Source organism: Erinaceus europaeus, chromosome 10 (genome assembly GCF_950295315.1).
Source record: "Erinaceus europaeus chromosome 10, mEriEur2.1, whole genome shotgun sequence".
In the NCBI taxonomy this organism is placed as follows: domain Eukaryota; kingdom Metazoa; phylum Chordata; class Mammalia; order Eulipotyphla; family Erinaceidae; genus Erinaceus; species Erinaceus europaeus.
Window position 1 is genome coordinate 118,870,072 of NC_080171.1, and position 208,873 is coordinate 119,078,944.

The window sequence follows — 208,873 nt, forward strand, 5'->3', positions numbered from 1 at the left end:
TTATCAGATGTTCTATGCAGATATGGCCATATGTCTGTAACTACAGGTTTCTTCCTTTCCTCCCTTTTTGGGCTGAAAGAAGCTTCTAAACTCTGTGTTGAAGTTCTAACCTTCAAATACCACAGGATGTGACTAGATTAGAGAGAGGGTCTTTACATGGAGGATTCAGCTAAAATAGGATCATTATGGGTTGTTCTCCCCCATACACAGAAATAAAACCTTGTGGTCCTGAGAGAAGTTGTGAAGAAATCAGCTCTATCAACACATGGATGTCAGAGAGAGTTAATTTCAGTTGTTCAAACTTCTTTATGGAATATGTCATGAGTATGTCATGGCAGCCCTAGGAAGCCAACACACTTCCCTTCTACAAACCCTGATCACATAGAATCCACTTTAGCACTATATATATATATCTCCTTACTTCATTTTAAGGTAGCACACAAAAAAATCTCCCTACTTCATTTTTAGTATGACCATACAGACCCTTTTTACTGTGTCAAGTTCATATAATTCACTTGACCTCTTTAAACATCATTTGTCAATACTTTGCTATTAAAACAGCACTTGTGGGGCAGGGTGGTGGTGCACCTGGTTAAGCACACACATCACAGTGCTCAAGGATCCACATTCCAGCACCTGGTCCCCACCTACAGGGGGGGACGCTTCACAAGCAGTGAAGCAGGTCTGCAGGTGTGTCTCTCTCTCCCTACCCCCCTTTCCTGTCAATTTCTCTGACCTATCAAATTAAATAAATAAAAGTAATAAATAAATAGATAGATAGATAAATAAATAAATAAAACAGCCTTTGTGTGGGGCAAGAGGACTCGCCAGGCAGAGTACACACTTGACAAGGTGAGAGAACCTTGAGGGCGTAAGTCCCCACTCACTACAACCTCAGGTAACTGCTGAACAAAGGGGAAGTTTCATTAATGGCAAAGCCCAGTTATAGACTCTCTCTTCCTTCTCTCTTTATCTCTCCCTTTCTGTTTTCCCATCCTTTATCTGAATTTCTTTTCTCCAAAGATCTGCTCATCTTTAGTTTATGGTGGTAATGGGGATTGAACCTGGGATCTTTGGTGCTTCAGGCATGAAAGTCTTTCGCAAAACTATTATATTATTTCCATGATTCCTCTTATTTAAGCAATGTTTTAAAAGGAGTCTGAGGGAAAAAAAAAAAGGATTCTGCAGAGAGCAGTGGACATGTGCAGGTATAGAGCTCCATTGAAATTTTAGTGGTTAAAAAAAAGAATTTTAAAATTCCACTGTTGTGAATAAACAGTTTGCATAAAATTTTTACAGTCAATTTCTCAGAGTAGTACCATTGGGCATGAGGTCATGGGGTTGCTTAATATCCAAAAGATATAAAGAATTCATTTAAATCAATCGCAAAATAAATAAATAAATAAATAAAGCAATCCAATTTCCAATGAGCAAAATGGGTCTGGGTGGTGGCACACCTGGTAAAGTGGGCACATTCTTAAGCATGAGGACCCAGGTTCAAGTCCCTGGTCCCCACAGGCGGGGGAAGATTCAGAAGTGGTGGAGCGGTACTGCAGGTGTCCTTCTTTATCTCTCTGTCTCTCTGCCCCTCTCTCTCCCCCTCTCTCCTTCCCTCTCCCTCTCTCTCTCCCTCTCCCTCTCTCCATCTCCCTCTCCCCCTCTCTCTCTGGAAGAAAAAGAATGACAACCAGAAGCCTTGGAGTCATCATGCAGTACGGACCTCTAGAAACAACCCTGATGGAGAGAAAAGTGAGCAAAATCTCTGAGAAGACATTTTTCCTAAGAAGACATAGCGATGGCTGGCAGACAGATGAAAAGATGCCAAGAGTCAGTAAGTATCATAGAACTGCAGACAAGCAAAACAGCCAACATACCTTTTAAGGGTCTTTTTTTTTAATTTTTAAAATTTATTTATTTATTCCCTTTTGTTGCCCTTATTGTTTTATTGTTGTAGTTGTTACAGTTGTTGTTGTTGATGTCATCGTTGTTGGATAGGACAGACAGAAATGGAGAGAGGAGGGGAAAACAGAGAGGGGAAGAGAAAGACAGACACCTGCAGACATGCTTCACTGCCTGTGAAGCGACTCCCCTGCAGGTGGGGAGCCGGGGGCTCGAACCAGGATCCTTACTCTGGTCCTTGTGCTTTGCACCACTTTGTGCCACCAGCACTTAACCCGCTGTGCTACTGCATGACTCCCCTTTTAAGGGTCTTTTATCCAAAATAATAGAAATAACAAATCTCAGTGAGAATATAGAGAAAGTTGAATCCTTGTGAACTGTTTGTTCAATAGGTTACCTGTGCAGCACAGTTCTTTATACCATCTGGGTCTGTGCCTTTATACTCTGTGATTTTCACATAAAGATAAAATTGCCTGATGATGCAGCTGTTAGTGGGAATAATCATTAAGTGGCATTTAACTGCATATAATAGAATATTACTATATATATTACTATATTATTTTCTATATTATAGTATATTACTATATTATAGTATTTTCTATATTATAGTATATTATTCTATATTCTATTCTATTCTATATATAGCATAGTATATTACTATATTATACTATTTTCTATATTATAGTATATTACTATATACTATAATATAGAAAAAAAAAGAAGGAAATCTTATCATTTGCAACAGCATGTATGGACTTTGGGACCATTATGTTTAGTAGAATAAGTTAGATAGAGAAATACAAGTGCTGTATAATATCACTTGTAAATGTAGCCTTTAAAAGATGAAAGCAAACTGGCTAGGAAGTGAAGGCTGGTCAAAATAGATGGGAGTCAAAAATGCCAACTTCCAGTTAGATAATGATTAAGTCATGGGCATACAGTGTAAAGCATGATGACTTCAGTTAGCAACTTACTCGTAAAACCTAAAAATTTTCATGTAAATACTAGGTTAAAATTACTAATTGAGTTCAATAAATGAATCTTAAAGTAATTCTAGCAATCAAGAATTTTTAAAAAAAACTCATGAGTTGCTAGACTAGTAGAAAACTTTCTTCATTAATATTTTTGTTGGGAAAAATAATGTGTAAGGTTCAGCTATTGAGTTACAGATGACTCTTTTCTGACTTCCCTGGGCAAAAAGACCTCACCAACCTGTCCTGGACCCTCACCTCTCCAGAACCCTACCTCACTAGGGAAATAGAGAAACAGGTTGGGGCTATGGATCCACCTGCCAGTGCCCATGTCCAGCAGAGAAGCAATTACAGAAGCTAGAACTCCCCCTTCTGCACCCAATAAAGGACTGTGGTCCAGACTCCCAGAGGGGGATAAATGTGAGGGGAAGATGACCAGAGGACTCTGAACTCCAATTCCATCAGGACCCGGAGAAGAGAAGAGGGAAAAAGGAGGGGGTATTCGGAAGGAGTAATAGGTGTAGATGTGACTTAGAAGGGAAGAGAAGGCAGGACCATAGGGGGGAAAAGTATATAAACATAGACTATAAACATATAAATATAGATAGTTAGAGAAATAATAGGCAACCCATATATGAGACCTTGGGAGAACCACTGCAGTTTCCAGCGGAGAGAATGGGGATTCAGAACTCTGGTGGGGGGAACGGAGTGGAGTTGTGCCCGTTAGTCTCCTAATTTTGTAAATCAATATTAAGTTGCTGATAAAAAGAAAAAATAATAATTTGCAAGGTCACTGCTGTCAAGATGTGCAGTTTATCTCCCTATAATGGGTGTCAGCACACCGCACACACCAACATCTTATTATCACAGGCACCTAACTTCTTTCATTAAGTAAAATGTAAAAAAAAATAATGATATCACAAATAAAAGAATGTATAACTGTTATGGTGATAGATGTTATAAATACTTATTGTGGCGATCATTTTGCAAAATATATGTGTATCGAATTATACTGCAATTTAAAACATGTATCTGAATTGAGGTTGAGGCTGTTGGCCTGTGTACGTGCAGGGCACAAGTCCAGGTCTCTTGTGTCTGAGCACTAGAATCACATGCTACACTTCTGCGTCTATGACATCAAATATGTTCTCATTGTTCTTTTCATGTGAATGTGGGAAGTATTGAAGAATTTCATTATATGCAGCTCCCCCAGGGCAATGACACATTGATTTTGTTTTGTTGCAGATGGGAGAGCATTCTCAGCGAGTATACTTCACTAAGACGAGGGTGTCTGTCTGTTTGTTTTTGTTTTGTCCTTTAAGGGAAATGTCTACCAAATGCAACACATGGACATGGTGCGGATCTAGATTCAAAATTTAGACACACACACACACACACACACACACACACACACACACGGTGGAGGATTTAAAACTAGGTTGAAAATTGCTTAACGTTTAAGACTACTGATCATTCTCAAAATCATAATTATGGCTATGCAGACATGCCTGTGGGTCTTTTTTTTTTTGTTTATTTATAAAATGGAAATATTGACATGACCATAGGATAAGAAGGGTACGATTCCACACAATTCCCACCACCAGAACTCCGTATCCCATTCTCTCCCTTGAAAGCTTCCCTATTTTTTATCCCTCTGGGATCATGAACCCCGGGGTCATTGTGGGCCTTTACATATAGTAAAGAGGCTTATGGATGAAACTCCATAATGTCTTAGACTTGCTTCCAGATTACCTAGGCTGAGGGATTCATAGGTTTACAGAGGAAACAAACTCGAACGTGACTTAGTGGTTGTTGAATCTGAGGTGATGGCTTCATAGAGTTTCTCTATTTTCATTCATTATAACAGCTATTTATTCTTTGCACTTCCAATTTTTCATTAAAAATAAAACAATATCCCATTGGCTCCTAGTTTTTGTTTTGACGGGAGCGCCCCTGCCCGTCAGCAGCCATCCACACCAAGCAGGTGCTCTCCCAGGTGAAAGACACTCCCTTCAACCCTCCCCACTCCCCTCAAGGCTCCTGGCAGAACTCCTACTGCTCTTATTTTATATAATCTCTCTTTTCTATTTCAGAACTCCATTTCATACTTTTTTGTAAATTGTTCTCGAGAAAGAAGAAATTTGAAATTCACATATGCTGTGACTGAAAAAATCTGGTTGCTGAAAGGGCGTACAGAAATAGTCTGGAGCATAAAATTCTTCCCCAGAACTTGTGCTGGAATAGGACTTCTTCTTCTTCTCCTTCTCCTCCTCCTTCTTTCTTCTTTCTTCTCCTTCTCCTTCTTTTCATCCTCTTCCTCTTCTTCTCTTTTTGTTATAATAAAATTATCTAGCATAGGTCTGAGGAAAGCATGTGAGTACATCATTTTCTTGTTTAGTTGCAGTAGAGTTGAGAAAAGAAGTATTTTTTTAGTAACATAAAATTTTTATTTTAATAGCTAGATGTTTGTCTTGAAGGAAAACCTATCTAGAATTCATTTATTTTATAATAATTTATCCTTTCTTAAAAACAGATTGTTACAAGTAAGAGCTATGAACAGAAGTATTATAAAATTGCCCATGGTGGGAGTCGGGCGGTAGCGCAGTGGGTTAAGAGCACATGGCGCAAAGCACAAGGACCGGCATAAGGATCCCGGTTTGAGTCCCCGGCTCCCCACCTGCAGGGGAGTCGCTTCACAGGCGGTGAAGCAGGTCTGCAGGTGTCTGTCTTTCTCTCTCCCTCTTTGTCTTCCCCTCCTCTCTCCACTTCTCTCTGTCCTATCCAACAACAACGACATCAGTAACTATAACAACAAAGCAACAAGGGCAAGAAAAAGTAATAAATAAATAAAACATTTAAAAAATTTCTCATGGTTTTATAAAAATAAATGAAAATATAAAGATTCTCCAGTCGAACAAAATATGCAAGGATTTTAATATGTCACCACTGGAGAAAAGGAATATATATATATTTACAGAATTAGTATACTCCCCATTTGATTTCCGGTTGATGTTAATCCAAGCATACTGTGGACAATTTATGAGGAAAAACAATTATGTTTGTACAATCTATCAGTTCCTTTATGTGCAGATTTTTTTAAATGGAGAAGGGGAAAAATAATGAATAGAGAAAACCAGGTGGAGCCAGGTGGTGGCACACCTGGTTGAGCACACATGATATAATTTGCAAGGACTTGGGTTCGAGCCCCCAGTCCCCACCTGCAGGGGGGAAGCTTTGCAAGTGGTGAAGCAGGGCTGCAGGTGTCTCTCTCCCTCTCTAGCACCCCCTTCTCTCTTGATTTCTGGCTGTCTCTATCCAGTAAATAAATAAAGATAATAAAAATTAATAAAAAAGAGAGAGAGAGAGAGAGAAAACCAAGCTATAATATTTAGGGTGTAGTGGAGCAAAATTTCAGGCTTTTAACTGAAAAATCTTAGAATGGAGGAACATAGTTAGGAAGTAATTAGTTTTTTTTTTTTGAGTAGCACTTCCTGTCTGCTGTTGGAGCACAGTAACTATAACTTGAATACTACTCTGTGATAAAAAAAAAATGGTATTATGTCCTTTGGGACAAAAATGGATGGAACTAGAGGTGATGATGCCTAGCAAAATAAGAGATGAAAGACAACTGGATGGTTTCACTCATATGTGGAATCCAGAGAACTTGCAAAAAGAAAAAGAAGCCACACACGTACACACTGAAGCAAGCAAACTGTCTCTAAGGTTTGTGAAACCTGTGTTGCTTGGTTATCTTCCTGAAGTGAGAGAAGGGGGACACACCGGCGGTGAAGCAGGTCTGCAGGTGTCTGTCTTTCTCTCCCCCTCTGACTTCCCCTCCTCTCTCCATTCTCTCTGTCCTATCCAACAATGACGGCATCAATAACAACAACAATAATAACTACAACAAAACAACAAGGGCAACAAAAGGGAAAATAATAATAAAAATTAAAATAAACCCTATTGTTATACCTGACAGAGCCAGCATGCTCAAGCTAGGGAGCATGTCAAAATGCAAAGACAGGGCTTGTTTGTTTGTTTGTTATTGTTGCCACCAGGGTTATTGTCGGGGCTCAGTGCCAGTACTATAAATCCAGCTCTTCTGGCAACCTTTCTTCTTCCTTCTCCTCCTCCTCCTCCTTCCTTCTTGTCCTCCTCCTCCTCTCCCTCCTCCTCCTCTCCCTCCTCCTCCTCCTTTTTTTCTCCTCCTTTTTCAAAAAAATTTTTTATTTATGTATTTCCTTTTTGTTGCCTTTGTTGTTTTTATTGTGGTTATTAATATCGTTGTTGTTGGATAGGACAGGAAGAAATGGAGAGAGGAGGGGAAGACAGAGAGGGGGAGAGAAAGAGAGACACCTGCAGACCTGCTTCACCGCCTGTGAAGCGACCCCCCTGCAGGTGGGGAGCCTGGGGCTGTAACTGGGATCCTTATGCCGGTCCTTGCGCTTTGCGTCATGTGCGCTTAACCCGCTGAGCTACTGCCCGACTTCCCCTCCTTTTTATTTGACAAGACAGAGAGAAATTGAAAGGGCAGGGAGAGATAGAGAGGGACAAAGACAAACACCTGCAGACCTGCTTCACTGCTCATGAAGCATCCCCGCCACAGGTGGGGTGCAGGGGCTCATACCCAGGTCCTCCCGCATGGTGATGTGTGTGCTTAACCGGGTGCTTTCTTTAACTGCAGACTTTAGGATGTAAATAGAATCTACCCGCTTTCCTATTCTGTTGTCAGTCTTCTCAAAAGTTGCTGCTGAGTGATTGGGGCAATTTTAATCACTGCCCACATTTACTATGGTGATCTGAGATTTTAATCCCACTAGAGATGACAATGAACGCAACTCAAAACTGCAAAACACATGTTTAGGTGAACACAGTGTGATAACCAGGACCTTGCTGCCTGGACACCAGGTGCTGTGGAGTCAGTGGTGGACTTGTACCGCAGCACAGGAGCAGCAAGACTACAGCTGTGCAGAGTAGGTTCAGGGTACAGTCTTCATTTCATTTCTTTTTTTAAAAAATTATTTATTCCCTTTTTGTTGCTCTTGTTTTATTGTTGTAGTTATTATCATTGTTGTTGGATAGAACAGAGAGAAATGGACAGAGGAGGGGAAGACAGAGAAGGGGAGAGTAAGATAGACACAGATCTGCTTCACCGATTATGAAGCGACGTCCCTGCAGGTGGGGAGCCAGAGCTTGAACCGGAATCCTTGCGCCGGTCCTTGCGCTTTGTGCCATGGGTGCCTAACCCGCAGCACTACTGCCTGACTCCCCAGTCTTTATTTCTATAGTGCTCACTAACAAGGAGAAAACAGTCCTGGGAATTGGTTTTCTGGAAATCACATTCTTGCAGGAATGCTCAAACATGAGATACTCGGGCTCCCTGGGTTAACCTGCATGGGCAGCACAGCACAGATGTGTTCTCAGGAGCCTCCCTCCCCGTTCCTCAGAGGAGCCCCTCACAGGGCTCTGGGAGATAATTCATAGAAGCAGCCTGCTGTTTTTGGTAGAGAGATAACTCGAAATAGGGAGTTTTGACTAATGAAGTCAAAAGGGCTGCTTTGAGGAGTTACTTCTCTGCAAGGTGTTGTCTCCTTAGGGCTGAAAAGGATGGGGGTTTGGTATAGGAGACAGCAGGCATAGGGCCCCCACCTCTTATATTTTTTCTTTCTAAAGTGTCCAGTTCTGAGTGCTCAGGGAACTACTAAGAACACTCCTGGCAACCACCAAGAACACTCTGCCTGGCAGGGATGGGAAACAATTTGTTGCTGCCTCACATAATACTGGAACTCTTCCGCCTCTAATGATCCAGACACCATTAGCACTATCGACCCATCACTGCGCAGGATGCAGACCCATCTCTCCCTTAGGCGATTTACGAGATGGGGTTGAGACTGGCGCTCTTGCCAGACTGTCTTCCCACGACGTGACCCAGGGTGCACTAAAATCATTTTTAATGTGAACCAGTAATCAGGAGCAGAGACCTCAGAAGTTGAAGGAAAAAAAAAAAGAAAGAAAAGAAAAGTCAGGCAGAAGTTGATGCTGACAATTTAATATCACTGAGCGTCAGAGCCAGGCAGCTTGGAAAAGCAACTAAGGAGGTTAGGGGAAGAGAGGAAGAACTGGTAGCAGGGAGGCTATTGAGCAGTTCATCCCTGGGGAAATCAGCCCAGGAGGAAAGGCTGAAAGACACATAGTCTCCATTTCCCTGTTTTGTCTGGACTCTTTGCCCATCACCTTCAGAGATCTCTCGGGAAGGCAGCCTCTATGATCAGAGAGCATTTCAACAGTAGCCTTAGATCAGGGCCCAGGATATTCAGAGATTAGAGACTTGGGGTTAGGGGACAGCTGGGAATTAGGAGCAGAGTTTTATTGGTCATATTTTACCAAAACTTACTAGCTATGAAAATATACATATAAGATTTACAGTCTCAGCTGTTTTTAAAGTGTATGGTAGAAATGCACCAAGCCTATTCACATTGTTGTACAACTATTGCCACCATTAACAATGGGCTCATCATCCCAAACAAGACTCTACCCACTAAACAGTATCTCCTCCATCCTTCTATCTAGAGCCTCTGGTGATCACCATTCCACTTTCTGTCTGAGAACTTGACTGTTCCAGGTCTCTCGTGTAAGTGGATCAACAATAAAACATTTGTCCTCTTGTGACTGGCTTATTTTGTTTGGCCTAATGTTTCCAGAATTCGCCTGTGCCATGGTGTGCATCAGAATTTCCTTCTGTAGCGAGGCTGAGTAATGTCTCGTAAGTATATACCACAATTTGCATAACTCACCATTGATGGACGTGTAGGTTATTTCTACCTTGAGGCTATTTCAAGCAATACTGCTGTCATTGCTCTGGGCTCTTGGATAGAATCCTAAGTACAGTTCATCCCTTAGTTTTTTCTCCAACCATTTGTCCTGGGGCCATCCCAATAGACTCAGTGCTGGAGTATTTTGTAAGGCAAAGTGACTGCATTGTTAATAGAAGATAATGGTTCCATATGCTGTCACTTTATCAAAATGTTAGTACTGTTAATAGACTCTAGCTCAGGGTACTGCTGGAAGAATTCGAGGTATCTAGCTAACCTGGAATGGACAATATATGTTTTCTTACTGCTAAGGACTTCACTGGGGCTAGTGAGGATGCACAATTTCACTTCATCTGGCATATGTTTTTCTCAGGTACAGCATGAAAGAGATTGAGAGACTGAAAAAGAGAGAGAGAGAAGGTCGAGCAAAATCACAACTGCTTCACCACTCCTGAAGCTTCTCCTTAGTGTAGTGGTACCATAAGGTGGCCAGGATTTCAAACATGGGTCCTTGTGCATCTTTGGTCACCTGAACAATATTCTTTAATTTCATTTATTACTTATGAGAAAGAGAGAGAGGGTTTCACGTAAGATAGATAGATAGATAGACAGACAGACAGAAAGATAGAAGCCAGAATACCTCTGGTACACATGGCACATAGAATTACACTGGGACTCTCAGACATGCAAGTCTAGTGCTCTGGCAGTTGAATTATCCCCCAAACACTAAAATGAATTTTTTTTTTTGACAGGCCTTGTGAACAGCCTGTGAATCTCAGGTCAGACCAGTGCTGATGGGTCAGATCTTAGCGAGGAGGGGATATGGCCACATTTCCTTCCTCCCTCCCTTTCTGAAAGTCCTTTGGTGAGCAGGAAGGACTCCGTGGTCAGCACTCTAAGGACGGATATATGAGCTCAGAGAGATTGAAAGCATCTTCAAGGAGACAGACAGAAAGGTGGGGAGACAGAGCAGCAGGGGAATAGCTGGTAGCAGACAGACAAGTATATAAATCCAAGATCTGTCCTGTGCCCCCAGCAGCTATCATCTTCACTGGGTTTTAATTTCTTGAGACAGGACTAACAACACTTATTGCACAGGTCCTCAAGGATACAGGCTGAGTTCCTCACGATTCATAATCTCTACTCTGGGAGAGCATTCAACAAATGGTATCTCCAAAACTGAAAATACCACTGACTTGTGCTCTTAAAAGTGATTAAGAAGGTTAATTTTATGTTCAGCATCTGGTATGGGCTAAATGTCTGAGACCCTCACCCACTGTTCATATATTAATGGTCCCTTAGTGTGACAGTATTTAGAGGTGGATCACAAAGTGAGATGGTGTGGGATTATATGAAAGCATGGTAGAGCTTAGAGGAACTCTTCCCATCCTTGAGATGGAGGTCTGGAAAGACACCCTACTTGTCAGTCTCTCCCTTTCAGGGATAGAGCGTAGAAGGAAACGATTTCCTGACTCAGTTTCCTTTTGTTGGTCTCTCAAGCTTCACAAAGACCTGCAACCTCTCACAGTTAACTCATTCCCATGCTGCAGACCAAATGGCTGCCTGCTTGAAAGTTCAATTAGAGTTCACTATGTTCATTATAAGTTCACCACCCTTTGATCACACACATAAGCATACTCCATTACAGCCTTGCCAGTACCCTAGTAGTGAGACCCCCACACCTTATTTCCTTGGTCTTTGATATCTACGATTTACATCAAGCTCTGCCCTTCTCTGCTTCATCTCACTCTGCTGGTTTAACCACTATGTTTTCTTAATACCTGTAGATAATTAACATGTCTTACATCATGGAAACTAATTGCTCTGACCTTTTGGTATCTCATCAATTCTCGTCATTCCTACCCCTCCCCACCAGATATAGGGGTATCTGACCTTTGGAAACCTGTGATTACTGACATATGTGAAAAAAACGTTTTGTTCTACTTGCTATATAACCTTGTCCTTCTCAGAATAAAGTTGGAAGTTCATACCTGAATTTCTCCTGGTGCTTCTTTCTGCATCACACGGTCACTAGAACAGGTGACAGGAAGGCCAGTGGCTTATCTCAGTTGTGAGGCCACCCAGGTCAGTACCAGCAAGATGGGATTAGTGCCCTTAGGAGGAGAGGCCAAGTTCTTGGCTCTCTCTCTGCTCCGTGAGAAGACAGCCATCGCCAAACAAGAAAGAGCCACATCAGATACAGAATCTTCCAGACCTTGACTTGGACTTCCTGTCCTCCAGAACTATAAGGAATAAATATCTGTTATTCAAGTTGCTCAGTCTGTGGGATATTTGTTATATAGCAGTCTAAGCTGACTAAAGCAATATTTTTTTACCTTTTTTTTTTTTTTTAAATCACAACATTTGGGCTTATAGAGGTGTTTGGGATTGAAACTTGGACCTTTAGTGCCTGAAGCATGAAAGTCTGTCTGTGAATCATTGTGCTATTTCTCCTGGCCCTCACATTTTTTAATGTGCAAAATTAAGACTGGGGGATGGGTAGTTCACTGTGTAGGGTATGTGCTTAGTCAAAGGAGGGTGTGAGAGAAAGCTCTGGTGTTGTGATCTCTCTCTCTGACTGAATATATGAATGAAAAGAACAGCTGGGGAACAATGAAATTGTACATGTGTGAGAAACTCATTATGAAAAAAAAAAAAAGCTGAGAAATGTGCTGGCCCTCTGTTCCATTTCCTTTTTCATTAGAGTGACACCTGGCTCTGCCTCTTTTCCTCAGAATTTAGTCAGTTGTCAGTGTTGGGAGAAGCAGCCCAGGTCTCTTTCTCTGAAGAGTGATTCTGGACTTGTCTAGTTTGAACATTTCTCTCACCCTACACACCCAAACCTACAGAGCTGGTTTTCACACAGACCACAGCTGAGTTGATGTAAGTTATGAAAAGATGCCCATTACAAGGGTACTGTGATGGCAGAGGAGCACCGAGTCTGTCAGCCAGGAACAGCTGCTGCCTACATTGCTGTCACCTGACTAGGGGGGCTACCAAGTAGGAATGGACCCATCCTCATCAGGTGAGCCCACCTGAAAAGCCCCATGATGCTGCAGGTGGAGAGTGCCTCAGGGCTCTCAGTCTTTGCCACACAGATGACCCTGGCCGAACCTCAATAGATGAGCCTTCCTTATCCATAAAGATGGAAAATGAATTTATAAAGATAGAGTAGAAGGGAGTCGGCGGTAGCGCAGTGGGTTAAGTGCACGTGGCGCAAAGCGTAAGGACCCGCGTAAGGATCCTGCTTTGAGCCCCCTGGCTCCCCACCTGCAGGTGTGGAAGCAGATCTGCAGGTGTCTTTCTCTCCCCCTCTCTGTCTTCCCCTCCTCTCTCCATTTCTCTCTGTCCTATCTAACAACGATGACATCATCAACAACAACAATAATAACTACAACAACAACAAAACAACAACAAGGGCAACAAAAGGGAAATAAATATGAAAAATTAAAAACAACAACAAAAAAAGAGTAGAAATGATAGAGGTCCTGGCAAGCATCATGGAAACTTGGAGCTGTGCAGTAGGGTCTGTGGGGGATGGTGGGAACATTGTTAGGAGCTACCGCCTTGCTGAAGCTAGCTGGAAAGCACAGAGGGAGGGTTTTGGAAGCAGAAATGGCTGCAAAGAAAGAGCTTCAAGGGGGTTCAGTGGTTTTTGATAGCAGCTTAACAGCAGATAAGAAGCAAGCACAGAAAATTCACAACATCATTGGACTTCAGGGAGTTCATGGGGGGGGTGGTGGTGGTGCAATTGTAGTAAGTAGTTTTCACCACCAATGAATTCTTTTTTCCTTCCTTCTTCCTTCCTTCCTCTCTCCTTCCCTTTCTTTTTTTCTTCCTCTCTTTCTTTTTCCAGAGAACTGCTCAGCTTTGGTTTATTGTGGTGCAGGGGACTGAACCTAGGCTCTCAGAGCTTCAGGCATGAGAGTCTTTTTACATAACCCTTATTCTATCTACCTCACCCCAGTGAATTCTTTACAAAGTTAATTCCAGCAACATGGATGAATCTCAAAAACAATATGCTGAATGGAAGAAGCTAGAGAAAAAAAAAAAACGCATACAATATGTTTTTATTTATATAGTGATCAAGAGAAAAACAAAACAACTTTGATGGTAGAAATCTGAGCAGCTGGGAGTCGGGCTGTAGCGCAGCGGGTTAAGCGCAGGTGGCGCAAAGCACAAGGACCAGCATAAGGATCCCGGTTCGAACCCCGGCTCCCCACCTGCAGGGGATTCGCTTTACAGGCGGTGAAGCAGGTCTGCAGGTGTCTGTCTTTCTCTCCCCCTCTCTGTCTTCCCCTCCTCTCTCCATTTCTCTCTGTCCTATCCAACAATGACAACAACAATAACTACAACAATAAAACAAGGGCAACAAAAGGGAATAAATAAATAAAATAAATATTTTAAACAAAAAAAGAAAGAAATCTGAGCAGCTATTTTCTGGCTAGGAGCAGACACTGATGGGACTGACTGAAAAGGGAACTGGGAAAGAGTCTGGGGTGAGGAGAATGTTTTCTATCTTGGATGGGCATTGGTTACATGGGTGTAAAATTCAATGAATGGCACACTTAAAACCAGTGCATTTTACTAACTTATTTATTTATTGGATAGAAACAAAGAGACATTGAAGGGAAAGGTTATAGATCAACCAGCCCATGTCCAGGTCCAGCAGAGAAGCAATTACAGAAGTCAAAACATCCTTCTACCCCCCCAGAAAGAATTTTGGTCTGTACTTCCAGAGAGGGCAAATTTAGGGGAAGATAACCAGAGAGCTCTGAACCCCAACTGGGACCTGAAATGTTTATGACCAAGAACCTTTGTTTTTATACCACTACTAAAAGGAAGTGAATCTGGAAAACAACCAAGGAAGTCAGACACTGTTTTGCTTATCTGAGAGGAAAAAGGAAAAGACTCAGAAATAGCAGTAGGTGTAGGTGTGACTTGGAAAGCAAGTGAATAAAATGGGCAAAAAAATAGAGAGAGAGACTGATTGATTCAGATATGTAGTCAAACCGTATCTGTGACTTTGGAAGAACTATTACAGTTTCTGCTGGAGGGGATGATAGGGATACAGAACTCTGATGGTGGGAATGGTGCTGGATTATACCCCTATCTTGTAATTTTGTAAATCACAGATACTTTGTTTTTTAAATCTGTACATCAGGATAAAGATTCAGGACTAGTTCTCTTAGAACAAAATCACAGTTTCTAGGTTTGAGTCCCTCTTGGTCTAAATTCCTTTCTTAATTCTTGAATAAACCCATCTGAATTCCAAGGAAGAAAGAAAGAAAAAGCACTGGCCTACCAGTTAGATCATGGAATAGTGGTGTTTTGTGCGTAAGGAGGAATCAGCCCTTTGTTAGCTGAAACCCCAAGCACAGCAAGGGAATGTGGGTAGACAGTGGGTGTTCATGTTGGGGCTTGGCATGACTTGAAGAAAAGCTCATTTCTGAAGGACTGCTGAGAAGTCAGTGAAATCTCAGGTAAGGGAAGGATAAAAGTCTGAAGCAGACACGCCATTGCCTCTCCATGTCACAAGAGCATCTGTCTCCCAGTGAAGACCTCTGTGGGAGAGGAATGAAAGAATCAATAGTCATGCCCTACAGTGAGTGGAAGCCAGGAGTATTTCATTTGAATAATTTATCACCATCTAGCATTAGAAATTGAAGAACTGCCAACTATTGAGCTCTTTAAAAGGTTATATGATCCCTCTCTCCCCTGCCTTGGCTGTCATTTTAGCTCCTTGTACATTTGCTAGACTTTGTTCAGATAATTCCAGTGTCTTTGTTTTTGTTTTTTTCCCCCCAGATCTGGGGCCTCACACATGCATGAATGTTGGAAATCAACTTAAAACGAAGGTTTGGGGGTCGGGCTGCTGCTTGCGGTGCGTAGAAGGATTCACAGCGGGAGCTGGGAACGGGTTTAAACAATACATGGTTTATTGGGGTGAAACAGGAAAAAGGCAAAATAAGCATTTATCATCAAGGGTCAAGCGTATGCTAGATCTATAAAGTCTGAGTATAGTTTCAAAAGTTTAGTCCCATAAGATAAACAGTTATGAGCTCTGGTCAAGGTTGCTCATGGCTGTAGAGTTTACTGGATAGCAGAGTCACACGTGTTCAGTTCCCAGGAGAAGTAGACATGGTAGATGGATACCTAGAGCACCTCCGCCGAGAGACATCTGACCAGGAGAAGAAGCCGCAGCCAAAAGAGACCCCAGGGTTCCAGCTGGCTGTCCTTTTAAGTCTAGTCAGCCTACCCACAATGCTTTGCACACCAGCACAGTCTGGATTCCCCTGTAGTCCACCGTGCGCCTGCACAGACCACTGCACAGCCTGTCAGCCTTCTGTCGCCAAGGCTGACGTCAGCACTGTGTCGGGGCATATGGCATCACCACACATGAATCCATTACTTCTGGGTCGACTTCTTAATTCAAACCTGGCTGGGGCAACAGGGGAGACACCACAGAACTGGAGCCAACCTCCATGCATGCCCATGTGCAGCCATTCCACAGCTGGGAGGCAGAATCTGAGGAGGCATCTCTTGGCCCTAAGAGAATTCCAGTTTCTTTAGATCAGTTTACTGGGGAAATGCTAAGTTACAAGACTGTTGTCACAAGCATACAGTTTCATATCTCCCCATGGGTAATTCTAGTTTTTTAAAAGCTATTTTTATTTTTCATTGATCCCCTTATTGTGGGTCTTTCCTTCACTCTAATTGTGACTTGTTAGTGATGAAAAAGAGGGAAGAAAGAGGTAGGGCTGTCTCGTTCAAGACTGACTTGAATTCCCTTCTCTCCCCTCACAGAGACTCAGCTTTATCATTAGGGTTCCTTGGACTTAGTTTCTCCATACCAACAAGTAATTCTTAGGCACCAGGAAGTTGTCTGAAAATTCAAGTTGATTCTCATACTATATCTCTCAGAGATCACAAGCTAAGGCTCAGGCTTAGAATAAGACCACCCCTCTATTTCAGACCCCAGTGGGAAGCCCAGGTTATTACCTATGCTTCTGACCAAACACCAATAGACTGAGGGCCTCGTATGCCACCCGCCCCTCCTCCCCCACATACCCAGGTTCAATTAATTTGCTAAAGCAGCTGCAGAGCGCAGAAGTCCATTTAGTCACTAGAGAGACACTTCACGACAAAGAATACTTAAGCCAGGGAGAACAGATACAGTGAGGTCTAATACAAAGGAACTTCTGTCTTTGTTGAGTTTTGGATTTGGTAAAATGATATATAGATGGGAGTCGGGCAGTAGCGCAGCTGGTTAATGCAGGTGGCACAAAGCACAAAGACCGGTGTAAGGATCCCGGTTTGAGCCCCGGCTCCCCACCTGTAGGGGAGTCGCTTCACAGGCGGTGAAGCAGGTCTTCAGGTGTCTGTCTTTCTCTCCCCCTCTGTTTTCCCCTCTTCTCTCCATTTCTCTCTGTCCTATCCAACAACAACAACAACAACAATAATAACTACAACAACAATAAAACAAGGGCAACAAAAGGGAATAAATAAATATTTTAAAAACATTAAAAAATGATATATAGATATGTTCTAGCCCCAACCTGGCAACTGCCCTTTTAATTTTCTTAAATATTTGTTTTATTTATTAATTCAAGAGAGCGGGGAACAAAGAGCAGAGCATCACTGTGGGACTTACAGTGCAGGGATGGGACACGGACTCTGCTTTAATCACCGTGCCACCCTGCCCCCTCCAAAACTTTGGGTTTCTGTACAGGCCTCACTACTTAGACATGATGAATCAAATCACTAGACATTGGCAGATGAATGCAGTCTCTAGCCCCCTCCCCTCTTCCCCAGGGGCCTGGGGGTGAGGCCTAAAGTTCCCTTTCACCAACTGCAAGACTTCTTTTTCAGGCCATCAGACCCCGTCCTCAAGTGTGTTCTCAATTATCACCTCACTCCTAACATAAGAGACAGTTTTATCCCTCTCAACGCTTAGGAAATTTCAAGGTTTGGGGGAGCCGTGAGCCAGAAATTGTAGGCAAAGATCAAAAGTATATGAAACATGTATATGTATTTTTTATTTCTTTATTGGGGGATTAATGTTTTACAGTCGGTGGTAAATGCAATAGTTAGTACATGCAAAACATTGCCCAGTTTTCCACATAACAATTCAACCCCCACCAGGTCCTCCTCTGCCATCCTGTTCCAGGACCTGAGCCCTCCCCCCGACCCCTGAGTCTTTTACTTTAGTGTAATACACCCATTCCAGTTCCAGTTCTGCTGAGTGTTTTCTCTTCTGATCTTATTTTTGAACTTCTGTCTGTGAGTGAGATCATCCCATATTCATCCTTCTGTGAAACATGTATTTTTTAATCATTAGGATAACCTTTTTTTTTTTTTTTTTTTTTTTTTGCTAGAGCACTGCTCAGTTCTGGCTTATGGTGGTGTGAAGGATTGAACTTGGGATGTGGGAGCCTTAGGCATGAGAGTTGGTTTGCATAACCATTATGCTATCTCCACCACTCACCCCCCCCCATTTATTTTCTTTTTAAAGATTCATTTGTTTATGAAAGAGAGAGGGAGAGAGAGAGCCAGGGATGGAATTCAGGACTTCATACTTTTGAGTCCAACATCCCAACTACTGTTCTATTTCCCAGCCAGCAGACATACATTTCTAGTCAACTGCAATATCACATTTACACCATCTGGTAATGAGTGATGGAAAAAGTGATGACAGAAGTAGGGCACCAAAGTGAAAACCCTGGGTGGAGGGTGAGGGTGGACATTTAGCTTCATGGGGTGGGGTGAGAGGTTGGGGGGAAGGGATGGGACACAGTGTTTTGGTGGTGGGAATGGTGTTTATGTACACTCCTATTAATTTGTAGTCATATAAATCACTATTTAAATAATATGAGAGGGGAAAAACTGATTGAATGTCTCAAACTTTTTAAGCACAGGCTGAGTCTTTGATATGTTGACTCTCTTAAAAACTTAGTCCAGGGAGAACAAAAGCAACCAGTGGCATAGCTATATGCAAATAATGTCAAAGGACATAAAATATGGTGATGGTGTGTATGATATAGCAAATCCTAACAAAGGGATTTTTCAAAGTTAACCCAATTGCCAAACAAGTGATTATTGAAATAACTATCTATTGTCTTCTTAAACCCTAAGACATCAGGAATCTCCTACTTCCTCTATAGAGCCTATGTTTCTCCCAATCCTGGAACCTCTGGGGTGGGGCTCACTTCCCTGCATGTTTCTCTCAAGTCATACCAGAAGATATTACATCCACTTCTTCTAGCGCTTGCCCTTCTTCCGTAGCCAGTCAACAGCGTCAGGTTGAGCCTGACGTAAAGTTTCGAGACCTCCTTTGAATCTGGAGAGGTGGCAGTCGTTGACTATGTGGGTCCTAGTCTGTCTGGAGCCGCAGGGGCAGTTCGGGTCGTCTCTGGCTCCCCAGCGGTGGAACATAGCGGCGCACCGGCCATGGCCTGTTCCATAGCGATTGAGGAGGGCCCAATCATAACGTGCTAGGTCAAAGCCGGGTTGACGCTCGCAGGGGTCTGTGATGAGGTGTTTGTTCTTGACCTCAGCTGACTGCCAACTCTGTTTCCAAGAGTCTGGAACAGAGAAGTTCAGTGTAGGCGTAGGGGACCAGATTGGATGACGAGATGTCAAGCGTCGGGGCGAAGATATCCGCGTATATTGGCAGGTCCGGTCGAGCGTAGACGTGGGAAATGAACTTAGATGATGCCGCATCCCGACAAATATCTGGCGGGGCGATGTTGCTAAGAACTGGCAGCCATGGAACCGGGGTGGAACAGATGGTTCCAGAAATGATCCTCATGGAGGAATATAATTTGGAATCGACCAAGTGGACATGGGGGCTACGGAACCATCCTGGGGCACAGTATTCTGCAGTGGAATAGCATAATGCCAGAGATGATGATCGTAGTGTGGAAGCGCTCGCACCCCATGAGGAGCTGGCCAGTCTTGCAATGATGTCATTCCTCGCGCCCACCTTTGCTACAGTTTTTATGAGACGTTCGTGAAATGACAGAGTGCGATCGAGAGTAACGCCAAGATAGACTGGCTGGACTTCATGCCGGATTCTCGTATCGTCAAGCTGAACATTAAGCTCACGCGAGGCCGAGGCATGGTGTAGATGGAAAATAGATGATACCGTTTCAAAGCAGCTTCCCAAGCTATTCCTCGTGGGAGACGTGCTAACTATACGCCTGGTCTTGATGCTGAATGCGAGCAACTACTAAAGCAGTATGATGAGTTGGGCGACCCAGATGTGGCCAACCATCTCATTGCCTCCCTGGATGCAGCACGCCAAGCCCGCTGGCAACAACTCACGGAAAGTCTGAACTTCACCCACTCAAGTAGGAAGGCCTGGAAGCTTCTTCATTGTCTGGGTGCCGGTAGCCAACCCTCTCCCGTTTCCCATCCTCCTGTATCTCCAAACTCAGTGGCCAGTCACCTAACTCAAGTTGGACGTGCTAAGATCGACCCAGTCTGGAAAAGAGAAATTTCCCATGAGTGGTCATCCCACTTCCGTTTATCTTGTCCATCTCCAAAACTCTCTCCCTTTACACTGTCTGAACTGGAAGACGCTTTGAAGAGGGTTAAATCGGGAATGGCTGCTGGCTATGATAACATCACCCCAGAACTCATTGTTAACTTGGGCCCTGCGGCAAAGAAGTGGCTCACTACATTCCTGTCCCACATCTTGGAATCCGAATCTATGCCCAAAATTTGGCGTCGTGCGAAGATAATAGCAGTTTTGAAACCAAAGAAAGACCCAACACTGGCCGCCAGCTATAGACCAATTTCTCTCCTCTCCGTGTGTTACAAACTCCTTGAGAGGCTGCTTCTGTCACGTATTTCTCCTCTTATAGAGAAATTCCTATCACCCGCCCAAGCTGGTTTCCGCCCAGGAAGATCTACCTGCGAACAAGTCCTGGCCCTCTCAACTTACATTAAAAATGGATTACATCTGCTGATTCCAATCTAATCAATGCAACAAGTACCATCTCAGCATGCTTCACCTCAGACTGTGTACAGAGACATCAGGCATGGAATGCCAACCCTTCACCCTCATCACTTGGGTGAGACCTTTCCTTTCATGGTATTCTTTAATTCCATTCCAGGAGGTTCACTTCCTAACAAAGTCCCAAAACCTAGATATAGGCCAGGTCCTGTTAGATAGAACATATCTTCACATGCATCCATAAATTAGGGCAAAATATATACCTGAAAGCAAAAATACACAATAGTCTGTAGTAAGTCAGTATCAAGTTCATAATGAAATAGCATCCACTTAGACTTCGATACCCTCCTCACCTACTTCCTATTATACTTTGCTCACTCACTCCAAAGCTAACCTTATCAAAGCAAGGACTACAAAAGCTGAGTAAGGGCAAGAGACTGGCATGCTTTAACGATGACTCTTTAGTCACTATCAGGCCATTCCACAAGCTGGGGCCCTAATCTGGGAGTCCTGAGCTTCCCAAACAGACTTGATGGGCCTAGACCTCAAATAAACACCTCTCTTCATTGTTACCAGTCATTTCTCTCAGGAACAACAAAATAGACCCCTTTGTGGGCCCCCACAGGACCTTGCCCTCAATTTGGATCAACAATGGTAGAGAATGTTCCATCCTCCAAAGGGAGAATGGACAACATACTCTATGCTACACCTGAGGAAGATGGGTAGATATTGGAGCAGCTTGGAATGTGCCTACACATGACCACAGAATGTGAGCTCAGATCTAGAGGGATGCAGAGGTCACACAGGCTCCTAAGCTGAATATGGGCCCCAGATAACATCAAATTGATGGGGTTTACAGTCAACAATATTTATACCCCTTCCCCATATTAGGGAGCTACTCTCTTCCCTGATCCAGCTTTCTGGTCCTTTTCCCAGCCATGACATCACCTCCCCAGACAATAACTTGGATCCACCTGCATATCAGATTTCAGGCTCAGGGGAAAAAAAAAAAAAAAAAAACTAGTATAGCCACAGGCCCTTTGGAATATAACTAAAATATGCCTACTAGCTATTGACAAAATGGAGGCCCCCCCCCCAACTCTTCATCTGCACTATTCCAGCCTTTAGGTCCATGATTGGTTAACAATTTGTTTGGCTTTGTATGCTAACTCTCTTTTCAGCCACCAGGTTCCAGATGCTAGCAGGATGCCAACCAGACTTCCTTGGCCAGACAACCTCACCAGAGCTCCTATTTCCCAGAACCCTGACCCACTAGGGAAAGAGAGAGGCAGACTGGGAGTATGGATTGATCTGTCAATGCCCATGTTCAGTGGGGAAGCAATTACAGAAGCCAGACCTTCCACCTTCTGCTCCCCACAATGACCCTGGGTCCATGCTCCCAGAGGGATAAAGAATAGGAAAGCTATCAGGGGAGGGGATGGGATACGGAGTTCTGATGGTGGGAACTGTGTGGAGTTGTAACCCTCTTATCCTATGGTTTTGTCAGTGTTTCCTTTTTATAAATAGAAAGAAAGAAAGAAAGAAAGAAAGAAAGAAAGAAAGAAAGAAAGAGAGAAAGACTGTGTGGTCTTAGGGACCAGTTCCTCTTTATTCCTCTTTATCTCGCTCTTTCTTGTGCGAGGTGAGTGACTTTTGGTGAATTGCTTAGTGGACTTGACTCTGAGCTCCTGACCTGTGAAGCACTACAGTGCAAGGATTCAAGAAGAACCACCAGGTTCCACAGCAACACAAACACCAGCAGACTCTACCCACAAAGAGCATCTACATAGCCCATGAGGCCCTCAACCAATGCCTCAGGAAACCCCACTCCCCTTGTACCAAGAAGCCAACAGGCTCCCATCTCACTCAGCGAGTAGTTTGGGGGCATAGGGCTGAAGAAAATAGAAATAGTCTTATTTATTTATTTAGCCTCTACGGTAATCACTGGTGTTCGGTGCCAGCACTGTGAATCCACTGCTCCTGGTGGCTATCTTTTTTCTCCTCTCACTGTTGTTGCTGTTATTATTGTTGCTGTTTCTGTTGTTGGATAGGACAGAGAGAAATCAAGAGAGGAGGGGATGACAGAGAGGGGGAGAGAAAGACAGACACCTGCAGACCTGCTTCACCATTTGTGAAGTGACTCCCCTGCAGGTGGGGAGCTAGGGACTTGAACCTGGATCCTTAGGCTAGTCCTCACGCTTCGTACTTTGTACACTTAACCCAGTATGCTACTGCCTGGCCTGCATACCAGGCTTTTTCTTGCTGTTTGGGTGAAAGCTGAATGGTCATTAAGAGAAGCAGAATCTGCGTCATCGTTTTAACCAATGTTTGCTGAATGTTCTGCTTGCCAGGCTCTGCACATACAGAGAAGATTAAACAGTCTTTGCTGTCTCCTATCTGGCCACTGGTTGCACCAGGAATGCAGCAGTCACAGCACAGAAATGCCATAGCTGGTGGGCATGACCCTTCCTGGAGTGGGAAGGTAGCTGGCACAGGCCTGTCCCTGGCAGAGCCCTGGGGCCTTTAAGGGGAGCAGAGACTTGCAGGTGAACAAAGAAGGTCCAGATTCTCTTGGCAGAAAAGCACAACTGTGGTCACAGTGGAATGTCCGAGACTGGCTGTTCTTGTGAGGTCCTGGCACAGAACTCTCAAGGCCATTGCCAACTGCTAGAGCCCTGAATAGTTGCTGCCTCCAAGCTCAGGCCTCGCTCACATGCTGTGCAGTTATCCTGGATCATTGAAAATACAATGGCTTGTACATGCATAGCACTCCCCAGTTTTCCACATAACAATTCATGTTTACCATCATAAATTATGTTTACCATCATGTAATTATATATGCCATCATCTTTACCCTGGATTATTATTAATATTTATTTATTCTCTTTTGTTGCCCTTGTTTCATTGTTGTAGTTATTATTGTTGTTGTTATTGATGTTGTTGTTGTTGGATAGGACAGAGAGAAATGGAGAGAGGAGGGGAAGACAGAGAGGGGGAGAGAAAGACAGACACCTGCAGACCTGCTTCACCGCCTGTGAAACGACTCCTCTGCAGGTGGGGAGCCCGGAGCTGGAACCGGGATCCTTCCGCCGGTCCTTGCGCTTTGCGCCACGTGCACTTAACCTGCTGCACTACCGCCGGACTCCCAATCTGGCCTTTTTAAATGTCCACTTTTAGTGAGCTGAATTATTCCTTCATTCTTCTGACCCACTGACATTTTGATTGCAGCAGTCACGGCGGCTTAAATTCCGAATGAGCTCAGATTCCATCGGACTCGGTGGAGACTGCTGCAGGATGGCGATGCTGGCTTGCTCTGCAACACTGCTCTCTGCTGTGATTTTACAAAGTGAGTAACTTAAACCCAGAAAACAACTAAGGCATCTGTTTTCAAATGGGACATTCTTTCCCATGGGAAGTGCTTTCAAATGAGTTTTGTTTTCGCCTTGTGCCCCTGCCTCCCTGCCTTTCACTAGTAGAAGAATGTCATAGTCTTCCGGCACACAGCTCCATCATAGGGTACATGGAATAAAGATGAATTGGAATACCCAACACTGACATTTTCTGACTGCTAGTTAATTGTGGACAAGTCATCAGATGAAAATATACAGAATCCTTTCCACATAAAAAGTTCAGTGACTACTCAATGTTTAAAGCAAGTAAAGTAAGACATGGTTATAGTGACATTTCTATTTACAGTGTCTGTTGTGTAGACAGAGAGAGAGATGAGACTAGCTCAGTAGGAAGAGAGAATCCAGGAACATCTCCAGAGGCAGTCATGACAAAGCTGGCTCTTGAAGGATAAATGAGGGCTGACCTTCTAGACCTCTAGAGGAAGACCTTCTAGAAGACAAAAGCAAGAGCTGGGGTGCTAGGTTATGTTAGGAAATTGTGAGCACATCGTTGAACTTGGCAGGGCTCACAGAGCACCCTACATTCCATGCTACTAATGGTCCCTTTATTATTTACATATTAATCTCCTGCCTTGTATTACAAATGACTAACGGTCTCCTTCCTAAGTCTCAGGCAGGGTATTGCTAATTCCCGCCAGTTGAATCCCTAGCAATGGTTGCTAGGGAGCTTCTACCTTTCCAGCCCCTCCCATTTTCTCTGCCCCTCGCCCCTCTCCTAACTGCTTATGGGATTGTAAAGAAAACCTCTGTTTCTGTCTTGTCTCTTGGGGGGGGGGGGTAGGGGAGGCATGCAGGGGGAAGCAGACTTGGCCATTGTAGTTTTTGGCTCCACGTGATTTTAACCAGATGCTACATGCCAGACTCTGGGACACCCGCATGAATAAAGATTTGTATTGCTACCACCAGGAGCTTGGTTCCTGGGTCATCTCTGTCCCGGGAAGCTAGCCTGACAGGTTAACTGGTGTCTCAAAATTAATCCATCCAGTGGTAGCCAAATGTCTTTTTTTCTTCTTCTTCTCTCTCTCTCTTTTTGGCTTCCTCTCTCTCTCATTTTATGTGCCTTATATTTCTTTTTTTTTTTAATTGTTTATATTTATTTATTCCCTTTTATTGCCCTTGTTGTTTTATTGTTGTAGTTACTATTGTTGTTATTAATGTCATTGTTGGAGAGGACAGAGAGAAATGGGGAGAGGAGGGGAAGACAGAGAGGGGGAGAGAAAGACAGACACCTGCAGACCTGCTTCACCACCTGTGAAGTGACTCCCCTGTAGGTGGGGAGCCGGGGGCTCAAACTGAGATCCTTATGCGCGTCCTCCTATATTTCTTTTTATTTTTAAAATATTTTATTTATTTTTAATTATTTCAGATAGAGAAAATGAGATGGAAAAGGCAAATAGAGATGGAGAGAGAAAGAGAGACAGCTGCAGCCCTGCTTCACAGCTCATGAAGCTTCCCACCCCCACCTCCTTGCAGGTGAGGACCAGGGTTTTGAACCTGGGTCCTTGCTTATGGTAATGTGAGCACAGAACCGGGTGCATCACTACCCTGCCTGGCCTCTGCTGTAGCATTCTTCATTTTGAAAAGAAATCGCCCTACTTCCTGAAACATGAACCCTGCAGCTATAGGTTCACGACTGTCTCCTTCCTTATTTAACTCTCAGTATCATTTCTTTCTTTCTTTTTAATTTTTTGCCTCCAGGATTATCCCTGGAGCTCAATGCCTGCACTATGAATCCACTGCTCCTGTGGCCATTTTTTTTTTTCTGATTTTTTTGATAGGACAGAGAAAAATTGAGAGGGGAGGAGGAGATAGAGAGGGAGAGAGAAAGAGACATCTGCAGACCTGCTTCACTGCTTGTGAAGTGACCTCCCTGTAGGTGGGGAGCCGGGGGCTCCAACTAGGATCCTTGCACTGCTCCTTGTGCTTCACACTATGTGTGCTTAAGCTGGTGAACCACCCCCACTATCACTTCTATTAAACTCTTTTTAAAAAAATATTTATTTATTTATTTATTCCCTTTTGTTACCCTTGTTTTATTGTTGTAATTATTGGTGCTGTTGTTGTTGGATAGGGCAGAGAGAAATGGAGAGAGGAGGGCAAGACGGGGGGGGGGAGAAAGACAGACACCTGCAGACCTGCTTCACCGCCTGTGAAGCGACTCCCCTACAGGTGGGGAGCCAGGGGCTCGAACCGGGATCCTTACACTGGTCCTTGAGCTTTACGCCACGTGCGCTTAACCCACTGTGCTACTGCCCAACTCCTCTCTCTATTTAACTCTCATGAGTTTTGTGAGGGACCTGAAATCATGTTCCTGACTTTTAAAAAATATTTATTTATGGGAGTCCAGCAGTAGAGCAGCAGGTTAAGAGCATGTGGTGTGGAGCGCAAAGACTGGCTTAAGGAACTTGGTTCGAGCCCCCGGTTCCCCACCTGCAGGGGAGTCGCTTCACAGGCAGTGAAGCAGGTCTGCAGGTGTCTATCTTTCTCTCCCCCTGTCTTCTCCTCCTCTCTCCATTTCTCTCTGTCCTGTCTAACAACGATGATATCAATAACAACAACAATAAAAAGGGCAACAAAAGGGAAAATAAGTAAATACATATAAAAATATTTATTTATGAGAGAGGGACAATGAGAGAATATATATGCATACACACACACACACACACACACACACACACACATCCCCCAAAACAAAAACAAAGCCAGATCTTGAAAGCATACAACTAAGTGGATAAAGAAAGAGGCAGAACAAACAGTATGAGTTTGTTTATGTAAAGATAGACACATCCTACTGCCGTACCACCTGCTCTTGATGGAGCCACACAGCATGAGGTCTCAGGAACCTAACAGTGTTTCCTCGAGGAGGAGAGACTAGGTATCCACTAATTAAGGCTCTGCAGCAACTTTATACATCAAAACTATAGTTTATAGCAAAAATCAACTGCAACTTATAACATGTACAGACTTGGTAGTAGATGTTTGCAGAAGGTGGGAGGTCTGGCTTCTGTAACTGATTCTCCACTGCACATGGGTGTTGGCAGGGGGACCCACACCCCAAGCCTGTTTCTACCTTTCCCTAGTGGGGCAGGGCTCTGGAGAGGTGGGGTTTAGGGGCACATTGGTGAGGTCACCTGCTGGGCTGACTCTTTCAAGCAGAAAGAGGAAGAAGAGCCAGCATAGCACCAAAGTTTCCTCCAGTTCAGAGGACTGAACCTCGACCTGGGTCAAGCAAATGGCAAAGTAGGCACCCTCAAACAGGATGATTTAATATTTTTTTCTTTTCTTTTACAGACAGTAAGTAGCTTGACACATATAATTAAAATGCTCACATGACATGAGTGGAGGAGATATGGAAACAGAGTCTGAGGCTCAGAGATGGTCCAGGTTCAGTTTCCCGTATCAGTATAAGCCAGAGCTGAGCAGTGCTCTCATAGAAAAACCAACCAACCAACAATCCAACAACAACAACAAATCTATCTTTCTGTGACCTTGGGAGAACTATTTCAGTAGCCACGGGAGGGGGATGGAGACACAATTCTGGTAGTGGAAATGGTGTAAGGTTATGCCCTTATTCTAATTTTGTAAATCTATTAAATTTACTATTTAAGAATTTTTTTATATTTATTTATTTATTTTCCCTTTTGTTGCCCTTGTTTTTTATTGTTGTTATAGTGACTATTGTCGTTATTGATGTTATCGTTGTTAGATAGGACAGAGAGAAATGAAGAGAGAAGGGGAAGACCGAGAGGGGGAGAGAAAGACAGACACCTGCAGACCTGCTTCACCACCTGTGAAGTGACTCCCCTGCAGGTGGGGAGCAGGGGCTCAAACCGGGATCCTCATGCTGGTCCTTGTGCTTTGCACCACGTGCGCTTAACCCACTGCGCTACCGCCCCACTCCCTAAATTTACTATTAAATCACTAATAAAAATATTTTGAAAGGGGGGGGGAAGGAGGGTAGGGTGGAGTGAGCAGGGGCTTCCTAACCAGGAGTTTTAAGCTGGAAGAATGCTGAAACACCTACTGTATAGCATAAATACTAAAAGGTTCCTTTTAAATATTTTCATGAGTTTCAGTTAGACCTGAAACCACTTACTTTGGAATCTATGCTTAGATCTGCTCAGGATCATTTCAGAATTCTGGCCCCATCTCATGTGACTAAACACCACTTGCTTATGCATCTTCTTAACTATGGAACAGGGAAGAGAAAAGGAGAGGAGAGGAGAGGACAAGGCAGCCAGCTGCAGGAGGAAAAGAATGCATTCAGGAGGAGGTCCCCGCTTGGGGATGCACAGGCAATGCAGCCTTGGGGTCAAGAGCCCCTTGGTGCCAGGGCTGCACAGCTGCTTGCCTTTTAAGTGCAAGGTTTGTAAGCCTCTATCAAAGCCAGTCGTTTCACATTAGATCTTTGGAGGAAAGAGAAAGACACTGCCCTGTCCTCTTTAAGAATTAGTAATATGGGGGGTCGGGCGGTAGCACAGCAGATTAAGCGCACGCGGTGCAAAGCGCAAGGACCGGCTTAAGGATCCTGGTTCGAGCCCCCGGCTCTCCACCTGCAGGGGAGTCACTTCACAGGCGGTGAAGCAGGTCTGCAGGTGTCTATCTTTCTCTCCCCCTCTGTCTTCCCCTCCTCTCTCCATTTCTCTCTGTCCTATTCAACAACGAACAACATCAACAATGACAATAATAATAACCACAACGAGGCTACAACAAAAAGGGCAACAAAAGGGCGAAAAATGGCCTCCAGGAGCGGTGGATTCATGGTGCAGGCACCGAGCCCAGTAATAATAATAAAAAAAAAGTATTAGTAATATGGGCGGGAGTAGATAGCATAATGGTTATGCAAAGAGACATTCATGCCTGAGGCTCTGAAGTCCCAGGTTCAATCCCCCGCACCACCATAAGCCAGAGTTGTGCAGTGCTCTGGTGTTTCTCTCTTTGTCTTTCTCTGCATCTCTCTCAAAAATAAAATAAAATACTTTAAAAAAAATCAGCAATATTTTCTATGACCTGGTAAAGGAAGTAGTAAGGGAGTTCATCTATTCCACTGGCTATTGGCAACAGATGTTGTATTCTAATTAACCTTGGGCCTACTCTCAGTCACTGTGAAATAGCACAAGTACTTACTGATTCTTAGTTGATAAATTTTTCTCCTAGACTATTTCCAGTCTTTAAAAAAAAAAAAATAGGTCACTGTTAAGCTGGGCAGTTTACCAAAATGTTGCACTGAAACAGAAAGAATGTTTGTCATTTTTGTTATTTTAAGTTGGTCAGAGTGTTGTGGGGAACAGGACATATTTGGTTAGCTTCTAGGATCCAGCAAGTGTTTGGGATTTATCCCCTCAGTTGTGTTTATTATGGCCGGCATCTCTAGTCATGCAGAAAACGAGAAAGGAGACAGCAGGGAAGGCTCCTGGTTACTTAAGGTGCACATGCACGTAGTGAGACAGTTGCATAAAATACTTTTATTTATTTACTTTTTTTTTTAATGGTTACATCATTCTTTAAAAAAATATTTTATTTATTTATTAATTAGACACATAAGAGGAGAGAGAAAGAGCCAGACATCACTCTGGTACATGTGCTGCTGAGGATTGAACTCAAGACCCCCATGCTTGTGAGTCCAATGCTTTATCCACTGTGCCATCCCCCGACCACTTATTTACTTTTTTTCCCCATTATTGCCATTGATGTTAGATAGGACAGAGAGAAATGGAGAGAGGAGGGGAGACAGAAAGGGGGAGAGAAAGATAGACACCTGCAGACCTGCTTCACCACCTGTGAAGCGACTCCCCTGCAGGTGGGGAGCCGGGGGCTCAAACCGGGATCCTTATGCCGGTTCTTGCACTTTGCACCACCTGTGCTTAACCCGCTGCACTACCGCCCGACCCCCTTCATGAAATACTTTTATAGAATAAACTGAAGCCAGTGGTCCCCATGCAGCAAGTTCTGCCAGGCAGCCAGGATCTTCCCCTGCACCCTCACCCCCAGTCAGCCTGTGTGGCCTCAGCTTCAACTTCTGCCAACAGTCCATTTGGCAGATGAGCCTCCCTGCCTACACTGTAACATGTCAGTGGCCTTTGCATTGAATGCCCTTCTGTCATCTGTGACCCTAGCTGTGAAGCCATATTCTTCCATCCTCCCTTTCCTTTCCTTTCCTTCCCCTTCCCCTTCCCCTTCCCCTTCCCCTTCCCCTTCCCCTTCCCCTTCCCCTTCCCCTTCCTCTTCCCCTCCCCCTCCCCTCCCCCTTCCCTTCTGTCTTCCTGTCTTCCTGTCTTCCTGTCCTGTCTTTCTGTCCTGTCTTCCTTCCTTCCTTCCTTCCTTCCTTCCTTCTTTTTTTGCCTCCAGGGTTATTGCTGGGGTTCAGTGCCAGCACTAGGAATCTACTGCTATTGGAGGCCATTTTTCCATTTTATAGGACAGAGAGAAATTGAGAAAGGAGGGAGAGATACAGAGGGGAGAGAAAGATAGACACCTACAGACCTGTTTCACCGTTTGTGAAGTGACCCCCCTGTGGGTGGGGAGCCGGGGGCTCGAACCGGGATCCTTGTGTGGGTCCTTGCGCTTAGTACTATGGGCCCTTAACCCGGTGTGTCATTGCCTGACCGACCCCTGAGTTGAATCATGCTTAATATATATTTTACTGTCTTCATGAAGCTTTAAATTAAAGAGCTAACTATGTTTTATTTATAGAAAAGAATGAATCGTAAGGGACCTATCTGAATCAAGAGCCTTACTCCCCAACTGAACTAAGCCAAAGGAATGAGGTCTGCACAGAGAAGGACCTAGGTGGGTGTTAAGAGTGTTAGGTGGAAAACAGAAATGTTATACATGTACCAACTGCTATGCTTTATTGTCTACTGTAAACCATTACCCCTCCTACAGAGAAAAAATCTACATGGGGTTCACGTGTGTGTGTGTGTCTGTGTGTGTGTGTGAGCATGTGTGAGCATGTGTGAGTGTATGTGAGCATGCGTGAGTGTGAGTGTGTGTGTGAGAGTACAAGTGTGTGTGTGTGTGTGTATGTGTGAGCATGTGTGTGCATGCATGTGTGTGTCTGAGTGTGTGTGTGTGTGAGAGAGAGTGTGTATGAGTGTGTGCACATGTGTGTGTAAGTATGTGTGTGTACGTGTGTGTGCACGTGTGTGAGTGTGTGTGTGAGTGTGTGTTTGTAATTGACAAGACTGAGTTAGACTCATCTTCCTCTGTCTTCTTTAGTATCTTATCCTACAGTGAAGTGGGTTATGCCTTTCTCTTCCACTGCTCTCTGGGGGGTTTCTTTAGAGAGTCATTAGTGATTCACCACCATGTCCCTAGAACTGAGACGAGGACAGAGTCCATGAATAAAAAATTTAAAAATGTTGCTTAGCAAGGTGGAAAATCTAAAGTATTGATTACTAATACCATTTATCAGCTGGTCGCTTATATGAACATATTATTACTAACATAATTACTTTAAAGAGAAAAAAAACAGAAATTGAGGCAGACAGGTTGCACATGATCATGTGACCGGGCTGGCAAACAGATGCATGACAAATGTCACATATTAATGCTCTTGGCCCCAGGCCACCATAGATACTGATGTGTCTCTGTCCTCAATCCCTCTTAGCCTTTGGTACGTTAACTCAGGTTAAGCCAGCTTTGTTTGCAGCTGTGTGAGCTAGCATTTACAATTGCACTGCAATAAACTGCAATATGCATTGATACCATAGAAAATGCCTGGCTGGGAACGTTTTTCCATGGGGCTAGTCTGATGGCAAAGCTGTCAGGTCTGTGAAAACAAGAGCCTCAGCTGTTCTACCTCCTGCCATGTACCCACTTCTTAGCAGAGTGTCAAGTGCATCATCAGGGTCAAGTAAACTTGCATGAAAGAGGCCACTGAGGGGCTGGGCACACCCAGGAGAGAGTACATGTGCCCAAGACCTAGGTTCAAGCCTCCCATCCCCATCTGCAGAGGGGAATCTTCAGAAATAGTTGATGCAATGCTGCAAGTCCCTCCCCCTCCCCCATCTTCTCAATTTCTGTCTTTATCCAAAATCAATAAATAATAAAAAAAATACTTTAAGAGAGAGACTATCATGGGCTTGTTGATAAGGATGGGCTTGTTCTTTTCAGGAGTCCTGCAGCTGTGGTTGATAAGGTCTCTGGTACAGACCATACACATCCGTGGAGCTTAGTCGGTCTTAATGGAAGATGACGCTGGAGGATTGAGCGTTTTACCTCTGTGATGTCATTGCTGAGCCACCAGCAGAGAAGTCATGCCCTCTCCTGAGCCACGTGGCTCTCAAGACCTGCTTCTGTCCTGTCAAGCATGTTTTTCTGAGTATTTCTTTTTTTTTAAAAAAAAATTATTTAATTTATTTATTCCCTTTTGTTGCCCTTGTTGTTGTTGTTTTATTGTTGTAGTTATTATTGTTGTTGTCATCGTTGTTGGATAGGACAGAGAGAAATGGAGAGAGATGGGGAAGACAGAGAGGAGGAGAGAAAGATAGACACCTGCAGACCTGCTTCACCACCTGTGAAGCGACTCCCCTGCAGATGGGGAGCCGGGGTTTGAACCAGGATCCTTATGCCGGTCCTTGTGCTTTGCACCACCTGCGCTTAACCCGCTGCGCTACAGCCCGACTCCCTTTCTGAGTATTTCTGCCTGTGTTTGTGTCTGATTCTCTTGAGGAATCCAGTTTGTTTGCCTCTTGTATAGAGTCTAGCAGGCTAGCCAGTAGGGCTGGATACTGTGTGTTTACTGAATGGACAGGTGAACCCCAAACCTCACTCAAACACTTCACTGATGGCTCCCAAATACTGCATGGGAAGGGGCCTCATTCCTAACGGTGGGATTCTCTGAATCTCTTTCACTTGTAATATGCCTAGAATTGTCATGCTAAGTTAGGTAATACCTGGCCCAGGTATTTTTTCTTTTTTAATTACCTTTATTGGATAGAGACAGCCAGAAATCAAGAGGGGGAGGGAATGACAAAGAAAGAGAGAGGCAGAGAGACACTTGCAACACTGCTTCACCACTTGCAAAGCTTTCCCTCTGCAGCTGGGGACCGGGGGCTTGAATCTGGTTCCCTGTGCATTGTAGCGTGTGAGCTCAGAACCAGGTGTGCCACCACTTGCCCCCAGCTGATATTCTGTTATTATCATTCATTACTGTATTAGACCTAGTCAGTCATGATGGGATCTCAGTAGAGGAGGAATCCAAATTGGCTGGCTTACTGGATACAGCGGGAGAAATGTGAGGGTTTTGACACTAAAACTTTCTGATCACTTCCTTCTTCCTCTGCAACAGCTCAGCATCTGTTTCCATGCCTCCTAGTCCCTCTAGGGGGCTCTTGGGATGGGCAGGGGTCTCCTAGAGGCTTCTGCGGAAGGCAGTTGAGGCTTGAGAAAGAGAGCTAAATAGCCAGAAAATGTAAGGGACAGCTTAAAAAAGGAGTGACTAGTGGGGAAGCAGCACCAAGTTCAAGCTCCCAAATTCTAAATAAAGGGATGATGAGTGTCAAATCACTTTATAAAACTATGATTTGCACACAGTGTGTTCAGTACTGTGCTGTGTGTGTTCACACCAGGCAGAGGGGCTTCTATTCTAGATTCCTAAGTTAATGCATTAGATGCGTTCCCTCAGAAAGGATTTGGAGACAAGAACATTTGATCCAAGCAATGGAGGATTGAGGGTCTGCCCATCTGGGCAGGGTGCTGTGAGGTTACAATAAAGATATACCCTCCTGTATTGATGGAACTCAACTCCCCGAGCCTTCAGAGTCTTACTGCATAGGTCCAATAAAGGCAGGCAGTAGCATGGCTAGTTTCCTTTCCACTGAAATTGACAAGAGAAGAATTAGACTGGAGGAAGTCAGAAATACACAACAGCCTGCCTTCCTTGGCTAGTGCACAGTAGTCTGTGGTATTCTGTCATCTGCCCTACTCCCGAGCTCCAGCCCAGGGGAAACAAGATCAGATCACTTTAAAAGCAGAGAGAGAGGTGAGCTTCCGTCTGGCCTTCAATACAACTGCTTCTTCTGCTGTGTCTTCCACTGGAAGCCGTGGCCTGAGGCCCATTTCTCGTTTTTGTTGAAATGCCAGTGATGTGGTGCTCATTAGCTCTGACCCCCAATGCTCTCAGGTGAAGTCTGCCGGGTGATGGCAGCACGGTGTTGCTAGGCAACACCAAAGCACCCAGCACCAGCGGGAGATGCTGCTCTGGGCTGGTGGGCCCTGGGCCCTGCTGGTGCTGCTCACTGCACACGGGGAGGGGGGCTGACTCATCCCTCTCCTCGACCGCTTGGAAGGTTTGCTCCGTTGTCACGTCTCCCAGATGCCGAGTTGATAATGGATTCAACCTTTAATGAGGCTCTAACTGCTTTATGTAGCAACTGTGCCTGGAATACAGTGTTCCAAATCTCATTTTTTTTTTTTTAAAAAAAAATCTGCTTGGTTCTGGCTCCTCCCCTAAGTGGGTCAGGGTAAATTTAGATAAGATCTTTAGTGGCTCTGAGAATTCAATTCAATTTGGACTTGACTTTTGAGGACACAGTGTTCTCAGGAGGGAGATGCTTCTGCCTTATTTTGAACTTCTTTAATTTGGGTGGTTTGAGAATGACTTCCTTCAAGGTCAAGGGCTAGTCAAAAAGATAAGAAGTGACATCTGGTAGCTTGAGATCTCTCCTGTTTTCTCAGTGGTGGCAAAATCAAGCACAGGAGCCCTACAAGCTATCGTGGGTGTGGGTGTGTGGGTGTGTGTGGGGGTTATTCTGCTGATCTGAGTTGTGGCTATTCCAGGCTTCTTCTCTAGGGGGAGTACAGGGGCTTCATTCTAGATGAACAGAGACTAGGGAAGTTCTTGAAACTGTCTTTTCATGGAGCAGCAACAGGTTAACCGCTCCTATCTAAATAAAGGAATGTGAGGATTGTGGAGATGAAAAGATACACTAAATACACTAGATAAATTTTGCCACCACTGAGAAAACAGAAGAGATTTCAAGTTACCAGATGTCACTTCCTGCCTTGTTGACTTGACCTTGACCTTGAAGGAAGTCATTCCCAAACACTTCCTGTCTTGTTGACTTGACCTTGACCTTGAAGGAGGCCATTCCCAAACCACCCAGATTAAAGCAGAAGTTCAAAACATCCCCATCCCCAGTCCATCCCACTCAAACCTGGTGCTGTCCCTACCAAAGTCACGGTGTCACCTTCCCTTGGGGCAGGGCACCCGGGACAGTGCAAAAGCAGCCTTTGCTAGGTGCTGGACATTTAACTAGAAAAGAAAATGGTAGCTATATCTGAGAGTGCTGGATGGCCCATCTAGTTTTGCAGGTTTGTACTTTTCTTTTTTTTTTTTAAATTTATTTATTGGGGAATTAACATTTTACATTCAACAGTAAATACAATAGTTTGTACATGCATAACACTTCCCAGTTTTCCATATAACAATACAGTCCCCACTAGGTCCTCTGTCATCTTTCTTGGACCTGCATTCTCCCCACCCACCCACCCAGGAGTCTTTTACTTTGGTGCAATATGCCAACTCCAGTTCAGGCTCTACTTGTGTTTTCTCATCTGATCTTGTTTTTTAACTTGCCTGAGAATGAGAATAGTCATCCTTTTGTTTCTGACTTATTTCACTTAACATGAATTTTTCTTTCTTTTTTTTTCCCCCTCCAGGGTTATTGCTGGGCTCGGTGCCTGCACCATGAATCCACCGCTCCTGGAGGCCATTTTCCCCCCTTTTTGTTGCCCTAGTTGTTGCAGCCTCGTTGCAGTTATTATTGCCATTGTTGACGTTGCTTTGTTGTTGGATAGGACAGAGAGAAATGGAGAGAGGAGGGGAAGACAGAGAGAGAGGGGGAGAGAAAGATAGACACCTGCATACCTGCTTCACCGCCTGTGAAGCGAGTCCCCTGCAGGTGGGGAGCCGGGGGCTCGAACCGGGATCCTTACACCGGTCCCTGCGCTTTGCGCCACGTGTGCTTAACCCACTGTGCCACCGCCTGACCCCCAACATGAATTTTTCAAAGTCCATCCAAGATCAGATGAAAACGGTGAAGTCACCATTTTTAATAGATGAGTAGTATTCCATTGTATATATATATATATATATATATATACCACAAGTTGCTCAGCCACTCATCTGTTGTTGGACATCTGAGTTGCTTCATTTTGGCTATTACAAATTGTGCTACTAAGAACATATGTGTACACAGATCTGTTTGGATGGATTCCTTAGGATATATCCCCAGGAGAGGAATTGTAAGATCATAGGGTAGGTCCATTTCTAGCCTTCTGAGAGTTCTCCAGACTGTCCTCCACAGGGGTTGGATCAATTTACATTCCAACCTACTGGGAATACTGTGAGAACCAGGTTGAGTGTGGTGAGGCTTTTCCCACTGAAAAATGGGGAACTGAGGAAACTAATTTCCTTATTAGACTCTCTCTTGCTGAGGTTGAGCTTGAGAGAGGTATGGACCTGTTTTTTCCCTCCCTGTCAGCATACTTCCTGTCTCCAGAGAACCTGCATTTTTCTGCCTCCAGGGGATCAGCATTCCTTAAAACATTAAGCTGGCTCTCCTGCTTCACCTGGCATTCCCTGATACAATGGCCCACTCTCTTATTATCTACATATCAATGTTCTGCTTTATCTAACAAGTGACTTAAGGTCTCTTGCCTATTTCCCCACCTATTCTGCTCATTTGATATATTCTTTATTTACCCTCAAGGCCCTCCCTGCCTGCAGGGTATTATTAATCCTACCAGTTAAACCCCTCAGCAGTTGCTAAGGAAGTTCCTACCTTTCCCAGCCCTTTTTACCTTTCTCTGCCCCTTTCCTAACCATGTATGGTATTGTCAAGCCACTTCTGTTTTCGACTTGCCACTTCTGTTTTCTGGCCTGGAAGAGCAGGGGGCACTTGGACCAGGATTCTTATGCCGGCCCTTGCACTTTGTGCCATGTGTATTTAACCCGCTGTGCTACCACCTGACTCTGGGGTGTTCGGATGAATAAAGGTTTCAAACGGACTCGCCACCACCAGTTAGGTTCCTGGGTCATTGTTGTTAAAATTCGGAGGCTCCAGCTGGCCAGGCTAGCTTCACGGGCGGGTAACAGAGACGACCAGAGACATACGGCTGGGCAGGGAAGCTGTATTTCTTTATTCAGGAACAACGATTCATAAACTAAGACAAACTAATCACCAAACAGAACTCTGTTGCCTCTTTCCCCCGCAACGGCGCCAAGCACTCTCGAACTCTGAAACTCTGGAACCTTCTCGGGGTTCCTTGGGGCGGGGCCAAGCGGCCCGCAAAACTAGCAGGATTGATCCAATTTTCTTGGCGGGGGAGAGCTAGAACAACCTAATGTAAAGCATACAACAGGTCATCTCTCTCACATTGCTAGCCTGGCATCTGGTGCCCAACATGGGGCAATCCTCCCTGCCCCCTCAGCCTCACACGCAGCAAAGTCTACGGGGGAAGGTGACAACACAGACGCGTGTCACGGGATTACTGGCTTCCTGCCCGCCATGTCCTGAATGCTGAGCCGTTGGAGGCAGAAAAATGCAGGGTCTCTGGAGACAGGGAGTAAGCTGACAGGGAGGAAAAACACTGAGGTCCGTACCTCTCCCAAGCTCAATCTCAGCAAGAGAGAGTCTGACAGGGAGATTAATTTCTTCAGTTCCCCATTTTTCAATGGGAAAAGCCTCACCATGCTCAACCTGGTTCTCACAGTATTCCTAGCACCCACCAGTAGTGCAGGAGGGTTCCTTTGACCCTACAACCTCTCCAGCATTTGCTGATGTTTCCTTTTCTGTTGTATGACATTCTCACAGGAGTGAAGTGATATCTCATTGTTGTCTTTATTTGCATTTCTCTGACAATCAAAGACTTGGAGCATTTTTTCATGTGTTTCTGGCCTTTTGGATCTCTTCTGTGGTGAATATTCTGTCCATGTCCTCTCCCCATTTTTGGATTGGATTATTTGCTTTCTTGTTGTTGAGTTTGGCAAGCTCTTTATATATTTTGGTTATTAAACTCTTGTCTGATGTATGGCATGTACAGATCTTCTCCCATTCTGTGAAGGATCTCTTGGTTTGGGTAGTGGTTTCTTTTGCTGTGCAGAAGCTTTTTAAAACATTAAGCATTTGATGTAGTTCCACAGGTTTATGCTTGCCTTAGTCTTTTTTTTTTTTTAATGTTCTTACCTCCTATATAGGATCAATTTTTGTGCTTATATTTATTTTATTTATTTATGTGTTTATTCCCTTTTGTCCCTTGTTTCATTGATGTAGTTTATTATTGTTGTTATTGATATCATCATTAGATAGGACACAGAGAAATGGAGAGAGAAGGGGAAGACAGAGAGAGGGGGAGAAAGACAGACACCTGCAAACCTGCTTCACTACCTGTGAAGTGACTCCCCTGCAAGTGGGGAGCCAGGAGCTCAAACTGGGATTCTTATGCTGGTCCTTGTGCTTTGCCCCACATGCGCTTAACCTGCTGCGCTACCACCCGACTCTCTTGCCTTAGTCTTCTTTGTAATTGGATTCGTTTCATTGAAAATGTCTTTAAAATTTATGCGGAAAAGAGTTCTGCCAATATTTTCTTCTAAGTATCTGATAGTTTCTGGGATAACATCGAAGTCCTTGATCCACTTGGAATTTACTTTTGTATTTGGTGAAATACAGTGGTTCAGTTTCATTCTTCTGCATGTTTCAACCCATTTTTTCCAACACCTTTTGTTGAAGAGACTCTGCTTTCCCCATTTAATAGTCTGGGCATCTTTGTCAAAGATTAGATGCCCATAGGTGTGGGGGATTACTTCTGGGCTCTCAATTCTATTCCAGTGGTTAGTATGTCTATTCATGTTCCAGTACCAAGCAATTTTGACTATGTGTGGCCCTATAGTACAATTTGAGATCTGGGAGTGTGGTGCCTCCAGTTCTGTTCTCAAGATTGTTTTGGCGATTCTAGGTCTTTTGTGATTCCAGATAAACATTTGTAGCATTTGTTCTATTCTCCTAAAAAATGTGGTTAGGATCTTGATGGGGATAGCATTAAATTTGTAAATGGCTCTAGGTAGAAATACATTTTGATGATGTTAATTCTTCCAACAATCTTGTATATTAACCTCTAAGGCACTAATGAACTAAGATACCACTCAATCTAACCATGTTCTGACCACTTTTTAATTTAGACAGAAAGAGATAGAGGGGAAGAGAGAGGAGAATAGCACAGTACCCTCATGTGGTGCTGGGGCTTGAACCTGGACAGTGCTCACAGGTGATGCAGAGCTGCTCCTCAGTCATCTGTCATTGGAGCCCTTATCACACTGTTTATTGCGACACTGATATAATCATTTGAACTAAGGAAACATGATGCTAAGCACTATTGTAAGTCCTTAGCATCATTTTACTTAATCTTTGAAACTTCCCTATTAGGTTACTAGAATTTTTCATTTTATATTTGTGACTTTTTAAAAATTTTATCACTGTGGTCCAGGAGGTGGCACAGTGATAAATCTTTGGACTCTCAAGCATGAGGTCCCGAGTTTGATCCCTAGCAGCACATGTGCCAAAGTGATGTCTAGTTCTTTCTCTCTCCTCCTAACTTTCTCATAAATAAATAAAATCTTAAAAATTTTTTTTATCAACAAGGGCAACAAAAGGGAATAAATTTTAAAAAAATAAATAAAATTTTTTTTATCACCACCAGGGTTATTGCTGGGGCTTTTGACTGCATGATGAATACACTGCTCCTGGGGCCCATTTATTCCTTTTTTTGTTTTATTTGGACAGAGAGAAATTGGGTGGGGGTGGATAATAGAGAGAAAGAGAGAAAGAGAGGCATCTACAGCCCTGCTGTGAAGCTTCCTCTTTGCAGACTTGAATCTGGTCCTTGAGCATGGCAATGTGTGCACTCACCAGGCCCCATGAATACACATGTAAAAATGGCTTATTTAGGGTGTAGGGCGGTAGCGCAGCAGGTTAAGTGCAGGTGGCGCAAAGCACAAGGACCAGCATAAGGATCCCAGTTTGAGCCCCTGGCTCCCCACCTGCAGGGGAGGCGCTTCACAGGCAGTGAAGCAGGTCTGCAGGTGTCTGTCTTTCTCTCCCCCTCTGTGTCTTCCCCTCCTCTCTATTTCTCTCTGTCCTATCCAACAACGACGACATCAACAACAACAATAACTACAACAATAAAACAACAAGGGCAACAAAAGGGAATAAATAAATAAATAAATAAATGGATAAAAATTCTTTTAAAAATGACTGATTTATAATTCTCTTAAAAATTATTTATTTATATATTCATGGGGGGGGGAGGAAGAGAACCAGCACATCATTTGGACATATGCAATGCTGAAGTTGAGCCCAAGACCTCATGCCTCTAAGTCTGTTGGGAAATTGTGCAGATGTGGTCGAGCTTGGCAGGGCCCACAAACCACCCTGTTTCCATGCTAGCATTCTTATCTACATACCAATCTTCTGCTTTATCTTACATATGGCTAAAGGTCTCCTTCCTGGGTCCCCGCAGGGTATTGCTAATTCCCAACAACTGAATCCCTGAAGCCCCTACCATTTCCAGCCCCTCCCACTTATGGTATTATAAAAGCCACTTCCGTTTCTGGTCTGTCTTTCTTCCGCATCCCAACCTAGAGTAGGTCAGGCGTGCAGACTGGGAGGCAGACACCGGCCATTGCGGCTGGCTCCACGTGGCTTAACCCGCTGCACTCACGCTGACTCTGGGGCTCCCGCATGAATAAAGATTTGTATTGCTACCGCCACGAGCTTGGTTCCTGAGTCATCTGTCTCCTGTGTCGCTGACTGAGTTCTCTCCAACCCAGAGAGCACGCACCTGGGGAAGAGGCATCCTACACTAGCCCGGCATAAGTCCAGAGCTCTAGTCACTGTGTTATGTCCCAGGCCACTAGGTGATTACAACACCAAAGAGAAATACTGTATTGGGTGAACGCTGTCAGGTTTATGCTTTAGGAATTAGTGGTGCTGGATTTGGGCCGAGGCGGTTGGAAGCCTCTAACTATATCATGATCCTCTCGGGAGCAGACATGTCACATTTGTATGAGCACCGCCATAGGTCTTGCCTAGTCCCTAGTCACTAGGAAAGCTGTTTGTCCTTGGTGAGGGAGCACAATTCCATCTGCTGATGAATCATAACTTGATCAGCTTGCTTCCAAACCTCACTGTATAATTGGTACTGCTTGAATCTTTTACAAATGGTATTGACTGCATTGGGGGTTATTTTGGGTTGATTCCCTTCCATGGAATTACTCGAGAAGTATAAAATTCTATAGGTAATTGTTTCAATCACTCTAGAAACCGGGGGTTTATAATTCTACCAGCTATTTTTCAGTGCACCTATGTCATCGCAATCACTTGAGTACTCCTTTTATTTTATTCACTTATAATCATATTTACAGGCTACCAGTACAGGCCAGGGCTGATAAACAATGATGAATTTGTTCACAATACCTGGGGGTTATGAAGTCTAGATTCCAGGAGCCCTGCTGAAGTTCATTAGCAATCTGAGAATTTATTGAAGCTTCTTTCTTTGAATGGAGTAGATTCCTTCCATCTGACAGAGGGACCTGGGTTTGGAAGGACAAAGTCAGCACTCTGTGTTCAGGCTTTATTCTTTTTAGATTGGCTTGTGCAATTACTAAAACACTGCCTCTAGTGATCACCAACATCTCCATTTTCAGGACCATCACCTGTCTCCCTGCAAAGACCATTTGAAAGAGCAGGAGCCCACACTACCCTCCCATCCCCACCCTCAGTTTGCACCAGCTACTCCCTCTGCCTTGCTGACAGCTGCTTCTTATTCAGGTCTCAGATAAACGATTATCTCTCTTGGGAAGCCTTGTCATTTTTCTCCACTACACTAACACCTATTTCTACAGATTCCCATCAGTAGTGTATAACATAATAGCTCCACGTGTTAACTTCTTTTTGGGCAAGGATCAGACCTTTAAACAAAATCAAACAGCGGCCATGAACCTTGTAAAGTGATTTTTGTGCCTCATAAGGCAGGAGCTAAGAACGGAGATTGGATGTTTTTGGCCCACGGCCACTGACAAGACAGCTGGCCCTAAGAAGAAGATGCGGAATGAAGAAGTGCTTCAGCCGCTTTCATCTCAACAACTGGTGTAGTTCTGGGGTTTGGCAGTGGGGCCTCAGCAGCAAATTCCAAAGCCCAGTTCCTGTTGAGCAGCCTGGGGAGAGACTGGTGGTGATGCCAGTAATTAACAAAAACAGAAAAAACTCAAGCTGCTATCATCAAGTCTTCTCTGGGTCAACATCAAAATCTTTCATTGGGAAACCTCTCTCTCTCTAACCAGATCGTTGCTCAACTCTGCTTAATGGTGGTATGGGGGTTTGAACCTAGGACTTTGAAGCCTTCGACTCATGAGAGTCTCTTTGCATAACCATTATGCTACCTAACCCCTCCCCCCATTGGGAACTCCTACATCATAGTAGCCTTTTTAAAATTTAAATATTTTATTTATTTATTTTAATGAGAGGGAGAGAAAGAGAGAGAGCGAAGTAGAAAGATATATACATAGACCAGAGCACTGCTCAGCTCTGGCTTATGGTAGTGCTGGGGACTGACCCAGTAATCTTCTAAAAAGTGAACCCCCTTGCTTAATATCTTTGAATCCCTCCCACCCTACCCCTCATAAAAGTAAAACTTAGGGAATCGGGTGGTAGCGCAGCAGGTTAAGCACAGGTGGCACAAAGCGCAAGGACCGGCATAAGGATCTCAGTTCCAGCCCCCGGCTCCCCACCTGCAGGGGAGTCGCTTCACAGGTGGTGAAGCAGGTCTGCAGGTGTCTGTCTTTCTCTCCCCCGTCTTCCCCTCCTCTCTCCATTTCTCTTTGTCCTATCCAACAACAACAATAATAACTACAACAATAAAACAACAAGGGCAACAAAAGGAAATTAAATTTTTTTAAAAAGTAAAACTTAAGGGCCAGGTGGTAGCGCAGTGGGTTAAGTGCACATGGCACTAAGCACAAGGACCAGCATAAGGGTCCCGGTTCAAGCCCCCGGCTCCTCACCTGTGTGTGGGGGGTCACTTCACAAGTAGTGAAGCAGGTCTGCAGATATCTGTCTTTCTCTCCTCTCTGTCTTCCCCTCCTCTCTCAGTTTCTCTCTGTCGTATCCAACAGCAATAACAATAACAACAATAACAAACAAGGGCAACAAAAAGAGAAAAATAGCTTCCGGGAGGAGCAGCGTATTCATAGTACAGGCACTGAGCCCCAGCAATAATCCTGGAAGCAAAAAAAAAAAAAAAAAAAAAAGGTAAAACTCTTCCCTATGGACCATGACGTCTCTCCCAAGTGTTCTAGTGTGCCCCTTCCTCCCCACCTTCTCCCCCATCTCTTGCCACAAGGACCTCCTTTGACGCTGGGAACAAGCCTACCTCCTGCCACCTTCCCAGTGTGCACCAGCCATTTGCTCTGCCTGGCTGACAGCTGCGTCTTACTAAGCTCCCAGATAAACCGCTACCTCCCCAGAAAGCCTCTGAAGTCTTTCTCCACTCCACTAACACCTGTTTTAGCGTTTTCCATGACGACACCAAAATTCAGGAAAGCTGGGAATTTGCCTTTCGATTCATCTCTGGTGTTCACAACTCTGAACAGTTTTTTTGTTGTTGTTATTGTTGTTCTTTTTTTTCCCCGCATTGTAGGAACACTGTAGACCTCAATCTTCGCAGACCGAGAAATAGGCATTAGGGGCATCATTTTCCACATGTGTCTTAAGGAGATTGAAAAAAAAACATTGCTGAGGACTGTCTCCCTACCCACAGGGAAAGAACTTACCTTTCACAGACAGACTGAGGGTGACGTACAAAGAATAGATTTTCTACCTTCACGGGGAAAAAACTTACCCTGCTCCTCCCTACATGGGACGTATCTGAGAGAGCTTCTTGAGGCCAGTCTTCACAGGCAACCAGAAATATCCCTGCGTGCACCGTAAATCCAACCAAGGACCACCAGTCTCCCCACGTGGTGAAGGCCGGCCTGAACCAACACCCTAGATAAGGCCCCGAGCCTGTCCTAGGGTGGCCCCTCAGTCCTGGCTGCAGCAGCTAGACTCTCATGCTCCCCTGGCCCTGCCTCTTACTTTCCCCCTGCTGCTCCTACTACAGCTTTCCTTGGTCTGCTCACCTGACTCTACTTGTCTTGTTTGTTTCTCACATCTCACACTAATGTTCCAACCCAGATGTTTGTCATGGAGAACCTCCCTTATCTGGGGATTCAGACTATCTTAAAAACCCAATGTCATCACGTTCATTCAAGCAGCACGCTTATGACTCAGTCTTATTTCCTGCTCTACAGAATTCAAAGAATGATGCTGAAAGGACAAGATATAAATTGAAAAAAAGACAGAAAAAACAGGGCAAGCATCCTAGGATTTGGTAGTTTCTTGAGCAACTGTTAAGAGTTAAAGCCATCAAAGTGTTTCAACTACGTAAACAGTATTTTAATTACGTAAACAGATCAATAAGTGGCCTGATTATTCACTGAGACTTGTCCCATGTGGGGTTATCCCTTTAAGACAAAGAATTTTTCTTTCTTTCTTCTTTTTTTTAATACATGCATACTGGTAAATAAAGAAAATGTATTATAGTCACACACAGGAATAGTGCTCAGCTCGAAATGACAGGAAGTATGAACACATATTAGAATATGGGTTAACTTTGAAAACATTGTTAGATGAAAGAAACCAGGTGAAAAGACTATATAGTGCAAGCTTACATTTATATGAACGTTCAGAATACCAACTATTTGAGACAGAAAGCACAGCTATGGCTGTCGGGGTTTACAGAGTGTCTACCATGGAATGGTGAACAAAGCTTTTTATCCTTTTAAAGTAATAAAAATGATCTGGGACTGGATAGGAGTGAAGACTGCACAGCATATGAATGTGTCCTTAAGTTGTATACTTTAATATGCTTTTATTTATCTGTTAATGAAGGAGAGAGAGAGAGAGAGAGAGAGGAACTAGAGCATCACTCTGGCACATGAGATGTCACGGTTGAACTCGGGACCTCATGCTTGAGAGTACAAGGTTTTATCCATTGTATCACTTCTGAGGACCCAAGGTGTATACTTTAAAAAGGCAAATTGTCCCCAGAGCCCTGCCCCACTAGGGAAAGAGAGAGACAGGCTGGGAGTATGGATCCACCTGCCAATGCCCATGTTCAGCGGGGAAGCAATTACAGAAGCCACACCTTCCACCTTCTGCATCCCACAATGCCCCTGGGTCCATGCTCCCAGAGGGATAAAGAACAGGAAAGCTTCCAATGGAGGGGATGGGAGATGGAACTCTGGTAGTGGGTGTTGTGTGGAGTTGCATCGGTCTTATCTTACAATCTTGTCAATAATTGAATCAATAAAAATACATTTAAAAAGGCAAATTGTATGTCATGTGCATTTCATTACAATTAACCATCAATGAAAGGGCTGAATGGTGGTGGGAACAGGCTGAAGTTGCTTCTTTCTTCCTCTTCTGCCCCCTGTTGCCCTATTTCTATCATAATAAAAACATTTAAAAAGCAATTCAAAAAAAGAAAACATTATATATCTTTTAGTTACTTTCTGAATAAAATTAATACACATAGCTCGGGCACTAAAGTCTAAATTATCCTATACAGAGATGAAATTAGACGTAATATTTAAAACCTGAATTTATCTTTTCTCAAGAGGCAAAAAAGAAAGAAAACAGGAGAGAAAGGAAAGGCTCACTGTGCGAATCCACCACAGTCTGATGAGCAATGTCTGAGCTGCTGGCTTTGGCCAGTACCCAGGGGCCAGGGCATGTCCAGCCTGGGAGCGAGGCTGGCGGTGTTGAAGGGGTCGGTCTCTGCATCTTTCTTTAGGGCATAAAAGCAGATGGCACGTTAAGGATGGCTCATGGAGAGACAGACAGACACTGCTGTGGGCCTCTTCACAGCTGGCCTCTTGACAAAAGTCCTCTGTTATCCACTTAGCTGCATCAGCTTTCATATGGACAGGAGTGTAGAAAATAGTTTCATTCATTCATTTGCCATAGCCAGCGCTGGAGTAACACCATATTAAATAACCCTGAGAATATGTGTGCCCAAAATTGGGTGGTTGGAGAAGTTCCAGACTGGCTTTCCTTTTTCCTTTTTGCCTCCAGGGTTATCGCTGGGGCTCGGTTGGCAACACTACGAATTCACTGCTCCTGGCAAACATTTTTTCTCCTTTTTAAAATTTTATTTATTTATTTAAAAAAATATTTATTTCCTTTTTGTTGCCCTCGTTTTTATTGTTGTTGTAGTTATTACTGTTGTTGTTACTGATGTCGTCGTTGTTGGATAGGACAGAGAGAAATGGAGAGAGGAGGGGGAGACAGAGAGGGGAAGAGAAAGACAGACACCTGCAGACCTGCTTCACCACCTGTGAAGCGACTCCCCTGCAGGTGGGGAGCCGGGGGCTCGAACCAGGATCCTTATGCCGGTCCTTGTGCTTTGCGCCACGTGTGCTTAACCCACTGCGCTACCACCCAACTCCCCTTTTTATTTATTTTTATTGTTGGATAGGACAGAGAGAAATTGAGGAGGCAGGGATAATATGAAGGGAGAAACACCTGCAGACCTACTTCTCACTTGTGATGCTCCCCCCTCCCTGCAGGTGGGGAACAGGGGGCTTGAACCTGAGTCCTCACACTTAATACCAAATACGTTTAGCCGGGGCGACACCTCCTGGCCCCCTCAAACTGGCCTTCCGGGCCTGGCTGCCTCCTTAAGTGGCTTTGCCTGAAATAGGTTCTGCCCCACAGCCTGTGTTAGATGCATTTGTGATCAGCCTCTCGTACCTTTGCCCTGATTGGTATTTATTTGAGACAGAAATTTAGAAGGGAGGGGAGATAGAGGAGAGAGACAAAGAAACAGTGAGACACCTGCAGCCCTACTTCCCCACTTGTGAAGTTTTCCCCCTGCAGGTCCTGAGGTGGGTCCCCAGCAGCACGTGTACCAGAATGATGTCTGGTTCTCTTTCTCTCTCTCCTCCTATCTTTCTCTTAATAATAATAATAATAATAATAATAATAAAATCTACGTTCATTCTTTAGGAAAGGCTAAAAGGAGCAGTACACAGAGACCAGAAGCAGGAAACCGTCAGGATGACACTGTTTGAGGCTCTGCATCATAACCATGTGTGACATTAGTGTTTTGCCAGTTCTGAGTGTCCATGGCTTCCTTTCTTAGTGCTAAAAAGAACGCCCCTGTACTTACCTGCCAGCTCTTAGTATGGGCACAGGGTAGACACAAAAGGCAGAGTTGTTGACTTATTGACTGTTTGCAGCTATGCATATCATGGTTAAGTGTAGGGTTTTTTTTTTTTTTTTTTTGCGCTGAAAAGTGCTATTTTGAGGTTAGGAGCTAGGCTACTTGGAACAGCACACGGCTTGTCATCCACTAGGTGTTGGGTTTGAGCCCTGTGATCAGTGCTGCTGCTGCTGCTAAGACAGCCTCTTTCTCAGCTAAGCTAACAAGGGTCGTGCGGGACCATCATCGCCCAACTCTTTTCCGCACAGAGACCAGAACAGTCAGGATGACGCTGGGACTACCAGGGGCAGCATGGTGGTATGGTGGGCAGAGGGAGAGGTGTAAACTCCATGGACAGTGGTGCTGTGGCCTCTCTTCTCTTGTCTCTCTCCCAATGAAAAATTAAAACACAGACCCTTGAGGCTACTCACCCAGGTTCATCGTATATGCAACCATCACCACCATCTCCACTAAGCAAGGACATGACATTCTTCCCTCTGCCCAACCCCGGTCACTGGACTCTACTTCCTCTCCCTGTTAATTTGATTTTTCTAGGTAACTCAAATAAATGGAGTCACAGCATCTTTGTGACTTTCGCGGCTGGCTTATTTCATTTGACATGATGTCTTCAAAGTTCTAATACATGTCATATGTGTCAGAATATGTAAGATTCCACTGTGTGCGTACGCCATATTTTGCTTATCCATTCACTGGGTGATGGTCATGTGGGCTGTTCCCACCTGTTGTCCTTTGTGAATAATGCTGCTGTGGTTGTGGGTGTGAACACAGCTTAGTCCCTTTGCCATTCCTTCTGGTGGTATTCTTCACAAATGGAATTCTGGATCACACTTAGCCTTTTATTTATTTATTTTTAAAGCTTTTTTTTTCAATTTTCTTTTTTTTAAATTATTTATTCATTCCCTTTTGTTGCCCTTGTTGTTTTACTGTTGTAATTATTATTGTTGTTGTTATTGATGTTGTTGTTGTTGGATAGGACAGAGAGAAATGGAGAGAGGAGGGGAAGACAGAGAGGGGGAGAGAAAGATAGATACCTGTAGACCTGCTTCATTGCCTGTGAAGCGACTCCCCTGCAGGTGGGGAGCTGGGGCTTGAATGGGGATCTTTACACTGGTTCTTGCGCTTTGCAACACCTGCGCTTAACCCGCTGCACTACCGCCCGACTCTCCCTTTAATTTTTTTTTAAGCAGCAGTATTTTAAAATTGTATTTATCATTGGAGACAGAGATAAATTGAGAGGGGAGGGGGAGATAGAGACAGAGATACCTGCAGCCCTACTTCACCACTCATGAAGCTTTTCCCCCTGCAGGGGGAGCCAAGGGCTTGAACCTGGGTCCTTGTGCACTGTAGTGTGTGCATTTAACCAGGTGGACCACCACCTGGCCCCATGCTTAACCTTTTCAAGAGCAGTAATAACACTTTCCACAGTGGATGCACCAGTTTATATCCGTCCCCCTACTCCATCATTTTATATTCCACCAATAGTGTACCAGAATTCCACTTGTTTTGTACCCCATTAATCTATTCACTTGAAAATCGAATTATATTACTGGGAGGAATAGAATTTATTCCACTAGCCCACCTAGATGTGAAGAACACTATTGACTTAATGAAACATTAAAGTCGAAAGCTTCAGCCTGAAAGAACTCTGTGGTCTTGGGTGGTGCACTTCTTTCTAAGCTCCTATCCAACCAGGGTTATATACATGTCAGTGTCAGGGATGGATGGAAATGCCTGTTCTGGAATTAATGTCCGCTCCTGGCTTCCTAAGGAGGTGAGAGGGAGAAAGGATAAGCACAGAACTTATCTGTAGGGAAGGAGGGCTGAAAAGAGGCTGGACGGGGGGGTGGCTTTCAGTTCCTGGTACAAGATGACGGACATAATTTGGGAATAAGAGTGTTTTTGAAGAGACCTTATCTTGGTGAGATGAGAAATTATCCCCATGCACCAACAACTGTGCTATAAACTATCAACCTCACAATGAAAGAAAATGGAGGAGGAGGAGGAGGAGGAGGAGGAGGAGGAGAAGGAAGTAGAGGGGGAGGAGGAATTGGAGGGAGGAGATAGAGGAGGGAGAAAAGAAAAGAAAAAAAATGTGTGGAAAAGCAGTTCCCTCTCATTCGCATCTCTACCCATTTTGACATTTTCAGCAAGACTGAGGTCGTGCTTTTCACATCCCCGGGCGGGACCCTGACAGAGGGCGCGGAGAAGCTGCAAGATGAGAACACACTCACAGTGCATTCCCGAGAGAGACGCCAGCAGCCGCTGCCTTCTGACACGCTCTCTCCTTTCCCTGGTTCCCCTGGCTACTGTAACTTTTTCTTGAGTCCTCAGGAACAGACAGAAGGACATGAAACACGAGGTTGGGGGACCAGATTGCCATCTTGTAAAGACTTTATTTCTACTTCATCATCGTCTAGTACAGACTCCGAGGCACCGCCCTTTGTTTCAATTTGGTGTCCTCCTGACTCTGTCAGGTGTTCTTCCTTAAAGGAGAGAAGTTGGCGTAAACACTGTCTGTGGCCGGTGGATCCTGCAGCGATCATTTCAAGACGCAATTGCGATGGCATCGTCGATGCAAGAGGACAAGAAGAAAAGTACAGTACAGGGCATCACAACGTCTTACAGTGGACAGACGACTCACACAGAGGCAATGGCGAGACCACAGCAGCAGTATGTACATGCACCCCGGTGCTTCAAACCCAAACACGTGCAGGTCTGGCAGGAGGTGGGGCTAGGCGGCGAGTTTTGTCAGCCAAGCTGTGGACTCTGTGCCTTTTCAAGAACGCTGACCTGCAGTCACCCGCTGATAGGATGACTGTCTTGTCTATTGGTTTCATGGCTTTTTCTCTACAAAAAGTTCACTGGATCAGACAATCTGAAGCATCTCTTAGGATCTTAAACAAACAAACAAACAAACAAACAACAACACTGGCCAAATAAAAATAACTTAAAATGCTCAGGTCCAACGTGGAAATAAACCAAACCAAAAAATGGAACAGTGCAAATTTAACAGAGAGGCAGTTAGTATTAGGATCAAAGGAGTTTGGAATCTCTTACAGTGTACATCTTTTAAAACTCTTATATTTTAAATGTGTTTATATCTTATTTACCTTTTTTTGTTTAATATACTGTGTATAAAAAAAGATGGAGACAAAAATAGTTTTCTGAGCTATGAAAAAAACTAAGTTATTACAGGCACATTTACTGTTTCATCCCAGAAACATCTCAGTTTCTCAGGTTGAACATTCAGCAGCTGTGTGTTTTTGTTTAAAAACATTCTTTGACCTTGGGAAAACTAGTTCTCTCCTTTGGGGCAGCATTTGGTGGATGACGATGATGGCGGTGGCGGCGGCGGCGGCGGCGGCGGCGGCGGCGGTGGTGTGGTTTTGCAAATTCCAGTGAATGATTCTGTGATAATCCATGCAAACCTGCATCACGTCACAGGTGTGGTTTCTCCCTGGACAGCTCCTCTTCACCCAGCTCCTCCAAGGAAGGCAGGTCTCCAGGGGATGGAGCCAGTGAGGCAGTGGGGGAATGCGGGGCCCAACGGGACGGAGGGCGGCGGTTTGCTGGTCTCTCGGGTCTGGAGAAGCAGGGCTGTAGGGTCGGAGCTAGTGCGGAACAAGGTAGTTCCTTCAGAGTGGAGGAAGGAAAGAGACAGAGTTATTCCGGCTCATAGCTACACAGACACAACATGGAACACAACAGATCAAGGGCGGCTTGTGAGTGTGTTCATTTCTACTTGGCTCATGAAGAATCACAAGATGGCAAGAAAAGGAATTCAACACGAATGACTGGTTGGTGATGAGAAGATATGAATTAGAATGAAAGAAATGAGAATGCTGTGAGATGAGTGTTTATAGAATTTCTTCAGAATCGCACTGAAGCAGACAGAAACTGGGAAAGCAATGTAGCTGTGGTCTGAGTAGATCTCTTTGGACCCAGGTGAAACCCTCACATTGACCCAATGACCACTAGATCCTGAATGACCTAATTAACTGAAATGAATCAGCTATGGTGACACCTAGTTGTCAGACCAAATGCCCTATTCCTAGTTCTCTTGAGGGCCCGTGAAGAGACCTGTGATTTCATCTCGCTATATTATTAACAGGACTCACCTTGAACATACTCTGCTGCTATTTATTCCAAACTGACTGACAGTGGGCTAAACAAACTCCCACAACATGGGGAGGGGGGGAAAGCTGCCAGCAGAAATTTCAATTTAGGGCTGCTTTGCTTTAATGACTCTTGCTTGCAGTAGCATCCCACACATCCTGAGGACAGATAATACAGGACACACTCACCCCCAGTCAAAAAACAAATAAACAAACAGACAAAAAAAAACCCCACTACCTATAATTATTCTCAAGGGTCACTTCTCTGGTTTTGAAAGTATCTAGTTACATTAGGAAACAAGGACATCCAAACTTGGAATTTTCCAGCACACAGAAATGTGCAAAGCTGTGATATGAGGAAACAGCGAGTTTTACAGGGCGGAACCCATCTGCACAGAGGATACTTGGGCATGGAAGAAGCTGAGATGGAAAATCACTGCAATGAGGAGCAACAGAACAAAGGCCCTGAGAGCCTGGCAGAGAGCAAGCTGGAAGACTGACAGAGCTGTGACAAGGAATCATGAGGACCAGCCTGACACACACGTTAGCAGAGCGGGGAAACACCAGCCGGTGGTGTGGGTGAGGCCAGAAGATGGAAGGTGAATGGTGCAGAACACCCAGACAGGATGTTTTCAGAAGTGATGGCATGAGGTGGTTGCCCTCCCTCCCCCGGGGGTCAGCAGGAAAGAGTTAACAGTAACCCCTGGAGAATATTCACTGTTCCCGGTCTCTTTGGTGGCTGCTACTTTTATGTGACATCAGCACATAAAGTCCCATCAGCAAAGCACTAACGGGAACCATGACAACCAGAAATCCCTCACTGACAACCCCCTCAGCACCGCACCGAGGACTCGCACAGCTCAGCGTCGTCCTCACCTCAGCCCGGCGCAGCAGGGACAGGCGGCCGGGGGCAGGTGCTGGTCTGTGTCTTTCGGTTTTCTGAGTGGTCCTGATGTTTTGCGAGTTGTATGGGTTGTGCTGTGCATTGTGCATGTGGTAAGGGGGAGGGGCAGGAGTGGAGTGTGCGGGCGCGCTGGGGATCGAACACAGAGCCTCCTCCTCGTTTGGCAGGAGCTCTCTCACTGAGCCACACTCCTTTCCTGTCTGTGTAGGTGAGTGTGCACGAGTATGAGGATGTTCTGTTGTGCAGTGTGTGTGTGCGCGCGTGTGTGTGCAGTGTGTGTGCGCGCGCACACACATCTGTGCTGTGTACTCGTAGTGGTGCTGTTACAGGTCCATTTTCGTCTGGCTGAGACGGAGTGAAAATGGCTCGTCTATCAGTTTGTACCCCCTCTCTTCACTGGATACTGGGATCTTCTTTCTTTTTTTTTTCCCTTTTGTTGCCCTTGTTGTTTATCATTGCTATTTGTTATTATTGTTGTTGCTATTGTTGTTGTTGTTGGATAGGACAGAGAGAAATGGAGAGAGGAGGGAAAGACAGAGAGGGGGAGAGAAGACAGACACCTGCAGACCTGCTTCACCGCCTGTGAAGCAACCCCCTCTGTAGGTGGGGAGCTGGGGGCTCGAACCGGGATCCTTACGCGGCCAGTCCTTGAGCTTTGAGGCACATGTGCTTAACCCGCTGCGCCACCACCCGGCTCCTGATACTGGAAACTTCTATTGGAGCAAATGCGTGACATGAGTGTAGATGAATGAGCTATTCTCTTTTTTTTTTTTATTTTTTTACCAGAGCTCCGTTCAACTCTGGCCTATGGTGGTGCAGGGATTGAACCTGGGACTTTGGAGAATCTCTTTGCATAAGCATTATGCTATCCACCCCTGCCCTGGGCTATTCTTTAGTAGCATGTCAGCACATGGACATGTCAGCAGGTGATCTGGCCTTTCCTGAGAAGCCACTGCAGTGAGCTGTGTGGGTGTTTATCCTTGGGACAGTTTCTTGAAAATGGCCTTTTAGATAGACTCCATCATTGTTCATGGCCAGACACCTTCAGTCTGTGTGAGACATCGGCACCGCTGTGGTCAGCGCTCTCAGGAAATTATACTGGTCAAAAATAAGGTCTGTGTTTTCTCAGAGCTTCAAGTCAGGCTCTGAAGGCAATTCTGTTAAGGATATATATATGGTGTATTATGCATGTGACAAGGGGAGGGCAGGGGTGGAATGTAAGGGTGTGCTGGGAATTGAACCCAGAGCCTCCTCATTTGGCAAGAGTTTTCTCACTGAGACATGTTCCTTCTCCATATGTGCACAAGTGTGAGAATGTTTCGTTGTGCAGTGTGTGTGTGCGTGTGTGTGCATGTGTGCGTGCGTGTGTGTGCATGTGCGTGTGTGCGTGTGCGCACATATCTGTGCTGGCAGTGGCTGCTGCTATAGGTCTCTCCAATACACCTATGTTTTGTGTTTATTTTTGTTTTTCTGAGCAGGGATGGCTTTGTATTTTCGTCATTCCACAAGGCATTGTTGACCACTTACTCTGCCACCCATGGTAATTACTTGGAAGGAAAAGATACGCTTAGGTTTATTCCTTCTAGGGGAGCCGTTGAGAAAAGAGGAGTGGTCTATGCTATGGCCATAGCCCAGCATGGTGTGTGTCATGTGGCATATGGGACATGTACACATGTCACCACAATACAGAGGAGCAGGGCCAGCCTGTGGGGAAATGACGGCTCCAAGACTCCCAGTGGCTCGTGCTCTGTGCCAGCACCAGCCTCTCTGGGGCTGCTCTTCCTTCAGTTCCCAGAAAGCACAGACGGCACACTGCACAGGAGAGGGAACCTACAGAAGGGTCTCTAGAGCTCAGAACAGAGTCATCAACACTCTGCACAGAATCATCAGCGCTCGGAGGGGGAGGTGGGAACGCAGCGGCCACCCATCTGTTCCTGCAGATGGGCCCTGAGTGAGCGGTGGTGTGGGTGGCAGCCTCTCTTGGAGCGCGGCTACCTGGGATGATCTGACCTCCTTTCTGGTAGTTAAGACGCCAACCCCAACTGACACAGATGACTTCTGCAGACAGGTCTGAGAGGAAGGAAGAGGACACTTACGGTGTGAGGCAGGCAGGGCTAGATCCCCAGGGGGCGGTTAGTAAGACAGTTTGGTTCTGGACAGAACAGACAGAGAAAGAAAAGAAAAGCAAGTAGGTTGGAAAGTACTTCATAAAAAAAAAATAGTCAAAGTTTACATTCAATAGGTAGATATGAGCTCTGGGGACGGCTGCCAGGAGACGGGTGAGGACACTCACCCCCTGGCCTGGCCCCAGTGTTTGAGGAGGGACCCTCACCGGGAATAATAACAGACCTCACCTTTGAGCTGCCCTTAACATTGGCAGCACCCTGAGGTGCAGGGCACAGTGAGGTGGAAGTTACACAACGTTGTATCTGAAGCAGAGACCTTTAAACAACCAGTTGGTTTTTGTCATAAAGATGGAGCAACTACGGCTCACACAAAAGATTTCCCCATCACACTTTCCATTTAGATGCGGGAGGGAAGAATAGCATTACTCTCCCAGATGGTTCTCCCCCTTTGTACCAGAATTCTGTCTGCCGGCACCGCTGCACTGGTGTCAGAGTCAAGAGAAAGGACAAGCAGCAGGCGGGGTGGGAGTGAGGGGAGGGAGGGAGGGAGCGGGAGAGGTGGCTGCGCTGTTACAGAAGCGCCATCAGGGAATGACTCCACCACAGGGTGCTCAGAGCAGGTCGGGAGCAGAGGGAAAGAGTTCTGACGACCAAGAAGGAAGAGCCAGAACTGCTCCAGAACTGCTCCCAGAGAAAGCCAATTCAGTCAGGAGTAATTCCACTGGAATCTGGAACAAGCATAATTCCTACAGAAAAAGGGAAAAGAGAGCTCATGATATTTAAACACTGATGACTAATGAATGTGTGATGACCACACATTCACTGAACCCTCGAAACTGTGCGGTAGCCACTTGGAGCCAGTAAATTATCTCTTTTGACAGCAAACGCACTAAATGAGAAGCAAATCTGAAGGTTAGAACACTTGACAGAGGGCCAAAGGGGTCAGGGCCCAGTTGTATCCTCACCACACCATTTCATGCTCTTGTCCTGTGATTTAGTCATTAAACTATTTTCTATAATAAACAGAAAGAATAATAGAAAGATAGGCTAAAAATAGATAATAAACTACACCATCATAGATTTACTTAGAGCATACAGTTAGAAACACAGATCATTTTTTGGTTTGTCAACATTAATTTCTACTTAGCTCCTAACAGAAATGGACACTAGAGGCAAGGCCAGTTAATACTTTGGGACAAAGCTCAGATTTCAACAGATTCTTCCAGAATCCCAAGAAGGTAGAACATTTAACCAATAAATCCCCCCTCCACAGCATCAACCACTTACCTGGAAACATCCATCCAGTCAGGGTCCTTGTCCTTCTTAGAGCATGAGAACAACTTTGTCACAAAGACTCATAGCATTGCCACAAGTAGGTGGGCCATAAGAACAGTATCACGGGGGAGTTGGGTGGTGGTGCAGCGGGTTAAGCGCACGTGGCGCCAAGCACAAGGACCGGCACAAGGATCCTGGTTCGAGCCCCCAGCTCCCCACCTGCAGGGGGGGGGTCGCTTCACAGGCAGTGAAGCAGGTCTGCAGGTGTCTATCTTTCTCTCTCCTTCTCTGTCTTCCCTTCCTCTCTCCATTCCTCTCTGTTCTAACAATGACGACATCAATAACAACAACAATAACTACAACAACAATAAAGAAAAAACAAGGGCAACAACAAAAAAAAGGGAAAATAAATAAATAAAATCTGTAAAAAAAAAAGAACAGTATCATGGAACCTCAGGACAGTGCCATTTCTCTAGGTCACTGACAACGGCACATAGCTCAGCCTGAGACTTCAGCTCTACGCTCTGAGTTAAACACTTTTCTGTGGGTCAGAATGGGAAATTGACCATCATTTTCCCTCACGATAGAAAATGTGGGAGTGGGGGTCAACCAGATGAAGCAGGAAGTGCACTGCCTCCTCAGCTTACCTGTGAAGCTGGGGCTGTTTGGGTTACAGAGAAGGTGGTGGAGACAGGCTGGGAGAAGACTCCTCCCGCCTCCCCATCTGCGGGAGCTGCATAGCCTGGACAATGTTCACGAGTAGCTCGATTCCACTGCGCACATGTTCAGCCAGGCAGAAACCGCTGGGTCAGCTCTCACGCTAGACTCTACATGTGTGATCACTCACGGAACAGTGTCACAGTGTCTGCTCGCGGACTGGGAAGTATTTCCTTCCGCTGAGTGGTGAGGTTGGCATCCTCACTGATTTCACCCCCAACAGTACCATCTGGCTTGGTTTTTGTTTACTTCTTCTTCTTTCTTTCTTTCTTTTTCTCTTTCTTTCTTTTTCTCTTTCTTTCTTTCCTTCCTTCCTTCCTTCCTTCTTTCTTTCTTTCTTTCTTTCTTTCTTTCTTTCTTTCTTTCTTTCTTTCTTTCTTTCTATCTTCCTTTCTTTCTTTTTAATGCATATGCTAAGACCTTGCACACGAGCTATACTACTGCCCTGGACCAGTTTTTTCTTTATTTGAGAAGAGTGGGAGAAGGGGCCAGGCGGTGGCATACCTAGTTAAATGCACACGTTGCAGTGTGCAAGGACCTGGGTTCAAGCCCCTGGTCCCCATGGGCAGGGGGAAAGCTTCACAAATGATGAAGCAGGGCTGCAGGTGTCTCTCTGTCTCTTTCCCTCTCTATCTCCCTCTCACCTCTCAATTTCTCTGTCTTTATCCAACAAATAAATAAGTAAATAAATAAGAGAAGGGTGGGAGGAGACACACACACACACACACACACACACACACACACACACACACACAGAGAGAGAGAGAGAGGAAATAGCACAGTGCCTTTCTGGAGTTGCCCTGGTGTCATCCAATGAGGCTCCTATGTGGTGTCAGGACTCAAAACCATGCTCGTGCATGACAAAGGTGCTCACTCTGTGAGGCTGGTGAGTGACCTACCTGGCCTCAGTGTGATGAAGTGGACATGGGAATTGCAAACCTTACTGTGGTATGGCACTCATGTGGATATGCATCAGGAGAGAATCCAGGGGTGCGTGGTAAAAGGGATCTGGTGATCCGTGGTAACAGGTGTGGGCCAGGGCAACGTGAGCACGTGTGATGTGGGGATGGGGTGGTGATTCACTGTGCAAGCAGGTGGGACTGTGAGCTTATCCATCTGTCTCCTGCTTCCATGGACGGGGCTTCAATGCCACAAGGACCACGTGATGAGGCTGCTATGCTGCATCGAAGCCAACACCGGAATCCAGGCAGTCTTGATGTTGGCCACAAGTAGGTCATCTCTAAGACCAGTATTATGGAGCCCCAGGGAAGTGCCTTTCGTCTAGGCCATTGACAACTTCGCATGGTTTACATGTGCTATCATAGATCTGTGCACACAGAAAGCCCTGACATCTCTCTCTTTCTGTTTCTTAGGACAGAAGTTGATGCAGAAGGCAGGTATATCCTAAAGCGAAAGGCCCAGATAAACACACGAACAGTAGTCATTCAAACGAGAGGAGATCTTAACCCCTGAAGTTCCAGAAAACCTAGGTTCAGTCTCTGGCACCGCCATACATCAGAGCTGAGCAGCACCCTGGGGTCTCTCTCTCCTTCTCCCTCTCCCTCTCCCTCCCCTTCTTTCTCATGGAAATAAATAAGCAAATTCTTTAAATAAGAGGACTTGAATCAAGCTGTGGGATGCTTCTGAAAGAAAATGTCATTTGGGGGCTGGGTGTTGGCGCACCTGGTTGATCGTACATGTTACCATGCGCAAGGATCTGGGTTCGAGCCCCCAGCCCCACCTGCAGGAGGGAAAGCTTTGTGAGTGGTGAAACAGGGCTGCAGGTGTCTCTCTGTCCCTCTCTCTATCATCCCCTTCCCCCTCAATTTCTAGCTGTCTCTATCCAGTAAATAAAGATAATTAAAAAATATATATTTTAGTCTTTTCAGAAGATTATTGAGAACAATAAAATGAAACTTTCTTTTCCTAATGTGGTGCCATAGAGTGAACCCATCACCCTGCACAGGCATGAAACTACAAGACAGCCTGAACCATTTTTTCCATACTTCAGAGGGAGAGAAGAAGGGACAGAGAAGACACACCACAGCACTACTCTGCCATCCCTGGTGTTCCCATAGGGTGTAGGGATTCAAACCCAGGGCCTCATGGATTATCAGGCATGTGCCTTTCTTTAAAAAGTAACTGTTTACTGCTTATTCCAGTCTCCATAAGCCTTGAATCTCTTAGGCTCACAAGAACCAGTATTGCAGACAAGGACTATTGAAATCCAAAGTCCTCAAACAACCCCAGGTTCACAGGTACCCAACATTTATGTTGGCAAGTTGGTTGGGTCAAAGTCTAGAGCCCCTGCACTCATTACCTCGATGGTCCCTGGTTCGGCTTTGACTGTTTCTCCCACGTGGCTCTCACAGTTCAGACTCGGGGGGCCATGGGGAGCTTGACTCCTCTCCTCCTTTAAGGCATGTTCTAATAGCTTCTTGTTGAGAATCCGGGCCACACTCTCTGCGAGCGTGTAGCCAGGGGGAGCAGACAAGTCCTGCCTCACAGGCGTGCCCTCTCCCCCTTCTTCTCTACACATCTCTGAGCCAACTCCAATGGGGCTGGGTGACCGTCCCCGGGAACTGGGGCAGGTTTCCAGGCCTGGGGTTAGCTCAGGCCGGGATTCTGCTGAGCGGGATCGGCTCCCAGCTCTCAGGCCCTTCTGGAAGGAGTCCTGTACCCCGGGGCTGTGATCGATGATGTTGAAGAGGCTGGAGAGGCCGTCGTTGATAGCTGTGTGCACGGGGCTCTCCCTTGTGGTGGTGGACCGGGCCCAGGCAGACTCACTACACCCCTTTTGGGCCAGTCCTGGGGAGGTCCTAATATTTGGCTGGTCAGCTTTGGGGAGGGGCTTCCTTTGCAGCTTGGGAGACCCATACTTGGGGGAGCAGCATGTGCGTTCAAACTTGGCCTGCACCTTCTCAATGGCGGGGGCCACCTGCCTGCTCCTAAGTCCACGGGAAGGAGACGACACGGGTGTGGCACCACCCCCTGCCTTTGGCGTGAGACACCTGTGGGGGCTGCTGGTGACGGTGCCGCCACGCAGGGCTTCTGTCTGCAGGCCGACGCTGATGGTCTGGGTGGTCTGTGTCCCCAGCGTGTGGGACCCATTGGTCTGGCAGGCCGTGTCCTTGACCTGAGGTTCGGGGGGACTGGAGCAGACGACATTTCTGACAGAGAAGGCCACCTCCTTCATGTCATCGCTCAAGTTCTTGGACATCCCTAGGCTACGAAGCGGGGAGGCAAAGGCCAGGGGGGTGCAGAGGGAGCTGTCAAGCGGGCGGAGCCCTCCGTCCATGTAGTCCCGGGGATGTCTGGAGGGGGTGCAGGGCCACCGGGCAAGTACGTGCTCTGAGGTGCCCCCGTTTGCATCTCCTGTGCTTCCCCTGGCTCTGCTTGTGGAGAAAGAGCACTCGGGGTCTGGCCGGCCCTTGACCTCGCTGCCCGCCGCCATGACGCTGTCCATTCTTCGCACGGCGGGTGGGCTGTGCAACACCCTCAGCCCTGCTGGCTCTGCCCAGATGTGGCTCCTCAAGGACTGTTTCTGGCAGTGCTCTGGGCTGGTCATGGTGTCTGTGGTCATGGTGACGCTCGTGGTTAGGTACCAGGAAGAGTCCGCAAAAGGCTCGCCGCTGGCCTCTTTCCCTGCCCTCTCCCCCTCCATCCTCTCTGCCCAGGGGTCTGGGGGCCTCTCATCCCAGCTCTTGCTGTTGAACTCCTCTATGTACTTCAAGTCATCAGGCGACAGGGGAGGCGTCACATCCTCTCTGCTGCCTGCAGCAGGCAGGCCTTTCTCCGGCAGGAATGGAGAGACGTCCATCAGGCGCTGGAACTCAGACATTGAGGATACAGACACGGCCCTGGGGAAAGAGAGAGACGACATCAGCCATCAGAAGGGAGGGGCCTGCCCACCTGCCACCTCTGTAAGCCCATGCAGCCTGGCCTCCCTTTATGAGAAGCACCTGCTGCCTGTCTCTCTCCACCACACTCATTCTAGCACTCTGCGCTGCCTGATGTGCCCTGAACTTAAGCTGGCTCTGTGCATGATGTTCCATGGATTTGGGAGGCTCTGGACATGTCTGAAGAGGCTTGCAGTGCTGAGAGTCTGATACAGGCCTCAAATACTGTAGGAGCAAATGGAACGTAGGACCACAGGTCATGCTAACTGTTGGTCTGCTTCTAATTCTGCTTCTCAGACCCCTTCTGTTTTGATCATCACATTAGGTTCATTTGCAATGCTTAATGCTGTGGTCTATTTACATAATCACTGCTTTACCTGAGACCAGCCCTGTCTATAGGACATTGGTTTAATCCCCACTGGTTAGATGCAAGCTTGATACTTCTGAGCGCTCCAGCTTTCTCCTTCTCCCCAACCCCTATTCTACATACTTCCTCTTCTGACCTGACACTTCCGCCTCAGGAGATATAAAGGACAGGATTTTCTAATGAATACAGATTAGATTGATTGTACTGCGTTCCTGCTCATCAATAAAGACTGAACTGTGTTCCCAGCTCAGCCATGAGTCCCTGGTCGTCTGTCTCCCGCTCGAGAAGCCAGCCTGGCAGCTAACAAAGCTTGCAGCCCACCTGGTTGAGCACACATGTTGCAATGACAAAGACCCAGGTTCATGCCCCGGGTCCCCACCTGCAGGGGGAAAGCTTTGCGAATGGTGAAGCAGGGCTGCAGGTGTCTCTCTGTCTCTCTTCTTCTCTCTCTCCCCATTCTCTCTTAATTTATGTCTCTATCAGATAAATTAAAAAAGGGAAACAGTGGGAATAGATATTATAACGGTTATGCAAAGAGATTCTCATGCCTGAGGCTCCAAAGTCCCAGGTTCACTCCCCCGTACCGCCATAAGCCAGAGCTGAGCTGGTGGGTGTTTGACTCCTCACCTACAGTGAGCCCCCTGAGTTGCAGGCAATACAGTAGGAGCCCAAGCTGCAGACAGAAATAGCACCATCCCGGTCCCAAACTAAGTCATGGTGGTGTGATAGCAAAACATCACAACTAAATAGCTATTACCTGCCTTTTCCTTTCTTACTTTTTTTTTCCTTAGATAAGTTTTTTTTTTTTTTATGAGAAAGGAAGAGAGAGCCAGATCATCCCTCTGGCACATGCTATGCCAGGTACTGAGCTTGGGATCTCATGCTCGAGATTCCAACACTTGTGCCGCCTTCAAGGTTGCAATCTGGTCTTTTTCAACCATTAGCATCAGCCTCTGTGGGTGCCACATACCCTCTACCTTCAGAGACCAAGTGGAAAATGTAGGGGGAAAAACAGGAAGGGGAAGTAATCAGGTTGGCAAATAGCCTAATGGTGCCGTTTTTTCCCATTTTATTGGGTAGGACAGAGAGAAACTGAGAGGGAAGGAGGAGACAGGGAGAGAGAGAGGAGAGAGAAAAATAAGACACCTGCAGTCCTGCTTCACCACTTGTGGAACATTCCCGCTACAGGTGGGGAGGAGGGGGAGGTTAAGGGCTCGAACCCAGATCCTTGCGCTTAGAACTATGGTGCGCTTAACTGGGTGCGCCTCTACCTGGCCTCCTAAATTCAATGGGCACAAAATCATTAATGTTACTTACCGCTGAAGATTTCCCTTGTGATTTTCTTCTTCCTATAAAAAGAAATATTTGTCTGAATCAGTTGACTTTGGTCGCTCAGGGGCTTCATTCAATGTACCACATGATCAGCTTTGCTCTTCTTTCCTTATAAACCAAGGAGAGACCAAGCTTTGGCCAGATGTGAACCTAAGCTCTTTCAAAGTCAATAATAAAACCAGAACCCACAGCATGATGAGGGGGTTGGAGCTTTTATAGTCCACACGCAGGAGCCTATGTGAGTAAGAAAAACCAGCCATAAACATTGTCACAGAGGAAATGGCTCTGTGCTTCCTCAAATGATCTGACTACATGAATTTCAGAGCCAGCTCGTTATCACCTGGACAAGATAAGTATGCGTCAAGTGTAATTTCCCCATATTTTGGCGTTATTGGGTAGGAAGCTTCTATGAAATGTTTGCAACAGGTTACATGACCGGCACAACCTTCACCCACTTCATCCAGCCCTCACACTCTTGAAGACCTTAAAGACCTTCAGGAATTCATCTCAAAAAGTAAAAAAACTATGAGGATGGGTCTTAACCAGAGTTACTGTGATGGTCTTTTCATAGTGTATGTATATACTCAATCATTACGCAAAATACTAGAAACATAGGTAGTAGGTCAGTAAAAATGCTTTTAAATAGCAGGTAATATGATTGTCAAGTTGATTCATAAGTTAATGATTCCTAACATTGGGTCTTAAAATCCAATTTCCTAACATTGTTTACTATGGAAATCTTAGCATGCAGCTTAGCTGACCAAATTTATGTAAGGTTGTTCCGACATTTGCACAGAATAAAACATCTGTAATGTATCACTGCTTAGTGGCATGTGCTATTCTAAATGTTAGTCATTTATTTAAAACTGAAACTTTTCTGGCTGTTAATACGTTTTCTAGAATAAGAATGCTATAATTTTTTTAAGCAAAGTTGAAAATCAACACTTCCCAGAATGAGCCATTTCCTTCTGTGTGTTCTGCTGGTCACTCCCATTTGAAGCCTTTCCTCTTCTACTGGATAGGAATGCTGTATTATTGCAAACTCAAGCCAAGGTTACAAAGTGAGAGTCTGGGGTCAGGACCACTAAGCAAAGCTCTTGGCATGAAGGTTTCAACTTGACTCAATTCAAATGCTGGGCTACACCAAACCCTGGAGCCCCTCAGTGCTTTGGCTAGTCTTCCCATAATCCCTCAGTTCCACGGCAGTTGGAAATTGGGCATGGAAAAATGGGCCAACCTCAGGGAGACAGTTCCTAAACTCCATCTGGGGTCCTGGGGTCGCAGACTCCTCTGGTTCGTCATCCAGAGACAGGGCGTCCAAATAGAGGTTCTCCCGGGCAGAGCACCTGTCTGATTCCTTCAACTTGGACAGTGGCCGCTCTTCGAATGGGACAGAGTCCCTGTCCGAGCTGGGCCACATCCCCAAAGGACGGGACACTCGAGGGTTTCCCGGGTGGGCAAAGGGGCGGATGTTGCCTTCTTTTTGATCACAGAGAAAACTGCCGTTTCTTCGGGGACTGTTTTCTTTCTGTAACTTGAGAGTTTTAAAAAGGAAAACAATTAAGCTTCATTTATTTATTTATTTGGTCAGTGACAAACCCCAAGACTACATTCCCCACGATTTAGAATTACATATACTCCATCTTAAGAGAGGTAAATGCTCTTGAAGTTCTGACCTTCATTTCAAAATGTAATAATACTAAAAATACTTTTTAAGTATTATTCATAGTCCTATCTGGACAGAAGACCATACACAAGTGAGCTCCTTCAGATGAGAATACAGACATTGTATTTGATTAAGAATTGCATTCATGGGAAATGATAACTTTATTTTTAAAAATTAACATTTTAAAAACATTTTTTCTTTTTAAAAAATATGTATTTATTTCCTTTTTGTTGCCCTTGTTGTTTTTATTGTTGATATTGTCATTGTTGGATAGGACAGAGAGAAATGGAGAGAGGAGGGGAAGTCAGAGATGGGGAGAGAAAGACAGACACCTGCAGACCTGCTTCACTGCTTATGAAGCGACTCCCCTGCAGGTGGGGAGCCGGGGGCTCGGACGGGGATTTTTACACCGGTCCTTGCACTTTGCGCCACCGGCGCTTAACCCGCTGTGCTACTGCCCGACTCCTGCTATATATATATGTATGTATTTTTTTTTTCTTTTTTAAAATCTGGGACAGAACTTTTCTTCCTGTTGAGGAGAGGACCGTAGCACCCAAGCAGGGGCCAAGTGAGCAGCTCTTGTAAATGAATGAAACCGTGGACTTCCCTCAAGCCTGTCTCAGTCCTTCGGGCCTGTGGCATGCAGACAAATAAATGTTGTCTATTCACAGCCATAAAATGAAGGGAGGGAACTGATGTGAAATCACGGAGTCAGGAAATAGTGTGCTGGGTGGGTGGAGGCTCTCTCCTCGAGCTGTCCCAGGGAAGTGTGTTCCCTTAACTTTCTCGAACTTTCCTTATTGCCTTCACTTCGAAACTGGCCCAGAAAACATAGTTGAGAGTGGGGAGCTCTCCACTTACATGTCTTTTATTGGATGACATGCTCATGCATGCTACCACATGAGTTGTTCCTTTTAAACAAGTTAATTATCTGAATGACTAAAGTGACATTTAGATTTGACCTGAATGTGTGGCAGAAGAAAAAGGTTTTTAGTCTTCAAGTACTGAGATAATGCCAAGAAACTCTCAAGTTCCCTTAGAAGCATACTCACTGGGGCCGGTGGTGGCGCACCTGGTTGAGCACACACGTTACAACGCGCAAGGACCCAGTTTGAGCCCCTAGTCCCCACCTGAAGGGGGAAACCTTTGTGAGTGGTGAAGCAGGGCTGCAGGTGTCCCTCTGTCTCTATCTCCCCTTTACTCTTGATTTCTGGCTGTGTCTATCCAACATATAAATCAAGAAAATGCCAAAAAAAAAATTTTTTTAAAAGAGAAGCATATTAATTCATTTTATTCAGAAAGAATCCTTTACAAACTATCCCTCTGTGTCTTAACATGTCTCCATCCACAAGTTGGATATAAATGTGGCCTGTATGTCTAAGAGAATAAAATCACGTGAAGCACTGGGGATAAAGGACTTAGACTCATTTTTAGGAATTTCTGAAAAGGCAAGATCAACATCTCACACTGTTATCTCATCACTGAGAGAGATGAAGAGCCAAAGCTGGTGTCGGAAGCAGGATCCCTGTTGAACTTGGGCTCCAATAAACTCCTGTAGGCTTCAACTCAGTGCTCACCCCTGCTCTCTCCTCCTCCTCCTCCTCCTCCAATGACACACTTCTTCACAGCTCTTTTCAATATGCAGCTTTCTTTTCTTTTTTGAAGGAAAGCTTTTCATTACGCTCATCTAATACATGTCAGTGCAATTCAGTTTCAACATATGATCCTCTACAAACTATTCAGGGCGAGAAATTAAAATGCAAGAATCACATTTGAAGCTGTGAATGTGCCCTAAGAACGTGAGAGAAGAATGACTGCAGCGGACAGCTATGGACAAGAGCTTCAACCGCAGTCAAGTGGGGTTTCAAAAATAAACCAGGAGCCATGTGTGCCTTCCAAAGCTGCTAAGGATTAAGTTGCCCTAAAAAAAAAAAAATGCACTGGGATGATTTTCCCGGGAGGAGTCTACTGCTGCCGATGTCTCTGGGGTGTGGTGATATGATAGAAAGACGGGCCTTTAAAAGGACAGAGTTTCCTAGGAGGCCGCTTCACGCTAGGCATCATCAGTTCATATTGTACTTTGGATCTTCTGCTAGGACAAACTGTAGTACAAACTAAAATGTTCAAGATTTACCCGTCAGGGGGCCGGGCAGCGGCACACCCAGTTAAGTGTACACAGTACCAAGCACAAGGACTCTGGGTTCGAGCCCCCGACTGCCCATCTGCTGGGAGGACACTTTATGAGTGATGAAGCAGGTCTGCAGGTGGCCATCTCTCTCCCTTTTTATCTCCCTCTCCCCTCTCAACTTCTCTCTGTCCTGTCCAATAAAATGGAAAAAATGGCCACCAGGAGCAGTAGATTCGTAGTGCCAGCACCAAACCCCAGTGATAACCCTGAGGCAAAAATAAATAAAATAAATAAATAAATAAATGAATAAATAAATAACCCTTCAAATAATACAAGAAACAATAAATCCTCACAAGTTGTCACCCGACTTGAACTGGCCAAAAGAAACATGGTTATTTCATGAAGATGTTTTGAAAGAAGGGTGTTTTGTGTTGCAAAGCTAAGTGATTTAAGGAAGTTTCTGAATCGAGTGAGAGTTTTCCTTACACTCTTCAGCCACCTGCATGGAAATAGTTCTAAGGAGAAATGGAGTATAAGTTCTAATAATTTTTTAATATTTATTTATTTAATGAATAGAGACAGCCAGAAATCAGATGAAAGGGGTGATAGAGAGGGAGAGAGACAGAGACGCTGGCAACACTGCTTCACCACTCGCAAAGCGTTCCCACTGAAGGTGGGGACCAGGGGCTCGAACCCAGGTCCTTGCACATTATAACATGTGTGTTCAACCAGGTGCGCCACCACCCAGCCCCCCTGAGTATAACTTCTAAAAGGCAACTACTAGCCATTTAAATCTGCATTGGCCTCAGAATTGCACATCAGATGTTACGTATTATATGATCTTAGCTATACTCCCACAGTTGTTCGCATATGAAATGCTTCATGTGACACAGAAACAGTGTAGGAATTTAACAACACTGGACAAGTATGGAACATGTGTTCTGCAAGTGGAAAATGGATTTACTGTGACTTCTGTCACCATCTGTATTTGGTTACCATCGTCAAGGCTATATGGCTTGCTGAGTCGTCAAATAGCTCGAGCATACATCAAGAGGAATGGTCACCTGTATTTCTTGCTGATCTATGGAACAGTCAATGCATGAGCAGTCTTGCCATTGATAAACTAAATTTGCATGCACACATCATCAGCCAATAGCCTTTTTATTTATGGCAGAGAATACCTATAATTGCTTTACCTTATTTCCAGGATCAGACATAAGAGATTTATAAGTTCTCCTTGTAAAATGTCAACTATTCTGTGGGAGAGGCCTGAATTATTTGTTGAAAGCCACAACAGGATATCTGAAGCAACATTCATGGCAACAAATCCTCTTCTCAAAACAGCAATGAAATCATCATGCCTAATCTGTGAGACACACCACACAAACTTCAGGAACAGACGGAAGCCTGAAGCCTGTGTGTCTTAAATCCATTCTATTCAAAGGCATCAAGCTCAGGACTGAAGGGTTCAGGCTGGCATGCTGGTTGCCGCATGGGCAACTTAGAAAGGGAGTTCACTTGCTACCCACTTTTCTTGTCCAAAATTATAGAGTCTTAAAACATACTTTCTTTTTTTTTTTCCTATCTATAAGTCATTAATTCTCTGAAAATTGAATATCACAGGATGCTTAACAATGCTACTTTCCTCAGAGTAAACTAAAAGCCTTAAAGACTTACTATACTTCTATCCAAGATGTGATTTTTCCAACTGCTGTTCTGACAAGAACCAGCTGACAGCTAAATGGCAAAGGGAGACTTGGAAGGCTGGGGTTGTGTTGGCCTGGCTGCACTGGTCGAACGCGTGAGCCGTACTGAAGGAGATGCTATGGGGAAGCCTCCCTGGTAACAAGGTTACTGGAGGGCCTGCGATGCTGTTTAATGGAAACTGGATATCATGGCTCTGAGACAATTCTCTAAGAGTGAATGCCTATGACTATGACCGCCAGATATCTGCCTAACAGCATACTCATTTCAAAGTACAGGCACAGAGGAAGTTCAATATAGATGACTCTTCTCAAACACTGCATTTCTAGACCAAACAGGAAGGGATCAACTTCCCTTTGATACAATTTGGAGAGATCTTTGAAATAGGCAGCATCAAATAGCAAAACAGTGACTCAGTTGTGTGAGCAATCACACATCAGAGGCATCTCGGCTCCTTTCTACTTGCAGTGTACTTCTCTCTTCTCAAAAGTTTCTGTGGGGGGGCCGGGTGGTAGCGCAGTGGATTAAGCGCAGGTGGCGCAAAGCGCAAGGACCAGCATGAGGACCCCGGTTCGAGCCCCCGCCTCCCTACCTGCAGGGGAGTCGCTTCACAGGCGGTGAAGCAGGTCTACAGGTGTTTATCTTTCTCTCCCCCTCTCTATCTCCCCCCCTCAATTTCTCTCTGTCCTATCCAAGAACTACAACAATAATATTAACAACAACGATAGAAAACAAGGGCAACAAAAGGGGAAAAACGGCCTCCAGGAGCAGTGGATTCATAGTGCAGGCATCGAGCCCCAGCGATAACCCTGGAGGCAAAATAAACAAACAAACAAACAAACAAATAAATAATTTTCTGTGGTCTGCGAGGTGGTGCAGTGGATAAAGCTTTGGACTCTCAAGCATGAGGTCCCCAGTTTAATCCCCAGTAGCATATGTACCAGAGTGATGTCTGGTTCTTTCTTTCTTTCTTTCTTTCTTCTTTTTTTTTTTTTTTTTCTCCAGGGTTATCACTGGGGCTGGGTGCCTGCACTATGAATCCACTGCTCCTGGAGGCTATTTTTTCCCTTTTGTTGCCCTTGTTGTTTATCACTGTTGTTGTTATTATTATTGCTGTCATTGCTGTCATTTTTGTTGGATAGGATAAAGAGAAATAGAGAGAGGAGGGGAATACAGAAGGGGAGACAAAGATAAGACAACTGCAGACCTGCTTCACCGCCTGTGAAGTGAACCCCGTGCAGATGGGGAGCTGGGGGCTCAAACTGAGATCCTCATGCCAGTCCTTGTGCGCTTAACCCACTGCGCTACAGCCTGGCCCCCAATGTCTGGTTATCTTTTTTTTTTTCTCTTCTTCTATCTTTCTCATTAATAAATAAATAAATAAAATCTTTTTAAAGAAAGTTTTGTGTCATAGGCTCCCTTTGTTGTTGTTGTCTATAACTCTGCTCATTCTCTTGCAGTCTCCAACAGGTTCCTGAAACTAGCCTTTGCTGTTACACTGGCTGTGACCTGACACAGGTGCCACATCAAGGGATAATCAAGCACATTTTCCAAAAGGTTCCCACACAAATGCAGGCATTATGGGTACTCGGAATACAGAAATGAGGTTGCTTTACCTGTGCTCAGTTAATTATTTAATACATTTCCTTGAGGCCTCATAAATTTATAAGGGAACAGACTGGAATAAAGAAAATATATAGCAGGTGTCGGGCAGTAAGTAGCACAGCGGGTAAAGCGCACGTGGCACAAAGAGCAAGGACCGGTGTAAGAATCCCCGTCCGAGCCCCTGGCTCCCCACCTGCAGGGGAGTCGCTTCATAAGCAGTGAAGCAGATCTGCAGGTGTCTGTCTTTCTCTCCCCATCTCTGACTTCCCCTCCTCTCTCCATTTCTCTCTGTCCTATCCAACAATGACAACAACAACAACAACAACAATAAAAAAAAACAAGGGCAACAAAAGGGAATATATATATATATATAGCGGGGCTGGGTGGTGGAGCACCTGGTTGAGCGCATATATTATAATGTGCAAGGACCCAGGTTCAAGCCCCCAGTCCCCACCTGTAGGGGGAAAGCTTTGCAAGTGGTGAGGCAGGGCTGCAGACGTCTCTTTCTCCCTCTCTATCTCCCCCTACCCTCTTGACTTCTGACTATCTCTATCCAATAAATAAAGATAATAAAAAGAATTTTAAAAAAGGGCCAGGTGGTGGTACACCTGGTTGAGCGCACGTTACAGTGCGTGAGGTCCCAGGTTCGAGCCCCTGGTCCCCACCTGCCGGGGGAAAGCCTCATAAGTGGTGAAGCAGGGCTGCTGGTGTCTCTCTCCTTCTCCCTTCCCTCTTGATTTCTGGCTGTCTCTATCAAATAAATAATAAAAATTGTTTAAAAATAAATATAAAAAAAGAATTAAAAATATCTATAGCTATGCATAAACCCACCCGGGGGGGGAGTTCATTTCTTTAACATGAAATTTAATTTGGGGTTGACTCAGACCTGGTCACAACTATAGAAACGACCTTAAATTTGATGCAATGAGAACTTGGACTGGAGTGGGTGTATTGCACCAAAATAAAAGACTCGGGTGGGTGGAAGGGAGCGTGCAGGTCCTGGAGCATGATGGCAGAGGAGGACCTGGCGGGGTTGTATTGTTATGAGGAAAACTGGGAAATGTTATGCATGTTCAAACTATTGCATTTTACTGTCGACTGTAAACCATTAATCCTTCAATAAAGAAATAAAAAAAATCTGATGCAGTGCAGAGAATAATTAGCTGGGCAGTAGAAAAACAACTCCTCATCTCCTCCTGAATTCATCCGAGTTGTTTGTTTAGCTGAAGATGATGAGCTAACAGCTATCTCCCATGACTGTGGTCCCATCTGATCACAGCTCAGCAATATCCCCAGCAGGTGCTAGCAATCTGACTTCCAATTTAATTCAGCAATTACTCTACTAATGGACAACAGTTCCATCTAGCTAGTGCAGTGACTGTGACCAATTCTTCAGCGTCAAACTTAAAAGTAAGCTTTTCTTTCTTTCTTTGCAGAAATCGCTTTATAAGACCTGAAATAACCTCATCTTTCAAAGGGAATTTTCAAGTTCCTTTAAAAAGAAGCCACAGACATCACCACCCATAGTGCATCAGATTATCATGCCTGAGACTCCAAAGGTCCCTGGTACCACCATCACCAGAGCTGAGCAGCACACTGGTCCCTCTCCAAACATACAAAAAGCCTTTAAAAGGTTACCACCCAAGAAGCCAGGCAGTGGCGCACCTGGTTAAGCACATACATTACAGTGCGCAAGGCCCCGGGTTCAAACCCCTGGTGCCCACCTGTGGGGGTGGGGGGGATGGGAGTGGGGGGGAAGCGTCACAAGTGGTGAAGCAGGGCTGCAGCTATCTGCCTCTTCCCCCCCCCCTCAATTTCTCTCTGTCTCTATCCAATAAGAATTAGAACATTTCTAGTAAGTTACCGCCCTACCCATGACCCTCCACAGGGCACACATAACTCTATAGAGGAAAGCTACCTCTAGACCGGCGTCAAAAGCACGAGCCTAGCTAGGTCTCCAGTACTAGGAACGCTAGTATCTCTTTTGCTTTTTTTTTTTCCTATTATTTATTTATATTTATTTTTCCCTTTTGTTGCCCTTGTTTCTTTTATTGTTGTTGTAGATGTCGTCGTTGTTGGATAGGACAGAGAGAAATGGAGAGAGGAGGGGAAGACAGAGAGGGGGAGAGAAAGACAGACACCTGCAGACCTGCTTCACCGCCTGTGAACCCTAACCCTCCCCTGCAGGTGGGGAGCCGGGGGCTCGAACCAGGATTCTTACGCTGGTCCTTGCGCTTTGTGCCACCTGCGCTTAACCCGCCGCGCTACCACCCGACTCCCCCACTTTTGCTTTTTTTTTAAATGGAACTCTGTGCGACAAGAACCTCTGAGCAACTCGAATGTTTCTCTTCACTTAAATGTTCTGACTTGTAGGTCAGTTCAGTTGTCTCCATCCTCTCTCCCCTGCCTTCCGGGCTCCTCGTTACCTGTTCTATTTTCCACAAGAGCTCCTTCTTTTGCTGCTCCCATTCCTGCCGATCTCTGTCTAGGCGGTCAAGAAGTTCTACCTTCTCCCGGTTCCAGTTCTTCTCGCTGTGGTGGATCTGCCAGCGGAGGTCCATGACCAGGCCGTGGCTGTCAGCAAGGAGCTTCTGGTGGGTTTCCTGCTCCTTCTTGAATGTCCCTTTGTTGTCCGCAGGGGAGCCTGGTTCTCCCAAGTTCTTCTCAGCCTTCTCTTCCAGCTGTCAAAGGAGAAAGCCTTAAAAACTCAGTCCCTGGCATGTCTTGCAATAGTAGGTAAAGAAAACACATTCTGTTTATATATTACCCTGGTAACACATCTAAACCTATATCTGACTAAGCCCATGAAAAAAAAAAATTCCTCTTTTAAAAATATTTATTTTGGGAGTTGGGCGGTAGCGCAGCGGCTTAAATGCATGTGGCGCAAAGCGCAAGAACCAGTGTAAGGATCCTGGTTCAAGCCCCCGACTCCCCACCTGCAGGGGAGTCGCTTCACAGGCGGTGAAGCAGGTCTGCAGGTGTCTGTCTTTCTCTCCCCCTCTGTCTTCCCCTCCTCTCTCCACTTCTTTCTGTTCTATCCAACAACAATGACACAGCAGTGACAACAATAATAACAACAATCATAAACAACAAGGGCAACAAAAGGGAAAATAAGTAAATAAAAAAAAATTATTTGGGGGTTGGGCAGTAGTGCAATGGGTTGAGTGCACATGGTGTGAAGTGCAAGGACCGGCATGAAAGGATCCCGGTTCAAGCCCCTGGCTCCCCAACTGCAGGGGAGTCGCTTCACAATTGGTGAAGCAGGTCTGCAGGTGCAGGTGTCTATCTTTCTCTCCCCTCCTCTCTCAATTTCTCTCTGTCCTATCCAACAACAACATCAATGGCAACAATAACAATAATAACAACAAGAGCAACAAAAATGGGAAAAAATGGCCTCTGGGAGCAGTAGATTCATGGTGCAGGCAATGAGCCGCAGTGATAACAACGACATCAACAACAACAATAATAACTACAACAATAAAACATCAAGGGCAACAAAAGGGAATAAGTATATAAATAAATATTAAAATTAAAAAAAAAAGAAAAAAGGAAGAAATGATGGAAGGAGTTCTCAAGCAGAAGGCATGAAACCAACATACCTCTACCTCCATTTTCTCTCAAAAGCCTAGACCAAGTAGATCAGAAGCATCCAATAGCATATCTATATACAAGATACTGGATACTGTACAGCAAACCATAACAAGAGGACTTTTCAAAGTTAACCCAATTACCAAATAATGTGATGATGACATTAACTATCGATTGTCTTTTTGAACCCTAAGACAGCAGGAACGTCACATCTCCACTAGAGAGCCTCTACTTCCCCCAGTCCTGTAACCCTCGGATAGGGCCCACTTTCCCGTATGCCTCTCCCAATCCATATCAAATAATATTGCACCCGCCGATCACAACCTAACCAACGCAATGATTGCCACCTCAACATGCTTCACTTCAGACTGTGTCCAGAGATTTCACGTGTGGAATGACAACCCTTCAGCTTCATTACTCGGGTGAGACCTTTCTTTTCATAGTATACTCTGGTTTCATCTCAGGTAGTTCACTTTCTAACAAAGTCCCATAACCTAGATATACACCAGTTTCTGTGAGAGAGAGCTTATGTTCACACGTATCCATAAACTACTGCAAAATATATACCCGAAAGCAGAAGTACACTAGAGTTTGCAGTGAGTACCTCCCTAACACTTCCTCTCCACTATTCCAAGCTTTGGGTCCATGACTGCTCAACAATTTGTTTGGCTTCGTATGTTAACTCTCTTTTTAGTCACCAGGTTCCAGATGCCACCAGGATGCTGGCCAGGCTTCCCTGGATTGAAGACCCCACCAATGTGTCCTGGAGCTCCGCTTCCCCAGAGACCCACCCTACTAGGGAAAGAGAGAGGCAGACTGGGAGTATGGACTGACCAGTCAACGGCCATGTTCAGTGGGGAAGCAATTACAGAAGCCAGACCTTCTACCTTCTGCAACCCACAATGACCCTGGGTCCATGCTCCCAGAGGGATGGAGAAGGGGAAAGCTATCAGGGGAGAGGGTGGGATATGGAGATTGGGTGGTGGGAATTGTGTGGAGTTGTACCCCTCCTACCCTATGGTTTTGTTAATTAATCCTTTCTTAAATAAAAAAAAAAAATCAGTTAAAAGTCTTATTTGTTGCTGGACTCTTGACATTTAGATCAAGGTCTCTTAGTAGCCAATTGGAGAAATCACAGATCTGGGAATCGTTCAACATGGCTTCCACTGAAATAAAACATCTCTTGGTACAGTTCAACTGCCTTGTACTCTTGCAGAAGTGGGTAAATATGGAACAAGAATCAGCTCACATTCATTGTTTCCTAAACTGCAAATGTCTGTGCTAAACTATTTGGGAAGAAGATGATTTTTTAAAAAAAAAATTTGAAACAATTTTTTTTTATTGTCACCAAGGTCACCGGGGCTCAGGGTTGGCACTATGAATCCACTACTGGAGGCCTTACTTTCTTTCTTTTTTCCGTCCGTCCGTCCTTTCTTTCTTTATATTTTACTTGATAAGACAGAGAACTTGAAAGGGGATGGACAGATAGAGAGGGAGAAAGACAGACACCTGCAAACCTGCATCACTGCTCGTAAAGCATCCCCCTCAAAGGTCAGGAGCAGGGGCTAGAACCTGGGTGCCTGAGCTTGGTAATGCATGCACTTAACTGGGGGTGTCAACACCCTTCCTGAGGTGAAGCTTTGCCCATGACCACAAGACGTCTTGGTTTGATGTCCTAGCTTTATTTGTTGGTGCTCAGACATTCCCTGAGGTTGTATTTGTAGCAATGTGTGGGATGGCTACCAGGCTCCTCTACAACAAAGTGAAATATTGTGAAACTGGCTTACATCCAAGATTAAGCCTTCATTCAGTAGCTATACTTACGTCTTTAAAAAAGATCTAGCTCTCCACACACACACACACACACACACACACACACACACACACACACACACACACACACAAGCAGGTTTTAAAGTAGAATTAGAGACAGCTCATCAGTGTCCTTCCTCATGCTTCCCACATGGCTGACTCTCCAGGTTATGAACGAAGACGAATAGAGGGATCTAGGTGTAGGAATCTCCTATGAGCCAGCATGCAGGATTTATAACGGGTTCACTCTCACTCTGCTTTCTGGTGGCCTTCTGTGGTTTTGCTATGCTTGGCTGTGTCTGTGCTGCTCTCAGGGTGATAAGCCTGATGTCACTGTGCGTCCCAGACAGACAGCAATGCAGCTGAACTTGTGGGTACCAGAGAGAACTGGGTTCTTTTTCTCTTTCTTTCTCCCACGCTCTTTCTCTGTCTCTTTTATTTATTTTTTTAGTATACTAGATCTTTTCAGCTTTTACCACAGCCATTTGGGAAATATCTCTTTTCTAGGAAGGATTTTTTTTTTCTTTCATTGGCCCAGCCAACTCATCTAAATTTTTAATTGTTGTAATGGTTTGCCTTAAACGCGGCCTAGGAAATCAATGAGAAAAGATGCACAGGGGAGTCGGGCGGTAGCGCAGCGGCTTAGGTGCATGTGGTGCAAAGCGCAAGGACCGGTGGAAGAATCCCGGTTCGAGCCCCCGGCTCCCCACCTGCAGGGGAGTCGCTTCACAGGCGGTGAAGCAGGTCTGCAGGTGTCTGTCTTTCTCTCCCCCATCTCTGTCTTCCCCTCCTCTCTCCATTTCTCTCTGTCCTATCCAACAACGATGACATCAGTAACAATAATAATTACAAGGTCACCAAAAGGGAAAATAAATAAATAAATAAATATATTTTTAAAAAAAAAAAAGATGCACAGACCTTTCTTCCCTCCTCACCATCAGGGGGCTGGAAGAAGCCTGGAGAATGGTTTGAGCTAGCAGGCATCATGGAGGAAGGGACATTACTTTTATGAATTTCCAAGGAGGGGAAAAACACACTTAGGGAAGAACATTTCCGGTGAGTCTGATCTTCAAAACCACAGATCTAGGCTAAGCTCTTCAAGGATGTTCTGCTCCATGGTGAGGGTGGAGGCAGAAACCCACCTTCCTCTCCCTCTCTAGCATTCAAGGCCCCGTGAGCTCTCTCCTGGCTGTCTTCCTCCCGTGGAAATACAGACACCCAATCTGATTAGGCGTTTCTGGTCTACAGTGGAAGCATTATAACCTTTTCCCTGGCAGTGTGAAACATCTAAAGGAAAGCACACACTGGGTCTTTTCAGAGAGAGCTAGCCCTCCGTCTGCTTTGGTCCTTGTTCCTCTCTGCATTATGTCAACGTGTTCTGACCAGCACTTCATACCAGCCAGCTGTGATGGGGGCTACTGGCAGCCTTGATACGTTTGAGAGGATAATGAGAGGAAAGGGCTCTGGGAAAGATGAGGACTGGAAGAAGAGGCAGAATTCAGGCGTTCCTCGTTCTCTCTGGAGCCCTCTCTTTCTTGGGTGAGGGTCCCTATGGCTCTGAACCACCGATCCCACCTACCACCTGTGCGGAAAGGGGTCTGCGGAGACAGGTACCTGTTCCAGGCGGCACTTGAGCTCGGCCCACTCCACGTCCCAGGCAGCTTTGTCGCTGGCGTACTGCTGCTGCAGCTGCAGGCGGGCACACTCGTCTGCCCGCAGCTCTGTGCGCAGGTCCTCCAGCAAGGCCCTGAGTGCACTGAACAGCTGCTGGTTTTCCGCCACCTGCGAGGACAGGAGAGTCAGTCCTGCTGCCTCCTTTCAGGGTATTGTTCAGATCCGAGGGAAGGAGGAGCTGGCCACTGCACAGCAGCAATGGCAGGGACTCCCCACTCTGAAGGGAGGCTGGATCAGCCTGCTCTGCCCCTCGAGGAAGACGGGTCCTGAAATGAGTGCAGCCTAGAATGTTCCCAGCTTATTGTATTTATTGTCGACTGTAAAACATTAATCCCCCAATAAAGAAATTTAAAAAAAAGAGGAGGAAGAGGAAGAGGAGGGAGGAGGAGGAGAAAGAGGAGGGGGAGGAGAAGAAGAAATCCAGGGGCCAGGTGGTGGTATATCTGGTTGAGTGCACATACTGCAATGCGCAAGGACCCGAGTTCGAGTCCCCAGTCCCCACCTGCAGGGGGAAAGCTTCACAAATGGTGAAGCAGAGCTGCAGGTCTCTCTCTCTCTCTCTCTCTCTCTCTCTCTCTCCATATATACCCTCTCAATTTCTGGATGTCTCTACCCAATATACAAATAGAAATAATTAAAATAATAATAATAATAAAAGAAATCCAAAAAGCAAACAGAGAAATAAATATAGACTCCATCCCCACCTCCAAGCACGTCCACATACACTATTAAAGATAAACTTGCATGCCTGAGGACACAGAGCTTGGAGGTTCCATCCTTGGCACCACATTATGGCAGAGATGAGCAGTGTTCTGCTAAGTACTATACTAAGTAAATAAACATTAACTTAAAAGAGGGGGGGAAAAGTGTTCCTAGCTATGACCATGGACTTCAAGCTCAGACTGACAGGGACGCAGAGGTCACACAGGCTCCTGTGCTGAATTTGAATTTATATGGGCCCTGCATCAGATCAGTGGGGTAAACAAGTAATGGTATTTATATACTTTCCTCAAGTTTGGGAGCTACTCTCTGCCCCAAGCCAGCTTTCTAACCCTATACTAAACTCTGACACCATCTTCCTAGACAGTATTTTAATCTACCTGTATGTTAACTGTAGGGCTCTGGCAAAAACTACAAAAGTCATGGGGACCTTGGAACATACCTAAGTAGACGTCCTAGCTTCTTCCAACACAAAGACCCCCAAGTTCATCTGCTCTAATTCTACATTTGGGGTCCTGTTTACTAAACAATTTGTCCTGCTTTATATCTTACTACCTTTCAGCCACTACGTTTTAGATGCTACTATGAGGCCATCCTGACTTCCCAGGGCAGATGACCTCACCAGTGTGTCCTGGAACCTCACTTCTCCAGAGTCCTGTTCCACTAGGGAAAGACAGAAACAAGCTGGGGGTGTGGATCCACCTGCCAATTGTCTATGTCCAGTGGAGAAGCAATTATAGAAGCCAGGCCTTCCACCTTCTGCACCCCCAAAAGAATTTTGGTCCATACTCCCAGATAGAGAACAGGGAAACTTCAGGGGGCCGGGTGGTGGCGCCCTGGGCTAAGTGCACATGGCGCGAAGCACAAGGATCGACACAAGGATCCCAGTTAGAGCCCGGCTCCCCAGCTGCGGGGGGGTTGCTTCACAGGCGGCGAAGCAGGTCTGCAGGTGTCTATCTTTCCCTCCTCTCTCTATTTCTTTCTGTCTTATCCAACAACGACAGCAGTAACAACAATAATAACAAAATAATAACGACAATAAACAAGGGCAACAAAAGAGAAAAAATGGCCTCCAGGAGCAGTGGATTATTTTCTTTTTTTTCTTGTGGAAGTTTTTTTTATTTATTTTATTTTTATTTATAAAAAGGAAACACTGACAGAACCATAGGATAAGAAGGGTACAACTCCACACAATTCCCACCACCAGACCTCCGTATACCATCTCCTCCCCTGACAGCTTTCCTATTCTTTAACCCTCTGGGAGTATGGACCCAGGGTCATTGTGGGATGCAGAAGGTGGGAGGTCTGGCTTCTGTAATTGCTTCAGTGGATTGAAGCAGTGGATTGAGCAGTGGATTCTTAGTATAGGCACAGAGCCCCAGCAATAACCCTGGAGGCAAAAAAAAAAAAAAAAGAATCGGGCAACTTCCAATGGAGGGGATGGGATACAGAACTCTGGTGGTGGGAACTATATGGAATTGTACAGTCGTGTTGATCATTATTAAATCCCTAATAAAAATAAATAAAGAAAAGAGAAGCTGGCAATCAAGGCAGTGCCAGGCTGTTCTCTAGTGTGGCACTGATGAGAGGTACAGACAGAGGAGCGAGAACATTCTGCTGTTAATGGGAGACAGTCAGACAGACACCCTCCCCCCTCCCCTAGGCTGGCAGCAGGGTGGGCACCCACCCGAGCCTATGAGATTCTGAGGGAGGCTAAAACGCAGGTTAGTGCTGTGGCAGTAAAGGGGCTCTCGGGGTGGAAGAACAGAAGGGAGGAGGCCACAAGAGACCACGGGGAGCTGCCACAGCCAGGGCTGCCAGGTTGTGTGTGCCTCTGGGGGCTCGAACCGGGATCCTCACGCCGGTCCTTGTGCTTTGTGCCAACTGCGCTTCACCCGCTGTGCCACCGCCTGACTCCTGGATACTCTCTTGATGTTGGTCAGTGGCAGTGAGGCACAGCTCTCAAGTAACCAGGAGTACTCTTGTACTCTACAGACTGATTTTTCTTTTTTTGATACAGTATTCAAAACATTGTGTGAAATATTCAGCTGTATTATAAAGCAGGCTTTGTGCTAAATGATTTTGCCCACCTGTGGATTACTGCAAATATTTTGGCATGTTTAAGATACGTCAGGGTAAGCTGTAAAAAAGAGTGCTTAAGGGGGCTGGGCAGTGGTACACCCAGTTAAGCACACACAGTACTATGTACAAGGACCCGCACAAGGACCTGGGTTTGAATCCCGGTTCCCTGCCTGCAGCAAGGATGCTTCACGGGGGGAGTGAAGCAGGTCTGCGGGTGTCTTTCTCTCTCCCTCTCTGTCTCCCCATTTCTCTCAGTTTTCTCTGTCCTATCCAAATGACCTCCAGAAGCAGTAGTGGATTCGTAGTGCAGGAACCGAGCCCCAGCCATAACCCTGGAGGCAAAAAACAAACAAACAAATAAATAACTGCTTACCATGTCTTGACATTACAGAAGTCTGTGCTAGTTACTGATAATATTGTTGTAGATGTTGAATAGGGAAAATGATGGCCCAGTATTCTCTTTATTGCAGGTACATTACTTAATGTTCTAAGTGATGCAAAGTGTGGACCTGCTACTGGCTGTTTTGCTTACCAATGGTTCCATCACTGCTTTAAAAAAGCTTTTATGATTCTTAAATTGGATTATTGTATTTTGCTCATGTAAAAAAAAAAAAAACACCCTATTTTTAGTGAATTACAACTGACAAGATGGATTAGTAATTTCCTGTTCCTGTCAAGCTTATTTTGTGAAATGGATTTCCAGTGAACAAAATAATGAAATTAGGGAACAGGCATTTTTGAAGTTGGCATTAAGGCACTTTGAGGCCATTTTTTTTTCCCTAAATTAAGTTTTGTGAAATTAATTCTATTTCCTACACCAAAGGAAATAGTTATAGTGAATCATACCAAAATAATGCTTTAAAGCGAATCTCTCACTTTTTCTCCTTGTTCACTGCCTTGCTGGGCTACATTTTGGTTAGAGATAATTCAACTCAAGTCAAGAATCAAATTAAGACTCTAAGCCGCTCAGAAGTCTTTGGTTAAAAAGCATTCTTGGACCCAGAGCTTTCTGAACCAGTGGCCTGGTTATGCAGCCTTTAGCTTATCATCAGTGGTCAAGTGCAGGTCAGTGGCATTTAGAAACAACTTTAGCAGGGAGTCAGTCGGGTGGGAGCGCAGCGGGTTAAGCACACATGGCGCGAATCGCAAGGACCAGCAGAAGGATCCTGCAGGGGGAGTCGCTTCACAGGCGGTGAAGCAGGTCTGCAGGTGTCTATCTTTCTCTCCCCTCTCTGTCTTCCTCTCCTCTACCAAGTCTATAATAAACGTTAACAGAAAGTGAAAAGGAGGCGGGGTGAGGAGTAAGGAGTCTTTTCCTTCGCTTATGCAACAGCAGAGTGACAACATACATGGGAAATTCTACACAGAAACACACTGTGGGGCTGGCTGGTGGCGCACCTGGTTGAGCACACACGTGACAATGCGCAAGGACCCAGGTTTGAGCCCCTGATCTCCACCTGCACAGGGGAAGCTTTGCGAGCCGTGAAGCAGGGCTGCAGGTGTCTCCGTCTCCCTACCACCTGCTTCCTCTTGATTTCTGGCTGTCTCTATTCAATAAAGAAATAAATTAAAAGAAACAGGCTTGGACTTTGGACAAGCTCCCACAGTAAGGGATAAGAGCTCAACATCCAAGTCACCAGGACACAGAGAGATGCACTCACCAAAGATAAAGAGCAATTACACGTGACAAAAAGCCACGGTCAGGAAGAGAATGATAAAACATGACGGTGTTCAGACAAATACGGCAGGCTGAAGCAAAAATCCAGCACCTCAGTCCTATTATGATCTGCGCCTACGGATTTCTGGCAATGGGAGGTGGGTAGACGATCAAAGTTAGCAACTGTGTAGGAGTTGAAGAGGAAGTCTTCTCTAGATTGTGACAGCTTGCCAAACGCAGCCTATTAGACAGAGTAATTCTGGAATTCAGCGCCTATAGTAACAGACCCTGGAGGTGGAGCTGAGGAGAAGTACTCCATTTAAGTAGCAGGCTGCCAGTATGTTTCCAGTTAGCCTGCTTCCTACTCAAGTTAGCACCATCTTGGTACTCTAGCTTCATCCAGGTAGGTATTTGTAACTGTGGGTCCCTAGTCACTGCTGACACCATTCCAAAGATTCCCTGGCTCTGGTTCTCAGAGAATCATACAGAAGAGGAAGACAGAGAAAATCACTCTCATGATGAACCAAGACAGTAGCTTGAAGAAAACCCCACGTTCAACAGAGCTACATAAACTCCCAAAAGAAAACTTCAAAGTTATGTTTCTAAAGAGCTGCACTGAAATGAAACAGCTGTATGGAAGAAAATGCCAATAAAGTCAGAGAACATATGAGGAGGTGGTAACCTCAGCCCTCATTAGATCTACACGGGAACTCTTCTCTACTTCAACGCCCCACACAAGTGTGCACAGTTCTCGCTTAACACCTGCAAAGAAGGGGAACTCACGTGGCATTTGAGAGAAGTAACTCTTCGATCTGCACAGCAGAATGACTCCCCCTTGGAGAAAGAAATCTACCAAGACAATTTGTTAATGTTTGTATATTCAGAAACATTTAAATGTTATTTTTTATTCTGAACTTCTTTATTATGTTCAGGTTAATTTGAAGATTATCCTCTACAAATCAACTCCATTGGGTATAGATCCACCTGCCAATGCCCATGTCCAGTGGCAAAGCCATTACAGAAGCCAGAACTCCCACCTTCTGTACCAAAAAAGAATCTTGGTCCATATTCTCAGAGGGGTAAATGATAGGGGATGTAAACCAGAGGGCTTTCTGTACTCCCATTCTGAAGCATTTGTCACCAGGAATCTTGTTTTTATATCATCAGTGAAAGGGAAGTGAATCTGGAAAATACCAGAGGAAGCGGGACATAGTCTCGCTTATCTGAGAACGAAGAGGAAAAAGGAAAGACACTGGGAAGTAGTAGTAAGTGAAGGGGTGAACTAGAAAGGAGGTGAAGGCAGAACCATTGAAAAAATGAGGGGGAAGTCGGGCGGCAGTGCAGTAGGTTAAGCACAGGTGGCGCAAAGTGCAAGGGTTGGCCTAAGGATCCCGGTTCGAGCCCCTGGTTCCCCACCTGCAGGGGAGTCGCTTCACAGGCGGTGAAGCAGGTCTGCAGGTGTCTGTCTTTCTCTCCCCCTCTCTGCCTTCCCCTCCTCTCTCCATTTCTCTCTGTCCTATCTAACAACGACATCAATAATAACTATAACAAGGGCAACAAAAGGGAATAAATATTTAGGAAAAAAAAAAGAAAAAATGAGGGAACACACACATATAAATACACATCAATAATTATAGAATCAGCCAGTATCAGTGACCTTGGAAGAACCACTACAGTTTCCAGTGGCAGGGATGGGACACAGCGCTCTGGTGGTGGGAGCTGTATGGAATTATACCCCTGTTATCTGACAGTTTTTGTAAATCATTTTTGAAAGACTAATTTAAAAAACATCCCTATTTCCACAGATATAAGAGAATGAGTTGTTGACTAGCTATAAAAATACAAACTGTAATGGAAGTCAATAGAGAGCACAGATTCAGTTATACACAGAGCGTTTTCTCTGGCTGCATTTAGGCCAGGTGATTTAGGTTATGGGAACTCTGCCTGCAGTCTATCCTTATTTTCACGGAGGCATTCCTAAGAATAGGTGCGTGCGTATGTGTGTGTAATTTATATAACAAGCTAGGAGGCATTCCTAAGAATAGACACGCGCGCGCGCGCGCGCGCGCGCGTGTGTGTGTGTGTGTGTGTGTGTGTGTGTGTGTGATTTACATAACAAGCTAGGAAGAAAAGAACCAGAGAGAGGACAGATGGGAAGAAACACTCGCTACCCAGGTGAAGATTTGTCATACACTTTATCAGGTATGCTACAAACTGTAACCATGGTCTGTGAAGTGTGACTGGGGTGGAGAAAGTCATTCCTTAAGTATCACTAATTAATTAATTAATATAAAACATTAATCCCCTAATAATTTTTTTTAAAAAAACATCCTTTAGTACTTACGAATTTTCACCTCCTGAAGGTATTATTTTTATTTTTAAGCTTATTGTTACCTATTTACTTATTTATTTGCTTCCAGGTTTATCACTGGGGCTTGGTGCCTGCACTACGAATCCACTGCTCCTGGAGGCCATTTTTTCCTAGTGTTGTTGCCGCTGTTCTCGGATAGGACAGAGAGAAATCAAGAGAGGAGTGGAAGAAAGAGAAGAGGAGAGAAAGACAGACACCTGTAGACCTGCTTCACCGATTGTGAAGTGACCCCCCTGCAGGTGGGGAGACGGGGGCTGGAACCAGGATCCTTCCTCCGGTCCTTGCGCTTTGCGCCATGTGCACTTAACCCGCTGTGCGACCGCCCAACTCCCCTGAAGGTGTTATTTTCATAGAAATGAAAACAAATAAATATACAGCAAAAACAAAATATTCCATAATCATAAGTCCTGGTCTGACTCCTTTCCTAAAGAGCAGCATCGCAGTCTAAAGAATCAACTGTGACACAACAAACAAAAGATAAAAGTCATCTAGATTGAAGAAGTGAGTTTTCTCATCAAAAAAGAAAAGTCTGAGTGACTCTCAGTCCTGATGTGTAGGTGTTGCCTGCCGCAGGCGCTCTTTCCGTAGGTGTCCACATCCTGAATTAAAGCAGGAAGCTCCGGGGACAGAAAGTAAAGCTGGCTGGCGTCTACTGATCACCTACCCTGGTGAGTTGAAGTGCAGAGAACCAAAGCGCTTCATCTACAGGAGAAAGGGCTGCTTTTACTTAGGGGAAGCCTGGCACACACACACAAAGCTCAGAGCAAGTCCTGGATCCATGCTGAAGGCCTAAAGGAGTTTGGCGAGACCCTGGGTGAGACTCTTCAGCTACGGCTGAAAACGTGGAGACTAACATGAAACATGATGTCACTAGTCTTGCTCTGAATTTTATATTGGATTCTTATTTAAACTTATAGAATATATTTATACTTAATATTTACTTTATACTTTATGTTTAAATATATTAAATATTTATACTTTATTAATATATTAAATATTTTATAAAAATCACAAAATATTTATATAACAAATATTTATTAATATATTAAATATTTATACTTTATATTTAAATATATTTAAACTTATAGAATAATAATAATGGGAGGTCGGGCGGTAGCGCAGCAGGTTAAGTGCAGGTGGCGCAAAGCACAAGAACCGGCGTAAGGATCCCGGTTCGAGCCCCCAGCTCCCCACCTGCAGGGGAGTCGCTTCACAGGCGGTGAAGCAGGTCTGCAGGTGTCTATCTTTCTCTCCCCCTCTCTGTCTTCCCCTCCTCTCTCCATTTCTCTCTGTCCTATCCAACAACGATCTCAATAACAACAATAACAATAATAACCACAACAACAATAAAAAAATGATGATGATGATCACATTTCTGAATGAAAAAAAAGCAACTCTCACTTAATAAATTAAATCAACCTGAGAAGACTAGTTATTGGAACCATGAGGTTCATATTTCTAATACTATTAGTCACCTTGTCTTAAAAAAAAATGAAATGAAACAAAACAGAACAAAGTCCTTAATGACTTGATTTAACACCAATAAGTAGGAAACATAGCCTTAGACGTCCTGGCCTCATCAGAGTGCTGCTCAGTGTTCTGGAAAGACCCAGCTGAGAGGGACACGGCATGCTCTCACCTAGCCCCACATCTGCCATCGAGAAGGGCAGATGAACAAAGCACCTACTGTTTTGAGGACAGTCGAGTCACTGCCACAAGATCATGTAACTAATACTCAGTCAGCAAGACAAATTCACAAAGGCAGACATTTTCCAACCTGATTAATTTTCATGTACTATTTCCAAGGCTGACTTAGTACATGTAATTTTTAAAAATATCGTTCAACATGATAAATGTTGCCATCTACTGTGCTTGGCTGGAAGAATGCTCAGATGATACGATGCAGAGACCAAGGCCTGGGAAACGCTGTGGCTTCTGCATTTGTCCTTGAGAAAGATGTCTGGTTATTTTCCCAACTCTGCTTATCACCTTGGGAGGTTCTTAGAGTTTCTGAAAGGGACACAGATTACCACAGCATCTCTAGAAGATATGTATTATTGCTGGTGCATCCAGACTGCCTAGTTAATGTCCATATCACTAGAGTGTAGGTGAACCACACCAAATAGATTCCTTCCCAGAGAACCAGGTGTAGCTGACAGTAAAACTCACTAATCTGCCCTTGGACAGATGGCACTGAATATGCAACTACTACGAACACACAAGTCCATTAAAGACTCACCGAGTTCTGCCTGTCTAGAACTCAGTCTGTTAGCCCACGTCAGTCTTTCTACCACATACCATAGAGTGGAAACTACTGGGCCCACTTCCATTTCCAATGGGAACAGTTTAAAAATTAGTGTTGGGGTCTGGGCAGTAGTGCAGTAGGTTAAGTGCACATGGCGCGAAGCGCAGGGACCAGCGTAAGGATCCTGGTTCGAGCTCCTGGCTCCCCACCTGAAGGGGAGTCGCTTCACAAGCGGTGAAGCAGGTCTGCAGGTGTCTATCTTTCTCTCCCTCACTTTGTCTCCCCTCCTTTCTTGATTTCTCTTGGTCCTATCCAGCAACGACGACATCAATAACAAGAACAATGATGACAACAATAAACAACAAGGGCAACAAAATGGGGGAAAAAAAATGGCCTCCAGGAGCAGTGGATTCATAGTGCAGGCATGGAGCCCCAGCAATAACCCTGAAGGCAAAATAAAAAAGAAAGAAAGAAAGGAAGGAAGGAAGGAAGGAAGGAAGAAAGACAGAAAGGAAGAAAGAAAGAAAGAAAGAAAGAAAGAAAGAAAAAAAGAAAGAAAGAAAGAAAAAAATAGAATTCACGCTGGAAAAAAAGGAGGCAAAGAGAGATAGTATTAAAATACACTAAGTTTCTGGTTAGTGGCTTTGCATTACTTTCCACCCCAGGGAAAGGGTAAAATTTCCCATGACTATTGTTTAGAGAACCACATGGGCTGCATTCTTCCCCCTTCCCCAAAGCATTTGGGTTCACATTGTAGAAAATGATCTTACAGCGACAAATTACTTGAGTTAATCACACTCACATAATCAGCATTTCTTTAAATATATATATATATATATATATATATATATGACTGGTAGATTTTCAAAGATTATCAGCAAAGTAGCACTTTACTCTCCAACTAGATCATTGCTGGAAAACTTTTTCCATGATCTAGAACTTTCCCACGGACCCTGGCCTGATGAACTCCCTAATAATAGTAATCACAAGTGCCACTGAAAATATAACCTGAGCGTCGGGCAGTAGCGCAGCGGGTTAAGCGCAGGTGGCGCAAAGCACAAGGACTGGCATAAAGATCCCAGTTTGAGCCCCCAGCTCCCCACCTGCAGGGGAGTCGATTCACAGGCGGTGAAGCAGGTCTGCAGGTGTCTGTCTTTCTCTCCCTCTCTCTGTCTTCCCCTCCTCTCTCCATTTCTCTCTGTCCTATCCAACAATAGTGACATCAATAACAACAATAACAACAAAGGCAACAAAAGGGGAAAAATGACCTCTAGGAGCAGTGGATTCGTAGTGCAGGCACCAAGCCCCAGCAATAACCCTGGAGGCAAAAAAAGAAACAAACAAACAAAGAAAAAAACAAGTGACCCAAAAGAACTTGCAACACTTTGCATGTTTGGGAATTTAAAAATAACAAAACAAAACAGCCACACTTGTACTCACCCCCCCCCCCCACCGCTACTCACCTTCCCGCGCACCCCGCGCACCCCCCAATGTTGTCAAATACATTAGCAGTGCTGATTCAGCTAGATGTCATCCTTGATAACAACACATCCCCTGTAGGGGCTGTCTTGGTGTTCTCAGAAGGTGGTCAACCTTCTAAGGGCACACATCACTCTATGAATATTGTTTTTCCCTTCGAAGATATATCCACTGGCCCTGAACACCAGCACATACAATAAGATGACACAGGTAATGGGTAAGAGTTTCCTCTCCCGGATATGGACAGATGAGGGACCGGGGTCTTGGTACCCACCTGCCTGTGGAGCTGTCCTCCGTCTGCAGGCTGCAACCTCAATCCGTGTTCACCCATCTGCATGGGGCAGCAGGGAGACTGCTCGGCCTCCATCAGCCCAAAGCCTGGGCTACAGTCCTCGTGGTTGGGGCCTTCTCCTTTTGTGTCCCTCTGGACCCCAAATTCCCCGAGCCTGGGGAGGGTCTCTGGATGTTCACCCTAAACACAGCCAGAGATGACAGTCACAGCTGGACCCAAGTCCTTTAGCTGTGCAGCCTGATTTTATATTTTGAAGATAACTGTTTTCGTGTCTCAGTCTTTCCCCCTAGTGCTGTCACTGTGGTCCTTTGCTTGAGTGGTCTTTTCCTCCATTTAAACAGCATGGGGTGTGAGCCCAGGTTTTAGAAGAATTGCAAAGATTAGAAATTTTGCTATTTGTAAGTTGTATTCACCTTGAAAAGGTTTACTATTTAGAAAAGTATAACTGCTTTTTTTGGGGGGATATTGCTTAGCAGGAGACTTTACAGCTATTTCAAGGTTTTGCTTCATTTAGTACCCTATGTCATGGATATTTGAAGCTGGGTGAAGTCATTTCTGAAGATTTTCTTTCCCTCTGTGGGAAGAGGTCTCTTCACTGTAACCTCTGGTTGATAGAATGACTTAACACTACACTGTTCACCAGAGTAAAGGCAGATAAAAGGTCTTTGCGGGCTTAAAGGCCACCAACCCAGCAACCCAGCAACATGGAGCGGTTGACAAAGGAGCCAGGGCTGTGAGGCCAGAAGGCTTCTCATCAGTGGTTTGAGCAATCGCTAGAAAGTAAGGCCAGAAGGAAGGAGCCTGATGCCACTCTAGCTTAGCAATAAAAAAAAAATCAACCACAAAATAAAAACTGTTTTGTTTTTGTTGTTATGAATCTGAGAACTCAGGCATCAGAAAGATAACATACATAAATTGCAGAAATGGTGAAAAAGTGGGAAGGGGAGATAGCATAATGGTTATGTTAACAGACTCTCATGCCAGTGGCTCTGAGGTCTTAGGTTCGATCCCCTCAGCCTGAGCTGAGCAGTGCTCTGGTAAGATTTAAAAAGAAGAAGGAGAAGGAGGAGGAGGAGGAGGAGGAGGAGGAGAAGGAGGAGGAGGAGGAGGAGGAGAAGGAGAAGAAGAAGGAGGAGGAGAAGGTGGAGGAGAAGAAGGAGGAGGAGAAGAAGGAGGAGGAGGCGGAGAAGGTGGAGGAGGAGAAGAAGGAGAAGGAGAAGAAGAAGAAGGAGGAGGAGGAGGAGGAGGAGGAAGAGGAGGAGGAGGAGGAGAAGAAGAAGAAGGAGAAGGAGGAGGAGGAGGAGGAGGAGAAGAAGGAGGAGGAGGAGAAGAAGAAGAAGGAGAAAAAGGAGAAGAAGGAGAAGGAGAAGAAGAGGAAGAGGAAGAGGAAGAAGAAGAAGAAGAGGAAGAGGAAGAGGAAGAAGGAGAAGGAGAAGAAGAAGAATGGTGAAAAGTGGCCCACCTAAGGCTCAGAAGTTGTGTCACTGGTCGTGTACAAAGATGCGCATGCTGTGACCTGGGAGGTGGTGAGCGGATAATTCGTGTACAAAGATGTGCATGCCGTGACCTGGTGAGCGGATAATTCCTTGGACTCTTCAGCATGAAGTTCCAAGTGTAACCCCCGGCACTGAATATGCCAGGGTGATGCTTTGGTTATTTCTCTCTCAAGTAAATAAATCTAAATAAACAAACAAACAAAAACACCTAACTTTCACACTTGAGGCTTTGAAGTCCCAGATTCCATCCCTAGCAAAACAAATAAATCAGACATTCACATATAACCACATAGGTCAGACAGCTCACCCTGACAGTGTGCCTGCTTTGTCACGCACTTGAACCAGGTTAGAACCTGGCCTCCGTCACCCTGGAGGAAGCTTCAGTGCTGTGGCCTCTTTCCCTTTGTCTCCGTCTCTGACTCTCTACCTCAAAAGCTGACTTAGAGTAGTGAAGCCCCAGTGACATCAACAACAAAAACTGTATCAGGAGAGAGTTCTAGCACTTAAGAACAAAAACTGAAATGGAAAGAGTTTTGCAAATCACTCCGGCTGACTAGGACAGTTAATGACACCAGGGCTGTAATTTTTATGAATTGGAAAGTCAGCGACAAAGGAGACAACAGAACTTTGCTTGCAGAACAGCTATAAACCAGGATGCTCTTGAAGTAAGTTGAAAGAACACCTGTGTAACTGGCTGACCCACTGCCTTTCTGGGGCTTGGATAGGATTTGTCAAGATAATAGAGCCTAACTCTATGTTCACGTGCAGGGGGACAGCAGTCAAGAACAAAACCAATACAAATAATAAACTCCAGGAGCTGGCTGGTGGCGCACCTGGTCGAACACACATCTCATAGTGAGCAAGGACCGGGGTTCGAGCCCACGGTTCCCACCTGCGGGGGGAAAACTTTGTGAGTGGTGAAGCAGGGCTGCAGGTGTCTCTCTGCCTCTCCCTATCTCCCCTTCCCTCTCGATTTCTGGCTGTCTCTATCCAATAAATAAATAAAGATAATACATTAAAAAAATAACAACAACAACAATAAAAAAAACAACAAGTAATAAACTCCCTGGGTGCAGGTACCTCGGCGAAGTCCTCTCCTTCTTCCTCCACCTGCCTTCCTTGCCGCCAGTGTTTCAGCAGCCGTCTGAGTTTGACGTAGAAAAGGAAAATGTTCTGCTTCAAGGACCGGAGCTCCTGCTGCATCAGGCTCCTCTCGTTGCTCCACGTGCGCTCGTGGAGGGTGTTTTGCAAAGCCAGGCTGTGCATTTCCAGCTCTTTCCACCTCAGGGCATACAGATGCTCCTCCTCCATCTTGAACAGAGTTGAGAGAGAAGGTGTGACAAGCAGCTCTCCCCATTTGGCCAGCTCAACCCAACCAAGATTTGGCAAATGGTCCACCTAAGTCATTTTGCATATGGGGCGTGAAACACAGAAGCCCCCAAAGGTTCAGTTTAGCCTCCTGAAATACTTACTAATTTTAAGACCTCCTAAGTTTTCTGGTCCAGAAGCAAGGGCTATTTCAACATTAGGTATTCTAAGCTTATGGTCAAGTCTATCATTATTATTTTTAAATTATCTTTATTGGATAAAGACAGGAAGAAACTGAGTGGGAAGGGGGGTGATAGAGAGGGAGAGAGATACCTGCAGCCCTGCTCCACCACTCGTGAAGCTTTCCCCCTGCAGGTGGGGAACAGGGGCTTGAACCCAGATCCTTGTGCACTGTAATGTGAGCACTTAACCAGGTGTGCCACTGTCCCGCCCCTCATTACGTTTGAAAAATGTTTATCTATTCGATAGAGACAGAGAGAAACTGAAAGAGAAGGGGAAGACAGAGAGGAAGAGAACACTTGCAACACTGCTTCACTGCTTGCAAAGCTTCCCCCCTGCAGGTGGGGGCTGGGGGACTTGAACTCGACTCCTTGCACACTGTAACATGTGTGTTCAGTGAGGTGTGCCACTATCCAGTCCCTTAAAAACGTTTCTTTTTTCCCCAGTATTTATTATTTATTCCCTTTTGTTGCCCTTGTTTTATTGTTGTAGTTATTGTTGTTGTTATTGATGTTGTTGTTGGATAGGACAGAGAGAAATGGAGAGAGGAGGGGAAGACAGAGAGGAGGAAAGACAGACACCTGCAGACCTGCTTCACTGCCTGTGAAGCGACTCCCTTGCAGGTGGGGAGCTGGGTGGGGATCCTTCCGCCGATCATTGCGCTTTGCGCCACCTGCGCTTAACCTGCTGCGCTACCGCCCGACGCCCCCTTAAAAACGTTTCTAAACTGCTCATGAAAATTGTCTCTTGCATGTATAGCTTCAAGCTGACCTCCCTGCAGATTTCACTTGCCCTGTGTATGTAAGCTCCCACACAAGGCACTTGGTGATTATAAAGGGATATGAGCAAATGCTACCTCTTGATTTCCTGAGCCATCAGCTCTCCACAGCCTCGCGCAGACAGAGAATGCCAAGCTGGTGGAGGCCCACAGAAAGGCAGAGGCAGAGCTACAGGGCCAGAATAAATCCACTGTGAACATGCAGTGCTCTTCTATACAAAGTAGTGAGCAAAGAGGAAAATAAATTGATAAGCCAACTCAATAATTCACACTCCGGTTATATTGGGCAATCTTAGGCAAATACTGAAGCTACCAGGAAGATTTAGTGTGTAGTGCAGGGGTGATGCCCCAAGTTCAAGACCCAACATCACATATGATTAGAATCATATGCTTCTTATAAAACAAATGAATCTTTTAAAAACAGCATTGCAGGGCCAGGTGGTGGCGCACCTGGTTAAGCGCTCACATCACAGTGCACAAGGACCCAAGGTCAAGACCCTGATCCCCACCTGCAGGTGGAAAGCTTCATGAGTGGTGGAGCAGGGCTGCAGGTGTCTCTCTGCCTCCTTCCCTCTCTATCTCCCTTCTCCCATCTTTTTTTCTGTGTTATAAATGTTTCTAAACGGCTTAGGAAAATTGTTTCTGACTTCACTGCAGATTCCACTTGCCCTGTGTATGTGGGCTCCCACACACAGACACATTTTCCATTTTTCTCTGTCTCTATGAAGCAACAATAATAATCAGCATTGCTCAAAGAAAAAATTTGCACCTCTAGGTGAAGTGCCAGTGTACTTTAAAACATGAGTATGGACATTCTTCAAGCAACAGACAATTATTATCGGTAAAGGCTGAGAAAATGGGAGTGAATAAAATCTTATTTTATAAACAAGGGCAGAAGAATAATGTCTATAATACCGCCAGTGAATTATGGGTGAAGACTTTGCATAAAAGCAGAGTCAGAAGCTTGCTTCACCATCAGCTGTTATCTCATGATTAAATTCATACTCCCTCGTGTGCCAAGACCCCAGGCAGTGGGTTCTGCTTTGTTTTGCCCTCCTAAAGGACTAGACCAATACTCAGGAACCATGAGTACTGGCTAGAACTACAATTGCCTGAGATTGACACCAACAAGACTGAAGTCCTGAAGATGGGAGAGTGGGAGGAGGACAGCTCTGGGAAGGTCCCTGGTCCCCTGGTCTGTACTGTAACCTGCATGGCCACTGTGTTGATACTTTTTTTTTTGGTTCAGTTCAAGTGGAAACAACATAAAACCGTGGTGATGTAATTCACTATCTTGGCAGCCCCTAGAGTGCTACTTCTGGGCATCTTTCTACCGACACAGAAATAGAGAGGCATGGGGGAAATGAGAAGCTGAGAGAACAGGAAACTGTCTTTGCAATTTCCTGGCAGTACCATGTTAGCCTCTCGATTCACTGGTAGAATGTCCGCTTCCTCTGCTGCATAAGGTAGCTATTACTGGGTTGTTGGAAAAGTCATGACATTTCTTCCTTCATTCCTTGCTTTCTCTCTTTCTTCCTTTCTTTAACCAAAGCACTACTCAGTTCTGGTTTAGGGTGGTGTAAGGGATTGAACCTGGGAGATTCAGAGATTCAGGCATGATAGAGTCTTTGCACAACCACTATGCTACCTACTCCTGCCTATGACATATATATTATTTTTTGCCTCCACGGTTATCACTGGAGCTCGGTGCCAGCACTATGAATCCACTGCTCCTGGAGGCCATCTTTCCCATTTTGTTGCCCTTGTTGTGGTTGTTATTGTTTTCATAGCCGTTGCTGCTGTTGGATAGGACAGAGAGAAATGGAGAGAGGAGGGGAAGTCAGAGAGGAGAGAAAGATAAGACACCTACATACCTGCCTCACCGCTTGTGAAGCAACCCCCCCCCATAGGTGGGGAGCTGGGGGCTTGAACCAGGATCCTTACGCCGGTACTTGTGCTTTGTGACATGTGCGCTTAACCTGCTGTGCTATCGCCTGGCCCCCGACATATTTTTTCTATGTTAAAAAAAATGTTATGACTTATCTGTAAATCCACTATTTTTTTTTTTTCCGCAGAGAAATGAGTATCTGGTGCCGAGTACCCAGCTCATGACAAGTGCTCTAGGGCATAAAGTACTAGCTGGTGGAAGCAGCACTGTGGGGAGGAGATACTGTTTCTTTCACCTGCAACTTCTGGAAGTGTTCTCTCCTGTCTGTCACTTCTGTACTACTGTTGATACCTGTATCTATTTCATGACTTTAAATATTCAATACTTGCCCAGATTCAGAGCTGGCTCCCTGCCACTGGAGGACTAAGGCAAGTGAGCTGGCATCTTCCTTCCCTTCTACTCAAGCCTCACCAGCAACAAGTGAGATCTGGGAGCTTCTACTCGAACACATTGTTTTAACCTGGATCCAAGGTTAAAAAGAGACATACCTGGATCCTGCCATTTTGCTATCATTATCTCCAGGAATAAACTCACTTTGCAAAAATGATTTTTGATGCAATGCAAATAAAACAAAAACAGTTAAATTACTTCGGAATTGACCTTGTAGACAGTATGAAATTAATTTCCTTTTATGATAATATGTGTAACTTTACCTCTAAACAACACTTCTAAAAAGGGTGTGTTATCTAGTGACTGCTCAAGATTGCTAAAGAATATTCAGGCCTGGCTGTTCAGCTCTGCTGTCCATAATCTGCAAGATGCAGGAAGTACTTCCTTTAATACGTTTAATACGTTTCTGACCTATTTAGTTGAGCATAACTGCAAACAGACGGGGCGAGGTGTATGTAGCACACATTCCTCATTAAAATAAATCCTTGGGTACACTTGGTAGCTTACGTTGCACAGGATAAGCATTTTAAAACACCACATTTCCCTTTTCAACATCAAGTGAGTTTTTAAAAGATACTTTACAGCTATTTTTTCAAGAACAAGTACAGCTGGGGGGGGGGGTCACCAATTCTTAGTTCATGTATTTGTTTATGGCTTAATTATACCCAGGGCGCCAGGGACTGAACAGTCTTTAGGGAGACCCTTGGGCAAAAAATGTCCTGACTGCCAATCTAGTCTACTAGGAATTCTGGGAAAGGGATTTAACCAATAAAAGCTTATTAGACAGTAATAGTTTATCCTAAAACAGCAGGAAGAGTTAATAAGGGAATAGCTCAGTTGATGGTTGTTTAAAAAAAAAAGTTTAGGGTGAACCTCTGCTAGGAAATTTACTAACTGCTGACTGAAAAAACTTTCTTTTTTTTCAGGTAAATTAAACTTTATTGGACACAAAAACATGTTAGGGAAGAGAGGAAGAGAGGAACAGAGAGAGAGAAAGAGAGAGAGAGAGAGAGAGATAAAAGGAGAAAAGCTAGGAGACTGAAAACTGACTTACATATAGCTCACATGGTGGTCCCAGGAGAGCTGTTTCCTTTTTTTAAACCAGAGTTCTGATCAACTCTGGCAGGGCACTGCAGGGTCGTGCAGGGGACTGAACCTGGGACTTCAGAGCCTTGGGCCTGAGAGTCTCTTTGCATAACCATTATGCTATCTATCCCCACCTAAAACTTTCAAATCTGCAGGATGACAAAGATTAGAGACACACGTTAATGTCTCACGGCACAAGGGCTACAGGATAACTTAGAAAGAACTTTCTGAGGCCACACTGTCAACGGTGAAAATCCTATCAGAGTGCAGAAAAGTCTGCAGACTGTTAATCTCTGGGACACTGGGGTGAGAGGAGGGATGGCCGACCTCTCTCTCTCTGTCCTGGAGTCCAGTAGCCGCCTGAGGCATGGCAGGCAGGCCAATGTTCTTTTTAAATACACCATCGCCATTTCTCTTGGGAGACTTGGCAGTCAGAGAAGCAGTTGTCTGAAATCTGGGTTACATATTTACCTTACAGATCTTGTTTGTCAATTTCTCTGTCTCCTCTTGAAGCAGTCTGGTCGCCTGTGCAAGCTGACCCTGCAGCCCCTCTACTGATACAGTGTGTTCAGGTAAAACGGGAGGACGCCTGAGCTGATTGGTGGGATAAAGGAAGGGCTTTAGTGGAAGCAAAAATCCTCTCTGAGGTGAAGACGCAGGACAGACATATGCACAAGCCAGAGAGACATACGGAGCAACACAACACATGGGGACACTGCAGCAGTGAAGAGACTGTCCCATGCGGGGGCCTGAACAACCCCACCTGCCCTTCACCTCTTCTCCAAAAGCTAAGGTGGTGAACACCTGCATTCTGACCACCAGGGCACCAGCAGGCAGGCTGGGAGAAGGGAGCCTGGGTACATTAGACTTACGTTTGCTTCCACAGCAGCTTACGACTAGGCAGGGTTTTTTCTTATTTGGTTTGATTTGGTTTGAATATGGGGGTGGTCAGAACTGGTAACGAGGGAGTCAAAATATGACTCCTTCACACAGTCAGTCCCTGGGAGTTGCAGCCCAAGTCGGTATGTGTCTCCCTAAATTCAACAGGCAGTTAGCTTGGATGTTTTCTCATTTTATTAAGAGTTTTTCCCTGTCTAAATGAGAGTGCCTTTTCTCCCAGTAGACCTTCCGAGATGTTTAGGTTAATTTAGGTGGTATTTCTTTAATTCCCAGGCACGTCACTTCTCATCTCGGTTGCATATGCCGCCTAACTGGTATTGCACAAAGATCTTATTATATTTTATGTAAAACAATAACAACAAAGTCTAGAGAAAAAATTTGTATCATTTTTATTGGCAAAGTCTACTTTTATGTCCTTATGTTTATAGAGGAATCTCAGTCATTGCTGTTGAAATGTATTTTACACATGAAAACACAGATTACAAAATTCTCGGGTGGTGGTGGTCCAGGAGGTGGTGCAGGGGGGTAAAGCTTTGGCCTCTCAAGCATGAGGTATCTGAGTTCAATCCCTGGCAGCACATGTACCAGAGTGCTGTCTTTCTCTCTCTCCTCCTATCTTTCTCACCAATAAATAAAATATTTTTTAAAAAACAAAAATTCTCAGGTGTCACTGAAATTGATACTATTTGAAAACAGGCAACTTGCAAAGCCTGTAGATTAATGAAAGAAAAATAAATGAAATTTCACTGGGTCATTCTGTATCATTAACGAGCCTGCAATTTCTCTCTATGGTTCCTGTTTGCTTTTCCTAGTGTGATAATAACACTTGGGTTATAGTGACAGCGATAGCTCCCAAGCAGGAAATGTAAAAATAAACAAGTAGATTACTTCCCTAGCTAGGCAAGGGGATGACAGAGAATACACAGGGGGAAAAGACAGAGAGAAAATCAGAGAGAGAGAGAGAGAGAGAGAGAGAGAGAGAGGAGACGGGATTTTCAACTTTGGGATACATTTCTGAGAGCTGCAGATCTTACTTAGCTCATGCCCCTTTCAAGAAGCTAACTCATGGACTATTAAGAATGTTAAAAGATTTTTTATTTCTTTTGTAAATACTTTGCTGGTGGGAACTGGGGATTTGAACCCGGGTCCTTGTGCAGTGTAACATGTGCGATCAACCAGGTACACTGCCAGCCCCTAAGTATTTCTTTGTATTGCCAATGACTTGAGGTTATGATAGTCTCCTATCTACCAGGAAGGTCTCTGGGGTTCTCACTTCTTCTTCTAGCGTTTGCCCTTCTTCTGTAGCCAGTCAACAGCGTCAGGTTGAAAGCTGTCAGGAGCTGCTTGTTGCTGGCTTTGAAAGTGACTGGGATCCATGTGGATTCAGTTGGCTAGGAAGGATCATCAGTTTCCCCAATGAATGGGTACTCACGGGATGCACCACGAGAAGGTCGATCCAATGCATCCTAAGGAGAGGCATTTCTCTACACATTGAATTTACTTCCAATGACTAATTTCTCTTTTTAAAAGTTCTTTTTGTTTTTGTAGAAAAAGAAAGTATTCTTCACATGTGAACACTTTAAGCTTAGAAGTCTATATATTTAGTTATGTATTGTAATGTTTATTATGTAGTTCATATGGAACTATTTACTAATTGAATTAAATGCAAAATATATATTTGTAATCCATTTAAATATTCTGTTGTCTTAAGTATGAGTGCAGTGGCTGAAAATAGTTTGCTAAAAAGTTCTTTTTACTGCTTTTAATCTGTTTGACTTTTAAAAAAAATTTAAAAAAACTTTTAAAATTTTATTTATTCCCTTTTTTTTTTGCCCTTGTTTTATTGTTGTCGTTATTGTTGGATAGGACAGAGAGAAATGGAGAAAGGAGGGGAAGACAGAGAGGGGAAAAGAAAGACAGACACCTGCAGACCTGCTTCACCACTCCCCTGCAGGTGGGGAGCCGAGGGCTCAAACCGGGATCCTTCCTCTGGTCCTTGTTCCTTGCGCCACCTGCGCTTAACCCACTGCACTACCGCCACTGCAGACTCCTAATCTGTTTGACTTTTATGATGCTAACTTGCTCTCAGCTCCTGCCTGACTGCAGTGGTCTTGACTCTGACAATCCCAGCAGTATACAGAAGGACTAGCTGATTCTGCTGTTGAACTGGCTGACCCTTGCTCCAAGTGTGTGGTTTTGGCTTTGCAGAAATCAGCAATACAGCATAAACTTTCTACTTCTTGGAGATTTCTGGGTGAACAGATAGCTTCAGTTTAAAGCCCAATCCTCAGGCTGGAGAGATACCATAACAGTTATGCAAAAGGTATTTAGGCTGAGGCTCTGTGGTCCTAGGTTCAATCCATCGTTACCACCGTAAGCCAGAGCTGAGTACCACTGTAGTCTTTCTCTCTCTCATTAAAGTAAATAAAATATTAAAAAAAAAAAATCCTGGCAAGGTCATTTGCTTTATACTTAGTTACTTGGGGGTGTGTGTTTCTCCAACTTTAATTTGCTTTCATTTCTTCTCTGCTCCTGCTGGGCCCAAGGTTCATTTCCTGTTCCTGTGGAACTATTCAAACACCAGGTTCCTGGGAACTATCCTCTTAATGATGATAGGTACTGTTCTGGTTTTTAATTCGGAGTTTGATTCTAATCCTTGAAGACTGTTTTCTAATTTTCTTGGGAATTCAGCTCTGTGTTTAAAGGGACATTGTATGTTTTATGCTGATTTTCAACAAATATTTACTGGAATGAATTCAAACATGGGAGCATCATACTTTAGCAACCAGTCCTCTGGTTGAACGCTGCTTTGAAGGGGGAGTTGAAAAGGACTCAGCTCTACCAGGGTGTTTATCTGAATACTTGATTTACCCACAGTGGCTCCCCATCTCATCTGTGGACAACTGTCAAAAGCAGAAATGGCTAGGTCCTCATCTATCAAGTTGTGCTTTCTTTCACTGTCCATTTTTGCTATATGAACAATAAAACTCCTATGGGCAACTCATGGCTTTTACTGGGGAAACTGTCGCTCCAGTGTTACAAAAAACCCAGAATATAAACATGCTACAGCAAAACTTTCCAGTCTAGAATTATCCTGATGCCACACGACTACAGATAGTCACATACATTGAGGAAATATTCACATAACACGAAGATTTCCTTTAGAAACACACACAGACACACACATCAGACTAAGAATCACCCTTTCCCCCACCCAGTTAAAATTTTTAACTGCATGTTAGACAAATTCACCCTGATCTCTCTGTGAAGGCAATTTATTTAAACAGATTCCATCCTCGCTTGATCCAGAGATGTGAAGGCAAATGAATCTGAACATCATAATTACTTGCTTGCCCTGTGTTCATGTTCTGAGACTAATGTCCACATTTCTCCCTTCCTCCCACTAATTTCCTGAACACAGAGTAAATGACCTAGAAATCACATTATCTCGGTGAAAGTCAAACAAGCAAACAAAAAAACCAAAAAAAAAAAAAAAAAAAAAGAAAAAAGCAAAGTTGGGGGAAGGAACAACTGGTCACTGTAGCCACTACAGTAGTTACAAAGGTGCTAGGTTTTCGGCAGAGTCTCAACTTCTCCTTTTGCTATCACTTCTTTAAAAAGCAGTGCATGAAGTCAGCATGTGTGTACACATACTTGGCATAAAGCCCTGTATCATTTTATCATGCTTGGCATTTCACAGCTGAGGCAGAAGGGATGACAAATGCCTTGGTCCTTCATTGATTAAAAGATGAAAGAGAAGCTACTGAGAAGAGCTCTTGGCGATTTCTGACCCAGAAACTCAATCCTCGGGGCAGACTTGATTTCACTTACACTGGGAATGTGAGTAGTGCCCATGCTGGGATGTCTCGTGTGGCACTGTTTGTAAGCTGCTCCTACATTCCTACATTCCAAGCTGCATAGCCTACACACTACTCTCTCTTATCAAATGGCACTCTCAGCAGATTTCTTGGGAGCCACCGGAAGCAAAGTGAGTGAAGAGTCTGGTGCATGGTATATGAATCTTGCCAAGATCTACCAAGATGAATAAACAACAGAGTATTTGCCTTCCTGGAGGGTGGTAGCTGTGTGTGTGCGTGTGTGTGTTTTCTGAGCAGTTAACTTTTTGTCTGATTGTATTAATATGTTCCTATGTGTTAGAGCATTCTGACTTCAGCTTTCTCTGTAACTGTTTCAAGCCTGTCAGGAGTAGACATACGATTCCTTTTCATTTTTCTTATTTTGTTTTTTATTTTAATGAGAGGTAGAGAAAAAGACACAGAAACCAGAGCACTGCTCAGCTCTGGCTTCTACGGTGATGTGGGGGAGTGAACCTGAGACTTCAGAACTCCAGGCACCAAAGTCTTTTTGCAAAACCATTATGTCTCCCCTGCCCTGCCCTGACTCTTTGTTTAAGCACAGTGTTTGTGTCATATGAGAAGCAAACTTACTGCACAGATTTGTTCTCTGTTAAAATGCATCAGCAAGGATATAGTTTCTATTTTTCTTCTCAGAGTTATTATTGCTGCTACTGGAACTGTTGCCACTACTACTAAGAGAAGCAAGAGTTCAGCCTGGGCAAAAATACTCACATAAATTATCTTCCCCCGAACGTGAAAATCTGTAAGCAAGAACCAGAGAAAGAGGGGCCAGGTGGTGGTGCACCTAGTTAAGCACACACATCACAGTGTACAAGGACCCAGGTTCAAGCCCCCGGTCCCCACCTACAAAGCGAAAGCTTCACAAGTGGTGAAGTGGGGCTGCAGGTGTCTCTTTCTGTCTCTTGTCCTCTCTATCTTCCTCTCCCCTATAAATTTCACAAATATGATTTGAGAAATTGATACTTAAGGGGGTTGGGGCAAGGGAGATAGTGTAATGGTTATGCAAAGAGACATTCATGCCTGAGACTCCAAAGTCACAGGTTCAATCTCCTGGAGCACCAAAAGCCACAGCTAAGTAGTGCTCTGATAAAAACGAACAAAATCCCCTACTTAAAAAAAAAAATCCTTTCAATTTTAGCTCAGAACTTTATTTCTTCTATTTAGCAATTACTACTAGGTCACTCCACTCCCACCCCCTGCACCTCTTCAGAACTAGGCAAAGAACTGAAGGACATCAAGCGTGTATTGGAGGAGCTGAATTGAGTCAACTAGTAGGAAACGGGAGGGTATTTAAGAGAGAGAGGGGAAGGGGAGGGAAAGAGAACAGCTACTGGCTTTATTCCTTTTTAAATATTTTTTTATTTTTATTATTAGAGACAGAGAGAAATTGAGAGGAGGGGAAGATAGAGAGGGAGAGAGACAGAGAGACACCCGCAGCCCTGCTTCACCACTTGTGAAGCTTACTTTCCTCCTGCAGGTGGGGACCAGGTGGGTCGTTATGTAGTGTCAATGTGAGCGCTGAAGCAGGTGTGGCACCACCTGGCCCCTGGCTTTATTCTTGATGAACCTGTTTGCCTTTCCTGGCAGCAAATGTGTCACAGAGGGCAAATCTTCAACAAAGCAGCTTCTCTGGCTGGGTGGCCCTGCTAACTTAGGGGAATGCCGCGCACGGCTTCTTCCATCATGACCTTCACAAAATGAATCAGGAATTCATTTCCATTAAAAGGCTTCTACGAGTTTTGCTGATTAGAAGTGTCCATTGTACAACACTTTAACCCAGTGTGATATTCCAAGACCAAATCTGTCGTGGCGACATCCACCTCAGAGACAGACAGCCAGCTCTCCTGAGCCCGAGACTCCACAAAGGAGTATTTCTGTATTTGGCTCCTCAAATAAAAGGGACAACTAGGGAACTGCCAGACTTAGCCTTGAACATTTTCTCGTAAAAGTATTTTAAAATGTAGCATGTTTGCATACATAACTGAGTTTTGGTGGTTGTGTGTGTGTGTGTGTGTGTGTGTGTGTGTGTGTGTGAAAAATTCTTAAGTCAATTTAAAAAAAGATTAAAATACTGGGGCTTGCACATAGTACGAAGTACAAGGACCCGCATAAGGATCCCAGTTCAAGGCCCTGGCTTCCGACCTTCAGGGGGGTCGCTTCATAAGTGGTGAAGCAGGTCTGCAGGTGTCTGTCTTTCTCTCCCCCCGTCTTCCCCTCCTCTCTCCATTTCTGTCTTATCCAAAAAATAAAAGATAAATAAAATAAAACCTGATATTTATCTTCTGATTGACTATTTTCTCTTCTGCAAAATTAAGCTCCCTAGACACTAGTTTTCTTAGGAGGTTCTGTTTTGTCTTTTAAAACATTTAAGATGAAAGAAAATCAGAAATATCTTTACAACTTAAGATTGTTCATATAGGTAAGAGCTGGCTCTGCAGTCATTGTGTCATTTATGGAAATAACCCTTGAGAAGAAAGAAGCTCTTGTGGGAGCATCCAGGACCAGTGTGTGTGCTTGGGGGTGGTGGTGGTGGTGGTGGTGGTGGTACTGAGCCCTCTTCTGCACAAAGCACTGCTACTCAAAGAAGGGCAAGGAGAGTACAGTAGTGGGCTTGACAGATACTCTGGGCCCAGTTCTAGCAACCAGCTGGGGACCCTAATAGCGAGCCCCTTCCTTCTCAGAATCTTGTTCTCATTCACAGAATGTGAGCACTAGTCTGAATACCTGGTGGTGTCTTCTGAGTTACTGATACGTTGATCCATGGTCCTAAATTATCTTAAGGCAACAACTCTACTAAGCTACCTTTTGCAAAGGTTTATTACTATTTATTATGAAGCTTTCTCTCTCTCTGTCTCTCTCTCTCCGTCTCTCTCTCTCCCCCTCTCTCTCCCTCTCTCTCCTTCTCTCCAACAATCACTGCCAGTTTCTGACACGATACAATGCATGCCTGTATATAGGCGGCAGTGGGAAGAGTTATCACTGCCGTACTGCTGAAAGAGAAGGACCCAGGAAAAACGTGAGACGAGCAGTATGGTCTGTCCTGGTGTCTCAAGGTACCATGATTCTGTGTGTCCTGCCTTGAAGGGTGGAGCTGTATCTCCTTTCACACAGCTGATCACAGAGATGAGCGCTGATGTGTTCAGCCAGAGTAGTGTTTCCCATAGAAGATCAGGATTCAGGGAGTGGAAAAAACGGCAAAGGGCCAGAGTGGGCAGTGAAAACTGGGAATCTGACTAGAGGGGCTATGACAGCCCTTCTCAGCTGGCAGTCTGGAGAACATAGCACCACGCACCATCTTTTATGTTATTAATAACATTCACACACCAGTTAGCGTGCTGAGGTTACTTTGCTGGACTCTGAGATTTCTCCAGAAATAACTGTGTGTGGGGCCGGGTGGTGACACACCTGCTTGGTGCACATGTTATAGTGCCTGAGGACCTGGGTTCGAGCTCCTGGTCCCCACCTGCAGAGGGAAAGCTTCATGAGTGGTGAAGCAGGTTTGCAGGTGTCTCTCTGTCTCTCTCCCTCTCTTCCTCTGGATTTTGGGCTGTTTGTATCCAATAAATAAATAAAGATAATTTTAAAAATAACTGTGTGCATCAGACAGGGCAGTATTCTGACTTCCACTTAATGGAAAAGAAAATGGAGAATCTAAGAAACAAGGAAATAGTGAGCACAGTGGGTTAGAACCCAGGAGCTCTGATACCCAGGGCAGAAGTAATTCCAGCCCAGCAAAATAGATCTGCTACAAAAAGCTAGTGGTACAGTAGTGATTTTCTTTTAAATTTTTAAAATGTATTTTGGAGAGAGGCAGAGAGAAATCAAGTTGGAAAGGGGAGACAGAGAAAGACACCTGCAAGGGCCAGGCAGTGGCGCACCTAGTTAAGTGCACACACCACAGTGCATGAGGACCCAGGTTCAAGCCTCTGGTCCCCACCTGCAGGAGGAAAGCTTCACATGTGGTGAAGCAGGGCTGCATGTGTCTCTTCCTCTCTACCTCCTGCTCCTCTCTCAATTTCTCTGTCTCTCTCCAATAATAAATAAATAAATAAAAATTTTTAAGTGAGTTCTAATGATCAGTCTCACTCTAATAAATAGAGAAAGATACCTGCAACACTACTTCACAGCTTCTGAAGCTTCCTCCCTGTAGGTGGGGACTAAGGGCTTGAACCTGAGTCCTTGTATACTGTAATTTTTTTTTTTGCTACAGTATTAATTACTGGCTGGGAACTTGTCTTACACGGTTTCTATTCTCTAAATTCATATCCTGTAAATTTCACACTCAAGGCATTTGAAATGTATATGATTTTGAGTTTGCTCAAAATCACCTAAGCAGTCAGCATTCTCATCTGAAGACCTTTTGTATAGACTGATCAAATGGACTTCACTGTAAATTCTATAGAAATACAAGACACATTAGGCACTAAATTTGTAGGGAGGGAGTGCCCAATTATGTGGTGTTTTGTTTTACTTGTGGTGTAAAGGAACATCTTACCTGCAACTCTGGAAGGCAAACACATCAAAGTCTGATAGGGTGTCATCTCTCTGACTCTATGTCTCCATGACACACCTCTGCGTGGCCCACCGTAACTTCCCTCTGTGACATCGATTTGGATATGACCTTTTCAGGGATGGTGGGTGGGACTGTATATGATATTTCTGACAGTTATTTCTGCTTTTATTTCAGTCTGTCGGAAGTGGTTTGCATGTGCTTGTGTGCCCAATGAATAATGGCAGAGTTGTGACATAGTCTCTTCAAGGAAAGGGGGCAAAGAACCTCAACTCATAGAAGATAATCTGAATCCATGCATCGCCTCTGATAACAGAACCAGCAGCCTGACCATATGGCATTAGCGGCAACTGCTTCCCTGCACTTCATCGCCTGGCTTTTGTCTTTTTTTCCCCTGTCCCCAGTGAGCTTGTTTCTGTGTGTGACAGTTCTCTTTCCCCACCTCTGCCCTCTGGGAAATGAGCCCGTCACCTCCCCACCGGGGCTAATGGATTAGTAATCTTCATTCAGGCAAATATGTTGCTCTAACCCCGTGGTAACCTGCCTTCACCAGCATTACCAGAGTCAGATTCATTCCTTGAGGACACTTGTCTTTCTATCCCGGGTGGAATTATCTGCATTGAAGGGCTTTTGCTGACAGGGCTACCGGCACAGCTGTTTCATACGATGGGGAATCTGGTGGCTGGAAGCTTTGTTGACACCGGGTTACTATGGTGACAAAGACTCCTTAAAAACCGTAGTATAGTCACAGGCCCTTTGGAATAGAACTAAAATAGTCCTACTAACTATCTACAAAACGGAGACACCACCCTCCCCACCACCAACTCTTCATCTGCACTATTCCAGCCTTTAGGTTCATGATGAGTCAACAATTTGTTTGGCTTTATATGTTAACTCTCTTTTCAGCCACCAGGTTCCAGATGCTACCATGATTCTGACCAGACGTCCCTGGACAGACAACCCCACCAATGTGTCCTGGAGCTCCGCTTCCCCAGAGCCCCACTCCAGAGAAAGGCAGACTGGGAGTATGGATCGACCTGTCAATGCCCATGTTCAGCGGGGAAGCAATTCCAGAAGCCAGACCTCCCACCTTCTGCATCCCACAATGACCTTGGGTCCATACTCCCAGAGGGATAAAGAATAGGAAAGCTATCAGGGGAGGGGATGGGATACGGAGTTCTGGTGGTGGGAATTGTGTGGAGTTGTACCCCTCTTATCCTATGGTTTTGTCAGTGTTTCCTTTTTATAAAATTAAAAAAAAAAAAAAAAAAAAAGCCCTAGGTCAGGAGCTTACAGCCTAATTCCACAGAGGGGATGGGATAGGCACTGTCACCAGAACTGGAGGTCAGGTGTTGGGAGGCACAGGGAAGGTCAGTATCCTCCGGACAAGCCAAATCAAAGCTTGGCTTTCGTCCTGTGCTGCTATTTGACAGTCTGCATTTCCAGGCGTCTACAGGCCCTGGTGAAACAGCTTGCACAGCACCTGACTTTAGCAGGGTCAGCAATTCCCTTGCACTCGCTCAATGTAACCCCCGCGCCCCCCCCCCAAGGCTGCATGCAGAGCACGAGACTCCACCTGGTTCCACCTCCTCCCGCTAGGTTACCCCCTACGTGTCTCGGACCCAGGCTGGCGCGACATCACACACTGAACCACACAGCAAGAAGGAGACGGGAAGGTAAGGGACGGGGAGGGGTGGCCGGTGGGACCAGCCAGCTTGCTGACCTCTAGACTGAAACAGCTCTGGCCTCCAGGCCGGAAGTTGCCCGTGTCCCCATCAGCTCGGCGGTGCAGCAGCTCCCGCGTGGTGCGTGTGCGCAGGGGCTCCTGCTCATTCCCTCTCTCCAGGCCCAGCTGCCATTCCATCTGATCTCTCAGTTTGGACTGTTGTTAGGTGCACGGGAGGGGTTTGGTAGTGGTCGTTGTTGTTGTTTGATTTTTAAATTAAAAACAAAAGGACAAGAAGGGTGGGGGAGCGGGGAGGGGGATAAAGAAAACAAGAATGGGTGAGGGAGATGACTGAGAACACTACCAGACGAAGAAGAGGGGGCTAGAAAAGCGAACGCAGTGGCCCAAGAGACGGAAGAGAACAGAACCGAAATGAGGACGAGCAAAACGATGAGCTGAAAGATCTGTACAGCAAAAGAGAGAGAGAGAGAGAGGGAGGCGGGGGAGAATGCAGAACACAGGTTATGAGGCGCATGCGGTGGGGTGGGGGGCGGTGCATGAATCCAAGACTCAACTGCAAGCACACCGGCCGTGAAGGATACAGAGACAAGGCCCCTCCTTCCTCGCTTGAGGTCGAGCAGCAAAAGCCATAATCCAGGCGGCAGTGGGGCCACGCACCCCAGAGCTGTGCATGAGAGCAGTCCTGAGACGCCTACTCCACCCGGCCCTCAGCCTTGGCTAGAGGAGGGCGGCAGGAGCGAGCCAGCAGTGAGATCTTTCCATCAAAACCATCCTCTCAGGATTGTGCGCCTCTCCAAGCATTGTGGCTCATCTTCCAGTGGGACTGGGGGGGTTGGGGTGGGGGTGGGGGGAGAGGAGGTGGAAGGGGAGGACCTGGCTACCTTGGGCCTTTCAGACCTGTTGACTGCGTCCCTCTGGCAATAAACACAAGGAGGGATGCAGACGTTCCTGAGAGAGAGTCTGCTAGTTACTCTGACTGTGAAATGAGTTTGTACTTTTTCTTTCTTTCTTTCTTTTTTTTTTTTTAAGCTGCTCTTTGCTTCTTCTTGGAGATAGCTGGTTTGAGACACACACACAAAAAAAAAATTAAAAAATAAAAAGATGAGAGGGCAAAAGTTGTGCTGATCCCTATCATTTCCATTGACATTAGCCTTGTTTCATGAGGGACGGTCTCTAAGCCTAGAACAGTGGTGCAGTTAAAACAAGAGAAAAAAAAAAAAAGGAAATAAAAGAGAACTGAAAAAAAAATCACCCAACTAACAGCAAGGGTTTGGTTGACACTTTGAGGCTTTAGTACAATGCAGGTTTGAAATCATAACCAAGCAGCTGTGAGCAGAATGAGTTCGAGTGCAGCAATGCCAGCAAGGAGGAGGAAGAGCAAGACGGGGCAGGGAGGCAGAGCCAGGAGCCCCCTTACCTGCAAGTCTGGCACCAGCTCCTTCCCCAGGTTCCCGATGGGGGAGTCCCGGGACACGGAGGTCATGGTGGAGAGGAAACTAGCAGACTCCGTGAGCTGGGGCAAGGAGGACAGGCCTTCCAAACGTTCCCGCAGGCCGTCCCCGATGCGGTTCACCTGCTCTAGGAAGGCCTGCAGCTCTTTCCTGAAAGCCTTCATCTTCACGTTGAGGGTCCCGAGCACTCGGGGTTCACCCTTGCCCCCCTCATCCTTTTCCCTTTCCCCTTGGCCGGCGGGTCCCGGCGAGGGCTCGCCACCGCCCTGGGGCAGCCCCGGGTCCTGGGCGAAGTGGTCGGTGTCGGTGATGAGCCTCTCCACGGTGCGCTCCAGCCGCTCGGCCTCGTGCCTTATGCTCAGCAGACACTCCGAGTCCTCGCGGGCCCGCAGGAGCTCCGCCTGGCTCGTCTCGCTCCCCTCCTCCGGCTTCTCCTCCTCGGGCATCTCCTCCGAGTCGCTCTCTCCTCCGATGGGGCCTTCCCGCTTGGGCTGAGGCAGCCGGCCCTCCTCCCCGTCACTCTCCTTCTTGCCGGCGTCGCTGTCCGCGTCGCTGTCCCGGGGGCTGGGGGCGCGCAGGCCCAGGTGGGCGGCCAGGTCGTAGCGCTGGACGTTGGACAGCAGCACCCGGTTTTCGTACTGCAACTTCAGCACCTTCCCACTCAGCTCGTTGATCTGGAGCCTGGCGGACTTGAGCTCCTCCTGCAGAGAAGCCCCAGCCGCGCCCTTGGCCGCGCTGTCCCCCAGCCGCCCTGGCTCTGGCTCTGGCTCTGGCCGCGGCGGCTCGAACTTGAACTTGCTCAGCTCGTGGGTCAACTGCCGGTTGTGGTCTTCGATCTCAGATATGGACCTCCGGAGCAGCTCCGCTTCCTCCTCCACAAACTGCAGGTGCCGCCGGAGCTCCGTGGAGGACTCCAGGGAGTCGCCGAAGGGTGAGGTAGGAATGCTTGGGATGTGGTCCCGGCTGATACCCTCTCGTTCGTACTGGCTCCGCATGTCCTCCATCTCTGCCTTGAGGCCTCGGTTCTCCACCTCCAGCTCCACGATCTTCCGGCCCAAGATGTTGGCTTCTTCCTCCACCAACTTGAGTCGCAACTTCAGCTCGGCCTCCCGGGTGCTGGGGGGTCCACCTACTTCCCCAGTGGGGAGGGGGCTGTCCACGTCGCCATAGAGAGCTTTGTACTTCTGGAGCTCCTGCTCCAACTCGTCCTTCTCCCTTCCCAACTTGGCCATCTTTTTGCGCATCAGGGAGCCTTCCTCTTTGGCAAATTGAAGCTGGCACCTCAAATCGGCACTGTCATCCTGCCAGGAAAGAACAGCCCGAGAGAAGGGTTATTTGAAAATAACAAATGTTCGTGTTTTTTGATGATTTCCCTTGCACCTCGCCTCTGACACACACACACACACACACAAACAGGAAACACTGGTCTTCCCTTCAGTGTGCCAAGTTGCATGTGGAGAGGGTCAAGACAAAGCCAAGGCCTGCCTGTGGCCTGCGAACAGAGGACGTGGCCAAGGCCTATACAGTCTGTAGCTTTGTCGCAGAAACCAGATAAACCACAAAGTTAAGTCTGGAAAACAAAACAAAACAAAAACACATGCATATGAAGATCGTTGTACACGGAACGAGTGAAGAAGGAGAAGACAAAATGAAGCCCGTCAGGAAGGCCAGGATTTCTCATTATCTGGTGGACCCCATCTGGCTTGTCAGCAACACTAGCGAGAGACCTCGGAGCCCCGCTGTGGAAGCCTGAGGATCTGCTTCCACGGGGGGGGGGGGGGGGGGGGCTGCTCACTTCCTCCATGGGGCAGCCCCTTCCTCACTGCAATGTGGCCCAGCAGCCCCAGGAGACAGGGTGGCCAAGTGACCCCAGACCCCGGTTTTCCACTGATTTGCTGAGAACCTGAGACATGGTGATCCACAGAGACGATATGAGAACACACACACACAGCGTGAGACGGCAGGGCATGACGGTGGTTTGAAAGTCAGGGCGCTGAGGTAAGTACAAAGCCCTGACGGTTAGTATAAGCTGGTCACTGCGAACCTAAAACACCTGAGGTACTCGCAACTCTGCCCTATGCAGTTTCAGAGCCTTTGGTTATGTTCCGTTCCTTTTAGTTGCTGGAACACAGCAGGAAATTAGTCTCAGAAACCCAACCGAGGCAAGGAGTTAGTATTTAAAAATCTTGAGGTTTCCAAACAATCTCACTGAAATATAATGGGGGGCTGGGTGGTGGCACACCTGGTTAAGGGCACATGTTACAACAAGGTGCAAGGACCCGGGCTCGAGCCTCCAGTCCCCACCTGTGGGAGGGGGAAGCAGTGTGCAGGTGTGTCTCTTTCCTTCTCTCTCTCCCCTCACCGAGTAAATAAATAAAGATTAAAAAAACAAAAAACACAAGAGCATTCCGGTGGGGTACCGAAGGGTACCCTCTGGTGCTTTAAAAAAAAAAAAAAAAACACTGCTTGGCCAAGGTCAAGATGGTACTTTATTTAATTTTTTAAATATTTATTTATTTCCTGTTTTGTTGCCCTTGTTTTTATTGTTGTTGTAGTTATTATTGTTGTTGTTACTGATATCGTCACTGTTGGATAGGACAGAGAAATGGAGAGAGGAGGGGAAGACAGAGGGGGAGAGAAAGACACCTGCAGACCTGCTTCACCGCCTGTGAAGTGACTCCCCTGTAAGTGGGGAGCCGGGGGCTCGAACCGGGATCCTTACGCCGGTCCTCGCACTTCACGCCATGTGCGCTTAACCCACTGCACCACCGCCTGACTCCCACTTTATTTAATTTTTATTGGATGGAGACAAAGAGAAATTGAGAGGGGTCAAGAGAGACAGAGAAGGAGAGAGACACCTGCAGACTTGCTTCACTGCTCCTGAAGCTTTCCACCTACAGGAGGGGGCCAGGGACTTGAACCTGAGTCCCTGTGCACTGTATCGGGAGTGCTTAACCAGGTGCACCACCACCTGGCCCCAAGCTGGTACTTTGTGGACCAGCTGGAGAGTCAAGTCTGCCTTCCCACTACAGGTTTCCATCCTCTGAAGCTGTCTGAACTCTCTGGTTTGGTCATGCAAAAATAATCTCTCACACTGAATTCTCACAATGAATGGGCTTCATGACCAATTTCCTCAATCATTATCAGAAGTTTCAATGGGGCTGTTATGGGGGATCAGAGACTCTGGCAAAGACTTCACACAAGAAACTTCAACAGTATGTCCTACGGTAGCCACACCCCATCAGGGAAGGGGACCTCAGCAAATCCATCTCCGGAACTATTCAGCCCTCTGGGTGGGAACGGCCTCTGTCAGGCTTGTGCGCGAGATGGGTGGAGAGAGGGAGGACACGGCACAAAGTCAGAACTTTCCCCTATGCCGCCGCAGTATGGTGCCAGGGTTAAAATAGAGACAGCTCTCATGTTAATGCAGGTACCCACACTGCTGAGCTACTTCTCCAGCCCTGGAAATGAATATGGTTTCCCAGTTAATATTGGGCAAGATGGCTCATTCACTTTGCTCCAAACCCTATCTCTCTGCATGTTAGGCGAGTGCTACGTGGATATAAATGTCACTGAGAGGACACTAGTTTCCATATTCTAAGAACTTTCCACACTCAAGATTCAGCTTGTTTGGGACCAGAGAGACATAAAAGAGCTCTGTGACTAACTAGAAATAAAACTCTCTGTCCAATCACATTGAACAAAATGGCTTTATTTTCATTGCTGGGATAATAAATGATTTTAAAAACATACTATATACAATATATATGCTATACAAGATGACTGCTTTAACCCTAATATAAAGGAAAACACTGGGGGCCAGGCGGTGGTGCACCTGATTAAGCGCACATATTACTAAGCACAAGGACCTGGGTTCGAATCCTTTTTATCAGTGGTAAAGCAGGTCTACAGGTGTCTAATGTTCTGTCCCTGTCCTCTCAATTTCTCTCTACCCTATCTAATAAAAATTAGGAAAAAATGGGGGCGTAGGAATAGCTGCCGCCAGGAACACAGGACTGGTAGTGCAGGCGCTGAGCCCCAAAGAAAACCCTGGCAGCAATAAAAAAAAAATCATTCATTTCAGTAAATTATTTCCTGGTTCTATGTAGCAGATATTGGCATATTACTGTTTAAATAACCCAGCTTCTTAGTACTTCCAAAAGCAGATCAAATAAAGCACCTTTTTCTATTGTTACATAGACAGATTGGCAAGAAACCCCCAATACAGAGAGGTCTCTGTTCTTCACAGAATGTCATTTATACTAAAATACATATCAACAGTGACAGAAAGACAAGGCAAGGGACTGGGTGGTGGCACACCTGGTTGAATGCACATGTTACAGTGTGCAAGGACCTGGGTTCAAGCCCTAGTCCCCACCTGCAGGGGGGAAGCTTCCTGAATAGTGAAGCAGGGCTGCAGGTGTCTCTCTGCATCTCTCCCCCCTGTCTTCCCCTTTCCAAACTATTTCTGACTGTTTCTACCCAATAAAGACAATAAAAATAAATAAATAAATTCATTAAAAAAAAAAAAGACAAGTCAAGACCTAGCCCCATCAGTATCTTAATAATCAATGCCTCTCCTCTGTCCCAAATCACCTAAATGATCCTCTCCACCTTGAAAGACAAAAACAAGGGAGTCGGGCAGTAGCACAGCAGGTTAAGCGCACATGGTGCAAAGCGCAAGGACCCGTGTAAGGATTCTGGTTCAAGCCCCCAGCTCCCCAACTGTAAGGGAGTCGCTTCACAGGCGGTGAAGCAGGTCTGCAGGTGTCTATCTTCCTCTCCCCCTCTCTGTCTTCCCCATCTCTCTCTATTTCTCTCAGTCCTATCCATCTACAACAACAATAACTACAACAGTAAAACAACAAGGGCAACAAAAAAAGGGAAAATAAAGATTTAAAAAAGAAAGACAAAAACAGAGCTCACAGAAGAGAATGGTGCCAGCCCCAGGGAACCTCTACCCTCTGCCCACCTCAGCCTGGCATTCTAGCTGGGGTAGAACCACCTGTTGTGATGAATCCCCTGAGCCTACTGCCGTGGAGACTAGCAACTGCTGAGTCCTTGGTCTGGTAGAGGTTGAGGAAGAGCAGATGAAGTGCTGTAACTCGCACATTTTAGAAAGCTTGTGTCTCAGGCCAAGAGCCAAGGAGTCTTGAGTGATTTCTTTGGGGGTGGGGGGGGGGCGTCCTTCCCAAATAATTAAACTAAGACTTGAGAAGAGAGGGACGATCTCTCATAGACACATGAAATGTTGGTCTTCCCCATGAGTTCTCAAATACTTGGTTGTAAGTAAAGTAATTGTCAGCACCTCCTTATAAAGGTAACACACACCTTCCCAAGCAGTCCTCAAATCACCTTGTTTCCTGGAAACCTTGAGCCTGACACCATGTCCACTTCATATTCCATTCCTCAGAAACCTGAACATATCTAACACCTATGGAGAGCAGTCTAGAGAGCTCTCAGAAGTCTAGAATTGGACCTACCCTATGACCCTGCAATTCCTCTCCTGGGGATAGATCCTTAGGAACCAAACATGCCCATCCAAAAATATTTGTGTGCACCTATATTCATAGCAGCACAATTTGGAGAAGCCAAAACCTGGAAGCAACCCAGGTGTTCAACAACAGATGAGTGACTGAGCAAGTTGTGGTCTATATACACAATGGAATATTACTCAGCTGTAAAAAATGGTGAGTTCACTGTTTCAGCCCCTCTTGGATGGGGCTTGAAGAAATCATGTTAAGTGAGATTAGCCAGAAACAGAAAGATGAATATGGGATGATCTCACTCATAGGCAGAAGTTGAAAAACAAGATCAGAAGGGAAAAGACAAAGCAGAACTTGGACTGGAGTTGGTGCATTGCGCCAAAGTAAAGGACTCTGGGGTGGGGGGAGGGCTCAGGTCTTAGAACATGATGGCGGAGGAGGACCTAGTGGGGGCTGAATTGTTATGTGGAAAACTGAGAAATGTTACACATGTACAAACTATTGTATTTTATTGTTGACTGTAAACCATTAATCCCCAATAAAGAAATTTTAAAAGGAGGGATAAAACAGATTATAAAATATTAGTCCATCACATATAATCTAAATATATATTGTTTTGGGAAGCTGGGAAAAAAAAAAAACCTGAACATAAACCAGGATCATCCTCCTTTGCCTCCTTAAGCCTAAGCCTTTGTCAGAGAAGTGAGATCTTTATGACATATTGTAAAGAGCATCTGTCAATTACCTTAAAATTGATCAACATATCCCCAACGTCTTCTTATTCCTTAAAGAAGAAACTGTACACACACCAGGAATTCTAGCATTTGGGTAAAGCATGCCGTCATTTCTACTTAGCACCCATGCACTATCAGGCCTGCCACCAAGAGTAAAGCAGTTTTAAAAAAGAAATCTTTGAAGCCAAGGGAGTGTATGTACTTGGGGGGTGGGTGGTCACTCAGGTCCAGTCTGGGGCCTATTATAGAAAGGGTGGGAGTGAGTAAAGAAAAAAGGGGAGGTTGAGGGGAATGGACTCAGTGTGTCCAGGGAGTGGGGTGGGAATTCTCTGGTTAATAAGATGGGGAATCCCAACCTCAGCACAAGCAGAGGGAGGCTGGATCCCTATCTTATCTTGTAGCCACAGACGTTCTAACACTCTGCCAGGGCTCTAGGGGAGGGGTCTAGGCCAGATCCGAAGCTGAAGGACCTTGAGATGTAGTTTCAAGAATCATCAGAGGAGGCAAAAGGGTGAACACGACACGGAGGGAAGGACACACGCTGTACCGTCACCACTGCCACCATCCAGAAAGGCCTTGCCAAGCAACAAAAATATATCGCTAGGGGCATATATTCTTTGGCTTGCAAGTCTGACATCTAGCCAGCACCCCAAGCGCCACTGACTCGCCGTCGCGGTCCTACCTTGCGCCGGGGTGCCAGTTTCCTTTGAGTTTTGGTTGTAGACCTGCAGTTCCCAAGACGGTCCGCTCCACCACTCTGCTGGACAGAAACTCCTTTCTCAATGGCACTGCACCCATTCCAGTGCCCGGGGTTTCTCATACACTCGTGAGGGAGGATAGTCGCTCAGCCTGATTGAGCCCACAGGTGAAGGCCGTGCTAGGTTGTTTATTCCCGAACAGGACGGCAGTTACTTTTTAAAGGGAAAGGTCTTTTCTGGTCAAGAGCCAGTAAGGGGGATGATACCAGGACCCCAAAGGATAGAAAGAAGTACCTGGCAGGGGGAGGGAGGGTTGACAGGTACAAATTTCCCTGCTGTCAATGGATGCCAATGGGAGTTAGCAGAGGAGAGAGAGGGTGGAGGAGATAAGTTCATCTCTGGTCTTCCCATGGCCTGGCTCTCTATAAAGGGTAGGATAGGGACCAATGGGTCTGGAACATGGAGGAACCACAAGGAACTGAGTGTGGAATCCATAGCAGCAGGCCAGCCCCAAGGTCTCAGCAAGATTCTTCATTACCAAACGTAGTCTCTCCAATTACTACTGGTTCTGGGAGCTCAGGGAGCTGACTCCAATAACGCCTTTCTTCTCTACAACACCAAAAAACCAGCAGCAAGTTGTTGTGTTATTGTAAAAGGAACCCAGTAAAGCAACTGAGCAGGGAGATAAAGACAGTTCTAAAGAACACACATCACATGCCTAGGAAGGACTAAGCTTTTACCATCTCTTGCTAAGAACAGTCTTTTTCTTTTTTTTTTTTTTTACTCTTATTTATTTATTATTGGATAGAGATAGAGAGAAGTTGGGAGAGGAGAAGTGATAGAAAGGGGGAAAAGACAGAGAGACACCTACAGCCCTGCTTCACCACTTGTGATGCTTTCCCCCTGCAGGTGGGGACCAGGGGCTTGAACCTGGGTCCTTGTGCACTGTAATGCGTGCTCTTAACCAGCTGCACCACCACCTGGCCCCAAAACAGTCTTTTTCTATGAGGACAATTTAAGATGCTATTCAGCTTGTGCATTCAACAACAACAACAAAAAAGCCCAATACTCAAACGATGACTTACTATCACAGTAGCTGTAATATTCTATGGTATGAATGTAGCTAAAGGTCAAAACAGTTTTACTGGGTGGGGGTAGATAGCATAATGGTTATGCAAAGAAACTCTCATGCCTGAGGCTGTGAAGTCTCAGGTTCCATCCCCTGCACCACCGTAAGCCAGAGCTGAGCAGTGCTCTGGCATTTCTCACTGTGTCTTTCTCTCTCTGCATCTCTCTCAAAAATAAAAATAAATAAATAAAATACTTTAAAAAATAACTTTAATAAAAAACCAGTTTTACCAGATCTGAGAACTGCCAGAGCTCTGAACAACACTGAATTATGTTTTTACACAAGGCTAGTTCTTTTTTTTTCCTACTTGAAAAAACCACTGGTTTATCAGTGTGTGAAACAAGGCGAGGTTGTTGGCTTGGAAGGAAATTTTTCATCCCACGGGGTTTTGAATGAGTCCAGACTGTATGGGGGGGGGGGGGGAATGGGAGACGCTAGTGTTTCTTTCAGTAAAGGTAGCACTAATATTTTCTGAGAAAACTCAAAATGAGGTGATTGCCTCTTGAAGAGATAGAACATCAGAATGAAATCTCTCCTTACCTGGTTAAAGGTTTTCTTTTCCTTATATGTTTCCCGACTGCCTCTTCTTTTCAGGGAGCTCTGAAAAAGAGTCAGGTGACACTCAGTTACACAAGGGTCACCTATGAGAGTTTCCCATCCACTGTGTGTGTCCCCTGCTTGTGGAGATGAAGCCTCTATTAACCACTGGAATCAACAAGCCACTTAAGAGTCAATACTTTAAGCAGCCGACTGTTTAAACACAATTGAATAAGCCTGATGAGGTCTTCAGATCCTAAGAAGCTATATATTCAGATTACTGTATTTGATATGTTCCTCATTTTTTTTTTTTTTTTTTTGCTTCAGGGGTTATCACTGGGGCTTGGTGTCAGCACTACAAATCCACCACTCCCAGAGGCCTTCTCCTCCTGACACCCCCCCCCCATTTTATTCAATAGGACAGAGAGAAATTGAGAGAGGACAGAGAGATAGAAAGATGTGAAACCTCCCCCCTGCAAGTGGGGAGTGGGGGCCTTGCACCCGGATCCTTGCGCAGAGGGCAATTTGGATCATTTGTAGTGGCGGGGGGAAGGTGAGAAGGTAGGGCGAGCAGGAATAATGTGTGTAGCAGTATTCCTAGGGCTGCTTCACCTTTCTAGTGATATTTCCTCTCCACTCGCACCACAGAACGGGAATCGTGTTTCTGAGTGTATATGGATAAATGATCAAGAAAAAATAAAGTGGTAGGAAGGAAGAGAAGCATGGCCCTTGTTGATGGAGGAAAAGTAATTTCCATGGCCACGTTCACCATGAATAAGCCCACTTCATGATTCACTGACACTTTTTTATGTTACTTATTTAACTTTAAAACAATTTTTTTTTACTGTATTTATTTATTTATTGGATAGAGACAGCAGAAATTTAAAGGAAGGGGGATACAGAGAGGGAGAAAGACAAGAGAGACAACTGCAGCCCTGCTTCACCACTTGAGAAGCTTTCCCCTCTGCAGGTGGGGGCTGGGGGCTCGAACCCAGGTCCTTGTGCATTGTAACATGTGCACTCAACCAGGTGCGCCACCACTCAGACCCTTATTTATTTAGCTTTTAAAAACTATCTCGGAAGTTGGGCGGTAGCACAGCGTGTTAAGTGCATGTGGTCCAAAGCACAAGGACCCGAGTAAGGATCCTGGTTCGAGCCCCTGGATCCCCACCTGCAGGGGAGTCGCTTCACAGGCGGTGAAGCAGGTCTGCAGGTGTCTGTCTTTCTCTCCCCATCTCTGACTTCCCTTCCTCTCTCCATTTCTCTCTGTCCTATCCAACAACAATGACATCAATAACAACAACAATAAAACAAGGGCAACAAAAGGGAATAAATAACTAAAATAAAATAAACTATCTCTTCATTATTATTGGATAAAGACTGAGAGAAATAGAGAGGAGAGAGAGAGAGAGAGAGACCGACCTGCAATACTGCTTCACCACTTGTGAAGCTTTTCCCCTGCAGGTGGGGACTGGGGGCTTAAACTTGGGTCCTTGCACACTCTAACATGTGCGCTCAACCAGGTGTGTTACTGCCCAGTCCCCACTTAATTGAAAGAGAAAGGGGGAGGGAGGGAGGGAGGCAGGGGGAAGGGGAGAGAGAGACAGAGTAGAAGAACACCAGAGGATCACACGGGCGCACTGAACACCGGAGATCAGGCTTCCGACCCCGTGCTTGCAGCATGACTTTGACTACTGCACCACCTCCCAGGCTGCCCAGCCTGCACCTGCAGCATCTTCCCAGTTCTCTTACTTCACTCATCAGGAAGTGGTGTTGGCTGCGACCTTCAGGAGGCCGGGTCGTTCCCTGTTTTACACACATTACAGGTACCCCTTTGCCAACTCTAGGCCATGGCTGCGTCGTGTTTATGGATAGAAGAGCCAAGAGGACTGAAGTCAAGGGAGAGGAAGTCAAGACAGTTCCTGTTAAGGTCATGTACAAACAGACAGAAATAAAGGACCGGAGGAAGGCTGAGTAGTATTCAAGGGGGAGACAGGAATTTGAAACTGAAAAAAGATCAAGATAATCCCAAAACAAGTTGGAAGAAAGCAGTTTGAAAAGTTCAGCCTTGCTGGCTATCTGTCATTCAGAGCTTGGCAAGTCTATGGCAGGGAAGGGATTCTCCCTCCTGCCATCCTCCCCTGCCAGGGGTTTGCTCTGAGGGTCTGATAGCGAAGCAAGCTCATCACCCCCACTCAGCTCATTGCCTGGCTTTATGCCTCTCCCCACACCTCGACCTGCATCCAAACAGCTCGGGAAGGGGACTTCCGTGCAACTCACTTGCAATTCAACCAGTCCTTACGTTAATTAACTCAGTTCCATAAAATGTCTCTGACACCTGTCTAAGCGTTTTACTCTCAACGGTTAAGTCATGACATTTATTGCAGGAATCTCAGTGTTAAGAAATAATTGGGGGGGGGGGGTCGGACGGTAGTGCAGCGGGTTAAGCGCACCTAGCGAGAAGCTCAAGGACCACCTTAGGATCCCGGTTCGGGCCCCCAGCTCCCCACTTGCAGGGGAGTCGCTTCACAGGCGGTGAAGCAGGTCTGCAGGTGTCTATCTTCCCCTCCTTTCCCCATCTCTCTCTGTCCTATCTAACAATGACGACATCTATAACAACAACAATAGTAACTACAATAACAATAAAAGACAACAAGGGGAACAAAAGGGAAAATAAATAAAAAAAGAATAAATAAATTAGAAAAATAAAAAAGCAAGGGATAGAAATCCTGGCTTTTAAAAAAAGAAAAAAATAACTAGGGGGAGTCAAGCAGTAGTTCAGCGGGTTAAGCACACATGGTGCAAAGCGCAAGGAACCGGCGTAAGGATCCCTGTTCTCTCTTTCTCTCCCCCTCTCTGTCATCCCCTCCTCTCTCCATTTCTCTCTGTCCTATCCAACAATGATGACATCAAGAACTACAACAATAAAACAAGGGTAACAAAAGGCAATAAATAAATAAATAAATATTTTTTTTAAAGAAATAATTAGGGGCCAGGAGGTGGCACACCTGGTTAAGCACACACAACAATGTGCAAGGACCCAGGTTCTAGCTCCTGGTCCCCAACTGCAGTGATGAAGCAGGTCTGTGGGTGTCTCTCTGTTTATCTATCTCCCTCTTTATCTCCCCCAACATCTCTGTCTCTACCCAATTAAAAAAAAACAACTTAAAAAGGATGATTACTTGGAGTGTATTCAAACAATGTTTTGCAGAGTAAATAGTATAATGGTTATTCAAAGAGACTCAAGTCTTCAGCTCCAAGGTCTCAGGTTCAATCCCCCACACCACCCTAAGCCAGAGCTGAGGAGTGGATTGGTAAAAAAATAAATAAATAAATAAATAAATAAATGATAAAACAATGCTTTTGAAGCATACTTAGAAGATTTAGAAATATAACAGTTTACTTTTGAATAACATAGATTTGAACCTGAGTGCATCCATTTATATGGGGTCTCTCTCATAAGTAATTAGTTTCAATATCCACACATTTCTGTATTCACAAATGCAAATGTAACCAGTCATGGATGTGAGATGATTTAACCTATGGATCCTGGGAATGTACAGCCATGAAAAGCAGAATAAGGGATCTGAGAAACTGTGAATTTTGATATGTATGGGTGGTCCTTCAACCAATCCTTTGCAGATTCCAAGCGTTGCATACAATTAAAATTTGGGGGCAGGGATAAAAAGTAACATGCTGATTTTCAACTAGACAGAGATTGGCCCCTACCCCTTGCGCTGTTCAAGTACTACCTGTACATTGAAAATGCAGGTTATAAACAGCATGTACTGCTGCAGTCTGCTTAAAATAGAACTACATGTATGTATTGCAAGTCTGCATTTCAGACTGGAGAAATAAGTATCTAACTTATGAATAGTCATTGTTTGCCGACAGACTTGTGAGTGACTTTTTCTTTAATGTCGTTTTTCATAAGTTCCAAATTATGTACCTTGACTACTATTTCCTTTGAAAAACAATCAGGGAATTAAAACCTGTACTTTAGTGGTCCAGGAGGTGGTACAGTGGATAAAGCACTGGACTCTCAAGGATGAGGTCCTGAGTTCAGTCCCCAGCAGCACATGTACCAGAGTGATGTCTGGTTCTTTCTCTCCTCCCTTCTCATTAATAAATAAATAAAATTGGGGAGTCTGGCGGGAGCGCCGTGGGTTAAGCACACGTGGCACAAAGTGCAAGGACCGGCTTAAGGGTCCCAGTTCAAGCCCCCAGCCCCCCACCAGCAGGGAAGTTGCTTCACAGGTGGTGAAGCAGGTCTGCAAATGTCTGTCTTTCTCTCTCCCCTCTATCTTCCCCTCCTCTCTCCATTTCTCTCTGTCCTATCCAACAATGACGACACCAATAAAAACAACTACAACAATTAAAAAATAAAATAATAAATAAACAAAATATTAAAAAAGAAAAACCCTGTACTTTAAAGAAGTTAGAGAGAAGAGACAATCACTGATCCACGTCGACCTGTGGTGCACGTCACCAGAAGCCACTAGCTGATTTTTTTGGGGTCTCTTTCCATATCATCTTTCTGCTCTTATGGCCTGCCTAAATAAAATAGAAAAAGCCCCAAGGCTTGGGGTACTGCACAGTTACGCCACTGGACTGCAGTGTCCGACACACAGCTACTCCGCTGACTGCAGTGTCTGACACAGAGCTACTCAGCTGACTGCAGTGTCTGACACAGAGCTACTCCACTGACTGCAGTGTCTGACACACAGCTACTCCGCTGACTGCAGTGTCTGACACACAGCTACTCCGCTGACTGCAGTGTCTGACACAGAGCTACTCCACTGACTGCAGTGTCTGACACACAGCTACTCCGCTGACTGCAGTGTCTGACACACAGCTACTCCGCTGACTGCAGTGTCTGACACACAGCTACTCCACTGACTGCAGTGTCTGACACACAGCTACTCCACTGACTGCAGTGTCTGACACACAGCTACTCCACTGGACTGCAGTGTCTGACACACAGCTACTCCGCTGACTGCAGTGTCTGACACACAGCTACTCCACTGACTGCAGTGTCTGACACACAGCTACTCCACTGACTGCAGTGTCTGACACACAGCTACTCCACTGACTGCAGTGTCTGACACACAGCTACTCCACTGGACTGCAGTGTCTGACACACAGCTACTCCGCTGACTGCAGTGTCTGACACACAGCTACTCCACTGGACTGCAGTGTCTGACACACAGCTACTCCACTGACTGCAGTGTCTGACACACAGCTACTCCACTGACTGCAGTGTCTGACACACAGCTACTCCATTGGACGGCAGTGTCTGACACACAGCTACCCCGCTGACTGCAGTGTCTGACACACAGCTACTCCACTGGACTGCAGTGTCTGACACACAGCTACTCCGCTGACTGCAGTGTCTGACACACAGCTACTCCGCTGACTGCAGTGTCTGACACACAGCTACCCCACTGACTGCAGTGTCTGACACAAAGCTACTCCACTGACTGCAGTGTCTGACACACAGCTACTCCACTGACTACAGTGTCTGACACAGTTACTCCACTGGACTGCAGTGTCTGACACACAGTTACTCCACTGGACTGCAGTGTCTGACACACAGCTACTCCACTGACTGCAGTGTCTGACACACAGCTACTCCACTGGACTGCAGTGTCTGACACACAGCTACTCCACTGACTGCAGTGTCTGACACACAGCTACTCCACTGGACTGCAGTATCTGACACAGTTACTCCACTGGACTGCAGTGTCTGACACAGCTACTCCACTGGACTGCAGTGTCTGACACACAGTTACTCCACTGGACTGCATTGTCTGACACAGTTACTCCACTGGACTGCAGTGTCTGACACACAGCTACTCCACTGGACTGCAGTGTCTGACACACAGTTACTCCACTGGACTGCAGTGTCTGACACAGTTACTCCACTGGACTGCAGTGTCTGACACACAGCTACTCCACTGGACTGCAGTGTCTGACACACAGTTACTCCAGTGGACTGCAGTGTCTGACACAGTTACTCCACTGGACTGCAGTGTCTGACACACAGTTCCTGCTCCCAGAGCGCAGACTGCAGTCATCTGGACTCACGGAGCTTCATCCACTGAAGAGTACTGAGTACTCTGGGCACAGCGGCTAAGGGGCCCTGGGTGCAGTAAGGCCAGTTTATTCCTGCCCTGGAGAGTCTCTTCCAAGGAACAATTAAGGAAAAATGTAGACTGTCAAGTAAACTGAGCCCAGAATAGGGGACTTGCCTACTGATTAATTCTACTCTTTATGTTAAGTCTGGTCAACTGCCAGTAAGTCGTGTAAATTCCTACTGAAAATTAAAAAAAAAATAAAATAAAAAAGCTGTAGATTCAGAAATGAGCCCCCACTAAGGTTAATGTCTCTGCAGAACACTGAGGTACAAAATAAAATATGAAGCTAAGCAATTATTTGAATTTCCATGTCAATTCCTTTTGCTTCCTATTTTAAGTGAGTTCCTTCCATAGAATTTTAGAAAGTTAACAAGCTTTCAAATTCTAATGTGTTTCAGAGACTGACTTCAGGCTTAAAATTTAGATTGGTAATAAATGGAAGAAATTAAAAAACTTGGAAGATTTAAAGTGTAGATCAGTGCTAAAGAGAATGGATGTTGGCAGGTAATTTTTGAATTGTTACAAATTCTTACTATTTAGAAAGTTGTTAGTATTATTTTCAGATATTTTTCATTATGTCAGCATTCGAAGTGCAAAAAAAAAAACCCATATACTTGTCATAATCTCACCAAAATGAAATATTTTTGTCTTTAAAATTATCTAAACAAATAAATTAAAATGTTAAGAGGTTTTATCAATGAGCACTATTATTATTATTATTGTTTTAGAATTCCTTCAGTAAGTAACTTTTTTTGTTTGTTTTTATTTTTAATGCCATCATGGTTATTCCTGGGGCTTGGTATCAGCACTATGAAGACACCAATCCTGGTACTCTTTTTTTTTCTTTCTATTTTATTTGATAGGAGAGAGAGAAATTGAGATGCAGATAGAGAGGGAGAGAGAAAAAAGCAGACACCTGCAGCCCTGCTTCACCACTCAGGAAACAGCCTCCCTAGATGGGGGAGAGGATACGTGGGGAGGCTCAAACTCCTGTCTTCAGCATGGTACTGTGAGCACTCAACCAGGTGTGGCAGCACCCAGCCCAGGCATCAGAACTGTATAAAAGATGATGCTGGGAGTTGGGCGGTAGCACAGCAGGGACCCGCGTAAAGATCCTGGTTCGAGCCCCCGGTTCCCCACCTGCAGGGGGGTCGCTTCATAGGTGGTGAAACAGGTCTGCAGGTGTCTGTCTTTCTCTTCTCTCTGTCTTCCCCTCCTCTCTGTCTTCCCCTCCTCTCTCCATTTCTCTCTGTCCTATCCAACAACAACATCAATAACAATAACTACAACAATAAAACAACAAGGGCAACAAAAGGGAATAAATAAATATTTTTTAAAAGATGTCTTCTGATTTTTTTATAAATTCCCCCAAATAGTCAAAATTATTATAATATTAATTTATATATTAATATATAAATTAATAATAATTTATATATATACCATCTATTATTTGTTTAAACCAGAAAAGATGCCCCCACACACACACACACACACACTAGAGCCATCACTGGGGCTTCATGCCTGCATGAGGAATCCACAGCTCCAGTGCTGCTCAGAAGGTTGCCAGCTGTGACCTGGGAGGGACCGTGAGCTCAGCCTGACAGGGATTCTGAAGGTACCCAGGCTCCCGTGCTAAATAGGAATGGGCCTCGGGTCAGACCAGTGTGGTTGACAGTTAACTGTATTCATAGATTTTCCACCTCTGCCCTAATCCAATGTTCTAGTTTGCCTCTCAACTCTGAAAACATCATCCCAGACAATATTTCTAGTCCACCCCCATGTTAGCTGTCAAACTCAAGCAAATATTACTATAGGCCCCTAGAAACACTCCTAAATAGACTTCCTTTTTTCTCTCCACGGCTAAGGTCCCTAATTCTCATCTGTTCGATTTCTACTTTTTGGTTCCTCTTTATTTAACATTTTTTAATTGTCTTGCTTTCTATCTTACGGCCTTTTGGCCACCAAACTGCAGACACTACAATAATTACACCCTGACTTCCCTGGGCAGACGACCTCACTGATGCTTCCTGGAACTCCCGCTCTCTGTAACCCTACCCCCACTAGGGAATGATAGAGACAGGCTGCGGGTATGGATCCATCTGCCAACATCCATGTCCGGCAGAGAAGCAATTACAGAAGCCAGAACTCCCAGAGTTGGTCTATACTCTCAGACAGGCAAATGATAGTGGAATATGACCAGGAGGCTCTGAACCCCAATTTCACCAGGGACCTGAAGTGTCTCTTACCAGGAATCTTGTTTTGATACTATCACTGATGGGGCGGTGAATCTAGAAACTCTTAGGGGGATGTCAGGAACTGTTTCTCTTATCTAGGAGAGAAGAGGGTAAAATGGAAGGATGCGTGGCAGGAGTAGGTATACTTGTGACTTAGAAAAGAAGGCAAGGAGCCTAGTGGTGCAGCACCTGGTTGAGCACACGTTACAATTTGCAAGGACCTGGGTTCAAGCCCCCGGTCCCCAGGTGCATGGGAAAAGCTTTGCTAGTGGTGAAGCAGGGCAACAGGTGTCTCTCTCCCTCTCTATCACCCCCTTCCCTCTTGATTTCTGGCTGTCTCTGTTCAGTAAATAAATACAGATAATAAAAAAAGAAAGGAAAATAAATTTTAAAAGGAAGGCACAACCATAGGGAAAAAATGGGAGAATGATGAACGATATAGGTAGGTAGTTGTAGATATAAAGTCAGCCCATGTCTGTGATCTTGGGAGAACTACTGCAGTTTTCAATGGAGGGAAAGGGGACACAGAACTCTGGTGCTGGGAATTGTGTAGAAATTATACCCCTATTAGCTTACAATTTTGTAAATCGATATTAAATCACTAAGAAAAAGGAAAGAGTGGTCCAGGAGGTGGCTCAGTGGATAAAGCATTGGACTCTCAAGCATGAGGTCCTGAGTTCGATCCCTGGCAGCATATGTACCAGGATAATATGTGGTTCTTCTCTCTCTCCTATCTTTTCCATTAATAAATAACATTTTTTTAAAAAAAGGAAAGGAAAGGACATGGGGGGAAGTAAAGGAATCCACAGCTCCCAGTGGCTATTTATTTATTTATTTTTTACATAGAGAAACTGAGAGGAAAAGGGCGAGATTGAGAGAAAGAGAAACACTTGGAGCACTGTTCCACCACCTGGGAAGCTTCTCCCCTGCAGGTGGGGAATAGAGGCTTGAACCCAGTCTTCAAGCATGATAACATATGTGCTTAATCATGTGTGCCACAACCCAGCCTCAAGATGCTATTCGTTAAGGACAACAGAACTGGCCAGCGGGAGTCGGGTGGTTAAGCGCAGGTGGCGCAAAGTGCAAGGACCGGCATAAGGATCCCGGTTCAAGCCCCGGCTCCCCACCTGCAGGGGGTTCGCTTCACAGGCAGTGAAGCAGGACTGCAGGTGTCTGTCTTTCTCTCCTCCTCTCTGTCATCCCCTCCTCTCTCCATTTCTCTCTGTCCTATCCAACAACAACGACATCAACAACAATAGCTACAACAGCAATAAAAACAACTAGGGCAACAAAAAGGAAATAAATAAATATTTAAAAAAAAAAAAGAACTTGCCAGCAAGGCAAATACTCCCACTAAATTTAAAAGTTGTGTAGCCTTTGCCTTGTCTCAGAAATGAATAGGAATTTAATTGAAGGATTAACCCCCAAGCAGGATTAGCTCTGCAAAGCTGAGGATGCTGAAAAAACATCTTCCCATCCAGGACACAGAAATGCCTAATGGGCATTTTGGGAGAGGGAAGTAACAGAACTCTGAGCTCCCAACCCCATCTAGGCTTCAATGTTTCTGCTAAAAGAGGTTACTCTACAGGGGAGGTCAGCTTGCTGGCCCACATCTGATGAGGAGACCTGCTATCTGCAACAGCTGAGACAGTTACCACCAAAAGGCTCTGAAACAAGTGTCCCTGGGTAGTCTGCGGAGCAAAGACTTTCTTTCTTGTTTAAGATTTACTGATTCACGAGAAATGATAGGAGAGAGAGAAAGGACCAGATATCACTTTGGTATATGTGCTGCCAGGGATTGAACTTAGGACCTCATGCTTGAGAGTTCAATGCCTCATCCACTGGGCCACCTCCCAGACCACTGGAGCAAACACTTTCTTCTTTTTTTTTTCTTTATTAAATCTTTACTTATTTATTTATTGGATAGACACAACCAGAAATTAAGAGGGAAGGGGGTGATAGAGAGGAAGAGAGACAGAGAGACACCCGCAGCCCTGCTTCACCACTTGTGAAGCTTTCCCCCTGCAGGTGGGGACTCGAACCTGGGATCTTGTGCACTATAACATGTGCGCTCAACCAGGTGCATCACCACCGGCCCCTCTGGAGCAAACACTTTCTATTCTCCATTAGCCTCCAAGCATTTCTCAGAATTGCAGATGATTTGATTAGGTCAGCCAGGAAGTGAGCGTCAGGGAGAGAGGCAGGAGAAACCCCTAGAGATACAAGAGCTTTTGAGGCACTGTGCAAAGGGTTGGCCAGTTCGCTGGACCAGTCAAAAGAAAAAAGAAAGAAAAACAAAAGAAAAGAAAACAAAACGCTGGGGCATAAACATGCTTCCAGTTGAATGTCACCTGGGAGCAGAAGAGGAGTCGGCAGGAATAAGACCAGCCCTGGGCTAAGGCTGGGCACAGTGCAGAGCAAAGAAAGGGACCATTTCGCCCCACCCATCTTTGCCCAGCTTGGCAGGAGGCGTCCGGGCAGGCTGCAGGAAAATGAAAATAGCCCCAGGCTCAGGTGACTGAAAGAGGCAGTTTCATTATCTGTAGTGCTATCTTCTGGAAACACACAGAAAAGGGAGGGGAGGCCCCAATCAGAAAGGGGAGGCCCCTATCCATGACTATTTTTGCTTTAGTAGCTCACGAGACAAAACATCCCAGACAGAGTTTAAAAGCACTGGCTGCTGCCAGGCCAGATGTTTCCACAGCAGTCAGAATTCCGAGGCTGACGATGACCACAGTGGCCCTGTCACAAAGCCCAAGGAATTTCCTCCAGCTACAGGCAGTCTGCTCCCTGCAGAGAGCTGCTCCTTCCCACAGTTCTAAGTCTGTGTCCAGCTGAGGACGGACCTGTGAACGACACTCGAGGCACAGCAAGCAGGGTGGAAACAACAGTGACAGGCCTCGAGGCCATCCCACAGCAGGGGCCCGGGAAAAAGTGGAGATTCTATGACCATATCAGTCTAGATTTTTGTTTCTTTGTTTGTTTTCTAAAAGACACTAAATCTATGACTAGCTTCTCCCATGAAATGCTCACTGGAGGAAACACAAATGGTGTTTCCAAATGGTCCGGGAGGTGGTGCAGTTGATAAAGCACCGGACTCTCAAGCATGAGGTCCTGAGTTCAATCCTCAGCAGCACATGTACCAGAGTGATGTCTGGTTCTTTCTCTCTATCCCCTCCTATCATTTCTCATGAATAAGTAAATAAAATCTTAGAGAGAGAGAAAACCACTTCACCAATGTGTCCTGGAAACTGCCCCCCCCCCCCAGAGCCCTGCCCCACTAGAGAAAGATAGAAACAGTCTGGGGGTGTGGATCCACCTGCCAATGTCCATGTCCAGTGGAGAAGCAATTACAGAAGCCAGACCTTTCACCTTCTGCACCCCATAAAGAATTTAGGTCCATACTCCCAGAGGGATAAAGAATAGGGAAGCTTCCAATGGAGGGGAGGGGATGAGGAACTCTGGTGGTGGGAATTGTACCTGTCTTATCCTACAATCTTGCTGATCGTTATTAAATTGAGAGAGAGAGAGAGAGAAAGAGAGAGAGAGAGAGAGCGCAAATGTTGTTAGCTTTTATATGTGAACTATAAAAATTTAGAAAATGATATTGAGGTATATAAGGGCAAGTGCTTGTTCATTCAGACAGCAGCAGCATTTCAGTGGGGTGGCTCTTCCCCCGGCTGTCAGGACTCCATTTGTGGAATTAAGCTGGATTCTAATGGTTTCTGAGCTGACCCGCAGGAGAGGGGCTTCCTCCCCAACGCAGCTCACCTAAGTCAGACTGCCCATCTCTGCAAAGCTCCTGCTAAGTCATCCCCATGCAGAAAAAAAGCAGGTCACCCTGGTCCTTGAAACCTTCAGCTTCTACTGTTTGACAAAATCACTCCCCTCCACAACAGACTGAGATGGGGAAGGGTTCCCCACTGTATGTGACACCTTGTCAGGGTCCTTCCCAGCTGGGCACTAGCAACGTGGTCCCTCATTTAGCAGGAGAAAACGGAGTCGAGTGAAAGTTAGCAGAAGCACCCAAGGACATACAAGGAGGAGTCTTTTTTTAAAATGTTTATTTATTTATTTATCCCCTTTTGTTGCACTTGTTTTATTGTTGTAGTTATTACTGTTGTTGTTACTGATGTCGTTGCTGGATAGGACAGAGAGAAATGGAGAGAGGAGGGGAAGACAGAGAGGGGGAAAGAAAGACAAGACACCTGCAGACCTGCTTCACTGCCTGTGAAGCGACTCCCCTACAGGTGGGGAGCTGGGGGCTTGAACCAGGATCCTTGCGCTTTGCGCCACCTGTGCTTAACCTGCTGCATTACTGCCCGACTCCCCTGCAAGGAGGATTCTTTGGGATGTTCTGTTTAACCACCCTTCTCTCACCTCCTCTGAAGCCCGGGCCATACCTGGAGTAGGCTGTGTTTTGTCCCTCAGTCACCTGTTCATCCTGCCAAAGCTTACCAGAGGGCTGCACATGCCCCTGGGGGCTACGTCACACCTGCATGCTTCTCAGGCTTCACACCCCGGCAGGTTTTTTCACGCAGTCTCCACTTTACCTAGTCTACTTCACACATACCAGGGTGCCCTAGCTCAACCAAAGCCGACATTTATTTTAAAATGCAGGAGCACTTTGGAAAACTAACTAGTGGTCCAAGAATCCTTGGAAGATGGGAATGCAAAGACCCTGTGAATAGGAAGGTGCTGGAGGAGACAGACTCCTTCCCGTCTGTCCGCGGGATGTGGGCTCATAAAGATCGCCGCTAGCTCACGCTTCCTGCCGGCGTGTCGGTTACACATCTTTTTATCATTATCGTTGTCATCTTTATTTATTGGGTAGACACAGCCAGCGACCCAGAGGAAGGGGGAGGCACAGAGGGAGAGAGACAGAGACACCTGCAGCCGTGCTGCACCATTCTCGAACCTTTTCTCCTGCAGGTGGGGACGGGGGCTTGAACCCAGGCCCTTGCGCAGTGTTTACGTGTGCACTCAGCCAGGCGAACCAGCGCCCAGCCCCCTTTGATCACACATCTTTGTGTTCTGCTATCTTGCTTTGATTTTCCTTTTAGGTTTTTTTTTTTAATTTCTTATCATCTGGAGTAAATATGCAATTTCAACTTTTTTTTTTAAATCTATTTTTTAAAATTTTATTTATTTATTCCCTTTTGTTGCCCTTGTTGTTTTTTTATTGTTGTAGTTATTATTGTTGTTGTCGTTGTTGGATAGGACAGAGAGAAATGGAGAGAGGAGGGGAAGACAGAGAGGAGGAGAGAAAGACAGATACCTGCAGACCTGCTTCACCGCCTGTGAAGTGACTCCCCTGCAGGTGGGGAGCCGGGGTTCGAACCGGGATCCTTATGCCGGTCCTTGTGCTTTGCGCCACGTGCGCTTAACCCGCTGCGCTACAGCCTGACTCCCTCAACTATTTTCTTAAAGTTTTTTTTTTAAGGATTTCATTTATTTATTCATGAGAAAGACAGGAGGAAAGAGAAAGAACCAGACATCACTCTGGTACATGTGCTGCCGGGGATCGAACTCAGGACCTCATGCTTGAGAGTCCAAAGCCTTATCACTGTGCCACCTTCCGGACCACAACTTCAACTATTTTTTTTCCACATGATATCCTTTTGATAATAATTTTTATTTCAAAACTGACTCAACAAATATTTGACTTTTTTTTTTTAAGTTTTCCAGAGGACATGTCAACCATGTCTTCATAGTGGAAGGTGAATTAGAACATAGGCACTCATAACCAAATTCAGGTATATAATTCAGCCCATGGCCCTGGGCCAGTACCTTTAGATCCCAGTCCTTTAATTTCCCTGTATAAAAGTGGGAATAATAGCAGTATCCTTTTTCCATGAAAGGTTCTTTACTGACAGAGTGAAGCGCTCTGTCTAGTAAATGACAGCCATGCAGTGAGCTTAGCGGAACAACTCTGCCCTTTTCTCCTGATTAGTAATCACAAATGATAATCAACCTTTTTCCTTTAAAGCGCTGAGCAAAGACTCACTATTAATCATTTCAGTTTTCTTCTACCTTGGAGAAAACTAGTGCTCATGTATGTCTTTTTGGGTTTCAATCATGTGGCTTACCTATTTTCTGCAAATGGAATGACATTTAGGCAACTCAAAACTCTAAATTCATATTACAATTTTGATAAAACCTGCCATGAAACACCCTTTCTGTTGTCTGTTAATAATTTACAGAGGGCGGTAGTAGATAAAGCAAAATGGTTATGTGAAAAGACTCTCATGCCTGAGGCTCCAAAGTCCCAGGTTCAATCCCCCGTAACACCATCAACCAGAGCCGAGCAGTACTCTGGTAAAATAATAATGATAAAAGCAATGATGGTTATTATTATCATTATTATTTACAGAATAACTTTTAACTTGAATGAAAATCCCTAGCACATCACTTTAGACTAATAACTGGGGTCAGATTTTACACAGTGCAATTAAGTCTGCCAAGCGCTGATAGCAAAAAGGACTCCACATACAATGCAAAGTCAAACAAGGAAGAGAAGACCCAGGACACACGCTCCCCCCTTCCGGCAGACTGCGGCACTGGAAGGAGAGGAAGACCCAGGACACACGCTCCCCCCTTCCGGCAGACTGCGGCACTGGAAGGAGAGGAAGACCCAGGACACACGCTCCCCCCTTCCGGCAGACTGCGGCACTGGAAGGAGAGGCGCACCTCTCTGAGATCGTCATGCCCCCCTCCCCCCCAAGATTCTAACTAACACAAAGTGAACAACAAGGTTAAGGGACATTCCATGGCCTGGGTGTTAAGGAAAAGCAGAAAGCAGAGAAAAGGGGGGAGTCAGGTGGTAGCACAGCGGGCTAAGCGCACGTGGTGCAAAGCCCAAGGACCGGCCTAAGGATCCCTGTTCGAGCCCCCGGCTCCCCACCTGCAGGGGAGTCGCTTCACAGGCGGTGAAGCAGGTCTGCAGGTGTCTGTCTTTCTCTCCCCCTCTCTGTCTTCCCCTCCTCTCTCCATTTCTCTCTGTCCTATCCAACAACGACGACATCAATAACACAACAATAATAACTACAACGATAAAACAACAAGGGCAACAAAAGGGAATAAATAAATAATAAAATTTTTTTAAAGAAAAAAAAGCAAAGAAAAGGGGGATGGACACAGATGAGGAACCTGCTCTGTGCAGTAGCCCTGTCATTTCACCAGCCACACATGCATCACATGGAGTCTTACCTGGATATAAACCAGTATCCAGTTTGGGGGAAACAGGAAAGGAGCTGTACTGTTCACTTCTGGGCAACCTGACAATTACAACTGCATACCCAGAGTCACCCCAACCCCGGAATGCCCCCTCCATGTGCGCTGGAAGGACCCCTCCCTTGATGCCTTTCTTTTCTTGGACATGCCCTCTACCCCTTTATGTCCACCCCCACTCCAATAATGCCTGGTTTTCAGTTCTGTTTTATTTCTACGCAGTGAAAACAGACACAACATCTTTTTGCTCAGTTGCCTTCATTCTGGGCAAACAGTGAACATTCTGTTAACAAATTAGGGCATTTTGAATGGGCTTAATTGTGAGTTAACATTCTAGGGTGGAGAAGTCCTCTTTGTATTTAACAGGCGACTTCAGGCTATAAAACAGAGAGAAGGCGTTCCAGAAACCAAAATGCATTTACGGAGGAAATCAATAGAGAGGAGGAAGACTACACAGAAAGGCCAGGGGGAAACAGCAGAGGCAGCCCAGATAACAGGCACAGACACATCCTTTCGTGCTCTGAAGGGGGCAGAGGGAGGGAAGGGGCACCTAGCCCCACCTAACCTCCCACGTCATCTGCTTTTCTCACATGTATCTCCTCCCCCCCCAAAAAAATTAAGGTTTATTACATGGCAGTACAGCACAGTATTTTGTTTTACTTTTATTATTTTTTAATTTTTATTTATAAAACAGAAATGAGTCCTTTTTTTGTTTGGTTTTTGCCTCCAGGGTTACCACAGGGGTTCAGTGCCAGCACTAGGAATCCACTGCCCCTGGAGGCCATTTTTTCTATTTTAGTAGATAGGATAGAGAGCAACTGAGAGGAGGGAGAGAAAAGAGGAGGACAGAAAAATATAGACATCTGCAGACCGGCATAACTTCTGCGGGTCCTTGCGCTTAGTACTATGTGCGCTTAACCAGGTGCACCACCACCTGGCCCCTCTCCTATTCTTTTCTGTCTCCTGTAGACTTTCAGGTTTCATGTCTGTCCACTGAGAGAGAGCCCCTGCTTGTGGCCCTTTCAGCCATGTTCCAGATTCCGTCTACTGACACCTTCTCCAGCCTCAGTTTCAGTGCCATCAATACTATGCTGTCTCCATCTCTTGGGGGGGGGGGGGGGGCTGGGAGGCCCCTTTCCGCTATCCCCAAGAATAGAAGACATGCAGTTTTTACCAACTTCTCTCTCCAAATTTATGGCATGTCCACTGCAGGTAACTTTGTGTATCTCTTCAACCCCGTGATCAAGTGAAGCTCTTACTGCCTTGATCACTCTCCTGAAAATGTACTGGGTGGTGACACCCATTCATGGTTGCTCTCTTCAAGAGATGCTGAAATACTGAGTGAGAAATTCTCCCAAGGTTGCCAAGCAGTATCTCTGTCTAGTTTGTACTTGTGTCCAGGCCAGGAGGCCGCTTCTCACTGGTGGGCATGTGCTCTGCGTTCATAGCATCTGTATGTGCATGGCCTGCTTTAACTACCAAGACCACACAGCCTAGTGCCAGGAGTTGGCATCAGGAATAGCAAGTGAAGAGCGCTAATCAATGTGCCTTTATACTCACTGTTTAAAGATATCAACCCACAGGGCTGGGAGGACAGCATAATGGTCACGCAAAAGCTTTCATGCCTGAGTTTCCTAGATTCCACATTCAACCCCAGCACCACCATAAGCCAAGGTTGAGCAGTGCTCATGTCGCTACCTCTCCCATCTCATTAAAATAAAACTCAGGGCCAGGTGGTGATGCACCTGATTAAGCACACACATTACAGTGCACAAGGACCTGGGTTCAAGCCCCTGGCTCCCACCTGTAGGGGGAAAGCTTCATGAGGGGTGAAGCAGGGCTGCAGGTGTCTCTCTGTCTCTCTCCCTCTCTATCTAGCCCCCTCAATTTCTCTCTGTCTCTGTCCAATAATAAATACATAAAAATTAAAGAGAAAGAAAAGTTACATTTAATCAACAAATTAAATTAAATTAAATCAACAAAGTATTTGTATTTAAATTTTATCTAAGCCACCAGAAACTATCAGATACTTAGAGGAAAATATTGGCAGAACTCTTTTCTGCATAAATTTTAAAGACATCTTCAATGAAACAAATCCAATTACAAAGAAGACTAAGGCAAGTATAAACCTATGGGACTACATCAAATTAAAAAGCTTCTGCACAGCAAAAGAAACCACTGCCCAAACCAAGAGACCCCTCACAGAATGGGAGAAGATCTTTACATGCCATACATCAGACAAGACTTTAATAAACAAAATATATAAAGAGTTTGCCAAACTCAGTAACAAGAAAACAAATAACCCCATCCAAAAATGGGGGGAGGACATGGACAGAATATTCACCACAGAAGAGATCCAAAAGGCCAAGAAACACATGAAAAAATGCTCCAAGTCTTTGATTGTCAGAGAAATGCAAATAAAGACAACAATGAGATACCACTTCACTCCTGTGAGAATGTCGTACATCAGAAAAGGTAACAGCAGCAAATGCTGGAGAGGGTGTGGGGTCAAAGGACCCTCCTGCACTGCTGGTGGGAATGGAAATTGGTCCAACCTCTGTGGAGAACAGTCTGGAGAACTCTCAGAAGGCTAGAAATGGACCTACCCCATGACCCTGCAATTCCTCTCCTGGGGATATATCCTAAGGAACTCAACACATCCATCCAAAAAATTCTGTGTACACATATGCTCTTCGCAGCACAATTTGTAATAGCCAAAACCTGGAAGCAGCCCAGGTGTCCAACAACAGATGAGTGGCTGAGCAAGTTGTGGTCTAGATACACAATGGAATACTATTCAACTATTAAAAATGATGACTTCACCATTTTCAGCCGATCTTGGATGGGGCTTGAAGAAGAAATGTTAAGTGAAATAAGTCAGAAACAGAAGGATGAATATGGGATGATCTCACTCTCAGGCAGAAGTTGAAAATCAAGATCAGAAGAGAAAACACAAGTAGAACCTGAACTGGAATTGGCGTATCGTACCAAAGTAAAAGACTCTGGTGTTTGTGTGGGCGGGGAGAACACAGGTCCAAAAAGGATGACAGAGGACCTAGTGGGGGTTATACTGTTATATGGAAAACTGGGAAATGTTATGCATGTACAAACTATTGTATTTACTGTTGAATGTAAAACATGAATCCCCCAATAAAGAAAGCAAAAAAAAAAAATGATCTAAGCCTCCAGAGGGAGGAAAAACTATGACATGCCAGGGGACGAATTGCAAGCTGTGCACACGTCCAGTGCCGCTGAGCCACATCCCCTGGCCTAACTTCCCCTCTATACCCTTTTCTTGGGCACAGCAGGGGCAGAGGCGGTGAGGAGAGGCACCAGAGCCCTGCGCCACTTCCACGGAGTTGCACTGGCACTGTCTACGGAGCTCTCAGAGGGGCACAGGGGGCTGAATCCAGGGTCTCATGTCAGATACGCTTTCCTCACTGAGTTGTCTCCCAGCCCCGTTAAAACACGAATGATCAAAGGTGCAAATGAATGAGTCATACTCTATCTCCCCATAACATCATTCTCAATAGTCAGACGGTGAAAAAAAAAAAAAAAGACAAAAAGAAACAGTTTGGTATATAAACAAACTGCTCTAGACATACAAGAGGATGTGGTTTAGTCGTAAGGAAGGAAGGAAATTCTGACACATGGATGAACCTTGAAGGTTTTATGCTTAGGGAAATAAGCCAGAACTCCCCCCCAAAAAAAAAAAATGGGAGGAAAGAAAAAAGAAAGAAAAATATCTTGTTCCATTTATATGAGATAACCTAGATTAAGTATATCTATAAAGATAGAAAGTAGAATAGAGGTTAACGGGGACTGAGAGCTACCACTTAACAGATGCAGAGTTTCTGTCCAGAAATTGATAGTGGCGGTGGCTGTACCACAGTAAGGGGATATTTGATGCCAATCACCTATGTGTTTAAAAAAGATTAAAATGGCAAGTTTGTTACATCTTACCGAAACAAACAAAATAAAACCAATTACATCCAATTATGTCTTCTTTAAAAGAGTCATAACAAAGACTGGAAGACAGTTCTGGAACTCTTGTAGATAATATTTTGCATGTCAGTTTAAGAATCTGTGATTTATCTCACTTCCCATGTGTATAATACTATACGTTCTTCCTCTCCTTTTATGGCCAAGAAGCTAAAACTAGCCATAACTGTTTTAAAAGTGTAAAATATACACTCAAATAAACTCAAGTTGTTTATGAATGCCTTGAAGGTGCTCTTTAAACAGTGACCAAAGTTTCAGCAAGATTTCCTCCAAAGTTTTACTTTTTATTAAACAGTGTCACGTGTTTAAAATCTATTTTATCTCAGAAGGCAGTTTCTCCTCGATTTCATGCAGGCTTTTTTTCATCAGAAGTAAGTGATTTATCTCAGTGCCCACAGTCAGCAGCGGAAAGAATTCTAAAGCTCACCTAAAAGGGGGAGAGAGTGATCTGGGAGGTGGCACTGTGACTAGAGCACTAGACTTTAAAAACATGAGGCCCAGAGTTATTCTAGCCCTTGTAATTTCTGCCTGCAATCTGCTACTTAAGTTTTTTCCTCACAAAGGCAGTATCGAATGGAAAGTACCCCCTCTACACACACTCTCTCTCTCTTTCCCTCTCCCTCTCCCTCTCATCTTTTAGTTTAGCTCCTTACTGTCAGTATGCTGGGTCTAGAGGAAGTACTTCAAATGTATTTTACTGTCAACAATAACTGGAGGGAAATAGGGAAGAGGGAGTAGGAATTTATAGTACTGGTATATTCATTCCTTTTCATCTGTTTTGAAAACTTAACTGGTTTTTCAGACAAAACTTGCCAATAGTAGGGTTTTTTTTTTTTATGTCATTTATCATCCACTGTCTAACAAAACCCTTGGAAACAAAGGATGCATAATTCCTTTAGTTCCCTGGCCCTTGAAAGATGCAAGAATGTTTCATGTGTTAATAAGCATTAATAATTTTCAGGAAAATTTCAAGAGCAGAAAACGACAAGACCAGACTTTGGACATTTATCAAGTTGTATGAGCTTAACTAATATCCTAAGGTAGAAATGCCATGCTCATTACAGATGAGATTAATCAACCTGAAGATTTTGATCCATTGTCTTTAATCACCACAAATCCAACGGATTAAGGAAAGCCTGGGCGGTGGCGATATATAGAAGAAAACATTATGTGAAATCATCTTCTCCCAGGAGATGTGAAGTGAGTGGCTAGATAAATGTACAGCCCTCGTGATGCTGAGTGGCCGAGCTCCTGAAGGGAGGAGTATCAGGGTTTGCACTGCTACTTCCTTTAGCAGTCATTATAGAAAGCACTTTCTTTCTTCCCAGGACAGTAAGTCACAAGTCAGTTTGAAAACCTTGTTTAGGGTTGGGGAGATAGCACTGCAGTAGAGCATAGGGCTTGCATGTTAGAGGACCCAGGTTCAACCCCAGACCTGAGCACTGCTCTGGTCAAAACAAATAAATAAAGCCTTGCTTAGCCATATGCGCTCAACCAGGTGCGCCACCACCCGGCCCACTTGAACTGTATCTCTCTGGTGACAGTAGACACCTACTTTATCCCTCCAGGATCTGTGGGATGCAGAGCAGTGAGAAAGTTCACCCACTGTGTTCTTTGCCTTTGGAAGACATGCAGCAAAACCTTCTAAGAGCAGAAAGTGATGGCTCTCAGCATTGATATACAGAAATGAGTGCCAACAACAGCATTCCACTGAGAAATCACAGTGCAAAATTTAAGTTCTCCTGTACCTAAACAACTCCAGCTGCTTCTGCAAGGTCTGAGATCACCAACTTTTGAGCAAAGCCCAGAACAGTAGAAGCAACATTACTCACAACCAGAAACATTGATAAAATATCACATTAAACTCCTGGGCAGTCACTGATGGAGATGTGTCTCTGCACACAAAACTAAAAACATGTCTCTGCACACAAAACTAAAAACAGACCTAGGAGCCTGGAGGATACCTTTCTGGAGTCTTCTTTTGACAAAAGACATGCAAGCTATGTCCAAACATGTTAAAAATCCTTCCTAGGGGGCCGGGTGGTAGCGCAGCAGGTTGAGAGCACGTGGCACAAAGCACAAGGACCGGCGTAAGGACCCCAGTTCGAGCCCTTGGATCCCCACCTGCAGGGGAGTCGCTTCACAGGTGGTGAAGCAGGTCTGCAGGTGTCTATCTTTCTCTCCCCCTCTCTGTCTTCCCCTCCTCTCTCCATTTCTCTCTGTCCTATCCAACAACGACAACAACAATAATAACTACAACAACAAGGGCAGCAAGAGGGAAAAGATGGTCTCCAGGAGCAGTGGATTCGTAGTGCAGGCACCGAGCCCCAGTAATCACCCTGGAGGCAAAAAAAAAAAATTCTTTCTAAAGATTCAAATGAAACATCAAAGTCTTCCGAGACATGAACTTAGACATCTTTCTTTTTTTTGCACAAATATTTTTCTTTCCTATTGGAATACAGATATACCTCACCCGTGTGTTTAGAGATATGTGTTTGGACCATGAGAACACGTAGCCGTGTGTACACACCCACTTGTCCTGTGTTTCATCTGGTGCCCCAAGCATCCAGACAGCCAGTCCTCCTTGGAGCCCTGAGAGGAAGCCCCGTGACCTTTGCGCTGGGCTTGGCTAAGGTTCACGCTTTGCAGAGTAAAATGGAACAGGTCTGACCCACAGCTGCTCCTCACTCTCCCAAGTAAGTTTCTTCCACTGCGTGTTTCCTAAATCCACATGCCAACAGATGACATTGCGGCAGGACTCAATCCTGGAGAAGCCAAAGGTTGACTGTTCTGTGACTACTTGAAATAAATTAAGTTTTGTTGGCAAGTTGTTGCACTTTAATGAAGATAAAGCACTGATAAGCCAACAACTCCTTCCAGACGGATGGATAATCTGATTTAATGGCAATGCATTCAAAAGGCATGCTAATAGTGCTAATATAGTCTTGTCACAACGCCTCCCAGGCCTCAGGAAGCTTCTTCCATCTCACACACAGCAATAGCCTTGGCATTTCAGCATTCGGAGTCTTCTTTGCTCTACAGTTTTATACTTTCTCCCTGCTCGCCATCTTTTTTGAAGATAAAAATTTCCTTCCTTCCTTCCTTACTGCGCTGAGCGCCCAGCTGTTAGTGCAGCTTCACCCCTGAGCAGGACAAGCTCTAGATCTGAGCTCTCTCTAGGCCGCTCTGGCTTTTACAGTCTCACCCAGGGTCAACCACTGACAACAATTTTAATCTACCCTATATGTTAACAATATTATATATGTTAGCCTACTTTTTCTTAGAACCAAGTTGTGCCTCAATTAAACATCAGAAAGAAGTAAGGATATAGATACTAATTTGTCTATTTTATAGTTGCAGACACTAAATTTTAAATAATTAAGCAACTTGCCAATCCCTAAGGGTCAAGAGGGTCTAGTGTCTGAAGGATGTCAAGCAGGACCGTCCGTCCTCAGATGCTGAATTCTAATGTCCTGACAAGAAGTAACTCCCTGTTCTTACAGGTGCTCAGCAGGTAGGAGAGTTCTCCTCGGGCTCACAGCCTGTCAGCACTGCTTCTACCTGAATTCAGATGACTTGTTCTATTTGGAGTATTACAACAGCAACCTCACTGGTCTCTCTCTTCTGACTTGACTGTGCTGCCAATTACCTTCCAGAGACACAATTCTGACTGTGTCATTCACTCCCCTTTCAAGTTCTCATGTGGCACTGCACTACCTTCAAGATAACAGCCAACATTCTGGAGTCTAAACAACAGTCATGGAGTCTGTCCTTGGCCAACTTGGCCTGACCCATCTCTTCTTTGATTTCTCCACAGTGTATCTCTTGTGTTTTGCGTCTCACTCCGATGCTTCCTTGCTCTGATATACTTAGTGTTCACGTCTGAGACTTAAGCAACTGCATTTGGTGCTATATTGTTTTCTAAGTGTTGTCCGTGCCTTTATGAAATAAATTTGGAAATATTGCACAGGGAAGAATCTCTCAGAAACTGAAGATGCTATTGGCTGACTGAAAGCTGCACTGTCACTGTTGCCAAATAAGTTAGTGGCCAAGAATCTCATCAGGTCAGCCGAGGCAAATCTAGGGTCTCCATTTATAACAGAACTGAAAGTAGAGATGACACATGACATTGTCAAGTTGGTGCCATGTGTGAGTGGTGCAAACAGAGGGCACCTCGCTTGTCCTTGTGCCAGTACTTTGAAAGGAGTGGCTGACTTAAGGCACTGAAACAGCCCTGAAAAGGACGATAATCACCAAAGACCTCTGCCTCTCAGACGTAAGCACCTCACATGTGAGAGAAGCCATAGAGTGTTCGTCTTTCTCTAGATAACTGATTTCATATCGGAGAACACTCTACAAATCTCCTGTTATTGCAAGTGGTAGGATTTCATCTTTATAACTAGTTCCACTGTGTTCATATACCACACACGTAACTTGTGCAAATGTCTGTCATGGAAAGATGAGACAGTGTGCCCCTGTGACAGCTGGCTTTACTTATACTGTCTTTACTTATATGTAAAATAATTGGGGGAAGAATGTAAGCGTCTGGAGTAGGTCCCGGCTCACAAACTATATAGCTCCTCTCACCAAACTCTTTCACAGTCCAGTGATTCCATCCGAAAAGAGGGCTGACCTTGTGTTAAAAAACAATCTAGTTCGAGCCCCTGGCTCCCCACCTGCAGGGGAGTCACTTCACAGGCGGTGAAGCAGGTCTGCAGGTGTCTGTCTTTCTCTCCCCGTCTTCCCCTCCTCTCTCCATTTCTCTCTGACCTATCCAACAATGATGACATCAATAACAAGAGCAATAATAACTACAACAGTAAGACAACAAGGGCAACAAAAGGGAACAAATAAATAAATATTTTTTAAAAATCAAAGATGGAGGTAGGGACAGAGCATAGTAGTTATGCAAAAGACTTTCATGCCTGAGACTCTGAGGCTCCATGTTCAAGTTCCAGCACCACCATAAGCCAGAGCTGAGTAGTGCTCTGATCTTTCTCATTAATACACACACACACTTTAAAAAAAAAAAAATCAAAGACACTGAACTAATGTACCAATAAATTTTCCAAGGGTCTTTTTTTTTTTTTTTTGGCCTCTAGGGTTATTGCTGGGGCTTGGTGCCAAATCCATGGCTCCTGGAGGCTGTTTTTCCCTTTTGGTTGCCCTTGTCGTCACTGATGTCGTTGTTGCTGGATAGGACAGAGAGAAATGGAGAATGGGGGGGGGAGAGAAAGACAGACACCTGCAGACCTGCTTCACCACCTCTGAAGCGACCCCCCTGCAGGTGGGGAGCCGGGGACTTAAACCGGGATCCCTACTCCGGTCCTTACACTTAATAATCTCACCTGGACAGATCAGTGCCAGGGACTGAACTCAGGACCACAGAGATGCAGTATAGTGCTCTACTGCTGAGTCACCTCCCCACAGGCAAAGCTGCCTAGATGTAACAGAAATATATGTTATGGTTATCATGTGTTTACATAGTTTATGTCTGTGTTTAAAATATACATGATAGATAACGTATCTTAGCATATGAAAATGTGAATTAATGCTATTTTTCTGTAGCCTTGAATTTTCACTTGCCCTGAGCTATAAAGTAAATTTTCATGGGGCCAGGCGGTGGCACACCTGGTGAAGTACACACATTACAGTGCATAAGGTCCCAGGTTCAAGCCCCCTGGTCCCTGCCTGTAGGGGGAAAGTTTCACAAATGGTGGAGCAGGGCTGCAGGTGTCTGTCTGTCTCTCTCCCTCTCTATCGCCCCCATTCCTCTCAATTTCTCTCTGTCTTTATCCAATAATAAATAAATAAAAATAAATAAATAAATAAATAAAATTTCACTGATTATTTTAGGTCCTATCATCATGGTTTTAAATGTTTGTTTTTACCAGATTTGTGCAGTGAAGCAGGTCTACAGGTGTCTATCTTTCTCTCTCCCTTTCTCCCTCCCTTACTCAGTTTCTCTCTGTCCTCTTCAATAAAATGGAGGGGGAGAAAGAAACGGCCTCCAAGAGCAGTGGATTCGTAGTGCTAGCACTAGCAATAACCTTGGAAGCAAAAAAAAAAAAAAAAAGTCAGTTTAACATTTGTCAAGATTATGAATATTTTTTCTAAGTGGGGTCCGACCTTCATCATTATATGTATATTAAACTGGCAATATAAAGCAAACAGAAACCGGAGGGTATTTTAAGATACTTCAGAAGAAAGGTTTAGTTCAAAAATACTATTTATGAATAAGCTCGGTGTGCTTGAGCCAAGAGTTGCTCCATGGGTAATGACATGGAGGCCTTGAGTTCTCAGCCAGAGAGGAAGAGGTGCTGTCAGCTGCCTGAGGACGTGCTTGTCCAGAATCTGTCTCTGCCACAGGAGCGGCCTGGGCTGCTGAGCCTGCGTCTGCGTGCCACCAGTCAGCCTCAGTCCCTCACCCGTGCCCGCGTGCCTATATGCAGAACACAGTCGCTTGAGATCGACCATGCCTCCCATTCCACTGTGATGACAGTTTGCTCTGCAAACTGACCTCCATGCAGGAGGGGACTGATTACTGATGCAAGGGTGATGGCAATCAGCTCTCTTCAACTGCGAGGAGCCCTCTCTCAGGAAGGCTCTGACCAACAAGGAGTTCATAAGAAAGAGGCAGCTGGTGGTGGGAACTGTGTGGAGTTGTACCCCTCTTATCCTATGGTTTTTGTCAGTGTTTCCTTTTTATAAAATTAAAAAAAAAAAAAAAAAGAGGCAACAAGGAACAGAGCCCTATGGCCACACTGTTCTACTGCCCTCTAAATGAACAGCTTAAGAAAAAATGCTAGGGGCCAGGCAGTGGCACACCTGGTTAAGCGCTCATATTACAGCGCACAAGGACCTGGGGGTTCAAGCCCCTGGTCCCCACCTGCAGGGGCAAAGCTTCACAAGTGGTGAAGCAGGGCTGCAGGTATCTCTCTGTCTCTTTCCTTCTCTATCCTCCAATTTCTATCTGTTTCTACCCAATAAGAAAAAAAAGAGAGAGGGAGAATGACAAACCAGCATACTGAAAAAAGAACCAGAAAATCAGAACTCGCTGAACTGGGGAGAGCCAGACCAACACGGGTCCCTCAGGAAGAATGAGCACTGTGATTATAATTTGGTAGCGGGCTACAAGGCCTGGTATAAGCAGAGAGGTGAAAACTGTCAGGACCCACTCCCTAAACTAAATCTTCAACTGGCTCACCTGTTCATTAGCTTTGGTCTCCATTCTCTGAAAACGGGGGGAAAAAAATTTTTTTTTTTTTGCATTTACAGTCAACCTTGCATTTTAATCTCATAAGCACAGAACTTCCCCATGGCAAATCAGCCCAACTTAAAAAAGAAATCCTATTGTACATACACCCCATCCTCAGGTCTTTATGCATTACTATTAGAAATAATGAGGTAATTATCTGTTTTATCAACCCACCTCAATAATCCACACCCATCAATCACTTCAGGGGCTCAGGGCCACAGTGAAGGCTCCACTCTGTATGGAGCACATGTGTGCAGAATGTCAGCCAGCAGGTCTGCAGGCCCCGAAACACTTCAAGAGAAAAAAAGCTTCCTCGCCAATGCCCATATCCAGAGGAGAAGCAGTTATAGAAGACAGAACTCCCACCTGCTGCACCCAATACAGAATTGTAGTCCAGCGGTCCAGGAGGTGACGTAGTGGATCGAGCATTGGACTCTCGAGCAGGAGGTCCTGAGTTTGATCCCCAAAACCACATGTGCCACAGTGATGCTCTGGTTCTATCCTCTCTCTCTCTCTCTCTGGTAAATAAACTAAATCTTTAATAAATAAAGTTGTGTTATCTAAAGCAATTAAGTTTACGGTAAGTTTTATTTATTTATTGGACAGAGACGAAGAGAAATTGAGAGGGAAGGAAGAGACAGAGAGATGCCTATAGTCCTGCTTCACTGCTTGTGAAGCTTCCCTCATGCAGGTGGGGACCCGGGGCTTGAACCTGGGTCCTTGCGCACTGTAATGTAAGTGCTTAACCAGGTGCGCCACTGCCTGGCCACCGGTGACTTTATTATAGCAGCAATGAGAAGGGAATATATCCGCCAGTGGTACTAAGACATGCTACGTTTAGAATTGAACCTAGATATTGCACTGAAGTAGACCGTGCGGGGGGGGGGGGGGGGAGAGGCAGTAAGACGGGGCAAAGCGGGTCTGCAGGAGGTGTCATAACAGGCGAAAGAGTCACCTTTAAAAATTTTTTTAATATTTATTTATTATTATTACTACTGTTGTTATTGATGTCGTTGTTGTTGGATAGGACAGAGAGAAATGGAGAGAGATGGGAAAGACAGAGAGCGGGAGAGAAAGACAGACAGCTGCAGACCTGATTCACCGCCTGTGAAGCGGCGACTCCCCTGCTGGTGGGGAGCCGAGGGCTCGAACAGGGATCGTTAAGCCTAGGCCGGGCCTTGCGCTTCACCCGCTGCGCGCTTCACCCGCTGCGCTACCGCCCAACTCCGGAAAGAGTCACCTTTAAAAAATCCACACAGCACAATGGCTGCTACTGTACTGTTCCCCGTGAAGGTAAGGATCTGTGGACTTTTTTTTTTTTTTTATAAAACAATTTTTATTTTAGATTCAGGATTGAAATAACATGATACAAAGCTGCACACTGAGCTGAAGAGAGCAGACAGGTGAGCTATCAGTAAGAAATCCAGCAGACAGTCATGGAGATAGCCATCTGCAGGCTGCTGTTCAGCGAGGCAGCGAGCTAACGAAACTGCATCATTAGTTTTCCACCAGTGGACCACTTGGCTCTGGATTTTCGTAGCACTAGGTAGGACCTCTGACATGCGGCTCTTGTGCACTACTATCGTGCTATCTACCCCACCCACAAACTACTAACTTCTTCAGTTTGTTATGCTAATTCATTTACTTTAATTGCCACCAAGGTCATTGCTGGGGCCTGCACAATGAATCCATTGCTCATGGCAGTCCTTTTTTCCTTTTTCTTTCTATTTGATTTGATAGGACAGAGAAATATTGAGAGGGGGGAGACAGAAAAAGACAGAGAGTTAGTCGGCAGTAAGCTAAGTGGGTTAAGCGCAGGTGGTGCAAAGCGCAAGGATTGGCCTAAGGATCCTGCTGGTTCGAGCCCCCGGCTCCCCACCTGCAGGGGAGTTCCTACACAGCCGGTGAAGCAGGACTACGGGTGTCTATCTTTCTCTCCCCTTCCTCTGTCTTCCCCTCCTCTCTCCATTTCTCTCTGCCCTAGCCAACAATGACATCAATAGCAACAATAATAATAACCATAACAACAAGAGCAACAAAAGGGGAAAAATAGCCTCCAGAAGCAGTGGACTCATGGTGCAGGCACCGAGCCCCAGCAATAACCCTGGAGGCAAAATAAATAAATAAATAAATAAGTAAATAAAATAAAATAAAACATATTATCAGGAAAGCTGGAAAATGCAGAAGAGTAGACAAATAGTAAATAGTGCTGGCATAAGTGAATTAAAAGAAGTTGCTATAGCAATATTAATATTGGGCTAATTGAAATATAGGATAACAGCATCAGCAGGGATAAAATATATATAATAAAAGAGAAAGAGCAGTCTACCAAGTTATCCTACTGATTATTTTATATACCTAATAAAAGAGCAGTAAACTTGCTCAGACTAAACATTTTATTTTGCTGAGCTTGTATACACACACACACACACACACACACACACACACACACACACACACACACACACACTAGTTTAGGTCAGGTCCTATCCTGCTGTTAATTATGGAGTAGTCCCAACTCCTGAGCTGTAATCAGGGATGTTTTCCTGCTCTAACTGTGACAAGGGACTCAAGTCCATGTTTAGCCTGAGTCACTGAGTATCTGAATCCCTCAGTCGTATGTTCAGCTTCAGGAAACTGAGGGGGATGGAGCTCGGCGGTGCCGTGCCCAGCAGAATGCATACATTTTCAGGCCCTAGGACCGGAGTTCAAACCCCTGGTGTCCACCTGCAGGGGAGGAAGCCTCGTATGTGATGGAGCAGTACTGCTTTCTTTCTCCCTCTATTTCTATCTCGATCATCAGAGGTCCATACTCCCAGAGGGATAAAGAATAGGGACATTTCCAATGGAGAGGATGGGACACAGAACTCTAGTGGTGAGAACTGTATGGAACTGTACCCATTATCTTACAATCTTGTTAATCTTTATTAAATCACTGATAAAAATAAAATAAACATCCTGAAGAAGAGAAAAGAAGGGAGAGGGGGAAGAGGGAGGGGACCACTGCAGCCGGGAGCCGTGGAGTCCAGTGCAGGCACCAAGATGGAGTAGTGACCCTAATTAAAGGAAATGATCCAGAGGACCGACTGATTGCCTTCTTGTCCGGCACTGGCTTGTTGTCTCCCAGGAGTCTTGTGCACTTATCTGTGGGTAGTTCCATTCTGAAGAGAGTATGGAGATGGACCACCCTGACAGCCAGCCCCTGCAGCCTGGCTGTGGCTGCTTCCTGAAGCTGCTCACACCATCCTTTGCTAACACTTCAAAGAGCCGTTTCACCAGCCTGTCTTCAACGACAGACTCAAAGTGTCATTACTACGGGACGCTTCTTACTGCTTTCTCCAAACTTCCTTAACACTAGAAATTTCCCTGTTGAAATGCTTTACCATTAAAGGCCAAAAAAGAAATATGGCCAGAAGGAAAAAAAACTCTTCGTAATGAATGTCAGCCTCTACATGGGGTGTTGTTTCAGTTGTTAGTCTTAAGGGGAAAGGGAAGGAAAGGACAGCCCCAGCATCCCTTACAGAAGTGTCCTGCCTCCTAGATTTCACTACTCACAGGAGGGAAGATAGAGGGAAAATGTAGTCAACCCAAGTGACATTCAACACAGACTACTCAAATACTCTAGTCAGGTGCCAAAGGAGGTGTCCCTTTGTCTGCAAGGCAACAGAGAGTCCCAGGAGTGTTTTTGTTGTTGCTGTTGTTTTTCTGTTTTGTTTTGTTTTTTTATTGCCTTCAGGGTTATCTCTGAGGCCCAGTGCCAGCTCTACGAATCCACTATTCCTGACAGCTATTTTCTTTTCCATTTTACTGGACAAGACAGAGAAACTGAGAGAGGAGGGGGAGATAGGAGAAGAGAAGAAACAGGCCCCCGAAGACCTTCTTCACTGCTTCTGAAGCATCCCCCCTGCAGGTCGGGAGAGGGGGCTCGAACCTGGGTCCTTGTGCAGGTCCTTGCGCCTTGTACTACGTGCGCTTAACCAGGTGTGCCACCCACAGAACAGCTTGAATTAACAATCCCCTCATGCTCCTTGGAAAACCTAACTTGGGGGAGTCGGGCGGTAGTGCAACAGGTTAAGCGCAGGTGGTGCAAAGCCCAAGGATCGGCTTAAGGACCCCAGTTCAAGCCCCCGGCTCCCCACCTGCAGGGGAGTCGCTTCACAGGCAGTGAAGTAGGTCTGCAGGTGTCTGTCTTTCTCTCCCCCTCTGTCTTCCCCTCCTCTCTCCATTTCTCTCTGTCCTAGCCAACAGCGAAGACATCAACAACAGCAACAATAACTACAACATTAAAACAAGGGCAACAAAAGAGAATAAATTTAAAAAAAAAGAAACCTGGGAGTCGGGTGGTAGCGCAGCGGGTTAAGCGCAGGTGGCGCAAAGCACAAGGTCGGCATAAGGATCCCGGTTCGAGCCCCTGGCTCCCCACCTGCAGGGGAGTCGCTTCACAAGCGGTGAAGCAGGTCTGCAGGTGTCTGTCTTTCTCTCCCCCTCTCTGTCTTCCCCTCCTCTCTCCATTTCTCTCTGTCCTATCTAACAACGACAACATCAATAACTAATAACTACAACAATAACGAAAAACAAGGACAACAAAAGAGAAAATTAAAAAAATAAATAAATAAAAATAAATAATAAAAGAAAGAAACCTAACTCGGGGGGAGTCACCTGGACGTGAGATAATTGGGCTCACTCCAGGGAATTTTAAAAATATGTACATGTCAGGAGTCGGGCAGTAGCACAGCAGGTTAAGTGCATGTGGCGCAAAGCACAAGGACTGGCATAAGGATCCCAGTTCGAGCCCCCGGCTCCCCACCTGCAGGGAGTTGCTTCACAGGCGGTGAAGCAGGTCTGCAGGTGTCTGTCTCTCTCCCCCTCTCTGTCTTCCCCTCCTCTCTCCATTTTTCTGTCCTATCCAACAACGACGACTACAACAACAATAACTACAACAATAAAACAACAAGGGCAACAAAAAGGAAAATAAATAAAATCTTTTTAAAAATTTAAAAAATATGTACATGTCATGTTTCCTTGATTTTTCAAATGCACATCTCTGAATTCAAGAATCAAGCTATGCTCTCTGGCATGGGAGCACGTAAGTGGTAGCGAGTCTTGTTTTCTGACTGCCTTGCCCTTCCATCAGTAAGAACAGCTGTGCCCACACGGATTTTGTGATCTGGGATTTTAAAATGAAAAGGATGCAGTTTCTTACCTTTCTTTTGTATGGGAAGGGGTGCTGGGTCAAGAACACACAAGTCCACTGCTCCCGGCTGAATGATGTTTGTTGATTTATTTTTTAATGTCAGACAGAGACAGAGGACAGACACCACATAGCACTGCCCACTACTTGCTGAGCTCGCCCCGGTGCCATTCATGGTGTCCTCATGTGCTGCCTGGAGCTGGCACTTTTGTCCTTTGCACATGGTAGCATATGTTTCATGGGATGAGATATCTCTCAACCCCCATTTTTCTCTTATTTTTGTAAGGACTAAGTCTGACTATATAGCACTATACAAGCTTATATATTCACAGAAAAGCTTACAAATTGGGAAAAAATATTTTAGGGAGTAGGGCGGTAGCACAGCAGGTTAAGCACAGGTGGCAAGAAGGACCCGTGTAAGGACCGGTGTAAGGATCCTGGTTTGAGCCCCCGGCTCCCCACCTGCAGGGGAGTCGCTTCACAAGCAGTGAAGCAGGTCTGCAGGTGTCTGTCTTTCTCTCCCCCTATATGTCTCCCCCTCCTCTCTCCATTTCTCTCTGTCCTATCCAACAACAACATCAGTAACAACAACAATAACTACAACAATAAAACAACAAGGGCAGGAAAAGGGAATAAATAAATATTTTTAAAATTTTTTTTAAAGCTTACAAGTTCCCTCACTTTTCTTCAAGAAAAGGATAGAAAGATGTCTTAATCAATTAATTGATTTGACAGGACAGAAAGAAACTGAGCGAGAAGGAAGAGATAGAGAGGGAGAGAGAGTACCTGCTCTACCACTTGTGAAGTTTCCCTCTACAGATGGGGAGTGGGGTCTTGAACCTGGGTCCTTGCACATGGTAATGTGTGAGCACAACCAGGTGCATCACCGCCTGGTCCAGGCTTTTAGCTTGTTAAAAACCTGAGTTCTGCTCTACTTATAAAATTAGTAGTTCCCAGCAGTGTGAGGACTTACCTACCATGTGTAATTGTGTGGCCTAGAGAAAGTCACTGAGTTCCTTTTTTTTTTAAAATTTTTTACAACCTTTACCCCCGTTTTTTTATTGTATTTATTTATTGGATAGAGACAGCCAGAAATCCAGAGGGGAGTGGGTGATAGGGACAGAGACAGAGAGACACCAGCAACACTTCTTCACCACTTGCAAAGCTTTCCCCCTGGCATGTAGGGATTGGGGGCTTGAACCTGGGACCCTGAGCATTGTAGTATGTGCACTCAACCAGGTGCGCCACCACCCAGCCCCCTGTTCCTATTTTTCTTAACTGTGCCCAGTTCTCCAGGCTGATTTGAGGACGAAGCAGCTGAGGCTCACAGATCACGGAGTAGAGTCCCTGGCTCCCAAAAGCCTCATGGCAGTGAGGAGCCTCCTACTTCTGCCCAGGGAGTTCTGCCTCCTGCTTCTCCCCACTCCCTAGATTACTTTCCAGAAATGAGCAGAGTATGAGGGTCAAGCTAGCCAATCACACTTCACCTCTTGCATTCTTTCCCTGACAAGATGTCCTACCATCCTAGAGTAAGATACAATTTCAACATCTGAATGTAGTGGTCTCAAAGGCTCAGAGGTGACAAGAGAGACTAGCCTCAGACCACCACTGCGTTCTGATTCCAACCCTGTCCTGGAGTAACAGAGTTACATGCAGTCAGCACCATGCACAACAGCAGGAAGGGTGCTTAGGAGGGGGGAGAAGGGAAGGAGAAAGGGAGGGAAGAAGGAGAATGAGGAAGAGGAGGAGGAGGACCAGAACGTAAGGTGGCAGACAAGGCGGAATAAATGTGATGAGTGGCGTGTTCGAAAGAACTGCAGACAGACCGGCCACCACCAGCCATAAGCTGGAGTCCGGCCTCTGATACGCTGTAACAAAACTGTAATTAATGGACAGGAAGCCGCAGTGATTGCCCTTTACAACTTTCTGTGGCCGTAAATATACAACTAGAGACTGTGCCCTGACTAACTCGAGCAATTACATGGTGCAGTTCCACCGTCTGAGGCCTTGGCTTTGAAGGAAAGAGGTCACTCTGTAGCCTTATCTTCCCCAACTGCCTGTTCTGGAAACTCTAGCTAGCTATTTCACCCTTCATTAACCTAACCAAACCACAGCACCTCTCCGCAGTGGGAAACATTTAGCTACAATTACAGAGATGCTTCAGACACATAGTCTCGGAGCTTTGACTGCTGCCAAGCTCAAACACTCCAGAAAGCTTTTCAGAAAGAGATGACGGCCCCATCCCCCAGGTGCTGGCGTAACTGGTGTGGGTGTGTCCTGGACATCAATTCTTAAAGTTCCCAAGGGGTTCTTCTGTGCGGTCAGGGCAAGGCGAGGCATGACAGGACTAAAAGGCTGGGTCCTGGACAGGCAATTACCCTACCCCTCCTTTCCCTGCCTGATGAAGGCGGCCCCGTGATGCAAGAAGTACCTTGCCGAAGCTTGCACTGAGCACGACTGCTCTCTAATCCTCCAGGGCACCGAAGGCTCCAAATGTCTACAGTCATTTCAAAGGGAACCTTTGAAGGTGTGCTACAAAAGGCTGAGAGCAAAAGTGAACACATACTGCCCACCTCTTTAGAGTTAGAAAAGAAAAAACAGAAACCCACAGGTCAGTTTGCCCTTCAGAAAGTAAAATAGCTAGCCAAGATCTAGACTTTCCTGGCTAAGGAGGGTCTGGATCCCACAGAGTGGAGACTGAGGCTGTTTTGTCTGTCAAATGCAGAAGGCCTACCTATGCCTGTTGGTGGGAAACAAGGGAGCTTCCCTAATGTACAAGCCTTATACAGCTACTTGACAGGAATAATGCCAAACAAATCTTTCAAGAGCCAAGAACCTAGGGCCAAGGAAAACAGCACAGCGGTTCACTCAATCAACACTTTTATGCCTGAGGTACTGAAGTCCCAAGTTCAATTCCTGGCACTACCATAAAATAGAGTTGAACAGTGTGCTCTGATAAAACTAATGATAGTAGTAATTAATAAATAAATACGAGGGGCCAGATGGTGGCATACCGAGTTGAGCGCACATGTTGCAATCCACAAGGACCCAGGTTCAAGTTCCTAGGCCCCACCTGCAGGGAGAAAGCTTTGCGAGTGGTGAAGCCTATCTGCAGCTGTCTCTGTCTCTCTCCCTCCTCTCTATCTCCCCCTTCCTTTTCAATGTCTGTCTCTACCCTGTAAATAAAAGAATAAATAAACAAACAAGTAAGAGCCCAAGAACCTGACACCACCTTCAAGGTCAAATGCACTGTGATACTCTAACTGCATGCAGCCAGGATTCATCCTCCAAAACTGTAGGGGAAGAAACGTGTGGGAAAGAGATCTGTCCTGCTAGCCTTTGCCCTTAACTGAGTGGCTCAACCACTGCAGGTACCCCCACGTGGTGGTCAGGCGCTCGAACCCAGGTCCTTGTACATGGCAATGTGTGTGCTCCACTGGGTGAATCACCCCCCCCACACCCAGCCACCCATTTTTAGATCTCTGATCCTGCACTTGAAGATAAAAGTTACCTAAATTATATTGCATCAATAACACCACTAACACAAATGTGCCAGACCTTTTGAAAGCATTTTTATTTATTCCCAGAGTGCAAACCTTATGTGGTTAACTGCCTACTGAAAGTCTAAATTATTCAGAAATATGCACTTTGCCTACAATTTGATTATTTAAGAAAAGTATTGTGAACAGTGTCTATTCTTTTAAAAAAAAAATCAAATTCTATTCTAATGTCTAATCAGCCAGTGACATGTTGAAGCATTTCCCTGAACCTTTTAAGAGATTCCCATTAGCCGAAACTAATCATGTTGAGTGAGATAAGCCAAAGGAGAAGGATGAATACCAAATGATCTCACTTATTACTGGGACTAAAAGAAAAAAAAAAAAAAACACAGACAAGGAGGGAGAGCCTGGGATGAAACATGGACCAGACATGGGGTACTACACCAGAGCAAAGGACTCTGGGAGGGAGGAAGAGGGTGGATAAGCAGAAAATTCTGGGGGCTTCTTATATAATGAGATCATATGCGTATGTCAGTGATTGCTCTGTAAAGCATTAGCCCCCTCGATAAAAAAAATTAATGAAAATAAGAAACGATTCCCATCAGCCATGAAAGGCAGTGCTGGGCCAGGCCCTGCACCTCTGCTACAAGCAAGAGCAGCACGCAGGCAGCTGGAGAGTGAGATGTGTGTGCTTCTGCCTCTGGCGTGCACCCCAGAGGGGCCACTCTCTCCCAGGAAGGCCACCCAAGAAGTCACGGTGCCTATAGGGCAGGAGCCACGAGAAACAGGAGAAAACAGGAAGGCTTGGACACCTTGGGGTGACGTAGCCCCAGACATGGGTTAATAACCTGGGGCTGGTCAAATATTCAGGAAGTAGTAGCTTTACTTATCACTAACCAAACAGGACGATTTTATGACCCACAGTCATTGTCAAAAACCTTAATCTAGAGTGGACGTACCAGTTTATATTAACTGCCCTGAGGTAATTATTTACAGACTCGGAAATTCCTCTCCAGGGGATTTTTAAATAATGTTATGTATGGCTCTTGCTCAAAAATAAAAAAGATAAGAATCTTTCCACAAATATTCACTGAGCACAAGGCGCACGGGGACATGCAAACGCATTCAGACATGCAGTGATAGTGCTGCAGGACCACTTCACTTCCAGATGCGACTGAGGGGTCCAACGATGTTCTCAGACTGATGGCTGGAGTACACGTCAAACCAAGAAAAGCTCTTTCAAGACTTACAAAGCTAGGGTGAGAGAGAGAGAGAGAGAGAGAGAGAGAGACGAGTGCTTATACTGAAGACTTCTATGCCTGAGGCTGAGGCTACTGGTTCAATCCCAGTATAAACCAGTTAAGCAGTTCTTTGGTTAAAAAAAGAAAAAGAGGGAGTCCGGCCGTAACGCAACAGGTTAAGCGCACATGGTGCCAAACACAAGGACCGGCCTAAGGATCCCGGTTCAAGTCCCCGGCTCCCCACCTGCAGGGGAGTCGCTTCACAGGCAGTGAAGCAGGTCTGCAGGTGTCTGTCTTTCTCTCCCCCTCTCTGTCTTCCCCTCCTCTCTCCATTTCTCTCTGTCCTATCCAACGACAACATCTGTAACAATAATAACTACAACAACAATAAAGAACAGCAAGGGCAACAAAAGGAGAAATAAATATTTTTAAAAAAATTAAAAGAAAAAAAGGAGGGCCAGGCAATGGTGCACCTAGCTAAGCGCACACATTACAGTGCACAAGGATCCAGGTTCAAGTCCCTGGTTCCCACCTGCAGGGGGAAAGTGTCACAAATGGTAAAGCAGGGCTGAAGATATCTCTCTGTCTCTTTCTCTATCTCCTCCTCTTGTAAATTTCTGCCTCTATCCAATAATAAGTAAATAAAAATATTTTTTAAAAATGAAAAAGAAAAAAACACAAAGTTAAGGAATTGAGGCTTTCCTACAAATAATACTGGGAGAAATTGGAGACCCATCTATAAGCAAATAATGAGTCTTGAACTCATACCTTTTTTTTCATGTTTACTTTTTTATTTATTTTCCCTTTTGTTACCCTTGGGTTTTTTTTTATTATTGATGTTGTAGTTATTATTATTGTTGTTGTTGATGTCATCGTTGTTGGATAGGACAGAGAGAAATGGAGAAAAGAGGGGAAAACAGACAGGGGGAGAGAAAGACAGACACCTGCAGACCTGCTTCACCGCCTGTGAAGCGACTCCCCTGCAGGTGGGGAGCCGGGGTTCGAACCGGGATCCTTACGCCGGTCCTTGTGCTTTGCGCCACATGTGCTTAACCTGCTGCACTAGCACCCAACTATCAACTCACACCTTATACAAAAATAAATTCAAGTTCAGCTTAGTGAGCAGAATACATGTCTTACCATGTACCGGGCTCTGGGTTCAACTGACCGTAGACAGCACTAGGGCAGGGGCTGGGGGAGGATTCCATGGGTGGTAGGTGAACTGTGCAGTGCTTTGCTGTTTTCTCTCTCTCTCTCTGTCTCTCCCAAGACACATAATGAACAAAAATTGAGCCAGTCAAGTTACTGAGGGACATCACATGTGAGAAACCCTGGGTTCATTCTCTAGTGTTAAATGAAAAAAAAAATTGTTTAATGAAGTAAAAGTGAGCTTAAATGGGAAATGGTCAACAAAAAAAATATTTTTAAAAAATTTAATTATTTGTTCGAGAAAGAGACAGACAGAACCAGCATCACTCTAGCACATGTGATGCTAGGGGCGGAACTCGGGCCCCCACACTTGAGAGTTCAATATTTGATTCATTGAGCTACCTCACAGGCTGCTCAACTATAAAGCTTATTAAAAAAGAGGGTGGGGTATAGCCTAATGGTTAATCCTCAGGCCTGAGAATCTAAAAGTCCCAGGTTCAATCCCCCATACTACCATAGGCCACAGCTAAGCAGTGCTCTGGGTTAAAAACAAACAAACAAACAAACAAAAAAAAAACCCTGAGTTACACATCTAAAATTCTACACTATTAAATATATATATACATATATATATGATGCAAACTCTTTCCTTCAACAACTTTCTTTGCATTTCAAAATTTTCTTTTTTAAAAATATTTATTTATTTCCTTTTGTTGCCCTTGTTGATTTATTGCTATAGTTATTATTGTTATCGATGTTGTCGTTGTTGGATAGGACAGAGAGAAATGGAGAGAGGAGGGGAAGACAGAGAAGGGGAGAGACAGACAGACACCTGCAGACCTGCTTCACCGCTTGTGAGGTGACCCCCCCTGCAGGTGGGGAGCCAGGGACTTGAACCGGGATCCTTACGCCGGTCCTTGCGTTTTGCGCCATGTGCGCTTAACCCACTGCGCTACCGCCCGACTCCCTCAAAATTTTGTGTAATGATCACATAATAGTTTGATCATATGAAAATGTCTGGGGACAAGTATCTCTTCCTTGCCATGTGTGCAGTCCAGGTCCAAGCCCAGGGGCCACACGGGAGAGCACTGGCCTGGAGAAAGTTCTCCTGTCCTGGTGGCTCTTTCTAGATCAGAATGGGGGAAAAAATGTCTCAGGAGCAGAGAAATTGTGCTAACAGGTGGCTCTGGCTCAGGTCAAAAAAGTCAGAGTGCTTGCTCATGTTTCCTGAGTGCTACAGAAGGCATCAGTGAGAAGGCGGCGTTTTCACAAGAATCTTAAGAGAACAGGAAGCGCCGTGATAGGTGGAGTTATCAGTCTGGGCGCAACCTTGGGGAAAGAATGACACTCAGAAAATGCTCCATAGCAGAGCACAGGACTAGTACTGACAGGTCCCTGGCTCAGTCCTATAATCTTCAGCATGAGTTAGAGCTAAATGGTATTCTTTTTTTTATATGTAAAATATTTTATTTATCTTAATGAGAGAGAAAGATACAGAGAAAGAAAGCAGAGCGCTGGCCAGCTCTGGCTAAGGGTGGTGCTGGGGACTGAATCTAGGCTATCAGGGCCTCAGGCATGAGAATCATTTGCATAACCATTATGCTGTCTCCTCAGCCCCTGAATGGTATTCTGTATGTCTCAGACTTAGATAGACAGATAGATAGATAGACAGAGAGACACATAATAGACAGGGAGATAGGTAGATAGGTAGAAAGATAATGGACAATAATTAGATAAGTAGATATGTAAGTAGATAACAGACATACGATGGATGATTGGTATACATCATATATATATATATATATATATATATATATATATATATATATATATATGGCATGACAGGTAGATAGGTAGATATGTGTTGGATAAAGAGACAGACAGATAATAGGTAGACAGATGATAGACAATGGGTATATATGTAGATAGAGTTATAATAAGTAGATAGATAAATGATAGGTAGACAGACAGACAAACATTACAGTGACCAAGGGGAAAAGAGATTCATGAGGCTCCAACAGGAGCAAGATGTCAGTAAGGCAGGCTAGGAGCCAACAGCTTCACTCCTAAAACCATATCCCACCCTCCCTCATTCTATGCCATTCTCAGTACTGATGAAGATGAAACTTTACAGTAAACACTTCAGAAAGCAGAGATTGATTTTTACAGAAAAACATAAATCGCAGGAGTTGGGCGGTAGCGCAGAGGGTTAAACACAGGTGGTGCAAAGCACAAGGACCAGCGTTAAGGATCCCGCTCCCCACCTGCAGGGGAGTCGCTTCACAGGCGGTGAAGCAGGTCTGCAGGTGTCTGTCTTTCTCTCCCCCTGTCTTCTCCTCCTCTCTCTATCCTATCCAACAACAACGACATCAACAACAACAATAATTACTACTACAGTAAAACAAGGGCAATAAATAAATAAACATATACTAAAAAAATAAAAACATAAATGGCGACAGAGAAAGATAAAGGGGCTGGTCCCCATGTCACTGGGGTCTGGTGTTGGTATGCATGAGACCCCTTCTGTTTCATTTGGTTTAAATCCCCCCTGCTTAACACTATTCTATTTACATAACCACTTCATTCTATTTACATAACCACTGTTAACAAGTTTCACCCTCCCTCCAGGGCATTTGTGGTTCAGTGATAGGATTCTCGCCTAATCTGCCCCCTTTTTGTCACACTCTGATTTTCACCAGTCACTTTTCTCTCCACCCTCTCTATGTCACATCCTGTTTCCACCTTACTTGGCAAGTATATATAAAGACAGCATTGTGAGTTTTACAGTACTGTACCTTGAGTTTAACTTAGCTCGTCTTAGATTGTGCTGCGTCCTGCATGAATAAAGAGATACTGCCTACAGCTCAACCATGAGTCCCTGGTTGTCTGTTACCCGCCTGTGAAGCCAGTCCGGCGAAAACAACATAGCCCGTCGAAAACAACAGTCTGGTGTGGCTCAGTTCCCCTGAACCGTACCGCAGTCCAGCTGGCTGGATTCAGAACAGAGATGGGGGAGAAAGAAGACAACTGCTGGGAGTTAGGCCAGCTGCCTCACAGGAGAATGTCACTCACAACCCACCCAAACCCCAGTTTCCACACTAAGCTTGACCAACTCACCTCAAGGATTCTGGCTCAGGACACAGCGGGTCTGGCCAGCTGCCTGTTCACTTTCAGAAGTTAGCAGTCACAGACACTCCTTCCAGGGACCTCTCTGGGTCCTCACAACTGTTTCTCCATTTCCCAACAGAAGAGCCTTGCTGATGCAAAATGGGAGTGAAAAAGTTCCCCCGGGAACGGAACTTAATGAAACGACATATCCTAAGAAACTCAAGTATTTGAAACACTTGCACCCAGGCAAGCCGTAAGCTCCTCCATCCAGTCACAGGTCCGCCTCAAGAAGCAGAGGTGTCCTTAGGCGTCCACAAGGCTTCCGCCAAGCCAGCACCTACAAGGCCTACATAGGACTTTAGCTCACATCTTGATCCCCTAAAAGACTGCGGGGGGGGGGGGGGGTTCAGATGATGGAAACAGACTGTGATGGGCTCTGGCTCGTCCCTCCCGGATCCACAATTAACCTGTTTACGGCTGCTTAACTTAACACCCACTCCCTCTCTATCCAGCCACCAAGACTTCCACTTACAGTTAAAACACTCAAAACCAGCTATCCCAAATCTCTCTACAGATGCTACCCTATCTCCCCCACCACACACACACCACCACCACCCCAAGCTGTGTAAACCTCTGGTTGACAAGGGTCTAGTATATTCCCTATTCTCCCGGCCTAAACAAAAGTCATCCAAAAAAGCATCCAAAAGTCATGCTTCTGGGTACCTGTGCAGTCAGTGCAAACACGTGTACTCCTAACTTCTCAGGGTTTCAGTGTCTGGGGAAAGCTTTCACCAAGCACCCAGTCTCTTGCTCACTCTACTTCGTCTGACTGCACAGACCACCATTCTGGGCACGGGGCTCCCCGATACTTGTTCTCTAACTAGAGTAACCCTGTCATCCTTAGTGTCTGACTGGCAAATGCAACTGTTACTTATTCCTTCTGAAGTGTACTGAAGAAGCTTCCAAGCTGATGCACTGACCGCTTGCCTCTGTCCACCTGACCTGCTGGTCCTAATGTCTAGCTGCCAGCTGCCATCAGGGGATCAGAGCCTAAGAAGATTCGCTGGCATGACCACTCCGGCAAAAGATGCTTTAAACTGACTTGCTCATAATAAACAACAACAACAAAAAAAAAAAAACTTTTTTTTTAGATAGGGGCCAGGTGGTGGTGCACCTGGTTGAACGCACATGTTACAATACGCATGGACCCAGGTTCAAGCCCCTGGTCCCTACCTGCAAGGGGAAAGCTTTGAGAGCAGTGAGGCAGTGCTACAGGTGTCTCTCTGTCTCTCCCCCCTCTCGTCCCATTCCCTCTTGATTTCTGACTGTCTTTATCCAATAAATAGAGATAATAATTTTTAAAAGTGGCTTGCTCAAGCAAATCTGTTTCTTACGAGGAGGACCATACAGTCTAGAGACATAGATAACATTATTAAATTACACCACCACAACAACACATCATTTATTATTATGTGTACACGTAGGTTCCTCGACTTTATGGCTACGTGGCCTTTCAAATGTAATGACATAAATAGAAGTCCTCATGCACTGGTTGAGACAAAGAGAGAGAGAGAGGGAGAGAGATACTGTCTTAGTCTCTTTGGGCTGCCCATTGACTGAGGAGCTTGAGGAAGAAGCAGGCTGGGAAATTTAAAATGAAGGTCTGGTGAGGGCCCACTGCCTGGGTCCCAGGTGGCTGTCTCTTCACTGTGTCCTCACAGTGAGGTACCTGGGCATGGAAGCTGGCTGGGGTTCTTTTATTAAGGCCTTACTGGCCTTTGTAAGCAGGCTACCTACAGGAGAAAGCAATGTCAGAACAAAGGGAGATCCCCGGATAGCTCAGCTGGGAGAGCTGGCTTCTAAAGCTGAACAGGTAATCTAGGGGGACCCATGCCTGGAGAAGCTGGTGGCCCACATCTCTAACTACTCCTCTGGGGGCTAGTATTCAACTCATGATTGGAGGAACACAAGCATTCAATCTATAGCAAACAGTCAGAGAGAAGACAGTGAGCAGAAGCCTTGTAGATAGGACACGAGTAAAAGTGGCCCTGAAGGCAACAGAAATGATGAGGAACAACAGGACAGAGAGAATGAGGGAAGGGGCTGGCTGGTGGCACATCCGGTTGGGTGCACATGTTGCAATATGCAAGGACCCAAGTTCGAGCCCCTGGCCCGCCACCTGCAAGGGAAAAGCTTCACAAATGGTGTCTCTCGGCCTCTCTTCCGCTCTAGCACCACCTTGCCTCTCCATTTCTGGCGGTCTCTATCCAATAAAAAAATAAAGCTTAGGAAGAAAGAAAGGAAGGAAGGGAGGGAGGGAAGGAGGGAAGGAGGGAGGGAAGGAGGGAGGGAAAGAGAAAAGGAGACAAAGTGGCTGAGCCATGAACTGGAAATTTTTTTTCTTACATTTTAATATTTATTTATTCCCTTTTGTTGCCCTTGTTGTTTTATTGTTATTGTTCTTATTGTTACTGATGTCGTCATTGTTGGATAGGACAGAGAGAAATGGAGAGAGGAGGGGAAGACAGACAGGGGGAGAGAAAGACAGACACCTGCAGACCTGCTTCACCACCTGTGAAGCGACTCCCCTGCAGGTGGGGAGCTGGGGGCTCGAACAGGGATCCTTACGCCGGTCCTTGCGCTTTGCGCCACCTGCGCTTAACCCGCTGCGCTACCGCCCGATTCCCGAAGTGGAAATTTTTATGAGGATCACTCATAAAAAAAGGGGACTTCAGAGCTGCTATCCAAGAGGTTCCACTGAACCCTGAATAGTTACATACCATTTTGGCAACACCATACACTGAGCTCCCCAAAATAAACAGCAAATAATGCTAAGGAAAATATCATAAACCAAAACAGCTATACACAGTAGAACTCTCAGGCAGCAAACATTACCTAGTGTCATAAATGGATTAGGATTTAAATCGGCTAGCACAGGGCAGGACATGTTAAGGGTAGTATGGGGTGCAGGGCAGTAGAGAATAACAGAAACTCTGGGCAGGGTAGATAGCATAATGGTTATGCAAAGGGATTCTCATGCCTGAAGCTCCAAAATTCCAGGTTCAATCCCCTGCACCACCATAAGCCAGAGATGAGCAGTGCTCTGGTAAGAGAGAGAGAAAGAGAGAGAATAACAGAAACTCTGAAACACTTCAACAAACTTCATGAAATTCTCACTAACATGAGTTCATAATAAAATCCACTGTGTGGGGGGCCAGACAGTAGCGCAGGGGGTTAAGTGCACATGGCGTGAAGTACAAGGGTGAGCCCCGGCTCCCCACCTGCAGGGGAGTCGCTTCACAGGCGGTGAAGCAGGTCTGCAGGTGTCTGTCTTTCTCTCCCCCTCTGTCCTATCCAACAACAATGACAGCAAAAACAACAATAATAGTAACTACAACAACAATAAACAACAAGTGCAACAAAAGGGAAAAAAATAGCCTCCAGGAGCAGTGGATTTGTAGTGCAGGCACTGAGCCCCAGCAATAACCCTGAAGGCAAAATAAATAAATAAAAATCAAATAAATAAATCCGAGGGCTGGGCAGTAGCGCAGCGGGTTAAGTGCTCATGGCGTGAAGTGCAAGGACCAGCATAAGGATCCCAGTTCAAGCCCCCAGCTCCCCACCTTCAGGGGAGTCGCTTCACAGGTGGTGAAGCAGGTCTGCAGGTGTCTGTCTTTCTCTTCCCCTCTGTCTTCCCCTCTTCTCTCCATTTCTCTCTGTCCTATCCAACAGCAATGACAGCAATAACAATAACAATGATAAACAACAAGGGCAACAAAAGGGAAAAAAATAGCCTCCAGGAGCAGTGGATTCGTAGTGCAGGCAGCGAGCCCCAGCGATAACCCTGGAGACAAAAATAAATAAATATAGAAATAAAAAATAAAAACTTCTACTGTGCGTGAGTCAGCAGGTCTGCTAAACAGAAGGGCTAGTAACATCAAGAACTCAAGATAACAGGACAGACTGAAACACAGTCTGACTTTAACATATTTGAAGATTGAAAAGGGAAAAAAAAAAAAGACCTGACAAGAAAAGAGAAATTCTATGAAAAAGAGAAAAAGAACAAGTCGTTTTTATTTCTGGAAATGGAAGGTAAACTTGGTGAAATCTGAAAAGTCTTAGATGAATAGAATCGCAATTTTCTTCATGCCAAAGAAAAAATTTTTGGAAAGACAATTAGTGACCTAGACAAGACAAAGATCTGTAAAAGAACAGGTAGAAAGAAGAAAGCAAATAAGAATAACTGGTAGAGTCCGCACAACTCTCACAGAAAATTCTAGAAAAAGTGCAGAAAATGGTGGAAAGACTCTACAGAAGATAACTCAACTGTCGAACACTACCAAAGAGTAAGAACTTCTAGATGTCATGAAACTTAGGCTGACAATATACAGTTTTGACCAAAATAAAATAAATCTAGATATAGCTGATGAAACTAATAGAATATCAAGCACAAAAAAATAAGTATAAAATAACCATGAAGACTGATTATTTATAAAAATGAGACTTATACAGACAGCAGACTTCTTGACAGAAAAATAGAGTGAAAAGTAACAAAATATGGGGGGGGGGGTAGATAGCATGATGGTTATGCAAAGAGACTCTCATGCCTGAGGCTCCAAATCCCCTGTACCACCATAAGCCAGAGATGAGCAATGCTCTGGTAAGAAAAAAAAAAAAGTAATAAAATATCAAAATGTTAAGTTCTCCATCCAACTAAATCAAATTGCTAAAATTCTCTGAAGGATTGGAAAGATGGTGAAGCCCCTCAACACATCAACGTTCATGCATCAGGCCCCAGAGGTGACAGGTTCAATCCCTAGCACCACTGCATGCCTGAACTCAGCTGTGCTCACTGAGAACACTCTCTCCCCACCTCTCCCACTCCCTGTCTCTTTCTCTCTCTCTCTCTCCCTCTCTCTCTCTCTCTCCCTCTCCCTCTCTCTCTTTCTCTCATTTTTTCGAATAAATAAAATATTTAAATAGAAGACTATGTGAATTGTGCATTTTCAAGTGACTCTTATTTACTTTTTTATTTTTTTCTTTAACCACTCAACTCTGATTTATGGTGGTGCCTAGGTTTGAACCTAGAACTCAGAGCCTTAAGCATAAAATTCTTTTTGCATGGCCATTATGTTAACTCCCCTTCCCTAACTTCATTTACTTGGGTAAAAAAAAAATGCTTTGAGGGAGTCAGGCTGTAGCGCAGCGGGTTAAGCGCAGGTGGCGCAAAGCACAAGGACCGGCATAAGGATCCCGGTTCGAACCCCGGCTCCCCACCTGCAGGGGAGTCGCTTCACAGGCGGTGAAGCAGGTCTGCAGGTGTCTATCTTTCTCTCCCCCTCTGTCTTCCCCTCCTCTCTCCGTTTCTCTCTGTCCTATCCAACAACGACGACAATAATAACTACAACAATAAAACAACAAAAGGGAATAAATAAAATAAAATATTATAATAAAAAAAAAATGCTTTGAATGCATGGGTCCTCATGTAAATAGAGACAGGGTGACTGCATGCCGGGCTGGGGGCTTTTGGTGCCTACTTGTAAGAAACTGGCTTACCCACAGTTCCAGGCAGATAAATACTGCTAAGAAGACTGTCAGTGAAGAAAGTGATTTTTTTCAGGATACATCTTAGTATAAAGACCTGCTTCACCGCTTATGAAGCGATCCCCCCCCCGCAAGTGGGGAGCTGGGGGCTCGAACCAAGATCCTTGAGTGTGCTTAAGTGGGTACACCATCACCCAGTACACACCACACCTTCTTTAAACACATAAAAGGCACTAGTGGCTAGTTCATCTACATAGAAATGATTTAAAAAAAAAAAAGCTTTAGACCAGCAGACAACAAGACCTTTCTATAAGGGCCAGACAGCAACTAATTTGGACTTTGTAACAACAGACAGGCTTGCTGGCAGTCTTCTTTGCTTTGTAAGGTTTATGTTGTGCAGATGTTATTATTGCCTATCTCATACAAACTCAAAGCCCTTCTTAGTTTTCAGGCCATCCAGACAGATCACCAATTGCCAATCTCTGCTTTAGACATCACAGCGAGAAACAGACGCTGGGAGTCCCACGCTCCCACCCACGAAACCCAGGGGAGAAAGCGCCAGGATTTCTGGGTTACCTCTTTCAGTCTTTCCAGCTCATTCTGGAGCGCCTGCTTGGATATTTCCACTTCAATCATCTGCTGCCGGAGAGTTTCGTTTTCATCTTCCGCTTTAGCACGCTTTTCCTCCACGGTTTCAAGCTCATTGTGCAATCTGACAGACACATCTTTGGCTACCTGTGTGGACCCACAGAGATAGCCGTCACAATGGGAGGCATTTCGCGTGTTAACAGAGTAAATTGAAGACAACTTCAGAGGCCAAACAGCTAATGTGGTGTGAAGACACCGGCAATACTAATAGGTCTGTTTCTAATGAAGAGTTTCACAAAACACCCTCCCCATCATTACCAAACCCTTGGCTATTAATAAAAATTACCTATGTTCAGTATTACAAATATATTTCCAGACTCTCAACGTGTAAAACAAGTTAAGTTTTTTTTTAAAAAAAATCATACACTATAGCCTGCTTTTGTAATCTTGTTTTTAGATTTCTTATATTGTCAATTTTCTTTCAAGTCAACAAATACTGTTTTATGGAGGGCCAGGTGGTGGTGCACATGGTTGAGCGCACTTATTACAATTCGAAAGGACCCAGGTTCAAGCCTCCAGCCCTCACCTACAGGAGGAAAGCTTCACGAGCGGCGAAGCAGGGCTGCAGGTGTCTCTCTGTCTCCCTGCCTCTCTATCTCCCCCTTTCTGTCTCCCTTCCTCTCTACTTTTCCCTTTCTGGCTGTCTCTAGCAAATAAATAAAGCCAATTATATATATATATATATATATATATATATATATATATATATATATAGCTTTACATAAAATAAATAAATAAAGGAATGCATTGGTTCAAAGTATGAAATCCACATCATTGGGCTGGAGAGACAACATAATGTTTACATAAAAGACTTTCATGTCTGAGGCTCTGAGGTCCCAGGTTCAATCCCCAGCACCACAATAAACCAGAGTTCAGTAGCGCTTTTGTCTCTTATCTGTATCTTTCTCTCATAAAATAAATAATAATAAAGTGAATAAGTAAAAAAAATTTTTTAATCCACATGACAAAAAAGAATATGACTTTTATCAGATTAAAAGGCCACTCTGGACAGAACTCTTTGTAGAGGATCAAAAAGATGCCAATTCCACCTGGGTATTCACGCTTTAAATGAAACATTAGAGGGGCCAGGTGGTGCCACACTGGTAGAGTGCAGGCCAAGGTTCAAGCGCCCAATTTCCACCTGCAGGAGAGTTTCACAAGCAGTGAAGCAGTGCTGCAAGTGTCTATATCTATCTATCTATCTGTCTCTCTGTCTTTTTTTAAAAATTCTAAACTGTCTGTTGTAAAATATATCATTATTTACATCAGTTAAGCAATTTGCTTTCTAAAAGGAAGCTCAGATATTGTCAGAGAAATAGAAATCACGCTATAACCCACCAATACTTTGTTAGTGGCTTATAAATTGGATAAGATTACGATGCTTCTTTTCCTGTTATCCTAATGAAGAGCTCAGTGAGATTTCCTAAGTACTCCCAAAGTGAGTACAGTATGCATAATTCATCTCTGGATAAATGATTTGATAATCTGAGCATGAGGGAAGTCACACTGCTCAGGCAAAGCAACTGGTACAAAGTTGGAAATTTCTTCTGCCAAAGGTCCTTAAAGACACCTTAATTAATGACCCGCTAACTCTTCTTCAGTTAAATCACCACTACCTATGTCTCTTACATGTTAATAACTTCAGATTTTCTGCTTCTAGAAACTTCAACAACAACGGAAATGATATGTGATGCTGGCCAACTCTTAGGACATGTCTTTGACTACAGTTGAAATGACAATCAGTTGATTTAAAAAATATCTATTTCAGGGAGCTGGGCACTAGTGCAGTAGGTTAAGTGCATGGGGCGCAAAGCGCAAGAATCAGTGTAAGGATCTGAGTTCGAGACACGTCTCCCCACCTGCAGGGGAGTCGCTTCCCAGGCGGTGAAGCAGGTCTGCAGGTGTCTGTCTTTCTCTCCCCCTCTCTGTCTTCCCCTCCTCTCTCCATTTCTCTCTGTCCTACCCAGCAATGATGACATCAATAACAACTACAACAATAAAACAATGGTAACAAAAAGGGAATAACTAAATATTAAATATATATATACGTATATATATATTTCAACATATTAGAAAGATTTTTCTGCATAATTTCTACACAATCCTTAGGCCATCTGGCAGATATTGGTCCTTTTTTACTGTAGGTCCATAACTGTAATTTCTCTTGTTGCCCTCTCTTTTAAGTTTTTGAGACTCAAGTTCAGATGACAGAGTTAAATCTTGGGCCATCAGATACATGTGATTACACATACCTCACAAGGCTATAAAATAAAGGAAGAAAGTCTATGATAAAAAAATAAAAATTAAATTAAATTAAAATATATATATATATATATATATATAGAGAGAGAGGAGAGAGATGGAGAAGGAAAGAGAGAGAGAGAGGGAGAGAGAGAGAACCACAAGAAAGCATGAAGGCCATGTGTGAGCAGAGCCCCAGCACTGCATTTTCAGGCTGCTTCTCCTGGGCAGGCCCACTCCCCAGCCTCGCTCACTCACCTTCAGGTCCTGCTCCAGACTTCGGATCAGCTCACCGCCCACCTGACCAGTCTCAGCCACTTTCAAGCTTTTCTGCTCAGCTTTCCTGAGACGGTACTGCAGGATCCGGCAGTTCTTATTCGTGCGGTCCAGTTCTCGCCGTAGCTCCTGCAGCTGGTAAACATCATCCTCCAGGTAACTGTCTCTCATCTCTTCCATTTCTGCACGAAGTTCATCCAGCTCATCCTACACAGGCCAGACAGAGGCAGGTCATAAGCCGAGTCTACCAAAAAGGATGAAGTCTGCCCTTCACCCCGCCTCTACAGGACAACTATGACCATTTTACAGTCTTAACTATCAGCTTACGATCACACTTGTGTGGTAAGTAAGGGACAAGGAACTCTGGCAAGTATCACAAGAGGCAGTGTCGCCGGATGTCTATTCAAATGTTCTGGATTCAGAAAGTAAAAACCCGGCTGGATTATTCATTACATTGTCCCAGCAGGCATTCCCCTTTTAATGTTTCTTTATATAATAATGATCATAAATGAAATTGACTCAACAGATAATTTAGGCCTTTAAATTCAACGACAACAAGACAACAATGAGATACCACTTCACTCCTGTGAGAATGTCGTACAGAAAAGGTAAAAGCAACAAATGCTGGAGAGGTTGTGGGGACAAAGGAACCCTCCTGCACTGCTGGTGGGAATGTCAGTGGGTCCAACCCCTGTGGAGAACAGTCTGGAGAACTCTCACAAGGCTAGAAGTGGGGTTACCCTATGACCCTGCAATTCCTCTCCTGGGGATTTATCCTTAGGAACCCAAAACACCCATCCAAAAAGATCTGTGTACACATATGTTCATAGCAGCACAATCTGTAATAGCCAAAACCTGGAAGCAACCCAGGTGTCCAACAACAGATGAGTGGCTGAGCAAGTTGTGGTCTATATACACAATGGAATACTACTCAGCTATTAAAAATGGTGATTTCACCTTCTTTACCCCATCGTGGATGGAGGTTGAAGGAATCATGTTAAGTGAAATCAGCCAGAAACAGAAGGATGAATATGGGATGATCTTACTCATAGACAGAAGTTGAAAAACAAGATCAGAAGGGGAAACACAGAGCAGAACTTGGGACTGGAATTGGTGTATTGCACCAAAGTAAAAGACTCTGGGGTGGGGGGGAGGGTTCAGGTCCTGGATCATGATGGCAGAGGAGGACCTAGTGGGGGTTGTACTGTTATGTGGAAAACTGAGAAATGTTATGCATGTACAAACTATTGTATTTTACTGTCGACTGTAAAACATTAATTCCCCACTAAAGAAATTAAAATGAATAATTCAACAATAATACATACATACATAAATAAATAGTCATACATCCAAGGCACAATCTAGGTACTAAAATGAGTCAGACAGATCCTGCCTTCAAAGAACATAAACGTTAGTGGGATAACTGTGAATTGCCCTAGAATTATAACAAGCCTGCAAAAATCTCTCCAACTCTGTACCATAATATATATCTCAGCATTGACTGTGTGACTCACAATTCTAAAGATAAACCTTTTGCATCATTTCCAAGACACATCAGGTTTTTTTCCACTCACCGAGCCCTCATTTCCAATTTTCATTCCTCTCTGGCATCAGCATGAAGACTCTGGATTTAGGAAAAACCTCGGAGTTATCCCCAGGGCCCTTCTCCCTTCCCCTCCCCTCGCTGTCACCCACTGCCATCAGCTCTACCCTACAATTCTAGCTCATGCCCTCACTCCTCTGAAGCAAGAAGCAGCCCACAAAGTTAAGCCCATCAGGAGGACTCCCTGCTTCCCCCAGTCCTCTCACCTTGCACATTCCATGTTCTGCCCAGAGAGTTATCCCTTTAGTAAACAACTCAGACCACCTTCCCCTATTCACACCCTCCAGGGACAGGAACATCCAGTGCCAGTCACCCTCCCTGCTGCTCTCATGGGGTCCACAAAGGCTCCGGGCCTTCCACCTGCTATTATTACCCCGTAAAAAAACTCCTCCCTTGAGGGCCGGGTGGTAGCACAGTGGGTTAAGTGCACATGGTTCAAAGACTGGGGTAAGGATCACAGTTTGAGCCCCCGGCTCCCCACCTGTGGGGGAAGGGGTCACTTCACAGGCGGTGAAGCAGGTCTGCAGGTGTCTGTCTTTCTCTCCCCCTCTCTATCTTCCTCTCCTCTCTCCATTTCTCTCTGTCCTATCCAATAACAGCAACAGCAATAACAATGATGATAATAACAACAACAAACAATAAGGGCAACAAAAGGGAAAAAATAGCCTCCAGGAGCAGTGGATTTGTAGTGCAAGTACCAAGCCCCAGCAATACCCTGGAGGGAAAAAAAAAATCCCCCTCCAGCTCTCTCTCTCTCTTTTTTTTTTTATCTTTATTTAGTTTTTGGATAGAGACAGCCAGAAATTGAGAGGAAGGGGGAGACAGGGAGACAGAGAGACATCTGCAGCCCTGCTTCACCACTTATGAAGCTTTCCCCCTGCAGGTGGGGACCGGGGGCTTGAACCTGGGTCCTTGCGCACTGTAATATGTGTGTTCAACCAGGTGCACACCCCCACCCCCTCCCCCACCCCCCCAGCTCTTTATCAAGCTCATTGTCACTCCGTAGTCTGGAAAGCACACAATGGCTTCCCTGGCCACCTTCTCCTTCTCTGACTCCTCTGGCTCTGCTCACCTGGTTCACTTTTCTTTTCTTTTTTTTTTTAAACCTCATCATTTCTTTTATTTATTTATTTTTTATCATTGGATAGAGACAGAGAGAAATTGAGAAGGGAGGTGGAGGGAGAGAGGGAGAGAAAAAGAGAGAGACCCGCAGCCCTGCTTCACCACTTGTGAAGCTTCCTCCCTGCAAGTGGGGACTGGGGGCTTTACCTGGGTCCTTGCGCACTGTAATGTGTGCACTTAACCAGGTGCACCACCGCCCGGCCCCACCTGGTTCACTTTTCTTTCCACTTCTTATCACCATCTAATGTTGCTCTCTGCGTGTCACCCACAGGAAAGAAACTCCTCTGAGCATCTCACAACTCTTTGCATTTACAGCTCCTCATGGTTGTGAGCTAGACGGCAGACCCTAGTAAATATTTGTGAAACGAATAACAAGAGCATCAGTTAACAGAAACACTGAAGCATAAAGACGGCGAAGCTGGACACAACTTCCCCTTTGTTCCAGTCTTTTCTCGTGATTATGACAATGTCTTCCCAAGTAGCTGCAGTATGTGGAATATGAATTCTATCAAAAGAGCACAAAAGATTCTATCAAGGAACAACTTGGAAGAAGAGAGATGAAGGAGACGTTCTAGGACGCGGCTTGGTAAATGTGACTGTTGAGGTTCACACACCTCCCGTTTATTCTGTTTCATTAACACGAAGGCTCAAGAAACTGTCTCTCTTAAATTCAGACACCCTTCCTGATGAGTTCTCACTGTCCTCCGATTTTGTTTCTTCTTGTACTGCTTCTTCTTAAACCTGGGGACTTACTGGGTCAGGGACAGAGGCTTATGTATCAGATTTTCATGCCTGAGGCACTGAGGCCCAGGTTTAATCCCTGTTACATATCTTTTAATCTCCACCTTCCCTCTCAATTTCTCTCTGTCTGATCAAATAAAAGTAACAAAAAATAAATAAAATAACAAAAAGTAAGTAACAAAAAATAAATAAAAGTAAAAGATTTTTTTATGTATTTACTTATTTCCTTTTGTTGCACTTGTGTTTTTTTTTATTGTTGTAGTTAAAGTTGTAGTTATTGACGTCGTCATTGGACAGGACAGAGAGAAATGGAGAGAGGAGGGGAAGACAGAGAGGAGGAGAGAAAGACAGACACCTGCAGACCTGCTTCACCGCCTGTGAAGTGACTCGAACCGGGATCCTTCCGCTGGTCCTTGTGCTTAGCGCCACCTGCGCTTAACCCGCTGTGCTACCGCCCGACTCCCCAAAAGATAAAATCTTAGTACTGAAAACATTGTGAAGTTGCAGCAGAAGCAGTGGCTCAGCAAACAAGACCTGCATGCCTAGTGTCCCGAGTTTAGTCCACCGGACCACAGATGCAAGTGTGCTGTTCTGTGGCCTTCTCTCGTTCAAGTAAAGAAAGATGTAAATGATGATGTCAGCAAAAATCTTAGGAGATAGAAGCAAGTCTTGTTCATTTTCTTTTTCCTCTTGTGTAGCAAACTCCCCTATAATTTTTTTCTGGTGGGAAAACTTGCTGAAAATTAAGTGCTGCTGGGCTGAGCAGAATGGACAGACTGGGCCCTTCAGGGGACTGGAGAATTTCAGAAAGGTTCTTGCCAACTTTATCTGCTGCGCCACCACCTGGACCACTTTCTCTAGCTTCTTGCCAACTTCAAACAAGAGGTTGCTAGTGATGCCCAGCCCCCATGCCGAGGCTCTGATGTTGCCATGTGGGATCTGTGCCCCAGACCCAATCCATGCAAGAGAAGACTAACAGAAGATAAGATAATGGTGATAGCTTTGAGGGTATTGATTTTCTTCTGGTAAATACTGGAGATTTAGTTATGAATCTTCAAAACTGAGGTTAAGGGTCAGGAGATAGCATAGAGTTTCTGCAAAAGACTTTCATGCCATACTTTTAACGATGACTCTTTATAGTCACTATCAGGCCACCCCTACAGCTGGGGCCCTAATCGGAGAGTCCTGAGATTCCCAAACAGACATGATGGGCCTAGCCCTCGAATAAATCCCTCTCTCCATTGTGGTGAAGCAGGGCTGCAGGTCTCTCTCTCTGTGTCTCTCTCCCTTCCTACCACCTTCTTCCCTCTCAATTCTCTATTTAATAAATAAATTGATTAAAAAAATGTTTAAGTACCTTTATTGGAAAAAAAAAAAGAAGAAAGCTTACCCATAAAAGCAAAAGCCATTAGTGCCTGAAATCATTTGTTTACTCGAAACACGAGTTTCTTTTTTAAAAAATATTTATTCCCTTTTGTTGCCCTTGTTTTATTGTTGTAGCTATTATTGTTGTTATTGATGTCTTCATTGTTGGATAGGACAGAGAGAAGTGGAGAGAGGAGGGGAAGACAAAGAGGGAGAGAGAAAGACAGACACCTGCAGACCTGCTTCACCGCCTGTGAAGTGACTCCCCTGCAGGTGGGGAGCCGGGGGCTCAAACCGGGATCCTTATGCCAGTCCTTGTGCTTTGTGTCACGTGCGCTTAACCCGCTGCGCTACCGCCCGACTCCCGAAACACAAGTTTCTAAAATGTAAGATATAGCTGTGAGATAGAAGAGTCAGGGCTGGCAAAATGACTCACTTGGACACTGTGCTGCTTTCCATAAATCCAGCTTTGACCCTGGTCTCTATCACACTGAAAGAAGTTTCTGTGCTGTTGTATCTGTCTGACTGTCTGCCTCTATCTCTCTCAAAAAAAAAAAAAAAAAGTAAGATACAATTTACACATACACAGTTCTCTAGTTTTCAGACTTTGTAACAAGACGGTTCTTGTCAATCTAATGCAAAAAGAGGGGGAAGGGCAGGTTACAGTGCACAAGGACCCAGGTTCAAACCCCCAGCCCCCATCTGCAAGGGGAAAGTTTCATGAGTGGTGAAGCAGGGCTGCAAGTCTCTCTCTCTCTCCAATAAGTAATAAAATAAAAACAAGGTAGCTGAAACCTCACTCTCAAATCACTGAGTTGGAGAGATTTACAGATGTAATATTTGGGAGGATAAATAATCACCAGCATTACTTCCACTGGAAGGAAAACTAGGGAGAAACCATCGCTGCATGTGGCTGAATTCTGGCTTTTCTATCTAATTTGATCTCAGTTTGAAGAAAAGAAGACATCCTTTCTAAGCATTTCACCTTCACTCACCCTGAAAGAACCTGGCTGGGAACACAGCACCACCACCCCCATCCACAAGGAAACCACACCCATGCTGGCGATGTGGCCCAAGTTTTATATCTAATAAATGAAATCCAAACTGCAAAGCCAGACTTTCTGGTTCCAGACACAACCTATTTCCAGTAAATACTACACATTATTTGAACATAGTATACAACCAGAGTAAATGATAGGTTTAAACTGTCTAGTATCCGGTAGGAGAGCTAGTATATAGCTTATACAAGACGCTTGTCCGAGGCTCCAGAGTCCTGGGTTCAATTTCCCCAACCACCACAACCCAGACTGGGGCAGTACTCTCGAAATGAGAGAGAAAGAGAGAGAGAAGGCGGGGGGCGGGGGGGGGGGAGAATAAGACTGTACACCATCTACATAAAATAATAAAATCAGGTTAACTCTTAAGAGTTTACAACTGTCAGTGTACTATACAGTCAGTCCTTAAATAGTGCTGCAAGGCACTCTTACCCCTATTTTTAAATGAGGAAATTGAGAATCTAAAAATTTCAAGGGTTGGGAGTCTGGCGGTAGTGCAGCAGGTTAAGCGCACATGGTGCGAAGTACAAAGACCGGCATAAGGATCCCGGTTCGAGCCCCTGGGCTCGCCACCTGCAGAAGGGTCACTTCACAAGTGGTGAAGCCGGTCTGTAGGTGTCTCTCTTTCTCTCCCCCTCTCTGCCTTCCCCTCCTCTCTCCATTTCTCTCTGTCCTATCCAACAACAACAACATCAATAACAACAATAATAACTACAACAACAATAATAAAAAATAACAAGGGCAACAAAAGGGAAAATAAATATATTAAAAAAATTTCAAGGGTTTCCCAACACCAGTCTAGTTTGGAGATAGGACAAATTCAGTGTTTCACCTCTTTTCATATAGCCTTGAAAAAAAGCACCTAAAAAAAAAGTTGTTATTTCTTTATTTTTTAATGAGGGAAAAATATACAGAGAGCCTCTGGCTTATAGTAATGCTGAGGATTGAGCCTGAGACCTTAGAACCTTCCCTCTTGATTTCTGGCTGTCACTATCCAATAAATAAAGACAACAATTAAAAAAAAAAAATCAAAGATAGGTGGTAGCACACTTGGTTAAGAACCCACCTTACAGTAGGCAAGAACCAAGTCCTTGGTCCTCACCTGCAAAGGAAAAGCTACAAGTCAGTGTCTCTCTCTCTCTCTCTCTCTCTCTCTCCCTCCATCTTTCCCCTGCTCCGTCTCCCCATTCCCTCTCAATTTCTGTCTCTATCTGAAATAAATAAGAGTATCCCAATAAAAGCTTGAAGGTAATTTTTATCCACAAATCTAAAATAAGAAACTAAATCCATGGGGTTCTGGTGTAAATGACAAAAAAAATCCTGATCATACTGGTGATTGTGTTCAGATGTTAACCTCCTTTAAACAACTAAAATCAATAACCGGTTCTATTTTAATAACCCCTCTTTTAAATAGGCCCGATCTGGGTAGCAGAAGCAGCCGTCTGCCTACTGTTGCAGTAATTCCATCTTCTGGGAGTTGCAGACAGAAACTACTGTCTGCTGTAATATACAAATAATCCACCTCATGCCCCTCGGGACAATGGAAATGTTCTCTGCAGAGCTCCAGCTGCAGCTCAGAAAGCTCGGTGGCGGCTACGTCTGTTTCCAAGAGGCAGACATCCACCCCACAGCCGGTGGGCTCTCCGTTTGTCCTGGTCTACACTGTGGGCACCTAAGATTCCTACGGGATGAATCAAGCAAGATGTTAAGGAAGAACAGAAGAACTGTCCCTGATAACCCTCCCCAGGGAAGGGGAGGAGGAGCAGCCACTCGGGGGTGGGAAGGAGGAGGTGAGGCACCTGGGCTGCTCAGAACAGCTTGCTGTTCTCTCAGGGAGAGGTCTCTGCTGCCCGCCCCCCCCCCCCAGCCTCACCGTGACCTGTCTACACTGAGTGAGACCAAGGCAGTCACACTGAACAGAACTACCCAGAGCTAGGATCACAGAAGACTAACTTCAAAGGATGCCATGGCTGGGTCGGAGGTGATGCCCTGCTGCCTATAAAATGCAAAAGAGGGAGTCGAGCTGTAGCGCAGCGGGTTAAGTGCACGTGGCGCAAAGCACATGGACCGGCATAAGGATCCCGGTTCAATCCCCCGGCTCCCCACCTGCAGGGGAGTCTCTTCACAGGCGGTGAAGCAGGTCTGCAGGTGTCTGTCTTTCTCTCACCCTCTCTGTCTTCCCCCTCCTCTCTCCATTTCTCTCTGTCCTATCCAACAACAACAACAATAATAACTACAGCAACAAAACAACAAGGGCAACAAAAGGGAATAAATAAATAAAATAAATATTTTTTTAAAAATGCAAATGACCGGAGTCGGATGGTAGCGCAAAGCGCAAGGACCGGCCTGAGGATCCCAGTTCAAGCACCTGGCTCCCCACCTGCAGGGGAGTCGCTTCACAGGTGGTGAAGCAGGTCTGCAAGTGTCTGTCTTTCTCTCCCCTTCTGTCTTCCCCTCCTCTCTCCATTTCTCTCTGTCCTATCCAACAATGAACGACATCAACAATAACAATAATAACCACAACGAGGCTACAACAACAAGGGCAACAAAAGGGAATAAATGAGTATTAAAAGGATAAATTTTAAAAAATGCAAATGACCTCCCAGAGCCATCCCTTAGGAGAGCACTCTCAAAGGCTGCAGTGCTGTCTTCCCTTGGAGCTGGTCCTGACTGCTTTGTGTTTTAACCAAAAATAATTCTTCTGAAATAACTGAGAAAAGAGAGTAAAATGAAGTGAATCTTCTTCACAAATAACCCTCTCCTATCTGCAGGGCATCAGCACGCTCTTTGGGGGATGCCATGAGGGTATCGCCAATCATGTTTTTTTAAAAAAGCATTTTCAAAATAGGCCAACACACTGAAAGTGGTTAAATCCTTCTGAAACCAATAGCCAGTTCTATTTTAATAACCCCTCTTTAAATAGGCCCAATTTGGGTAGTAGAAAGCAGCCGTCTGTCTACTGTTGTAATAATTCCATCTTCTGGGAGTTGCAGACAGTGAAACAGCAGCTAGAGGTGTCTCTCCCCTCTATCTTCCCCTATGCAAAATAAATGTATTAAAAAAAAAAAAATCCAGGACTGTTGTATGTCCTTCCCAAATTGAATATAGTATAGTAGTAATTTAGAGTAGCTTAAGATTTTGAAAAAGAAATGTACTGAGCTGTCAAAAAAAAGTCATGGTGCATTTCTGCATTGAAAAATACATCATGAGGGTGGGGGTAGATAGCATAATGGGTATGTAAAGACACTCTCATGTCTGAGGCTCCGAAGTTCCAGGTTCAGTCCCCCATACAACCATAAACCAGAGCTGAGCAGTGCTCTGGTAAAAAAAAACAGCAAAAAACACACACACATAATACAGTAATTTCTGACAACATTGTAATTCAGTGTTATTAGCAGTTAGTAGCAGCCTCCTTCAGACTTTTTTTTTTCCCCTTTTGTTGCCCTTGTTTTTTCATTGTTGCTGTTATTGATGTCGTTGTAAGATAGAACAGAAATGGAGAGAGGAGGGGGAGACAGAGAGGGAGAGAGAAAGACACCTGCAGACCTGCTTCACCGCCTGTGAAGCGACTCCCTTGCAACCAGGATCCTTATGCCGGTCCTTGTGCTTTGTGCCACATCGCTTAACCCGCTGCGCTACCTTGGGACTTTGGAGCCTCCAGCTTAAGAGTCTCTTTGCATAACCATTATGCTGTCTCCCCTCAGCACTCTTTCAGACTCTCTCTACCATCACAGGAAAGGCCTGGGGATGGGTTCGGGCAGGGAACATAACTGGCAATGACATTCTCTCCATAGGAAATGGCAACAGAACATTTCCCACAAGCCAAACATTGCCACTGGGGTTTCCATCATCACTTATATGTGAACCAATGGAGAGGAGCTTGGGATGTGGAACGGGGTGGCCCTTCCAACTTAAAAAAAAAAAAAGAAAGAAAGAAAACAGAGGTAAAGCTACACACTGGGTATATTTTGAGTTAAGAAAACAATTGTAAAGCAAGCTTCCTTCTCTGTGAAAAGCAGCCTTGATGGAAAGAGATGCAAACAGATGCATTGAAAAGAGCGAAGGCAACTGCAACAATAAAACAACAGGGCAACAAGAGGGGAAAAAAATATATTAAAAAAGAAAAAAAAAGGGAGGAGTCGGGCAGTAGCGCAGTGGGTTAAGCGCATGTGGTGCAAAGTGCAAGGACCGGCATAAGGATCCTGGTTCGAACCCCCGGCTCCCCACCTGCAGGGGGTTCATGAAGCAGGTCTGCAGGTGTCTGTCTTTCTCTCCCCCTCTCTGTCTTCCCCTCCTCTCTCCATTTCTCTCTGTCCTATCCAACAACATCAATAATAACTACAACAACAAAAGAACGAGGGCAACAAGAGGGAATAAATATTTAAAAAAAAAAATAGAAAGACAGAAAAGAGTGAAGGCTTGGGGGTCAGGCAGCGGCACACCAGGTTAAGGGCACATAGTATGAAGTGCAAGGACCTGTGCAAGGATCCCGGTTCAAGCCCCCGCTCCTTACCTGTAGGGAAAGCTTCCCAAGTGGTGAAGCAGGTCTGCAGGTGTCTATCTTCCTTTCTCTCTCTACATATATGTGTGGGTCCCTTCTCCTCTCAATTTCTCTCTGTCCTATCCAATAAAATGGGGGGGGGGGGCACTAGGATTCTTAGTGCAGGCATCAAGCCCCAGCCATAACCCTAGAAAAGAAAGGGGGAGGGAACCAAAAAACAAATCACAAACAAAAAAAGAGCAAAGACTCTGGAGACAAGGAAGATAGAAGCCGCACCTCCTACTAGCTGCACAACCTTGGGCAAGTAATTCAAGTTTCCTGGGCTCTGTGCATCCTTGTCAGTAAATCTGGGGACAAACATCTACCAGCAAGCAAACCCTCTACTGTGAATATGAACTGAAGCTTTAAATATACCACATCAGAACCCAGGATCTGACACCTGTTTTATGTATCTACTGAGAAGCTAAAAGGGAAAAGATAAAGCAAATGCCCAGTTGCCCAGTAATAAACCTGAATGATATCTGACTACCTATCTTTAGATCAGCAATGCCAGGAGGGGTATCTTGTCTTTAAGATAAAATCAGTTGGGTGGTAGCGCAGTGGGTTAAGCGCAGGTGGTGCAAAGCACAAGGACCGGCATAAGGATCCCAGCTGGAGCCCCCAGCTCCCCACCTGCAGGGGAGTCACTTCACAGGTGAAGCAGGTCTGCAGGTGTCTGTCTTTCTCTCCCCCTGTCTTCCCCTCCTCTCTCCATTTCTCTGTCCTATCTAACAATGACGACATCAATGATAACAACAATAATAATTACAACAATAAAAAACAAGGGCAACAAAAGAGAAAATAAATAAATAAATATTTTTTAAAAAAATAAAAGATAAAAGGTAAAATCAGTGTTCTGCTTCTTAACCATCATGGTTTGAATAAGCACCCCTCACTCAGACGCACAATGACGGGGCTATGCTAAAGGCTGGGGCTGCCAAAATGAGCAAGGTGATCTTTCTCTCCAGCCCTCGGCTTGGAAGCAGACTGGGAAACAGACTGAGGACTTGGCATAAACATTCACAGTAGGGTCTCATACTCCCACAGTTGCCCTTTCTTTTCATTAACTTTGAATTCCACTTTCTCCTTTCCTACTCAAGAGAAGGTGGCAAAAACATCTCACCACAGTCCCAAAAGCTCTGTTTTCTCCCTCTCTCTTCTGCCTTACTCTTTGTGCAAGTTAAATAATGCTGGGGGCAGCTCCAGATAAGAGGTTTTGGATTTAGAAAGAGCCAGCAGTTAACTGTTTGGAACAGGACATGTCGCCACTATCCACCTTCAAAGTCCAGGTTCTTGATATCACCGGCCAAAACCTGGGCCTCAAATCAGGTGCATCTTTTGCTGAGAACATAGTATAAACCACATGGACAAAGGAGGGAGAGCCCGCCCGCTGGTTTGGGAGAATATATTGCATTTTAACCAAAATGTGAATTGATTTATACTACTGAGACTATTTATTAACCTGAAGTTACAATAAAAAAAATAGTACCCTAAATACATCCCCTTTCTTAGTTTCTTTCAAGTCACCTGGATTGTCCTGAGGCCTCCTTCCAGCACTGTCTAAATCCTGCAAAGCCAACCCTTGTGCTCAAAAAACAAACAAATAAAAAGGTGAAGTCAGACTGAATTGTCCCAAAGCTTGCAAGAGCCAGTGGCTGTTGCCAGTACGCCCTGCAGGAAAATACTCAGAGGTTGGGCATCGAGACTGCTGGCTTGTGGAGGGAATCCAATGACCTCTCCTAATACAGAAAAGCCGGGCTCAGGGACACTTCCGAACCAGCAACACAAGTGTCCCTTAAGCCAGGCTGGAATCAAAGGACCCCTGGACTTAAAATGTTGATCATCGAAAATGGCGAGGCTCTCTCTGTCTGTGCGGTCCAAGCCTGTAAGGGAAACAAGCGGAGCAGCAGGCTCTGTGACCTGCAGAAGCGGCAGGTGCAGGTGGGCCAGCAGCACCTCCTTTCAAACTGACACACACGTGGCTGGGACCTAAGCTCTCCTGGGTCACAAATAGCCCGCTTCCGGGGGGGGGTGGTTCGGAATAGCATAATGGTTAAGCAAAGAGACTCTCATGCCTGAGGCTCCAAAGTTCAGCCCCCACACCACCAGAAAAAGAAAAAGAAAAATTGAAACACAAATAACCCGCTTCCACCAGTAGAGGGGCGGTGGCGGAGGGCGGTGTGCATCCGCTGAAGCACTTAAATTACGATTCCAGCCGCCTTTACTCCAGCAATTCAAAAGGGGGGTGCGGAGCGCGGCAAAAAAAAAAAAAAAGCCTCTTTGAGAAGAGAAGCCTAGACATGTGGAAACCAGAGCAGTTGAAGGGGTGGAGGCCAGACCCAGGAACAGCTCCAGCGGCTTCCTCCAGGAGTCGTGGCTTAAGATCCCAAAGCCCAGTGTGCACGAGGGTAGCAAACGGGAGGGTGCGAGGAAGGGAGAAAAGAGCAGAGCAAAGAGGGAGGGAGAGGAGAGGAGAGGAGAAGCCCCGGTCGGGGCCCGGCGGGACGGGGCGGGGGGCTCACCTTGAGATAGTCGTTCTCGGAGCGCAGCTCCTCCACCTCCCGCTGCAGCTCCTCCTCCTCCTCGGCCGCCGGCACCCAGCGGGCCCGCTCGCCTGGGCCGCCCTCCTTCGGGGCCCCGGGCCCCGCGCGCTCCCCGCCATCCGCCCCCAGGCCCGGCCCCGAGCACCCCGCGGGGCCCCCGCCGCGGCCGCTCCAGCCCCCGGGCCAAGCGCAGGCGGGCAGGGGCGCGGCGCGCAGCAAGGGCAGCTCGGGGCTGCGGGGCGGCGGCCCCCGGGCGGCGGGGCTGGGCGTGGGGGCTCCGCGCTCGCTGGAGCCGGTGCCGGACTCGGCGTCGCTGCTGGCGGCGGGCGGCGGGCGCTGCTCGTCCGACAGGGGCTCGGAGGCGCAGTCCGAGAGGTCGGAGCTGCTGTCCGTGTGGCTGATGCGCGAGCCGGGCGCGGGGCAGCCGGCGGCCGAGGCCACGGCGAGGGTCGCGGCGGCGCCCGGGGCAGCCGGGGGCTGGGTCGCCGCGGCGCGGGCCGAGGCGCGTTTGGGCTTCCGACCCTTGGCCGCGGCGGCCGGTGGTTCGATCCCGGGCGACGGCGGTGGCTTCCCCGCCCGGGGCAGCGGCTCGGCGGCCGCGGGGCGCGCCGCCCTCCTGGGGCCCGGAGCGGCCTTGGTGCCGCCCGCCACCCTGGCCGCCACCCCGGCCCCCGGCGGCGGCTTGTCCTTCGCCCCGGGGGCGCCGCCGCTGCGCCGGGAGAGGCGGCCGGGCGCGCCCAGGGGCCCCGGCGAGGGTGGCGCCTTGCCGGCGAGGTTGGGCGAGCGCGGGGCGGCCGGCGTGGCGGCTCGGCCGGGCGAGGGGGCGGCGGGCGCGGCGGGCGCTGCGGGCGCGGCGGGGCGGGCCCGCAGGTCCTTGAGGAAGGGTCTGGCCGGCGAGGGCGCGCGGTGCAGGCGCCTCCGCTCGGCCAGCGGGTGCAGGTGGTGGTGGCGGTGCGGCTGGCCGGGCGGCTGCGTCTTGGCGTCCGGGGCGCCGCCGGCGGGGCCGCTCAGCGTCTCCATGGCCGGAGCCCGGGCCGCGCGCGGCAGCTCGGGCGGCGACTGCTCGGGGCGGCGGCGGGGGCGGCGGGGGCGGCGGCGTGCAGCGCCCCCGCGCGCGCGCTCATCACCGGCCCCCGCGCCCCCCGGAGCAGCCCCGGCCCCGAGGAGCCCACGCAGCTGCGTCTCGGTCCGCTGAGGTCGCGAGCTCTGGACTTGTCCCCGCACGGCGGCGTGGCGGCTCCGCGCGGCTCTCACGCCCTCCAGCGGCGCCGGGGCGCGCAGGTCCACCGCCGCGCTGCCCCGCGCCCCCTCCCCGCGCCCGTGCCCCGTGCCCCGTGCCCCGCGCCCCGCGTCCCGCCCCGCGCAGGTCCGCTCCCCGCAGCGCCCGGCCCCGAGCTGCACGCGCGCCCGGAGCCGGTGCGCAGGTCCCGCCCGCCGCCAGCCGCTGGGGTGGGGGTGCAGAGGGCGGGGCCTGCGCGCCCTTGGGAGCCCGTTGTGTCCCCGAACCCGCGCCTCCCTGGGACCCTCTCGGAGGCCTGCGGGGCTGGACGAGCAGCTGAGAAGGGAGGAGGAGTAGCGGAGGGGAAGTGAGGGGGGACAAAGGAGAAGACACCGGCCACTGCCACGTGGGGGGGTGGGGGGCTGGGAGAGACTGGAGGGCCGGGAGGCATGGGCGGGTCCCTCTGTGGTGTGGGCCGTAGGGGGTTGGGGGGTGGGGTGGCACTAGCTAGCCCTCTGCTAACATCCCTCGAAAATAAAGTGAAATAAATAAACCCGGTTTCTCCGTCTGACCCCTGCCTCCCTTGGCCGGTGCCCGAGAGCTCCTTTAAGAATTAGCGGGCCCCCATGCAACTATCGCGTCCATTCGGGCTGGGCGCGCCCCAGTTGGCACCCACCTTCCCCCAGCCCCCAACACTCCACACCCTCCTCCCCAGTGGCCTCCCGAGCCCCGGGGAAGGAGGAGCTGCTGTAGAAATAGGAGATGCAGCTCGCCAAGCTTAGGGTCAGAAAGGGAACTCACATTTATAGTTTGGGCTCGGAGCCAGGCACTGTTAGACATTTCATAGGCATTGTTTCATTTAATCATCACGGCAAGCCCGAGTTGGAATTACTGCCTTCTTTAAGAATGAGGACACAGAAGCAGAGTGCTGGTGAGGTCGCTTGCCCCAAGTGCCCTAGTCCTCAGTCTGTGGCCGAGCTGGGATTCACACCCAAGTCTTCAGAGAATCAGACGCTTGCACACATAGCATTTGAACCAAGGACCTCGCTTGAATAAAAGCATATACTAGGGGGCAGGCGGTGGCGCAGCTGGCAAAGCACACACATTACAGTGCGCAAGGACCTGAGTTCAAGCCCCTGGTTCCCACCTGCAAGGGGAAAATTTCACGAGCGGTGAAGCAGTACTGCAGGTGTCTCTCTGTCTCTTTCCATATCTTTCCCTCCCCTCTTAATTTCTGTGTCTATCCAATAATAAAGAAATGAATGTATTTAAATTAAAAAGCATATACTGCCACCTGAGTGTAGGGGAGGATTAAATCAGCACATGTGAGAAAAACTCTACTTTTCAAGAATAAAATACAGTTTATATCCTAAGTGCTGAAATGATGGGCAGTCGGGCCCATTCTGGCGTCTAGACTCGGCTTTACAATAAGGCAAAGGAGTAGGTAATAATTACAAGTTCCTACGGTTGCACTTACCTTGACCTGGGCAACTTGGCGCTTTCTCCTGGAGAGAAAGGACTTGCCAGCACCGGCCTACAGGTGGGAAAGTAGACAGGGTAGAATTTAGAGGTGTGCTAGAAAGGGAGTGGGCAGAACCAGACAGCCTGCCTGCAATCCGGGCATTATCTTAGAATCTAAAAGAGGATTTCGAGCGAAACTAATCTTACGTATTTAGAAATATTCCACAGGCAAAAACTGCAAGTAAAAGGGGCTGGAGTGGTCCGGGAAGTGGCACAGTGGATAAAGCTTTGGATTTTCAGGCATGAGGTCACGAGTCCAGTTCCGGGCAGCACATGGACCAGACTGATGTCTGGTTCTTTCTCTCTCCTGTCATTTCTCATGAATAAATCAATAAAATCTTTTTTAAAGGGGGGGGGCTGGAGTAGGAGGTGTATTATTAGTACGATGGCAATAAACACTAGTGGGGGAGGAGGCAGCAATAGTAGGAGTTGGAAAACGGGAGGAGGGGAGTAGAGATGTGAAAATCAAAAGGAAAAAAATAGACTCCAGAATTGATGTTCTCACCCACAAATCACCCTATTTAGTTTACCTCCTTTAAATAAAAGCAGGATAGAGGCTCAGCAGTGGCGCAGCAGACTGAGCACATATATTAGCATGTGCAAGGACCCAGGTTCAAGCCTCTGTCCCCACCCACATGGGGAAAGCTTCATGAGGAGTGAAGCAGGGCTGCAGGTGTCTCTCTGTCTTCCCTCCTTTTCTCAATTTCTGTCTGTCTCCCTAAATAAGTAAACACAAATAATAAATAATAATGAAGAGTCTTTTCAAAAAGCAGGATGGGGCCGAGTGGTGGCGCACCTGGTTGAGCGTACATGTTACAGTGCTCAAGGACCCGGGTTCGAGCCCCTGGTCCCCAGCTACAAGGGGAAAGCTTTGCAAGTGGTGAAGCAGGGCTGCAGGTCTCTCTCTCTATGTGTGTGTGTGTGTGTGTGTGTGTGTGTGTGTGTGTCTTCCTGTCACCCACTTCCCTCTCAATTTCTGGCTGTCTCCATCCAATAAATAAATAAAGATAAAAAATTAAACCTTAAAAAAAAACAGGATAAAGTGCTTCTTTAAAAATCCAATAATAGTGGTTCCTGGAAGAGGTACAGTGGATAAGGCACTGAACTCTAAGCATGAGGTCCTGAGTTCAATACCAGGCAGCACAAGTAGCAGAATGATGTCTGGTTCTTTCTCTCTCTCCTATCATTGCTCGTAAATAAATAAATAAATAAAATCTTTAAAAAAAAATCCGATAATACAGGAGAACTTTTCTCCCAGAAGACATCCTGTCTGCTTTGCCCTCAGACCCTCCCATTAGGTGTTGGCCACGCCCTGTGACTGGGCTCTCTGGGGACACTGAAACCTCATCTGCTCTCCCGCTGCCTCACGGTTTCATGAGTCATTTGTCTGTATTCCTCTGAATATGTGGGAGCACTCACAGATGCAGTCTGTGCTGCATCTCCTTTGAAGCTGCTTCTAATAAGACCTCAGACATACATACGGAGTAAGTGGGGGAAAAAGGATACCAGTGAGGAACAGGGTCATAATGGGTACCCTGTCCTAAAACCCAGCTCTAGCATCTCTCCCCCTAGAGGGCACTGTAACTCTCTCGGAGAGGCTGTCTATTAATCCCAAAGGAGGGACAGTGCAGAGCACATCTGTTTCAGATCCAGAACCTTCACCCTCTACCTCTTCCAGAGACCCAAACACACATATCTGAATAATTATGCCCAGGGTTCTTAGCATAAGCTTGACAGCTCTTCATACAGTATAGAATCACTTAAAAGGTGTCTTCAGGGGAGTTGGGCCGTAGCACAGCGGGTTAAGCACATGTGGCATAAAGCACAATAACTGGCCTAAGGATCTCAGTTTGAGCCCCCGGCTCCCCACCTGCAGGGGAGTCGCTTCACAGGCGGTGAAGCAGGTCTGCAGGTGTCTGTCTTTCTCTCCCCCTCTCTGTCTTCCCTTCCTCTCTTGATTTCTCTCTGTCCTATCCAACAACAGTGACATCAATAACAACAACAACAATAAAAAAACAAGGGCAACAAAAGGGAAAATAAATATTTTTAAAAAGGTCACTTCAGGGGCTGGCTAGTGGCGCACCCCGTTGAGTGGATGTTACATGTTACAGTGGACAAGGATCTGGGTTCAAATCCCCAGTCCCCACCTGCAGTGGGGAAAGCTTTTCGAGTGGTGAAGCAGTGTTACAGATGTCTCTCTGTCTCTCTCCCTCTCTGTCACCTCCTTCCCTCTTGGTTTCTGGCTACCTCTATCCAATAAATAAAAATGAAGATAATAAAAAAATTTTTGAATCACTTTGAAACTGTTCCAGTAAATTAATCTTCCCAAAATAATACCCAGATGGCCACAGTATATGCAGTCTCCTTTTTTTTCAGGTAATAACCCAGACAAAATGTAGTCTCTGGATTATTGGCCTGGTAATTATTTCTGCTGGTCTTTGACAGGAGGTATTCAATAATGTTCTTTGTTTTCCTAATCCCCAGTAAGTTGCAAACATAGAGGTATCTGTCCTGTTGCATAAGAGATGCTTTTGAAGTTACATGTGATTTTAACTTTTGTTGTTTAATCTGAAGGCACTGTCAGGAGAGTTACTATTTAAAGTAGACTCAGGGAGCTTTCTTCTGGAAAACAATAACAAAATTCAGTTTGGCTGTGCCTGTTTGAGTCTGTCTGGCCTTAGGTCCAACCCTTGCCATTCTCCTTATCTGTTCGCACAGGAGAACTACCCATCTATGTGGGTTTTCCAGGCTCCTGGGTTTGCTGGTTGTGTTTATTCAGTAGGCGTGGTATCAGGAGTTGTAGCAGTATGAATAGCACCAGGACACTTCTTACCTTCTCTCTGCCTCAGATGGCTTCTTCCAGCAGTCACCAAGTTGCCTTTGTGGACTGTTTGATTTGGGTTTCAGCTTTCATTGGGTAACCTGCTCCCTCTGATACCATCAAGACCCACTCTCCATGAATGAATGTGGGGGTAGTGGTTTCCTTCTTCTTCTTCTAGCATTTGCCCTTCTTCGTTAGCCAGTCAGCAGCGTCAGGTTGAGCCTGATGTAAAGTTTCGAGACCTCCGTTGAATCTGGAGAGGTTTCCTGTGACTGCAAATCTCTGGCCTACTTCCCTGTCCTCTCGCTTTTTGGTTTTTCCCTAGCACTGACGCCAACTCTCTACCTCGTAACCCCTGCATTGTTCATATTTGCTCTAGACGTCAGGCTTCTGATTTTCTTCTATTTCTGCAGAGGCTCAGGTTCAGGCTTCGGGGCTGTAGGAAACCTTGCTGTAATAGTAATAAGTAAAAGTTTTTGAAAGATAGAAGCAAAGAGGCAGAGGCAGAGAATTAGAGAGACCACAGCAATGAAGCTTCCTTTAGTGCAGTGAGGGCTGGGCTCACACGAGTCACACACATGGCAAAGCAGTACAGTACCCCATAGAGCTGTTTCTTCAGCCCAGTAAGGATTCTGTGCGTGCCTCCTGCAGCCTCCTTATCAAACTGCACTGTGATATGATGGCAGAAGCTAAGACTTCAACCCAACTTCAAGTCACTTACACTTTGTGTGACCACGGGGAGGGTATTATCATCAACATCACTGTCACTATTATTCAGCTCCACTGGAATAACTGGCAATGGTTCAGAATGTTAGCAAACCATACTTGGCTGCAATGGAGTTAGAAAGATAGTCCATCCGGTGGGGGAGATAGCATAATGGTTATACAAAATGACTGTCATGCCAGAGGCTCCAAAGTCCCAGATTCAATCTCCCACACCACCATAAATCAGAACTGAGTAGTGCTCTCTGGTTAAAAAATGAAAAATAAGTGGCACACCTGGTTGAGTGCATATGTTACAAGGCATAAGGACCCAGGTTTGAGCCCCTGGTCCCCACCTGCAGGGGCAACACTTTGCAAGGGGTGAAACAGTGTTACAGGTGTCTATCTCTCTCCTTCTTTATCACCCCTTCTCGCTTGGCTTCTGACTGTCTCTATCCAATAAAGAAATTAAAATAGGGCGGAGGTAGATAGTAACATAATGGCTATGCAAACAGACTCTAATGTCTGAGGCTCTGTTGAGTCCCAGGTTCAATCCCCCACACCACCATAATCCAGAGCTGAACAGTGTTCTAGTTAAAAAAGAAAGAAAAAAAAAATATATATATGGGAGTTGGGTGTTAACTCAGCAGGTTAAGCGCATGTGGCACAAAGCACAAGGACCAGCATAAGGATCCTGGTTCAAGCCTTTGGCTCCCCACCTGCAGGGGAGTCACTTCACAGGCGGTGAAGCAGGTCTGCAGGTGTCTATCTTTTTCTCCCTCACTCTGTATTCTCCTCCTCTCTCCATCTCTCTCTGTCCTATCCAACAACAATAACAACAATAATAATTATAACAACAATTAAAAAAAGACAACAAGGGCAACAAAAGGGAAAATTAATAAGATTTTAAAAAAAGAACTGTCACTGTCATTGGGGTCATCTTCTACAAAAAATAATAATAAAGTAGTATATATATATATATTTATATAGGATGAAAAATTGAGGGCAGGGGTAGATAGCATAATAGTTATACAAAGAGACTCTCATGTCTTAGACTCCAAAGTTCCAGGTTCAGTCCCCTGCACCAACATCAGCCAGAGCTGAGCAGTGCTCTGGAGTTTCTTTCTGTGCCCTTCTCTCTTTGTATCTCTCTCAAAAATAAAATAAATAAAATACTTTTTAAAAAAGAACTCAAGTGAGGGCAAGGGGAGACAGCATAATGTTTATGCAACAGAGACTCTCATGCCTGAGGCTCCAAAGTCCCAGGTTCAATCCCCAGCACCACCATCAGCCAGAGCGGATTAGTGCTCTGGTAAAACAAACAAACAAACAAACAAATAAATAAACAAATCTAGTCTATGTCTATACAATTATATAAAGGGAAACTTTTTTTTGCCTTTGACTCACTCAAAAAAAGAAAACCATTATTAACTCGGGACTTGCTCCTATGCCTATCTCTTCACTGGCAGACTGTCTATTTATTTTACTAGAACACTGCTCAGCTTTGGTTTACAGTGGTTCAGAGAACTGAACCTAGGACCTTGGGAGGCCCAGGCATGAAAGTCACTTTGCATAGTCATCATGCTATCTCCCACCCTAGGCAGAATTTCTACACTCTCAAAATCTTACCCACCTGGTACATATCTAGTTCCAGTTCTTTCTCTTATTTTTTACATTTGTAGATAAACCTATGTTTATGAATGTCAAGGTGATAATTGTCTAATTTATCAGACAGACTTTTTTTTCTTCTCCCCCCACTCCTCTCTTCTCTCTCCAGGTCCTGATGGAATTGGAGTTCAGAACCCTCTGGTCATCTTCCCTTAACTTTGACTCCTCTGGGAGTATAGAGCAAAAGTCTTCTTTATAAATGTATCTATTTATTTTTAATATTTATTATTATTTTTTAATTTATTTATTGGGGAATTAATATTTTACATTCAACAGTAAATACAATAGTTTGTACATGCATAACATTTCCCAGTTTTCCACATAACAATACAACCCCCACTAGGTCCTCTGTCATCCTTTTTGGACCTGTATTCTCCCCCCCCCCTTTTTAAAGAATATTAGCAATCACTTTTCTAACTTTATTTATTTTTATATTTATTTAGTTAGCTATTCCCTTTTATTGCCTTTGCTGTTTTATTGTTGTTGATGATGTCCTTGTTGTTGGATAGGACAGAGAGAAATGGAAAGAGGAGGGGAAGACAGAGAGGGGGAGAGAAAGATAGACACCTGTAGACCTACTTCACTGCTTTTTTTAATTGTTGCTGTTATTGATGTTGTCGTTGTTGGATAGGACAGAGAGAAATGGAGAGAGGAGGGGAAGACAGAAGGGGAGAAAAAGACACCTGTAGACCTGCTTCACCGCCTGTGAAGCAACGCCCCTGCAGGTAGGGAGCCGGGGGCTCGAACCAGGATCCTTACGCCAGTTCTTGTGCTTTGTGACACCTCCGCTTATCCTGCTGCACCACCGCCCAGTTCCCAAGAGCAAAATTCATTATGTGATGTAGAAGGTGGGAGTTCTGGCTTCTGTAATTGTTTTTCCACTGGGCATGGACATTGGCAGGTTGATTCAAACCCCCAGCCTATTTCTTTTTTTTTATTATTATTTATTTATTCCCTTTTGTTGCCCTTGCTGTTTTATTGTTGTAGTCATCATTGATGTCGTTGTTGTTGGATAGGACAGAGAGAAATGGAGAGGGGAGGGGAAGACAGAGAGAGGGGGAGAAAGAGAAACACCTGAAGACCTGCTTCACCGCTTGTGAAGCGACTCCCCTACAGGTGGGGAGCTGGGGGCTTGAACCGGGATCCTTAAACAGGTCCTTGCGCTTTGTGCCATCTGCGCTTAACCTGCTGTGCTACAGCCTGACTCCCCCCCAGCCTATTTCTGTCTTTCCTTAAATGGTTAGGGCTCTTGAGAGGTGAGGTTCCAGGAAGCATTGGTGAGGTCATCTGGCCAGGGAGTACAGGATGAAATTGTAATAGCATCTGCTGAAAAGTGGTAAGATAGAAAGCAGGACAAAGTGTTTAATGAACAGAAGCTACAAAGGAGGAATAGAGAAGCTGGAAATAGGGACTTTAGAGTGGAAAGAAGCTAGGAAGCCTATTTTAGGTATGTTCCAGGGGGCTCATGACTTATAGTAATTTTTGCTAGAACTTGGTGGCTAACCTGCAGGTAGACTAAAAGTACTGTCTGGGAAGATGGTGTCAGAGTTGAGAACAGGACTTAGAAACCTAGATGAGGGCAGAGAGTAGCTCCCAAACTTGAAGAAAACAAAGAAATATATTTAACTACCATATTGATCTGATCTGGGACACATATCTATTTCATATTTAGCAAAGGAGCCTGTATAACTTCTGAGTCCTTGTCAATCTGTGTTCACAGTCCCTGGTGACAGCTGGGAACATTCTAGGCTGCACTCATTTCAGGACCAGTTTTCCTCAAGTGGCAGAAGAATGACCCAGCCTCCCTTCGGAGAGCGGCGCAGTCCCTTCCATTGGTGACTCATAGTGAGGATACTGTCCTGAAGAAGCCCACAAGAGGGCTTATGATGACATTCCTGGGGGAAGTGACCAGGAATCTAGGTCCACAGTGCAATCCTAGGATTTCCTGACCAGGGCCCCAAGTGATGGGGTGGCCTGGAAGTGACCAAGAAGGTCATCATAAGTGAGCCAGTCTCTTGCCCTTTTCCAGCTTTTATAGTCCGTTCTTTACTTGACAATCTGAGGCTTTCACACAGTTGTGAAAGTACTGATCATGTGGAATCGGGTGGTAGTGCAGCAGGTAAAGCGCAGGTGGTGCAAAGCTCAAGGAACCTCGTAAGGATCCTGGTTTGAGCCCCCAACTCCCCACCTGCAGGGGAGTCGCTTCACAAGCAGTGAAGCAGGTCTGCAGGTGTCTGTCTTTCTATCCCCCTCGCTGTCTTTCCCTTCTCTATCCATTTCTCTCTGTCCTATCCAACAACAACAACAATAATAACTATAACAATATAAAAAAGGCAACAAATAAATGTTTTTTTAAAAAAGAAAGTATTGATCATGATTTGTTGTATCTAAAGTGGGTGATAGGTTTATGGGGTCTGGCCTCAAGTTAGGGAGGAAATACACCTAGGGTTTTAGAGGGTCCAAGCTAACTGTGAGTTTTACTGCACTTACTGGTGTGGTGTTTCTTTTTTGAAATAAGTTATTTTATTTTGTATTTTTCATCAGAGCACTGTTCAGCTCTGACTTATGGTGGTGTGGGGGATTGAACCTGGGACTATGGAGCCCCAGGCATGAGAGTCTCTTTGCATAACCATTATGCTATCTACCCCTGCCCTCTCCTTTGCATCATCTTGGATGAAATTTGAGGATATCGTGTTGAGTGAGATAAGCCAAAAAGAGAAGGACAGATATCAAATGATCTCACTTATTAGCGGGACTTAATAAAGTAGACGGGGAGGGAGAGCACAGAGTGAAACATGGACTGGACATGGTGTATTGCACCAAAGCAAAGGACTTTAGGGAGTCAAGGAAGGAAGATGAGAGGGAGAAAACTTTGGGGGCCTATTGAAATTATACATAATGAAATTGTCTGTGTGTGTCAATGACTGCACTGTAAAGCATTAATCCCCTTAAAAAAAAACAACATACTGTGCTTGAGTAGTGCAGTGAGCTAAGCGCATGTGGTGCAAAACACAAGGATCCCCGTTCAAGCCAGGTACAGCTGAGTCACTTCACAGGTGGTGAAGCAGGTCTGCAGGTGTCTGTCTTTCTCTCCCCCTCTCTGTCTTCCCCTCCTCTCTCCAACTCTCTCTGTCCTATCCAACAATGACAACATCAATTACAACAACAATAACAACAAGGGCAACAAAAGGGAATAAATAAATATATTTTTAAAATATTGTGCTTATGTGTAAAACTGCGCTATAGTCTGATATTTATATTTTCTCAAAATCTGAATTAAATCCTAATGTCCTGAATGATGATGGCCTTAGGAGGTAGGCCTTTGAGGAAGTTCTTAGCTTATGCCCGCTGAGCCCTCATGGACAGAATTAATACCTTCACATGAGATGCTAGAAGTTCCTTGCCCTCTCTTGCCATCTGGGGACGTGGTAAGAAGATAGCAATCTGCAGCTTGGGGAGGGGTTCTCACAGCCTGACCATCTCAGCACACTGGCTGCGACTTCTAGTCTGCAGAACCGTGAGAAATGAATTTCTGTAGCTTCTAAGTTACTGTGCTGTCATGTCATATCAGTCTGAATGGACCAAGACAAACAGTTCTTGTCTCAGATACTGATAAGCAGATCTTTGTTACCTCTGTGAATGTTTTGCTTTGGGAGGATGTTTGGATTTTGTAAAGCATATGAGTGACAATTTTCTGTCCTATCCAACAACGATGACATCAATAATAATTATAACAATAAAAAAAACAAGGGCAACAAAAGGGAATAAATAAATATTTTTTAAAAAGATTTTATTTATTTATTCCCAGAGAAGATAGGCAGAGAGAGAGAAAGAATCAAACATCACTCTGGTCCATGTGCTGCCGAGGACTGAATTTGGGACCTCATGTGGCAAACGCTAGAAGAAGAAGGGACCTCATGCTTGAGAGGCCAGTGCTTTATCCATTGTGCCACTTCCCAGACCACAAAATAGGAATTTTTTTTCTTTTGTCTCCAGGGTTATTGCTGGGGCTCAGTGCCTGCACTCCAAATCCACTGCTCCTGGAAGCCATTTTTCACATTTTGTTGCCCTTGTTGTTACCCTTGTTGTTCTTATTATTATTGTTATCATTGCTGCCATTGTAGTTGGATAGGACAGAGAGAAATGGAGAGAGGAGGGGAAGACAGAGAAGGGAAGAGAAAGACAGACACACCTGCAGACCTGCTTCACAGCTTGTGAAGTGACCCCCATGCAGGTGAGGAGCCAGTGGCTTGAACCGGGATCCTTACGCCAGCCACCTACGCTTAACCCACTGCATTACCACCCAACTCCCAACAGTAACGTTTTAAACAAAAGTTAATTCAGTTAGAAATTATAAAGGAGAAAATGAAGTATTGGAATTATATATATATGTGAATAGAAACAGAAAGATGGAAGGGGAAGATAGAAAGGGAGAGAGACAGAGACACCCGCAGCACTGCTTCACCACACTCGTGAAGCTTTTCCTCTGCAGGTGGGGACCGGGGGCTTGAACCCAGGTCTTTGTGCACTGTGATGTGAGCACTTAACCAGTGTGCCACAGCCTGGCCCTGGAAGCATATTTGTTTGTACCAGAGCCCTGCTTAGCTCTGACTTATGGGGGTGCTGGGGATTGAACCTGGGACCTCAAAGCCTCAGATATCAAAGTCTTTTGCATAATAATTAGACTGTTTCCATGCCAGCCTATGTCTTTAATCTTTTTAATCAGGTAGAAGCTGACATTAAATAAACTGTAATCTACTTGCCAGTTTAAAGAGTCTAAGGTAAATGTGTAATTTTAACCATCGGTGTGAGCTTATCTGCAATTCGCTGTAGGTCACTTCTGTTTATTTTTCGGGCAAAATGTGAGTAATGTACGTAAAGCAATTTAAATAAGAGAAGAACATTATAATTAAGAAGGTTAACACGATGGAATAAATATGTCACACATTAGTAACATACCTAATTACCCTTTGGGGGGGCAGAATAGTTAGGAGTTAATCATGTTAAATGGTTTTCAGTGTGATGATCTAGAATTTTGCATTTCATATTTGCCCTTAGAATCTCATGCTTTGACAGGTGAAAGAGATCTTAGAAAATATTTACAGTTCTTTCCTCTGTTGACTGCTGTTTAGGAAACCTCAAACTTGGTACTCGCAGAACGTTCTTCTGAAGTTCTCCCTTCGAGAATTATGGTGATTATACATTTATTATTCAGACCATAGAGTATCTGTGAATGAATGGAGGAAACATTAATAGTTATACGAAACACAGGCATGAACTGGATGCTGGCTGGTGACTCCGGCTAAGTGATCAGCCTGTGATTAACGAACATTCCTCAAGCTGAGAATATCTACAGACTGAAGAGATGACTCACTTTTACACTAAGGACACATAGACACTTCCATTTTGTTGACTCTTTTTAAAAAATATTTATTTATTTTCCCTTTTGTTGCCCTTGTTGTTTTATTGTTGTAGTTATTGATGTTGTCATTGTTGGATAGGACAGAGAGAAATGGATAGGAGGAGGGGAAGACAGAGAGGGGGAAAGAAAGACAGACACCTGCAGACCTGCTTCACCGCCTGTGAAGCGACTCCCCTACAGGTGGAGAGCCAGGGGCTCGAACCGCCATGCTTACCCTGGTCCTTGCGCTTCGTGCCACATGCGCTTAACCCGCTGCGCCACCGCCCGACCCCCTTGTTGACTCTTTCAATTATCCCTGGGATAGAAGATTGCAAAGAAATCCCCACAGCCTGTTCATCCACTCTTTTTAAATGTAAGTACATATTCATTCAAAGATATATACTAAGCACCTTCTTTTTTTTAAAAAAAAATTATTTACTTATTTTCCTTTTTGTTGCCCTTGTTGTTTTTCATTGTTGTTGTAGTTATTTTTTGTTGTTATTGATGTCGTCGTTGTTAGATAGGACAGAGAGAGATGGAGAGAGGAGGGGAAGACAGAGAGGGGGAGAGAAAGACAGACACCTGCAGACCTGCTTCACCACCTGTGAAGGGACTCCCCTGCAGGTGGGGAGCTGAGGGCTCGAACCCGGATCCTTATGCCAACCCTTGTGCTTTGGGCCACGTGAGCTTAACCTGCTGCGCTACCACCTGACTCCCAAAGCACCTTCTCAAATGTGATGTTATGTGTAGATATATGGCATCTTTATTTTTTCAACGTATTGTTATCTATTATTTATTATTATTTGCTATTGTTGTCTTTAGGGTTTCACAACTCTGGGAGAGGGAGACAGTGACAAAAACAGCACTGGGGGGCTGGGTGGTGGTGCACCTGGTTGAGTGCACGTGTTACAATGTTCAAGGACCCAGGTTTGAGCCCCCAGTCCCCACCTGCAGGGGGAAAGCTTTGTGAGTGGTGAAGCAGTGTTGCAAGTGTCTCTCTCCCTCTCCTCTCAACTTCTCACTGTCTCTTTCCAATAAGTAAATAAAGACAATAAAAATAAATAAAACAGAGCTGGGTGGTGGACAGGGGGAGACAACATTGCATCAAATCTTCCTCCAACACAGTGAACATGGCAGAGCCTGTGCAGTGACCAAGTGAATTGGCTTGTTGACCCTGACATTCGCCTTTATTGGACTTAAACCTATAGTGGAAAATACTCTAAGAGAAAAGCTGCCCTTGATAGACATTGACGAATAAAATAAAATCCCATCAATTCCTTTTGATTTCCTATTTCCTAATTCAGACACTCCCTCTCCTCTAAATCTCATCCCAGACGAAATAGCCACTCCTCCTTTTTGGATCCAGATAACTCATTGAACTTCCCTCAGCTACCGAGCAACTTTCCCTGCCATCTACACTTCTGTGTTCCTAGAATCTGGCTTGGCTTTCAAATTTAGGCCTGGTGTGCTCCTGTAAAACATAAGCAATGTCACCAGACCCCCACAACTAGCTGGGTCATTCTAGCGCAGTGACGGAACAAGACAAAAGCAAGACCAGTCCCCGGTTTTGTCTGAATACAAAGAAAATGCAAAGAAATTCTATTTATTTATTTTTAAAAAGATTTTATTTATTAATGAGAAAGGAGGAGAGAAAGAAAGAACCAGACATCACTCTGGTACATGTGCTACCGGGGATTGAACTCAGGACCTCATGCTTGAGAGTCCAATGCTCCATCCACTATGCCACCTCCTGGACTACTTAATTAATTTGCCTCCAAGGTTATCGTCGGGGCTTGACGCCAGCTCTACGAACCCACTGCTCCTGGTGGCCACCTCCCCATTTTATTGGATAGGACAAAGAGAAATTGAGAGAGGACAGGAATATAGAGAGAAGTGGGGAAACACAGACACCTGCAGACCTGTTTCACCACTTGTGAAGTGTGCCCCCTGCAGGTTGAGAGCGGGAACTCCAACCCGGATTCACTTAACCAGCTACACCACCGCCAGGCCCTGACAGACATTGTTTTAAAACACAAACTTCTCTCTCCCAGCTACGCTCCATGGCAGTGGCTTCTTATCAGCATCCTTTTAGCCTTGCTCTAATCTTCCCTCCTGCAAGATCGGCTGAGATACCCCAGCATAGAACTACTCCCTCACACTTCCTTACTGACAGCATCCAATCCACAACAAAGCCCCACTTTGTTAGGCTCTTCCCCAAACCATTTCACACAAGTCCAGCCCGTGTCCTTTCTAACTGCCTCCGGCTGGGGCTCTCCAAGGTGTCCATTCTCCCTTGGTTTCATTGGTGCTGAGTTCGCTCAGTGGGCCGCAGGTATGTGAGCTTCTTAGGAGCTGTAGCTGGAGGCCACGTTCAGGCAGAGAACCAAGAGGAAATTGAATGTGACCTGCATGCATGTTTCACAAGCAGAGGAGTGTGTGAAGCACAATGTGTGTGCTTTTATATTTCAGGCTTTAATGTTTTGTGCCTTTTGTTTCCCTTTGTGAAGATTGCATAACTACAGTAAAACAAAAAACAAACAACCCTAACCTATTTAAAGACTGTACGTCTCTGAGCAGATAACCTGCTAAATAGTTTCCTAGGTCAAAGCCTAACTTTGCAGATGCTACTGAAGAGAAAATCTTTTGGCTTGGTAAATTTTGTTTCTTCTCCAGTGAAGCAAGGATCTTATCTTTTGGACAACATAATGTCATTTTTAATCTAGGCTACAGCATTCAGTGATTTCTGAACTGCTAAATTTTATGTTACACAACCAAGTCTGCTTACTTCTATCTGCTTTCTCTGTACAATCTTTCTCAAATATAAGAAAGAAGATACTGCTGTGAGTTTGGAAATGTATCAAGTAATGAAAACTGAAATACTCATACAAGCATAGAAAGGGAAGATGAGGACATGAAAATTCATTGTGTGTTCAACATTCCAAAAGAGTAAAAGACAGTGTTTAGAGAATATAACTACTTTCATACCTAAAAGATAAGCGATGGGAAGAACTGTCCCCCAAAACACAGTTGCTGAGTGGGGGAGATAGCATAATGGTTATGCAAAAGGCTTCCATGCCAAAGGCTCCCAAGTTCCAAATTCAGTCCCCTGAACCACCATAAATCAGAGCTGAGCAGCGATCTGGCCTCTCTATATGTTTCTCTCTCCCTCTTAACATAAAACAAATAAAATATTTTATTTATTTATTTATTTATTTTTCCCTCCAAATACAATTGCTACTTCTTCTGCAGAAGTGACCATCTTTCAAGGAAAAGTAAGAATATTCTACTCTGGACAAGGAATTTTCCTTTTTTTATTATTTTATTTATTTATTTAATCCTTTTTATTACCCTTGTTATATTGTTGTAGTTATTGTTATTGATGTTGTTGTTGGATAGGACAGAGAGAAATGGAAAGAGGAGGGGAAGACAGAGAGGGGGAGAGAAAGACAGACACCTGCAGACCTGCTTCACCACCTGTGAAGCGACTCCCCTGCAGGTGGGGAGCCAGGGGCTCGAACAGGGATCCTTACACTGGTCCTTGTGCTTTGTGCCACATGCGCTTAACTCACTGTGCTACCGCCTGACTCCTGACAAGGGATTTTTCTTTCATATCTATAGTTGATATTATTACTCTCATGTAGCGTGTAACCTTCTCAAGAGCAGAGCACAGAAAATGTACACCAGAGATAGTTAATGTACGTTTACCTCATAACCTGATGTATAGCTATTACTACATACCAATGGGGCAAATCTATATCAAGAAGGAAGACATCTAGAAAGTTACAGAGTTAGGAAGCTTCAGAAGTTACCTTTGTTCCTATAGTTACCTTTGTTCCTTCTGCCTTGTAGTCTTAAAGATAGTAATAGAGGGGGCCAGGCCAGTAGCACAGCAGGTTAAGTGCACATGGTGTGAAGCACAAGGACTGGTGTAAGGATCCTGTTTCAAGCCCCCACCTGCAGGGGTGTCGCTTCACAAGCAGTAAAGCAGGTCTGTAGTTGTCTTTCTCGCCCCTTCTGTCTTCCCCTCCTCTCTCCATTTCTCTCTGTCTTATCCAACAATAACAATAACAACAACAAGGGTAACCAGAGCAACAAAAATGGGAAAAAAATGGCCTCCAGGAGCAGTGGATTTGTAGTACAGGCATCGAGCCCCAGCCATAACCCTGGAGGCAAAAAAAAAAAAAAGATAACAATAGTAACATCCTTGTCATTGTCTAGCTTTTTTTTTTTTTTTTTGTATTAGCCTTTTATTAGTGATTTACAAAATTATGGGACAACATAATTTTGCATAACATGTCTCTAATATCTGATTACTGTAAAAAATGGTGACTAATCCCTAGCACTGCAGAAATGGTATCATCTGTTTTCCATCTACACCACACCTCGGCCTCACGTGAGCTTAATGTGCAGCTTGGCGATGCGAGAATCCGGCATGAAGCCCAGCCAGTCTATCTTGGCGTTACTCTCGATCGCACCCTGTCATTTCACGAACGTCTCATAAAAACTGCAGCAAAGGTGGGCGCGAGGAATCACATCATTGCAAGACTGGCCAGCTCCTCATGGGGCGCGAGCGCTTCCACACTACGATCATCATCTCTGGCATTATGCTATTCCACTGCAGAATACTGTGCCCCAGTATGGTTCCGTAGCCCCCATGTCCACTTGGTCGATTCCAAATTATATTCCTCCATGAGGATCATTTCTGGAACCATCCGTTCCACCCTGGTTCCATGGCTGCCAGTTCTTAGCAACATCGCCCCGCCAGATATTCGTCGGGATGCGGCATCATCTAAGTTCATTTCCCACGTCTACGCTCGACCGGACCTGCCGATATACGCGGATATCTTCGCCCACCCTGTCCAACGCTTGACGTCTCGTCATCCAATCTGGTCCCCTACGCCTACACTGAACTTCTCTGTTCCAGACTCTTGGAAACAGAGTTGGCAGTCAGCTGAGGTCAAGAACAAACACCTCATCACAGACCCCTGCAAGCGTCAACCCGGCTTTGACCTAGCACGTTATGATTGGGCCCTCCTCAATCGCCATGGAACAGGCTATGGCCGGTACGCTGCTATGTTCCATCGCTGGGGAGCCAGAGACGACCCAAACTGCCCCTGCGGCTCCAGACAGACTAAGACCCACATAGTCAATGACTGCCATCTCTCCAGATTCAAAGGAGGTCTCGAAACTTGACATCAGGCTCAACCTGACGCTGTTGTCTGGCTACAGAAGAAGGGCAAACGCTAGAAGAAGAAGATGGGACAACAGGGGCATAATCCCATAACATTTCCATTACCAGTTCTGAGTCCCCATTCCCTCCAATGGAAACTGCAGTGGTTCTCCCAAGGTCACAGATGTGGATCAACTATTATTTCTATAACAATCTGTCTCTCTATGTATATATATTTGCCCATTTCTTCCATAGTCCTGCCCTCTCCTCTCCTCCAAATCAAACCTAGACCTACTGCCACTTCCAAATGTCCTTTTTCCTTCTTCTGTTTCCAGGTCTCCATGGAGTTGGTATTCAGAGCCCTCTGGTCATCTTCCCACTAACATTTCTTCCCCTCTTGGAGTATGGACCAAAATTCTTTTTGGGATGCAGAAGGTGGAAGGTCTGCTTTCTATAATTGCTTCTCTACTGGACATGGGTGTTGGCAGATGGATCCATACTCCCAGCCTGTTTCTATCTTTTCCTAGTGGGGCAGGGCTCTGAAGAGGTGAGGTTCTGGGACACGTTGGTGAGGTTGTCTGCCTAGGGAAGTTAGGATGGAATCATAGTAGCATCTGCAACTTGGTAGCTGAAATACAGTAAGATATAAAGGGATTTTAGGGTGGATAGAAGCTAGGAAGTCTATTTTAGGTATGTTCCAAGAGACCCATTACTTTAGAGTTTTATTTTGGCTATGCTTGATAACTAACCTGCCAGTGGACTAAAAATATTGTCTGGGAAGATGATGTCAGAGTTGAGAATAGAACTAGAAAGCTGGATTAGGATAGAGAGTAGCTCCCAAACTTGAGCAAAGTGTATAAAAAAACATTAACTATTGACCCTGTCTATGTAACTTAGGGTCTATAATCATGATTTAGCACAGGAGCCTCTGTGGCCTGAGTCCCTGTCAGTTTGAATTCACAGCCCATGGTCTCAGCTGGGGACATTCTAGGCTGCACTCATTTCAGAACCAGTCTTCTGTGAGTGGTAGAATAGGATAACCCAGCTTCCCTTTGCAAAGTGGGGCGGTCCTTACCATTACTACATTATTGTGCAGGTAAGGTCCTTGAGAGGCCTACAAAGGGGTCTTATGATGACCTTCCTGATGGAAGTGACCAGTGATGGATTTTCTTTAATAGGACAGAGAGAAATTTAGATGGAAGGGGTATAGAAAGCAACAAACAGAGAGACACCTGCAGCCCTGCTTCACCACTTGTGAAGATTTTCCCCTGCAGGTGGGGAACAGAGGCTTGAACCCAGGTAATTGTACATTGTAATGTGTTTGCTTAACCAGGTGCACCACTGTCCAGCCCCTAGAGTCCCAGCTCTAAGGGAAAAAGCAAAAAGCAATGCTATGATAGAATTTCTTGGTCATATCTTTTTCTTTTGAGTACCACTGCTCTTCTTCCTGCATTCAAAACAAGTTCTGGTCAAAGCAGTTTCTAATTCAAAGAAAAACTCTCAAGGCTAATGCTATCCTGCCTGTTTGGTCACTGATGAAACACACGTATCTTGAATTAGTTTTGAGTCTCATTATGATTATTATTTTTTTTTCCTTTTGTTGCCCTTGTTTATCATTGTTGTTAGTATTGTTGTTGTTATTCCCATTGTTGTGATTGGGTAGGACTGAGAGATATGGAGAGAGGAGGGGAAGACAGAGACGGGAAGAGAAAGACAGACACTTGCAGACCTGCTTCACTGCTCGAACTGGGATCCTGATGCTGGTCTGTGCACTTCCTACCACGTGCGCTTAAGCCACTGCGCCACCACCCGGCTCTCTTGAGTCTCATTAAACTCTGAGATGGGTCTGTGAGAGTGCTGAGCCCCCAGAGGCTGAGAATACAGCATGACAGTAAATGGTGAGACTCATCAGCATACATATATCTACCCTGCTCAGAAACCCACTCACAGGGCCAGGTGGTGGCGCACCTGGTTGAGCGCACACATTACAGTTCATAAAGACTCAGGTTCGAGCCCCCAGTCCCCACCTGCAGGGGGAAAGCTTCGCAAGTGGTGAAGCAGGGCTGCAGATATCTCTCTGTTTCTCTCCCTCGGTACACCCCCCTTCCTCTTGAACTATTTCTGCTGAAGGTGAACCTACGAGACAATGTATCTTTGCTTCACAACCAACATGTCTGAGTCCATGCTTACCAATCAGCCTTCTCATGGTAATTTAACTTCGTATGTATCTGTTTACAAAGAAGGTTCTTGGTTATTCCATTTCTCATTAGAAACCAATAAGCAGGGTTTTTTTTGTGCTGCAAATTTTAAAATAACAAAGCTATGCAGAGAGAAGTAATCAAGTCTAGTTATGCTTTCTCATAGATAACGTTAGTGAGCCTTGCCAAATGGAATAGCGGGTCCTACAAATGATTATTCTTTCAATTTTATAGATGAAAACAAGACACAAAGGAAAAACATAACTTGCCAAAGATAATCACACAGTAGTGGCGGAGTCCGGTTTTGTACTCTGATGGGCCTGTGAGTGCACACCACCACCACCAGTCTCCCACTGCAGCTGCCCACCCTGTCTCCTGGCGAGATGCAGCCCACTTTGGAAGATGTACAGAGGGAGACAGGAGAGTCAACTGAAAGGAAAGAATTAGGGGTTTTCAGCTAGATGTGTTACTCCTTTGTAGAAATCTAATGCTAGATGTCTGCTCTCTGAATTCAAAAAGCCAAGAGCAATTCTTGTATTTTCCATTTGTGAGATGATGTTGGGAAGAGGGATATGATATATATATCAAGAACCCAGAGGCCTCTGGCGAAACAGAGTTCACATGGGAAGGATAAATCCTGCTCAGATTAACTCTGTATAAGCTAAATGTTGGAAAAGGTAGGAAAGCAGCTTAGTGTGTGTGTATTTATTTGAGAATCTGAATAGTGGGCAAGGGTAGATATTATACTGTCTACCCCTGGTCATGCAAAGAGACTTTCATATCTGAGGCTCCAAAGTCCCAAGTTCAATCCCCCCCCCCCCAACACCATCAGCCAAATCTGGGCAGGGCTCTGGCAAATAACAACAACAATAATAATATCTAAATAGTATCATTGAGTGGGGTAGCATAATCCTCATATGGTGAGATAAGGAAACGTTGACCTTGAACTCCTGAAATAAGTGATTGTGTTTTGGTTCTTCCAGAAATTTAACTGACTGGCAGCAGCAACAACAATGGGAAAAAGATGGCCTCTAGGGGCAGTGGATTCATAGCGCAGGCACCGAGTCCCAGCGATAACCCTGGAGGCAAAAAAAAGGAAAAAAGAAATGTGACTCTGGGAGAATGTTATTTAAAGTTAAAGGTGGAAGCAATCAGATTCCTGGTGCCTTGGAAAAACAGATATGACGAAGGCAAGAGTGAATGTACTTGTGATTTCTGATTTCATTCAACGATACGGAGTTTGAAGCTGTTTCCTTTGTCCTCATAGTGGGGAAATCCAGTAGATGAGTACTAACACTAACAGTCTACAGGGAGGGACAAGAAGAAGCACGACTTGGATTCATATTTCCAAAAACTCTGAATATCTCAATCTCAGGTATTTATCTGTGTACATAATCAATGAAATCCGATCACAAGCCTATTTAACAAGTCTTGGGGAAGCCTCTGATAATAACAGCATCATAGACACATCAAATCATGTTCTTGGGAAGCATGGTGTCAATGATGGCAGTATACACACACACACACACCTACACACACACACACACACGTTTGCTTTACTTTTTTTACTAGAATATTTCATTTTTATCTGTTAAAAAGAGAGAGAGAGAGAATGAATCATAGTATCATGGGCACATTCAGTACCAGGGATCAAACTTGGAAGCCTGTACTTGCAAGTCTTCGGTGAAACTTTCCTCCCCAGTTACTAAAAAAGAAAGAAAGGAAAGAAGAAAGAAAAGAAGAAACAATGAAAGAAAGAAAGAAGGAAGGAAGGAAAAATAGAGAGGCGTATGCTTTTTTATTTTTTGAACATGAACACAATGAGGACCACCTGGTTGAGCGCAGATGTCACAGTATACAAGGACCCAGGTTCAAGTCCCCAACCGCCACCTGCAGGTGTAAAGCTTTGTGAATGGTGAAGTAGGGCTGCAGGTATCTCTCTGTCTCTCCCTCTCTATCACCTCCTTCTCTCTTGATTTCTGGCTGCCTCTATCCAATAAATAAATAAAGATGTTATATATATATATATATATCATCTTTATTTATTTATTTATGTATTTATTTTTGCCTCCAGGGTCATTGCTGGGGCTTGGTGCCTACACTACGAATTTACTGCTCCTGGAGACCATTTTTTCCCTTTTGTTGCCCTTGTTTATTGTTATTGTTATTGCTGTCTTGCTATTGTTGTTGGATAGGACAGAGAGAAATGGAGAGAGGAGGGGAAGACAGAGAGGGGGAGAGAAAGATAGACACCTGCAGACCTGCTTCACCACCTGTGAAGTGACTCCCCTGAAGGTGGGGAGCCGGGGGCTCGAACTGGGATCTTTCAGCCAGTTCTTGTGCTTTGAGCCATGTGTGCTTAACCTGCTGTGCTACTGCCCAGCCCCCATAAAGATAATAATAAAAAAATATTTTAAGTGAAGACAATGAATACACCACAATTAATTGCTGCTACATGTACTGCAAATATAAAATGAGGGGAAGCTTGAAAAAATTCACTTACATATGTTTTGCTCCTGATTCACATGCCAATAAAATCTTTGTTGATATTTAGACAACTTGTGAGTGAAATGAAATATGACTATCTTAGTAATAGTAAATTTGGTCTGGAACTAACTAGAAGGTTAACTTGAAATTGTATAAAATTTATAGATATTTATCTGACTTTAGAAACCAGCTTCTTATGTATAATGGGGACCAGGCAGCTCATATTCTGAACTCAGTTAAAAATTGGAAACCTGGGCGTCGGGCGGTAGTGCAGCAGGTTGAGCGCACATGGCGCAAAGCACAAGGACCCGCGGAAGGATCCCGGTTTGAGCCCCGGCTCCCCACCTGCAAGGGAGTCACTTCACAGGTAGTGAAGCAGGTCTGCAGGTGTCTTTCTCTCCCTGTCTACCCCTCCTCTCTCCATTTTCCTCTGTGCTATCCAATAACAATGACATCATCAACAATAATAACTACAATAGTAAAACAACAAGGGCAACAAAAGGAAATAAATAATTTTTTTTTTAAAAAAGAGTTGGAAATTCAACCTTAGTTCTGCTGCCACCGTCACAAGATGACTCTGGAAGCCCATCTCACCCAGGAGACTCACCTGAGAGGAGACATCAGTTGACCTGACCTGATTCCTCTCTTGCAGAGAAAATTTGGGCACAGTTTACCTTTTCTCCAGTCTCTCTGTTCCAAAAATATAAATATAACAGTTATAAAACACTCAGGAGCTTTTGCAAGAGACATGTGAGATCTTTTGTATATTGGAAACACACAGACAATTTCCAGTTCATTAGTGTGTGACCTGCAGGCAAGTCATTCAACCTCACCGGGTTCCACTTCTCTCCAGTTTTAAATTCTCCTTTCCCAACAGCCGACACAGATTATAGAGAGTTGCAATTAGCACATCAAGCACCAGTCTAATTTGTGCCAGCTCCTGCTAACAGTGCAGTTATACTGTTTATATGTAAATGGCACTTGGGGTCCCTGAATGATGCTCTCAACTAAGAAACCAGTGTCTGATCTTGTTGACATTCCCCCTTCCTTTAGCAAACCTTTGTTCGCTAAGAACACAAAGGTAAACTTTTGGCCAGCCCCTGAGGAACTGACAAAATTGACAAAATGCAGCTTGAATTCTTTAGATTGGTCTTTGGTTTGGTGATGGGAACAGAAACTACGTGTATGGTTTTCCCCCAGCCCCTGACATCATGCGGATAGTCTGGAGGGGAGCTGGTGGGAGCTAATTCTACTTGGATGGACTGTTTCCCCCATCCCCTGAAGTAATGCGGATAGTCTGGAGGGAGCTGGTGGGAGCTAATTCTACTTGGATGGACTGTTGCATTAGCAAAGATCAACACTTGAAACTTTAAAAAAAATTAATTAATTTATTTATTTAGTGATGAGAGAAAGAGAGAGGAGAAGGGAGAAAGAGAACTAGAGTATCACTGGCACTGCCTGGGATTGAACTCTGGATCTCATGTTTTAGAGTCTAGTGCTCTAGCACTACACCACCTCCCAGGCTGCAACTTGAAACTTAAAAAAAAAAAAAAGATAATTTTAACTTGCCTGAAAGTACTATCAAGATGTGTGTGTGTGTCCAATAGAAACATGTATAGTTGGGAGCCAGGAGGTAGCGCAACGTGTTAAGCGCAGGTGGTGCAAATCACAAGGACCGGTGTTAGGATCCCGGTTCCCCACCTGCAGGGGAGTCGCTTCACAGGCAGTGAAGCAGGTCTGCAGGTGTCTGTCTTTCTCTTCCCCTCTTTGTCTTCCCCTCCTCTCTCCATTTCTCTCTGTCCTATCCAACAAAAATGACGTCAATAATAACTACAACAATAAAACAACAAGGGCAACAAAAAAGGGAATAAATAAATACAGAATTTTTTTTTTGAAAAAGCTTGCAAAAAAGAAAGAAAGATAGAAAGAAAGAAACTTATATAGTCACGAAAGTTTAACTAAATGTATCCTAGGATGAGTAGGGGATGATCCCACTCATCAACAGAAGCTGACTTAGAAGATCTGAAAGGGAAACTAAAAGCAGGACCTGATCAAATTGTAAGTAGGGCACCAAAGAAAAAACCCAGTGGTGAGGGGTAGACATGTAGCTTTCTGGGCCAGTGGGGGGTGGGAATGGGCGGGAGGGATGGGTCACGGTCCTTTGGTGATGGGAATGGTGTTTATGTACACTCCTAGCAAAATGTAGACATATAAATCAGTAGTTAATTAATATGAGAGGGGGAAATCAATTGTATGTCTCAAAGGTTCTCAGGAGACAAACTGAATCTTTTTAATAGATAGGCTACGTATTTGATATGCGGACTCTCTCAAAAGCCTAGACCAAGTAGATTGGAGGCTTCCAATAGCACAGCTATATACAAGATACTGGGTACTGTACAGCAAACCATAACAAAGGGACTTTTCAAAGTTAACCCAATTAATAAATAATGTGATGATAATATTAACTATTGATTGTCTTTTTGAACCCTAAGACAGCAGGAACCTCACATCTTCACTATAGAGCCCCTACTTCCCCCAGTCCTGGCACCCATGGATAGGGCTCACTTTCCCGTATGCTTCTCCCAATCCATACCAAATAATATTGCATCCGCCGATCACAACCTAACCAAAGCAACGATTGCCATCTCAACATGCTTCACCTCAGAGTGTATCCAGAGACTTCACGTGTGGAATGACAACCCTTCAGCTTCATTACTCGGGTGAGACCTTTCCTTTTATAGTACACTCTAATTTCATCTCAGGTAGTTCACTTTCTAACAAAGTCCCATAACCTAGACATACACCAGGTTCTGTGAGAGAGAGCGTATGCGCACACGTATCCATAAACTACTGCAAAATATATACCTGAAAGCAGGATTACACTAGAGTTTGCAGTGAGTACCTCCCCAACACTTCCTCTCCACTATTCCAATCTAGGGATCCATGTTTGCTCAACAAATTGTTTGGCTTTGTATGTTAACTCTCTTTTCAATCACCAGGTTCCAGATGCCACCAGGATGCTGGCTAGGCTTCCCTGGATTGAAGACCCCACCAATGTGTCCTGGAGCTCAGCTTCCCCAGAGACACACCTTACTAGGGAAAGAGAGAGGCAGACTGGGAGTATGAACCGACCAGTCAATGCCCATGTTCAGCGGGGAAGCAATTACAGAAGCCAGACCCTCTACCTTCTGCAACCCTCAACGACCCTGGGTCCATGCTCCCAGAGGGCTAGAGAATGGGAAGGCTATCATGGGAGAGGGTGGGTTATGGGGATTGGGTGGTGGGAATTGTGTGGAGTTGTACCCCTCCTACCTTATGCTTTTGTTCACTAATCCTTTCTTAAATTAAAAATTTAAATAAAAAAAAAAATGTATCCTAGGATCGTCTCTGACTCCATTTCCCACATCAACATCAGTCCTACTTAGCATCATTCTTTCAACAAATGCACTTTGCTAAACACAGAGACTGCCAAGGTGACTAATCATTGCTTTGGCCTTCAATGTGCCTTGTTAAGGAACCACCATATAAGCAGGGATCTCAGACACAAAGGTAAGAGTTAACAACCTCAGAGACAAGGGAGATAGTATAATGGTTAAGTAAAGGAAAACAAAACAAAAAATACCTTCAGGTCTGAGACTTCCAAAGTTCTAGTTTCTATGCCCTGTATCACCATGTAAGTCAGAACTGATCAATGCTCTGGTTATAAATAATAAACACAAATAAACTTCCCCTGGATGAAGATAGAAAGAGGCTGAACTAAGAAGAAAGTGACTAATTTTGCACCCCCCAAAATGTACTCCCCCGATTATTAAGGCTTCTCTTCTGTTCCTCTTTCTTTTTTTATGTTTTCATTTATTTTTCCTTTTGTTGCCCTTGTTTTTCATTGTTGTAGTTATTATTGTTGTTACTGATGTCGTTGTTAGGACAGAGAGAAATGGAGAGAGGATGGGAAGACAGAGGGGGAGAGAAAGACAGACACCTGCAGACCTGCTTCACCGCCTGTGAAGGGATTTCCCTGCAGGTGGGGAGCTGGGGGGCTTGAACGGGATCCTTAAGTCAGTCCTTGTGCTTAGTGCCACATGGGCTTAACCCGCTGAGCTACCACCTGACTCCCCCTGTTCCTCTTTCTAAAGAAAGATGCTAGTTCTTACCATATGTCAAATTTAAAGTCATCTGTTAGGGGACATGACATGATCCCCAAGTGAAATGTGTTAGTGGGAGATGAGCATGGCTGAGAACTACAAGCAAATCAGAGCTTTTCAGACTTGCTTGGACCTGCCCACTGTGAGGGGAGCTCAGACGGCCCACTTTCATTAACTTCCTGAGGAGGGAGCCAATTCAGTCGACAGCTTGGGCTTTCTGCAGGACTAGTCTCTAGTGGAAATAGTAGAGGAGCTTCCACCGGCTACTAGATCCTGAGTAGCAAACACTTTGTTCACTGCAATGATATCAGTTTGAGCCGAGAAAAACCTGGAAAAGTGACTTGCAGGTCGAATCTTCTTCACGCATATACCACACATCCCAAAAGTGGTCCTGAAAGGTAATCCAACAACTACTTTAAAAATATCAATTCAGGGCAGGGGGTAGATAGCATAATGGTCATGAAAAGACTTTATGCTTGAGGCTCTGAAGTCCCAGGCTCAATCCACCGCCACCCCCCCACCCCCGCACCACCATAAAACAGCTGAGCAGTGCTCTGGTAAAATAAATTTAAAAAAAATAAATATTTTATAGAAAAAAACAAGGTTATTAGATGATTATTGTTAGACTACAGATGACGAGAGGAAAGGATGTGAAAGATCTCTCAAAACAAATCCTAATACCACTAAAGTTTACTGTTAAAAAACAAAAATTGTCCGTGGGAAGCCAGGCGGTAGTGAAGCAGGTTAAGCGCAGGTGGCGCAAAGCGCAAGTACCAGCGGAAGGATCCCGGTTCAAGCCCCCAGCTTCCCAGCTGGAGGGGAGTCGTTTCCCAAGCAGTGAAGCAGGTCTGCAGGTGTCTGTCTTTCTCTCCCACTCTCTGTCTTCCCCTCCTCTCTCCATTTCTCTCTGTCTTATCCAACAACGACGACATCAACAACAACAACAATAATAACTACAACAATAAAACAAGGGCAACAGAAGGGAATAAATATATTTTTTTAAATCTTAAAAAAAAAGGGATCGGTGGTAGCACAGCAGATTAAGCGCACATGGTGCAAAGCACAAGGACCGGCGTAAGGATCCTGGTTCGAGCCCCCAGCTCCCCACCTGCAGGGGTGGTGAAGCAGGTCTGCAGGTATCTGTCTTCCCCTCCTCTCTCCATTTCTCTGTCCTATCCAAGAACGACATCAACGACAATAACTACAACAACAAAACAACAAGGGCAACAAAAGGGAAAATAAATAATAATAAAAAAATTTTTTAATTGACCCTATAGGTTGTTGCAGTAGCTAAAGCAGGAAATGTAAAAGGGTAAAGTCCCAAAGTCAGTCCCCAGCCTCACATATGGCAGAGAGCTGTTCTGTTTCTCTTTCGCTCTCCCTCTCTGTTTCTCTTCCTTCTCGTGTTAATAAAAATGATTTTTTAATAAAAGTGTCAATTTTCCCCCTCAGAAGTTTAAAAGTCATAGTACATAAAATTAAGATCCTTATCATAGTGGGTTTGGGACATAAATTCTTTTTTTATGAGGAAACTCTTTTTAAAAATCTTTTATTTTATGGGACGATCTCACTCACAGGCAAAAGTTGAAAAACAAGATCAGAAGAGAGAACACAGAGCAGAACCTGAACTGGAGTTGGTGTACTGCACCAAAGTCAAAGTCTCTGGGGTGAATGGGGGGTGGGGGAGAGTTCAGGTCCTGGGACAGGATGACAGAGGACCTAGTGGGGGTTGTATTATGTGGAAAACTGAGAAATGTTATTTATGTGTAAACTATTGTACTTACTGTCAGATGTAAAACATTAATCCCCTAATAAAGGAAAAAAATAAATAAAGATGAATAAAATCTTATTTATTGGATAGAGACAAAAAAAAAAAACAACTAAAGAGGAGGTGGGGGAAATGGAGAGGGAAAGAGAGACACCTGCAGCCCTGCTTCACCACTCATGAAGTTTTTCTCCTGTTGGTGAGGATAAGGAGCTTGAACCCAGGTCTCTGAGCAGTGTAACGTATGCCCTTAACCTGGGGCACCATTGCCTGGATCCCCAGGACATATAAGCTCTTTAACACCACCAGTGCAAGTCAGTCAACTTAACATAAATAAAGGTGTTTTCACCATGGATACAGTAACTTCCCTCTTGACCTCTAAGAAAGAAGATGCCATGGGATCACAGTGCTCTAAAAAAGTCGTCCTTTTGTCTTCCTCGCTGCTTGGGAGAGCTTTGCCCACTTCTCTCTGCAACCTATCTGCCTGGCTCATGTGTGGCCTTTCTTCTCACTAGCAATTTCTCAAGTCTGTATTTTGGTTTCTTGCATTAATGGCTCAGGCTGTGGCTACGTGACTCTGCTCCCCACAACCTACTGGCTCCTTTTCTCAGTACCTGAGTTCAAGAGCCCCCTGAAGAGAAAAACTGACACACTGTGGGCGAGATGTCTGGCGTAGTGTGTGACAGATTGAAGCTGCTGGCTGCAGGGTAGCGTCATTCAGTCACACACCCAGTGGACAAAAGTCTTTTTTGCCTTAAAGCTCTGTGCTACAGAGGATGTTTGTCAGTACCTAACTAGACAACTCAGTAAAGATTTGATGCTTCTCCCTGTGACTCCATTAAAGGTTTAGGTACAGAATTCTGGTGAACTGTATCTAAAAAGGATAACCCAGGTAGGGTGATCTTCTAAATCCTGGGCTCACTGTGTTGCTGGATGAAGAGTTAGTATCGTGTCAGGGTTCAGTGTCATTCTCAGACCCCAGACTCCTGAAAGAGGCAGACTGTTCCAAGCTGTCAGTTTGAGACACCAGGGAGTGGTCACACACCAGAGAAGTGTGACTGTTCGGCAAAGATTTTCTCTTCACAGCAAAGGTGAAAGAAAAAAATGATGAATGTGTAAAATTGTTTCTTGCTCTCCAGGGTCTAAAGTGTAATCCAAATGCTTGATTGAAAGGGCGGTTTAACAGCTTGTATATTCCTTAATACCAATTTAGGATGGGGGTGATTTTTGTAATCCCACCAAACACACAACAGTTTTTCCAAATTGGTACAAAGAGTTTATAAAGATGAGACCTTTAATTTGGTCTTTGTCTGGACATGTTCACTTCCAGGAGACAACTTGCCTTCTCCTACTCCCCGATTTTAGCCTTCTTTTGTTTGTTTTTGAATTTAAACTTAGTATCTCAACAACTTCCTGTCAACAGAAACCTAGTTATTAGTAAACTCTTGACCCATCACAATATGAAATGGAAAGGCAAGATTGGAGTCCAGTGCTGCAGCAGAAGATCGTAGAAAACATTCCTGTCTGAGTAAGACCGTAGTCAGAGGAAAGGACAGCATTTCGAGTTTCCTGTCCTCACAGTAAGCTTCTGGACTCTGAGCTCTGTGTGGGAAGAGGCAACTGTGTTCATCTTAATTTCAAAATAGTTGCATTTCTACATGTA

The 208,873-nt window shown here is 45.2% G+C and overlaps 1 protein-coding gene and 1 long non-coding RNA gene across 10 annotated transcripts; one reads left to right on the plus strand and one right to left on the minus strand.

The window, feature by feature from the left end:
• Positions 1-50,240: 50,240 nt before the first annotated feature.
• On the minus strand, positions 50,241-179,390 carry MTCL1 (microtubule crosslinking factor 1). Of its 9 annotated transcripts, XM_060200682.1 has the most exons (17): positions 178,096-179,390; positions 165,130-165,354; positions 162,559-162,717; positions 115,392-115,451; positions 113,707-113,784; positions 106,771-108,105; positions 105,390-105,548; positions 94,850-94,972; positions 89,709-89,939; positions 87,115-87,312; positions 76,227-76,394; positions 71,639-71,893; positions 63,347-63,643; positions 62,095-62,126; positions 58,832-60,371; positions 54,490-54,545; positions 50,850-51,007 (listed from the first exon to the last, which is right to left on the minus strand). In XM_060200682.1, the coding sequence occupies exons 1-17, from the start codon at positions 179,134-179,136 to the stop codon at positions 50,986-50,988; spliced, it is 5,979 nt and encodes a 1,992-aa protein (XP_060056665.1). In that variant the 5' UTR covers positions 179,137-179,390; the 3' UTR covers positions 50,850-50,985. The 9 variants fall into 9 exon arrangements, with proteins under 9 accessions (XP_060056663.1, XP_060056662.1, XP_060056664.1 ...); XM_060200680.1 differs by lacking the exon at positions 54,490-54,545 and having other exon boundaries at positions 50,241-51,007; positions 113,707-113,781; XM_060200679.1 differs by lacking the exon at positions 54,490-54,545 and having other exon boundaries at positions 50,241-51,007.
• LOC132540948 (uncharacterized) lies at positions 86,373-147,184 on the plus strand. The gene is made up of 2 exons (XR_009552157.1): positions 86,373-86,406; positions 146,616-147,184. It is a non-coding gene; the product is annotated as an uncharacterized LOC132540948 (long non-coding RNA).
• Positions 179,391-208,873: the final 29,483 nt, after the last annotated feature.

Excerpts from the sequence above, each read along its gene's own strand:
- MTCL1 (XM_060200679.1), bottom strand. The coding sequence starts at position 179,136 with ATGGAGACGCTGAGCGGCCCCGCCGGCGGCGCCCCGGACGCCAAGACG. Across the intron at positions 89,940-94,849 it reads TGACAAACAAGATCTGTAAG|ATGGAGGAGGAGCATCTGTA; the intron begins GTAAATATGTAA and ends ACTCTGTTCAAG. Across the intron at positions 63,644-71,638 it reads TCTTGTGGAAAATAGAACAG|TTACAGAAAGAAAACAGTCC; the intron begins GTAACGAGGAGC and ends AAAACTCTCAAG.